The 215,952-nt window shown below is 50.7% G+C and overlaps 7 protein-coding genes and 1 pseudogene across 20 annotated transcripts in view; 4 read left to right on the forward strand and 4 right to left on the reverse strand.

Moving 5' to 3' along the window:
• ANTXR1 (ANTXR cell adhesion molecule 1) overlaps positions 1-399 on the forward strand; it is a 51,741-nt gene extending 51,342 nt beyond the window's left edge. The window contains exon 11 of the mRNA XM_040087593.1: positions 136-399. Coding sequence (XP_039943527.1) covers positions 136-399 — 264 coding nt within the window. The remainder of the gene's footprint in view (positions 1-135) is intronic.
• Positions 400-12,376: 11,977 nt separating this feature from the next.
• GFPT1 (glutamine--fructose-6-phosphate transaminase 1) lies at positions 12,377-50,159 on the reverse strand. 5 transcript variants are annotated; one of them, XR_009208521.1, is made up of 20 exons: positions 50,078-50,159; positions 40,355-40,462; positions 39,830-39,937; positions 38,198-38,323; positions 37,440-37,498; positions 35,738-35,872; positions 34,780-34,841; positions 34,037-34,116; positions 30,338-30,443; positions 29,179-29,342; positions 28,583-28,678; positions 28,231-28,328; positions 27,568-27,688; positions 25,936-26,093; positions 24,095-24,209; positions 23,422-23,549; positions 22,461-22,628; positions 21,974-22,135; positions 12,996-13,479; positions 12,377-12,737 (listed from the first exon to the last, which is right to left on the reverse strand). XR_009208521.1 is itself a non-coding variant. In XM_040087863.2 (20 exons), exons 1-20 carry the CDS (start codon positions 50,082-50,084, stop codon positions 13,450-13,452), a joined length of 2,085 nt encoding a protein of 694 aa, XP_039943797.1. In that variant the 5' UTR covers positions 50,085-50,159; the 3' UTR covers positions 12,428-13,449. The 5 variants fall into 5 exon arrangements, 4 of the variants coding, with proteins under 4 accessions (XP_039943797.1, XP_039943800.1, XP_039943796.1 ...); XM_040087863.2 differs by adding an exon at positions 33,061-33,114 and having other exon boundaries at positions 12,428-13,479; XM_040087862.2 differs by lacking the exons at positions 12,377-12,737; positions 12,996-13,479 and adding exons at positions 17,518-21,365; positions 33,061-33,114.
• Positions 50,160-52,421: 2,262 nt separating this feature from the next.
• Positions 52,422-60,933, reverse strand: NFU1 (NFU1 iron-sulfur cluster scaffold). Of its 2 annotated transcripts, none has more exons than XM_040087891.2 (8): positions 60,860-60,933; positions 59,118-59,224; positions 58,619-58,754; positions 56,787-56,853; positions 56,167-56,281; positions 55,901-55,964; positions 53,605-53,779; positions 52,422-52,922 (listed from the first exon to the last, which is right to left on the reverse strand). In XM_040087891.2, exons 1-8 carry the CDS (start codon positions 60,904-60,906, stop codon positions 52,875-52,877), a joined length of 759 nt encoding a protein of 252 aa, XP_039943825.1. In that variant the 5' UTR covers positions 60,907-60,933; the 3' UTR covers positions 52,422-52,874. The 2 variants fall into 2 exon arrangements, with proteins under 2 accessions (XP_039943825.1, XP_039943826.1); XM_040087892.2 differs by lacking the exon at positions 60,860-60,933 and adding an exon at positions 59,748-59,882.
• Positions 60,934-62,158: 1,225 nt separating this feature from the next.
• Positions 62,159-140,803, reverse strand: AAK1 (AP2 associated kinase 1). Of its 8 annotated transcripts, XM_058423711.1 has the most exons (22): positions 140,747-140,801; positions 140,351-140,658; positions 116,386-116,504; positions 114,451-114,559; positions 111,358-111,500; positions 105,501-105,622; positions 104,036-104,117; positions 102,073-102,205; positions 100,771-100,874; positions 99,739-99,818; positions 98,854-99,008; positions 98,495-98,769; positions 98,090-98,302; positions 94,805-95,025; positions 93,754-93,911; positions 93,294-93,410; positions 91,530-91,625; positions 84,021-84,122; positions 82,908-83,009; positions 81,965-82,075; positions 78,576-78,680; positions 62,159-69,921 (listed from the first exon to the last, which is right to left on the reverse strand). In XM_058423711.1, exons 2-22 carry the CDS (start codon positions 140,511-140,513, stop codon positions 68,795-68,797), a joined length of 3,837 nt encoding a protein of 1,278 aa, XP_058279694.1. In that variant the 5' UTR covers positions 140,514-140,658; positions 140,747-140,801; the 3' UTR covers positions 62,159-68,794. The 8 variants fall into 8 exon arrangements, with proteins under 8 accessions (XP_058279694.1, XP_058279695.1, XP_058279696.1 ...); XM_058423712.1 differs by lacking the exon at positions 91,530-91,625 and having other exon boundaries at positions 140,747-140,802; XM_058423715.1 differs by lacking the exons at positions 62,159-69,921; positions 140,747-140,801 and adding an exon at positions 74,962-77,047.
• LOC120763958 (smad nuclear-interacting protein 1-like) lies at positions 63,912-66,756 on the forward strand (annotated as a pseudogene).
• A 7,325-nt stretch (positions 140,804-148,128) lies between the features above and the next one.
• Positions 148,129-157,818, forward strand: ANXA4 (annexin A4). Its single transcript, XM_040087889.2, has 13 exons — positions 148,129-148,415; positions 151,766-151,821; positions 152,882-152,957; positions 153,328-153,422; positions 153,703-153,816; positions 153,987-154,077; positions 154,721-154,800; positions 155,188-155,244; positions 155,636-155,729; positions 156,233-156,328; positions 156,749-156,807; positions 157,082-157,204; positions 157,457-157,818. The coding sequence occupies exons 2-13, from the start codon at positions 151,819-151,821 to the stop codon at positions 157,514-157,516; spliced, it is 948 nt and encodes a 315-aa protein (XP_039943823.1). The 5' UTR covers positions 148,129-148,415; positions 151,766-151,818; the 3' UTR covers positions 157,517-157,818.
• Positions 157,819-159,620: 1,802 nt separating this feature from the next.
• On the forward strand, positions 159,621-175,558 carry GMCL1 (germ cell-less 1, spermatogenesis associated). 2 transcript variants are annotated; one of them, XM_040087870.2, is made up of 14 exons: positions 159,621-159,796; positions 160,188-160,311; positions 163,024-163,120; positions 163,457-163,554; positions 164,036-164,148; positions 164,639-164,704; positions 164,818-164,902; positions 165,080-165,170; positions 165,382-165,522; positions 168,873-168,942; positions 172,057-172,132; positions 172,809-172,954; positions 173,118-173,205; positions 174,268-175,558. In XM_040087870.2, exons 1-14 carry the CDS (start codon positions 159,621-159,623, stop codon positions 174,394-174,396), a joined length of 1,500 nt encoding a protein of 499 aa, XP_039943804.1. In that variant the 3' UTR covers positions 174,397-175,558. The 2 variants fall into 2 exon arrangements, with proteins under 2 accessions (XP_039943804.1, XP_039943805.1); XM_040087871.2 differs by lacking the exon at positions 159,621-159,796 and adding an exon at positions 162,379-162,523 and having other exon boundaries at positions 160,189-160,311.
• Positions 175,559-176,218: 660 nt separating this feature from the next.
• On the reverse strand, positions 176,219-204,535 carry LOC120764097 (hexokinase-2-like). The gene is given in 19 exon segments (XM_040087850.1): positions 176,219-180,192; positions 180,194-180,308; positions 181,087-181,320; positions 181,802-181,957; positions 182,198-182,381; positions 182,486-182,585; positions 183,381-183,476; positions 183,571-183,690; positions 184,374-184,522; positions 185,093-185,397; positions 185,558-185,791; positions 185,928-186,083; positions 187,600-187,783; positions 188,062-188,161; positions 188,279-188,374; positions 190,224-190,343; positions 190,527-190,675; positions 196,353-196,515; positions 204,365-204,535. Coding segments are annotated over 19 exon segments (2,985 nt in total). The 5' UTR covers positions 204,428-204,535; the 3' UTR covers positions 176,219-179,931.
• Between the last annotated feature and the right edge of the window lie 11,417 nt (positions 204,536-215,952).

Raw genomic sequence — 215,952 nt, forward strand, 5'->3', positions numbered from 1 at the left:
CATGATGGTGGAAGGTGTCCCTGGCATGGCAGGGGTGGCACTTGATGGTCTGTCCCACCCATGGCAGGTCCCACCCCTGCCATGATGTTGAGAATGCCTCTCCCAGTAACGGCTCCTCCTCCTGTTCTGTTCCAGGGCCGCTGCATCAACTTCACCCGGGTGAAGAACACGGAGACCCCCCCCAAATACCCCCTCAACAACTCGTACCCCTCTGCCCCCCCACCAGCGCCCATCTACACCCCCCCACCCCCCGCCCCCATCTACACCCCCCCTCCCCCCACCTCCCCCCACACCCCCTCCCCCTCCTCCACGCTGCCCCCTCTGCCCCCCCCGCCCCAGGCCCCCCCCCCCAGCCGGGCACCCCCCCCATCCCGGCCCCCCCCCCGCCCCACGGCCTAAGGGCGTCTCCCCACTCCTCCAGAGGTGTCCAGGGGGTTCTTTCAGCAGTACTGTAGCACACCCAGCTGGGGGGCCGGGGTCCGGGGGACCCGCAGCCCTCTGGAATGGGTGACAGCAGCACCAGCGACCCTGCGGGCGTCTCCTCCTTTCGTTTTCTTTCGTTTCTTGAACCCCTTGAGCATCAGTGCCGCCAAACTCTTGAAGCAAGGAAAGCCAAGAAGAGCTCCAGTTCCACCCCAGCAAGGCTGTGCCACTTCTCGGTCCCCAACACCTCCCTGTGCCTCACCGCGGTGACCCCAGGACTCCTTGGAAAAAAGGATCGGGTAACTAGAGCGAGCTCTCTGCCAAGGAAATTCTCCCCGGCGAAGGACTGCACAGGACTCTTGCCAGTGCAAAACCCCAGCCAGCGACCTGGGGACATCTGCACGTGGGACACTGACAGCCCCTCACTGCCAGCAGCCAGGGAGCAGTGACACCAGCAGCTCTGCAGGTACAGGAACCCATTAACCTGGGGAGAATCGGTGCCAGGGAGCCGTTCCCACCCACCAGGAACAAGCAGGAAGGTGTTGCCACCTCCGAGGGTCTGGGAAGGAGAAGGGAGTGTGGGTTGGAGGATGTTGGTTTGTGCAAGTGCAGGTGAATGGAAACGGTGTCGCTAGGAAATCGGATTGCACGGGAAAACAAACCCCATCCCTGAGGACGAGGAATAATTGGGGACAGGTCAGCCTTCAGTGTTCCCAGTGGGACAAAGGAGGTCATAACCATTGAGGAATTTGGGAAAGATGTGGTCAACAGAAGAGTCTTGGCATTGGGTTTAGGCAATTCTGTCTATCTAGTCCACCACTCCATGGTTCTGCAGTGTAATTTAATGCTGGTTTCCATTTCAAAGGGAAAGACTCTGAATGTAAATCAAAGATTTGGTTTCGAGTTCCCTAAATCCAGTCTGCTTGGGCTCCTTGTTGCCATCAGTTTGAAATGGTTGCCACTGATGCGTCCCTGTTTTTCTGTAAATCGAATTCTTTCACCTCAAAAATATTTCCAAGTGGATTTTTGTTTGTTTGTTTTTGTTTTTGTTTTGTTTTGTTTTCCTAAACAAGTAGCAGCTGCCTCCCCAGCTCTGAGTGAAGAAGAGCCAGTGTGCTTACTCACTGTGTCAGCTCTCAACAGCGTCACTCCTATTAGCAGTATTGACTGAGGCAAACCCCCCTGGGACAGGCCAGACGGGAATCAGTCTGCCAAGAAATGCACTGGCTGCATTTCTCCTGCTTCCTCCTCACCTTCAGGGGACCCCCAGCACACCCCAGAGCATCTCCTGCACACTCCTGTATCCTGCAGCCACCCTGAGCACCTGCCCGCAGCCCAGGGCCAGAGCCGGGGGAGATCTCTCAGCCCCTTAGCCAGAGCTCCCTGATTGACCCTCGGGATCAGTTCTCACCAAACTCTCCCTGTAAATCTCACAGGAGAGAAACCACCTTTGTAGCTGCAGTCCTATCAATAGCAAAGGGTTCTCATCTCATTTTTTACCAGATAAAGAAATGCTTTGCCAAGTACTTCCTTCAGTGCTTTTAGAAATATCAGTTCTAGCTTTTCTACCAAAACAGCAGGAAAAAAAAAAAAAAAAAAATTCTCAAGGAGGAAAGGGAACAGAGGAAAGAGACTCAGTAGAGACCTGAGCCCTGGGCCCTTTGGCAGGGACAGCGGGGAACCCTTGGCACAAGGCTCTGGGTCCCTCCCTCTCTCTGCTACGTCAGGGTCAGCTCTTACGTGAGATTAATTCATCAGTCCTGAGGAGCTGGGACTGAACCCGAGGCTGTGCTCCCCAAGGCCCTTTGATCCCCCCACTGTTCTGTCTGCAGGCAGCACGGAGCAGTCCCTGACCCAGAGCAAATTCCCCTTGTGCTGCTCCCTCATCCCAGTTGTACCAGTTACAGGCCATGGTTGGTTCCACTGGAGGGCACTGGCAGGTGGGAGGGGAAGCCGTAACACCCCCACTTTAGCTGGGATGGGCTCCCTTGTGGATAGACGGGATCTGGTCAGGCAAAGAGCTCCTTGCTTTGGTTTGGTTTGGTTTGGTCTGGTTTGGTTTGGTTTGGTCTCGTTTTGGTTGGGTTGTTCTGGTTTGGTCTGGTTTAGTTTGGTTTGGTCTGGTCTGGTCTGGTCTGGTCTGGTCTGGTCTGGTCTGGTTTAGTTTAGTTTGATCTGGTCTGGTCTGGTTTGGTTTAGTTTGGTCTGGTCTGGTCTTGTTTGGTCTGGTCTGGTTTAGTTTAGTTTGGTCTGGTCTGGTCTGGTTTGGTTTAGTTTGGTCTGTTCTGGTGTGATTTGGTTTGCTTTGGTTTCACAGTGGAAGGTGTGAAAACTGGGAGTGGTGTAACACAGGATCCATGTCTCCAACAGATCCTCAGCATTTCAAAAATGTTTGGGAAGGATATTGACTTTCAACTATACGGCATTGAGAATTTTAATTTTTTTAAGTGTCGTTTAGCCAATAAATTGGTTAATTGGTTAATTACCCATGAACCTACTGCTGGGGAAAAAAATAAAAGCAGTGTGCTCTCCATGACATTTTTACAGATGTACATAGAAATTCTCATTCTCCCCCAAATGAAGGAAAAAAAAAAACCAAAACAAACCCTGCAGATTCCAAGAAGAAAAATAAAGCCTAGATCAGGCTAGAAAAATCAGGATTTTCAAATGCTCCCTTTGTAATCATCCAGTTTAAGAAATCAAAAAACAAGCTCCAAATCTTTTGTTGTACATATTGTTGCTGCATGCTTACCATATGTTAGATGGAAGCATTTCCTATCCATTGTGGATAAAAGAACATTTTTCAAGTTGTAGTAAATTATTATAAAGCCAGTGACATTTCATGGCATGTTATCGTATCAAGCTGTGCTTGTTGTATTTTTTCTTTACGGTTGTATTGCTTTTTTTGATAAATGTACAAATATTTCCTGTAGTGACGAGCACCTGTTTTACGTGGCATTAATTGAGGCACTGCAGCTCCAGGCTACACAGGCCATCCATCCATTGGCAAAGGGGTTTTTTGCACGTGGATCTGAGTGGGATCTGGCTGGAACTCCTGAAAAACCCACACACAGCCCTGCAGAGGAATGGCTTTGGTGACCCTTCCTAATGTTCCCACAAAAATTAGAGCACATTTGGTGGTGAATTTTGTACCTGGTTCGTATTTAGGAAGGAATCCCTCCCTGTGAGGACGGGGAGGAGCTGGGATGGAATTCCCAGAGCAGCTGTGGCTGTCCCTGGATCCCTGGGAGTGTCCAAGGCCGGGTTGAATGGGGCTGGGAGCAGTCTGGGACAGTGGGAGGTGTCCCTGCCATGGCAGGGGTGGTACTGGGTGGGATTTAAGGCTCCTTCCAACCCAAAACATTCTGAGATTCTGTGATTTAAGACCAACCTAAATCTGGCTATAAAAATGGCTCTCAAAAGTACCTCATGTGCCTTTAAAAGCCACACTCCCTTTATGCTGGACCCTAAAGATGAATTTAGGAACTGAATGGAAGGCCACCAAGAGTGAAACCTTGGTCCTGAATTCAAACCAGCTCCCAGTGACAATTAATGCCATGTAAATGAGGTCGAATTAGCTGGAGCGCCACGCACTGCTCTGTGGTGCCCTTTGTACTCTCTGTCTATGAACCTTTCCTAGTCCACACCAGCCAGCCTTTAATTAAATGTTTTTAATTAACATTAAAAGTAATGCTACAGCTGCTGTGCCACCTCAGAGACCCCAGCTGGGCTGGTGTGAGCAGCAGGTACCAGATGTCTGACGGCGTCGAACAAACCATCAGCTGCCACTTTTGCTTCGATTCCTCCCCTTGTCTCTCATTCATTCAAAACTCTCTGTCAGTGCCGAGCAGCCTCCAGGGGCTGAGCCTTGGCAAAGGTTTGGATTCTGTTTTATTTTACTTGCCCGGTGTTACCAAGTGCTGCTAGCTGTGCTCACCCACGTGAACTCTGTGGTCACCTGAATTCTCTCTCTGCTCCCTGGTGTGTGAAAGCATCTTCTGTCACTGTTTATTTTGGGGAAGGGGCAGGTCTGGCTCTGAGGGCTCTGGCAAGTTCTGGGGGTAACAAATTGGGAATGTTGCCTTGTTTGTGGTGCTGGTGCAGGGGAGGAGCAGAACGGTTCCTGTTTTGGTGTTGAATTCCGTGTTGTCAGTTCAGCCAGTGCTGTGCAGTGATGTTTTACTCCCTCTGTTTGTTGCATGTGTCATTTGTTAAATTCAGTCATTACTCTTGCTGACTTTGATGTTATTATTAAAGAACTACACAAATCTCTGTTGGGCTCTGAGCAATTCCTTGCCAAGGCGAAGCAAATCCTGGGCAACAAATTTTCATAAACTGGTTTTTCATTATCCTGGGGAACTCAGACTTGGTGGTTTTCTTCCCAACAGCACAGAACACTTCTGACACAAAAGCTAATTTCTTTAGGGTTGTGACAGAGCCTAAACTCTCCACCCTCCCAGGATCTCCCATTTCACACAAACTGGCTCAGGGACCTTTACCAGAGGTACCTTTAACAGGGCACAGCCACCACCAGGAATAACCAAGCTCAACTACCCCAGCTCGTCTGGATTTTGATATGGTTGTTTTGATATTCCACAAAGAAGAGCATGAAAGTTCAGCCTCTGGCTCTGGGTCCAGCCAAGCCCTGCCCAAGCACACAAAGCCAGGCTTTACCTGCCTCTGAACTGGCAGTTCCCTCAGCACATCAGACCCTGCTAGCCTGGGCTCAACCTGCTTTTTTCTTGCTGTGTTTTGTTTAAACCAAACTTGTACCTGGTAAATGCCAGAAGGAAGTCACCGTGCTCAGCAGGTCCTGCTGTCATCTCTCAAACAAAAGGTGTTTTTAAAATGGAGACTCAAAGGAAATCTCAGTCGCTTTGCTCAGAAGAGGTCAGGTGAAAAAAACCAAGAAAGTTAAACCTGGCTTAGCCCGAGCTCAGAAGAAAGAATGCAAACCTCCTTTGATGGGAGCTCTAGGTCGGTCAGGGCAGGAAAATACACAGAAGTGTCTGCACAGCTCTGCCTAAAGAACCATCACTGCTCAGGGGAGAAAAACCCAGGAGAACAAGGGGACCTGGGCAGGGTTGTTTGAATTTCCATCAGCTCCAGCCCCACTGCCCAGGAACCCCTGAGTGCCAGGGAGCCCCGCTGTGCTGCCAGCTGACCAAAGCAGGGCAGATCTCCCCAGACGGGGTTTATTTTGGAGCAAAGCGTCCCCGGAGCATCACGAGCACTCGGCTGCTCTGTGGCCAGCAGCTGGACCAGGGAGCCCCGAGGAAGCAGGGCTGGGCTCCAGTCTGAGCTCCCAGTCCGGGCTGCTGAGGGCACTGGGGGGCTCAGGAAGGGGTTTGGGGTGGCACAGAGCCACGGAAGCAGCTCCTCTGTGGAACAGGGAACTGGGGAAGATGGGATGGGGAGTGCTGGCAGGGATTTATTTCTCTTCATTTTCTACAGAGGCTGCTGTGTCCTGGCTGTGCTGGCCACTCAGTTCCAGCCCAGGGAGCCCAGGTGGGGCCAGTGACCAGCAGTGAACAGCAGTGGCTCTCTCTGGGGGCTTTCCAGAGCTCTCCCTGCAGGTGAATCCTGCTTGTTCCCCCTCTGCCCTGGGAAAGCTGAGGAGATCCTCACTTGGCCGAGAAAGAAATTGCTTTTTTTTCCTCCCTAAATTTGGCAGAGAAAGTCCCGTCTGAGTCATAGATAAGGGTTTGTGTGGAAATGCCAGGGGGACTCAGGCACAGCATCCTCTCTGCTGCAGTGCTGCTGGAGAGTGTAATGCATCTTTTTATTTCAGAAACAGCTACAAAATAACTTGCAAAAATAACATGAGCTGTAAAATAGAAGCATCATGGATGCAGACAGTGGCTGAAAGCCTGTAGCACTTTGCCAAAACTTTGAGATTATTTAAGTATTTTTTAATAGTTAAATGTTTTGAAGGGCTCTTCCTGGTAGTGTGGGAAGGAAAAATATCTTGGAAAGGCACAGAGCATGAGTGAAAATGTTTTCTCATGGCACGAGGTGAGTGCACTTGTCCCCCAAAGTGAGGTGTCCCTGATGGTGGAGGACTTGTCCCCTCCAGCCAGGGGACATCCTGGCTCGTGCTGGATGTGGCCAGAGCTGCAGCCTGAGCAGGGAATTCTGTAATTCTTCACAGATATTAAACCATGGGGCCTTTTCCAGAGCTGGAGGAATTAACAGGGATGGAGAAACCATAGCGTGCAAAAATACCACAGGGAGTGGAAAACCGAACTTAGCAGTGAGGTAACTCCTACTAACAAGAAAAGCTGGGGATTTCTAAATTCCACTTTCCATCCCCTTTTCAAATCCTCCCTTGGCATCTCCTCTGGGTGTGAGAATCTTCAGCTGCCTCTGGAAGATGCTTTGTGCTCCTCTCCTGCTGCCCGTGAGACCCTGTGCTCGGTGTGGGCTCACCAGGGAACAGGGCTGTGGGGATCCTTTCTCGGGCTATTTCTTACTCAATGGAAAGTCTCTGGGAAAGGAAAAGCCAGGCAGGAACAGGGAATGTCTGCATTCCTTCAGTCTGTTCCTGGTGACATGTGAAATGTGAGCACCTTTGGCCTTGGCAAGCTCTGCCTGCCTGTCAGCATTCCCATGGAATATCCCAGCTCGCCGTGGCTGTGACCTGTGGGGAAAAACCTGGAGCTGTTTGAAAGAAAAGCTGGGAAAAGTCCTCTGAGAACGTGAGATTTTTGGACTCTGCAGTGTCTGGGGTCAGACAGAACGAAAATTTCTGTACATTGCAGATGCTCCCGGGCTTGAGGAGAAGGCTGGTTGGGACTGATTCCCAGGTTTTATTTAAGGCACTTGTGAGCCCCTAAGTACCTTAAATAAAAGGATGCAAGGATGAAACACCTGGAAATACCCTCCCCACGTGCAGGGCTTCCCTCTCCCCGCTCCGAAGGTCTCCTGTAACCACAGCAACAGCAGATGTGGAAAAACAACACTGGGAATGAATGGGGTATTTTTAGCTGTGCCTAAGGAGAGGGAGCCAGCCTGGGCTGCAGGGGCAGCATTCCATCCACTGCCAGAGCTGATCCCATGGGACAGAACTTGGGAGCTCCTGTTTTGGTGTGAATTTGACGGTTGTTAACTTTTTGGGGGGCAGGATGAGTGTCTGGGGGTGTGCGATGCTGAGAGTGGTCCCAGCCGCCTGTGCCACAGCCTGTCATGGAAACTGGAGAGATTTCCAGTCACTGAAAAGTGGATATTGAAATAGCTGCAGTAGCATCAGACAGTTTCTTGTTTGTTTGGGTTTTTTTAATGCAGTCCAGCTCAGAAGGTCAAATTCTGAAGTCATCCTCACTTGTCTGCCTCTGCCTGTCCCTGTCTGGGGAGGGATCGGGGTGGCTTGGGCCAGGCTGCTCCCCCAGCCTGAGATAATCCAGCAAAAATAATCCACATGCAAAATAAAATAAGTCTGTTTTTTCATTAAAGAAGGATGTGGAGGCAAATAACCTGCCAAGGGTGACAGAGGCAGTTGTTGGCAGAGCTGTCACTTGTGTCCTGAGTGCTCTGAGACCTTCCTGTGACGGAAGCTCCTCCTCCAGACATGACAGCAAACCCTCGCTTGCTCCTTTGCTGCTGTGGGAGAATCTTATAAGATGCTTTTTTGGAGACTGAGGAAATTTGCATTGACCCAGATAACGCAGAGAAATGCAGTTTTAATCCCTGACTGTGGCAATGGGTGAACTGAGGGCACAGGTGACACCCTCAGCCTTCAGAGGCAAAAGAAAAAAACAAGAAAAGCGTTCAGCAGTTTTGTCCCTAGTCCCACTGGCTGTACACATGGTTCTGCTGTGGTCCCCTTGGGCTGGCACAGCTGAATCATTTTGGGGCCTTTTTGACAAAGAAACCCAGGATTAATTCCTGTTAGCAGATTCCTTTAGCAGGTTCTTTGCACAACCAAATGTTCTCTAGAGCAGGCAGGGGAAAGTTTAGGCATTGCTGCCAATATGGAGGTAACTATCTGCTGGTCTGAGGCCAGTTCTGCTCCTGGCCATGGTGGTGCAGCACCATCCCCCAGGTTCCTGCAGCTACACCGGGTTAAACCCCCTCAGCGCCCGGTGGCACCAACCAGAGGGCTCCTGGTCCCCACCTGTGCCACTTTCCAGCCCAGATTTCCCTGTCTGGTTGATTTGCCCAGCTCCAGGATGGGCTCTGGCTGTGAGGGGCTCTGTCCCTCCATGACAGCTCTTGCCTGCCCTGAGGAGCAGCAGGAGCTGTGGCTGGGGACAGCTGCTGATGCTGGAGGTGCTGGGGCATCCTGGCCTCCGTGCTCTGCAGGGAGGTTTTGTGGAACTGCAGGGTTTGGCCTTCACCTCCCACCCCGTCCAGATGATTTCTGACTGCAGCAGCTTGGCTGACTCAAACATGGGCTGAGCCAAGCGTGGGACCACCCAGGGCACCGGCCTCATCCACTGTGGCACATTTTTACATTCCCACAACACTAAATTAAATAAATAAGAAACAGACCCAAAGGCAAGGGAGGAAAAAAAAAAGAGAAGGCACAAACTGCTGGAAAATAGCCAGAGGAATCCATTGGTTCAGCAGGATGAAGACAGATCTTTGTGGGGAGCTGCAGGTAGGGACCCTGTTGGCTTAAGGGATCTTTGATTATTCAGTGTTAGCAGGCAGAGGTCATGGAGCACCAAAAATCATCCACAATGACCCCAAATCTGCATTTGGAGAAGGAATTCTGGCACCTCTGAGCTCCCACAGCAGAACAGCTCTGGAACCAGTTGGAAGGGGGGAAATCACAGAAATCACTGCGTGGGATCTCCAGGGAGGGAGGAAACCTCCTGCTGGCCCCAGTGGTGGGACACGAGGGACACAAGGGGCACGAGGGACACGAGGGACAGAGGGGACACCAGGGACACGAGGGACACCAGGGACACGAGGGACACGAGGGACAGAGGGGACACCAGGGACATGAGGGACAAAAGGGACACAAGGGACACAAGGGACATGAAGGACACGAGGGACATGAAGGACATGAGGGACACGAGGGACAGAAGGGACACGAGGGATAAAAGGGACAGAAGGGACATGAGGGACACGAGGGACAGAAGGGACACGAGGGACAGAAGGGACACGAGGGACAGAAGGGACATGAGGGACATGAGGGACAGAAGGGACACGAGGGATAAAAGGGACACAAGGGACACGAGGGACACGAGGGACACGAGGGACAGAGGGGACACGAGGGATAAAAGGGACACGAGGGACACAAGGGACACGAGGGACACGAGGGACACGAGGGACAGGAGGGACATGAGGGCCATGAAGGACACGAGGGACAGAAGGGACACGAGGGACACGGGTGGCACAGCTGGGGCTGTGCTGGGCAGAGCTTCTGCTGGGAGATCTTCACCTCTCCACGTCTGCTCTGAAGGAGGGTGCTGAGTCCCCAGAGGAAATATTTTCATTTCCCTATGAAGCAGATCTCGGCTTTAAACGAGAGAGCTCTGTTTGTTGTATTCATCTGAAAACAACAACAGCAAATTATTTATCTGAAAAGAATAATTACTGAAAACTGTGGTCTGGCCAAAACTGAAAAATAAACCATTTTTTCTCCCTCCTCTCTGCCCACTTTTTTTTTTTCTTTTCTTTTTTCTTTCTTTCTTTTTACCAGAGGCCTTTTTACGGTCTAATGTACTTTTCAAGCTGACAACTGTTACTCTGTGCTGTGCTGCAGACATCCAAAGCGTCTCGGCAGGGTCACATTCACAGACAGCCTGACGGATCCCGTCTCTGGAGGCCTGATCCCGTGGGTGCCCATGGCTGGAGGCTCCGGGCTGGTTTCTCCGAGAGTTTCCTCCCCACTTCTCCCAGTGACAGCTGGGGACAGCTGTGGCCCTGCAGGGATGGGCTCCTCCTGCACGGGAGCTCTGCTGCCACCACGAGTGGCCCTGGCCCTGGTCCTTGGTTCCTCCCTGCCCCAACAGGAGCCAAAGGAGTTCGGTGCAATCCTCTTGAATAATTCTGAGCTCAGCCGACACAGAAGAGGTTCCAGTTCATTTGGGGTGGTTACTGCAGTGTCTGTGTGCCTGGCAGGGAATTCTCTGACATGTTCCTTTCCCTGGGCTCCCCTCTGTGTGTGCAGAAAATGCCTTTGGATTCAAGTGATGCCAACTCCCTCTGGGCTCGGCTCAGCTTGCACAGACTTGGGAGAGAGAAGTGCCACCACCATGGGGACAGGAGCCTGTGGGAATGGGGACCCTGTGGGTGCCTCCCCCTTGGGCTGCAGGAGAGGACAGGGCAGTGAATGGTCGTGTCCCTCACACTCCCACTTAATCCTTTTCCCTCCTCTTCCCCTCTATTTCCTGTCCAGAAATTCCTGACTGCTTCTCTCCTGCCTCTCTGCTCCTGTTTGCTGGGATATGATTTAATCGCACTGAAGTCCGTGGGGAGACAGCGAGGCAGCATCATCTGCACGGGGGCTGTCTGTCTGTCTGTCTGTCTGTCTGTGTGCCTGTCTGCAGCCAGCTCGGCCATAAATCACTGCACTGGAACCCCAGGACGTTGGTCTAGGCTGGGTTTGTTCCTCCTCCTCCTCCCTCTGTGCAGCAGGGAAGGGATGAGCTGCGGGATGTTCCGCGCCAAGCCCAGAGTGCTGCAGTTTGTGACACACAAACGGATCCCAGAGCTGCTCCCCATGCTGAGGGAGGAGGGAGGAGGCTGCTGGAGGAGCTCAGAGCATCTCCAGCCCCGGGAGGAGGCTGCTGAAGGAGCTCAGAGCATCTCCAGCCCCGGGAGGAGGCTGCTGGAGGAGCTCAGAGCATCTCCAGCCCAGGGAGGAGGCTGCTGGAGGAGCTCAGGGCATCTCCAGCCCCGGGAGGAGGCTGCTGGAGGAGCTCAGAGCATCTCCAGCCCAGGGAGGAGGCTGCTGGAGGAGCTCAGAGCATCTCCAGCCCAGGGAGGAGGCTGCTGAAGGAGCTCAGAGCATCTCCAGCCCAGGGAGGAGGCTGCTGGAGGAGCTCAGAGCATCTCCAGCCCAGGGAGGAGGCTGCTGGAGGAGCTCAGAGCATCTCCAGCCCAGGGAGGAGGCTGCTGGAGGAGCTCAGGGCATCTCCAGCCCAGGGAGGAGGCTGCTGGAGGAGCTCAGGGCATCTCCAGCCCAGGGAGGAGGCTGCTGGAGGAGCTCAGAGCATCTCCAGCCCCGGGAGGAGGCTGCTGGAGGAGCTCAGGGCATCTCCAGCCCAGGGAGGAAGGGGAATGCTGGCTCAGGTAGCAATTTCCCACAGAGCTGCCCCAGTGTGCAGCAGCAGTGGAGCTGCTGGTGAGGAGCAGGGGCAGGAGGGGCTGGGCCAGCCCTTGGACACGCTCTGCTCCGCTGGTGCTTTGGTTTTGTGCAAAAGCATCGAAGCTTTCCCCAGCACGGCTTTGTCAGTGCAGTGAAGGCTGGTGCAGCCTGGAATGTTTTTGTTCTGTATTTATTTTTAAACGCACTTCCATCAGAGGAGCTGGTTCATGCTGGGCTCCCCAGGTGTGGACACCAAACCTCTGCTCCTCTGCATCCCACACGGGCTTGGGGCTTCCTCATCTAATCCCCAAGGAAGGTTTGCTCTATTCCCAGAGCTCGCTAGGGAGATCTCAGCAGATTTTTGGGTTGGATTGGGGTATTTGTGACTGACTGTCCTTGTCTCCGTGGGTCTGGGGTGCTGAACCAAGTGCAGGACTGTCCAGCCAGGCTCTTGTGACAAAGCCACCAGCAGGACTGAAGGCCCAGCCCTCAGCTCTGTCTGAAGGAGACACAAGGGGGGAAATTTGGGTCCCAGTGCTCAGAGCTGTCACTGAGCAGGGAAAGAAGGGGGAGCAGGGAGGGATCATGAACCTGGCTTTGTTTCCCGGGCTGCAGAAGCCAAGGAGGGAAGGAACTATCCAAGAAGAGACAAAGTGGCATTTCTAAAGCAAAACACTCCACTTTTGGCAATTGCTCTAAAAACCTAGATAATCTTTGGAGACTTTTATTGTTTAAAACCTACAAACAAGAAAAGAACTCCAGAGCTAAACACAACCAGCAAGCAGAGTGACCTCTGAGTGTGTCACCTACCCAGGGGAGGCTCTAGGCTTTGTTCAGTGCTTAACACTCACATTTGGGGTGCTGGGCTGGGCTGGGCTGTGGAGCAGAGCCTGGGGCCTCGATGGGGCCTGGGCTGAGCCAGGGGTGCTGTCACCCTTGGGATGCTGTCACCCTTGGGATGGCATCACCTCAGTGCCAATGTCACCTTTGGGCTGGTGTCACCCCAAGGCCAGTGTCACCCTGGGCATGGAGTCACCCTGGGCATGGTGTCACCCTGGGGCCATTGTCACCCCAGGCATGGAGTCACCCCAGGCATGGAGTCACCCCAGGCATGGAGTCACCCCAGGCATGGTGTCATCCCCGGCCATGGTGTCACCCCAGGCATGGTGTCATCCCCGGGCATGGTGTCACCCCCGGGCATGGTGTCACCCTGGGGCCATTGTCACCCCAGGCATGGTGTCACCCTGGGCATGGTGTCACCCCCGGGCATGGTGTCACCCTGGGGCCATTGTCACCCCAGGCATGGTGTCACCCTGGGCATGGTGTCACCCCAGGCATGGAGTCACCCCAGGCATGGTGTCACCCTGGGCATGGTGTCATCCCCGGGCATGGTGTCACCCTGGGCATGGTGTCACCCCCGGGCAGGGTGTCACCCCAGGGCCAGTGTCACCCTGGGCATGGAGTCACCCTGGGCATGGTGTCATCCCTGGGCATGGTGTCACCCTGGGCATGGTGTCATCCCCGGGCATGGTGTCACCCCAGGGCCAGTGTCACCCTGGGCATGGAGTCAACCTGGGCATGGTGTCACCCTGGGCATGGAGTCACCCTGGGGCCATTGTCACCCCAGGCATGGAGTCACCCCAGGCATGGTGTCATCCCTGGGCATGGTGTCACCCCCGGGCAGGGTCTGGCTGCCCCTGCTCACCCCTGGCTCCTGCTCCTCAAGGCCCTGGGGTGCTGCAGCAGCTCCGGGGCAGTGCTGGTGCTCAGTCTCTGGAGGCAGCGATGCGATCCACCTGCAAAAGGGACAGGGAATGATCCACCTGCAAAAGGGACAGGGAATGATCCACCTGCAAAAGGGACAGGCAGCCAGAGAAACAACAGCCCCCTCCTGGCTTGGCTGGGGTCCTGTGGGGACATCCTTGAGCCACTTCATCCATCCCCAGAGGCACTCAACTCATCCAACACTTCAGGCTCTGCCAGAGCCTTCCTGAGGGCCTGAGGGAGGGGATGTGGCCGTGCCAGGCTCAGGTGGGGAGGAGGAGAATGAGAACAGCCATCCTCTGCCAGCAAGGGCTGTCACACACATTCCCTGGCTCACGGAAACCTGTCCCTCCTCGCGGTTTGGCCCCGTGGGAATTTTTTCCTGAGTGCATCATTCCCAGCTTTGTGCAGTTCTGAAATCCCCCTGAATTGCAGTGGGTGATGGCTGGAGGCTCAGGCCTGGTGTTGTGTCACCAGGGAGGAGGGGGGGTGTCACCCCCTGAGCGTGGCCATCCTGTCCTGGTGTCCTCAGGCAGGGCCAGCTGGGGCTGAATTTTCCTTGTCAGCACTTCCAGGGCTGGGGAAGGGAGCTGCTGCAGGAAATGCCAGCAGGAATGTAAGCCCCTGCCACAGCTCAGGGTGGCTGTGAACACAGGGGCCGCTCTGTCTGCGCTGCTCAGGTGCTGGAGAGGAGCTTCTGTGGCTCCAGGCAGCTTTTCCCACCATCCGTGCACCGGAGCGTGGCTCTGGTCACACAGCCGGCTCCAGGCACACCCTCGGCTCTGACCCTGGGCAGGTCATTGCCCAGCCCCGGGTGCCAGAAGGACCCAGCTGGGAGCTCAAGGACAAGTCCTGGGGGCAGCAGGGAGGGGAGGAAGGCAGTCCTTCCTGCCGGGAGCAGGAGAGGCTGTGCCACCCCTGCAGCACCTGGGCATCCCCTGCCCTGCCCGGGACACGGAGCTGTGCAGGCAGAGCTGGACCGTCCACTCCGGCCATCCCCTCCCTGGTGAGGGTAATGCTGGAGAGAGGGGGAATGGAGGGGCTGGGAGGGAATTGAGGGGCTGGGATAAGGAGCAGGAAGGGAAGAAGAGGAGCAGGGAGGGAATGGAGGGGCAGGGAGGGAATGGAGGGGCAGGGAGGGAATGGAGGAGCAGGGAGGGAATGGAAGAACTGGGAGGGAATGGAGGAACTAGGAAGGAAGAGGAGAAGCTGGGAGGGAATGGAGGGGCTGGGCTCTCCCGGCTCCTCTCCTTGCTGATTGCTGCTCTTTGCAGCTGGGGTTTGCCTGTGCTGGTAATTTGGTGATTTTGTCCTGAACAAGGACCTTGGGTGTCTTCTCCCCTCTCTGGCCCCGTCCTGCCCTTGGTGCCCGAGCCCTGGGAGCATCGCTGGGCGCAGCTCGGGGCTGTGCTGTCACCGTGAGTGCCGCACTGTGCCGGGCTCGCTGCCTCGCAGCATCTCGGGTCCCTGCGCAGTTTGTTTAAGCTCCTTTCCAGAGCAATTTGTAAGGACCGTGGGAAAATATTTTGTGTGACCTAAACAGCGAAGAATGAGCCTGAGGAGGGGGAAGAAGTCCTGTGCTGTCTGATTTGTGGGTGTGATTTTCCTCGGGGGCTGGGTAACCTCCTCAGCACTGAATGGAGCATCCTTGCGAGGCACTTTCCTTCCTGCTGGGGCCTGTGCTGTATTCCAGCCATAGGATAAATGGATGGAAATAGGTGGCAAATGGCCTCTTTTGAAGCACACAGAGTGGGTTTGGGGTCAGGCTGGCAGAAACACAGCTGGGCTGGAGCTGAAGAGGCCATGGCTGTGCGGGTCCATCCATCTGTCTGTGCCACCAGAGCAGGAGCAGAGGCTTTGGGAAAGGACAGCGCTGTCTCCTGTCTCCTGGGATGGCACTGGGCTGTGCAGAGCTCAGCTGGAACAGGCCAGGATGCCCCACCGAGGTGAATTCCCATCCCTGTGCAGCATTCTTCCACGTTTCCCAGGATGTCCTGTCAGTTGTCACTAAAGCTGAGGCTCTTAAAGCCTCCTGGCTGATGCTGTGAGTGCTGAGGGGCTCTTCTGGCCCCAGGGATGCTGCTCTGGCCTTGGGGATGCTGCTCTGGCTCTGGGGATACTGCTCTGGCCTCAGGGATGCTGCTCTGCCCCCAGGGATGCTGCTCTGGCCCCAGGGATGCTGCTCTGGCCCCGGGGATGCTGCTCTGGCTCTGGGGATGCTGCTCTGGCCCCGGGGATGCTGCTCTGGCTCTGGGGATGCTGCTCTGGCCCCAGGAATGCTGCTCTGGCTCTGGGGATGCTGTTCTGGCCTTGGGAATGCTGCTCTGGCTCTAGGGATGCTGCTCTGGCCCCAGGAATGCTGCTCTGGCTCTGGGGATGCTGCTCTGGCTCTGGGGATGCTGCTCTGGCCCCGGGGATGCTGCTCTGGCCCCAGGGATGCTGTTCTGGCCCCGGGGATGCTGCTCTGGCCCCAGGGATGCTGTTCTGGCCTCAGGGATGCTGCTCTGGCCCCAGGGATGCTGCTCTGGCCCCAAGGATGCTGCTCTGGCCCCAGGGATGCTGCTCTGGCCCCAGGGATGCTGCTCTGGCCCCAGGGATGCTGCTCTGGCTCTGGGGATGCTGTTCTGGCCTCAGGGATGCTGCTCTGGCTCTGGGGATGCTGCTCTGGCCCCAGGGATGCTGCTCTGGCCCCAGGGATGCTGCTCTGGCTCTGGGGATGCTGCTCTGGCCCCAGGGATGCTGCTCTGGCTCTGGGGATGCTGCTCTGGCCCCAGGGATGCTGTTCTGGCTCTGGGGATGCTGCTCTGGCCTCAGGGATGCTGCTCTGGCCTTGGGGATGCTGCTCTGGCCTTGGGGATGCTGCTCTGGCCCCAGGGATGCTGTTCTGGCCCCAGGGATGCTGCTCTGGCCCCAGGGATGCTGCTCTGGCCCCGGGGATGCTGCTCTGGCCCCAAGGATGCTGCTCTGGCCGCAGGGATGGTTCCTGGGGGCTGCTGAGAGCACCCAGGGCTCAGGAGCCCCAACTCCCCAGGGCTTCCTGCTGTCTCCTGCTCCTCCCTGTGCACTGGGGAGTGGCTCTGTCACCTTCTGTGTCCTCACCCCACGGGCTGGCTGTGCCTGTGCCTTTCTGGGGAGGGCAATTAGCAATATTATTGCAATTAGCAATAGTTTTTACTTGTCCGAGGCAAAGAACAGGTGCTGCTTCTACACCATTCTGGAGCAGTCTAATGTAATTTATTCAAACCAAATGCTTGTGCCTGTCTGGAAGCCTCACTTGGCTCCTGGGAGTTTATTTATCAGCTTATACGAGACAAACTGCAGGGCTGAAGCGTTTCTGTGCAGAGTTCTGCTCCCAACTTTCCTTGTGCTCTCACGGCCACACTGCAAGTTCCAAGCCCTCGTGAGGAGCCTCGGGACCTTTCAGTGCTGGTTCTTGTATGGGAAAGGTCTTTGAGAGGAGAAGCCTGAGCTTTGTCTTAGCCTTTGTCTAAGAAAACAAATGCTGGAGTTTGATGCTGCTCCCCTGGAGAGGTGAAGATCCCTGAGGAAATGAATCCATGAGGTCCAGGGGAAAGGGGGTGGAATTCCAGCCAGGGTTTTGTCACCCAGGTGATTTTAACCCTGAGCCCCCAGCACTGCTCTGACCTGACGCTCGTGGTCCCAGCTCAGCCTCACCCAACAAGGCTCCTCTTTGGAAAAGCAGCTGAGATTTCAGAAGTTGTGGAATGTGAGTTATGCTCACTGAGCACAGGTATGGGCTGTGCTGACTGCAGCTGTCTCCGTGGTAATTAAATAAGGTGATTAAATAAGAATTAAGGCACAGAAACAGTTTTTGCCATAGGGGGATTTCACAGGCTTTCTTGTAGAGTAGAAAAAAAATCACACTTAGGAAAGGACAAGTGAAATATGAAAAATGAAATACAGGCTGAATCTGAGACCTGAAAACAGCCTTCCTGGTCAGGAGAGGGGCAAGTTAAGCCCTGAGGTTTTCTGCTTTGTACATCCAGCCCTTAACTTTCACAGGGGCCACCTCTGTTCTTAATGGATTTAACTGAAGACCAGTAATTCAGTTTGTTTAATGTAGGGCACTTGATTTTATTCAAAGGGTGAGATACAAAAAAAGTAAGCAAAGAGACAAAACCCAAATTATAGAACACTACGGACAGAAGTAAGACATCTTCTGCATACAGCACACGACAGAAACACGGCACAGTCTGGTCCCCACAAACCAAGCCAGCTGGATATGTACAGCAGAGGCAGAGAATCTACAAGGGGGGAAATGTGGGTTTGCCACTCAAATGTCTATTTACAGAAACTAAATTGAAGGCAAATAGTTTTCTTTCTTCTTTTTTTTTTTTTTTTTTTTTTTCTCCCCACACAACCCAAACACTTCTGTTTCTTCTTCTTCTTCCCATTTCTGGTGAAGAGGAGGGACTCCATGCTTTGAGGCAAGTTTGGTACATTCAGGTAGGATCTAAAATTAGCCACAGCTAAACACTGATGTGCTACTTAAACTACTTCAGTCTCTCCCTCCATCCAACACGGCCACCAGGCACCTTGCTTGTGGCATAAAGGACTCCTAGGGACAGCCAGGGAGGGGAAAGGCCCAGTTCTGCACTGGTGTGGGTTTGATTTGTACCTTTAGAGGCTTCACTCTGCAGCTCCACCACAGCTTTGTGTCTGGGCTGGGATTAACTCCAGACTGAGAATTCTGTGTGAGGCCAACGAGCTCCATCCCACGTGGCTGGGAAAGGCTCTGGGTGATGTTTTGGCTCTCTCAGCACAGAGGGTTGAGCCTGACCCAACACAGGGTGTCCAGGCAGCTTTTTGGACAGAAGGGTGTCCCCACCTCACAGAGGAGATGGCCCTGCCCAGGGACAGCCCCCAGGCACCAATGGGCTCTTGGTAAGAACGTGCACAGAGTGCTGACTATGGCAAATCTGGGGAAAAACTGCCCACAGCCCTTCTGCAGCAGAGCCAGGGGAAAAAAAACCTTTCTGGCTGCAGCATATTCCATGTGCAGCTGAACTTCCATGTGTGTGGAATCTGTGTGAGAACTGCTGGGCAGAAAACATGCTGAGCTGGGAGCTCTCTCATCTTTGGTAATTAAAAACCCCCCAAGACCTCAGGGCTTCTGCCTGAGTCTCTGCAGGTGAGGAGCAGAGTTACACCAAAATGAACTATGACCAAAGTAGGCAGGAATAGAAGCTGCTATTCCAGACGGCAAAGGCCTTGATCTGTATTTTGTGCTTACCTGTGGCTCAATTTTAGAGACAGGGCTACTGAATTTTTCAACACCTCAGTTAAGGAAGGAGAAAATTTCACTGGCTCAGTAAGCAAAACATTCATTTGGGAGAGCAGAAGACTGACTGGCTGTTAATAAATACCACGAGACATCCTAAAAGTTTTCTAAGGAAAAGAGAAACATCATCTGTTCATCGAAATGCAACACGTGGACAAAATGAGGTAAGGAAAGCTAGAAAGAGTCCTTTGTACATTCTCACTTCACACCGCATGGCAACGACAACGAGATGCTTAACAGGATCCCTGCCACGCTGAGCAGAGAAATTCTTCATACAGGTGTGCTCCAGAGCATCCTTTGAGACTGAGCCTACAGCATCCATCAGCCTCACTGCACAGCTCCGAGCCCTCAGTTTTGGCAGGCAGAGTTTGACACTGCAGGCAGTTTGCTGGCAGGAGGAGGGGCTGGGCACCACCTGTTCCCCTGACCCATCAACGCCTCCAGCTACGAGGAACGAGGATTTGTCTGGCAGAGCACAAACCCAGAGAGCTCAGCACGACCTCTACAGCTTCACTGTCAGACTGGACATTTCTAACTCAGACTCCTGTTCTTTGGTCCTCTTTGTACACAACTTTCACAAACGTGTAACAGCTCGCACTAAAACACTTCTACTGAACAGCAGCTTGTGTTCACAGGGGTGTCTGCCCTCTGTGCAAGGCAGGGTAAAAGCAATGCTGGCTGCAGGCAGAGAAAAAGCGCCTTAAAAACTTCCCTTATGGGGCTGTTTGACGTGAGATCCCGTTCTGAGAACAAAGGATGGTGCCAGGGGGACACCGGGGACCCAGGCCTGCACCCAGCCCTGCACAGTTCTCTTAAGCAAGCTGGTGGGAGGAGGAGGAGGAAGAGGAAGAGGAGCTGTCTCCCAGCCGTGAGCATTGCACCTGCCTTGTTTTCTCCTTAAGGACAATTATCATCCTCCAATGAAGCAGGGAGGGCTGCAGGTTATGTTTAGGCAGAGGCACAGCTGGCACAGGGCAGTGCCTCACACCCCCAGCATTTGCTGAACTAAAATGCAGCATTTACTGCTTTGCTCTTAAACAGACACTGGCAGCACAATGTATTCATAAATTAATAGTCTGAATATGACAGATTAATAAACACATACACTGGCTTTGAGAAGCTGTTTCCAGGCATGCAGTATTTCATTCTCATAACGAAACTGAGCCTTGAGCTGACACCAAATTGAAGTGAAATTGTCCCTGGGGGTTTATACAAAGCAGAAATTGCCACAGATTCTTTGGGAATACCTTGCTCAGGGCAGCCAGGGACCAGCCTGGGTCGTGGCTGCTCAGCACTGGCACCCTGTGCCAGGGCAACTGGGGTTGGCAGGGCACTGGGCAGTCCCCAGGCACTGCATTTGCTAAAGCCATTTTTCATGGGCAGTAAATGACTTGGAATATTCTCCAGCACCATTTTGTAATTTCACCAGCAACATTGTGGCATGGTTTTATGGTGCCTGTGTAAAGCTAATTCAAAACCCAGCAAGATGGGAGAGAATTCACCTTTTCACATTAGGAAATACATAATATCTGCCCTCTGATGACTGAAAAAGTCAGGTTTTGAGTCCTGAAGATATCTTTTCTGTGTAATTTTTGATTCTCTTCAAGCTTGTTACAGAAATATTAGCCAGGTATTTATTCCTGTTGTGTTTATGGAGCCTTTTTATCCCCTTCAGATGTGTGCACAGAGCTGGGTCACTCAGGTGTGCTCACAGCGCCCAGTGCCCCTCAGTTTGAAGGGAAAATCCTCAGCACAGGAAAACTTCCACTTGTTTCAAAAAACCCCAGACAAGCACCAGCATGGACAGACACCAGCTCAGCACGAGCAGCAGTCACTCCTCTTTGCCCTCACCCCACCGGTCAGCCAGAGCTCCCAGTCCCAGCTGGGAGGGTCCCACTGGTCAGGCTGGGGTCACACGGCGCTGTGGCCACCGTGGCTACGAGATTGTCACTTGCTATGTTTTTGGCATAGGTAAAACCCTTCTGGAGCAGCATTATCTCCTGGGCACATCCCCCGTGTGCCCAGGAGCGAGGAGGCTGTGACAGCTCAGCTGAATTCCCTTTTGCACCTGAGGCAGGAATTTACCCCAAAGGCTGGCCTGCAGTTTCCTTCACTGGTAAAATATCAGCACGAGCATGACCGGTACCAGCTCTTGTTCCAGTTGTGTGTTCTGGTGTCCTGCTTCACTGCCTGGGAGCATGACAAGGCATTGATTAATTCCTTCAGAGGTTTCTCATCAGTGACTGGAATGAGCCACACTGGGTAAGAGACAATGATATCAGCTCAGGGTAAAGTGGAGGGCCCCTTACCTACAAGACTCAGCAATCTTTAAGGAAAACCATTTAACATCTTTCATGGAAGTCTATTGATCAGAAAAACCCAGAGGCATTGACATAGCATGTGGAATCAACTGGACAATCACTAATGTAATGGAATTATGGTGATCTTATACACAAAGAAAGATTTACCAAAATAAGATTTACCTAGGGGGCTTTAAAATCGAGTTATTTTGGTACCAAAAAAAAAGTCTTTCATTTAATTCCCCTTTGCCCCTATGATTCAGATGATCTTTCACTCTACAGTTACGGACTTGGCCAGATTTCTTGGAAAATCAACCTGCAGAGAGGGAGGAGAAAGAACAGGCTTGTGAGTATTTACACACTTTGTTTGTGTGTAACTTTGTAACATGTGGAATGTCCGTTCAGTGTTTCAACGGAAAACAATCCAACGCATTCTCACATTCATTTAGGACAATCAGTGCAAAAAAGAAGTCCACAACCTTAATTTCTACAACTCCTCTGTCAGAACTGAGGAGCGAGTCCCTTTAGTCCAGTGCTTGGGTGGTAAGAGGTCACTGATAACAGCTAGAGGCCAGTGTCTGTATTAAGATCAAACAGCTAACACCAAACTCTTTGCCAAACACCCCTCTGAGGATCATCACCTTCCCTCTAGCTCCCTAGCAGCCCTCCAGAGCCTGGCTGCTCCTGCCAGACCACAGACACACATCCCAGCTCAGCTGCACCACGCGGGCTGGGCTCCTCCCAGCTCTGCACTGGCCACCACTGCCCCTGGCCCTGGGCCCTCGAGCAGCTCTGGCAGTGGCACAGACAGCTCCCCAAGCCCTGCAGCATCCCCCAGCACCCAGCAGCACCCAGCAGCACCCAGCAGCATCACCCAGCACACAGCAGCACCCAGGGGCGCAGGGGAAGGAGGGCTGTACTCACATCGTAGCCCCTGAGCACGGCCAGGTGGAAGGCCAGCAGCTGGAGGGGGATCACACTCAGGATCCCCTGCAGACAGTCCACTGAGTGGGGAACTTTGATTGTTCTTTTGTTGTTCTTAATGGTCTCGATGTCCTCCTTGTCACAGATCACCACGGGTCGGCCCTGCAACAGAGGGAAAGGCTGAAGGAAAGCGGATCTGGAAGGTTTTTTTCTTGCTTCTGTGCAGAGTGCCAAGGGCAAAATTTATTACTTAATTTAGAACCAATCAGCTTCACATGCCCTGGGCAGTGCTGTGGGGTATTTAAGGGTTAAACAGACCATGCCAGGCTTCTGCAATTGCTGCAAAAACTGCTGTTGAAATGCCCACAGTATTTACTGAACTCCCATGTGGGCAGTGACACCAAAGTGGACAGTCTGGGTGTCTGTGAACTACTTTTCTATTAAAAACATCACCTCTGATGCGCTGCAGACCTTGCCAGGCCCTCACCTGCCGTGCAATGACCTGCTGGAGAGCGTTCTGGCACTTGGCATAGGTGTGGTCTCTCATGATGATCATGATCACAGGCATGAGCTTGTCCACCAGAGCCAGGGGCCCGTGCTTCAGCTCCCCAGCCAGGATCCCTTCCGAGTGCATGTAGGTGATTTCTTTAATTTTCTAGAGGGGGAAAAAGAATTCATAAACTCTTGAGCAACCTTGTAATGTTTTTTTAACCATCTTTGTGAATTCTTGCACTTTGTAAAACTCAGTTTTGGCTCTTCTCAGACACAGATGAGTCGGGTCAAAAACCGAGATCCGAGCAGTGCCCCAGGGTTAGGCTGTTTGCAGCCATCAACACTTCTGGCTGTGCCACCAAACCACCAGAGCCCTTAGAATTTGCCATCAGCCACCCTCCCAGCCTGACTGGGCAGGCAAGGGCAGAGAGGACATGTCTGCATGGCAGTGAGAACAGCAACGAGAATAACAGGAGTCTCCTCAAATGTAGAAACTACAATATATGGGTTTGGAAAGTACATGCTCAGTTTCCCACTTACTAGGGTGCCCACTAAATGACTCCCAGTGCAAAGATGAAAAATACACTGCAGGCTGTGACGTGGGAATCTTCCAGCAGCAGCCTCAGCAATGTTGCAGTGACTTTTAGATATCTGTAATGGCACAGTTTGGGTTGGAAGGGACCTTGAAGCCCATCCAGTCCCACCGGGCAGGGACACCTTCCTCTGTCCCAGGCTGCTCCAAGCCCCAGTGTCCAGCCTGGCCTTGAACACTCCCAGGGATCCAGGGGCAACCACAGCTGCTCTGGGCACGCTGTGCCAGGGCTCTCCATTTAACCCAGTGCCAACCAACACACCAGAGCCACAGCTGCATTTACAGCTGCACTTGGAGCAGATGTTGCTCCCTGTGCAGAGGTCTGTGGCTGTGTCTGAGCCAGCCTGAAACAAAGAAATCTTACCAAGGCTCCCTCCAGACATGTGGCATAGTGGTAGCCACGGCCCATGATGAGGACAGACTTCTGATGGTACAACTCTGTGGCCAGCTTCTGGATCTCATCATCCATGCTCAGCACTTCTTTAATCAAGTCTAGAGGGAAGGGGAAGAACCCAGACTGACTGTGTTCATGCGTGTGCCTCACACTGCACACCCCACTCACTCCTCACTCACACAGACAGCAGTGACCCACAAAACCCCTGGGCTCAAGAGTTTTACTGGTCCAGTTTAGTGGCCTGGAGACACCTGAGAGAACGTAGCTACGAGGAATTGTGACAGCCCTGCTGCCCTCCTGAGCCCCCCAGCCCCTCTCTGCAGGTTCAGACCTGCTGAGCTCCCCCTGCCCAGGGTCCAGCACTGCTGAGCTCCCCCTGCCCAGGGTTCAACCCTGCTCAGCTCCCCCTGCCCAGGGTCCAGCCCTGCTCAGCTCCCCCTGCCCAGGATCCAGAGCTGCTCAGCTCCCCCTGCCCAGGATCCAGCCCTGCCCAGGATCCAGCCCTACTCAGCCCCCCCTGCCCAGGGTCCAGCACTGCTGAGCTCCCCCTGCCCAGGGTCCAACCCTGCTCAGCTCCCCCTGCCCAGGGTCCAGCCCTGCCCAGGGTCCAGCCCTGCTGAGCTCCCCCTGCCCAGGGTCCTACCTGGCAGCCCCTTCAGTCCCCGCATGATCTCCTTGCGCCGCTCCTGCATGGAGATCCTGTCGTCACACATCATCAGGGCAAACATCACCAGGGACACGAACTGGCTGGTGTAGGCCTGGCGTGGGGCACGAGAGAAATGTCACTGCTGCACCAAACAGGTGAAATCCTCAGCCCAGCTGTGCCTTTGCTCTCAGTGTGACACCAAGTGGCAGCTTTGATTCCAAGTTAGCAACAAAAATGAGCGCAGGCTCGCAAGGCAGATCTCACTTGAGCACATCTCAACGGAGGCACACGATGCTCTCCTCATACCCCAGGAGATTCAGACACAACCACCGAGATTTTATATTCTAAGATTCCCTGGTAATTGCTCAATCCTGTTTTGTGGCCATGCCCATGTCCTCCTTTACTGCAAGTGGCTCTGAGAAGACTGGAGAGCAGCAGGGCGCTGACTGGAGATGTTTGGTGGAAGCCCACAACAACCAATCTCAACCAGCTGGGATTTTCTTGACCACACTCAGGGAACATAAAGGCAGCTGTGATTTCCCACCTCCCTTCTTTAAGAACAGACTCTCCTGAACTTGCTCCCTGTCTGCAAGAACTGTCCCTGCCTTTGGGGGAATCCCTGCACAGGCAGGTGAAAGGAGAGCTCACATCAGGGCAGGTCTGGTCACACCTGAGGGACACTGAAGCAGCTGCTGCAGTTTGGCCTCTGAGGTCCTTGCAAGACAAACATTCTGCAAAGGGCTTGGGGCCAGCCTGGCACTAAAGTCATCCAGGTGTGGAGTATTTTTGTCCCTTGCTAAGCAATGACTGCTTCCATGTTGCTGCACTGGAGGAGGTTGAAATGGCTCAGAAGGAATCCAGAGAAGCTGCAGTTATGCTGCCTGGAGGAATCTGCTGTGGAATGGGAGCTGCTCTGCTTTGTGCAGCTGGAGCACAGCACCCAGCAGCCACATGAACATGCCTGGGCTGTTTAGAATATTCTCAAAAGGAAGTTCTGGACAACCTCAGGGCAGAAACTTTTCAAGTTCTTATTTCATATATGCACAGTTTTGGTAACTCCCCACATCATCAGAGAAAAAAAATCCCGTTTATCTCCAAACTGTAACTGTTGGCCATGTGAAAACAACAGGGACAAACAGCTCGTTCAAGAGTTTCTTGTAAGAGACTCATGAATTTTCCATGATCAAATTCCCCAATGAACTATTAAACTCAAATGTGGTTTTTGGCTGAATTTATGTAACAGATTGACATAATCTCGCCTCTAAATATAACTAAACCAAAGCACATTTCACCATGCAGAAGCACTTCACTGAAATGAAACGCAGCAAAGTAAGTTATTTTATACTGTATCACACATAACCAGAATAATCCTGTTATCTGGACACAAATAGTAGGTTTCTGTAAAAGACCATTCCCCCATTTGTTAAAGTATCCCATTTTCTTTGGTAAAGCAGAGCCAGTGAGGGAGTTGCACGCAGACAAAGTTTCCATTATCTTCTCTATTAATTTCCTTTTTCATCTCTGACCTTAGTTTAAACTGAGCCTGCACCTCAAGACAAACAACGGCAGAAAGAATTCTGGCCTCTTAGGGAATTATTCCCCCTAACACCCGTTCGTTTTCAATGTTTAATGCAGTTTCCTTCCATTATTTCATTTTTAAAAGGGACCCTCTGCAAGCTCCAGGCCAGAGAACACACGAGGTGCTGCTGGTCTGTAGCTGCACAGCCAGCAGCAGCAGCAGGTGAACAGGGGGCCCTGGCCCAGCCAGGCCTTTCAGGAGGGGTTTCAGAGGCAGGAAGATCAAAGAAAAGGAGGCAGGGGTGCGGGCAGTGCCTCACCTTGGTGCTGGCCACGCCGATCTCGGGGCCCGCGTTGATGTGCACGCCGCAGTCGGTCTCGCGGGAGATGGAGCTGCCCACAGTGTTGGTGATGCCCACGGTCAGGGCTCCCCTCTCCTTGCAGTACCGAAGGCACATCAGGGTGTCTGCTGTCTCCCCTGGAACACAGGGAAGCACAGGGATCACAAGGAAGCAGAGGGATGGGTGCTCAGTGCTGCTGTCACTGTGGGTGGGAAATGCACAAACTCCCCAAGCGGAGCGCCAGGGTTTGTGCTCCCTGCAAGCCAAGGAAGTGGCAGCAGCCACATCAGCCCCAGCACATTGAGTTTGAACCCTAAACACTGACACTCAGAAAACACAAAACCTATCTCTAGCATCTGGTGTAAGGAAAAGCCAGTGTTCTGCTATGGTTTAAAATAAAGCAGTTCACGGGCTGTCCCTTTAACAAAAATCAGCTTAATCCGTTTTCCTGGTTCATAAAAATTCATCTGCGCAGGGAGGTAGGGGGGGAAAACACATTTCAGGGATGTCTTGAGCTCCTCCTGGGCTGAGCTCCAGAGATGGGCTGCAGAATGGAAGCTGCAGTGCTTTCCAGCTCACGTCACCAGTTTGCTTTAGTCCTGGAGGACACAGCTCTGAGCACCCCCGCACGTGCCAAGGTGACAGGAAAAAAAACCTCCCCAGGTGAGGTCAGTACCTTTGTCCTTAGTGCCAAAACCTGTCCTGCACAGTGCACCACTTGAAGCCAGACGTGCAGGGTGAGAATTTACTCAAAAAACAGATTTATGGGTGGGGGGAACAAGTTATTTGAGCTCAGTGTTTACTTTGGGTTTGCACTGCCAGATGAGCAAGATCAGGTTCCAGAAAAATCTTTGTTAGTTTGCCACATCCAACACTTCAGGGAAGGATGGAGCCCCTTGTGTGCCCTCAGGAGTGTTCCCTGTGGACTGGAACAGGACTGGCTCTAAGGGGAGACAAAAAACCATCCTCAAAAATCCCAAGGAGAACCTGACCCTGAGCCCCCCAGAGAGAGGATATTCTGAGACATTTGGTGCTGAGAAGAAAAAAATTGCTCCCAAAAGGGGAGGCAAAGAACTGACTGGTTTTAGTGTCACAGCTAAAGATCAGTCACGAAAACCTGAAATGCAGCTACGGAGAAAAAAATGTAGTTTTGTATCGCAGTTGTCCTTGAAAATACAAAATATCTCATAAATTTATTTTTTTTTTATGCCTCAATGTGCCTTTTATCTCCTACTCCATTCCATGTTAGTTGGATTTTTTTGTTATTCACGTCTGAGAGTTTAATTTCTTCTGTGGCTCCAATCCACCATGTGATGGTGCTTGAACCAGAGAACTCAAACTGCTCCAAAGAAGCTGTGGAGCTGCCTTCACCCCGAGCTCAGCAGCACTCTGCAGTCTGCTGATTGATACAGAGGAAGGAAACAAAACTCCTGTTACACCTGTCAGCCACAGGAGCCCTGCAGCAGCTGCTCAGGGAGGGAACAGAACCTCCCTGGTGCTCCCACCCCTGGAATCTGAGTGCCCTTCCTCACATCACCACACACAGGCCCTGCTGCCTCCACCCTCAGTTTTGGGCAGGAGGAAGTGAGGGGTGAGGAGGGGAGCCCGTACCTGACTGGCTGAGGAAGAAGCAGACGTCGTCCCTGAACACGGGGGTGTTCCTGTCCAGGAAGTCACTGGCCAGCTCCACCATGACCGGTAACTCGGTCAGCTCTTCCAGCACCTGGCGGGTCTGGCACAAGGAGGGGCAGGAAGTCAGCTATTACATCATGTTTCTACGTGTTTGCACAAAAAATAGCTTTCTAGCTGCCACGCACACGCTGGAAAATATTACTGTTAAAACCTCTTGTGAGAATTAACCCTAACCTGAAATCGATCCTTAATCTGCTTGGCACGCTCCATACACTCTCCAGGAAGGGCTCAGAGCCTCTTCCAGTGCCTCAAGGGGCTCCAGGAGAGCTGGAGAGGGACTTGGGACAAGGGGTGGAATGGCAGGACAAATGGGAATAGCTTTAAACTGAGAAAGGGTAGACTTAGACGAGATTATTAGAACAAAATTCTTCCCTGGGAGGGTGGGGAGGCCCTGGCACAGGGTGCCCAGAGAAGCTGTGGCTGCCCCTGGATCCCTGAAGTGTCCAAGGCCAGGCTGGACGGGGCTTGGAGCAGCCTGGGACAGTGAGAAGTGTCCCTGCCCATGGCAGTGGCACTGGATGAGTTTTAAGGTCCCTGCAGCCCACCCCACTCCCGGACTCTGGCACTGAGCCCAGCACTCACTGCCACTCCTGCATGGTAACTCGTGCCACAGGCGATGAGGATCAAACGCCGACACCTCTGGATCTCCTTGATGTGGTCCTTCAGCCCACCCAGGTTCACTGTGAGCAAGAACAGAGGGGAAGATCAGGGTGGCCAGGTGGGAGAAGTTCCCAAAATCGCTGGTTACAGCATGTTACCATCTCCATCATAAAACGGGACTCTGCCACCAGCACATGGAATTCTGGAGGCACTCTGCCACACACTTCACCTCACACCAGTGATGTTTCCATCACCCACTTCCTCCCCTGTAACCACCGTGAGTAACTTCTGGAGGCTGAGCTGTCAGGAGTGAGGAAGGCTCAAGCTCAATTACCAGTGTAGTCATCAAAGTTGACCCTTCCTCTCATCGTATTAACGACGGATTCTGGCTGTTCGAATATTTCCTTCTGCATGAATGAACTGAAGTTACCTATGAAGAAAGACAGAAAACAAATCAGGACGCTACCTCCTGGTAACTTAAATTTTAAATTACCTTCTGGTAATTGCCATTTTTCCTGTGTGTGTAGGGAAAAGCTTGGAGCAGCCAAAGATTATTAAACTGATACTTCTTTTTGTGCCAAAACATCAGCTCATGACAAGAGCTTGATTCAAGTTTCTGGAAGGTGTCAGTGAAGGGCAGATCCAGACCGGCAAGTTTGTGAGGGATCAGTCTTGGAAAAACCAGATGGCTCCAAGCAGGAGGCAAAATCCTCAGCCCCACACTTCTCCTCAGTAAGGTGTCAACAACTAGAAGGAAAATCCCATTACGTGTAAGGAATTGTTTTCCTGTGAGGGTGATACAGCACTGTGGGACCTCTGTCCCTGGAGATGCTCCAGACCAGACTGAGCAGGACCTGTCATCACTCAGGGCAGGGATGGCACCAGGTGACTCCAGCCCCGTGCCCCCAGGTGCCAGGCAGCAGCTCTCACCCTTCATGATCTGCTGCAGCTCCATCTGCAGGGTCTGCACGGCCCTGCCCGGGTGGTCGCCGGCCGTGCGCTTGACGCGGTGGATGGACAGACGCCCGTCCACCACAGCCGCCACGTCGTCGTCCTCCAGGAAGATCACGCGGTTGGTGTGCTCGATGACGGCACTGTGGGGACACAGGGGACATCACACCCTGCTCTGGGGAGCTGCAGCCCTTCCTCCCATCCCACGTGCAGCTCTGGAGTCGAGGAATTTCCCCGTCTTTTAAAATCAGGCCGTCCCGGTAAAGCGCATTTTCACCCCGCCAAAGGAACTGGGTTTTTCCACCTGGCTCATTACTGCTCTTAGGGCCTGCTTTAAGGAGAAGCTCTGAATTGCTCAGACCAAGCAGCATGTGCAGCAATGGGATCTGTCTGGAGCTATGAAGTCAGGAGGGCAGGGATTTGCCCTGGCACGCAGGCTGCTCTAACACAGGAATGGGTTCCTTCCTTGTTTTTTTCAGGGATAAGCCACTGTCCCTCACTGTACCTCATTTTGCCCATCTGTAAAACCAGGGACAGCTTTGTCCCCTAACGGACCTGAGATCTGCCCAGCAGCACTCCCTGGCATGTCACTGAAAAGCTCTAACACCAAAACACTTTGGGGTGTCCTGAGAATCTCAGTTCTGGTGGAAAGAGCTGCAGAAGTCAACCACAGCAGTATTTTACATTCCTGGAGGAAGCATTCATTTCTCTTGAACCAGAGAATCCCAAAAACTCTGCTAAGGCTGCTGCCAAGTTGGTCTCTCCTCACTCCTCTGGGATTACAATGTGCCACCTTCAATGATGAAGGAACTGCATGTGTGCAGAGATCCCTGGAGAATCCACACAATTCTTCTCATAATTAGCATCTGTCCTGTTAATTTAGGTCAGTATTCTCTCAGGTTTCCTGTCACTGGGGAATCTTACCAACAGATGAGCCTGAAGAATGGTAACACTCTATTCCAAAACCCAGTGTTCATTACCTTAACAGCAACTTTGTTTTGGTTAGTATTTGTAAAGTAATGGCCACATGTACACTATTTACCTTATTCACAAAGAAATCACAGCTTCCCTATCTCCTGTTCAAGAGAGCTTCAAACAGGATATTTCTACTTACACCGGAGATGCTGGAAAATCCTACCTGGCATCAGAAGCAAAGTAGTATTCCACAGCTTTCTCCTCCACAGGGAAGAGGCAAGTGGTGCTATCCACTCGGGACAGATTGCAGCTTCCCTTCTTGTCTTTCCCTAGGAGACAGGAGGGTCAGGGGCTGCCCAGGTGACACACCTGGGCACAGGTGACACCCAGCAGAGGCCCCAAGGCATGGTACCAACATGAAGCACTATTTTTATACCTGCAGGTGGGCACAGCAAAAGGAACAGCAGCACTTGTTCTGCTGTGCCCATCATCAGCTCACTTGCAAGAATTTATTGCTTTGTAATAAGTCTAGAAGTGTATTACTAGTGCAGTTTGAAGTTTAGAGGAAAGTATCAGGAAAAAAATCCAAATTAAAGTTTTGTGTGGCTGCCCTAGCAGAGAATTCAAGGTGCTTTATGAGCAGCCACATTTCCCCATTAAACCTGCCCTGTTGATCATTTTAAGTTTCTTCCCTGTTCCTCTCTGGTGAGACTCTCCTGAGTCCCCAGAAATGGAGCAGCATTGCTCTTTCTTTATCTGTTACTCTCAGCACTGGGGAAATTCTTTCAGAGCTGCCATCTGTGTGCTCACCCTGCTCCCCCAAGCACTGCAGGTAGAACCCAAACCTATTTCTGTCTGGCTGAGCTCACTGGCCAGGCATAGCTCAGGAAATCCAGGATTAAGAGCTCAGTGTTGCTCCTGCACTACCAAACACAACCACCTCATCCTGATCAGAAAATCAGACCTGTGCTCCTGGCAGGGAGGTATCCAGGGGTGCTGGAAGACACAGGACTGAGAGTCAGCTTTGGAAAAAATCTATCCTAAAAGTTCAGCATTTCACCAAGGATCCTTTCTGGAGTACTCTGGCAGTTCCCAATACTGCCTCATCCTCTTCCTCCAAACTGCTTCTTAGTGGTGAAACTCATCAGGGATGCAGATGAGGCTCCCAACACCTACTGCTCAGCACCAGCCTCAAGCAATATTATTTGCCAGTCATTGTGCAGGGTATGGGGAAGGTGGGGGTGGATTAATCAGCTTATCTCCCAAAACGGGACTATTGCTGAAGAACAGTAACACTCATATTACTCCATTCTATATTTATTCCATAATCCCTATGTTGTTTCACGTACTAGACACTGATCTGATTCAGTGCTGCAAGTAGAGCTCATGGTGCTCTGATTTCCACTTCTGCAGATGAAAATGTAAAGGAAAAATACTGCTTTCATGTTGATACTCAGAGAAATAGGTCCACTCAGCCAGTGATTTAGAGCCTTCCAGTTCAGTTATCAAGTCAGTAAATGAGGAACAAATGCCTTTGTTGTTGAGTTGAGACAGGACAGACTGATTTGGTGTTGAGAAGGGATAGAGCAGAGCTGTTAGTGACCACTCCCCCACAGAAGCACCCAGACCTGATCAGAGCATGCAAATTTGGTTTCTCAAAATAGTGCATTTCCCTGCATTGACTTTATTATGTTGCATTGCTTTCCTGCATTACAGATTCTGCACTGGAGGGTGTTTATTGTGCACACACATGTGCACTGTGTGTGCAATTACCAAGGCTGGGTTGGGGAGTTATAGTGAGCATTCTCAGCTAGTTATGATCTTTATTTTATCTGTGGATTTGTCCACAGATTATCCATTTATCTATGAATAATCTGATTCTTGCTCCACTGCACCAACCCCTCATTTACTACAATTTAGAAGCAACACAGAAGGAATCTCTTAATCTCTTCCCTTCTGCATCAAAGAATGGAGAAATAACCCAGATACAGTAAAAATTGGCAGGGGGAGCAATTTCTCAGAAAAGCCTCACTGCCTCTGAGAGCTGAGGGACTCAGGTGCTCAGAGCCCCTGGGAACTCACCCAGCTACAGAATTTTAATTCAAAAACTTTATAGAGAGAGAGGTACACTGGGTAAAGTGAGAACAAAATCTCACCTCATGTTTGGACTCAGGTAAACCAGCTCCTGGCAGAGAACATAGCTCACCTCGAACAAACCCAGGTTTGCTTTTCCTCCAGCAAGAGAGATCTCAGATATTTTACCCGGGGTGTGCCCGAGGCTACTGAGCCTCTGCTGAGGGTGGAATCGCATTTATTTACAGTCACCAGATCCTCCCCCTCACAGAAAAGGGCTCTCCTGCCTCAGATGTGAGCTTGGTTCATCCCATCATGTGATGGGTTGGCCTCTAAAGCACTTCAAGTGAGTAACAGATGGTTCCCCCTGATAAATGAAGAGGGGAAGGAAGTCCCAGCCTCAGGCCAACCTTAGTGCTGCCACCAGAAGTTACAGCTCAGACTCACACCATGGTCAGGGGGAGGACACAGCTCTGACAACCCAAACTCCAGAAGGAATTCTGGGCAATGTTTGCATTAGGACTTGTAGCAGCCTCCTGCTTTAGTGGGGTATATTTTTAAGGTAATTCACTATTTCCTTCTGTAGCCAGAGCTGCAAGAAGACTCAGTACAACCTGCACTGTCATCAGTTTTTGCACATGTGCTGAGCATTATGTCCCAATATTTGAAATGGGATGGGTGGATTTTCCTGTGCGTTGCTCGTAGTGTTTCTGATCAAGAAGGAATTTTGATTCTCCCATGTGTTTCACTACACGGAAAGCAATAACCACATATTAAAAAGACAATGCATCTTGGTCCCATTTATGATTCCTTTCCTAAGGAACTGGAAGATTTGCCTGAAATTTCAAGTGTTAGCTTTTCTCTGGTTGGCACCTTCCTCCATTTTTATGGATATTCCCTCAAAAGAATGATCCATAGATTGTACAGCTGAAAGTGCAATTGGAAAAAAAAAAAAAAAAAACCAAACCAAACTTGAGATAAACAGTAAAAAATACAGTGTTACATAAATACATTACTATTACTGCTAATCATCCAATCCAAAGGCAAAGCTTCTGGGACTGGTTCTTGCAGCAGGGGATCAGCAGTTATTGTTAGGAAGCAGCAGGACAGGACAGCAATTCCTTGGATCCCTGCACTGCACAGAACACAAGTCCAGGCCCCAGGGACTAAACAGGCTCAGATCCCTCTGACAATGGTGAATTACAGAGTAATTCTTAGTCATTTTTCATTTTCAAGGGTGTCTGTGGTGGTAGAACATGTGTGAGAGCAGGATGGACAGACATTGCCCCACAAAGCATCTACAAATGACATGGGGTGGGAGGGGCAAGGTCTGTGACAGTGCCGAGCTCCAGCCTGCAAAGCTCTCTCATCTTTGTTCTTGGAAACCACCAGGCTCACAAATGCCAATGTGCCACACGCAGAATACAGACTTTAGCTGAACTGTACTGTTTAATTTATTATACTGAACAATTCCAACACAGTGCCCAAGCCAGGCTGGGCAGGGCTTGGAGTACCCTGGGACAGTGGAAGGTGCCCCCGCCCAAGGCACGGGTGCTGGAACAAGATGGACTTTAAGGTCCCTTCCAACCCAAACCATTCCATGACTATACTTTATTCTACCGTACTAAGATGTGTTTTTCTTGCAAAAACTGGACATTAAGGCTTTGATTACAATACTAGAGGCCAACTTGACCTATACGGTGGGTAGAATACATGGTTAAAAACTTGCTTTTAGAAACAGGTCTCTAACAACAGTTTCATTTATGATTTCCAGCTGAAAGCTGTGTTTCAGAGCACACAGCTGTGTGTGCCCTGCCCTGCAGGCCGAGGGGGGCTGCTCCCCACTCACCTGTGCGGTACAGGATGGGGATGTGGTCAGTGGAGAGCTTGTGCTCGCTGCGCACGCCGATGAGCAGGGGGCTGCCTCTCCTGCAGGGACACAGGGACAGCCTCAGCACCTGGGGACACCCCCGTGCCCCACACAGCAGTTCTGCCCCCCAGCAGCAGCTCAGCTGCACCAGAGCCTCCCAGAGCAGCTGCTGCTGCAAACACGGAAAGAATCACAGGATAAAAAACACGAGGATGTGAGGAACCTACAACGCTGTTAGAGAAACTTCTCAGGAGTCACTGCACACCTGAACCAGGGATTGTTCCTCACTGTACATACCTACAAACAGGTTTTGGCACTGAAGTTCAGCCCTGGTGAAACCACCCCAACCAATGCTAGTGTTTAAAAAGTGGGATGGAAAACCTGAACACGAGGCTGGCCCAAATTCCAAAGGCCAAGTGGAGGACTTGTCCAAGTGCTGTCACAAGGGCAAGCACAAAGGAAAAGGTAAAATCATCTCCCTTCAAATCATAACCAGAGGATACAGGTGTGGTACACCTGGTCAGTAAGAAATTTCCAAAATATTTCTGGGAACTTTCTGTTATGACAGACGGAAAACAAGAGAAAGGAAATTAAAAACAATCACCCTCTCCCCAGCATATATAATGTGATGAGAATGATCTCTACTCTGTCTTCTAACTTTGGGATACAAAAACAAGTGACAGACAGGGTGTAAGAATGTTCCTTCCCGTGACAACACTCACCTGGTACCAACTGCCTGCCCAGGGTAATGAACACTCTTGAACACGAGGGCAAAAGCACCTTCCTGCAACAAGAGAAACAAACTGTTTATCCCTTCAGCTGAGGTCTGGGCACTGTTTCAGTATTCCCAGCACAGAAACTGCTCCTGTGTTTCTGTGGACACAGAAAAGACACCAAAGAGGTTTCACAGATGTTTCCAGAACTGCCTGTAGCTCCAGTTCCCCCATTTTGGAAGGATGTCCCTCCCCTGAGCCGGGAAGCGCATCCTCAACCACTGAATGAGTGTCCTGAACCCCCGGAGAGGCACTCAGACTCCCCTGGGTGTCCAAGTGACTTCTGCTTTAGCTCAGGTTGCAGTGAGGGGACATGCAGAGGCAAAGATCTGCTAAAAGAAGCACCAAAACTGCAAGGTGTTTGCTCAGGTGAGGTGCCACAACCTGCCAGCAACACGACGTCTTGGCCTGTTGCTACAACAGCTCCTGGCAGGTGAACCAGTGAAAACTCAGCTGAACCAGGTGCTGAGAGGTGAACTGGGGTGGATCCTGCTCCTGTACACAACCGCGCACTGGAGGCAGAGGCTCCGCGGAGCAGCTCCCACCAGGGGTCAGCAGCAATCCCGGATGGAGCTTTGGGAAGGACTGGAAGCAGCACAGACTCTCCCAGGCCGGCTCCCTCCCCGCTCTCAGCCCCGAAGCCAGGGGCTGGCAGTCTCCAGGCGCTGCCACGCCCAAGGACTGAGACATTTCCCGGATGAACACCGACAAACGTTCAAGAAAACCAAACGTGCAGCTGAGATGAACAGTCAGAGGCAGGAGAGACAAAGCCATGCCTTAGCACGTGCCCCAGTGCATCCTGCAGCAGCGGCGTGGCCCTGGCAGCTCTGGGGTGCAGGGGTTGTTTTTGGGGGTGGGGGTGTGTGTGTGCCCATCCCCAGCTGCCCCTCCGTGCCCCCCACATTACCAGCTGCTGGATGACCCTCTCCACCAGCGTGGAGAAGCTGATGTCGTCGCTGTCGCGGTTGTCGTACATGTACTTGACCAGCTTGACGATGCTCTCGGTGTCCGTCTCCGACTCGAAGTCGTAGCCCTTGCTCTCCTGCAGGGACAGCCCATGTGGGTGAGCAGCCCTGTGCCTCCCCTTCCACCTTGCTTTGCCCTCCTTCCCTTCCTCCTGACTTTTCCTTCCTTCCCTTTCTTTGTTTTCACTACTCCCTTTCCTTCACCTTAACTTTTTCTTCCTTCTTCTAATGATTTTTCTCTCCTTTGCTCCTGCCTTCCTCCCTCATCTTTCCTTTTCCTTCTCTTTCCTTTTCCCTGCTCTTCCTTTTCTTTCCTGCCTCTCCTTCTTTCCTTCCCTTTTACCCTTCCACACTGCAGCTGTTTTTACTCTTTTCTCCCTCTTTTTCCCCATCCTTCACTCTGCTTTTCCTCTTCGTTTTACCTTCCTACCTTTCCTTTTTCCTTCTTTTTCTCCTCTTCTCACACTTTCCCTCCATCCTTCCTGCCTTTTAAATTGCAAGAATAGGGGGAGAGGAGGAGAGGGCAATGAGTGGGAGTGTGAAGGGAGTGAAGGAGTGTGAGAGAGGAAAGGAGAGAGTGTGAGAGAGGAAAGGAGAGAGAGTGTGAGAGAGGAAAGGAGAGAGTGTGTGAGAGAGGAAAGGAGAGAGTGTGTGAGAGAGGAAAGGAGAGAGTGTGTGAGAGAGGAAGGAGAGAGTGTGTGAGAGAGGAAAGGAGAGAGTGTGTGAGAGAGGAAAGGAGAGAGAGGTGTGAGAGAGGAAAGGAGAGAGAGGTGAGAGAGGAAAGGAGAGAGTGGTGAGAGAGGAGGACAGAGGAAGGAGGAGAGGTGTTTGGAGAGAGGAAAGGAGAGAGAGAGTGTGAGAGAGGAGGACAGGAGCGAGTGGTTGTGAGAGAGGAAAGGAGAGAGAGTGAGAGAGGAAAGGAGAGAGTGTGAGAGAGGAAAGGAGAGAGAGTGTGAGAGAGGAAAGGAGAGAGAGTGTGAGAGAGGAAAGGAGAGAGAGTGTGAGAGAGGAAAGGAGAGAGTGTGTGAGAGAGGAAAGGAGAGAGTGTGAGAGAGGAAAGGAGAGAGAGTGTGAGAGAGGAAAGGAGAGAGTGTGTGAGAGAGGAAAGGAGAGAGAGTGTGAGAGAGGAAAGGAGAGAGAGTGTGAGAGAGGAAAGGAGAGAGAGTGAGAGAGGAAAGGAGAGAGTCAGGGTGGGAGGGACATAAGGAGGGGTCTGAGTAGGAAAGTTTCAGCAGGAGAATGAGTGGGGGATAAGGAGGGAGTGGAAGGTGAGGGGTGTGAGCAGGGTGGTGACTGTGAATGTCAGAATATGAGTGGGGCAATGGGGGATGTAAATGTGAGAATGTGCTCACAGTAGGAGAGTCTGAGTGTAAGGTAAAGGAGTGTGAGTGCAAATACAGGTGGGAGTGCAAAAATGTGACTGGGGGAACATCAATGGAGGTGAGAGGTAATGTGAGTGGGGAAATCACTATGAGAGATGAGTGAGAAGTGAGTGGAGCAACATTAGTGAAGGAACGGGGAGAGTGGGGAATGTAAATGGGAAAGTGAGAGTGAGAATACAAAAAGGGGAATGAGTTAGGAAGGCTGTGAGAGCAAAGCGGAGTGAGAAAGGAGGGAGAGTCTCGCCTCCCAGGGGTCACTCACCAGGAATTTCTGCAGGTCCTTGTAGTTGGTAATGATGCCATTGTGGATGACGATGAACTCTGGGGACAGAGGAAAGACCCTGCTCAGCCCCATGCCAGCCCCAGCCTGGCAGCAGAGCCCACTCACGTCACTGTGGGACAGGCCCTCGGCAGAACAAAGCACATTTCACCTCCTGGTGCCATTCCCTGCTCTGTCCCCCGGCATGGTGGGAAAGGGGGGCTAACAGTGACATGGGTGGTACCAAGGCCACCTGGACCCTGGAAAGCCTGTGGAGGCACCTGAGCACTTGGCAGCTTCCATCCTGCTGGGAGCAATGAACTCTGTGCTGCTGCCAGCTGGGCACTGCTGTCCCCTGGGCAGCCACACCCAGCACAGACCCCCCCAGGCACACCAACCCCCTTCCCTACAGCAGGGGATTAAGGGAAAAAAAAAAGCTTATAAAATTCCATTCCCAAGAACAACCAGGAAAATTCTCACCATCCCATTTCCTTCTCCTCCTTGCTCTGTGCCCACACAACCATCCAAGCCCTGGGCACCCACCCCAACAATTCCTGGCATCCCTCACTGCAGGGAACACTCCCCGTGGCTGGAACCCGAGTCCAAACCCGGGGGCTTCACCACAACCGGGCTCAGCACCACAGCCTGCATGAAGCCAGTGCCTGCATCCAGGAGCCCCTGGGGGACGTGGAGGGGGCAGAAGCTCTCCCAGAGGCTCCAGGAGCTGCTGAGGAGCCGAGGGTGCCAGGGAAGGCACTGACCATTGTTCTTGTCGGAGCGCTGCGGGTGGGTGTTGACAGGGTTGGGCTCCCCGTGCGTGGCCCAGCGCGTGTGAGCGATCCCCAGGTGAACGTCAAACTCGATGTCCAGGTCCATGTCCTGTTGCTCTGCAGCAGAAAGTTTTAGTCCTGAGGGGTTGTCCATCTGCCAGATCAGGCTGGGAGCCTCACCAGGCCTCAGGAACTACAGGACAGCAATGCTGACAAGGCCAGCAAATCCCACAGGACACAGAATCACAGAGTTGTCAAGGTTGGAAAAGACCTTTAGGATCATCAAAGGCTGACCAAAACCTCAAGGGGTTTCAGGCCAGGGCAGAGGCATACAGAAAACAGCCCTGCATTCCTTGCTCTGCCAAAACAAAAAACAATCTTTAAGGAAGAATCCAGCCCTGAGCTGTCAGGCGTGCTCCTTGTCACCCATGGCTGAGCCAGGCCTGCACACCACCACGGTTATTCATGCATCCCTAACCCCTGCCTCTCCCAAAGTTCACCATGAGCATGATTTTTTTTGGGGGGGGGAAAAAAATACTCCTCCTACTCCACAAGTGTTTCCACAATCTCTTTAAAACTGTGTATCCTGACATTTTCTTGAGCAGGCAAACCACCCTTCAGTAGTCCTTTGTCCATCTCCCATTTCTGTACCACACACCCCATCTGGGCTTTTTGGCTCCTGGTTCACACTAAAATCAGACTTACCCACCTCCCTCTGGGCCACTCAGCACACTGTGCCTCAGGTGAACACAAGAATGGGTTAAAAAGACTTGAATTACACCAACACAGCAGCTGTTGAATGTGAAGCTGAGATCCTGACTGCTCTGAAAAGCATCTCCCTGCCCTCAGACAGCCTGTACTCCACTCCCAACACCTTTGTACATCATTGCACTGAGCTCAGATTTGATGGATTAAGGTTTAAATAAAGAGAGGCAGAAAGAGAGGCAGAAAGAGAGGCAGAAAGAGAGGCAGAAAGAGAGGCAGAAAGAGAGGCAGAAAGAGAGGCAGAAAGAGAGGCAGAAAGAGAGGCAGAAAGAGAGGCAGAAAGAGAGGCAGAAAGAGAGGCAGAAAGAGAGGCAGAAAGAGAGGCAGAAAGAGAGGCAGAAAGAGAGGCAGAAGCCTCAGTGTCTGCAATCTCATCACTGTGACAGTGACACACAGCAGAGCCCTCCTGGAGCCAGTGCAGAGCCCAGCTCCAGCTGGGACAAGTGTCATAAGGGAACATTTAAAACCCAGCTGGGGAGGTTCCTGCAGCATCTGTCCTTCTGCCCAAGCTCTAGATCTTGATAATTACCTCCTGCTAATTCCTCTATCCCTAGTTCAAGGAGTTTTTTGGTTGTTTGTTTTGGAGTTTTTCTCATCTATTTTCCATGATGTATATCAGGTCTATTTTACTTTAGTAGGATGCAATTCATCTGTCTTGAAAAAAATCAGGATTTCTCTGTAACTTCACACCAACAACCACAGGATCACCAGGCTCCTCATAGCTCATCCCTGAGCATTTACACCTCTGGCTCTTTAGACACAAGTTACTTGGAAATTAGTGGGTAAAACAGGTGATATTCAAAATACAAATGAGGTGAGAGGACATCTTGAGGGAAGAGAGGAGAGGGAGATACATACTGTGAACCTCTTCATCCAGAGCCTTCACTTTCCCCGTCTGCTTGATAATGTGGATTTTGCAAGCATTGGCTTCCCAGTCTTTGTCATTTCCACCATCCAGTCCCACACCTAAACACCACCGTGCAACACGGAGAAAAGGGGTCAAGTCCAGAAGTTATTACAATCTTTTATGTAAACAAATTCTGCCCTTTTGGAGTCTTCCTGAGCCCCTTCTCCAAAAGTTGGCCTGCCACATAAAGGCGAGAAACCTCTTAGATAAGTTTTCCCCTTGTCACCTTGTCAGTATTTTTAAAAGTTTTAGGGAAAAAAAAACCCAAACAAACAGAAAACCCCACAACACCAAAAAACCCAAGCAAGCCTACAGAAATCTGTATATTGAACTTAATCCAAACCTCTGACCATACGCACATCCAGTTTGCGCTCCAGCTTTCTTCAAAAGCAGAAGGTAGTAGAAACCATTCATAATCACAGCAGGAAAACCACCAGTTAAAGCCCAAATTCCCAAAAGAGCTCAGAGGGAGGTACCTGCAGAGTCATAGCCCCGGTACTCCAGGCGCTGCAGCCCCTTGATGAGGGTCTCCAGGATCTCCCGTCTCGTCCGGGGAACATGGTAGTTCAGGTAAGCAAAGATGCCTGTGTGGGGAAAAGAGAATCATCTTACACCAAAATCCCACCTGGGGAAGCTCTGTGTGAGCACCAGGCTCCCACTCCAGCAGCCTCTGTGCCTGTGGGAAGCTCCCACTGCACTCCCAGCTCTGCCTGCCCCAAGCAAGGCTCAACAGAGACATTGATGACAGTCAGGAGATCAAAACTACCCAAAAACACTGAAAGCAACTGAGCAGGACAGGCCTGGGTAGGATGGGGGAAGGAATTTCCCTGTAAGCTAGACCTACACAGCAGGATGAGCTGTCAGGAGACAACATAGGGCACAGGAAAATCATCCCTGTAGGTGAACAAGTCAAGGCTCCCTCACATGGAGCTGAAGAACCATCAGAGAAAGGAGTTCGTCCTCCAATAGCTTCTTCCAAGTTCCTCACACAGAATCACTAAGGAAAAAATCATTTAATTGATGCAAACTAAGACTCCCAAACTAATGGAGCTCTTTTTCCAATAGGTTTCAAAGGAAGAGGAATTGTTGCTTCTATTTTTACAAAATTCCTTGTTCTCTAATGCCAGCTCTAGCTCAGAACAATTCCCCTTGGTGCCACCACAGACCAGCAGGATGAGAAGACATTTACTAGATGCTACAAATATCCATACTCCAAACCTATGGCTTCACCCTGTGACATTTGAAAGGAGAAAATACCTGTGTGGAGTAAAAGCAAGACCACTTTCACACAAACATCCGTCTGTGTAAGTGACTGGGAATTCCAGGTTTGTAATTTGAGAACCTTTATCAAAACCTCTGGAGGAGAACGAAATTCAGTCAGACACACACACAGACACAAAGGCCTTTTAAAGGCATCCCAAATCTTTGATATTCTCCTGAGGGTGCTGCCATGCAGCTCCCGAACTTTTAATCATGAGAGTTTTACTCCTGACATGGCTTTTGGAACATAAATCCTTACGTTTATATGCAGAACATTTGAAAAACTGCACTCTTGAGCTGTTTGAGTTTTGGAATTAAACAAAATAATTCAGAGTCTGTTGATGTCTTTATTTCATAAGTAGAAGTATGGGCTGCTCAGTGTTGAGGGACCATGGGCAGGTGTCAGGGTTTATCCTCAGCTTCCCATTCCCATTAGAAGTTACACCTCCCCACAGCTCTGCTGCCAACAGAGCACACCTGTTGGAAAATCGGACTCACTGATTTTCTTCCACACTGCTGGAAAAAAATCAGATGCACATTCAAGTATTCCTCTTTCTTAATCCTAGTCAGATGAAGGGAAAAAAAAAAATGAAAGGAGCTTTTCACTTTGTTTCTTAAGATTCTGCCTTCATTACCCCAGACTACCTATAAGATTATCAGGACCAAATCCATAAAAATTCACAGTTCCATTTCCATTGCTCCTGACATCCCAAACCAACGGGGCACACAGGACTGCTGCTGCCTGTCTGCTCAACCTGAGTGTTGGATCCAGGAACTCCATGGACAGGGTGAGCTCCTCCTGCACAAACCTCCCCATCCACAGCTCACAGCTCAGCCGACAAACCCCTGAGAGTTAGGAACCACCTGTGCTGTGTTCCAAACCTCTGAAGGATGCTTTGCCCCATGCTCTCTATGCCCAAACCCTCATCCCCGCCCCATCCTCCTGGGGGAGGAGGAAAAAAAAAAAGTTTTCCAATTTGAGATACTTTGTTCACTCTGTTTCTAAAAACTGCCAACTTCAGGCAAACAGCAGCCTCCCTGTTCTAAGTGAGCTGACTCCAAGCAGCTGAAGCATGCTTCAGCCATCTCCTGGATGCCTCAAACCCTTCCATGACTTGCAGGCCTTACAGTAGGAAGGAGCACAGAGCAGAATGCTTTGTTAGCAGGAGCTGGAGCAGCTCCTTTCCTTGTGCAGACACCCAGAGCAGTGGCAGAGCTACACATAAAGTGCACCATAGAGCAAAGAGAACCAGCACATGTGAACTCCTCCAAAGGCAGCTGAGCTGCAGCAGCCTGTCCCTGACACCACCCAAAGTACAGCTACTCCAGAGACTCCAGAATCAATGCCAACACGAGTAACTACGGGCTCATGAATGCTGCTTGCATTTTTCCAAATCAGTTAAACCATTTGTGTTTTATGCACCTTGGATCCCATTCCCAGCCGATCTCTGGAGCCTCACACCTCGTTGTGGTGCACCTGGGCCCCTCACGGAGCTCTCCAGAAGCACCTACGAGCCCTGCACCCCTCGGTGGCATTTCAGGACCCCTGCCACAGCCCCCCTCAGGCACAGCCCCCCTCAGGCACAGCCCCCCTCAGGCACAACCCCCCTCAGGCACAGCCCCCTCAGGCACAGCCCCCCTCAGGCACAGCCCCTCTCATGCACAGCCCCCCTCAGGCACAGCCCCCTCAGGCACAGCCCCCTCAGGCACAGCCCCCCTCAGGCACAGCCCCCCTCAGGCACACCCCCCTCAGGCACAGCCCCCCTCAGGCACACCCCCCTCAGGCACAGCCCCCTCAGGCACAGCCCCCCTCAGGCACAGCCCCTCTCAGGCACAGCCCTCTCAGGCACAGCCCCCCTCATGCACAGCCCCCCTCAGGCACAGCCCCCCTCAGGCACACCCCCCTCAGGCACAGCCCCCCTCAGGCACAGCCCCTCTCAGGCACAGCCCCCCTCAGGCACAGCCCCCCTTGGGCACACTCCCCTCGGGCACACCCCCTTCAGGCACAGCCCCCCTCAGGCACAGCCCCCCTCATGCACAGCCCCCCTCAGGCACAGCCCCCTCATGCACAGCCCCTCTCAGGCACAGCCCCCCTCAGGCACAGCCCCCGCGAAGCCATTCCACGGCACCAAAGGCACCCCGGCGGGATCACAAGGAAGGAGCCACGAGCAGTGCTGAGGTGCTCTGGAATTTGAGCACTGAATTCCTGCTGCTGCGGCCAGCCTGGCTCCTGCACATCCCTCCCAGAGAACAGCACCAGTGTGAGAGGCACAAGGGCCCCATTGATGGAGCACAGACAGGGCCCTTCTTCCCCGCAGGGCACGGACGGGCCAGGCGGCAGGGAAACGAGCACTGGGACACCTGGGGAACGTGCCAAGGGTGCACAGGAGAGCTCGAGGGGAGGTGGAGGGGAAGCAGAGAACACCAAATTCACTTTGTGAGCTCTGCCACCTCACACCTGGCTCGGCCAGGCTGTGTCTCCAGCCTAGGCAGGGAGCAGTACGTCCGACGGGTGTGAGGGAATGGACTGGGATCACAGGATGGCAGGGATGAGGGGTGTGAGGGGATGGACTGGGATCACAGGATGGCAGGGATGAGGGGTGTGAGGGGATGGACTGGGATCACAGGATGGCAGGGATGAGGGGTGTGAGGGAATGGACTGGGAATGAGGGATGGCAGGGATGAGGGGTGTGAGGGGATGGACTGGGATCACAGGATGGCAGGGATGAGGGGCGTGAGGGGATGGACTGGGATCACAGGATGGCAGGGATGAGGGGTGTGAGGGAATGGACTGGGAATGAGGGATGGCAGGGATGAGGGGTGTGAGGGGATGGACTGGGATCACAGGATGGCAGGGATGAGGGGTGTGAGGGGATGGACTGGGATCACAGGATGGCAGGGATGAGGGGCGTGAGGGGATGGAATGGGAATGAGGGATGGCAGGGATGAGGGGTGTGAGGGAATGGACTGGGATCACAGGATGGCAGGGATGAGGGGTGTGAGGGGATGGACTGGGATCACAGGATGGCAGGGATGAGGGGTGTGAGAGGATGGACTGGGAATGAGGGATGGCAGGGATGAGGGGTGTGAGGGGATGGACTGGGATCACAGGATGGCAGAGATGAGGGGTGTGAGGGGATGGACTGGGATCACAGGATGGCAGGGATGAGGGGTGTGAGGGAATGTTCCAGGACCATGGGATGGCAGGGATAAAATAAAGGGTAACAGGGCCACAGGATGGCTTCTGGCAGAAGGATTTGCAGCTTATTCTGAACCAAAAACTGGCCCCCTCCAGAAGGGTTGACTTTGGACGCCTTCGTTAAGTCTGAACCCAAAACAGTCAGTGACTTGAGATGTTGTTTTCTCCACAGATTTCAGCAAGTTCATTCACACCTGAACTAAAAAAAAAAACCCAACCAAGAGCCCAAACCCTGACTCCTTGTCCCAGATCCCAAAGGCTGGCAGTGCACAACAGAACGGGCACAAAGTGGCAGTGGCCTCCCCACAGGGAGAGGTGGCCCAGCTGGGAGGAGAGGGAAAACCAGTGTTTATCCCTGCCTGTACTGCAAACACTGAACATCCATCCAGAAAGGAGCCAACTTGGCATTTGTCTCAGGCACTGAAAACAGCTATTAATTACAGCACAATTATATTAAGATTATTCATGAAGCCTGTGGAAAAAAGCTGAATCCAAGACTAAGAATGCAATGAAAAAAACCTCCAAACCCTCCCCAAAAAACCAACCCAATGAATTCAGTGCTTCTCGGAAAACAGAGACTATGAAAACTAAAGAAACCAGAAGAAATGCAAACATGGTGTTAATGCTGAGAAATATGGACATGCTCTTCCAAAAAACATTCAGTTTTGATTCAGTTCAGCTTTTAGATCCTGAGAGGAAAATAGCTAGAATGATAATGGAGATGCCACTGGGAAAATCAAATTCTAAGAACTCATCTGTGAGCAACGCATTTTACAAATGAGAGGGCAAGTATGACAGGGAGGTTTAAAACTCACCTTGGAGAAAACAGGAAAAAATGAAATAAAAATAGAATATGCACAAACGATGCACCATTAAAGTAAAAACTGAGACTATAAGGCTCCTGTAAAAGAACACAAGTCTTCCTAAATGCATGACTTACTAATCTGCAGGCTGAAATCCAGTATTTGAAGGCTTATCACCCATTTGTGATACTTATCAGATGAACTATGTGTAAATAAACTTAATTTATTGGAAATATTTACAAATGTGTTTAATTTTCCCCTTTACAAACATCCTGTAATGATGTAATACTTCATAGCTGGGGAAAGTTTGAATCCCCACGTAGAAAACAGCATTTTTACTGTCTCTTAACTACCAGATCATTCAGGAATATCTGAGTAATCACACCTTGTAACCACTTCCAATTTTAACTACAGTTCCACTGCCCATGACAGAAACAGTGATGAGGAAAAAAAAAAGACACAAAGTGCTCTTGATACTTCACTGATGTAAGAGTATTTCAGAAAAAGTGTTTCCTTTTCCCAGCAGCCACCAACAGGGCTCTGAAGAGAGAAGTTTTCTCTGGAATGAGACCTTGAGCTGTGGGTCTCACGTGTGTCACTGTGCAGTGAGGGTGACACGATTCCCCTTCAAGAAAAACCCTCCTTTTACTCAAACCAAGTGAACAAAGGGTCACTTCATGCAGCCACAGAAGGCAGCTGAGGTGGCACACAGAACACACAACTCCACGTCCCTGCTCAGCCCAGAAAAGGCCTCTGTCACACATTAGAGACATTTTCCTCTGAGCCACAGTGCCCTGTTCAAGCCTTGCTCTCTCCCTCCTTGAGCTGATATTCAAATCAATCAGCACAGCTCGACACATGAAAAGACATCAAGCGCAGCGCTTTGTCAGGAGCCCTCTCAGAAGTGACGATTTCTCCATCAAAGTGACAGTTCTTTGAAATCACTCAATGGAAACGTTGGTTTGGATGGAATTCCAAGGCAAATCCAAGGAGTTCCATCAGGGCCCCACATGGGGCACCACCAGCCTGGATGCCAGGTGCTGAAACTGTACAAACTTTGAGCAGAACCTTCCCCAAACCAGCCCACCATGAGTTTCAGGTCCCCAGCAGACCCAGAAAAGGAGTTTTGGTTTCGGTGCACATTTAGATGCCCTTCCACACAATGCTTTCGGCAATAACGTCACACCTGCCCTCTGTAACACTGCAGAACCAGCCAGCAAGAGGAAGCACTCCAGAAAACCAGGATCTATAATGACATTTAATCACTGTGCCTTGATGAGCCCTGAGCTGGCATTGTTCGAGGTGAAATACACGTGACACAAAAAAAAAACCAACCCTGGGAACTTCCTTCTAGTTCAGCACCGTCTGCAATTGTGAATTTCCAGCTACAAGAGGAGAGCAGCAAGGTCACAGCAGGAATTCTTACCTGGCAGCCTCAGAAAACACAACACCCCTGTCTGGAACTGACACACCTCAGGACTCGACACCAATGCAATTCAGAATGACACCAGCAGTGACGCTTCACAGCATAATAAAACATTTCAGCTGCTAACCTGACACAGGACTTTGCATCTGTGGACTGGAAAGACCAATTCAAAGCATGTCAGCTTATCAGACAACTCTTGAATCTTGATAAGATCCATAGTAATAAGTTCTCTATGCATTTCTCTCAAGTGAAATACCTTAAACAATATAAACTAGAATATAAAACATTTCCTTTCCTGCAAGTTTGCATTAAACATCTTACCTGGGGAACCACTAGAACAGGCATTCGGCTGCTTCTGACACTCCTATAGAGCTGCTTTTTAATACTCAAGCACAAATCCTAGGCCTTCTTAACACCAGCTACATAAAGAATTCTCTATAAAGAGTTGGTAATTTTAACAGAATAACATTTTCAACAAATGGACATTATTGACTTCTAAAGCTGACAGTCACAATACTTTTTCTGAGAACTTTACTTTCCCCATGAACTTTTTTGGAGCTCAGGTTACTTAATTTCATGGCACATTCACAGGCAAATGAAATGAATCACCCCTTCCAGGTAAATGATTCCAGATACACGATGGAATTGCTTCTTGTAATCCTTTTCCTACAGAAGTAGAAACGTCTTCAGGCTGGGTTTACTTCCAAATTCTTTTTCCTGTTACTCTTAACTCATTTCCATAGACCTTATTATCCCTACATCCACCTGGCAATTCCAAGGAATCCTTTATCCCAGAATTGCTGCTCAGCCCCACTGGAGGAGCTCCTGTTGCTGCTGCCCGGCACTTCAGGGAGGTGCCAGTCCCTGTGTCCCAAAAAATCCCTTTTTCTGCCCAGTCTGAGGGGTACAAGGTCAGGCCCAAGCTCACTGCTGTCATTGTTATGTCTAGGAGCTGCACAGGGGAGAGCTGACACTCAATTCATCACCTCCAGGCTGGGCAAAAAGCAAAACAGAAAAACATCCACTCTGTGGGGATACACACTTGTCCACTGGACACTTCTCTTGCTGCCCATGCACACAGCTCCCTCTCCAGCTAAAAAGAGCAGGACTTCTCCTGCCCAGAGTAAATAACCAGAGCAGCAAATCCAGGGACTCACTCCCGGCCACAGCTCCTTCTCCATGCTCCACTCCAAGGCAGACACAGGTGTAACAGATGTGGAAGAGCTGAATGTCCCCAGTGACGTACACTTAACCCCAGAACTAGAAACTCAAGTCTTTCCTAAGCCCATTTTTATCTTCAGTAATCGCTAGTAAACCGAGACCTAAATTCTACAATCCCTTTTTGTCATTAAAACCGGTCATGGCATATGACAGGTTTACTGATTTACAGAACAGTCTGGGGAGCCTGGCTCCCTTGAAAAACCTGTTTCCTGAACTATTTCACAGATGTCATTGAACTGGTTTGGTGCATTTGGACCAAAGCACAACCAACTCATACCTGGCCAGGTGCTCAAACTTCAAGTGTCTAACACAGAACCAAGGACAAATCCTATTTTTCACTAACACTATTAGAAACAAACTCCCAGCACATCTAAACATTATTCATAGCAGGCACCAAGGCACTGGACTTTGAGGCTCCCCTCCTTTACCTGTCCAGCAGCATAAACTCATCAGGTCACGGGATTTTTTAAGGTCACCAACCTGAACATCAGGCTGAAAACACCATGCTGATAATTTCAGTCTGGAAGCTGCTGAAGCTCTCCCTTCAGTGTCACAGACTGAGGCCTCTGAGAACTCAGCTAACAATGGCAGCATTGTCACATTTATTTTTTTAAAACTCATCTTAACAACTATCTTTCTGTGTGAAGTGAATTGGATAAAACTCCGAACATGGATGGGCACCCACCAGGCAGCATGGCAGGATAAAGTAATGTTCATCCATCCCCACTCACAATTTCATAACAGAAACGTTGTGTTTGAAGGCTCAGACACCACACCAGGCCCAGCAGCTGCCACAGCCTGGGAAATCAGGGCCCTCTGCTCCAGACAAACCAGCAGCCACTTTCACTCCAGGACACATCCCCAACTCCTGGAGCAACACTTAGCAACAGAGACAATAATTCCTAATGCTCTTCTCACTCTTGGCATAAAACGTTTCAATATCCAAGAAGAATTTCACTTCAAAAAGGGGAGAAACAAGTTAAATCCTGAGCACAAGTGAGAAACTGCCCGGTATTTTCACGGCAGAAATGACAAAGAGCAGAATGTTAATATTGCACATTTCAAAGGCCAGACTTCAAATAAGGAAAGCAAGAGGAACCAAAACCATCCCCAATCTTGCAGCAAGCTATTTATAATAATAATAATCCTTTCTATTCTTAGCTTTGCTCCACTTTTTGCTTTTAACACGAGTTAACACAGTCTTAAATGTGAGCTGAGGTATGAGTCTCTGACCGATTCTCTACAGCTTGACAGCTTGAAGGCAATGCCGGTTCCATCCCACAAAAACAATGAGAGAAATGGCAACTTGCACATGAAGTGTAAAACCCACAGTCTTGCTGAAAGCATAATTCTGCACACAAAAATGCAGGGGGAGAAAAAAATAAAAAAAAAAAAAAAAAGGAAGGGAAAAAAAGATAGTGTGGAAAGAAAAATAGGAAAATCCAGCAGCTCACTGTTGCATATATTTCCATGGGAAAACATGAAGACGACAGCATAGGAAGAGAAAGGAAAAATGACATTCCTGGGTGTAAAGGATGAGGCAGGGCAGCTGTACTGCCACGGGAAGCAGAGTGGAAGGCACGGCGGCGAGAGGAGAACCAGAATCAGCCCCGGCCCGAGCTCACCCCGGGCTTGGGCCGAGCTCGGGGCACGGTCCCGGCACAGCCGGGCCAGGCCGGAACCACGGCCCCTCCGTCCCCAGCCAACACCGAGCCAACCCGGACCGACCTGTGGAAAACAAATTACCGGGAGCTGTAACGCCTAAAAAACACCACCAACCGCTGGCACCCAGAGTGGGAGTGGTGACTCCGATAGGACCGGAGCCACGGCTGGAAGCGCCACCGGAGCGCCCCTTCCCACCCGTCCCCGCCGCGCTCCGGGGCTCCCATGTCAGCCGGGGCTCCCGGGAACTACAGCGGGACTGCCCCGGCCCCGGGCAGGGTGTTCCCGGCAGCACCGAGCCCACCCCACCGGCACAGGGCGCAAACCGCCCGGTACTGCAGGGCTCGCACAACCCGGGGCACCAGCCCTTTGTCCGCTGCCGCCACATCCCCTACAGTCTGGGGACAATTCGCCCTTTAAGTCGCTAACACGGCACGAGCCGCCTCCCCGCGGCGCCGGCATACGGGATAACGGGGCCGGGCCGACTCTCGCCGCAGCCGGGGCGGCGGTGCCCACCGCCCCCGCCCGGCCGGAGCCGCGCCGCGGCCTCGCAGCGCCCGCCCGGGCGGCTCCTCCCGCCGGCTCGGGACCGGCCCGGGCCCCGCCGTCCCCGCAGCCCGGTGCTCACCGCACATGGCGCGTCCCGGTCCACAGCAACGCCGTCTCTGGCGCCGGGGCCGCGCCCCTCGCGCCAGGCCCAGCGCAGGCCCCGGCCCGCCCCGCCCCGGGCCGCGCCCGCCATTGGCCGCGCCGCCGCCGCCCCGCCCGCCCGGGCCCGGGACGTGGCAGCCGCTGCCGGGGCCGCGTCTGCCGCCGGGGAGGCCGGTCGGACAAAGGGGGGGACGGGCACCGGGCGGCGGAAACACCCCTGGGACACGGGGATGGGCCTGTTCCCTGAGCGCCTCGGTGATTCCCAGGCCGGGGGGAGCCCGTTCCCAGACCTTTCTCCGGAATTCCCAACCCCAGACCGGCGGTTGCTCGTTCTCAGACCCTTCTCCAGAATTCCTAGACACCGGAGGGATGGGCCCGCTCCCTGAGCACACCCACAGGATCACATCCAGGCCTTCCCGCTGCGCTCAGCGTCTGGAGATCACCGGGAGACGAACCCGAGCCCAAGGCTGCTCCGGGCTAGGGCAGAGAACAAGCGGCCCTGTCAGGCTCCCAGAGCCCCGTGACACGGGCTGCATCCTTCCCCAGTCCACGCGGTCTGGCCTCTGGTTTCTTGTTCTGGCTGTTCTATAACAGCACCCATTCAGAAGCAAGAGAAAGAAACCATTAACATGAATCTGCCAAGCAAACTGGGCCAGGCGTGTGTGACATCCATGCCGCTGGAGAGCTCAGTAGTGCTGGCTGCCTGCAGCCACCCCCATCAAACCCTGCTTGGAAACTTACTAAAACCGTAAGGCTACAAAAGAGAGCAATGCCTTAAGAAAAATGCCATTCATTCAACGTTATATTACACTAAAAAGTCAATAGAGAAATATTTCCTTAAAAAGCATAGAAAACAACCCACAACATCAGGACACATAAAAGAACCGAGACAGGGCATATTTTGAACTTGCTGCCAGAACCTGGCCGGACACAGAGCAATGAGAAGGTCACCGGATCTCAGGAACACGAGAAGCCTGCAGGCAGCACGCAGCCCCCATCCCGGCCTTTGTTCCAGAGCAAGGACACACCAGGACAAGCCAAAGCAGGTATCCCGGGACTGGAGCGTGCAGGGCAGCGCTCTCCCCTGCCGCTCTCAGTGCTTCATCTCCTCGTCACTTGTGGAGCTGGACAATGGCCGAGTTCACACCCTGATTTCCAGCAGGAAGGCGAGTGCCTCGCAGTGGGAGCCGATTTCCCAGGTGTGCAGGGGAGCACTGAGCCCTGGGAAGGTGTAAAGGGCAGGAACACACACCCTGCAGGCAGCTGCTGCTCCCCTCAGAGCTCACTCTGCCCCGCTCCTGTCCCGGGCATTTCTTCCCTATTCTGCAGCAGGAATTTTGTCATCAATACACTGATCAGGCAGTGTACAGGCACCGTGTATTTCATCAAAGAATCAAAGAAAACATGGTAATTTCACACCAGCTTCCAGATCCTGAGAGGGTAATTCAAACAACTGTGGGTTATTACTCTCTGTGAAGGCTGAAGAAGTATTTAGCTAAAATATTTATTTTCAAATTTCTACCAAGTAATACAAATAATGGCTACCACATGCTGATGTGGTGTTATAGAGGAGATTCTCCACCAACTGAACTGATCCTGTTTAGGGACTCTTTGGAATAATTACACTGGCAAGGGATGAAAGAGGGGAACACACTGGAGGATGCCAAGCCAATCATAAGCCAAATGAGGACCACAAACTCAGCTCCACGGTGGCACCACAAAGAAGGAACAGAATTCCTGGTCACAAAGCCATCTGCTAAAGCCAAGCACCAGGAAGAAATCATTCCTACACACAAAAGTAAACACAGCTCCTCGCAAAGCCCCATTTATGTATTTCAACGTCAGAACAGCAAATACTTCTCTCCCATGGCGTGCAGGACTGAAAGGAGCTCTGCTCAGCCACATCCCCCTGCAGAGGCAGCCAAGTACAAGGCTGGAGAGCAAACAGGATACGGCAGGAGCAAACACAAACACAGTCCCTCCTTCCCTCCATCACCCTGCACCGGCAATCCGTGCCCTCCAGCACTGCACCTTCCTCCTGAAGCTGGAGAATTACACGGAGAAATCAGCTGCTGCATGTTTAAACAGAACACTAAAGGTGGCTGAACAATTTTACTGCTAAATGAGCTAATTAGTCTCTCTACTTACTGAAGCTGATAAGGATCATTCTTTTCTAACATTTACTGTAGAAGATATGATTTTTCTAACAAACTTTTTTGTTTCTGTTGTCATGGTTTGCACAGTGGCAATGAGCAAGGAGGCAGCTTTCCACAAGCCATGGCAGTGTTACATCCTCCAAAATGAACCGCTGATGTTACAAGTTATCTTTCAGACACAAAAATTTGATAGGAATCAGCTTTTAAATAAGACTTGATAAAAATAACATTCCTGAAGCTCCCATTTACAGAGTAAGGACAGAGTCCGATCAGTCCCACAAGTTGGGGGAATAAACATTTAATATTGCTATTGCACAAAAAAGCCAAGGAATTCTGCCTTCTCTTTTTTCAGTATTGAAGTTTCTGTATGAAAAAAACAATACAGAAACACAACGCTGTTTTCTGAGACCACCATTTCTTTCTGAAGACATAGCACAAAGCAGAGCAAAAGATTTTTTTTGTAATACAGGGCATTTAATAAATTAGTGGATGAACTGCTTAAACTGATGGTACATTCTCACAACTTTTTCTGACAAGGCAGATTGGGTTGTTCCCCAGCACAATGATGGTTTACATACACCAGGAGGTAAACGTTTATTTGGCCACAGATGACGAAGCTCAAGTAGAATTTGCTTCTTTCTCCACGTCATCATCGTCATCAACAACCTGAAATCAAATCCAGAAGTAGTTTAGATAAACAATTTCAGCTCTCAGTCCTGCAGGATTTATTACATTAAATCCCTGCTGGACCCAAGGAGAACAGCAGTTATTCCACACCGCTGAACGACAATGGGCTCATGAGGAAGGTAAGAAAAACTGGCAATCCAAAATGCCAGGAGGAAATGAGCTTTAATTATAGGAGCTGGTCAAGTTACCACAAAGGCCACGAAAACAATTGCCCTAGAGATCAGATATTTCATGAGAAAGCCAAATAATCTGCATTTCAGGGGACAAAGCTCACTGCTTTTAATCCCATCAAGTAACCATAGCACAAAGGTGTCAGCAAACACACGTATCCAGCTGTGGGTTCCTCAGCAGAGGAGTGGTGTGGCACACCAGGCATTGCCAACACCACCAACCAGCCCTGCCCCAGGGCCACTGCTGCTGCTCAGGCCAGCCTGGCACCCACAGCATGAAGGGCTGCTCCCCAGCCAGGCAGTCCCGGCCCGTGGGCTGCTACAGGAGCCTGCAGAGCTCTCTCTCTTTGCCAAGATACAGCAGCTGACTTGGAAATCCTGCATCTACACATCCCTGGTTTTACCTAATTGCCAGCCTGTTCCCACTGGAAAGGGACAAAGAGCTCCTTTTCCACTGAAAAGGAAACCTCTGTGATCTCTCCCCAACCCACCTGTTCAACGCCTTCCACCTCAGGGATGTAGAACTGGAGCATGTTCTGTATCCCATTCTTGAGGGTGATGATGGAGCTGGGGCAGCTGGTGCACGACCCCTGCAGCTTCAGCTGCACAATCCCATCCTCAAAGCCTTTGTAAATAACATCACCACCATCTTCTTGCACTGTGGGCCTGACGGAACACAATATTCAACTTAAAGTTCGTAGAGCTGCAACATGGATCCTCCCAGAAACCCTCAGTAAAGCCATATTTAATACTCACAAAAAAATCAAGATAGAGGGGTTTAGTTACTATTTCTCTACAACCACCTGGTTCACATTTCCAACAACTCCTGCTGTGCTGGACTATCTAGCATAGCAAGTTTTTCTGTAGGACAGTAGGCAAAACATTTTTGCAACGAAGGCAGCACTGTATGAAGGAATCACTGAAATTTTAGGGTAGAGTGTGAACACCGTGGAGCAGAGCTCAGCCTGCACAGACACCCAGGCCTCCCTGGAGGCTCTCTCCACACCCCATCATTGCCTCAGCTCCTGTCAGTATGTCGGGGCGTGTCCTCCCAAAGGGTGCAGTGCAGCTGTCACCTGTGATAAGAAGCTGTGCTTCCATAAATAAATATGCACTTCTCCACAATTTACGCAGGACAGAAAATAGCTCCAACTATAAAAGCTTAATCCTGCCCAGGGGTGAAGGAACCAGCTCCTGATAAGCTCACGCCAGTGCCACAAGCATTTCTGCTCTCCCTCTGCCAGCCACAAATGCCCAGCATTGTAGCTCTGTCCCCATAGCAACATTTTTCCAGACGAAGTCAAAACCATTAAGTTACCCTAACAGAAGCTCTTTATACTGATTTCCAGAATAACCCTCTGAGAACTACAGTCCTAACAGAAAAATCTGTGAACCTGATACATTTATAAACTCACCACAGCAAATTATCTCCATTCTAGAAAGCCAAAGATCATGACTTAAAATTCCATTCTTCTTACTTGAATTAACTTTTTGACACACTGCAGGACCTTTCAGATGTACATTCCCTCCATCCTGCACTTTCTGACAACTTCTCTGCATTTAATTTTGATTTGCTGGACAATAAATGCTCTATGTGTAGCCTGATTTACGGATAAATTCTGAGAATACCCTGCTATAAAATGAAGGAAGACACACCACTGCTGATATTCCCATCAACAGTTTCTTGGTGCACTGATGGGTACAGGGAAGAAAACAAAAGAAATTAAAAGGTAGGAAAACCAGAATTTTGGGCAGAAATTCTGTGCCTGTGACAAAAGGCCCCTGGGAAATCAAGGACTGACTCCCCAGGGAGGTTAAACAACCAGGTACCCAGCAGGAACATGAACATTACTGTCACAGCATTATACAACATTGTACTTGGCTTCTGGTTTCAACACTGAGTACAAATGTTTGGGAAAGATGTTCCAGCTTATTTCTACTTTTCTTGCCTTTTCAGGAAAATTAACCAGCACCATGTGTCTGATCTGAGATAAACAAATTTTTAAATTATGCGATATCACTTTAAATGCAGCATGTTTAAAAAAAAAAAAAAAAAAAAAAAAAAAAAAAAAAGTAAATTTTCTGGTTCCTGCAGTTTGTGAGCTGGGGAAGCTGTCACCATCAGATATCACAAACACATCAGACATCTTCCCCTGCACCTCAAATGTCAAGTTGCTTATTGCTTTCAGTTCACTTCGCAAGGCATTTAATGAGCACAAAAATACTCTTCAGGTAAACAACACGATCCACAGCCACTCTAGAAACTTCATTAGTTACCACCAGTTTCTAAATTCAAGCCGTGTTAAAGCACCAATAAAACCACAACAAAGTGCAAGCCCAAAATCTGTTGAGGGCAAGGATTTTCCACCAGGAAATCTTCCTTCAGAGTACAAACTACTTTGGAATACTTGGAAGGGAAAGACAAGAACAGTTACGACTGACATTAACACAGAGAGAGAAAAGGTGTCTGTAAAAGAAAAGCCTGTGCTGTGCTAAAGCAGCCAGGTTAAAGCCATGGACCTGTTCAAGGCACTGCAGACAGTGACCCCTGCTCTGAAGTCACTCAACAAAGAGGACTCTGCTCAGCACAGGAGCTTCAACATGAAAACCAGAGAGAAACTTTTCAATTGAACAGCATTCCCAGCTCTGGCCAGTTCTGCACTTGAACCCCCTCACATCAGATGCTGAACCATGAAATCACATTCCCAAAGAAAAACGCACTGTTCCCTAAGTAAACCCAAACCCCAAAACTAATTCACTCATCCAGCAGCAATATTCCCTGTTCACCTGATTCTTGTATCCAGCAGTTCCTTAATCATCAGTACAACTTCATCATCTTCTTCTGAAGCAGCTTGGGAAAAGAAAAATGTGCAAGTCAGAACACTGAGAGAATGCCAGGTAGCAAATTCCTGCCTGCATTCACCTTAATAGGTTTTAAATTTAAATTCTCCTGCATGCTTTTCTGAGGGGGCAGTGGAGGCTCCTGTGGATGTCACAGAAGCTAAAGCGAAAGGCAAGGCAGAGCTTGGCCTCTCCCTGAAGATTTGATTTACCTGCATCTGTCCTAGGTGCCTCGTCAGTAACTACAGGTAAGCCAGAGGCAAAAAAATCCATTATGGTTGCATAAATATCCGGTTTCAGTAAGTTCCAATCCAGGTCTTCACTCTCCTGTGACAACCAGAAGAGGGAAAAAAAAAATAATGAAGAAGAGTACCTGCCTGCTGCTGCTATGTTACACAGAGATTCTTACACTACAAAATGCCACCGTGGACTCTCAGATTTGATGCACAGACTGGACTTCATGTTCTGTCAAGTCCAGCTTTGCCAAAGACGTTTAGTCAGACTCAGACTGTGAAAGTCAAAGGGTCTCCTTGCTTGCAAGCCAAGCAAGTGCTTTAAAAATATTAGCTAAAAAGCTGTGAAAGTCTCCAAAATACATTATTACTTGACAGATATTTTTATCAACTGTTTCAGAGACCCAAGATTGTCAATTTACCAATTTATCATCCCCTGAACTTATTTTCTTTTATATTAAAGGCAGCTCCCTCTGGGCACTTGTGGACACTTCTCTGGAACATCCACTGTGTCTGTCTGAGAGCCGGGGTGGATCTGCTCTGTGGCCGTTTCCACACAGCTCCATCCTTGAGCACAGCTGAATCCCTGCCCTGCTTACCTTGGTGATTGTGATGAAGTCTGGCCCAAAGAAAACACTTTTAACTCCCTCAATCCGGAATAACTGTCTGTTAGGAAAACAAGGCGGGAAAAATGGGCAAAAATGAACCCAATCTGACGAAATGAGTTTTAATTTTAACAATTAACAATATGGTTAACCCAACAATTTCATCTACAGAAAAAAAAAATTAAAACTGTGGTGAACTTAGAAGTAAATAAAATGTAAGACTGTAAGAGTGTTCTTTGTAACTACGGGTAGAAAAACTATATTCTCTTGATAGACTGGAAAACATCAAAAATGCAATGAAGGAAAGAATCAGAAATCTTACCAAAAAGTATGTCTAATGGAAAATTATAAAAGTGATTTCATAATACCCAGTTGAAAGAATTTCTACGCACAAAACAGGTATATGTGCAGTCATATTTTGGATTTTGAAAAGACTTAAACCATGGAATTATGCAAGTACACCAAACTATCTGAAATAATTCAGTAATTAATTTGCTTCCCTCCCTCTCCTTCAGGGAGCTTTTGTTAATCATTTGGAAATTTTTATTCCAAATTACATTTAAAAGATAATTATATTCCCCTTTAAAACAAAAACCATAACCTAGGATCAATGACACACAGAGCAGCCAGTTTTTCCCATGCTTCTGCACAACCAGGCTGGTCTGCACTACAAACGTTGCAGCACATACATCATCTTGGATGAAAATGTCTTTTTGCAGATAGATGACAACAAAAAGCCACTTTCTGACAGTCGATTTCACTCTGCAACCTGATGCACCTGGGCACAATGAGATCCTACAGCTTCAGCACTCTGCTAACATGTCGTGATGCCCTCAGAAACCTTTCACGTTGGATTTATTACTGCAAGTCACAGAGCTCTGCCTGAAAAGATCCTATTTGCTCTCAGACAGGTCTGCAAGAAATCTCTAAAAACATCAGAGCTGCGTGTTTGATAAGCCCCAGCTCCTGGAGGGAATGCTGTGGCCCACAGCTTCTACTTTTGCATGGAATTCTGCCAAGGTACACAAAGCTGCCTTGGCCTGGCATCTCCAGGGGTAACCACTGCAGCATTTCTGGGTCTCACCCCCTGCCCAAAGCCCTTCCACCCGCAGAACACACAGAGTTTATTCTCAGAGACTGACGTGAAAGCAGTGACACAAAATGGGTGCCTCCAAATATTCCCAGAGACTCATGATGGTGCTCCAAGCCCCTTCTATGCCCAGAACTGATCCTTACTCCAGATTGTGCATTTTGATTAGTGAAAGCTGCACTCCCAAGACCTATTACAGATCCAGCCCAGGACAGTGGCCTTTCTCTGAGTGACGCATAAATCTTCTGTGAAGGAAAAATCCACTGGTTTTGACGTTCAGGGTAGCCCCAACACCTGCCAAAGAGAGCTGCTGCATTTATTTCAGAGTATTCGGGGGCTATTCACTGACTGTTTTCCCAACTCTAAACAATTACATGACTTCCAAGTAACGACTTGAATGAAGAATGTTCTGAGGGGACCTAATTTGAGAAATCAGGCCCAGAGGTCTCGCTGATGATGCAGCAACTGCTCACAAATACTGATTTGTAACCCCTCCCAATCCAACTGCATGAACCAGACCATGGTGCCTCCTGCCGTGACAGAGCTGTGGAGAATACAGACAAACAGCTTAAGCAACAACCTTCCCAGCTTTCATCTTAGGCAACATTAAATCTCAAATCCAAGCAAGATGCTCCAAAGGAGGAGCGGAATGATCAGAAACTGTGCTTAAAAACATCAGCTCTAGGCACAGAGCTCAGACCAAGCCCCTAAACAATCATAATGTGTTTAATAATACCTCGCTAAAGGTGAGCAATAGGCTGCAGCTGGTGTGGAAAACTCCATAGTCCTCGACTCCAGCACTTCCCTTCCTGGAATAAACTTCAAGCTGTTTGGATTTGGTGTGTCCTGAGTTTGAATAAACATGCCTCGTACTGCAAAGACAAAAACAGACAAGAAAAGTAATATAATCAAACCTAAGGAGCTTGAATGAAAGTCAAGTCCTGATTATTCAGCAAGCCCTCAGTGATCCCTGTGCTCCAGAGAACTGCAGCCCCGGCAGCCACGAGGCTTTAAAAACACAACTTGAGAGCCCCAGAGCCACAGGAACACTGCTGAACACAGGCATGGCATCTCACAGGAGACAGCAGGATGAAAGGAACCTTGGCTTAGCTTTCTTTACTAACTTTTATTTACTAAAAACCATCATCCTCAGAATGAACAGCAAACTTTCAGCACTGCCATGGGACATAAAAACCCACAATGTGTTCCTCTGTTAATTTTTAACTGGTATTTACCTGCACGATGCCACACTGCAGGTGAAAGAGGTGGTTTCTTTTGCAGAAGCTGATGGAAAGGCTGTCGAGTTGTCAGATTATGATGTTTTAACAGCATATGACAGAACCTATAGAAAAATAACTTTATTAACAATTTCCAAGCAAGGCAAACCTGGGGTGGTGTCATTGGTTCAGATGAAGGTAAAGGGGGCAGAGCAGAGGGGAAAAAAGATAAAAACATTAAAAGGAAAAGCAAGACAGAGTGATGGTGTAACAGGCTTCAGTTTCACAGTTGTGAATACCTGATTTCTGTTAACTGTGTGCACAGCCAACAGCATTGGGGTATTTCAAAGCAAAGTGAACAGACTAATTATTACATCCTAAGGATCAATTATTATCTGGTTCCTCTCCTCCTTATCAGCTATACAGAAGGAAAACTGATAAACTCAGTAAATACCATCTGCAGGGGCTGTTCAGTAAGAGGCTGGTTCTCTCTGGGGGTCATAAACCAGAACACAAGTACTGCAGAGGCTCAGAAGCCTCAAACATGGAACAGGAGGTAAGTTCTGTCATGAAATGAACATCCCTGCCATGAGCGCAAGACACTTGAATACAAAAAAAAAAAAAGTCTAAATCGTGTTATTTGCTTACTTTTGTGGGCTTGGGAGCAGGTAGAAACCACAACAGGATGTGTAAGGAAGATTCCCGGAAGTTCCCTTTTCTCCCTTTAAGCTAATAATGATTATATCCCATTTTACAGTGCGCAGCACAGAACAGGTGTGCCCAGCGCTTTAGGGTCCTCTAAATTCCCCCTTATTGCTTGACCTTGAGCAAATTGTGGGGGAGGAATTTCCTCTTATTTCATGGCCCTGACAATACGGGAGGGGGGAAGGGGTGTAACAGCTCTTCATTGTCCGATCCCGTGCACATGTGGGGGTGCAGAATTACCCCTCGTTGTAGGATCCCGAGCACATGTGAGGGGAATTACTCCAGGATACACTGCCCTGAGCGCGTGGGGAATTACCCCTCGGTGCAGGCCCTGAGCCGGCCGTGAGGGGAACTGCCCCTCGGTGCAGGATCCCGAGCCGGCCGTGAAGGGAACTGCCCCTCGGTGCAGGTTCTGAGCCGGCTGTGAGGGGAACTGCCCCTCGGTGCAGGATCTGAGCCGGCTGTGAGGGGAACTGCCCCTCGGTGCAGGTTCTGAGCCGGCTGTGAGGGGAACTGCCCCTCGGTGCAGGATCCTGAGCCGGCCGTGAGGGGAACTGCCCCTCGGTGCAGGTTCTGAGCCGGCTGTGAGGGGAACTGCCCCTCGGTGCAGGTTCTGAGCCGGCTGTGAGGGGAACTGCCCCTCGGTGCAGGTTCTGAGCCGGCCGTGAGGGGAACTGCTCGTCGGTGCAAGTTCTGAGCCGGCTGTGAGGGGAATTACCCCTCACGGGTCCTCCCGGGTGTGCAGGGCTGAGCGCTCAGAAGCTGCGTGTCGGGGAGAACTACCAACTCGCGGCTGGAAAGCGGCTGAGGAGAAACAGCCTCTCGCTATCCGCCAGGAAAAAGCGTCACCCCCGTCCGCGGTGGAGAAAGGAAGGGGAAGAGCAATGAGCACCGGGGGCGGCCCTAGAGGTCGCGGTGCCGCTAAGTGCGACGCGGCCCCCCTTTCAGTCTCATGGGGAAGGGGCGAGTGGGGCCCCCTCCGGGAATAAGCCGAGCCCCCTCCGGGAGAAAGCCGTGCCGGGGCAGTGGGAGCCGCAGGCCCCGCGGTCACCTACCGCCCGCCCAGCCCCGCTGCCGCGCAGAGCCGCCGCGCCGCTGCCATCTTGGCGCTCCCCGGGGCCGCTCCCGCCGCCGCCCGGGCCCGGCGGCGCCCCCTGGCGGCAGCGCCTGAGCGGGACAGCGGCCGGGGCGGAGGCGAGCGGGACGGAACGAACGGGCACCGGGGCCGCCGGGACAGCCGGGGCCGCCGGGACAGCCGGGGCCGCCGGGACAGCCGGGGCCGCCGGGACAGCCGGGGCCGCCGGGACAGCCGGGGCCGCCGGGACAGCCGGGGCCGCCGGGACAGCCGGGGCCGCCGGGACAGCCGGGGCCGCCGACCACCGCCGGGGCCGCCGGGACAGCCGGGGCCGCCGGGACAGCCGGGGCCACCGGGACAGCCGGGGCCGCCGACCACCGCCGGGGCCACCGGGTCAGCCGGGGCCGCCGACCACCGCCGGGACAGCCGGGGCCGCCGACCACCGCCGAGGCCAGAGACAGCCGCCGGGATCACCGACCGCCGCAGGGGCCACCGACCGCGGCCGCTCTCGGCACTGCCAGGGCCGCCGCTGACCCGTGTGCCCGAGTGCCACACCCACACGGCTGTTAAATTCCCCCAGGGATGGTGACTCCAGCACTGCGCTGGGCAGCTGTGCCAGGGCTGGGCAGCCCTTTCCAGGAAGGGATTTTCGCAATATCCCGGAATGATTTTCCCCAATATCTAGCCTGAGCCTCCCTCGGCACGGCTCTGGGCCGTTCCCTCTCCTCCTGTCCCTGTTCCCTGGGAGCACAGCCCGAGCCCCCGGTGCCCTCTCCTGTCAGAGAGCTGTGCGGAGCCAGAAGGAAGCACAAAGTCTCTCTCAATGGACATTGATACCAAGACAGAAATTAAATTAAGACATGCAGCAAAGCCAAATAATATTTTGCACTTAAGAGAGTCTTGGCAGGTGAGTGAGACCGAAAAACACGTTTAATTAGCACATAATGAGCCCCCACATCTCCCCATGCCCCAGATGCACCAGCCCTGCATTAAAACCGCTGAGGAGCAGCAGCTTTGCAGGGACGGCTCAGGGCTCTGTCCTGCCCTGGATGTCAAGGGTTCTCTCTGGAATATAAACTGGATATAAAATGAAATATCCTCTGCTTAAAGCAGCACGATCAGTTTGACTTTACAGCTGCCAGATGAAACAGCAGGGCCAAACCCAGTTCAGCTCTTAGGGAAGGAAGAACTCATTAAAACCCAGATCCCCTGTATCCAGTAAAAATATTTTCCATGGGGAGGGGAGAAGGAAGGCACAATGGAGACAGTGGTTGTCATCAGATACAGTTTTAATAAAATGTACATAAGTTTACAAGTGGAACATTTCTTCATGATTACCAGGAACGGATGATCCCAACCGGAGTGCAAAACGAGCCCAGGGATCTGCCAGGCAGAGGGGACAGAGGGCACGGGTGGAACATGGGACACATGTCACTGTGGGTCACTGTGGGGACCACAGACACTTCCAGCTTCTGCTCCTCGTGGATACAAAGGAGTTTCTCCCACCACCAGACTCAGTGTGTGGGATGCTCCACCTGCTGCATCCCACACCAGTCAGCCCCCTGCCCTCCCACCCCATCCCTTTGGAGGCAAGGGATCGGGAACACTGGATCAACGTTATCCCTCTAACTTCACAGGGAGTATTTCTAGGTGTGTGTAAGGGTATTTACCCACCTACAACAGAAACTACAGGCTGTGGGTTATTTCTAGAAATGCTAATGCAGCTGATCGGGTTTCAGGAATGTGTTTCAGAACCGGAGCAGGATTTCACTGTCATGATACTACTGTAAAAATGCTTTTGGGTCTGTCAGTGTGCTTGAAGGCATTGATTTTAACACCGTGAGGAAAGAAACAAAAACCCACAAAAATTCAACTCCCCAACATAAGAGTCTTTGGTGGAAGCTGAGTTAAAGTAATCAATTACCACTTTGGAGTGATTGAGTTCAGCAATTAAGCAGATCTCGCTAGGTTTTGCTGCTGTGGCGCTGAGGACACGATCAGGCCACGTTGCCAGTGCTCACACGGGGTCAGGGTGACAGGAGAGGGGACACGGGGACAGCCCCAAAGTCCTGCAGCAGCTGGGGAGAACAGACCCCCCAGCACCGGCCCAGCATCAGGAGAGCGAGCACAGAGCCAGCTGCTTGTTTTACTCACGTAGAAACTCTGATTAATCACTTTGAATAGACTTTAGTGCATTCAGCGGGTGAGAACCAAGAGCCAGTCGCTCTCCCAGCAGGAATCCGGGATTGTCACACGGATGTGATTGCGCTCCGGGCCTGAGGACCCAGGGCAGTCAACACCTTTTACTACAGCGTTACAAAAGACATGTTAACAGCGGTTCTTTTCAGAAAACTGATTTCAAAACACCCCATGGAGTCTCTCCAAGTCTCACTTCATTAAGATCACTGATTGCGTGGCAAATAATTAGCATGATTCTTCCCCATTCATTAAAACGGTAAGCTTTAGAGGCTGTGGAATTGAAATTTCCACTTACAACTCATCACACTGAGGCCGCAGCAGTGATAGTGCAGGATTGGGAGGAACACAGGCTGGAAATGAGAAGGACATTAGAGTAACAGGCATTGAAATTGAGTTTTCTGACCATAACCAGAAGTGCCATAACTTTGTGAGTCACACGCAGAGATACAAACGAGCTGCCTCCACCCCCAGAAGAGATTTAAAACCGTGTAAGCACTGGATGTGTCTGGCAAGATCATGAGTTCTGGGGCAGAGTTTTCCTGCTCTTCGTGTCAAGTGCCTGAAAGCGCAGAAAAGCTGCCAAAATGCCAGCTGGAAATTCAGCCTGACCTAAGCCGAGCAGGGCTGGAGTCGAGCCTGCACACCTCAGTGCACCTTCCCTTTCTCCAAGCATGAAGGGACAGGCTGATGCTCCTGCAGCATCACTCTGTGGGACCTGGACGTGGCACTGACAGAAGCTTCACTGAACTATTCAGAAGCAACTTTTCAAGTAAAAATGAAGAGAAGGAAGGAGAGCCTGAATCCAGTGAGCAGAGGTATCACCTTGAACCCACATGGTTCACACAGGGTACGTGTTCACTCCAGCAAAGCATCTCCCTGTTCCACAGGTTCATCCCACAGCACCAAGGCCTGACCTCACTCCCAGCAGCTTCTGAGCAAATTCAAGTGCTCAAGTGCAGCTCTGGCTCAGTGTGGCTGTAACACAGACTGCTGTCTAGGCTCTCACACTCACTCCCCTTGAATTCACAGTTTGCCATCACAGTCATCCTCTCTGATTCCATCCAGCAACAATTGACTTGGAGGAACATATATTTAAACCAAGCCCCACCTTTTGGGTGTATATTTAAACAAAAACTACACAGCAAAACATAGTAACAGTGTCAGCTTTGTTGAAGAAACATCTCAAAGGAAACCCAGAAACTTCTTTACAGTACTTCTGTTTTCACAAGGTGGTGATGGAGGACAGAAGGCCCCACAACCACCACTATGCACCAATGTTTATTAACTCTGAGTGCAGCTGTGCAGGGCAGGAGGGTCCCAGCTCCACGAGCCCCCTGGACCTGGGCTCAGCTGATCACTATTCATCAGCAACTTGTGGGAGCCAACATTGGCCTCCCTGCGTTCCAGGGTTCTCCCTCCCCACCCCAAGGCTCCAACACCTCAGTCCAAGCTTTTCCCTCTCCCTTCCAGGCAATCCCCACCTCCAGCAGAACATTTGTCTCTTCCAACTGGAGTTATTTTGGAGGGGAGCTGAATTAAGGGAAGGGAAAAGGAACACAGAGCAGTTTCTTTCCAAGACATTGTTCCACCAGGTCAGGCCTGATGAGTTTAACTTCTCAACGGACTGGGAGTAGCACAGAAGATACACAAAAGATAACAGAGATCAATGGCCAATAAGGGAACATCAATCCCCAACAACACCCCTGGCATGGCTGGAGACACCTGGCCTGGGAGGGATAAGAATGAGGACCTAATTAACACCGGGGACAAAGAGAACTGTAACCAATAGGAAACGAAATACTAAGAGCTACATACCCTGGGACCAATGAACATTGAATGGATCAGTTTCTATGGGGTTTTGACTGTATAAAATATGTGAACAATCTAATAAAACCCATGTGTCATACAATGATTTCCTCTGCACCCCCAGGCTGTGTGTGGATGAAATGTTTGCTGCTGCTGTCTTGGGTTATGTAACCAAAAAAAAGTGTATTCTATTTCAGCTGTTGGGTGATGTTTTTTCCTTATCTCTTCTAACTCCAGGGGGGAAGGAGGAGGATGCCTTCTGATCATGGCCCAGCCACTAAAACCAGGCTGAGGCAGTGTTTCTTATCTCTTTTCTCATCCCTCCATCCTCCAGGGGAACATCTTCTGATAATGGGCCATTTAGGGGCCACCAATGACATGACACATTCCATCATGCCATTGGGAGATGCTCCACACAGTGGGGGAGGAGCCAGCTCTTCCCAGCTAGATAAAAACTGGGACTGAAGGACACAAGGTATTTGGTATTTGGATTCCCGAAGGAAGACTGGACCCATCTCACCACCACTGGATTTTCTACAGGACCATCCCTACTGTACAGAACCACGTCTGTTACTCCAGGAGGATTTATTTGGACTGCCTCCAACACCCTGACCACCAGGGCGCCAGGTCATATCCCTGACTCTGTCAGGGTTTTTCCAGGATTTCTGTTTGCTTGCTTCCTTGTTTTTTTGTACTACTACACTTGAGTTTTTGTTTGGTGGGTTTTCTTTTTTTGTTGTTGTTTCGGGGGTTTTTTATATTCCTAGTAAAGAACTGTTACTCCTATTTCCCATATCTTTGCCTGAAAGCCCCTAATTGTAAAATTATAGTAATTTGGAGGGAAGGGGGATAACATTTTCCATTCCAAGGACAGCTCTAGCTTCCTCTGGCAGACAACTGTCTTTCAAAACCAAGACAGCTGCACATCCTAGCCAGAAGTATAGTACTGCCTTGATTCTTTAACACTAAAAATGTTGTTGGAGGGGTTTTGTTGTTCCTGCAGTTCCAGTGACACAGGGAGCAGGAGAAGGAGCAACGCCGGGTGGAGGAGCCACAGCCACAACACTGGGAGGGTGAAGCAGGAGCAGGATGATTGCTGTGGCAGGGGGAACGAGGAGAGACACCCACCAGAGCAGGAGCAGTGACCAGACAGGCATAAGGACCACTTGGACAGAAAGAACCCCCTGACAGGCCAGGAGCTGGCGGCCATGAGCAGGACAAGCAGAAGCTGCGGGAGCAGCAGGCAGAGAGGGAGTTCTGCAATGAGAGGAGGCAAGAGCACCGACAGGGCACTGAGGGCAGCAGTTCTGGTTAGAACCCGGAGCTCCAGCAGTCCAAGAGCAAACCCGAGAAAATAAACGCTAAGAACAAGCAGAAGCCAAGCTTTGAGCTGTGCGGGGTGCTGCCGGAGGACACCAACACCTTCTGGGGGTGGTGATCAAGCACAGCGAGCCCCCAAGGCGCGCGTCCCCAAGACGCGCTGGCGCCTGTAGCCCTTCAAGAATGAGTTCCCGCCTGTGACGGACACGATGTCCATCCACAGGCAGAGCTCCTACCTGCTGGGCCGGCATCCCCATCGACCACCCCTCGTGCCCCAAGCGCCACGCCGTCCTCCAGTGCCGCCTGATGGAGCACACCCGAGCTGACGGCACCGTGGGCCGCAGGGTGAGGCCCGACGTCATCGACCTGGGCCGGGGGAACGGCGCCTTCCGCAACAACCAGCACACTGAGCCCCAGCGCTGCCACCAGCTGAAGGAGAAGGACGTGCTCAGGATTGGGTTCAGCAGCAGGGAGTGTGTCCTGCTCCATGAAACCTCAGATTGCACTGGCCTCAGATCTAAGGACGATGATGATGAGAAGGAGGAGGTCTGATAGATGAGGAAGGAATTGGGGAGGGGCAGAGGACAGAAACTCATTGCAATTGAACAGGCCCATAGTACTCTCAAGTCCGTGTTTTTAAACCAAAAAAGGGGGAGTGTAGGGATGGGTGTCTATAAATAAAGACTGCTAAAAGCCTTATATAAATCTTAAGTTTTTGAATCATATTCAGAATGACCTAACCCCAGTCCAGTGCCATTTCAGTGGATTGCAAACTCACCTAGAAAAAGCTCAAGTATTTGTTAAGAATCTTGAAAGTGGAAAATAGGAAGGCCCCTTTCCGTTAATAACTTGGGGGTGAGGATATGTTTGCGGTCCCACAGATTCCGGTCCACAATGGGTACCTACAGGGGTGGTCCAACCAGCCTCTGTTACTCTGACTTCATCATCAACATGGGAAACCGAAGGGACAAAATGAATGGAGCTTGTTCAGTGACTGGTTTGCGGAGTTTGGGCTGTAACTTTAAAGATTTTTACATAAGAAACATTTGGTATAATTGGTGATACTGAATATGATGTTTATCGCCAATACATGGAGTTTTTATAAAGGGATTGAGCTGTAAGATAATTTCTGATGTTATTTATATCCTTTGGTTGTTTGGAGGTTATTCATGTTACCATGGATTATTAATAAAAGTTTGTAAGATACTTTAGGGAAACCCTTCCAGTCAAGGCCTAAGGTCTGGCCAAGCTCTGGGCCTGGCTGGTTGGGAAGTTTGCCATTAGAGCCAAGTATTTCTGCTCTAAAATTGTCATCAAGTCCGTTGACTTGCTGATTTGTTCTTATAGAAATGGCAATGTGTGTCACTTAGTGAGAGCTACCATCTAAGAAAATACTGTGTTTTGTACAAGGGTATACAAAGGGGGTTGCCTTTTGCAATAAATGTCTCAGCTTTTCTGCCAGGTTCCGTCCGTGCCTCAGTCATCTCAGTCCTGCTCTTCGGGAACAGGATAGAAAACATAATTCTTTAGAAGGAGAGCAAATGGATTTTGTTTAGGTTCATCCTTAACCAACAGGAAAGCAATAGGCAGAATTCACTTTGAGTCGAGCTCTCTCCCAGTACAAACCAGCCTAACGGGGCTGTGGCCTCTGCTGACTCACACCACGTGAGGTACACCAGGACAGTTACAGAGCTGTTCACATCAGAAATTTCCACATAAAGTCTACTTTTAATACTGTAAATACACATCTCTCCTTCACCATAAGCAGATTTCCAGGTCCTACCCTTTGGCATAAACCAGACAGGAAATATATGTGTAAAAGTGAAGGCTCTGCCTGATAGTTTGCACGATCCCTTGATTCTCCAGCAACAGTAACAGCCTGATTGCTTCACTGGGTTCACAGCAGGAAGGCACTGTGAGTCCTCCCCTAGCTCCAGCCCTGGGGCAGCAGCACTGCCATGTGTTCCAGTCCTGGGGCAGCAAAGCTGTGCTGCTGCCCTGGATCTGCTCTCACCAGCACTGCCCAGACTGGCAGCAGACATCAGGGCACAGCTCAGGCTCCGTGGGCACATCACCCACCAGTACACCTAGAGCCATGGCTGCCACTGCTGCCAAGCAGCAGGAATATCACTGATAGCAAAAGTCATAAGAACCCTTTAACCTGTGAAATCATGTCCTTTCCAGAGCATTAGCAAGTCCTGCTTGACTCGCTCTGTAATTAATAAACCTTTTAATTCATCTTGTAATGCATTTCTCCACCCAGGACCAGAAAATACAGAATACTGCTGGTTTGAGAAAAGCATCTAAAAAAGAAATAAATGGAGGGAAGACTGAGAGGAGGAAGGTGAGAAGCAACTGGAAAGGATGTGAGGATCCTGAGAACCAGGCATTCGGACGAACATAACTTAAATGGTTCAACTATGTATCACTGCAAATAGAGTTCTGACCAAAAATAATAATTACTTTATATATACATATATGTGTGTGTATATATATATGTATATATTGCTATGTCATTCAGTTCAGCTAAGAGGTTTGAGGTCCTGCATGAGTCATCCTGCAGGCAGCACAGCCCCCAGCTCCTGGCATGTTAAGGCTTCTGCTTTGCTGCTTTGGAAGGGAAGGGCGCCGAGGCGAAGGGATCCGCGCCAGGCAGCTCCATAGTCCTGGAAGACAGTGGGACAACAGCGACAGAGCCCGCTATAGCCTGTCTGTTGGTCTGAGACACCACTTTGTAAGCAGCTATGGGCTTGGCCTCGAGGCCCGGCCCATCTTCGGGACTGTAGTGCCGGGAATACTTGGACAGGGATTGTGGACGGAAAGGTTTGTTGGCCACGGTGCCCAGCGTGGCGTCCGGGGGCAACGCGTGCCCGTGGCTCCTCTCAGCGGCCACGTCGCCCTGCTCCGGCAGCACTGCTTTAGCAGGGACACTCTCCTGGGCCTCCACGGCTCTGATGGAGCAGGGATGGAGATTGCCTGGCTGAGCAAACCCAGTAGAAGGATACGGAGCTCTCACCGAGGCCACGGACCCGTGTGCTGCTGAATCCAGGCACGGGAACATCGGCTGAGCTCGGCCATCGCCTGCCTGGCTCAGGAAAGCAGGGGAGGTGAATGGCTCCTTATGGGAAGTCAACTCTTCTACGCTTTTCTTCTTAGTGAAAGGGGCTCTCAGAAACACATCTACTTCCTCTGGATGTCGTAGAGCCGTGTTGCCCTTACAGATAAAAGGAGCTTTGGTAAAGACATCCACTTCATCAGGCACCTTCCTGGAGCTTCGGAAAGGAGCTGTGGCAAACACATCCGGTTCGTTAAAAACCTCCCCAGTGTGCGACTGGAAGGCCGGGAACAGCATCTTCCCTCCTCTGGCCTGGGACTGGGGATCTTCTTTGGAGTCCTCATGCCTGGGCACAGGCTGCAGGAACCCTGGGCACAACTTGCACGTCTCCTCCTCCTCTTCTGAATCCATCAGTAAAGGCCTGGACCCGCTGCAATCCAGAATATCTCCCTCATGGTCTGTGCCCTCTCCTTCACTGCTGTAGAAAGAGCTGTTGCTTGAAGGACCATCTCTGGCCAAGTACTCTGACTCTGAGTTGTGCTGCACTTTCACATCCAGCATCTCGGGCTGACCCTTGTACAAAGCGAGTCCGTCACTGCCAGGATCTCCTTTACAGAGCTCAAGAGCTACAGCTGGGAACCGGCCTGGATCCCTCTGCAGACCTACAAACACAAGAGAAGAGCGTTACTGAACCAGCTCCTTCTCCTTGGTCAGCAATCACGATGAAAGGTACGTTACACAAGAACGTCACGCCGCTCAGATGGAAACCACCACCATGCATGGAAAATGGGCAGGAGAGGGAGGGCAAATCAATGAAAAAATATTGCCAGGGAAGGCGTTTGCAACACGGCCCAGGGACACCACAGGTATCGCTGCTCAGAGGATGGAGATGTCTGACACACGCATGGGCACACGCAGCACCCTCAGCACCATCCCACCAGGTTTCTCTCCCACCCACCCATGACAACAGCCACCAGCACAGTGTTTCCCTTCCCAACGCTGCTGCCCAAGGGAAGCTCCAGCAGGTAGACAAGTTCTGTCATTCCATCCTGCACTGCTGCTCTCCAAGCACATCTATTGCTTGGCGTAGCCTCTGCCTGTGGGCCAGCCCACAGACAGGTGGAACTGCTTGTCAAATACGTGGGGGTGCCCCAAAACCTGCTACAATAACAGGCCCGTTTCAAAGACTGAAGGCCAGCCTACAGCTTTTAGTAAATCCTGAGTAGCAGCTATTTTAGTAGCAGCCATTCTTTTTAACCACTGCCGGACAAATGGTTTTTAAACAGTCCATACCATGACTTCAAATCAAGGCTCATAGCTCCAATGACCTGGCTTGTTTCTGCGTTAGCGTAACAAGGCAGTGCAGGGAGAGGCTGTCCTGCCCTTCTCCAGCTCCAAGAGCCCACCAGGAGGCTGGGTTTGCCTTAGGACTCACACAGACAAAACAGAAGATCTCTTACCTTCACAGAACTACTGGCAGGTTAGAAGTGTGTCATTGGACTCGTTAGCAATAGGATAGGAGAAAATCACATGAAAACTAAAACAGTAGGAATTGCAGGAAGAACGAGGAGGGTGAAGAGGCTGGTTGGTACCTACGGTGAGCAAGGCACCAACCAACACACCCTGCAGTGACAGAACCTCAGCCAGGTGAGGTTCTCTGCTCAGGTTAATTATTCACGTTTGCACACCCATCGCAGCCCTCAGGCACTGCTTCTCCATCACACCCATGGATACACAGATCTCCATCACTGCTCACAAGTAAAGACACAGCAGCCATTCATTAGGCATCAAAACCAGCATTTATTGGGAAACTCTCCACCTGGATACATCACACTGCTAAATAAAGACAGCGCAGATATGTGAACATTTGACCGGTTACTCTACAAAAATCCCTTCTCTCTCTCCTGCAGCCTGTGTTGTCCACACTGGTTTTCCCTCAGGTGCCCCTCTGGGATTCCAGGAGCAGCACAGCTCTGGTGGAGCTCCCTCCCAGGAGCTTGGTCCCACACTGGCCAGGGGTCACTGTGACATTCTGAGACGCAGGCTGAACCAGAGCAAGACCAGCTGCCACATCACGCAAACGCCTCTGGCTCCCCCAGGCCACACGGACCACGGGAAAAAGGCATTCATCAGGGGGAGCACAGTTATGCAAGACCAAGGGCCCACTCTGCACAAGAACAGCATGTTTGGGGGGATATTTTTTCTAACTTTGATGTGTGTTAGCAAGTGCCTGTGCCCACACAAGCCATGACTTTTGGGACAGAGTAAGAGAGGGAGGACAGGATCTGAACCCATCTGCTTAGTAGCATGCAGCTCTGAATGTGAGGAAACTGCACAAGAAGCAGAATGCCCTGTTCTGGGAAAAATTACTTTTTCTGGTGTTATCTCTGCCCATTCACATGAGAAGGGCACCAAATGCTCAGCAGCAGTTTTCTCCCTTGCCAAGGCCAGCACAGGAGCTCTGAGTTACTCTGGGAGACAGAATTCAAGTGATTCTGCTTCACCAGGAGCAGCTTTCAGTCAGAGCTGCTGAATGACACTGTCAGGGAAGGGCCACAAACACCTGAACACAACAAAACTGGACACAGGGATGGAACCTGAGAGGCTGGGGACTCACTGACAAGGCAGAAGCACCACCTACACAGCCAGGGAATGTCTCTCTAATGCTGCACGAGGAGACCTGGCATTTCCAGACCCTTCCCACTCTAACTGGTCTCTCTCTTTTCTTTACCACATTCCTTGGCCCTAGGAGCTACAGCAGCAACATTACAAGGAAGACAACACCACACCAGCATTTTACCATCTGGCTGTGGGACTCTGACGTGTCTCCAGCTGTGATTATCACGTTAAAAAAGGGTTTGGGCTACACTGAAACTGAAATGCCCCATCAAACCAAACCCCAGCCCCTGTGTGTGAAGGTCAGGGAAGAGATAAGACAAGGCCAGTGCTTCCCATGAGCAGCTGTAACTACAGGCCTTGTAATCATTGCAGAGGTGTCTTTGACTTACAGGGCCACAGGGAATCTCACTTTGCCAGTGCTGATGGATGCTTTGGCAGGTCTGAGATCAGAGACCAACCAGGCTGAGGCACTCGAGGGACAGTTCCCTGGGAAAAGACCTGCATGCAATTAGAGGACAGAGGTCACTCCAGAAGCTAGTGACAGCAGGAGGGAGAAGGACAAATCTCACTGAACTGAGGCAGTGCCTGTGGGTCTGGAGCCCTGGCCCATCCCTGTGGGGTCTCAGACCTGTTCACGGGGGCCTGACAGAACCAGGCAGGTGATTTGCTTCCATTGACACAACAAAGCCCCACAAGCCCTCTGCAGAGGGAGCATTTCCCACCATCTGCCTCTCCTGAGACTGGGCAGCTCCTGTCTGTCCCTCCTTCTCCAGATTCCCAAGACCTGGGTGTTACTCCTCAGGCTTGCAGTGAGTGCTCAGGTTTAAGGAAAGTCCACTGCAAACAGTCATGAGCTTTACAGCAGAAATCTTTACAGAAGCTGGAGCTTGGAGAGGAGGGTTCTCCTTACCCCTGCACAACACCACTGTGTAATATGATTCCAGGGTCAAATACATACCAAAACATACTAAAAAAGATTCCGAACTATACTCAGGTTCTTTTTCAAGAGGGAAAGGCTTAAAAAAACCCCTCTCATCACTCAGTACCCCAGGAACACACTCTGCAGGTATTCAGACAGCAACCTGAAAGAGCTTTACCCCAGGTGACAGCCCTGGCACCTGGAGTTTTCCCAGCTTCCAAGGAAAACAATGTCCTGAAGTGGCAGAATACTGAAATAACCAAGAGGAAAACTAGAAAATATTTACTCCCTATTACAAGAGGCAGAACAGTCACCACAATGGTGAGGATCTCATTTCTGGAGCAGAGCCCAAAAAAAATAGGTCAGGGGAGACAGAAATTCCTGGAGTCTAAAGCTACTCTTTCACCAGGAAACTCTCCTGATTTCACCAAGCCAAAGTCAGGCAGGACTCAACGTCCAGGAACAGGTACCTAAAGATCAGCACAGTTACCAGTGTGCAGAATTACTAGTTTGGAATTTTAAAGGGGTTAAAAGACTTATCACTCCTTCATTCTTGCACTGTGGAGATTTTTCCTTGTATTCCAATTCCTCGAAGCAATCTCTTTAAACAACAGTACAGAACTACCCCTACACAGCACAGCACCAAAGGACACCTGGGGCACTGGACAATTTGCAGGATTCAGTGTTTCTGCTCAAAGCCACTCACAGTGGGAGAGCTGGAGGCAGATCCAGAGGACAAGGAATGTAATGCTGTAGTTCTGGCACATTTGTACAGTCACCTGCACCAGGCAGGAGTTAAACACACCAACCCACGTCCCACATTCCAGCAGCTCATGAACAGCCTGACCCCTGCACACCAAGGGCATCCTCTGGCTCCCCCTCAGCTGTGCTGTGCCCCAGCCAGAGTTACAAGAGTCCTGTTCAAGGTACAGGCAGGGACCTTCTCAGAAAAACACAGCGTGGCCCCTGCTCCTGTGCTGGGCAGGAGCAGCAGTCCCCTAGCAGAGATGTCCCCAGAAAAAGCCCAGCCCCAAGAAGAGATGTCCCCAGAAAAAGCCCAGCCAGCAGCCCCTCCTCACTCCCCAGGGACAGCACAGTGAGTACATTTTTAAATAAGACGGTTTTGCACAACCACTGGAGGCAACACCCTGCAGGCTTTTAGGCCAAAGAACACCATTATCATTCCTTAAGAAGCTCCCTCTAAAAATAATTTTGCTCCACACAGATGGGCTCAAGCTGCCCTGGCCTACGATAAGGGGGCTGGAGGAGGGTGCAGATCTGCCACAAAGCCAAGATTCTCCCACCCGCTGTCCCAGCAGGTCGCACAGCGACTGAAGCACTGGCCAAAGGAAGTCCCAAGGGAGAAGACTTGGACAAGTCCAAACTCAGGAAGCTGCACCTTCTGTTTTGGGACAGATGCTCCCAGCACAGTGGACACTGCCAGGAACACGGTGGCTGATTGAACTTTGCTCATCTGGTTAAAGATGAACGAGGAGGTTTCCAAAGGCAGGAGCCCTTCCCACCCTGAGCCCCCGAAAACAAGCAAGAACCAACACCAAAATTCCAACTGCTCCTTTGCACCTTTGCCACCCAAAGCACAGCCCTGACTTGAAGGGAAAGTGCTGCACGTTCTGGGGCAGTGTTTACAGTACCCTGCCAGGAGATCCACCAGAACAGTCAATGCCAGCTCCAGCCCCCACTGCCTGCCCACCACGAGGGCACTGCTCGTGGGCAGAGCAGAACAGCCCTGCTGGGATTCCACTGAACCCCTCCTGACCCCACAGCCCTTCAGAGGGGACAGGAACAGCTCCCCTGGCTCCAAACAAGGCTGCAACACTCATTCTTAGCCCCTCAGGGGAACGTCAGGCACCAAACACAGCCCACGGGACATGGGAGGAAAAGTTCAGTTTGTGCCCTCAGAGCAGCAGCTTTCGCACAAACTCCTGCGTTCTGAGCAGCACCAGCACTAACCCAGAGCCCGTGGGACACTCACAGTTTCTGGAGAGTTTAAAATGAATCCCCAATCTCCACTCATCGCTCATTTCCATTCGCTCTGCAAACACGTGGTGAATATTTTCCGATGAAGGAGGTCTAAGAACGGACGTCTCTAAAATATCGTATTTCCACCCACACCCATGAAGAGCTACTTGAAAAAGCAATAAAATAAACATTCACATCTGCTTATTTAATAGCATTATTAACAACCCAGTGTATTTGTCATTTTTTCCAGAACCCTTGAACAAGCGCCATTAGATTTAAAATCTTAAACATTCTTTAAAAGTACTTTAATTCACAGAAATCTTTGTTTCTAATATACAGTAGATGGTTACTTTTTAAAATCCATTCTCTTTTCATATAATCTCAGTATCTGACTATACAATAACTTTCTATCTATAGCGTCTTCACGTTTTCCAGTCCAGCTTGCCTGTGCTTTAGGAATATAAAACAAAAAAATAATAAAGTTCTATCCACAATTTTACTAAGGTCATTTCCATAGTTCTCATGTAAAGCTTCTCTTGGAAAGTGCAGTATACACATGTAATGATACAACACACTTAAGCAATACTTTTATTAATAAGTGTAGGTTTTAAAAGAAGAGTAATGTAGAGACACAACCAATGGGAGTTCTATGTACAGAATTTGTTAAACTAAGTGTCGGGAGAGGAGGTGGAGAGAGGAAAGGAGGAGTCACAAACTGGGGTTCTTCCCTTCTCAGCGAGGTCAGCACAGACACATTCAGTCGCTCGCACTTTCGCACATGGGAACTGCACTGTTACTAATACAGCTACAAACACAAACACGGGGAGCAGGAAGCTGGGGAGAATTCCACTACAGAGGAAGAGTCCTTCTGCTCAGAGAGGGCTTTCAAATACGAGATAGAAATTCCGGACTTCGTGGTAAGCCAAGGAGAACGAATTGAGCGTATCCAGCTATCGACAAACCAAGCGTGTGAAGGGGGAAAGAAAAGGGAGAACCCATCGAGTCGTAGCAGCACTGATTTCAAACCACCTGAACCGAGTGCATGCGTAGTCACAGAGACTGGGGTGGAGAAAGGCCCACAGGAATCTTTGTCTACTGAAACAATGGCTCCATACTGAACTGGGGTGCACTATAGCAGTTACGAGAGAAAATGGAGAACCCAGAACAGATGCCAGATGCTTGACTAAAACCAGGATTAAAAATAGACAAACAGCCGTAGGACAATTCGTTTCATACACAATTTACAGTAGGTTGAGGGGGTTTTCTTTTTTTTTTTCCCAGCCAAACACAGAAAAGAAGTCACAGAAAATACATCTGCTGCTGCCACAGCACCCTTTTCACCCAAAAAAAAGTCAGTGAAACACTAGTCACAGCCATACTCACATGGATTTGGTACAGAACCTTGTTATGCTTCTCTTAGGGTCATTTCTCCAGCTTTAGCAATCTGTTTTGTTTTTTTTTTTTTCTTATTCCTTTTCTCTGGTTTTCCCTCCCCCAGGAAGCGCAGTTTGTTCCCAGCAGGATTGTTTAACAGCAAACCACGAGCTGGGGGCAGCTGGAAAACTCTTCGCGTGCACCATCACTAGAGTATGGCCGGACTGCTCCGGAGGAACTCGGGGCTTCCTCCTCCTCTGAAGCAACTGAGAGCCACCAGCTCTCCCAGCCCGTGTCCTGCAGCTGAGGGATGTCCCTGCCACTGACACCTGGCCCCTGCTCCTGCCCAGCCCCGGGGAAACTCGAACAGAACCAAAACCACACCCAACAGCACAAAGGAAAGGCTGGGATGAGCTGTTCACGGAGAGGAGGCTGGGGCAGGGTCCCAGAGCAGCCACAGCTCCCTGAGCAGGGCCAGGAGGGTTCTCCACGGTGCTCCCCTGGACACAGCCATGGGACAGTGCAGAGGGAACCCCACAGGGTTTTACCAGCTTTAGAGAGAACAGGCTGCCTGGAGAACTGAGCCAGAATCCTCCCCAGGCCATGGGAAGACAGGGAGAGAGGTGGGTGACTGTCTCCTGTTGGCAGATTTTTCTCTTAATTAAAGGGGGGGGGGAAATAAAAATAAAGAAAGAAAAAAAAAAAAAAGCCCCAAAGAAGCACAACGGAAGGAAACTCTTCTGGCAACAAAACCGGAGGTGTGGGTACGTTACAGAAACTGCGTCTGCTACTGTGTCACTGCTACAGGTCTATGAGCTGATCCACCAGCAGCAAAGACCTGGCTATGTTGGGAAGACTGGACTCAGAGCTTCCACTGTTGTTTCTAGAATGCCCACCTGAAAGTGTGAGAGATAGGAATTCAGTATTGAACAGGACACACACACACACGACAGTTTCAGAAGTTCAAGATCAAGAAAGAAAGAAAAAAGTCAAAGCAAAACAGAAAATCTGCTCAAGCTCTACTCATTATTTGTATCACAATTGCAGTGAATCCCCTGCTTGCTCTTCCACCCTCTCCCCCCAAACCAAACCAGCACAGCAGCCAACAAATCCCTACAAACCCATTCCTTCACCAAGTTTAATCAGAACCCTCTCCTCTCTAAGGGATCTCTAAAACCATTCAAGGACTCCCACAGGCCACAGAAAGGACAGGTCTAAATTTTAAATCTTGAAATCTAGTTGCTATTTTAGGAGCATCTTTGGGTGCTTTGAGCTGCTTCCAGGAGAACTGGGCTATCGTGGGACCTTCTGTAACTGGGCTTGGATACTAAAGGAGAGAACCACAGAATGGTTCGGGTTGGAAAGGTGTTTAGAGACCATCTGGTTCCAAGCCCCCAGGATGCTCCTCTGCACTCAAGGTGGCCTATCTTGGCCCAGCCTTGGGAGAAATCTCCAACTTCCAGCAGAAGCAGAGTCTGAACTGTTTCTAACAAGTGTCAGCCTCAGAAAGCCAAGACTAGTGCATAGCAGGAGTTCAGCACACTTCTGCTGCGACAAAAAATGGGAGTTAGAGAAGCCAAAAGGTTCTGGGAAAAAAAGCAAAAAAGCCTTAAAAAAACCCCAAAACCCAAAGAAGTCCTGGATTTGTCTTTAAACCTCTACAAGTACATCAAAAGCTGTAATCAAAAAAATCCTGTCAATGGGGTGACTGCAGAGGGAGGACGCACTTCACTGATCCTTCACTGGCCAGGTATGAAACGCTGCCTGCTGCTGTCCCTAAAGAGCTAAAAACCACAGCTAAAAACCAGTACTGCTGGTTCCTCAGAGCCCCCAGAGGGGCTGAGGCTGCTGCCAGAGATCTCTTTAAGGGTTCTGGTGCCAGAATGGTGAAAACGAGGAGCTGCCCAGTCACTGCCTGCTCAGAGCTCCTCAAAGGAGGTGCGGACATGGACCAAACTTCTCACACTCAGTTCCCACCTTTGAAAGGCACCAACCAGAAGTAAAAAAACCTCACTTCCAGCAGGAGTTTTGGGCTATAAAGGATTGTCATCACTATCATTCCTTCTTGTGTCTCATGCCAAGCTCACTTAGAAGGCCAGAGGCTTGGGCAGTAAGAAGGTGGGAGGACACAGCTCTCACTGCATCAGTCACTGAGGGGTCTGTGTCCTCCTGGCAGGCTGGCAGAAATTACCCCCTGGGAACTCAGATATTACATGTCTGGTTTTGGACAAGGAAATCTCCCAAGGAGAGAATCTACAGAAATTTCAAGGCTAAGGTATCTCACTAAACATCACACTGATAGTATTCCACAGCTCAGGATTTGAACTAACCACATGTGCTGCCACACCACTGCCCCAAAACTAATTTATATATTCACTGTTTGCCTTTTTTCCTTCCCTTTTTCACTCCCACATCCTGGCTTACCTTGTGAATTTTTGGATATCAACACTGGGATTGGGTCAAACTCATCTTCTGTCACCTTTTCAGAGCCCTCAGGAGCATCAAAGCCTGATATCAGGTTAGTATCTTCTGCAGCATAGAAGAGAAATAGGGGTAAAGAAGCAAAGACAGCAGAGAGGCTGGTTAGAATTGCCATGAAGTGTTAGAACATCTTAATGTTTTCAGAGACAGCATTTAGAAGCAGGAGTTTTATTTAAAAGGTGAAATAAAGTCGGTAAGTCTGAGTAGGAAAGAAGAGAGGCAATGAAATACAGAAGTGGAAGGAATCAAACCAAACCAAGGAAGCCAAGTGACGAGACCCAGAACAAAACCTGCCCAGTCTGAAGGCTCAGCTGCACAGTTAGAAGCAGTGGCAAAGGCCTGGGGTAACTCCCAAGGGCTGAAGGTGTTCCTTGTCATGAGCATAGTGTGAGAGCTCAGTCTGGCTCTCTGGCTCCCAGCTCTTATGCACAGGGAGAGGAAAAGGGCTGGGGGGGAGAAATAAAAAAAAAAAAAAAAAAAAAATACACAGAAGAAATTCCAGTCATCTATATGAGACAAAAACCTGAGCTTTCACCTGCAGCAATGAAACAAGAAGGGCAACATGAAGTTACATTTCCAAGGAGTTTGCCTGCCTGGAGAGTACCTAGATGCTGTGAGAGATTTTCTAGAGGCCCATAGAGCAGTTCTGGGAGATAATTCTATTGATTCCAAACCACATCAGCTGCAGCTCAACACTTGGTGGGAGGCACTTTCAACTATCCCCAGAAATGAGATGATTTATCCACCTCATCAGGCAATTATGCACCTTTAGATCCTCTCACACTCCCTGGGCATCACTACTTGTTCCTTTAGACACCTCAAATACTCTCCCAAATCTGCTCCTCAGCTCCTGTATTAAGTATTTCTGAAATCCCAGCAAGGGCACATCAACCTGACAGTTTTGGTGAACAGGAACATTCCTGACTGACTCCTGTTGGGAATAAGAGACTTCTACCTAAAGCTGACCAAGATTTAACAGGTTTGGGGACAGATGAGGCCAGAAAGCCCTCATGGAACTGCTCTGTGCTCTGAAGGATCAGACCCAGGGAAAACAACCCCCAAATGCTGTAGGAGAGCAGTGCAAAGTGTTAAACACACAAAGGCTCAGCTGAGCAGGAACTGTCACCGTGGCCTCTCTGTCCCCAGAGTTATTTGTGCCTCTTCCCAACCCCCTGGGAGCTCCTGCAGGGATCCCTCTTCCATGGCATTTCTGCACACAGCAGCTCACAGCTCCAGAGGCTGCTGCAAGAGCTGTGGACAGCCCTGAGGAGAGGGACAGGCTGGCCAATGTCCCCACCTGGGCACAGCCCCTCCACAGCCCTGCAACTCAGCTCAGTGACCTGTGCCACCCCAAGCAGAAACATCCTCCCTCCTCTCACACACACAGCTCGGTGCTGAATTCAGCAAATGCAGATTCAGGGACCCTGAAGGCTCAGCACCAATTCCAGGGCCAGCAAAGAGCTCAGTGAAGGACAAGGAAAGGCTGCAGTGGCAAGGCTGAAGGATCAACCTGCCCAGAGCCCAGATCCCACTGCTAAAAGGATCAGAGCACAGCTGCTTAGCCCAGATCCCACTGCTAAAAGGATCAGAGCACAGCTGCTTAGCCCAGATCCCACTGCTAAAAGGATCAGAGCACAGCTGCTTAGCCCAGATCCCACTGCTAAAAGGATCAGAGCACAGCTGCTTTTCCCTGATCCCACTGCTAAAAGGATCAGAGCACAGCTGCTTAGCCCAGATCCCACTGCTAAAAGGATCAGAGCACAGCTGCTTTTCCCTGATCCCACTGCTAAAAGGATCAGAGCACAGCTGCTTAGCCCAGATCCCACTGCTAAAAGGATCAGAGCACAGCTGCTTTTCCCTGATCCCACTGCTAAAAGGATCAGAGCACAGCTGCTTTTCCCTGATCCCACTGCTAAAAGGATCAGAGCACAGCTGCTTAGCCCAGATCCCACTGCTAAAAGGATCAGAGCACAGCTGCTTTTCCCTGATCCCACTGCTAAAAGGATCAGAGCACAGCTGCTTTTCCCTGATCCCACTGCTAAAAGGATCAGAGCACAGCTGCTTTTCCAGCCCTCCTGGTCCCACTGGCACCAGGAGCACTGCAGCTGCACATGCTGATGACACCCAGGGACAGCAGCACCTGTCCCAGGGTGTTTTATATCATCACCAACACCAGGACTGGATAAACTAAGCAAAAAATAAAGAGTGAGAATGATGTTCAGTTAATAACCACACCCAGAGCTGAAAATGAGGGTTTGAAAGCAAGCCATCAGTGACTTCTGGAAGATTTTAATACCTTGTCCCAACCCCCCACTAACAGAGTCTCCATTTCCTCATCACACACGAGCCTTTCCCATCCTAGAGGGAACAGCAGGACAACCCTGGGAGAGCCACGCACTAAATTAATTTTCTCATTAAGCCACACCACCACATCTGGGCTTTGCTATGTCCTAGGATGGAGCAGTAACAGCTCCATGCACATTTCAATGCAAACTAAAGTAGCACAGGAGTGTATTACAGCATTGAGCAATCAGAACAACTGCTTGTTTAACCCAAAAGCTCTATGGAAAGCACAAACTTGTTCTCAAGTGCCATCAAGCGTAAAAATTGATTACAGTCTGTTTTTGCAGCAATTCCTCCAAGGCCAGAGCATTTCTGTTGCTACAGGGATACCAAGTGAGCAAAGCTCAGCTCTGAGGGGCACCCAGGAATCAGCACCAATGCTCTGGGCATCTCTTTCAAGGCAATAAATAGCCCACAAGTCCTGGCCTCCCCCCTTAGATCCTCACTGACATTTGCTGTGACACTAGAGCTGGACTCAAGAACTTCTGATAAGGACAATGTTCTCTAGGGCTGGAAGAGCTCATCTGCCTGCGATGCTAACTCCAACAAACAGAAAAAAAAATTCCTTTTGTTCCAAAAACTTGTGAGAGATGATTATACCAGGCTCCCTTCTGGAATTAATAATGTAGAAAAAACACAAGTCTCAAATCCCGAGTGGAAAATGCAAACCCAGAACACATTCACTGAGGAAGGGTTGCACACAGAGCCCACCCCTCCTGCCTGCTGGATCCCCACTCCATGGAAACAACACCATTTCTGACAAACTCTCTCTTTACAGTCAAGCTGAACACCTGATGTTTTTCCCCCCCTTAGTACTTCAGTGCACATTCCAAGTTTGAGCAGCTTGGGAAGAAAACAAAGCAGTGGCTTGGGGACAATAAAACACCAGAACAGGTCAGAGCATCTGTTTCTGTAAACCAGGAGCAGCTTCACATCAGCTCCAGGCCAGGGGCAGGAGGGCCAGGGCTGAGAGCAGAGGACCAGTTTACCTTTGTGAGGCTGAGCTGCGAAAGCTATGGGAGCAAACTCATCCAGGAGGTCAGCAGCAGGGTTAGAGAGCAGAGAACAGTCAAGCAGAGAGTCTTCCCCAGTGAGAGAGTCTGGATCCAGGTGAGCATCCCGGGGTGGCATTGAACAGGACACAAACAGTGTTAAGCTCACATTCCCACACTCCCCTTCACCCACACACAGCGTACGAGCACAGCTCTGGTGCAAAGCCAGCACAAATGCAGCCATTTCTTGTGATGGAAGAGATTCCAGCACTCTCAGTGAGGGCTCAGAGTCCCAGCATCTCCAGCTGGGGTTTCTGTCTCTCTGAAGCTGAACTGACAAAGGAATCCCACAGAGCCAGGTTCAAGTGGGAGCTCTGCAGGGAGAAGAGCTTCAAGCCCAGGGCACTCCCACCCAATACCTCTGAGGAGAGCGTTGAGTCCATCTGCTGTGGGAAGTGGCCCAGTCAAGGCTGCACAATGAGAAAGGGCCAGGAGTGGCTTCTTGCCCCCCTGGGACAAATCAGTGACTGCTCCTGAGTTCTCAACCACTCGATGGGAGCAATGCACCAGCACCTACAGGTCTGTGATGGTGGGCTCAAGGAACATCGTACCACAGAATCACAGAATCCCCTGAATGGGAAGGGACTCACAGGGATCAGAGCCCAGCACAGACATCCCAAAATCCCACTCTGGGCATCCTTGGGAGCAGCGTGCAAAGGCTCCTGGAGCTCTGGCAGCCTTGGGGCCATGCCCGTTCCCTGGGGAGCCCGGGCAGTGCCCAGCACCCTCTGGGGGAAGAACCTTCTTCACTCCTCCCAAGGAGATGAGGGACCACAGAGCACTCCCCTGAGCAAGGCCCCAGGTGCCAGCAGAGGGAGGAGCAGCCCCTGTGGAAGCAGCCAGAGCTCTCTGGTGCTCAGAGCCCCCCAGCCTCACCAACCTGTTCTGTTGGAGGCCACCGACTCGCTCTGGGACACGAGGCGCTGGGGCAGCGGGGCCTCCAGCCCCGGGATCAGGCTCTCCACAGCTATGTCAGCTTTTCCTTTCCACACGGGCACAACAGCAGAGGAGAAGCCAGAGGTTAGTTTGCAAGGAAAAGCAGAAGAACTGAGGCAGGAGTTGTCTGAATCCTTTACTGACCCTGTAAGTATGTGTCAGCTCAAGGGTTTGTTTGGTTTTTGAACCCTGGTTTCAGCTTTTATTTGGTTTTATTTCTTTTAATTTGTATAAGCCCAATTTGAAATACCCAGAGAGTGGAGCAGCACGTTACTAACAACTGCCCTGCAGCTGAACAGGAAGAAAACATCCAAAAGATCCTTGTCCAGCAAAAGGAAAACGGTGACCACTGGAGCCCCCTTGCATTCAGAGTAACTGATCATTAAAATTCAGACAACTGCCAGAAACTGCCAAAGCAGAAGTTGTTTTACTATTACAGGGGGTCATGTCCTTCCTCTCTACCAGAGCCACAGGTCACACCCAGCTGGGACCCCAACCCACAAGAGCAGCTGATAGCAACAACCTGCAGCCTGCAATCACTGTCTTCAGTGCACCCAGCAAGTGGATAAAACCACAATTCTGCAGCACTCCAAAGCCCTGACCCTGCCGGAGCCTGCTGCATCCAGGCTCACAGCAGCCTAGCACGTTTATTCACAGCACTCCCCAGGTGGAGGAACGCTGTCCTTCCTCCTCATCCTGCTGAGCATCCATGGTGACAGACCAGCTCAGTGCCTGGGCCACGGTTAAACACAAAATCTTCATCAGAAATAAAGGTCTTTTTGCCATCTTCTTCTTCAATCAGCAATTCTACCAAGAGAACACCCCAAGGCACAGCTGTGCCACGTCACTGCCAGGTCAGTGCACCTGGGGTTCAGGTGCTGACACCAAATCCTCACTGCTCGGTGCCCATCTCACAGAAAAGGCAGAGCTGTCTCAGCAGGATCCATTGCTGTCTCTCCAGCAGCTGGGGCCCTTCTGGGAGCCAGGGGTGCACAGGGGTGAGCATGCAGGGCAGGACATGCCGTGTGACAGGAGGGGACAGGGCTGGGGGCTTTACCATTGACAGCATCTGCCGTGCTGCCGAAGGGGTCAGCCAGAGGCAGGAGGTCGGGGAGCAGGAGCGCAGGCTCGGGAGATTTGAGTCCCTCAATCAGTTTTTCTGGGGCAAGCAGGAAAAGGAGGAAGGGCAGCAAAAGAGAGAAAAAGCAAAAGAAAGAAAAAGACAACGTTAATCAAGTGCTCAGTTCATGGCTCGCTGTGCCGTGTGTGAGCCCCAGAGGAGCATCTGCACCACGGGGTGTGCAAATGGCTCCAACACAGAACCTGGAGTCACCTGGGCTGCAAAGGACCTTGCAAAGCTCATCCAACCCCTGCCATGGGCAGGGACATCTTTCCTGGGCCCAGCTTGCTCCAAGCCCAGTCCAACCTGGCCTTTGACATTTCCAGGGATGGGGCAGCCACAGCTTCTCTGGGCAACCTGTGCCAGGGTCTCACCAGCTTCATTGTAAGAAGATTCTCTCTTTAATCTAAAACCCATCCTCCTTCAGTTTAACAATGTCATCCCTGTCACAAGAGGCCCTGCTATGAAGTTTGTCCTCCAGTATCACCCAGAGGCACCAGAGGGCCACGACCAGCAGAGGTGAGGACATCCTCACCCAGCGTGGGCTCTCTCCCCAAGGAGCCACTGCCAAACAGCCCACAGCTCTGGCACTGCCACCCCTAAGTTTATATGTTAAACCCATAAGTTTAACATGCAGAACCCCACGTTTAAGAAACAATTTTCCCCTCCCTATGCTGGGAATCCTTTGTCAGTGTTTGTGTACCGAGGAGACAGAAGAGCTGAGAGCCTTGGGGCCAGCTCAGCCTGAGGAGGGAGCTCAGCCCCGAGGAGCTGGAGCAGAAGCAGGCACTGAGAGCCTGCAGCAGAGCCTGCCCTGGGGTCACACAGCTGCCCAGGTACCAATTATTTCAGCACCAGGTTTCAAATCACACGTGTCACACTCAGCAGCACAGCTCCTGAGGTTCCCCTTATCCTCACAGAGAGCCTGGGCAAGAAGTTAATCTCAATTATTCATCTGGTGGATGAGTGATTTCCCAATCACTAATCAGATCAGCAGAAATGAGATTAATTATTCAGCTTTCACGAGGGTTGCTTCCCAGAACGAGAAGGTAGAGAACAATTTCAGGATTTACTAGAAGTAACCACCTGCAACAGAACAGCTCTGGTAAAATTCGCTCCGCATGGACAAATCTGGCCATTTCAATTCATTGAAATTACTCCATTCATAATCTAACATTAGAATGTTATAAAACTGTTACAGCTATATTTTCATTTTTGAGTTCACAGATTTATGTTCACAGAATTATGTTATAATTTATTATCCAAAGAAATTCTGCTCACAACTGCACAAAAGCACAGGGATCCTGCTGCACAGAACTCAGCATACTGAGAACACCGAAGAAAAGCTTAAGTTACACTGCTACACATGTGGGAATAATACTCATCCTTTTCTATTGCCCAGTATAAATAATAAAATAGTCCAATGGCATTGGAACTGCTTATTCAAAGCAGGACAAATTCTGCTCCCCATGACAAAGCCGACAGAAGCGACCAGGAGGGGAAGGAAACCTAAAAATCAGCCCAAGAGGCACCTGTTATATCATTACAGGCCTGAAAAAGGTCAGCTGAAAGGCAAATGTGATGGAACCAGCAGCCCTAATACACAGGAACTCTTTCCATTTGTAAGAACATCCATTTCAGAGGCTGGATTTGCATCCAGGTGCCATCCCTGGCTTCTGTGGCACAGAGGGGGCAGAGGGGACAGGCTGGGAGCAGCGGCACCAACAGGTGTCAATGTGTCAGAGTAGGGCTGAGGAGGCTGGGATTGGTTATGGGGTGTTGGGAAAACAGCACAGGAGAGCTGTGGGGACAAGGGGACACAGGGAACATGCTCCATTCCAGGCAGATTCTTCCCAAGGGCCTGTCAGTGCCCAGCTCCTCCCAGGGCACCCCCCTGCAGCCTCAAACCCACACTGCCAGCAACCATCCCACTGTCACATCCCACTTCCAGGTGTCCCACTCCTCATCCCTTACCTTCACAACTGTTCCCTTTTGTTCCAATAGTGCAGATTTTCCCTGTAACACACTGCAACTGCCCCAGACGGGTTCCAGAGTTGCCTGTTGAGCTCAGCCATGTTTTTAACCACACGGATTCAGAGAACAACTGTGCTATTCTCCCCACGTGTTCATTTTCCCTCCTGCCCCAGGGCATAGCTGGTTTTATACAAAGCTTTAGGCTGTCAGTAGTTCTTTGCCTGATTTTGTTTCTTGTCTCACAAGATCTCCTTTCCTGCCTCCTTCAGTGCTGGTGCTGCTCTGCCAGTGCTGTTTCAGGCAGCCACTGGACCCCTCAGAGCCTGAGTTAAAGGAAGTTTTATCCCCTTTCAGTGAGGCTGGAGAGTTCAACAAAAACAAGAAGGTGTCAGGATGAATGGGGAAGGAGATAAAGTCCAAATAGACAAACCCAGATAACTCCTGTGCAGACATGTGAACAAGCTCCAGGACAAACAAGGTTAAGAAAAGGCAGCCCATTACAGAGGTATTTGATCTATACAGCTCCTGAAGGGCTCTCAGGGTGGGTTTTCATCCATTGCAGCTGGGAAATGCGTGTTTCACCCCAGTCACTGTGCTCCCACTTGCAGCTGCTGCCTCTTGGAGACCTCCTCTTCCTCAGTCAGCCTGTGGAAAACCTGCCAGATGCTTTCCAGCCGCGGGGAAGTGAGTCTGACCCAGTTCAGGATAAGCTGACCACTGCTGTTTCATTTTCTGTTGGGTTTTCTGCTTTGCCCCATTTCAGCCTGCCAGGGCAGGTTTGCTGGGGCTGTGCAGCAGCCAGGGAGACCATGACAAGCTTTCAGAAGGTGTCTAAGCTTAAAAGCACAGAGAGGGATTAAAAAGTGCCCTCTCAACCCCTTCCTGAGGCAGAGCCCAGCCACACACTGCAGTCTTTAAGAAAGAATGTGAAACATTTGTCAAGCTCCCTGTTGTTCACAGTAAGAAATCACTGATTGTTTCCTGTCAGAGCAAGCAAAACAGCTGCAGAAAATGCAGAGCAAGAGCCTGCAGCTGATGGGTCTTGGAGCATCCCCAGGAGGCCCATGCCGGTGGCTTCAGAGCCTGGAAAACCAAATCACTTCCTCCAGGAATAAAGCAAGAGCCTCTCCTCTGATTTGCACCAACACAAGAAGGAGGTGAAGCCATTGAGTTAACTCTGGATTCGTATCTTGGGACAGGCAAAGAGGCCAAACCCCATGCACTGGCTGAGAAGCACAGCTTTGGCCAATCCAGTGAGAAAGTGCTGACCTTTTCTTCAGATCCCTTTTCTAACACATGCACAGACCCGATGGAGTTTACAGTCAGTTTGCACAGACTCTGCATCCGCAGCCACCACTGCCAGAGACTCTGTTGCCATGCTGCTTTTATTGCTGGCCACACACCCCTTCAGCCACAAATGCGCAGAAAGCGTTGTAAGAAACGCCAGAGTTAGGAAAAAAAACATCAGTCAAGAGATGAGGGAGGCAAAGGGGGCTTTGGGTTAGAGCAGGCTACTAGAAAGAACAGGAACTCCTGAAAACTTGCAAGTTAAAAGGGAGTGGAGGGCAGAGCTCTGTGCCAGGGTGAGGACACTGACCACAAGGCACATGCCCGAGGCAGCAGGGGCAGCAGCACCGCACACACAGGGCTGGTACTCACTGCAGGGCTGCCCTGGGACAGCACACACAGCTCAGGAGAGCACACAGCAGAGTCCTCTCCTTCGGGGGCCAGCTGGGAAAGAGAGACACGGCTGTGAAAGTCCTGCCAGGTCAGCAGGTGGGAGGGAAATCAGCAGCGTGGGCAGAGATTTGTCACTGGGGAAGGTTTCTGCCTATTGACTGATCAAGTATTAGCAGATTAAAGGAGGCCCTGCATGGTATTCAGCAGCAGAGAACTTGGACTAGTCCAGGGAAGGCACTGCATTCCCATTCTCCTGATGGAGTTGCTGTGAAATGGGATGGGTTCTCACCTAACACGAGCAGAAAGAAGGGGAATAAAGGCAAATGGAATGCTGCAGATGCACAGCACTCTGTAAACACCATGGAGGGTAACAGGACAACACTTAGCAGGGGCTCCTTAAGAGATCAAAATCAAGCAAATTTTACTTTCATGTTCAAGACCTCAAATATTTGTAAAATAATAAATTCTCCCCCCTAAGATCAAACTCAAAGCTCAGAGAGAAGAACACTGGATGCTCCCTACACTCATTTTGTTGGGATTCTCATGGTCTGCTGCTTCTGTTGCTCTAAATCATCACACCACCACCACATCCTCTCAGTAAATACAGCAATGAAATCAATCAAGTAGTTGCCCTTTTGCATCTCCCCAACACAAGATGTAAACTCAGATCATTAGTGCACACCCACAGTTGCTGTGCATGCCTAATTGTGCACGTGCAATTACTTTATCTCAATGTGTCATCTTGGTACAAATCAATTCTCAGCAGAAATACAGTTGTTTATTACAGTTGTTTATAAACACCCAGGCATAGCTGGGCACCCAGTTATGTTCTCAGGATTTAGGGGCCTGGAGTAGAGTTATGGTGATTAAAAACACCTTATCCAGTATTTTGTTCCCCAAAAAATTAAATACCCTCCTAGATCAGTCAGAGTGATCCCACAGACAGAGTTCCCCTGGCCAACACCCCAGGATTAGTCAGTGCTAAAGCCTGAAATAAGCTCATCAAGAATAGCCTGGCTCATTTTCCTGCACATACACAAGGAAATATGTTTTCAGCATGAATATTTAATTATCCCTTATTTTAACAGATGTTTTGCCATATTTTTACATCCCTCTTGCCAGCTCCTCTTACTAGTTACAATTCCATTACGAACTGCAGCCATTACATAGGGGAGGAGGAGGGACACACTGAAAATCACCCACTGCATCTGTCCTTCTGCAAGGTGGGAGAGGCCAAGGGCTCTGACCAGCACTCAGGTGATGCCACCTGCACCTCCAAGTGCCATGGGGAGCAGGCTTGTGGCTAAGCAGAAAAAGCAGCTGAGCTTTAGCAGGCCCTCAGCTGCTGCAGGGTTAGAGGGCAGAACCCCCAGGACTGGCCCTGTGGAACAAACAGGGCAAAGATGCAATAAAAACCTCAGCCATGGACTGAAACCCTCCCTGAACAACACTGCCCTGTAGGCTCAGGGGGCAGGCTCACTTCCACCATGACAGGGCCATGCACCCTCCCAGCTGATAAAAACAGAGGTAAAATGTTTTCAAAGCAAGGACGTTCACTATCAAAGCTTTCTCAGGCATAAAAATATTCCAAACACAAAGCAAATATTCAGCTGCTCCTGCACAGAACTGAGACACCTGGCAAGGTGCAGTGCTGGTGCCTGCAGTCACTCCCAGCTCTGCTGACCACTGGAAACACCTGAGCTGCCTGGGCCAAGCCCTCTGTGCTGGGGATGTTGCTGCATGAGCAACACTGAAACAGAAGAACAAACATGACACTACTGGATGACACACACAGTCTGAAAACCTGAGTTCAAGTCCAAAAATTTGATCTTTTCCGTTGAATTTACAAGCAGGCAACCCCTCTTAGTTTCAAAGCTAAGGACTGGTGTGTAGCCCTAGTCCTTGAAAATATTCATGAGCTCCTGGCCTCAAGTTTTACTTCAAGAAGAACAAACAGATGAAAATGTCTTTGCAGGAACCCTCAGGGCCAATGAAGCCAGGTCTCCTGCATGTCCTGGTCCCATGGAAGGGGATCCACTGCACTGAACAGCACCAGAGGCAGCAGAGAGCAGGGTTAGCACCTGCCTGCAGACATCCACAAGCAGGCAGGCTCACATCTGCAGGGGAAGCAAGCTGGCACCACAGAGCCTGCACCCACTGCTGCTCTGATGAGCTGCCCCAAGGGCAGGGCTGACAACTTCACAGGGATTTCTCTACTAGTAGGAATTCCAGAGCTGCCACAGCTGAGGCTACAACTGCTGCTCCTTGAGGTCCTGCTGTGTGGCAAAGCAACAAGGGAAACATCGTGGTGTCCAACTGTGAACTGAGGATGCTGGTGGGGAATTCGATGGCCTGGGTGACTTCAGTCAGCACAACCAACACTTCCAGTAGCATTTCAGGGGAGGAAGAAGGAAAATGTGCAGTCAGGTGCCTTCTGTGGATTGTTTTCACAGCAGAGCTGGGCAGGTCAGCTCCTGGCAGTGCTCACACAGGGAACAAAGACTCCAAGTTTTGCTTCTACTCTCAAACTGCATTGATGAGTAAAATCCCTTTTGGACCAAACCACACTTCTTCTGCTCTTTGAGCATCCACCAGAAGGAAGCAAGTTCCACAGAGTTATGGATAAAAGGTTTCTTTTTTTCCTGAACTGCTCCAACTCTCCATGGAGAGATGTCACCTCCACGGTACATTTTGAAGCTTGGTCCTCCAAAGCACCAGTGATCCAGAGCCTGGGCTAAGGACAAGGGTGGGACCTGCCACACACATTCACCAGAGGGCTGAGAGAGGCTCCAAGATAAAAATATTCCCATATTCCAAATCCCACCGTTTTGCAAATAAGCTCCTAAGCACTTACATAATCTTGTGCTAAAAAGTGTTGGCTGCTGCAGTCAGAAATGTGCACGGAGAAGGCTTAGAAGCAGCACTGCAAAGTAAATGAAATAGCACCAACTGCACTGGAAAATCTTGCCAAATCAGAAAAGGTCACATGTAACTTCTGCTTCACAAGATGCTCAGATATGCAACAGACTTTGGAAGCCATAGGAACACTGACTTTTATAGGAACGAAAGATTACCAGTAATAAAACCTACAATTTCAACATTGGAGACAATTTGAAAACAGATTAAGTCCGAACAGGTCATTAATTGCCTACAGATTATTTCTCATAGAATCTTGGAATGGTTTGTGTTGGAAGGGCCCTTAAAGCCCATCGCAGTCCACCCTCTGCCATGGCAGCGACACATTCCACCATCCCAGGGTACTCCAGGCTGGCCCTGGGCACTGCCAGGGATCCAGGGGCAGCCACAGCTGCTCTGGGCACCCTGTGCCAGGGCCTGCCCACCCTGCCAGGGAGGAATTCCTTCCCAACATTCCATCACAGCCTGCCCTTTGGCAGTGGGAAGCTCTGTGTCCTGTCCCTCCAGGCCCTTGTCTCCAGCTCTCTTGGAGCCCTTTCAGACACTGGAAGGGGCTCTGAGGTCTCCCTAGAACATTCTCTGCTCCAGATTGAACAACTCCTATTCCCTCAGCTTTCCCTCCTAGGACAGGTGCTCCAGCCCTCCAAGCACTTTTGGCTTTGAATGCTGAGCCTCTGGAGACACCAACATTTCTGGCATTAGGAACAATGAGATAACCCAGGCTCTGCCATAAAAACCATCCCCACTGCCAGTGAGCCCAGCAGAGCCTGGCAGTGCCCAGGATTTCAGCTGTGCCTACAAACAGAACCAGAAGATTAAGAGGACAAAACAAAGCCCAAAGCTCTGCCCCCGCTCCACCCCCTCAGTTCTGGTTACCTGGAGTATCAGATAACGGGAGAGGAATGAAAGGATCAGGCACAGTCAGGAGAGGAGGGCTAGAGTCCAAACTCAGAATGTCTTTCGTTTTTTCAGCTGGTAGAGAAGAGGAAAGGAAAAGGCAGAGTGAACAGAGAAGAGGAAAGGAGAAAGCACAGAGCAAAACCCCAGCTCTGGCCTGACACAACCACACACAGGCACACTCCGACCAAGTGTACTACTAAAAAGAAAAAAAAAAAAAAAAAAAAATACAACCAAACACACAAAATAAAAAAAAAAAAAAAAAAACAACCAAAAACCCAAACAACCAAACAACCCAACAAACAAAACTACTGTTACCATGTAGTTCTCCAACACAGTTTAACCCACAGATCTCAGAATACTCCCTGGCAGGGAAGAACTCTTATCTGCCTTCACAGCAGCACAAAAGGAGAAAGGCCTCAAAAAGGACACAGAGCCTGTGTGGGGCCTCTGTGTCTGCAATAAAAGCTGCAGCATCATGCACCAACCAGGCTGGAAGTGCCCAGGCCAGCACCAAGATTTCTGAGATACCTTCCTATGCCAACCCCCAGGACTGGAAAGTCAAGGGGCACATTTTAAAGACACCGGCAAGAACTGACCATAGTACACAAACCACAGAGCCCAGGGCACACAGATGCTCCTCAGGCCTTGCACAAGGTGCTTTACAGCTCAGCATGGAGCTGCTGCTGCTCAGTGTCATTCACAGAGGCTGATGGAACACCACAACCTGCTCACAGCTGGACAAACTCAGAAAGCTCCTCAGGAGCACTCCTGTCTCAGGGACTTCAACTCCTTAATTCTCCAGTAAGAACCAGCATACCAAGCTCAGTTATAAGCACCCCTAAATCTCCTTTCATAAGCAGAAATATGCATCAATAGGTTTGTCACTCCTTGCCCCACAAAGGATTCTGCAGCCTCTTCCCAGACTCCTCTCACCAAGAGTTGTTTTGCTTCTGTGGGGTGCATTTTCACCAGGAAGGAGGATCCCTGGCATTTGGAGCTCCTGGAAGCAGCACCTCTGTGCTTGGCAGGTCTGAGCTGCCCTCAGGGAGAACTGATGCTGAAGGATTAGAAATGAGCAGCAGCACTCACCAAGGGGTTTTGGCATAGAAGGGGCTGCTCACAGCGAAACTTTGGGACACAAGGACCAAAGGAAACACCAGACAAGGTCCACAGGCAGGGGCTTCTGCAGAGAAACTCCTCAGACCAGCCAAGGGCTCTGGAGCCACACACCCTAGCCAGTGCAGAAATTAGTGCCTTCATCACTTAATGTGTCAATTATGAGACTGCTCTCCCTTGAGGACTTCCCCTGCTCACTCATCCCTGCTGTCCTCATCACTCTGCAGCAGAGACATTGTTATCCCTGTTCCTCTGCTCCTCCAAACACACCAGCAGGTCTGACCAACACCTCCAAGCCAGTTCCTTCACTGCACACAACCGGTTTTGCTCTTTGTTATGAGCTCCACGGAACTCCCACACACCAAGAAGCTTCCTTGCAAACTTAAGGAGCTCAGTTTCTTCCCTCACCACAAGCTCCACCTCCACAGAGTGTCCCGTCTCTGCCACCCAACTGTGACAAGGGAATGCAGCCTCTGTACATTCCCTCCTCTCCTGAAGTGCCAACCCTGCTCCCTGCAGCTCTCACTGCCAAGGCCCAGCTCAGTTTGCATCAGTTTTCCTTCCCTTCCAAAGATGCTCTGACCAGGAGCTGCCATTCCACGCTGCTCGTGTTCACAGACTCACCTGGCCCAGCAGTGAAGGACGAGCCGCCAAAGGCATCTGCCGGGGCTGCGGACGCAGCCGGCTGGAAACCCGGGATCAGGTTCTCCGTGGAACTGGCTGCCTTTTCTGGAGCCTTCCCTGGAATGCAGACCCGGAGTTAGGGGAAAAACTTCTGTTCTGGAAGTAGGCCGCTTAGCCATATTTTTAAAATGCTGTTCCACTAAGTGACTTAAGTCCCTTCCTGCAAATCCCAACTTGCAGATGAAGCAGAGTTTAAACTGCAGCTTCCACAGGCACCTGAGCAGGGGTACTCTGCCTCTGAGGCACCACTGAACTGCAAACAGAAAGAAACTGGGAGGATACAGCCAGAGGACTGTTATTATACGGAGCACCCAAGCAGCCCCCACCCAAAAGCATCCCCCAATCCATGGCATCTTCCCTTTCCAGAGCAGGCAGGTGTTAAAGCACCCCATGGGCCTACCATCCCCCAGCTTTGCAAAGTCCTTGTTCAGCAGCTCCTCAGCTGTGAGCTTGGAGAAGTTGTCATCATCGAAGGGGTTCCACGTGGACAGGTCGGGAGGGTTGTAGACGTTCTGCTGCGAGGTCCTTGGCGAGCCCGAGGGCGTGGTGGAAGCAGATCTGCATGTGGTCATCCCAAACAAGAGCCATTAACCACCCATCTGAAATCCTCTGGCCAGCACTACCAGCTGGTCCAAGCTACTACACGCTAATGACCTCCCAATTAAAACATCCAGTGCGAGTTACTGCAATCCCATCCTCCAAAGCCTGGGCACTCACACCTCAGGGGTTAAAACCAGCATCCCACCAGGAACAGCAGTGCCCACAGGAAAGCTTCTTGCCTGAGATACTGTAAAAGTGACCTAGCAAATACTCCTGGGGAATCAGAGCTCCACTAAGATCTCCAAGACCATCAAGTCCAACCTTCAGGAAGTGCTGGTGTCAAGCAGTGAGAATGAAGTGCACACTGGGGCTGTGACTGAAATGACACTGCCTTTTGTGAGCCAGAGAAGGCCCGGGTCACCCAAAGCTTTTTGGGAGCTCAGACAACTCATAAGGACTTTGGGACAAATTTTCCAGCACTTCCTGCCAAGCCCTAAACTGACCTCTTGAAGGCAGACTTACTCAGAGTTTTGTGTGTGTACCTCCATTTAGAGCTTTGCATCGAACACCTCCCAGGAGCCTGACCCAGCCCTCACTCCACATCCCACACGGGAGCCCTGGGCACCTACTTGGACTTGTTGAGGCTGACCCTTCAACCCCCAGGCACCTACTTGGACTTGTTGAGGCTGACCCCTCACCCCAGGCACCTACTTGGACTTGTGGAGGCTGACCCCTCACCCCAGGCACCTACTTGGACTTGTGGAGGCTGACCCCTCACCCCAGGCACCTACTTGGACTTGTGGAGGCTGACCCCTCACCCCAGGCACCTACTTGGACTTGTTGAGGCTGACCCCTCACCCCAGGCACCTACTTGGACTTGTTGAGGCTGACCCCTCACCCCAGGCACCTACTTGGACTTGTTGAGGCTGGCCTCGGCAGCGGCGGCCTGCAGCAGCTGGGTGGATTTGCTGGCGGGCACGCCGAACACCGCGCTGTGCGTGACGTCGCTGAGGATGCGGCGGTGCCCCGCGCGCTGCGCCTTGGGCGAGGACGGCGGCGTGAGCGAGCCCAGCTTCTGCCCCTGCGCCGTGCCCTGAGCCTGCTGCTGCTGCTGCCTCGCCTGAGCCTGCGCCTGCCAGGGGAGAAAAGCGGTGTCCTCGGTCAGAACCATGGGGAGAGAAGGGCTCCTGCTGGAGCACCCAGCATTCCAGTCATGGGCTGGGGATGGGCTGGAGGGGAAAAACCAGGCAAACAAAGCAATCGGGCCGGGGGGATTTGCTGCTCTGCAGTATTTCAGGATTACTGCACAGGTAGAAAGTCTTTTCCCTTCCCGTGGTGCAGCTCCGGAGGTAAAACCTCCGTTAGGATTTGGCAAAGGCTGGCTGGGCTCAAACCTGCTCAGGCACAGAGAGGCCGAGATGCAGAGCAGAGGTGGAAAGAACTCAGATCACAGAGCACAGGAGTCTCGTCACAGGGACACAGTGAAGGGCAGCACTGCCCCCAGCATGTAACGTGTGACCGGGGTCAAATGCCTAAAGGGGTGGAGGTCTTATGCAGAAATCTTGTGCAAAAAACCTTCCTCTTAGGGGAAGGATCAAAAAAAAAGAAAGCAAGGACTGCAGGAGCAACATTTGTCATTAAAATGTGGAGGAGAAAACCAAGCACATTTGGTTTAGGCATGAGCCAAGAGAGCCCAGCTACAAACCCTGTGAAAATGGCAAAGGCTTTCCTCACACTGATGTTATTTTCCCCATTGCCTTCGTCTTGCGTTACACTCACAAACCCATAAATATTTGAAATACGGTTTTGTAGTAATAAACAACAGCACCACTTGTGATTGCATGATTTTTCACAATATGTCTGTCAGGGAGATATCACTGCTGGATTTAAAACAGGAAAACTGGAATACAAGGAGCAGCAAGCTGTGCACGTCCCCCCTCCTTGCCTGGGCACTACCTCCCTGTTCCCAGGCCTTTTCCAACCAAGATGAAAGGCTTGGAAAGACCTAAGAGGGCGATAGGTGAGAGTTGCCCAGTGTGGTGCTGAACCCTGGTGGCAGAAGGCAAACAATGGGGAGCTGTCCTGCTTTTCTTCTGGCATTCCAGCACACACACTCACTGCAGAGAGGCAGAGTGCCCTGCCTGCTCCCCGTGCACCCACCTCCCTATGTAGGTCACTGCAGAACGGGACATTTGGTGCTGAGAGATAAAAGGGCAGCGCCAAAAAATCACCGCAGGAATGAAGGCAGAGCTTATTAAGCTGGAATCTCCCCACATGAAAAGGTTCTGACAGGTCCTGGCTAGGTGTCTTCTGCTTAGAGACTCTGCTCTGAAGAGACTGGGCTTCACTACCATTTTTTAAATGAGCCAACCACTCTTTTTCCCTCCTGACTGCTGCAGGAGCAGGAAAGAGTCCAGATGTGTCCGTTCTTATCAGCCCATCAGGGGAATAAGGCTAATTTTCAAGCTAGCTGATTTAATAAAATTAAGACTGCTCTTGTGCTAACAAATCACAGCAAAGGTCTTGAGTCAATGCTCCATTTGAAGCACTTCTGCCCTAAAAGGAACGGGGTTATAATGGGCATCACATAAAACCTGTCTGCACACGCTGAAAAATCTCCCACTAACTTCAACAAACTGACCTGCCCCTGGTCATTCACCAGAACAGGAACAAGACCAGGAACAGCTCCAAGTGTGTGCCCCACCCAAACCAGGGCTGGAAATACAACAGGAAATGGGATATGGCAGAGCCCTGAGACACCTCAGAGAGCAGAGTAAACAGCTGCCCCAGCATTGCTCAGCTCATGGATTAGGGAGTTTATTAGTCAAATGGAACTCCTGATGGCACTTCCAAGGAAAAAAGGAGAGGGGAATTAACTGGCAGCTCACAACAAAGCATAAAGGCACCCTTAGCCTGGACTCAAACAGTTGTGTACCTCTGAAATAATGGAATCATGGAATGGTTTGGGATGGAAGGAATCTTAAAGATGACCTAGCTCCATCCTGTGCCACAGGCAGGGATGCCACTCATTCCCCATGCAGCCCAGCCCTGAACACTTCCTGGGCTGCCAGCAGACACTGCCCGCTTTGCACATCTGCAGCCAGGTACAGCACAAACACTGGCAGCCTCCTCCTGCCCAGTGCCCAGGATTAATCCTAGCACACAGCCAGAGTTAGGGACACCCCTCTGAGCTCCCAAAGCCAGGGAAGAGTGGATGGGATTGCCCAGAAACAGAAGCACAGCTTCCTCCCACAGCCCTGCAGAGCACTTTGGCCCCCTGGCACAGCTCCCTGCCCCTCCCTGTGGGCAGCTGCCTGTTCCTCTGCATTTGGACATACTGTCCATCATGCAAAGAGCATTTATTTTAGGTGCACACTCAGATGATTAGTAAAGTGGATGATTGATTGATTTGTTTTTAGATATGGTTCTTTCAAAAGTCTCCTTTGAAAAGTCTCCTTCCCACTTCATTTATTAAGAAGTTAACCTAATGCTAGGAACAACCAGGAAGCTGTTTGTGCCTTCCTCTGAGCATCAGGCAAAAGTTTTCCAAACAAGCAGCAACATAAAGTAGTTCTGGTGCCTGGCGCCCATCCTGGTGTGTTAAGTACAAATAATGTTTCAGAGAGTTTCTCACATGGCAACGTGACAGCGGATGGAGAGAAGCTGCATTAAGCAGCTACTCATCTGCTTTCCACTCATCCATTACTCATCTCCTTTCTGTAGACCCAGTGCACAATTCTGGAATCCAGCATCCTGCTGGAATGAGAAATCCAAACAACTGCACATCTCGGAGGCAGCAAGGTCACCGCTGACATCCGTGACTCAGAAAAAAATGAATGATTATTAATCAGGACCCAGAATCATGGAATTGTTTGGGTTGGAAAAGGCCTCTAAGGTCATCAAGTCCCAACATTTCTTCAGATCTACCAAGACCACCACTATCCCATGTCTCCAAGTGCCACATCCACGTATCTGTTAAATCCTCCAGGAATGAGGACCCGACAGCTGTGCCAGGGCTGGACAACCCTTTGGGTGAAGAAATTTTCCTAATATCCAAACCAAACCTCCCCTGGCATCTGTGATCTGGGCTCTGTGAGTCTGAAAAGACAACTGAAGTGTCCCCAGCACACAGGAGATGGCAGAGGAGCATTTGCAGCCCAAGTCCCAGTGTCTCATCCCCATCCCCAAGGTCTCACCCCCTGCTCCTGCGGCTGCGTCGGCGGTGCCGCGCTGGGCTGGGCCTGGGGCTGCGCTGGCGCCAGGGGCTGCTGCTTCTGCTGAGATGCTGCTGCTGCTGCGGTCTTCTGCTGCATAGTTGCCTGCTGGGCCATCAGCTGCTGCTGCTGCTGCTGGTAGTAGTTCTGCATCAGCTGCTGCTGCACAGGTGCTCCTTGCTGCATCACTGGGAACTGGGAAACAACCGCTGGTTGAGAGGTTTGAGGTGTGGTGGACCTAGAGCAAATCTTGCTAGAGGATTGGGGATGCACTGGAAAATGCCTAAAAGTTGCACCCATTCCCTTCAAAAGCACAGGAAATTTGCCATAAACACAACGCTCCAGCACGGCAGACACAGATGCGATGAACCCGGTGCACACACTCACCTGCTGTGCCTGCATCATCTGCTGCTGCTGCTGCTGCTGCAAGTAGGCAGCCTGCTGTTGCTGCTGCTGCTGCAGGAGCTGCTGCTTCAGGAAAAGCTGCTGCTGATGCTGAGGGGTGGCCTGGGGCTGTGTGGAGGGGACCTGGGGCTGTGCCTGGGGCGCCGCTGCTGGCTTGGCCTGGGGCTGGGCTGGAGGTTGCTGCGGGGCTGCTTTTGGCTGGGGGGAGCTGGCAGGGAGCGAGGGCTGGGCACTGCCCAGGGCAGCTGGGCCTGCAACTGGGACAAGAACCCAAAGCCAAGGTTAGGTCAGTGCCCTGAGGCACACAGGGGGTGCAGGGACCACACAGACACATCGCTCACCCTGGGGCTGAATGGCTGCCTGGGCTGTGGCTCTCTTCCTGGGCGTCAGGGCTGGCTGGATAGGCAGAATTCCAGGGTTGGGCTGGGTCTGTCCTGCTTTAGGTCTCTGGCGGGGTGCTATGGATGTTTCTGTCGTAGGGATGGGGTCTGTGAGCCTGTTAAGGAAGGGCAGTGAGCACAGCCTGTGAGTTAAGCAGCTGGTGCACAGAACACACAGGGTTAAACACTTACCCACACTTCAGCTGGGTGTGACTGGCAAAGGTGAAACACTCGTGGGCAGCCAGACACACCAAGCACAGTAAAACCTCCTGTATGCATTCACAACAATTAATCCAACACTATTGTTCTGACTTCTCTGCCAATCATGGCATCTTCTCCTGGTGGACAGCTGGGACTTGTCAAAACCACTCAACTTACATCCAACTATTTCCTACAACATATTGCTTGAAACCACTCAGACTTCTGAATGAGCACATGAAGGACACAAATCAGCTCATGAGCAGCTGGTACCTTTGGGCAGAGTTGTCTAAACTGCCATCTTTAGATGTACTTTAACTTTGGTACATCCACCCCAGAATCAGGTCACTGAGCTCTTCTGATCCCTGTTTAGTGTTTACTGAGCTCCAAAAATGCACAGCAAGAGAGAGGAGCAGTCATCACCTCAGCCTTCTGTGAACACTGTGGTTTGTAGTTACCAAATTGTTCTCGATAACTAACAAACCTGATATCAGATGTTTCTGATAGCTGACACCTGACTAATGGGAAACGCTGCTCAGTCACCATTTGGCAACCGAAGTCCCCAAGGAAGCAGCTAAATACATCCTTGCTAATAAACAGCAGAGACAACAGGCAACAAAAGGAGGAGTAAAAAGCAGGTGGTGTTACCTGGCCTTTGGTTGACTCTTCTTTGCAGCAGCTTCACTTGCTTTAACTGGGTCTGGGAGTTTAGCAGGGATTGGAGAGTTCTGCAGATCCCAAAAACACCCAATTCAGTATTTTGAGGGCAGAGAACAGAGTCAGAAATAATGTGCAAAAACATCACAATAAAACAGGGAGATCTGGGGATTCCCAAAGCAATTACTCCTCATGCTAGACACATAACAGACACCACAAGGTTCATATCATGGGGAGATAAGAGTTTGGGAGAGCCTTTACAAAGGAAGAAAAGAGGGCTCAGCTTTCTGACCACTGAACATGGAATATGAACATAAAGTTCCACAGCACAACCTAGGCATTTTTAGAAGACAACCAGGAGACAGTAGCGCCAAAATTTATTAATGACGCTATAAAAACACAGGCATAATAGAACCCAAACTATCTCTTATCCATAAACACCATAAATAAGCACCTGAACATGGGGGAAAAAACCCAAATCTTCTATTTATTTAGAAACAACAAAATAAAATGTCTGTCACGGGTGCCCATAACAACATAAGAAAATAACTGTCAATTCCATTTTTCAGGTGAAGTCTCTAAAGACACACTAAGAAGGGGCAGATGGTTGTGGAAGGTCTGATGCTGTTCCAATGCCAAGTCCCAGCCAACAGACCCAGAACTGCTGTGCTCAAACCAAAGTGCAGGCCAAATGACACATGCTATGATGAGTGTGCCTGGAAATTAAACTAGTTTCCCAAGCACAGCCTAATTTTCCACGTTCACATGTACAAGATCTCTTGGTTGGCCTCACACTGGTGACTGGGTGAGGATGTAAATCAGGGATAAACAGAAATAACTAACACGAGAAACCCTGATTTCTGACCCAACAAATCCAAACCAAACTGTGCTGTTACAAACAAACAAGACCCTCCTAATTACACAACTGGGGAACAACCAACAGAACAGAGGCAAAAGCTGAGTATTCAGCAACTGCCTCCCCAGCCCCTCCCAGAGCCCCCGCCAGGCCGCTCCTCTGCTCACCTGGACATTCTGCACCGGGCACTCCTTCTTGGCCAGTTTGAATGCAAAGTAGGAGACCTGATAAATGTCAGGTCTCTTATCAGGGTCTGGCTCAAGCATGTACCCTTGAAGAGACAGAGATGCTGAGATCAGAGCAACAGGACACACAGATGCAGGGCAGCCAGCTGCAGCAGCACATCGGACTTGATACAACAAATGAGGGTTTTGTGCCGATGGTGGGGAGGACCTGGCACAGGGTGCCCTGAGCAGCTGTGGCTGCCCCTGGAGGCCTGGAAGTGTCCAAGGCCAGACTGGATGGGGATTGGAGCAGCCTGGGACAGTGGAAGCTGTCCCTGCCCATGGCAGGGGTGGCACTGGATGGGCTTTAAAATCCCTCCAAGCAATTCCATGACTCCACATTTGGTACAACCAGGTGCTAACAGGGTGTCCTGTCTCCTTCAAAGCACGGGGTCAGTGCAGGCTCAGCAGGGCTCAGCTGGGAACAGCGCAGGACACTCAGGATGGACCAGGACAGATCTTCCAGCAGAGCTGGGACCTGCAGCTGCTACTGAAGCCTCTGGGGCAAGAAAGGGAAATGCTGCCTGGCCAGGGAACAGCTTTGGGTGGGACTGGGCACTTCCAAGTGAAACCACAGGAAAAGGGATTGATCCAGCCCCAGGGTGCCGCCAGGACAGCGAGACAGGGCAGCCACAGGCACCACTGCAGATACCTCCACATCAGCAAAGAAAATACCAGCCTGCTCTGCAAACACATCCAACTCTGTGTGAGTCAAGACTGTGGCTAGGGAAAGAAAAAAAATCAAAAGCAGTGCTGGGAACAAGAGAGCTGCCCCAGCTTTGCCAAGAGCAGTGCATTGTACAGTTAATTACACATTCACTGTAGTCAGTGGGATATTTATAAATCATTTCAGTTCTGTTTCCCAGTTCACAGAAGATGAATTCTTATCACTAGCCTAAGTCACTGTGGTCTTTTCAGTTCCTTATCCAAACAGATTTATTACTGCAGAAATACGTTTCGGCATAAATAGGCTTATTGTGCAAGTTTCTGTAGGACTCAAACCAAACGGTTGTCTGTGTTCCTGCCTGCACACAGAGCTCACTCCAGCCTGGCTAAACAGAAATCTCTTTGTCATGACTGTGTCTCCAAGAGTGATCTCCTAAACTAGTAAAAGATCACTTTAACCACTTCTGTGTGCAAGCAAGCCTCTGAAAAGGACCGAGAAACTCATGGTTTTACTGTAGGGGCTGTGAGAGCAAAACCCCAGCGCAGTTCTTCAGACCTGTGGCGCTGTCAGACACTCACGGATGAGGCAGTGCATGTCCTGGGAGTGCCGGGAGTTGTCTGGAATGGTGAAGTTACCATCACAAATGGCCACCTGGCTCTCCCCAAAGGGCAAGGTGAAGTAGCACAGCTTGTACAGCAAACAGCCCAGGGCCTGCAGAGAGAGAGAACAGGGCAAGGATTCACCAGCCTGAGCCCAGCAGGGCACAGCACAGCTCTGAGAGCACGGCAGGGAGCAAGGGGGTCCCTGCACCAACACCCTGAGAGGGACCTGAGACAGGCACGGCTGCAGGGTAAGATGAACACATGCAGAGCTCCCCCTCATTAGATGATCTGGGGGATTGTTCATCACCACACTCCCCACAGCTCTGCAGAGCGTGACCCTTTGTGTCACTGAACAGGCAAAGCCTTTCTGCCACACGCTGGGAGGAAAGGGCAAAGTAATAGCACAAATAAACGGCAACCATCGTCATTAATACACCCATTCTGACAAAGAGAAACACAAACTCTTTCCAAGATTAAGTTCAAACAACCTTTCAACTGCTATAAATAAATGCCAGGGAAGTACAGCTCATTCCTCAAGCTGCCAGGTCCTACCACCCTTCCCTCTTACTGCCATAATGCTTTTGGCAGCAAGAACCACCATCTATTGCAAAAGAAAACAGTTTTTGCACAAAGGGCTAATTATGAAACACCTACCGTCTCAGAGGGGGGAGCAGGAAGCATTTCCTAACCCTAAGAAAACTCAACATCAGCTCATCTCTTTTGTCATAGGATTTCAAAATGAAATTGCACTCTGGGTTAAAAAAATCTCAGTAAGATTTAAGGGAAAGGGAGGTTTCCAGCAGGACAAGGACTGGAACAGGCCAGGAAACTGAGGCCCCACTGTGCTCACCACCATACGCTGCTCTGGACATGCTCTAAGTGTAACTGGAACAGAACTCCCGCCATGCCAGGAAGAGCAGAGCCTTTGGATCTCCCCCTTTCCACACTATCACAGGAAGGAGTACAAATCCTGATCGTCCTCTGGCTGCCTTTGAGGTCCTGTCCTTTCTCATTGTGACCTCCCCCCTCCACTCCAGGCCAGTGACCCTGCACAGTGCAGGGCTGATCCCACAGCCCCCTGGTTAAACCTGTTCCCACAGCCCCCTGGTTAAACCTGACCCCACAGGAGCTGCTGCTTCCCCAGCACCAGCCAAGCTCACTGAGGGGACATCCAGCAGATGTCACACCAGCAATTCTCCCCCTCTTGCAGATGCAGAACTATTGAACATACATCAAAACTCTTTTTCTGCTCCTACCATGTTACTTCCTAGCTCAGGGCTCAAAAAAAACCCACAAAACATGGTCCAGTTAGCATTTAAAGCACTTTTAAACACATGTGCTGAATTGCCACTCCAAACAGCACAGACTCTCTCACCTCTATCCCACCCAAAGGAGCCTTCCCTGCTTGGCAAGGTTAGCCAGGAACAGATTCCACCACAGCTGGATTTTGCTCTCACCATGAAGAAAGAGCATGGCAGGATTGCCCAGATTATCAGAAACAGCGCAGAAGTTTGGCCTTTGGCCAGTTTGACAACTCAGCCCTGTGTTACACAAGATCAGCATCCTGCTGCTGCTGCTGGGAGCATTTTTCTCAGGTTTCTACTCAAATCAGACCAGAACTTTGATTCTACACACTAACAATCCAGCCCAGGCACAACGAGCCACAATATCCTGAATCTTCTGCTTTAACTCTTAAGATGTGAAATCACGTTTGCCCTATTCAACCCCGGAGTTCCACCCATCTCTAAATTCAAACCACACAGGAGGAGTAGACACGTCTGCTCCACCAGCCTCCCCCTGCTCAGCAGGAACTCATCAGACACATCATCAGAGGAATTCTTTATTCAGAAACTGTCCAGGCTCTCAGGAAACGAGGCCAGCCCTGTTTCCCTGCCATGGCAATGAAAGCAGCCTACCTGGAAGATGTTTCCATACGTACCCAAATGTCTGCTTTTGTAGTGATGAGTTTGCCGCTGTACAGGTTCACCATCTCTGGTGCTCTGTAGGATAACGTCGTGTACCTGCAGGGGAAAGTGGATCAGCGAGTTCAAAAAGGGTCTGTCAGGTATGTCATATTCCCAAATAATTCAAAATTCATTCTTTCCCTATTCATTTTAAGGAAAAGGTGTCTATCAGAAAAATCTTCTAACAGCACCACCTGCTACACACCTCAAACAATAAAACATCCCTCAAACGGCCATGGGAAGCCAAAATAGTAACCACAATCCTTTCTAAAGCACAGAATTCACCACAAAACTGTGCAGTCATTTTAAGAACAGAAACATTCAAGGATTCAAACAAGGTCAGTAATTAAATGTCCTCTGCAATGCCCTCACTGCAAGGCTGTGGCCAACTGTTATCAGAGATTGTAACTGGATATGTGGCTCCTAAAAAAGTAGATTTCAACACCAGGAGTCCTGCTCAGAGCCACTGTAGCAAGGGATGGGTCACTGTGTACCTCAAACCACAGTGAGAATCTGCCTCATCTTAACAGATCACAGCAAACAGAAAAGCTGGAAACTGTTCCACAGATTTAGAGGTTCTTCTGATAAGATTTCCTACCAGCAGGTCTGTCATTTCTGCCTGCTGCTTACCCTGATCACAGGAAAGCATTGCCAAAGGTTTTGTAAGCTTAAGTGTACAAATAGGGCATTCCAAGGGGACTGCAATGCCAGATTAGGAGCACGCTGAAAACTCCAGTCAAACAAATCTAGGAAATCCAGGTAGGTATAGCTGAACCTCAACCAAAAAAAGGCATCTGTACCCATTCCTAACCAGCCAGAAAGCTGTACTAACAGGAGTGGCAAGTCTGCAGCAGTGAGAGCTGCTAGAACCAAAGCAAGGCTCAGGACCTGGAGCGTGCTCCACCCCTGATCCAGGGCTCACTGGACTGCAGGTGAAGCCCCCTTTTAAAAAGCACCAAGGGGCACCAGAGGTGCTGCCACAACAGCTGGCAGTGCGTGGGGCAGGAGGAGCTGGACTGAACACCTCCAGGAGCTGACACTTCCCATGCAGAGCCGGGATCGGCCCCAGCCCGTGCCTGGATCCGTGGGGAGGGGAGCTCAGCGAGGATGGGACTGTGCCATCCCTGTCTGCAGCTCAGAGAAGCCAAGACAGATGAAGCTCAGAGACAGTGTGACCCTGCACAGGACAGGAGAGGTCACTGCCTCGCCAGGGTGGGGCTGCTTCTCTGCATTCATCTCAGTCTTCCAGGTCCAAAGCAATTACATCAAGCTCAATTTATTGTTTCACCTTCCCCCGGGCACTCATTCACCTGCAGCAGACACTGCCATGCAGCACAGCCAATCTGCTGCAACAGGCTGAGCAAAATTAATCCCAGCACAAGAAAAAATTACCCTTCAAACACAAACTACAGCCCAGCTGAAAAGGCAAAGCACACTTACTTCTTGATTTCCTCCTCGACCGCGTTCACCCCTTCTGTTTGAGGGTTCTGGAATTTGTTAGTAGCACTTCCAAAGTCACACAGGACATAGTGACCACGGTCATGCAGTAGGATGTTTTCAACCTGGGAGCATCACAGACAGACAGAGAATTACTCAGACAAAAAAATATTCAGGGTTTGGGTTTTTTTCACATGAGTTAAGGTTTTAAGTGCCTGAAGCCACATCAGACATCTGACACTAAAGTCTAACATGACAGCAAAGAAAACAGGCATCAAAACTGTGTCACATCTCCTAAAATAGAAGTCAAATCATGGAAGCACAGTTGTAACACTGCCTTCCATCCCACCACCCCTCCTTTCTCCTCCTGCAAGCACATTTCTTTGCCTCTTGTAAGACTTCAGTGCCCCAGTGCCTTTGGAACTCAACATTCCTGAGTTACTGTGCCCCTGGTCTGGCATCTAAATTGGGGACAGAAATCCAAGCTGTCCCAGCTTTGCAAAAGGCTGTAACTCCTCACTGGAAGGCAAACAAATAACACACACACTTCCATATTTATGAAAGTAAAACACATCTCCAGGTCTTTGCCTGCATTTTACCTGTCCCTGATGGTCTCATTCAAAACAGCTCATGCATTCAGTCCCTAAAGAGGAGCTGTAGCAGCAGAGGCTCCCCTAGACTGCTGAGAAGACCCTTTTCTTTCAAGTATTATTTGGTACCTTGAATCAGGTAACACAAACAAATGCTGAAACAAATAAAATCAGCAGAAACCTTCTCCTCAATACTCACAGCTGTGCATTAACAAAACTACCTAAGAAAATTGCCTGTTTCAACACTGACTTAAAATGTGTGAAACCCTGCATTCCATCCTTTGCTTTGGCAGAGGATCCTTGTGCTCCAGCTCCTCATCTGTGCAGCAGCATTAACAGCATGTTCTCTCGAGGGAACACACAATTTTTCATGTCTTTATGTTCAATCAGTGTCAAATTCTCAGATACAACAACAAGATAAAACATACTGCTCATACAGTTCAAAATTTAAAAGAACCACCACATAAGCATTTGCTAACAAAACCCTTTGGAAGTAGAGCTCCCCATCAAGGATGATCTTCGCAAGAAGGAAAGAAAAAGAAAGAGTCAACATTTTAAGCATCAGAAAATGCAGCCAAATTCGAGCAGCTGAGGGGGAGAACACTGGCTTGAAACCAAGGGTTAAACACGCCCCTTTCCCCCTCTGCCATCCATCTGCCTTGAATAAAGCACGGCACACAGATGTTCTTCCCAGCAGATCAACACTGGCAGCGTTATTCCCTGCTCCCTGCAAATACTCCTCCAACATTTCCCCAAGAGCCCTCCCACTTTATCTGGCAGAGAAGTCTGAGGTGATTTTTCACTCAAACATCCTGTGAGGTTTGTTAAACATCAGCACGGGACTACCCAGCGACCAGGTTTGATCAGCAAATGCCAGAAGGAAAAAATAAACACAGCAAAAGAGATTACTGCTACCCACTGCCAGGCCAGAGAAAAGTGTCTTTAAAAGGAGTATGAAGGTGTCTTCTTCTGGTCAAACACTTAGAAAGCTGTACTCCAGCTTCCAGCACCGTTAACTCTGCCTGCAGCCTTTGACACACCCAGCACAGATTTAGACCCCAAACAAAAGCCTTTAAAAGGAGATGAGGAGTTGTCTTAAGTTTTGCTGGTTACAGAGCGTAGTCAGCTTCAGTCCTTCCAAAAGAAATGCTTCTTTGCTAGAACAGAAACCAGAATTATAAAAACCACTGCACAGACATGCTGGGGAGGGACAAGGATACGTTTTCTTTAGCTGACTTATTCAACACCTGTGACCCTCTCCTGAGAGCAACAGCTTTAAGGCCAGTATTCCTGAGCTCAGGTAGTGATCTGGGAGGGATGTGTGACCAGGGCACACCTCCTGGCTGCTCTCTAGCACTGTCAGGTGATGTCTTAGGTTACATAACAAAAAAAGTGTATTCTATTTCATCTGTTGAAAGCTGTTGGGTGATGTTTTTTCCTTATCTCTTCTAACTCCAGGGGGGAAGGAGGAGGATGCCTTCTGATCATGGCCCAGCCACTAAAACCAGGTGGGGCAGTGTTTCTTATCTCTTTTCTCATCCCTCCATCCTCCAGGGGAACATCTTCTGATAATGGGCCATTTAGGGGCCACCAATGACATGACACATTCCATCATGCCATTGGGAGATGCTCCACACAGTGGGGGAGGAGCCAGCTGTTCCCAGCTAGATAAAAACTGGGACTGAAGGACACAAGGTATTTGGTTTTTTCACTGGATTCCCAGAGGAAGACTGGACCCATCTCACCACCACTGGATTTTCTACAGGACCATCCCTACTGCACAGAACCACATCTGTTACTCCAGGAGGATTTATTTGGACAGCTTCCAACACCCTGACCACCAGGGTGCCAGGTCGTATCCCTGACTCTGTCAGGGTTTTTCCAGGATTTTTTGTTTGCTTGCTTCTTTGCTTTTTTGTACTACTACATTTGGGGTTTTGTTTGGGATTTTTGTTTATTTTTGTTTGTTTGTTGTTGTTGTTTCAGGGTTTTTTTAATATTCCTAGTAAAGAACTGTTACTCCTATTTCCCATATCTTTGCCTGAAAGCCCCTAATTGTAAAATTAGAATAATTTGGAGGGAAGGTGGTTTACATTCTCCATTCCAAGGGAGGCTCTAGCTTTCCCTGGCAGACAACTGTCTTTCAAAACCAAGACAGGTCTCTTCAGAGATGTTTCCACTTCCCTTTCTACCCTGCTCACTATTTACCTTTGAAAGCTGATGCAGTGTTTGAGGGCACAGAGTGAGAGCCACGTGGCAGTGACTGATTTTGGCACAGGCACACTCCTGACATGGCCAGCATGAGGGGTCACCATGAATGAAGAGACTGGACAATTTTACTGATGACACTCAACAGACCCCTCCAAACAAATTCCAGGCAAAATCTCACTGGTGGCATCAGGGCAGGACTTGGCACTGCAAAGAGCGACAGAAGGCAGTGAGATGACAACAGCACAGCGGGACTGTCTGATCACACCACAGCAGGACAGCACTGTGAGGGCTCCTGCTGGAGTAAAACAGGAGAAACTACATCCTCATCCTGAGAGAACAATTTCCTGGGCACTGGAGGAAGCAAGGAAAGAAAAGAAGAGGTTCTGATCAACATCAGCATCCTCTGGGTTGACTGACACGGTTTTTGGGTACGTCCTGCTGCGTGTCTGCTACAGTAAAAATCATCTGCCACCCAGACACATACAACCTGATTTGTGACAACTAAAGCACAGGAAATAAACATCACAGCTTGTACTGCACAGCACCTGAATCAACCACCAGCCCAGGAGGGGCTGAACGCACCCAGGGCTGACACAGGATCTTTCTGTGGTCCTGACAGGGCCATGTCTCCTTTTGCCTATAGACACGCTGGGTAAAGGTGCTGCTGTCCCCAGCTGTTGGTCACCTCCCACCAGCTGGGGACTGTGCCAACAGGAGGCTGTTCTGCTTCAGGAAAAGCCTCTGGGCTCATTCAAAATCAGGGGCCACTGAAACTCCTCCAGCTGCGCTTGGCTGAAAGGGCTGAAAGCTCATTCACAGATGAGTTCTTCTGCTGAAGAGCTCTCCAGGCAGGAACCTCCAGCACTAGAGCAGCGTCAAAGAGCTGGAAGGCAAAAAAAGCCTCCAAGCCCCAAGCAGCTGCCTGCAAAACCAACATCTGCCCCCTCTTCAGCAGGGTTATAGTCACCCCAAGAAAACATCTACTCAATGGATGTTCCTCCTTACACCCAGAACTTGTACAAAACTTCTCTGGCCCTTAATGTCTCTTGGCTTTGCAACTCCCCCTTGACAGTAATACATTTTGTGATATATGACCTAAAGTTAATTCGTGTTAGGAAATGCAATATGTAATTAATTCACGATGAAATGTAGTGATATGCAATATAAAATTGATCTGCGTTCAGTCTAAGATCTGTAAACCTAAAGTGTGTTTAGGGTTAACTGAGACTAAAACTGCACGAAAGGGACACGGGGGTTGGGGAAAGAAAGAATTTCTGCCAGGAAAAGCCTCAAGACAGCCAACACCCGGAGATGGGCGTGCTAATGATCGAACGATTTAGAAAAGATTGGTATCTTATCTGTTCCGGCCCGATTTAACATTTCCAAACCTTCTCCAGACCCGGCAATCACGGCACTGTTCCACTCTGAGAATCTATTCAACTGACCCCGGACCTGAACACGAATACCTAATGAAGCTACCACGAAGCCGCCTCCACTCTCAGCGAAAGGCTGTATAAAAAACCAGCGGTGCTGGGCACAATTTGTGAACGGAGGGGGTTACGGAGCGATAGAGTCCGTTACCGCGTTCACCCAGTGCCGAAACCCCGGGGTTCGACGCTGTTCCTTTTAATTGTGGCTGTAGGAAACTAAATTTAAGTCTCGAAATAAAATTCTAAATTTTGATTTACTGAATTTGGCTTGGCGATTTATTACACATTTTAACACAAATAAAGTCAATATATATATATATATATTAAATCTTTGTTAGTACTTAGAGCTCAAGAGGTCACCATGACAAAAACAATACACTACTTCAAGCAGAAAATGTGTCTCCAAGCAGAGAAAAGCCAACTCTGATTCTGGGCACAGCTTACCAAGAGTCAGGCCTTGCAAAACCTCTCCTGACCTAAGCAGGCAAGAGTGGGCTGGATACCAGCCCCAAGAACCCATCTCAATTGCAACTCAGAGCAGAAAATAACACTCCAGATCAACCACTAACCCAGCACAGATGTCCCAGATTTATTCCCCTGCAACACACAAGTTTGTTCTTTATTAAACCCCCTGGGATTCACCTGAAAGGTAAGGGCAGGAGTTAACATCAGCTGGGGAGGTTCCTGTTCCTCATCCTCTCACCCTGTTTTCCTGACCTACACAAACTCCTGCAAGCTGCCCACAGACTTTAAAGCTTTAAATCCAGGACTCAGACTGGTCAGAGATCATCACCCATTTCCTGCTGAGAAGAGGCACAGGAGTTGTTTCTGTATCCAAACTGACTGAGCAGGGGCATCACCATCATTTCACGCATGCCAGAGCACACCAAACCCTGAGGATTTTTTCCCCTGCTCTACCTGGCTCTCCTTGGTACACGTGGCATCTTTGGCTCATGTAAAACAATGGCCAGTGGCACAAACAAACACCTGTGAGGGCTCTGAAAATAGAACCTGCCCCACAAAGCACATGTGAATTTCAAATGCACACAGCAGCCTCCTTCTTGCCTGAGTATTTCATTCTGGCATTTTATGAGCTCTTTGAGAGCAAAGGGAACATCCTTTTGTTTACTGGATTACAGGCGTGGGATTTTTCCCAAGCTGGCTCAGCTCTGCTCCCAGCTAAGCACACAGAGTTTTACAGCACACTTTTATGGTCAGAGCTCCAGAGGCCACTTCCAAAAGCTCCTACAGATTTCTGCCCCAAGGCCAACACTTCTGGAGAGCTCTTTTTAGTCTAGGTCCAGGACATTTGTCACAGCACATTTGTTGTGAGCTATCTTAAATAAGCAGTGTTTCAGGTCACTGTGAATAATTCATCAGGTACATTCTGACACATGTGCGAGCTAGAATTATTCACAAACATTTGTGTTTAAAGTAGATCTATAGACAGCAAACATATGGTAAGTGGCACTGAGAGGCTCATTTCTTTTTTTAACTTCCAGTAGAGAGGTGTGTTTAAGCCCACTTTCCCTCATTACCAGAAACAGAAGCAGAGCACTGGGGCGTGGGCAGCTCACAGACAGGAGGAGGATGCAACCGCCCTGCTGCACCCCTGGAGCCACAGCTCACCTTGAGATCCCTGTGGATGATGGGAGTCTTGCACTGGTGCAGCCTGGCCACGGCCTCGCAGGTGTCACAGAAGATCTGCAGGACCTCGCTCTCAGTGAAGCCGGTCTGCAGGCGCTGGTTCATCAGGTTCACCACCTGCCCCCCTGGCAGAGAGAACCACAGCAGGGACAGTGAGCTCTGGGCTCCCCACACCCCAACAGGGACACACTGAGCTCTGGCCACCCCCACACCCCAACACGGACACACTGAGCTCTGGGCTCCGCACACCCCAACAGGGACACACTGAGCTCTGGGCTCCCCACACCCCAACAGGGACACGGTGAGCTCTGCCCATCCCCACACCCCAACAGGGACACACTGAGCTCTGCCCATCCCCACACCCCAACAGGGACACACTGAGCTCTGGCCATCCCCACACCCCAACGGGGACATGGTGAGCTCTGCCCATCCCCACACCCCAACAGGGACACACTGAGCTCTGCCCATCCCCACACCCCAACAGGGACACACTGAGCTCTGGCCATCCCCACACCCCAACAGGGACATGGTGAGCTCTGGGCTCCCCACACCCCAACAGGGACACACTGAGCTCTGGCCATCCCCACACCCCAACAGGGACACACTGAGCTCTGGGGTCCCCACACCCCAACAGGGACACACTGAGCTCTGCCCATCCCCACACCCCAACAGGGACACACTGAGCTCTGGGCTCCCCACACACAGCAGGGACACACTGAGCTCTGGGCTCCCCACACCCCAACAGGGACACGGTGAGCTCTGGGCTCCCCACACCCCAACAGGGACACACTGAGCTCTGGCCATCCCCACACCCCAACAGGGACACAGTGAGCTCTGGGCTCCCCACACCCCAACAGGGACACACTGAGCTCTGGCCATCCCCACACCCCAACAGGGACACACTGAGCTCTGGGCTCCTCACACCCCAACAGGGACACGGTGAGCTCTGGCCATCCCCACACACAGCAGGGACAGTGATCTCTGGCCATCCCAAGTCACAGCAGGGACACAGTGAGACCTCTCCTCCCCACATCACATCATGTGGCACACAACAAGCTCTGCCCACTCCAAACCCAGTCCCCCCAACATCCCTGGTCTTGGGCTGCTCCTCAAACTGGGGCTCCACAGCACATGAGGAGTTCCAACTAAATTCACAACAAACCTTCTCTGGAGGTGTTTTGCAATCTCCTTACTCAGCTTGTTTCATTCCCCTACATCCCAGGGGTTTGCAGAACCTGTGGGTTGGTGTTACAGCTCACCTGGGCTCTGAGCAAACCTTCCCACAACTCCCACAGCCCACCTTGCCCTGGCTGCGTCAAGCACTCAAGTAATTCTAACTAATTTTCTTGTTTCCTTCCAAAGAGGACTTCTTTTGTCTGACTAGAGGAATAAAAGGCTGAATTTGGGGCACCCACAGTCCACATATTAGTCTGCCACATGTAAGCAAGAGGAGGGAGAGAGACACTTGGAAAACCCATGTGAAGTGTCTTGGCCGAAGTTGTCAACTGGCAAAGAAATTAAAAATCCATCTGTAACAAGGGAAACTCTGGACAAACAAAAGCAAGTTTTCATGAATGAGTCCTGAATTTACCTTGGCTTTGGGGTTTTGTTGCTGTCAAGGCCTTTCCAAAACAATCCAGAGGTTTTTTTTCCTCCTCTAAACACCCTAGACAGACAGAGCAAAACTCCTTTCTGATGCTCTGGCTAAGCAGCACTGTATCATTCCACATCAGAAGTGCTGGAAAACTTTCATGGTAGGAAAGAAAAGCTCCATTTAATGAATACTACAGCTGTGAACATTTTACACTCAAAATGAGTGCAGCTCTGCACACAAAGACGCTGATTTGGTTTGGAAACTGTCGGCCACAAAAGGAAAGTAACAAGAGAAAATCAGCGTGTAACAAGCATTGCAGTGGGGAAGGCTGCAGACAGCGGCCGGCCTGTGCTCAGCTGAGCAGCTAGCAAGAGCCACGTGAGAAACGCCACCCTGCAGCTCTCCTGCTTTCAGACAGAAGGAAACTCCTTAGAAAGATAGATTTTACTTCATCAGCCCAAAATTTGGGTACTGCAGCTCAGGGAGTGGGGAGGCATCTGAACAACTCAGGTTTGTACCTCTCTCGACAGTGGGCTCTGCACATGGGGCTGAGCAGGGATTTGCCAGCACTGCCTCATGCTTACAACAGCTCTTGTCATGTTTAGGTTGAAGCCTAAAGAGAGCTTATGGAATGATTCCTTCCAGCAAAACTGCATCCAAGGTTCTTTCTCTCACCAGCAAACAACCCAGTGCAAGGCAGTCAAGATTCCTGCAGCAAAACAAAGCAGCAAAGAGGACACGGCAGAACAGAAGCCTGCACTGGGCATGTTTACACACATCTGCATGTTTTTGCTACAATGCTTTCGATTTCAAAGCCAGACAGGCCCAAAAATACCAATTTCCATCAGCTGTCACCATCCAAACCAGCCACAGGCTCCTGAAGTCACCTGGCCAAAACATTATTTTTGCTGAACACTCTTCCTGGAAGACGCATTTGAGCCCAGCACATGCATCATGTTCCAAACACCACATCCCAGCCACGAAGATCAAAGCTTTGGGACAGCTGGAAGAGCCTGTCTGGCTACAGACAGCCAAGCAAAAAGGTCAGAGGTAAGAGGAATGATTTTTGGCTTCCCATTATCCATTTCATGCTTCTTCCAGAACAATCCTAAGCCACACTGATGTGGAACAAAGCTTGCAATGAGATTAAAGTGATGAAAAGTTACATTCCTGGCAGCTTTAAGAGGAGCCACTTCTTGTGTGGACCATTCTAAAGACAGCAGCAAGATGTATTTAAAAGCTCTCCTTCACAACAGAGGGGACCCAGGACCACCCTGGGCAGCAGCTAAGATGGTACCAATCCCATTAGCACAGTCAACACAGCCTCACGGGACATCCACCGCTCCAACCTGGCTTTGCTCAGCTCAGAACAGCTTCCTGGCAGCTTAGGGACAGCTCTCTTGTCAAAAGGAAGATGTTGTGCAAGTTCCCTGTAAGCACAGAAGCACAAACCCACCCATGACCAACACGCCCTCACTCACCCCGGCAGAAATCCATGAGGATCAGCACTTCCCACACATCCCCGCTGCTGACAGAGTTGATGCTGGAGTCGATGTAGCCCACAATGTTCTTGTGACCAGACAGATCCCGCTGCAAGACACAAATTCACACCATGGACCAGCCAAATTCACACCACGGACCAGCCAAATTCACACCACGGACCAGCCCTGCAGAGCGAGCGGCGTTTTCATCTGGTTCCTCCACACTGCACAAGCTTCTGTCACTTGGGATTAATTGTCACTCAGAGCTTGAGCAAACCTGAGCTTTGTCTCTAGCTGTTTTCCTTCCAGAAGGATCTGAGACAAAGAGCAGAGAAACAGCCAACCTGATGAATTAACCTGTTCAGGTTGGGTGCAGATCTTGGTACACTTCCTGAGGTGGCCCAAGCCAGACCCTGGAGCTGCTCCTCCTCTACACGAGGGGAGAACAGGGCAAGGGTGACAGTGGCCATGCAGGACTTGTTGGCCTTTCTTGTCTTGTCTCCTTCCAACTCTTCTGCTGACAAAATGTATCTCAAATCTTCACATACTCAACCCCACTAAAACAACAAAATAAAACTTAACCTTGCTTTTAGAAGTGCTTTATTTTAAGTAACTCAATGGATTAAAATTCTCACATTGACTACTTATCACAAAATCACAGACTCATTTGGGCTGGAAGGGACCTTAAAGATCATCAAGTTCCAAGCCCCTGCTATGGAGACACATGCTAAATTGCAGGGGAAAATTGTTTCTTGGGGACTGCCAGCTTCACATACACCCTCACTTTTCTATGAGCCACCATTCCGAAGGCACCAAAGACATGGAGACAAGAGAAAGCAGCAGCAAGTGAAACCCAAGTAAACAAGATTAGTGTGCACAGCTAAACCTTTGATGTGAGATCTAATCTCACCTTCTCCCATGAAGCCACAGGGAAACCAAGCCCAAAGCTTCCCTGCACTATCACAAACTACAACAGTTCACTTAAAAGGTATTAACCTAATTAAAAGCTACTTCAGAAATCACATATATAATTGTTACAGGTAGGAGTTTCTGATATGAGGATCATCTACACCCCAAACCCGTACCTCGTGTGGTAAATTCACAAAATGAGGATTTTATATTTCCTTCCCCACCTGGCAGCTGCTCTAAATGTTCATCAGTATCTTTGAATACAACTTCAAAAGTGGCACTTCCCGTGTTTACCATGCTGCAAACAAGATTAGGCAAATCTATCTGGATCATCTCCATTTTGTCTTTGTTTAGAGAAGCTAAGTTTAAAACAGCTATTAAAAATAGCTATCCCACCATATAAATCCTTGTGTCCAATAATCTAGAGAAATACCCCAGAGCTTATTACAAATACTTTGCATTTCAAAAGCCCTGGCAGCAACTACCCCACAAATACTGTTTTAATCTACCAACCTCACCAGTGCAGAGATAACCTTCATCCCAACCCAAGAGATCAGAAGATACTGTGATACAGATTTATCTCAGGATGAAGGTCTGTCATTCATGCGCTGATCTCAGTTCAGAGATATCAGAATCATCAGCCTTTTCTCATCAAGTTCAAAAGGCTGAAGACTTGAGATCTCAGCTGAAGATTGTGGGACTCTGAATTCCAACACTCCCGGCCATGCTCACATTTTCAGCCCTTCTTTCTCCCATTGAGACATGCAGTGCTCACCTATATCTTCCTGGAATTCCCTGGGGTTTTTTTTTTCAGGTACCAGGTTTTCCTTGTCCACTGGACAGGAAATAGTTCAGTACTAGATTTTCATACAACTCCAGAGGTCAGGTCTTTCCATACAAAAGCCACTTTTGCTAGGAAAATGCACCGTTTGTGACCTGATGCCACAGAGTTCACAAGCAGAAGGTGACCAGGCTCCCACCCCTCTGCATTCCAGTCTGGGGATCCAGCACAGAGCAGGAACTCACCATGATCTGGATCTCTCTCTTGCAGACCTGCAGGTCATACTCATTATTGACGTACATCCTCTTCAGGGCACACTTCACCCCATTGCTCGTCCTCACCAGGAACACGATTGCAAAGCCACCTACGGAAGACACAAAATCACCTGTTCATTACCAGGAAACCCCTTGGCCTCTGCCCCCAACCCTGTCCCTGCAGGAAGAGGGAGGGCACTGAGCAGCTCCCAGCACCCCACAGTGGGAATGCTCCTTCCCATGCCCATCTCCAGAGCTGCCAGCTCTGCCTGGACAGTTATCTCTAGGAACTAAAGGAGATCCCAGAGAATAATCTTCAATGAATGGCAACAAAGTTAACAGTTAACATCTCCATAAAAACAAGCAATTACACCAGTTCCTGGTCCTGCCAGACATCCCTCATTGCTCCATTAATTCCCATTATGAAAAAGAAAGCTGAAGGACAGCAACGCTGCCTCGGACAGAAATCAGAGCTACAGATCACTCACTGAACCACCAAAGGCCTAAACTTAAAAGGCTCTGCAAGTTGGAAGCATCTAAGTTACATTACAAAGCTGATTTGTGCAAAAAGCAGAAGAAACATCTCCCACATGCGGTTTGATGTTAATGCTTTTAAATTAGGACAAAAGAAGAAGGGAAAAACCCACAATTCATTCTGTGGTCATTGCTATTAGTAAAGTCAGGACTCCCAGGATAAATTGACCTGTTTCAGATGAAAGCCTTTTATCTCTGTCAGCTCTCCATCCAAATACACAGGTTTACATTCGTAGTCCTGGCAGAAATAGGAAGCTGATGAAGGATTGAGGGGTAGAGGCATGAAAAATTTCACACCTGGCTCCAGAGATCAGAACGAATTTGTTAAGAGCAGCACAAATCCAAGCAGCCAGAAGTGCTGCACACTAGTGAAAAGGGATGCACAAAGACACTGCTGATGCCACAGCACAGCAGCACCACATCTGCTCCCCAGCACCTCACACTGCACACATATTTATGTCCAAGGACTCAGAAAGGTCCAGTCACAAGTCAGCTCCTCCTCCATCCTGACACAGGAGTCACACACAGGTAACACACCTGCCAGCACGGGAACTGCTCAGCAGGAAGCTCTCTTGGCAGGCAAACCCCTCCGTTTTACACAGCACAGTTTGCCACAGGAACTAGAGCACGGTTTCCAAGGAAGCCCCACTGACTTTTAGAAGCAGCCCCAGAGATGCAGCCGAAAGAAGAAACAAAACAAACCAAAAAAATCACTCCTCCATGCTTCCCCCCTACCAAGAAAAAAAACTACACGAAAAAAAAAAAAAAAAAAAAAAAAAAAAAAAAAAAAAAAAAAAAAAGGCGCCAAGACTTCAATTAAAGGTCTTGAAAACGATACCCAGGCTGCAAAATGGACACCCAAATTCAGAAAACTGGGACATGGCCCTGGGATGCAGCACATCACAGCTGCTCGAACCCCCCTGCAACTCTGGAGGGGCCTCCACGCACAGTGCTCAATTCAGACCCAAAAATAACCCTGACTCTCTCCCTGAAGCTGCTTCAAGTTGAGGATCTCAAATTACAAGTCATTTTTAAGAGCTTCTGAACCCACAGCGGTGGCCTTATTGTTCTCCCCAGCCACATTTTGTCGTTTTTGGAGAACAAATCTGCACATCCCACTGTGAATCTTTAGCCTAAAGGGTGGTTGTGGAAAAGAGTAACACCGTGCTGCACTGATTTTTCTTCCCCCTCTTATAACCCACAATGGAGCCAGGAAGAAATAAGAGACCACAACCAACACAATTTTCCCAAACCCTACTTTCCTAACAGTCTAGATTTTTCAGAATCATTGGAGAGATCAGGTTTGGAATCCTTTTTAAAAAAATTTCTGTACAATACTCCCATGGATAGCAGAAAAATACCAGAGAAAAATCACAAAACCAAACAAAATAAAAAACAACCCCCAAACACCAAACAAAACCCCAAAGAGTTGGGTTTTTTTCAACGTTTATTGCAGTCTCAGCCACCCTCAAAACTTTTTGGTAATCACAAGACTTTTGGGTTTCCCTCTCCTCCTCCCAAAATGAGCAGTCACCCACGAGAAGCCCCCACTCCATCCCAGGGACTCAGTTCCCTTTTCCCAGCTCTGGCCAGGCCAGCAGGATACAGGATCTCTGTTCACAGTGCTGCACTCAGCAGAAACAAACACGAGCTGAGCAGCAAAAAGAAATCAATTAAACTTTTTTTTTTTTTAAAAAAAAAAGTAGCTTCACTAACCTCAAGAACCTCCTCCTCCCAAACCTTTGCTTCAGCTAAGTGGGACTGGAGCCTCTTCCAACCAACTGCTAATGCCTCATTCCCAGGTCCCTTCCCTCTAGCAGGATCCTGGGCTAATTAACAAAGTCACCTCCAGAGCACCCTCATTAGAATATGCACATCGTGCACAAGCCAGCTGGCACAGAAAAATACAGTCTGTGCAAGGGAGAACACAGATAAAGCAACCCAAGAGCTCCAAGGAAAGAGATGTTCATAATATTAAAAAAAGTAATGGCAGAAATTGAGCTAATTCTGATACGGGACTGAAACATCAACACAGGATCGTGGCCCAGAGCACCTTCCAAATACAGCAGTGAGACAAAAATACATCAGGTGAAGCCACATCCAAGGAATAGGAACCTGCAACCTCTGCACCAACAGAAGTCACAGTCCAATTGCACCTCGTGTCCTTCTCTCCCTCACCTTTGACTCCTTCAACATCACACATGAAGATGTGCAAAACTGTTGAATTTATTCTGTCTGCAAATAAACCCACCAACGTGGTTACTTTAATAATAAGCTCCCACTGACTGAAGATTAAAGCAAGACAATTCTACTACATGCAAAAGTAGCATGGCTCTCTCTCCAGAGAATATAAGGGTTGGTTCCACTGGGGAAAACACAGCAATTTTTACACAGCAATCTATAGAAAGTGACTGTGCCGTCAGAGAAGCAAAACTTCATGATCCACATCCATTTGAGAGCTGTGCTTTCTATGAAAATCCTGTGTCATTTGGTCCAGTGGCTCAGCCAAAGCAGACCACAGCATTCCTTCCCAGGTTCGACCGTACCCAGGACTGAGTCCAGAAAAACACCACACAATCAAGAACTTCTAACTGCCCTCAGGTGGTTGCTTCACATTTAAATCAGGTGTAAAAAAGACTACCCAAATTTGAATTTATCTGCATTTATTACACCTTCCATTGCCAATTGGCTTCAGCACTCCTAGTCTGGCAGGAAGAGAATGGGACTACAAACAGAAACAGCAGGAAAAGAGGAAGAGCACAAAGAACAGCAAGCTTCTTGCTGCACCCTTAGTATGTCTAGAGCCCTCTGTGTGTAAGATCTAAGTCCACCAGCAGCACATTCAGGTCAGTTTTAAGATGACTGAGAACCCTCCCCTCCAACCTGGCCTCTGAAGGAAGCACAGACACTGCAGAGAAATCAGGCCACTGACTTGCACACAGATTTACAGGAACAGGGCTTGGACATGTCCACAGCCTGGAGCAGGAATCCTGCTCCTCCCAGGAGTGTTGGGGCAGCAGGTCCTCCCAGACCAAGGTTAGAGCTCCAGGTACATCTGCTTATGGGCTTCTTGTGCCACAACCTTCATTACACACATCTATCTATCTAATTTTGATTTTAAAATACATATTTAAAATAAAAATAAATTAAACAGATAGATTAAAAAATGTATATAATTTATATATGTTATTTATTTATATATATGTTTATAATTATTTTTATATATATATATACACACACACACATACACATACATACATACATCTACAGATAAGTAGACAGACAGTGGCAGGAATGCTTAGAACACCATACCCAGTCCTGAGATTTTCTGTCAAGCTTCTTCCTGTGCACAAGAGTTGAGTCTGGGAGCTTTGGCCCATCCTTCATCTCCCAAATGCCCAAAATGTTTATTACTAACTGCACAAAGATAGAGAAAATGGCCACAAACTGTTGCATTGCAGCATTTTAAGGCCGGGGGGCAGGTGCACACACAGGCTACTGGCAAATACAAAGCACTGAAGTACTTGAAACCTTTTTACTGGCAATTGTGGCCATGACATTCACAGCAAAAAGCAGCTCAGAAGGAGCTGGGCTCCTCAGGCCCATCAGAAGCAGCACTGTTTGGAAAGCAACCACAGCCCAGGCGTGAGAGCAGAGGTGCAGCAGGAACCACCAGAGAGCTGACGGTGTCCCCTGGCAGCATCAGCCAGCCCCCAAGAGCCCAGCGAGGCACTGAGCTATCCAGCACCTGGGCTGCAGCCAGCACTGCTTACCCAGGACTTCCTGAGCCATTCCGGAGCTCCCCCTCAGCCAGAACCTCCAGGGGCTGGTGGGCACCTCCTGTGGGCTGCAAGGTGAGGATGGCTGCAGCCCTGCCTGGCCACTGCCCACTCCACAGCTGGGCTTTGCCCAAACACCATCAGTCACCCATCTGAACTCTGTTTTTCACAGTCAGCATCATGCTGAAAATCATACACGTACCTTACCTTTCAACTGACCACTTCTTCTTTGCCCACTGCACATCTACACCACCACCTCCTCAGCCTCAAGGGCTTTCAGCTTCCAGAGCTCCAGACCACAACCAATTTCTCCCTCATTATTCCAGTCCAACCCCCAACTTGGCTAAATCTGGGTAAAGTTGAAAGGAAACAGATCAAAGACAAATTTACAAGCAATTATGATGAAGCCCTGCCAGATACACATTACAGGACCATCTACTTCTGTTCTCAGAGAACAGCAAGACAACAGCCAGGCACTGACAGCTCCGACTTAAAGATGAACATCCCAGGATCTGAGCAGCTCCCAGCAGCCAAGGTCAGCTCAGGAGCCTGTGCTACACGTGGCCATGGAGGGTGGGTCACACACAGGCACAGCTTAGAGGCAAAGTATTCCAGGCACCAGGAACATCCCCGTCTCTCTGCTGGTAAAGCCTCTTTTCCAGTACACGTGTGGAAAGCAAAAGGCACGAGACCAGTGCAGGCTTCAGCTGCAACAGAATAAATAAAGCCAGAGCCTTGCAAGCACCAGAAGGGACAAGAGCAAGAGCTAAGCCTGAGAGTCACCTCAGAGGACAGTTTTCCCCTACACACGTGCCTGTGATTTCAGGTTCTGAAGGAAATTCAACTCTCTTCCCACAGCAGCCAGCAAAAGCTAAAATATCAATCCCATTCTAAAACATGAAAAGTTATTTCTGTGGTCATCCTTAAGACATATCAATATTGTTGAGCAAGCAGCACATAGCCAGCACTGGGATCAGCATCAGCTTAGAGCCACCACCAGCTACAGGGGTTTCTCTGGGGAAACTTTTTTTGCATCTCTTTGGCACTTTAGGCCTGCCTCAACAGCATGGAAATATGGTTGTCATGCTACACACTGCTGCCTGACTGTTGTTCGTGCTGTTCTAGCCTAAAAGGTTTTAGGATAAGCTGAAATAATACTGGGGAGTTCCAGTTATCTCCAGTAAATAGAGATGCCAAAGCAATTTTCCATGCAGGTTTGTGTCAGGGCACTGGCCAGCTGCCAGCTCTGGTAGTTATGTTTTCAGCCCTTCTGTAATTCCTGCAGGATGCAGAAATCCTCCCAGCCAGGCAAGCACTTCTAAACTAGGTAAGAGCAGCTGCACAGAGCTGCACGTGATCCCTCTCAGCTCCCCCAAGGTAAGGAGATAGCAGTGTGCTGAGTTTAAAGGATTCACGTGGATTGCAAGCCTGGAATCCTCTTGCAGCCAGCAAGCCACAGGCAGGCAGCAAGGCTAACCTGCAAGCAAGCACAGCATTGCTGCTGCACAGAATTTGCACCAGCTGATGTTATGGTGAGGAGGAACCACAGAGACATGGGCTCCTTCTCTCACCCTCTGGTGACAAGCACCTCCAAAGCTGCTTTCCACTGGGGACACACAAATCAGCTTGTTGAAATGCACTAGGTATCAGCTGAGCCGTGCTCTGGACACCACCCCTCACCCTCCACAGACCCTTCTGGGATGGCACTGGGGGGGTGGCAGGGAAACCACCCCAAATGTCTTGTCCTGAGAGCCCCCTTGCTACCAGCACCACGCCTGTATCATCACACACCACCACCTCCTCAGCCCTGCTCCAGATCTTCCCCCTGGCAGGTAACCTGTGACAGCAGAGAGGAAAACAAGGCACATCCACAGGCAGGTGTTGTGCTTGCCAGACAACACCCAGGAAAAGCCTGTTTTTATAGAATCACAGCATATCTGAAGTGGAGACACCCACAAGGATCACTCTAGTCCAACCCCTGGCACGGGACAGCCTGAGAATCCCACTAGGCTTTGTCTATGCCAGGCCAAAATAAAGAAAGTTCAGCTGTAGCCAGACAGTTTTTGAAGTCCCAACTCAGCAGAGCAGCTCACCCGAGCTAATCATAGTCCAGAAGCAGGGCTGGACTCTGCCCTGTGCACACACAGAAAAGCAGCCTGGATTTCACGGGATCTGCAGGACCAAAGGCGCTTCCACGAGCCATCAGTGCTCCCAAACCACATTGCATTTCTGTGCTGCCCAGCAAACCTCTGCCAGAGACAGCAGCTACAGTAACAAAACAGGAACAGCTTCATCCAAACACAGTGAGGCAGAACCTCCTAAAATCCTGCTCAACATCCCTTCCAGAGGTACGAGTGCTGCTTGTCCAGGAGCAAAGGAGACACCTGGCTCTGTGACCTACCAGCTGCAGGTCTGAGCTCTGCAACAGCAGCTACAAAAACATCTCCACGGATGTGTCTTCCCTCTGCAAACACTGTCAAGGTTTTCCTCCAATCACACCCTGGGGGCCTGACATTTCTAAGTTTGAAGAGATTTTAGCCTGCTAGCAGTGCTGTTTCCCAAGGAAAAAGTTCTCGAGAAAGCTTCTTCTCAAAACAGTCTTTGCAAAACAACTCTCCTTTCCCAAAACAATCTTTCTCCAGGTGATGTTTTCCTGTTTTCTCTAATTTCACCAATGGAATTAGAGAGGTGTTGCTCCTATTCACCAATCATGTTAAGTGTGTATTGGAACACCTTATAAAAGGTGGCAAGAATTAGACAATAAAGCCTGCTATACTCTTTGCCTTCTGAAATATTTGGAGTCTTTCATCTTTCTTTCGTGTCCTACAGCAACAACACCCCTCATTTTTTCCAGGGCTGTGTTGGGTTTGAGGAGGAATCACTTCTCTTTTCAGTCAAGGCACTCAAATCATTGGGCTTGAAACTGTCAAGTCACCAATTTCCACTTTCAAAAATAAATTTAAAAAAAAAAATCACTGCCTCATTTTGGATTTTCTCCATCACCCTTCCACAAACAAATTACAATACCTGGAATTACCATAGCTCCTGATAAACATTGTGGATGCCACTAAAGACTTTTATGCCTCAGGGGTGAAATTCTTTTCCGAGATGGACAAACAAGACGTGGTTTTCCATTGAGTTGTTCCCATCTTTTTGTATTTTAGCTCTATCTCATCCCCCTCAACGCTCTGCATGCAGACAGCCCACTGTGCTTCAGCACTGCAGCTGAAGAGAAGCCAAGTGCTGCTCAGATGTCCCCAAAACTGCCCCTGGAACATTCAGCCTCCAGGGACAGCCAGTGAGGCATTTTAAGCTCCAGCTGTACCAGCAGGCACTTAAAATTAAGTGCTCTGCTGAACCAGGCACAAAGCCACTCCATTTGCACAATTCCAATACTTACTGATCCTTATCCATCAAGAATTATGTCATATTTTGCCTTATCGCACCAGCCAGAAGAACTTCTCTAGCACTTACCTTCCTAAGTACAAGGGCAGGCTCACTCAGGTTTTGTTTCTTCCCCCACAGTCAGGATGCTGTGATCCAGTTACAGGAAAACCACAATGACTCCCTTGCATGGGGTGTTTCCAGCTCACCATTCCCAAAGCTTTACTAAAACACAGTCATGTGTTTTTCCCCCAGTCACAGCCACAAGCAGCTGTCACACAGACATTGCACGTTACCCATCACTGGACATCATCACCCGGCAACACCAGAACCATTTTTCTCTGCTGTTGTCTTGAGGAAGCCATCCTGCACCTCTGGCTCCTCTAACTGGAGCAACATACAGCCATTCAAAAAAGAAAACACTAAAAAAAAGCAACACAACCAAACTTCTACCCAAGTTGTGGATATACAATAATCACTCCTTTCAACCCAAACTACTTTATGATGGGATTCTTGATCCTAAAGCACCGATGGTTTTGGGCATCTTTGACAGAGACAGCTACAGCAAACCTCAGCTCTGAAGTCACTTAAAAAGTGGGGTCACCACAAAGAAAAAAAGGCCAAGGAAAACAGTTTAACCAAAGTTAAACAATACAAAAATCTGCAATTATTTCAGACAACAGCCAAGCTCAGCAGAGTTCTGCAAGCATATCAGGGAAAAGCTCTCCATGTGCCAGAGCTCACCAGGTCAGCTTTTGAGGAAGCTGAAGGGACACCCTAAGCCTGGCTCCCCACACTGCAAACCCAGGATGATGATGGACAATTGATTCATCTGTAGTAAGACAGGCAAAAGAGGTGCCCTGGGATCCTGTCCTCAGAACCCTGGGGCTGCTGAGACCTCCAAAAAACCTTCCTCCAACTGCTGGGAAATGCCACTGGGACCACACCACAAGTCTCAAGAAGACTCCCCAGCAGCTCCTATAAAAAGCACCACACTGCCCCACAGATCCAGCACTGACGGGGAGGAGAGCCAAGGAAAACAGTCCTACTGCTCCTGCCCTGTGTAATGATCTGGTGTGACCCTCCACACAAGTAAATATTTGCTGGTGTATTCTAATATGGGCTTTTTATTTCAATAATAGCTCCCCATGATTTGCATTAGGATTACAGTGCTATTTTTGTGGCCATTAATCTGCACCAATGTATTCTTTCTGCTGCCTTTATTCCACTCTTCCATTGCCCGGCAGGAGGGTATTGCTGCACATACCTGCTGAAAACAAACCATTTCAAATCCCATTTTCCCAGTTTTTACGCCACTTTTGCATTCCTTCGGAGCTCTTTGTTTCCAGGACAGGATATTTCACCCCAAATTAAGCTTTCTGTTCCAGTATTATTCCTTGTTATTACCAAATGTGCCCACAAACCAGAGGCAGCACTGTGAAGTGTTCTGCTGTGATACATAACAAGGGGCTGGAATGAACAGGATCACTGCACATTGCTTTTTCTGCTTTGTGAAGCATCTGGAACACCTTTAAAGCCACAGTGTGTCAACATTAACATCTTTACAGAAAACTACAACTCCCTCATTCTGTTTTTTAAAGTCATTTGAGGCATCATTCAGAAGACACAGTAATGAGACAGACTTTGCATTAGGGCTGTAATATCGAAGACCATGAAAATACCAAAGGAAGTAAAGACAAGACTGGGACAATCCATGATTTACAGAGTTCAACCTGGAACATTATCCATGTTCACCCTTCCTTTGGACCGAGACAATCACAAACACAAGCAATTTGCAAGTAATTTTTTCTGTTCTTCAAGCCATGGTGTTAAAAAGGATGTTACTGGGGTGGGAAAACCCGTGATTAACAGAAAAGGGGCAAAAACCTTAGAACTTGACCAGAGAACGTTTGGGTCAGTTTGCCAACACCACTGAGAGCAGAAGGGTGAGGTCCTGCTCACCCAGCTCACATCCCCAAGACCTCCTCTCACACAGGAACTCTGCAGCCTGGCTCCAGAAAGGAAATTTGAGCTGGAACTGCAACTTCAGGTAGTCCCAGCCCAGAGCAGACTCCTCAAACCACAGCATCTCCCAACATAGCCAGAAGTCATCCCAACAGGATAGGACTGAAGGTTCACCCTCTCGTGACATTTTGGCTATGGCAGACCATGTTACCAACAGGAAGAAACATTTCTAGAGGTTTCCCAGCACTGCCTGGTAGCACAAAGGATTTCACCCGTCTCACCCTCTCCCTGGCAGAACTGACACTGCTCACAGTCCCTCCCAGCACATTTTCCATCCTGTTCTTTCACCACTCTACTCACTCACACATGCTCCGCAGCAGTTTATCCCTGGATGTTGTCACCCTGTCACCACCAGGAAGTCCCACCAAAATCTCCACTGGATTTCAATCCCAAGTTCTTCCCCTACATGCCAGTGCAGCTATAACTCAGCTTTTCTCCTCAGCCTCCTGGGTATGGAGATGAAGGATGCTACCCAGAGTCTTTTCCAGATGATCCAGCACAAGAAGACTAGAAGGACTCAAAGCAGTGCTGGTTGTATTAATGTTCTCCTTTGTGTTTGCATTTTGTTGTTTTAGTTCTACATGTTGGAGAGACACGACACTTGGGGTTTGGGATTTAATTACTGCCTGTGACTCACTCTCCCACCCAATTCCATAATCCTCTGGTTACAGTAGGGTATTTACATACCATTTTATAGCCATGTAAGCAAAGATTATTCACCCTCAAGTTGCAGGCACAGAAAACACACAGTCTGTCCCAAGGCATAGGCTTGCATCACCTCTCAGGAGTACATGGACAAAATCGTGTTTGTCCCCCATAACTCAAGCTAGAAAACCCCAGGATTTTCTGTAGCTGGGCTAAACTGTGTCAACAGTCAGCATGCTGAAGCACAAAGCACTGACAGGGTGTGCTCAGGCACAGGCTCACACACAGACCCAGAGGTGCAAGTGGTACCTACACAAGTGTCTGAAGGTGGCAGTCAGACAGAGGTGACACTCAGGACACGCTGCACACACAACAGCAGCAGCAGGCTCTGCTCCAGGAGGGCCTGAATGTGGATCTCCTGGTCTTATTACACCCAAATGTCTATAAACAGTGCATGTGTTTGTGTACATGTGTGTTATAAACCAGAGTCCAGTTCTGAACAAGAACAAAACAAACCCTCATCCCCTGCCAACAGCCTCCCCAGCTGAGAAGAGTAGATAATAACACTAAATTAAACAGGGCCTCTCTCAGCCCAGATTTTCTACCTCAAAGGAAATAACAAGCCCTACTTAGTTGATTTTTGTTACGTCCCTTGACTTATCTAAAGCATAACAGTGCCAAGTTCAAGGGACTGCTTCAATCTAAAGGCCTGTCCCAGCATCTCCTAGAGCAGTATCTGGCGCGAGCTATTTCAAGGAGCTCTGCATACCAGGAACACAAAGCACTGGTCTCCCTGCAGGGCAGACAGGAGGGCTCTGGGCAGTGCTGTTCTCCTTCAGCTTAGGGCTCGGAACCACCAGCACCCACATCCTTAGAGTGCATGGCAGGCCTGAAAGCTACAAAGCAAATGAGACTGCAGAAAACGCTGCACCGCACTTCCTTCCATCACAGTCCCTGGGAAGCTCCCCACGCTCATTTCCAAGAGGAGAGATCCATCTCTCAGTGCCTGACCTCACCATCCTCACCTGTACACGAAGTTAAACACACTAAAACCAAACAAAAATCAGTGCACATTCTGGGTGGTGAACTGAGCTTTCAGTTGTGGCTTTGTCTGCTCCTCTGGGCTGTTTCTACTACTCCTAAACAGCACTTTAAAAGGTTTCATCCTGGAATGGAGATAGAACTGCTCTGGGAAACTTACCAAATCAGATCTTGAAACATCAACTGCCAATTAAATAGTCTGAACATTTAAGTTTTATCTTGAGGGCAAAAAGGAAAGGGCACACCACTAACTCCAGCTGAAAGAGCTTTATCTATGTAAGGAGCAATGGCCACAGTAACTCAAATTTCAACCCTGTTCTGACCATTTTAGTGTGTCTGTAGGAGGCAATCAGAGCTCCAGAACTGCAGGGAAAGTAGAGAAGCACCTAGAGAGAGCACAGAGGACATCTAGTATTTCATGACAGGAAACCTGAAACATGCATGGTATCAAGAGAATCAGCTGAATCCTGCATCTCCCCACATGGAAAATTAGCTAAGAAGGCATTTTTGCACCAAGATCGGGAATTTAATAGTGAACATACTCTAAAGAAGATTGTAACAGTTTCAACTGTAAAATGTCAAGAGAGCTCAGAGCTAAAGTGAGCATACAGCAAATGGTTTTTTATGAATACTTCTAGTGATACATTTGTTGAAGAAACTACACAAGGGACACAGATACAGGTTGTGTGTCAAGCCAGCCAAGGACAGAATCCTCCTGGCACAGAACAAACTCTTGAAGACTATTCAAGCTTTGCTGAGCAAATCACCAGCTCCCCTTCCCTCGCTGCAGAACATGTGCAAAGCTTGTTTCCTCCTAGCAAATGCTGGGGCTTCCCAGGCTTCATCCTACTGCCAGAGGAAAAGTAGTGCTGGGAAACTGAGGTGGATTCTGTGCTGCCTGGTTCATATTCACAACAACAGCAGCTCTGAGCAGGGCAGGTAAAAGCTCAGCATTTCACATAGTCTATAGCAGAGAAATACATGTGCAGCCCTACACCTCCACAGCTGCCAAAGTTAGGCACTGTCCTTCCAATAATAACCATTTTCAGCAGCTAGAAATTATCCACGCAGCTCACATCTGAGCTGGGAAGAATTTGATCTGCACAAAGTCAATCTGCACATAAGCAACAGTTTCCACATTAAAGCAGGAAGCAGAGGAGCCTCCATGGCTGGCCAGCAGAAATCTCTCAGGCAGCCTCACGCTGAGCAAGTTCTCCAGGCACAGAAAGCCAGGCATCTGCATCAGCCTGGTGCCCACACAAAATGCAACTGAGATTCAGTGGGAGGCGGGAAGAAAACGGGAAAAAAACTAAACAACCAGCTTCAAAGGTACCTCCAGAGTCCATCAGATAACACCCACCATCAAAGCAAAGGTCTGCTTCCAAGAGAGCAGGACAGCCCGGGCAAAGCCCTGCTTATCACAAACACTTCTCACTCCCAGCTCCGGAAAGCAGCAGCTCTTCCAGCTCTAGCTGCAGCAAAGCTTAAGCTTTAGGCTTTAAATACCAGGAAAACTTTAATAGAACATCCAGCACATCTGAGCAAAGGACTTCTCCCCAGGTAAAACAAAGGCTTAAGCTTCCACAGAGTGGGTCACACTCTCAGCCAGGGGAAAGCAGGGCCATAGTCAGCCCTACACAGATTTACCATAGCTGAGAATCCTAATGTGATTATCCAATATTACCAGCATAATTATAGGGCCCTTGCTTAATGTCACTGCTGCAATATCTAGGCCATGACAAGACAGATTTAGATTTACAAGCTCCACCCTCTCCTTTTAAAAAGGCAGGACATCACCATCATTAATGTTGGTGTGGCAGCCTCAGCCACGAGTGCCTGAACCGTGCAAAATAACACAGCCAGGAACCTCATCCAACACACACCACCAGCACAGCCTTTACCTCTCCTGATTCTAGGAGAGCAAGACTGGCTGTCTAGGGATTGTAGCAGTTTTGGGAGCGAACATTTAGTATGTCAGCTATGATGCTCACTCACAATGGCAGACACGAAATAATTACATAGTTAGAGGCATTTTCACTGCATGGACAACATGGGAGAAGCATAACTGCCTCGTGTCACTTCTCTGGGAGTTTATTTCGATAGAGCTTATTTAAAAGCAGTCAGCTTCATTTCTTTGTATGTTTCAGGACCCTATCTCATTACAGACCTCTAGGAGACACCTCACTCCCCACACAATCCTCCTGCAACTCCCAGCCAGGTCCACGGAGAAAGACAAAAGAAGAAGCTGTAAATCACAACACAGCAAGGGAATTAATCTCTGCCATGCAACAGCATTTTAGAAGCCTAAAATAACCAGTGGGCAAGATCCAGGCTATGCATTAAATCCACAGTCTTGTCAGAAGCTCCAGTCCAAGGGCAGCAGTAGCTCGGCACTCCGAGCAGCAGCAGAGCGTCGTCGTCATCGTTGAGATGGCCACAGCACTCAAGAGTGCTTCTTTAAAAACTTCAGGGTTCTCCAAGCATCAGTACCTTGTTATCTAAAAGTCTTTCATACCTTTTCTATGTAGCAGTCCCACGAGCAGCTCCACACAGCTCTGGCTCTTTCTCTCCTCTCTTCTTTCTGCATTTCCAGCTCGCTGCTCCCTGTCCCTTGCACAACCTCCTGTCCCCTCCTCCTCACAGCAGGGCCAGCAGACTCCCACTGACCCCTCTAACAGCTAATTCCCTCTTTTATCACACCCATAGCTGTGAGGGCAAGGCTGCTCCCATTCTTCGATAATTAACACGGCTGTAATCTATGGGGGGCAAGATTGCCTTTAGCACTACATCTGTCTTCCCACAGCAGAGCACAGCCCAGACACCCCAATTCAGGGGTATGAAAGCCTCCCAGTATTTGTGACACCAATTTCATAACAAACAGCAGCTCACTGGAGGCGATGGAACTGTACTGGCTGCCACAGCAGGAAGCACATTTAGGTGTTCACGTGGGTAGATCTGCTGGGCATGTGCTCTGCTGCACAGCCCTGTGCATCCACTCCATTACTCCCTGACAGGCAGACTTGGAAAACCAAAGCTGATAGAACAGTGTTTTATTACTATGCAGCAAGTCATGCTGCATCCAAATAGATTACTTGGCAAGGCAGATTCAGTCCCTTTATTGCAACGATTTTAGTCCTTGAACCTCCACTGTAAGCCTGAAAAAAAATAATTAATGGGTCATGAATAACTCACAGCTTAAAAAAAAAAAAATTAAAAATCATTTGTTTAGTTATCAGTCAGCCCTTTAAAAAGCACATTTCAGCTGCTATTATTCCCAGCAGCTGCTAATAGCATCTGAGCCCTTGTTCATCTCCAAGTGAAATTAGCAGTGGCATCAACATGCTGTGGAGCATGACGGGCTCTGAGTGAACACAACTGGAACTGCAAAGCCAGCAAGAAGCTGCAGCAACTGCAGGCAGCTGAAAAGCTTCCCTGGAAAGGCAAGGAAGCCATGAATCACGTTGGCAGGAGAGAAGAGAAAAAAGCAAAACTAGTCGAGCAGAGAGCAGGTTGTAGCTGGAGGTGTAGAGGAGGGAGAAAGCAAGATGAAGATGAAGGTGAAGGCCAGAGTTGGGACTGGCTTGCAAGGGCCAGGCAGACCAGGCCATGGAGAAGTGTCATGGTAACAGCACACTCCATTTGGGAAGCAATTATGCAAGATCTGAGGACAGCTCATGGCAACAGACAAGTCAGAGATTTAGGAATTTTGATTCCTAGGCAGCACCCAGTCACAGCACAGCAGCAGAACCAGACGCAGAACTCCACACATTGCAGGAAGAGCCCGAGCTCACAGCCAACAGGACCCTGTCAGAACTTCACAGCAGTGTATGGAGGCTCCTCTCCAACCAGCTTCCTCTCCTTCAACCCAAGAATCCAGAGTTCAGCCTTTCCAGGAATGCCAGATAACTACAGGTTATGGGTAGCTGTGTAGCTAACTACAGGTTGCAGCTACCCTTGGGCCAACAAAGTGCCACCTCCCTGAGTAACAGGAAAACACAATTTAAGGACACATCCCATTCCTCTGGAGGGCATATGCTAATCCACCCCTGCAGACAGCAATGAACTTTTCAACTCCTGAGTACATGCCAAGCGTGGGGAGGTATCCACTATCCCACCAGGTCCGTCTCAGGGAATTTAAACCCCCAGGTACAGTCAGAGGCACAAAGTATCCATGATTCAGCATTAAATGGGAAAAAATACCAGCTCTGCAAAAAACAGGGGTTTGAGTTTTCCACACATACACAGGTGAAGAGGGGAAGGTATGAATGACTTGTCTGTTCATTTGTCAGAGGTCTAAGAACAGGAAACAGTTGCAGGGGTCCAGAACCTTCAGTTTTGTGACTGTTACCAAGCCTGTAACCACTGGGGATTGAATTAATCAGTTCAAATGAACTTAAATAATTGCTTTATTTATGTATTTATATCCCAACTTAAATAACAAATTTATCACTAAATGCATCAGTTGCAGAAAAACTTTTAAAGGTACAGTGTAAGGGCTTCTTAAGTTTAAAACAAAAGGTAGAAAACAACCATCTGTCCCCCTTCAAAAAAAGCATTTTAATTTTTTTAAAAATCCAATACATTTAATCCTGTCACATTTTCTGCTGGAAGCTGGGTGAGCAAGGCTGAGTTTGTGTGTTTCCCGTGCTCCCTGAAGAATATCAGAACTCCAGAAGATCCTGTGTGTCGACTCTCACACCATGATCAGCTGTACCATCGCAGCTGCTTGCACCTCACACCCTGTCTCTGAACACGCCTCCTAAGGGAGCAGCACACCAGTGTATTCTGGTTCCAAGCACAGTGCTGAGAATCAGCAGGCACAGGGAAGGGCCAGCAATCTCCAAGGAGCAGGGACAGGCTTTGTTCTGCATTTTCATTATGTGACACAGGGCCCTGGTCCATGATAAAAGTTCCTGGATACTATAGTGATATAAATATTAATGACCCTGTGATTAAAACACCAGGCAAGGAGTTATATTGGCATTTAATACAAGACTATCCCTGCTCTCCTACACAGCCCTTATCAAATGGCTTCATCTTCATGGGCTTCAGCTTCTCATTTGTAAAATAATTTGATAAGCCTCCCTGCCACCATCTGGACGGGCACAGAACCACAGGTTGTGTGACACCTCACACACGGAGCCTTTGTGCTCCCCAGAGAGCAGAGACAGCTCAGCAGCTCAAACTACAGCTGGTAATGGAGCACAGAAGCAGAAGGGTAAGCTCATACTCACACATCCAAGTACAGCTGCTGACTCAAAAGCAACAGGTAAAGGCCAAAAGAAAGGCTCTGACGTTTAGCAATTTGTTCTTCCCAGAAATATGTGCCCAAGGATCACAGGACAGCGTGAGCTCCCTGTACTGCCCCCACCCCTTCTCTGCCACACTGTTCCCTGCCCCATCCTTTGCTACCCCACAACATCAAGGCTCTGCGATGCATTTCTTTATTTCCCTACAAACATAACCAATAAAAGCCACCAACATAAGAACCAGCACGATCTCATGAGTTGGGTGAAAGGCAAGCGTGGCAGCGCTGGAGCCCTTGCACACGCACAGGTGCTTTCACAGATCCTTTCAACTCCAGAGAGTGTTTTCTTTAACGATCCCAGGGTATTGCTCATGCCACCAGCCACCCCTAGCATTAAACACTTCTTGCCAAAGGTCATGAAGAGTCATTAGAGCAGAGGCCTGGGCCAGCAGCAGACACAGGTAACCTCCATGTCACACTGCAGCCATAAGGGAGGATTTCCCATCGACCCAGCTCCCTCCTCCCGAGCAGCAGCTCAATGCCAGACAAGTCTTTATGGCTGAAGCACTTCCCAAGTCAGAAGCATTTAATCCTTCAGAGGGTCACAACAGGTAACTGAAGTAACGCTGAATTAGCAGATAGGTCATGCGGAGAAGGCACATAAGGCAAAAGGTCTCCATTTCTGTGCTTTCTCACATCAGCACTGATTTCTTGTGTTCCTTTTAAGTATTTCAAACCACTTTTAAAGATGAAATTTCGCGGCACTCTCATAAACATCTGAACAGCATCCCTACACAACCGGGGATAGCACTGAAGTCACAAAAACATGTATAACACACCAAACCAAGGGTTTCTCCTTCTTGGTGCCTTGAGGAGAGATTGATGTTCAGTGACAGCCACAGGAACCAGGCACATTATGTCCTCACGGAGCATGTCCTCATCTTTGAGACAAGTTTGAGTTTATTCTACTGCTGCCATTCGTGCAGTAACAGCACACATCAACCCTGCAAGCGTCATTTCACTTACACAAGGAGAAACAAGCAAAGATGATATCTGAACAAGAGCTGTGCAATTAGAGAGCCTCAGAAGATCTTGCATTTTGCTCTCACACTCTCAAGAACTGCTTGTCAGATTGCTTTGTAAGTTCACACAGGCACATTTTGGAGCCCCCTAACACAGGTCTATGATCATCTAATGGGAAGGGAAACTGGTGTGTGACCAACAGTGAATGAAGATCAGCTCTACCTGCCCCCATCACAGCACCAGCCAGCTTCCAGCTCAGCTGTGGGGGGATGGACATGCAAATCCCTGCTCAGGGAACTCAGCTGCTGATGGCTTTTTTTTATTTTTAATCTATGAGATCACCCGCCACTGGTACGTAATTTGTTTCTGCAAAATCATGAAGCAAACCAGATGCTATAAGCATCTTGTTCCAAAAATGTCTTTAATCCAATCCTGCAACACATGGCCCAGGGTCCTGGTGTCAGCAGGGGCTCTGCCACAGAGCAAGCGTGAATTTACACCCAAATCACACGTGTGCCAAGAGCACATTCGCTGAAATCACAGAGAGGCAGCACTTGACAGGAAACACAGACTGCAATTAAAGCACACAATCTGGAAGGCCAGAGATCAATTCCTGACTTGGCCACACATGCTCTGCATTGCTTCACCTCCCTGAGCTCCCAGCAGCCCTAAAAGAGGTGGAAGGACACATTCACAGACTGTGCCAGGGCGCAGATACTCTGGGTAGTGAGAGCTCTTCACATTAGAAGAGCTGCAGCAGCTCCCCTCTGTTTCATTCTGCTGCATCACACTGGGGGCAGCTAACAATAACCTGCCTTTCATTTAGTAGCAATTCCTGGACCTCCTACAAAAGGAGAAAGTTTCCATAATGACAAAAAGCCACAAATGAGAATTACCTTGCAGTGCCCTCACTCAAGCCTTTCCAAATCTTTTCCTTGTGCTTGTAAATCACTGTCAGTATTGTTCCTACTCTCAAGAAGTACAGCAGCCAGTATCTGATCCAAGTGGGTTTGCTTCCAGCACCACACCACTACAAGGACATCCTGTGCTTCCCCCATCCACGGAAGCCAGCACCCCTTCCAGGGAAACTTACTTAGTTACTTCTTGTTATCAGAAGATAACTCCTCCATAAACCAACTTTGCTTATGGCATGATCTCTGCAGAGACTTCCTGTCTCCTTCCACACGTAGAACACAAGTAAACATCTGGCACAAGTGAAGGCAAATTGGTTGTGACTTTCCAGAGAAGCAGCACCAGCCCTGCAGCTGGCACGCTGCCTTCCCAACAGGCACAGCCTCAGCCTGCCCAGAACACTTACACTGAAAAAAAGTCACCCTCAAGGGAAGCAGCTCCCAGTCCCCAAGTGTGCAGCACCTAGCCAGTCCTGACCCCCTTATTAGCGATGATTAATGAAGGTGGGTGAGCTTGGAAGGCAAGAAGTGCTAAATTGAGAGTGGATTCCAGCTTGTCTTCAGCACATTTATAACTTCCCACCTGCTCTCCTCAAGCTGCTGACAAGTTCCTGCACAAAGGGGAGAAGGCCACAATAAAAACATTATTGCAATGCATATGTAACCAGAGGTTAGCAACCTGATCCTTTACAACTACTAGAACACTTCTGCAAGACCCCATCTGGAGAGTTAAACCATGTTTTATCCACAGCCAGAATCCCAAAACTAAGCTTTCTTATACTGACAACTTCATAGCAGGATTGCTTGAAACTATTTTGGTTTAACACCGAAGGCTCCTTCCTGGGATGAAGAGTGCACTGGGCTAACACTGCCTTTAAACGAGCTTTTAGCTACCACAGCTGTTCCAGAAGGAACCAGCACCTCTGGGTACAAACCAGATCCTTTCTGGGACGGGCTGCACAAAGCCCACGAGCCAGGCCAGGTCAGTCTCTGGCCTACACAACTTCTTACACACTTAAATCCACTAAAACCTGCTTTTCCTCCCTGATTACCTCTCAGGACACAGCACGTACTATCCCAGCAAAAGCTGTGCTGCTAAAAGCACCAAAACACTTGGGATACCTCAACATTTACCAAATAACTCCCTTGGGATTCTTCAAAAGTTCCCCTGGCTTATTCTCTCAGAAAAACAGACTGCTAGAACACAGAATCAAACATACCTGGCAGAGCAGAGCACAGAGTACATGTTCTGCCTCACAAGAAACACAGAAAAAGCAACAGGGAAAAAATTTTAAAAAAAAAAAAAAAAAAAAATCACATGTCCCATTCCAAGAGGAGAAACAGTTTAATTACTAATCCAAATGTCACTAGTCAGTCAGCTGATTAGCAGCTGGCCCTTGGCTGAAGCTAAAAAGCAGTAATCACAAAATACACTTCAAAGCAATGTCTTGAACCCAACCACACTGGAACTGGGTTGAGGAGCATATAAATCTGTAAAACATACCTCAGATGGGGTTTGCTTTAAAGTGAAATTATTTCAGAAGAAGCTCACGTGTATTTTCAGTGACTCCAGGTTATGGTGCTGCAGGGAAAGAAGGTGCCAAGGGTGAGCAGGGCAGAGGTCAGGAGAAACACTCTGCACTCAGGCCAGGCACACCATCAGGCACTGCCAGTGCTCAGGGAGCCCCCACCACGCACGGGCTGGGCATTCACAGCCTCTCCCAGCTGCTTCCTACATGCACTGGTCTGCTAAGGAAAGTCAGGATGAATCCCACAATGTCCCTCTTTTCCAAACAGAGGAAAAAAATACAGCTGGCTAAGAGCATTTTGTGACCTTGCACTGGTCTGTAATACCAACTATTAAATGCTTTCAAATCAACACTATTTACCAGCACACAGGCACGTACCTGAAAAATTTCAGCGAGGTATCCAACAATTATCAAACTGGAATCCCTTACACACTTTAAGGGGAAAAGACCTTCAAAAAGGTACAAGTAATTTTAAAAGTAACTTATCACAGATCTGCAGAAACACTGCCTGTACCTTTTGCTAGAAGCAGAGCAAGACAAACAAAACCCTGCCCAAACACGTGCCCCATCAATATTTACACACCTCGGGTCAGCTCAGCACTCTCTCACACCATTTTGAGTACAGAGTCACACAAAACACAGAGGCCCTCAAAAATGGGACACTGGGGCAATCCCCAACCTGTTTTAGCTCAGAGGAGCACCCGTGCCTAGTGGTACTTTGCCACACACACATCTCTCAAAATAATTAGCAAATTCCTCATTTATGGCAACATCCTTCTCAGTGTTTCTGCTGCTTTGATCCCCATCAGAGGGACACCAACCTCCCTAGAGGGTTGTGGGGCTCTGGGGTGGGGTTTTGTTGTATTGTTTTTTCCCCTACACACAGTCAAAAACAGAGAGCAGTATCTGATTTGGTGCAACACTCTTTTGGTTTCTTTTCAGAAAGAAAACAGCAGCCGGACTCAGCCCTACACTGCAAGAGCTCCCGGGCATTTAACTTCAGCTCTGTGAAACACCACTCACTGCAAAACCAGTCACAACACCTCTCAGCCCATACTGGGGCACTGTGTAACTTTAAACCCGGCCTTGCTGACCCCCAGGGCCAGCAGCACCGCCCTCCCACCACAGACAATCCTTGTGCAAACTTTGAGGGGAACTTTTCAAGAGATTATCTCTGCTATTATATGGATTAGAGCAGGACAGCTACAAAACCCCAACTAGGAAACACCAATTGCAACACCCTGTTTGTAAAAAAAACACTGATTCATCAGTATTGTAACACCACAACCAACCCCTCAAATTCCTTCTATATTATTCCCATCCACTTCCTTCCAAAATGAAGGGATGTTCCTCCCTGCCCAGGAAGGCAACTATCCAGACAGAATTATTTTTCCGTGGTGGAGGGTGCACTAACCACAGCAGGTATTCTGGGGGATCTACACAAGAGTCCAGAGGCACATGGAGCCGTTTGCCACCTGGCACAGACCAGGGCATGCTTCATCAGCAGGGTTGCTCAGCAGAATCCAGGCTGGCCAGGACAGACAGAGGCAAATCCCAAAACATCAATTCCAAAAGTTCTGGTTCAACTCAAGTCTCTTCCACACCATTCACTTCATTCATTCTCTCTTCTAAGCCACTTTTACATCTCTATTTTTTTTTTTTTTCATGTTTCACATGCTGCACCTAAACACAGGCCTCCCCATTCCCTCCTAAAGCAATGGGGATGAAAGATCCTTTCCTTCCCAGACAGGATATTCCTCCTGCAAAGTGCTTCCCAGGGGACTTTTCCTTTTAGCAGAAATAGCCACAAGTTGCCCTTTCAGCACTGCTGAAACACCACTGCAGACCCAGAGAGGTTTGCCAGCGGAGGATTCAGACGTCAGGAGCGCAGGGACCGGGCTGCCCACGAGCTCCCCAGGTCTCCAGCTGAGTCAGGGAGAAAAGGCTGTTTACCAGCACACTCAGCCACTGGCATGCAGAGCTGCAGCACTTCTGACCCACTCTGGTCCCCAGCTGGGATGACTTTCCTACAGAGGAAACATCTTCACTGTTCCCAACAAAAAGGTGACAAACTGCAAACCAACACTTCGCCTTGCTCTTATCCCCTCAGAGGCTTCATTCTGCACGCAGAAAGATTTCAGACTGCCCACAGCAGTCTCAGTGTGAGGGAGATACCTGGGCAGCACCTTTCACCAGAAGAACTCCCTGTGCCTCACAGGAACAGAACACAGCACCCGTCTCACAGGTGTGCTCGTCCTGCGTGTGAGGAGCCCAGAGCTGCAGGCCATGCTCCATCCCACAGGCCAGCCAAGAAACCAGGAGCTGCAGGGAAAAGCAGCAGCTCTCCCAGGACAGAGAGGCAGGGAAGGGAGGCTCTCCTCTCCCAGGCAATCTATGCTCCTACCTCCACCTCTGCTGCAGCTCAGCCCGGCCGAGCAGGAGAGCCCGGTGACACACGGCTCCGCTTCCCAGGGCTGTCAGCACGGGGCAGAACCTGCCAGCAGATTACTCATCAGCAAAAAAAATCCTCTGCCTTTCCCATGTTACCAGGATGAGGCCACCCTGCATTAAAAAGAGACTCTGACGGCTTCTCAAGTTTAGCTCATGTAGGTCCTAAGCTTCCAGGGTCAAAAAGAGCCTCAGAAATACCAGTCCAGGCAAGCATATTTGGCAAATTTCAAGGAAAAAAAAAAAAATCACTATAGCTGCTAGTTAAAAGCCTGGTTTCAGTAGTCCTCTCAGCAGAATATATCAGAAACCAAGTCTAAAAAAGAGTCACAGACCTATTTTCTTGTACACCATGGTGAATTCTTACAAACCTGAACACAGGCAGCGTACACAGAGTCCCTTTTCCATTTTAGGGCTCTTTCTGTAAAAGCCAACACAGGTCCTCCCACTCAGCTCTCTCCCAGCAGCTCCCCTCTCCTTCGCCATCAAAACAAAACACTGTTTTGACTAAATTTGCCCAGGATGCTGCACAAGAAGGAGCAGGAGCAGGTCTAAGGAGGCCAACATCTCTCTGAAGGTCGAGACTAAGGTTACCAGCCAGAACCATTCAGGAGGTTCCTTACAGCCCCAACAAATGAAATGTAAAATGATAGTTCAAGCAGCAGAGCTGGTTACAATTAAACAAATGCCATGAGCAGCTTGCTGCACTGCAAGGCCTGCACACGTCATGAGTTCTATAACCCCTAGGATTCATTTTTAGGTCTCTAACTGTTTTATTTGGGAAAAAAAAAAAGAAAAAAAAAAAAAAAAAAAGGCTATTGGGATATTGGGATCATCACTTCCCCTTGCAGAAATCCCACACAGAGAAATCCCTCATCCCAGGTCACAGCCAGTCCTGCTCAGCCTACCCATGTAAATAACATAGCTACAAGGAATTGACCAGTGTTTTAACCCTCTCTGTTTGAGGTAGGAAAGGCGGTAACAACTGAAGAAAGTTTAAGAGTGAAGGACAACGCTTTCTTTATTTACAGCACCTTGTTCTGCACCAAAATATTGAACAATTTTGGTTTGGGTGTTTCTTTTGGTTTTTTCAACTCCAGTTTAGCAGAAGCGGGAAACAATTAACTTCTGAAAATCCCCCCAATTTCTAAAGCATTTTTTAAAAAGCCAAATCCAGCAAACCCACGCTTACATTTATACACAGAAAGACCAAACACGTCAGGCACCACTGGACCGCAATTCAAGGACAATGAAATATCCAAGAATCTGCGGGTCAAGGAGGAGGCTGGGTGCCCGGGACAGCTCAAGGCCTCCCTTTCAGCTTGGGGAGGGAACGGGGAAGGGAAAAGCAGCATACGTCGAGCGTTCAGAAAGGCACCGGGATCCTACCTTCCGCCAGCACCTCGTCCACGGTGACCTGGTGCCGGCCGATGCTGAAGACCCGGCCGATGTAGCCGCTGCCCGGGCCGCTGCTGCCGCCGCCGCCGCCGCTGGTGCCCGACCCGGGCCCGGAGCCGCCCTGCTCCCGGCGCGAGTCGAAAAACTTCTTCATGTCTCAGGAGGCGGCAGCTGCCGGGGATGGGGGCGATGCCGGTGTCAGGTCCCGAGCCCCTCCTGGCTCCTGCCGCGGCCGCTGAGGGGGGCCCGGGGCCGCTCGCCTGGCGGGGCCGAGCCGCGCTGTCCCCCAGGACTCACACCTGCAAAACCACAGGAGATAACGGGGTCGCGGCGTTACCTCCGCGGGCCCCTCCGCGAGCCCCGATCCGCAGGGACCCTGCCCGGTACCTCGCAGAGGATGGCGGGTGCCTCCATGCACCCCGCGGGGCCGGCGTGCGCAGCCCCACCGGGTCACGGCGGGGGCCGGCTGCCGGCAGGGCCCGGGGCCCGCATCGCTGCCTGGCGGCGTCACCGGCGGCCACTGAGCCCGTCAGGGACAGGGACCAACGCCGCCGCCCCCCGCCGGCCCCATCCGACCAGGAAATGGGCCGTCACAGGAAGTCCCGGCTGCCGTCAGAAGCACCGCCCCCGCGCCTCCGCCAGCTGCAGGGCCCGGCCCCGCCGCCCCGGGAAGTCCCCGTTCCGGGCTGTCCCGTCCCGTCTCGGGATGTCGCGTCCCAGAGTGTCCTGTCCCGGAGACGCCCTCGGAGCGCCCCCCGCCCCACGGTGCGGCGAGAGGGGGAGCGGGGGCTCGGCGGGATGGCGGCGCGGCGCGCGGCACGCTGGGAGTGGTAGTTCTCCGTCGCCAGCGGAGGGGGATGCCCTGGGGCGGTGGGGACTACAAGTCCCGGCATGCCGCGCGGCTCTGGCCGGCAGGGGGCTCTGTGCCGGCGGGGCCGTGAGGGGGCTGTGGCGACGCGCCCGGGGCGGGGTCGCCCCTCAGACCGGCCGGGATCAGGAGCCGCCTCAAGGGCCTCGGGATTCTGCGTCCTCCTCGTCGCGAGGGATGAGTGCAGAAATTCTGTCCGTGAGGAAGCACGGCCCACATTAGGGCTTTTGCATGGTGACGGGTATTTACGTTTATCTTTGAAATAATGCGCTAAACTCCATGATTTTGTGGTATAATAATAAAAGGCCACTGCTGTGACATCTTGGGATTAACCTGAAGCACGAGGCTTATCTTCACACAGGCCCTGGCTAGCACCTGCTTTGAGAGCCTAAGAAAACATCCTTAAAACAGAGATATCCTGAGCTCTCAAAATGTCTTTAGTTTTTTACACCTGGTTTTGTAAAACCTGTGCCTTGGATTCGCTGTTAAATTACAGCTTTCTCCTCCTTCCCGCCCGAGTATTGGCAAGATGCTCATTGGGGCACTGCAGCTCCTCCAGAGCCCAAAGCCATTGGGTCAGGCTTTGGAAAGGTTTTGTTTAGCTCAGATCTTGGGAAACTTACTTTAAATGCACTATGGGTTCCTTTCAGCATTTTTTCCTCAGAAAACAGGAGATTTTCCTAGCCTGTGGCATCCAGAGCAGCTGACCCCTCTCCTCATGCACTAAGCTGGGACTTCAAACAGCAGAGGGAAATGTTAAAATGGCAAAAAAAGTTTTGGTGGGGTTTTTTTGGGTTTTTTTTTTCAGAATGAAGCCCCAGAATACAAAACCCAAGCAGCACGTGGCTGCTAAATTAATACTTCCATGACAACACCACTCTCTTTCCTCCCCTCTGACTGGGACGGAAGAGGAAACCAAAGCATAGTCCCATTTTCCCAATGACTATTATTTCCTGTATTATGGAAATAACTACAGCCATCCTGCTGCCAACCCCTGTCCTTAGCAGACAGGCCAGGTCTAGTTGCTTTGGGATGACAAAAGTGTTTGCCCTTCACACAGCCCTTTTCTTCATCCGGCCTCGGCCTTGCTCAGGGCTTCCAGCAATGCCAGTGAGATAGGATCAGCATGTTGAAAATGGGTCTAATTGGGTTTTTCCTCACAGTGTCTAATTTTAAGATGCATATGGCTCTCAGAACAGGCAGGTGAAATTGCTGGTGGTAACATTTAGCAATACACAGATACACAGATCTGACAGCACATCACTACAGTGGGGTTTTTTTTGCTGAGCCACTGTGCCTCTTCACTGTGGATAATGCTACACCTCTTCCACCATCCTTGTCCTCAGCAGGTCTTAAAGGTATGGGCCCACAAGCCCACCCTGCAGACCCCAAAGTCTTCCTCTGACCACCTTCAGTCACCCATAATTTGTAGGGTGTCTCCTGACTGCACCTCATTTCCAAGGACACCCTAAGTCCACGCAGCTGGAACTGCAATCATTTCAACCAGGCAGCCAACACACACTGTGAAAACAGTCCGTTTTCATTTGCAGGCTTTAATCTGTATGAAACATGCTTGGCTTTGCTTTGGGGCTGATGAATTAACTGCCTGTGGTCAATACAGAAAGGTTTGTGTGCCCTTCGGAATAAATATGACCAGAGTAAAGTCTCTGTTGCTTCTATCCATTATTTTAAATTATTTTTTTAATTTTTTCTAACCTGTGAAAATCCCCAGGCATCTCTCAAGACAGGTGAAACACCCAGTGCAAAAATTGGGTCCAATCACCAGGGATTTCTGGGGACTCTGCGGAACTGAACGATTTCCAAAGAAATTGTGCATCTCTGTACAGTACAGGGAAATGACTCATTTCCAGCTAAAGAAGATAAAAGCCACTGCATGCAGAGAGCTGCAGATGCTCCGCTGAGCCTCCTCCCTAGCTCTGAGAGGGCTTTTTTTAACCGTACCTGCAGTGCAATGCAGGGAGTGTCAGACCCACGCACGGCTGGGGCCTCTGATGTTCAGCCCACGGGCACAGAAACCCCACCCATGACCATTTTGAGAAGCAAAAGCACAGCAGGAGCCATCCCCAGCTGCAGATGCTGAGGATATTCTTTATTCCAGAAGGCGCTAGGCTTGGCTGCGCTGCTGCAATCCCAGTGACCTTCACAGGGATCAGAGGGAACTGAGCCTGAAAGCTCTAAGTTAAAAAGCTGCTCCGTGGCTGCAGCACAGATGTGGCATGGTGCTTCTCCCGTGTCAGAATGACTCCAGAGTGCTCCCAGGCTTGTCCTGCTGCAGAGAGGAACATCAGCCTGACTAATGCGCTCAATCCTAAACACCGAATTTTAAGCTGCTAAAATCCCATGATGCGAGGTTTAAAATATCCAAGTGTGGTCAGCAGAGTTGCTTCCCTGCACATTGTCTCCCTGATCCCTGGTCCTCCTGCACTGCTCAGAAAATACATTCAAATCCCCAGGAAAAACACATTAATACAGCTGCATCCCTCTTCATCAAACTTTCCGGACAGTTCAGCATTTTCTAACTAAAAACACAGGCCTGGACAGGTTTCCTGCTGTCCCCGAAAGGCGAGGGCACACTGGCCCCTTCTGGAGAGCTCGAGGAGCAGCAACGACGGAGAACAAGAGCTGGTACAGCTTCCTGTGCTTGGTGACACTTAACTGTCTAGAGGAAAAAAAGCCATGGTCACATTTTCCTGAATTCACCGCGTAACAATTAATTCTTACTGACACCGTTATCCAGAACTCAGATCTGTATTTTACATGCTTAAAAAGTGGAAGTTTCCACCTCCTTGGTGTCTCTGTTTGCCCTTGCAGGACATCCTCACTTGCTCCAGCAATGGCTGCTTCCTGTGGCTGGAAGCCAATTTCCAGCCACGGTAATGGCACTCTGCTAGGCACACCCAGAAATAATGGAGCTGATTGAGCTCTGCAGGCTCACGCACGTGGGATGCAATGGCCTGGATTGACCCTGTGTACAGCCAGGAGATGGAGCACTGGGTGGGAAAGAGTGTGTTTCTCAAGGAGCATGACTTTGCACCACAGCTCCACACTGTCCTTTATAGCAGCTGATGCTAAGGGAAATTTGCGGGTTGGGTTCTCCCTAAGAAGGGGTTTGTCAGCTGTGTTTCAAGTGTCAGGATCCTGTTGGGGCTCCTCCTGCCCCAAGCCACCTCACCTGGGTCTGCCCACACCCTTTGCTCACTTCTGTTTAAATACAGGGTCAGGAAAAGTTATCCTGAGCTGGCAGTTCTGTTTCCATCCCCTACAGATGGGTTATGGCCAAATTACAGAGCAGCTAAATAAGATTAAACTACATGGAGGCAGATATTAATTAAGAATAAAAAAGTGAAAGCTACTCATTTCCTCTTCAGAACTATATGTATGTTAATTAAACATTCGTTAAGCCCCCTCCCACTCTGGAGGTATTTGCTGACTCCCATTCCCATTTGGATGGATTAATGGACACAGGCAGCCAGCGAAGCCATCAGACCACCGATGGCCCTGGACTGTTTGCATTCCCTGCTGTTTATAGCTTTAGTGAATATAAGAAAACAGCAGACTGGGCCCGTGGCCAAGTGCAGCCTTCAGTTTCTCTGTGGGAGAAAGGCAGAGTGGGTGGGCATCTCTGAGGCAGTGTCAGCACAGCATATGCTGGGGGAAAGCTGTGTGGAGAGCCCCCCGCACCCGAGATGCTGCTAGAGCTGTCAGCGTGAGGAACTGTGAGAGCATCCGGGATCCCCTCCTGTGTGCCTGCCTGCAGAACACACGAGCATTCCCACCTTGAGAACCTGGTGATTGAAGCACACTTGAAATGGGAATTCAACTCCTGGCTGTCTCATCCTTGCAGTGCTCATTGATGTCTCCCCTTACAGCTTATTGTCTGAGGCATGTGGGCTCCTGTGTCCGAGTGGTCTCTTGTTTTAAAGGCATCTTGGGTTACAGGAATTTTCTCAAATCAGTTTGTTCCCCAGTTCCTTCTTGGCACTGTGTGACATTTATGTTTATGTAATCTGCCCAGAGAGACTTTGACTTGCATAGCAGTGCTCAGGGTTCTGAATCCTGCCTGGATTGCTAAAAGGGAGAGTGCTGTGCATTCCCCTGAAAACACTGATTGCAGAAGCAGTGTTTCTAATAGTTATGAAAAGTTAAGAACACTCCAATTTCTTATGTGAATTGGAATAGTTCAGTTTTCCCACCTCAAATAAGCACCCAGGTCTGGGAGCGTTTCATCTTCCTTCCTCTCTTTGTGTTAAAAGGGCTCTACTCTGGTCATAGATCAACAGCTCCAGGCTGCCTCTTCCTAAGGCCATCCTCAAAACACCTCTTCCCAAAACATCTCTGACTTGTGGAAATGCTTCACCTTACACGGTGCTGAACAGCAGGTAAGGACACACCCTTGCTCTAAGGGTCAGAAGTGCCCCCAGATGTCTGCAGCGAACCCTAACAACTGCAGTTCACTTTGGGACTATTGTAATATTAATACACGGAATGAGAGAATTCTTTACCCTCTTAAAAGTGCACAGAACTCAGTGCTTTAGAAAAGCAAGGGTTGGTTTTCAGCCTCCACCCTACCTTCGGGTACTGCTGCTATGGAGACAACACTGAGCTACAGCATCCAACACACTCCCACAGCCCTTGTGCAATCATTAAATAAACCCATTTTCAGGAGCTGCTGCTTGCAAACTCAGATATGAAAATGAGCACTCCCTTATGAACCTCCTAAAAACACCAGCTTAATCCCCAAAGGCCCAAATTCTGACCCTTACTTGGTGAATTACTTCATTAATGTCAGAATTTGGAGCTCAGTGAATGAGGTGAGGCTGTTTCTCTAGAGTTAAAGGCAAGTACCCGCTAATGAAAGGACACACTGAAAATCTCTCCTCCTAACACAAGGTTCCCCTGCTCTCTGAGGTGCAAATTTAAAGGGTCAGGTCCTTCAGGCAAAAGCAAGTGCTGCCATTTTCTAGAGGTTCAGCTCTGTTCTCATTGTGGGACTTCGAATAAATACCCCCTTCCTAATGGGCTGCTGCTTGAGCTCTATTTACTTAATGCACTACCCTCCTTGTTTTTCTCTGACCTTTAATTTTTATTAGGTCTTTTATATATGGGGAAACAGCAGGATGGAATGAGAATAGAAAGCATGTGTGCAATTGAGTAAAATCTGGGTAGCTGGAGAGCTTTGTAACAAAGGTGGTTAAAATAATTGATGGGACAAACAAAATATTCGTGAACAGAAGAGCAACATGCTCTGTCACTGCACTGAGCTGGGAGTGTCCCTTGCTGTCTTTGGATGCAAGGACAGCAAAGCTATGCCAGCCAGTGCTTCAGCTGGAGATACTGGAAGATAACCATAGCCTTTCCATCCTTTCAGAGATGAAGACAAAGCTGAAAGCTGAGCAGACCCTGCACAAAGGGCTCCTGGAGAGATAAAGCTTTGTCATCTGAACCTTGTTTAGGAAAATACAGCAACAACTCTTTGTCTTCCTGAAGGGAGCAGCTCCTGTAGCAAGTTACAACACGGTTCCCTAAATCCCCTATCATTCTATCCACCTTCCAGAGAAGTTCAGCCAACTCTCAGTATGCTCAGAAGCTTTTGTGCCTTTTTTTTTTTTTCCATAACCACCCAAGGTTCCATGGAACTTGGCTGTGTGATGTGTCAGGATTCTTTCCCAGGGGGAAAGAAATGGTTAAATTATGAAAATAATGAATGGCAGGATTGGTGCAATATTTAATTTGTAAAGAAAATTAAAAACTTACGGTATTAAATAATTACTATTGCATATACCAGTGACTGCAGTGACAGAGCCTTCCAGTCCTGGGGGTGGAAGAGACTGGGGAGCAAACAGGAAGATGAAAATAGACAGGCTAAAGAAATCACTGGCAACGTAAGATGGAGAAACACAGCAGTTCTGCTAGTGGATTAAAATGGACCCAGAGCAGGGACTGCTGACGTGAGAAGGGATGAGAATGGAAACTTTCACAGATGTAGGAAAGAGAAGAGTTTCTCCTTTGCAACAGTGTGGTATCTGCTGGTCCACACTGAATCTTGGTCAGGGTCAAGTGCCAGATTTTGCTAGGAAGGAGGCTCTGCAGCGCAAAAAGAGAAGGCTTGAGGCTTGAACCTGTTTTTTCTGTTCCCCTGGTCCTTGTCCCTTTGCATCAGCAGTAGGTACTGGGCTCTGTGGAGCTGTTCTGGGAGGCTGAGCTGCCGCGGGAGCTGTAATAAATAACCCACTGAGACATGCTCACTGAGGCACAGCCTGCCTGCAACCAGGCTGCTAAATTTAGGTCCCTCCCAGCAAACGAGCGTGTGCAAAGAGGCACAAGGATGACAGAACTGTCGTATGAGCTGGAAGAAGACTGAGAGGGTTGGTTTGGCCGTGATAATAACACTTTTGGCATCAGAGGAGACCCAGGTTCCTGAGGATAAACACTTGAAGACAAGAGTTATCTATTGCAAGGCTGATTTCCCTCTGTCAGCCTTGTGATCATGTCCATGGCTGACCCCGGCAGGGTCACATCGGGGTAAAACTGAAGTCCCTTTGCCTGAAGGGTTTGGCTTGGGGGCACTGTGATTTACTGGGGCAAAAGGAATAATCTTTATGCAAAGAATCATCCTTACGGAAATCATGCCTGCTTGCAATGCAGAGTTCTTAGACAAGGGGTGAGGATGCTGAAGATCCAGAGAGGTGCTGTGGGAGCACAGAAGGTGATACAGATAAGAAATCCTCGCAAACACCGCGGGAGGAACAGGACTTCTTGCTCGGGGATGTTCCTGCCTATGTGCTCCACGCCGTCGTCCCCCTCGCTCCCCCTCGGGTGTGCCCTGCTGCAGTGAGACGCCAGAGCCTGCAGCCGGAGCCCCTCTGTTCCCTGGGACTTTTACAGGGAATGCCGGGGAGCGTGGAAGCCGTCCCAACCTGCCAGCCCTCCGTGTAATCCCGAAAGTGCACTTTGGGGCTTACATCCCGAACGTTCAATGTGAGTGCGGCTCCCTGGGGAACTTCTCCCTGCTCTGGATCATAACCAGCGGTTCAGGGATGGGCAGGGCAGGGCAGGGCTGGAGCTCCTGCACGTCACTGCCGCGTGTCTCCAGGGCGGGGACTTTGGCACCCAGGACAGGCACCAGAGCTCTCCCCATCTCTGCCAGGGACCCACGCGGGACAGCGGGTGAGTGCCAAGCGAACGGGGGGTCCCCCTCGGCCTGGGGACGGGTCTGCCCGGCTGGAGGTGCCTGGGAAGGTGCCAAGCGCCATCCCCGCCTTCCAGCAGGCAGTGACGGCAGTGCGGGAGTGGCAGCCCCGGGCTGGGCGATGCCAGCGATGCCACGGCACTGGGGCAACCCGGGGACTCCGGCCTGGGCTGAGGAAGGACGGGGGGCAGTTGTGGGTTGGAGGAAGGGCTGACTTTGCCCGGGCACAGTGCAGGTTTTGGTTCCTATTTGTACCGTGCCCGAGCTGGCACGTCCTCCTCTCTGGCCGCTGGAGCGCCGCGACCATGGCAGTGGGGTGGCTCGGAGTGGGAGCACAGGCTGAATGAGGCGTACGAGGCTATACGAATCATGTTTTTATTCCTTCTGAGGGCAGTGGACAGATAAAGGTCATTGTGTGGGAGGCACTGGGATATTTCAGCTGGCTCGGGGCTCGTGGCAGATCCTTTCCTGAGCTGCAAATTCGGAGTCAGTGACCCTGCGACTGCCCCCAGCCCGGGCAGCCTGGGAGCACAGCCAGGCTGGCATCCCGCACACCGGGAACAGCTGGCAGGGACAATCTGATCCGGCACAGGGTGTGGGGTTGTGTTTAGGTAAACGTGCACCCAATGAAGGAACTCGTCGGACGAGTCCGGTGTTTGCCTCGCAAGGAAAAGGGTCACAAAGCGGTGGGTTTCCATCCAGGTCTGAGGTGTAGGACTGGCAACACTGCGAGCTCAAACTGGGAGGCAAAAAGCCCTGTGTTTATATCCTCTTAGGTGGTTGGAAGCTCTCCTTGGTGGTTCCTGTGTGTGTGCTCTGAGCACAGTCAGGAAAACCTGATTGTGAGCAAGCCTAAACTTGAATTAGCCAGCACACGTCATAGTGTCAGCACTTTTCTGATAAATTAAGTTTATTCTGGATTCAGCTTTTAGAGGATGTTGATATGGTCTTAAAAAAAGACTGTTTAGCTGATAAAGCCTGCCAGGAAAAGATCATCCATGGAAAAAAAAAATAAATTGAGTAATGGGAGAGATGCCTCCTACACTTGCACTCAGTGATGTGGGCACAGCGTTTTGAGCTTGTTGTAAGCCAGGTTTACTGTACCAGGCCTTTATTCTGGGGAGAAGCAAATAACATCAGGACCATAGCACTGGCTGGCTGACTCTTGCATGCATAGTTTAATTCTTCAAAACACAGAGCAAAGTATTGTTCCTGTCCTGGAGCTGTGTTTCCCTGATTGAGCTGTAGGCCAGGAATTGTGTTAAGCTGCTGAGCACTGGCAAATCCGCTGAGCAATTCCCTTCTCTCTCTGCTTGCCAAGGGGTGGCTTAGGAGAGTTTCATTCATATAAAGCCCCAGCATGAGCAGCTCCTGCAGACCCCTTCAGCGGTGAAACAGTTACAGAGGCCACTGCTGGACAGCGGGGCTGAACTGCTGCACTCTCCCACCTGTAACCTCAGCGGCTCCTTCTCACACAGAAATGCACCCAGAACAAACCAGCACTTGCAAATTGAGCAGTGGGTTTGCACTGCTGCCTTTTCAGTGCTCTGTTCTTTCAATTCCCAGTGGTGCTCCCAGGATGAAGAAATCAGAGTTTTGCAGTCAATATTCAGTGTGGTATTTCTGCTGTTAATGGATGTTGCGAGAATATTTGCCCTGAGTGCAGTACATGCAGGCTCTCCTCATGGTTTGGTTTCCTTCTGCCAGCTCATTTGTACTCAGAATTTCTCTGCTTCCCTTTTCCTTGCTACTGACCTTTATTTTGCCCTCTAATTGACTTGCTAAACCAGCCTGTCTGATATTCCTGCTTCTGTGTACAAACCAGGTGCGTTATAAAAACAGCAGTTTTTACAAAGTTATTTTGAAATGAGTCTTCATTTAGTGTCTGACTAAAGCAAATATAATTGATTTTTTACTTCCGTAAAAAGATTAGAGAAGAGCAAAGATGACTCTTCTAAGGTCTAGGTCATACCGTGATTGCTGGAATTCATGATCAGATGAAAGAAAGCAAACTCAACGCTAATAATTGCCATATATTGCAATTATTGATTGCACAGGGTATAGTGAGGTAGAGGTGCACCCGGGTGTGCCTGTGTGTAACACATCCAGGGCAAGTGCCACACAGAGTTAAGTGGCCTGAAGAGCTTGCCCTGTGCATTCCAGGTCTGTAGGAGTCATGTGGAGCACGAGCAAACACACTCCTGTTCTTGCACAACTCTCTGGGCTCATGGAGAGCAGCTATTAAACACCACGAGGAGAACTAGGGAGAGATGCCATTCACTGCTGGCACCTCTGCTTCTGCTGCAGGGCTTTAATGAGAAAACTCATTCAACCCTGGAATAAAACCACACATTTGGTGGATGGAATTGACTTGCTGTCACTAAGTTTGCATCTTTTGAATTTATTTTTTGTTTAACTCAGCCCTACTGTATGTAGGTATCTCTTCAAGTCTGCCTTTCCTAACTCCTCTCCTGTGATGCTGGGATGAACTTGGGTTGTGGGGAAGTGAACCTTGTCTTGGTACGTGACATCCTGTCAAGTGATAAGGGACACGGGAGAATCTGGGTGTGTTCATGCAAAGGCTCTCTGATTGAAAACAAAATTATGAACAGAACGAATAACCCTGAGCAGATGGCAATGAAGTTTTGGGGGTTTTTTGTCAGCTAAAACGACAGCCCTACAAGAAAAGACACAGTGCACCAAACTGAGGGGATGTGGAATATAAAATGTTCTGTTAAAATACTAAGAGGGAGAATAATTCTCCTGCCCAGTGCTCAAGTGAGGTTATCTTTTGTCACCTACATCACAATGTCTCTGCCTCCCAGGCAGGATCCATGAAGGGTTAGGGGTACGTGGGCAATCTCAAGCTACTTCATCCTCACCCTGCTTCATCTTCACCCCGCTCACCCTCAGGCTCTCACCTGCCACGGTCAAAGCCGTGCATTTTGAAATTTATTTTCTTTGCTCCCAGGGCAACACTGTCTGCTTCTCCTTGTAGCCTCAGTCAGGCTGTCATGCAGGCAATAGAGAAGAATCATTAAATTACCAGTGCAAATCACCTATCTGTCCACCACATCCCTTCCAGCCTGGCTCTGGCCCTGTGCTGTCACGATCCAGCCTTTGCCCAGCACAAAGCAGGGCTGGACACTCCAGGAAGCTGCCTGGGTGTTCACTTGGGCTGCTCAATCTTGCTTTTAGTCCCCAGAGAATTAGGTGGTTACTTAGCCAGTCTCATTAACCTTCAAGGGAAGGTGTATTCTATTAATTATTTGCTAGAAAACTAACACTCCCAATGTTGTGGGGTTTGTTTTTTTTTTTTTTATTACAGCTGTCTAAGTGCCCTGGACACGGACAATAACAGATTGATCAGATCCGAGCACCATGGTGAGTGTGTTTGCTGTGCCAGGCTGTGCCGAGCATTTGCTCTGACCTGATAAACGTAGGGAGTGGAGCTCAGATAAGGACACAGCAGGAAGAACACTGTCACTGACTGTGCCTTCAAGGGGGTGAATTTATCACCTCTTTCCGCTTCCTCGTTGTAGAGGAGAATGACCCACACATACAGGCTTTTGCATTTGGGGAGTTAATGGAAAACCAGATCAGGTATTAATTCAAAGAACATTCATTTCTCCAGATAAACTGGAGGCATATTATTCTTTCCAGGTGGAGCCTGCAAGGCAGCCATTTCTATGGTCATTATTACAGAATCTTGGAATGATTTGGGTTGAAAGGAACCTTAAACATCATCCAGTTCCACCTCCAGCCATGGGCAGGGACAGCTTCCACTAGACCAGGCTGCTCCAAGCCCTGTCCAGCCAGGCCTGAAACACTTCCAGGGACAGGGGAACATTTTTCTGCCCATGGAATGTTAAGTGGCATTTTGCTGATGATTTTCTTGGGAACGTGAAGAGCTTTGCAAGAAAAGTGTATAGACCAGATGCAGGAGAAACCTGTTTGTGAATCACTGTTTGGGGTATAACACTGGACTTCCTCATGTGTTATTTAACAGAATGATGGTCTTTGACTGCTCTTAGAGAAGTCAGGAATGGGGCTTTGATGGGAACAGCTTCTTCTATGATTTACATGGAAAACTGCTGGGAAGAGGCAGGACTGAACAGAGACGCCAGGCTGTGTGCCCTTATTTAACTGGAAAGCAGATATTCCATGTGCAGCCACGTTAAGATATTTTCTCTTTTCAGTTGAGTCCCTGTGGCTTATTTCTTATGTGGCTGGGAAGTCCCTCTGGAACAAACCATTTCGTTTTAGGATAGGATGGAATCTGGTATAAAATCACTCATGTTTCGAGAGTGGACTTTATTCGCTGTCACTTTCCAAAAAAGACATTTGCATCTTTTGAATTGTCTTTTTTTCTTTTAATTCAACTCTACTCTGTGGATGTCTCACTCTGTGACTACTTTTCATGACTCCTCTCCTATGGGTTTAGGCAACAGTCAAGGGCATCTCAACTTTCAATGCTGAGCAAGAAGCACAGGCACTAAGGAAGGCCATGAAGGGACTGGGTAAGTTATATCCCTCAACTGTTAAACCTTCTTTTTTAGCTCTGGCAGTTGGGAAGGTTTTTACTGGTGTTTTTTTGGAGGGGAAGTTCGGCCATTTGCATCACCTCACTGCCGTGTGAGTGCACTGGAGGGAGCTTGAACCCCATTGGAAATCCAAGTCTTGGCCATAAAAGTGTCTTTAGTCAGGCTCTTGTTTTGTCTGTCCTGTGGTGTGGTGCTGCTGGGCTGAGGCACTCGTGCACAGATGAGACTCAGGTTGTGCCAGGATGTGTGTAAGGTTGTGTGGCCAGTGGTACATCCTGGGCAAGGCCAGAGCAGACCCCTGGTTCTGGTACAAGCAGCTCGACTGGTTTTCACTGCTTCCTTCCAGGCACGGATGAAGACGCCATCATTGAGACCTTGACCAAACTGAACGCTTCCCAACGTCAGCAAGTTCTGATCACCTATAAAAGCACTATTGGCAGGGTAGGTGCTCTTCAGAGATCAGTGCCTGTGACTCTAATTAGGAGATGTGGACTTTCTTGGGTTGTACCACTCGGGTGAAATGTGAAGAACATCCCAGTCTCCACAAGAGTATGGTTGGCACTGAGCAGAAGCTTTCCTTGGCCAAGTTTTTTTGGTCTTGTTCACTTCAGAGTAACTGTTCATCCAAGGAGGGCTGGAGCATGAAGAAAAGTGGTGAACGAGTTCTTCCTCTTCTCAAAGGCCATGTCTTTTTCTCCTTTCTTCTCTTTCTGTCTTCTAGGATTTGATTGATGACTTGAAGTCTGAGCTGAGTGGGAATTTTGAAAAGGTGATCATTGGTTTGATGACTCCTACCGCCATGTATGACGTGCATGAACTGAGGAGGGCTCTAAAGGTTTGGAAATCCTTTTTTATGTCGCATGACTTATGGTCAATTCAGTATGCAGTGGCATAATTGTATATTAATTATGAATTTTTTATTAAGCTATATCTAATAAACAAAAGTCATAGTTGCCCTTCAAAACAGTTATCACAGTCTTGGCTCTTGTCTCTCTGATTCCCTAGGGAGCAGGGACAGATGAAGGCTGCCTGATTGAAATCCTGGCTTCTCGCACCAACGCGGAGATTCAGCGCATCAATGAGAACTACAAACTCCGTATGTAGCACACTCTGTAATTTCATACTGAGTCAGAAGCCACTTGTGTGTGTGCAGGTGTGTGTGGAGAGGCAGAAGGGTCTGTCAGCATCAAGGACCAGAATTATACACAGAAACTGAGTTGGTGTAAATATAATGGGGTGGGGTGGTTATGTTTGTCAGCTGGAGGTCTATCCATGGTGGATCTTTTGCCAGTTTTATACTGGCTGTGCTTCTTAATTTTGCCCTGTACCGCTCAATATGATGGCTGGATTGCTGTGATGAAAGCCAAGAAGGGCAAAGGCATCCTGGCTTGTCTCAGTCCCAGCGTGGCCAGCAGGACATGCCTGTTCCCCTGTGCTGCGCTGCTGAGGCAACTCAAATCCTGGGGACAGTTTAGGATGGATGTTAGAAAAAGGTTCTTTACCCAGAGACTGGCTGGGCACTGGAAGAGGCTCCCTGGAAAAGTGTGCACAGCACCAATCCTGACAGAGCTCAAGCAGTGTTTGAACATCGTTTCTGGGCACATGGTGGGACTTTGGGGATGGTTCTATGCAGGCCCAGGAGTTGGACTTGGTGATGCTTGTGGGTCCTTTCCCACTCAGCAAATCCTGTGGTTCTGTGAGCTTTTAATAACGGATCTGCTGTGTGTGTGCTCTGGCAGAGTATGGCTCCACCCTTGAGGACGACATTGTCTCTGACACATCCTCCATGTTCCGCAGAGTCCTCGTGTCCCTCGCCACAGTGAGTCCAGGACAGGGGAAATGATGGGGGTGAACGTGCTGCTGGACATCTCTCACTCAGTGATGAGGTGCTTCAGGCTGGCTGCTATTTCACTTCTCTTGCATTTCACCTTGCCAGCATTTCACACCAGCTTCTACAGTGAGAGCAGCTTCACTCTGCCACACCTTAATGCCATATGCTCTTTTTAAATTAAAGTGGATGGCTTCTTGTTTCAAAAGAAAGAACAAGTCACATCTGAATCATGTTTTGATGTATTTATAACCCATTACTCAGTGTTAAAAATCCCATTATACATCTCCAATAACTGCTTTCAAATGGGGAATTTGCAGGACTTACTTCCATTAGTTGCTCTGTTGAAATGAGTTTTTTATCCTTGTATTTCCGCAGGGTAACAGAGATGAGGGAACATTCGTGGATGAGGCCCTTGCTCAACAAGATGCTCAGGTGTGTAGCAATTTGCTTTCTTGCAAGAACTGTCTGGGTTTATATGTGTGATATGTGGTGAATCCCTGTTCTAGACCTTTTTCTCAAGGCAGATGAGTAATCTGAGGTTGTGCTAGTCAGCAGTGCCCCAGGTGGGGACCAGATTGGATATTAGGAAATACTGGCACAGGCTGTCCAGGGCAGGGGTGGAGTCCCCATCCCTGAGGGGACTCAACAACCATGTGAATGTGGCACTTGGGGACATGAGATAGTGGTGGCCTTGGCAGTGCAGGGGAAGGGTTGAACTCAATGACCTTAGCGGGCTTTTCCAACCCAAATGTTCTCTGAGGTTAAAATCTCATTATATACACCTGGTGTTCTCAATTACCCTCACTTTGTTCATGTCTTCAAGTGCCTGTATGCAGCTGGGGAGAAGAAATGGGGAACGGATGAGGTGCAGTTCATGTCCATCCTCTGCACACGGAACAGGTGCCACCTGCTCAGAGGTAGGACCTCTCCTGTGTCCTGGGTTTTTCCTTTGTTTGAGGACAGTACTTTTGTAGAAGCTTTGTACTTGTTCATTAACTGATGGTGATCCCTTCCTAAGATCCCTAAGATATTCTTAGGGCCAGTTGATTCAGTTCTTTCAGACCATTTTATTCCCTCCTGAGACAAGATGGGAGTTGAGGAAAAAAAACCATACAACTTCCTCTAGCCTGTGAATTGGAGATAATGAAGTGTGACTCCCATGGGACAGAGCTTAGCATGGAAACTGTCTGCATTAAATAGCAGTTCTGGAAAATCCTAGCAGTAGTAGTAGGCTAATTAGCAAGACAGCTGATAATTAAAATTAATTATTTCTGAGGGGCAGCCCTGAATTAGCTTACAATGTCGCAGTAATGGTGCAGTGTTTGTACAGGGTATGAGGAGCTTGATCTTGCAAAGTGATCCTTGGGGGTTACACACTGAGGTGGCTCACTTGGCTCTTTTATCCAACTCTTCCTCCTAGTTTTTGATGTGTACAGAGCGATTGCTAATAAGGACATCACAGAGAGCATAAAATCTGAGATGTCAGGAGACCTTGAGGATGCTTTGTTAGCTGTGGGTGAGTTCCCTGCTTTTAAACTTTGTCTACAAACTAATTAATTAAAGATACTGTCTTTTGCCCTGACTGTTTGCACAGCTTCAGGAGGCAGATTCTTTTTCACTGTTTTACCAGCCACAGTGTTTTAATCTTTGCAGATCCAAAGACCTGGTAAGAAGGCTCTGTGCTTTATATTTCTCTGCCAAGGGATGCTTTGGCAGATGACATTTGCTGTGTGGAAGCTTTAAAGCCCTATTTTATTGCTGTGAATAGAGACATCAATTGACAGCAGGTCACTGACTCTGGATGTCTGCACTGTGCTTGTTGAGTTGCATTTTTACAGAATAAACATCTGCACTGAAAAAGTGCTGAAAGGGTTTGAAAGACCTTATCCTTCAGTATTTATTGGTTTTAATTCTCTTGTTCTTGTCTCCCTTACAGTAAAGTGCTTGAGGAATAAACCTGCTTATTTTGCTGAAAGATTGTACAAATCCATGAAGGTAAAGAGATTTTGCTATTTTCCCCCTGCCTCTCCATACTCAAATCAATAGCACGACAGCAATTAGAGAAAAAGAAACTATGTTAATTGGGGGGAAAAAAGAAGTCTGAAGTCCTCGTTCTGTGGTCCCCTTTTCCTTCAGGAAGCTCAGAGCTGGTAATGGATCCCTGCATTAATGCAAAAGTGGTCTGATCAGGAGTGGATTCCAAACCTCTGTGCCTGTCACTGGTCTGTCCTCAGTCTGTGCAGCTGTAGCTGTTGTTGTGTCCCTTCAGGGCCTGGGCACCGATGACAGCACGCTGATCCGGGTGATGGTGTCCCGCTCAGAGATAGACATGCTCTACATCAGGAGGGAGTTCCTGGCCACGTACGGCAAATCGCTCCACTCCTTCATTAAGGTAAGCCTGGAATCTTACACACACCTGGGTTTGCTAAGCACCTTCAAGCCAACCCTCTCAACAGCTTCTTGGGTAGAGGAGGTGGAGTTAAGGAGACTGTACATTTATGTACTGAAAACCTTCCTGAATGTTCTTGGTTATTAAATTGTCAAAGAGGATACAAACACTACAAAAAGTCATTCATGCTGAAAGGAACCCTGCTTTCCATGGAGCTGCAAAATTAATGGTGTGCCTTTTTTCTGCTCTCTCTAGGGAGACTGCTCAGGGGACTACAGGAAAGTTCTGCTCAGGCTGTGTGGTGGGGAGGATTAAAGGAGGCCTGGGGAATCTGCTGGATGATGGGAAGCAGCTGATCATTGTTTAGGTTGGAAAAGATCTTTAAGATCATCGAACCAAATCATGATAAAGATTTCTTTTTTTTTTTTTCCAATTGCCTTATTAATTACTCTGATTATTGACTTAGGTTAGGTTATGCTCTGGTTAAACAGTGGTCATTCTGGTTGACCCTTTTGATACACTTTTTTGCTTGGAACACCCATTTGCCTACTAACTGGGCTGGTGAAGCCCATCTTAACACAGAATGCTATAAACAAAGGTATAAAAGTTGTTTCCTGGCCAGCTGCGCCTTTGCTGTTGTGTTCACCAGCAAAGTGCATCAACTAAAGCAAACCTGGATGCACAGTGTGAGAGGCTGCACAAGGAAAAGCCAACCTCATAGGTACATGGAGACTGCAGAACACGGGTTTGCTTCGGTTTTTCAGTAGAAATAAAACACCAAAGAAACCAAATATCTAAGAAACAAAGCATGTCTACATATTAACTTGCCTCTGTTAGTGTGAAGCGTTAACAGCTTGGCTGTACTGTGTGTATGTGTTGCCTGTAGGTCTGTAAGTGGGGAAGTTGTCACTGGTGACATGAGAAAAACCTTTTTTCTTCCCTGGTTAGAGCAGCCCTGTGTTTTGGGTCTGTCTGCTGGATCACGGGAGTGTAAATAATTAGGGTTGTATTATAAACCCTGCTTAGGATAAAGTGATGTCATTAGAATGGTGCTTTTTAAGGAATGACCTGTCCCCAAAACCCCACCTCACCAGCTTGGTGCTGGGACACCTCCTCAAATCTCCCTGAGGTAATTCCCCAGACCTGCCTGGGACACCTGCCCACATCTCCCCACCCTGACTGACAGCTGCCCCGTGTCACAGGACCATTAAGGGATCCCATGTTTGTGCCTGGGCTTCACATGGATGTGCACATCGACCTCTGGGAGAGACTTCTCCCCCAGACCCTACACACCTGCCTGTTCACTGTTTTCACTCCAGAAATGGGATTCTGCTTTGGCTTAGCAATTTATTTTTTACTGCTGGTGTATAATCCTGTTCTGAAGGATCAGACTGAGGCTTCGTTGTTAAAGTTCAAACACTAAGGTGGCTACACCCCAATTACATCACTCATTTTCCTCTAACACAGGCTGCTGTTGGCTGGAATAGGAAATGCCTCTGTGGCCTCCAATAAAATAATTTTCTTTCTCGTTCTCTGGGCTGCCATTGGAGACACATTCCTGACTTTTGCCGGCGGAGGAGGCAGGGCTTTATCCAGTTCCTCTGAGGGAAATGCCCAGGACAGGGAAATGCCCAGCACAGCACAGCAGCTGCGGAGGTGCTCGGGCTGGGGTGGGTTTTAATGCCGTGGGTCGTGTCGGGTTTCAGTGCCTTGGGTCAGGTTGCTGAATGTTGAAAACTGAATAAAGAATTCGTTTCTGTGCTTCCTGTCCCGATGGTGTGTTCTGGGAGGGGACACGGGACGGACTTGTTTTGTCCCCAGCTCCTGTGTTCGGCAGGAGCCGCTACTCCGCAGGGCCCCGGCGGGATGGGGAGCGGCTGCGGGGTTGCTTCTTATGCTAATGTGTCCACGTTGTCAGTATGTTTAGTATCCTTTTCTCCCGGTAAGGACTTCCCAACGCATAAACTCTTTGTGTCTTCTTTATCTTCTGGTTTCTGGAAATTTTCCTTGTCGTCCGTAAGTTCTACAGTCCGATGTCCGACGTCAACAACACGTTTCTCTCCCAGGCTCGTTCATTGAAGCACATCAGGGTTTATCAAAACTTAAGCGTTTCCGTAATTTTCCCGAGCTGTCTTTCTACAAACGCATCTTATGGCGACTTTGCCAAACGCTGGCTAAGAGCAATTTAAGAATAAAGCACTATTTATCATTAATATACGTACAGGTTATGATTAAGAAAATCCAGAGGTCAGTTTAAACCATTAACCAAACTCATGACGCGGCTCCCCCCGCCCGGGGCGCAGGAAAAGCTCCGGCCCGCGCAGGCGCGGAGCTGCGGGGCCGCGGCCGCCGCCGGCCGAGCCTCAGCCGCCGTTGCCGCTCCGGCCGCGCTCCGGCCCCATGAGGCGGCCGAGCGGCCATGGGCTCGCTGGGCAGCCGCGTATTGCGGCGGAAGGCCGGGCTGCCGCGGGGCGAGGCGGCGGCCGCGGGCAAGGGCGGCAAGAGGAAGCGCAGCGGAGCCGAGGGAACCGGCGACAGCGACAGCGACGGCGAGGCCGAGCGGGAGGAGCGGCTGCTGCACCTCCGGGGCCGCAGGTCCGAGGGACGGGCGCCGGGGCCGCCGGCTCTGAGGGGGCCGGAGCTGCTGGGGAAGCTGCAGGGCCGGGGCCGGGCTGAGGTGGGCAGAGGGGCTAGGAGGATGCTGGGGCGCAGCTATGAGGGGACCGAGAGCCCGGCCCAGCCTCCCCTGGGAGCCCGTCGTGCGGGAAGGAGCGGGGGCTGGAGGGGAGAGGTGTCGGTGGGGCCTCTCATGGGGCTCCCCGGGTCAGGGGGCGGCTCTGGGGCGCTCGGGAGCGGTGCCGGCACGGCAGTGGCGCTGGGCTGGGCCGGACGAACCCTCCGAGGGTTTGAGACCGACTGTTGCCGCTGTAATGGGAGAATTCCGGGGAGTGTGTTTCACTGTGGTTTGTTGTTTTGTTTTCATTAGGAAAAAATTGAAAAGCACGTCGAAATATATTTATCAGACACTGTTTTTGAATGGGGAGAACAGTGATATCAAAATTTGTGCTTTGGGAGAGGAGTGGAACTTGCACAAAATTTATTTGTGTCAGGTAAGTGGCTCCTTTCTAACTCCCAGTATGAACTGTGCTTTTAGTAGAAGGATGTCTGAGAACTGTGAAGTATGGCTGGAGATCTTTCCTTTGTTTTGTTTTGTTTTGTCTTTTGCTTTTTCCTGCTTTATATTTAGGACTTTCACCCTTTTTGTAGATGCAAACAGTTAACCAACTACTGTTAGCAATGTTGGGAAGCAGAGCTGTAGCTTCATGTTTGAAAAATTTCTTTACTTCTCTCTCTTTTCTGCTTAATTATTTTGTTTATTTTCTTCATAATCTTGGTGCATCCTCTGTGAAAAGAGTGCTGACACTTGGCTTGGGTGTCCTGAGAACATGTTCTTCGTCGCTGAACAAGCGGCTGAGCGACTCCTGTGATGTGAATATTCTTGCAAGGCAAAGGAGGTGGTTCCAGAAGGGATTTTTAAGGCCTGTGGTGCCCCAGCTCAGTTTTATTGTCCGCTGGAGTTGTGTGCAGGGACCTGCAGGGAAATTGGTGGTGCTGTGTCTTTGTAGGTGTTACATGATTGTTACGAGCTTTCACAAAAGGATTCCTTGCAGCTTCCCTGCTGCTGCAGGAGGAATGTTTTCTCAGGAGCTCGAAAAAGAAACAAACTTTAGTGCATACGTCCAAAGACGATGCTGTTTCCACAAACATTCTCTGTTGGGCTTGTGTTCAGGTGTCCTCCTTTGTGTCTGTGTTTTGGGAGCGCAGAGGTGCTGTTGGCGTCTCTGTCTGTTCTGTGTCGTTCCTGCTGTGGCAGAAGCGGGGAGGAGCCGTCACTGTGCCCTGGAACAGCGAGTTCACTTGTGCCCATGTCTTTCAGGGGTTCTGGCCTTGGCAGAAGTTGATGTGAAGCCCTCAGGTGCTGTACCTGGGCAGGAGGGCACTTCTGTGTCAACTGCAGCGGGAGCCAGAGCAGGGGTGTCACACGGTGGCCCTGGGAGCTCTGCATGTGTCTGCAGTTTCTCTGGTGCAACAAGTGACATGAAGAGAAAATTCTGGATTTTTTGGGGGGCTGTTGCTGTCTCAGTGCCCGAATTCCAGTGCAGCTTCAACAATTACTTGCATGGTCCCAGCAATTGAAATGTTTCATTGCTTTCTTCTAGGAAATAGCTTTTTCTTTTTGGAGCATGAGAATCTTTTAACAAGCATAAACTGAAGGCAAGAGAGTCCTCTGTGTGAGCCAGAGTGGGAGTAGTGGCGCTGAGGGAGCTGTGGAGTGTGTGGCAGGGGCAGAGCTGGCAGGCACAGCTCCCACTGCCACTCTGTGCCCAGGCAGGGCTTGTGCAGGGTGGGCACAGCACTGCTGTGGCCTCAGGCTCTTGGTGTTTCCTGTCTCTGTGGTTCTGTGGTTGCTGCATCTCAAGCTGGTGAAGCTGCTCCTGAGACCTTAGCACAGGTTGGTGACTGAAATTGGGTGTGAAATCCCTTTCTGTTTAGACGGGTTTGAAAGTTGTGGCATTGTCTGTAGAGGCCTTGTAGGAGCAGTGTTCTTGTTGGGGGCATTCACCGTTCTCCTCAGGCAGGTTCTGTTTCAGGGCACCCTCCTGCATTGCAGTTATGTTACTGCAAAATAGTGGTGGAGGTTAGAAATAACTCCATGTAAATGACTCTTAAGGCCATTGTGACTGCTCCTCTGTGCCCCTGAGCAGACTCAGCCTGGCTGTTTGTGCTGCCCTGCTCTCTCCAAGCACTGCCTCCGGTTCCATGAAGGACAGTCAGGTGCTGCTCTGCCTGGTCACAGCAGCTCGGAGAAATGGGGGATTTTTTTTTTCATGATGCTGTTACAGAAATGAGAAATCCTTATGAAACTGGGGAGTTGATCCCTGGCAAAGCTGAGGCAGCCTCATGAGGAGGACAAAGATGAGTGAGGTCCTGGGTTTGATAGGAGCGTGCTGTCTGATTCAGAGTTAGGGATGTGCCGAGGGTACAGAAATACTGACCTGATCACATGAAATCAAAATTGGGTTTTGTGTTATTTGCTGCCCTGAGCTGAAATGCTGAGGGAAGAGGTCAGGGAATGTGGTGCTGTACAAATAGACTTTATTTTTTTGATCTCTCAGGTTAACTTCATTGATAGCATCTCATAATGGGCACATCTGCTGCTGGGAAGGAAAATCAGGAACCTTAGTAGAACATTATCTTTCCCTTTCATTGGATGGAAACCTCAAATTCTAGTTTTATGTGCTTTACACTTAATAATAAAAGGTATATTGCTGTAAATGGTGTGTGTGTGTGTCCTTGGTATGAGGCTACAGCCTTATAAAGTAATCTGTATGTCTTGCATGCCTTTTTTGTTTTTTTCCCCCCACTCCCCAAACTGGCATTCCCTAATGCCTGCAGGATTTGTTGTTTGCTAGTAACCTTAAGGACTTAGTTCTTGGACTAATTCTGTCCTCACTGGTGATGTGGTTTGTGGGAAAAGAGCTTGTGTAGCTTTTCTGGCCTTTTCAGACTCTTTCCTTACTCTGGTTACACACACGTAGCCCAAATTTTCCTGTAGGCATTTTGAGTGTCAGAAATAACAACTACAACCAGCCCCTTGAGTCTGTCAGAATGTTTTAGCTTGTAAAAGTTCCCTTAATAGATTTTGTTCTGCATAAAGGTAAATATTGGTAACCGTGTTTGGTTCCATGTGATGCTTTCGGCAGTTTCAAGTGGGAGGAAATCTCTTAGTTGTGTTCTTTTTCTCTGTTTCCTTCATACAGTCAGGCTACTTTTCCAGTATGTTCAGTGGTTCTTGGAAAGAATCCAGCATGAATGTCATAGAGCTGGAGATTCCTGATCAAAATATTGATGTAGAAGGTAAGTGTAGAAGGTAACCTTTTATTTTAACAAAGCCCTGAAGGGAGAGGTTAAGTTAAACCTCATGATGTTCAGAGAAGGCTCATGAGGTTCAGCTTCTTTTTGTGCACCTCTTTTTCAGCTCTTAGGAGTGCTGAAGAGTTTGCTTAAATCCTGGGAGCTCAGTAATGGATTGGTTACTGCCTCATGTTGTTTTCTATCTGGTCAATTGCTCTAGATAAAGAGCCAGCGCTGAGACCACAGAGAACGCATGCAGTGAAGGCGTTTGGTTGTATTTAAGGCCTCTTTACTGCCCCGTGCTCAGTGTTGTGTCTCTGACTCCTGTTCCCTTTGCAGCCCTGCAGGTGGCTTTTGGCTCTCTCTACAGAGACGACGTGCTGATCAACCCCAGCCGCGTGGTCGCCCTGCTGGCAGCAGCCTGCATGCTGCAGCTCGTGAGTCAGAAATGCCCCTGTTGCTGTCTGTACCTGAAAAGAAACACTGCAGTTCAGAATATCTCGCCCACGTGGCCCTGTTCACCCAGAGGAATGAATCGGCTTTTCAGGCTAACTGGGGAAAAAAGCCAAACATGATGCAGTGGGTTTATTGAAAAATGCTGTGACTAAGATGGAGGTGTGAGATTAAGTGATTTGAGAGTGATATCCAAAAGTAGATGAAATAGGTTTTGGAGCTCGCTTGCTCTGCCCTGAAGGCATTCAGTACCCTTTTCTTTCATGGGAAATACTCTTAAGGAACATCTGTGTTTCTGAGGAATGATGGTTTAAATGTTTTGAACAGCGTAGCACTGGTCATTGCAGCCTGTGGGACTTTGGGGATAGCTCAGGCATGAAAATCTGTATGAACAGCACAGTGTCTGCCATTTCCTGTTGGGAAATGAACACTCAGAACATTTACATGTTTTTTTCCTCCCTGCAGGATGGCTTAATCCAGCAGTGTGGTGAAACAATGAAGGAAACCATCACTGCCCAAACTGTGTGTGGATATTATAATTCTGCAGGGATGTATGGGCTGGACTCTGTGAAGAAAAAGTAAGAATTACTGTCTCCAAGCTGTTTTGGACATTGCCAATTAACAGTGAATTTACACACAGTACCATAATGACGAGGTTAATTGCTTTAATATTTATTTAGAATAGAACCACAGAACATCAAGGTTGGAAGACATCTGTAAGATCATCCAGTCCAACCATCCACCCAGCACTGCCACTGAAACCACTAAACCACATAATCCAGAGGCAGATCCTGACACCTTCAGGGGTGGTGATTCCACCACATTCCTGAGCAGTCTATTCCAATGCCTGACCACCCAAACACGGGAAAAAAAAAAAAAAACCAAGTACCTAATCTGAATTGATTGAGTCTGTCCAGATCCCTCTGCAGAACCCTTCTGCCCTCCAGCAGATCTGCAGTCTCACCCATCTTAGTGTTGTCTGCACATTTACTGAGGGAGCAGCTGTTGCAGGAATGTTGACATGGAGAAGAAACAAGCAGAGGTCCTAATCCCTTGCTTTCCATGCAGGTGCCTTGAGTGGCTCTTGAACAATCTGATGACTCACCAGAGTGTTGGACTCTTCAAGGAGCTCAGGTATTGGGGCTGCACTTCTCTTGCAGGGATGAAGGACGATCTCTGCCCAAGTCTGGAGCTCACTGCAGATGGCTTTTCTGTCTCACTGACCTGTTCCTATTGATTTTTTCCAGCATAAACCTCATGAAGCAGCTGATCAGCTCCTCCAACCTGTTTGTGCTGCAGGTGGAAATGGACGTGTACACTGCTCTCAAAAAGGTACTTGCCTGGGGTTCACTGCAGTGCAACCTTTATGGGATTGACTGAAAGTATTTAATGGAGTAGCAGAACTTTTATAGAAATGAATACACTGTGGAAATGTCTCTTGTTAACATGTAGATTACTTACCTGAAACCTTCTCCAACTGACTCACTAGAATTTATTTGTCTTGCCCAGTGGATGTTCCTTCAGCTCGTGCCTTCTTGGAATGGGTCTTTCAAGCAGGTGTTAACTGAAGCTGATGCCTGGTTTGCTGAGCGCAGGAGAGGTAGGAAGAGTTGGTCAGGCCTTGGTTTGGGGTTTGAACACGAGTCATTTCTTAATTTTAATGGCAAAAGCTGTTAAATAACTGTAATAAAATAAAAGCCATTAAACGCCCATAATAACTTTCTCTAATCAATAAGTAAAAACTCCAGTATAAACAGAGTCTGGAAAATATTTAGGGAGACAAATCATGATGTGGGTGCTGTGTGTTGCAGAGTTTGGGGGTGATGTTTCCTTCCTGGAGTCAGCGCAGGGGAACGCATTCCTGCCTGTGTTTGCCCACCTGAGGCTGCAGTACATCATCAGTGACCTGGCCTCAGCCAGAATCGTGGAGAGAGATGCCCTGCTGCCCTCAGGTGAGTGAGTGCTGCGCACAGCTCAGGCCTCACCTTGGTTCCTGGCTTCAGTTTCTTCACCCCAAGAGAGACAGGGAGGTGCTGGAGCATGTTCTGAGAGGGGCACAGCTGGGGAAGGGTCTGGAGCATGAGTCTGAGGAGGAGCAGCCAAGGGAGCTGCAGAAAAGGAGGCTCAGGGGGAAGCTTCTCACTCTCTACAGCTCCTGACAGGAGGGACCAGCCAGACTCTGCTCCCAGGAGATAGGGACAGGAAGAAACAGTCTCAGGGGAGGTTCAGGTTGGATATTGGGAGAATTCATTCTGTCATGGGAAGGGCTGTCCAGCTCTGGCACAGCTGCCCAGGGCAGGGCTGGAGTCCCCATCAGTGGGGGATTTAGCAGCCGTGTGGATGTGGCACCTGGGGACATGGCTTAGTGGTGGCCTTGACAGAGCTGGGGGAGCAGTTGGACTCAAATGATCTTAGAGGACTTGCCCAGCCCAAATCATTCCGTGGTTCTTCTCAACTGATCATGTTCTGTGTGCTTTCCCCAGCCTGTCCAGCATCTGCTTTGTGGCTGAAGATTCAGCAGAAGCTGAGTATGAAAATTACAGGCTTAAAAGTCTGCAAAGGCACCCATGTTGGTGCCATCACCATGGGATAAGCAATTCTGCTCATAAGTCAATTTGTCAAAATGCTCTACAGTAGATACACGGCACTTTATCAATGTTTAAATGCTCCCAGGGGCCCAGATAAGCAGAAAATCCTTTTCCTTTTGGGAGAGAAAAACTTGATGAGACTCAACTATTTTCTAGCCATTAGTTTCTAAAAAGAGCTGAATGGATTTTGATGGGATTTGGAATAAAACCCTAAAATTAAAATGAAAAGCACAAGGTACCGTGAGCTCTTCTTTTCTCTTCCAAAACAGATGTTATTTACTAATAGAGATTTAGGATGATTTGGAGTAGAGAGGATATTCAGGTATTCCACTCTTGTTCATTTGTCTGCATTTTGACTTGTATAAAATACATCCTCCTCCTAGGGGCCTGGTGCTCTTTGAAGCCCAGAGAGGGAAATGCCATTTCATGTTATTGGGGGTTACTGAGGCTGACATCCCAGTATCACTGGGGAATGAAAAGCCCCTTCTCATCCTGCTGCTGATGTCTGGTAACATTTTGTTACACATAAGAATCCCAAAAGAACAGGTCTCAGCTTTGATATGTGATATTTTTCATGCATAAGTGATGTATAAAGTAAATATAAACTGTCTCACTTCAGGGTGTTACTGGTACAGACTACAGGCAAAGTGCAAAGGTTATTGTAAAAAACAACTTTGGATGAATGACTATTTAGATCTTTAATGATGACACAGGAGAGCAGTGGATTTGTGTCCCTGTGAAGTGGCTTTGTCAGTATGTCACTAAGATGTGAAATTTTCTGGAGCTACACTTGATTTCCTCCTCCTGATGTCTGCTGTTACCACTTGCAGTGTGATGGGCAGCCTTTTCATGGAGCTCTTCAGCGGATAAATGTTGTGTCCGTTCTCAAACCCTGAAGCCTTTACCTGTGTCTGTCAGAGGAAGAATTGTTCTGAGATTATTGCATCTTTGAGGCCGATTTCCTTGTGCTCTTTGTAGAAGAGTGTGAAAATCGTGCGCAGCTCCGCAGTGTTTGCTCTGCAGGGAGGCGCTGCCCGGGCTGCGATGAGCGCTGTGCTGGCTGGGTGGCACTGTGGTGCAGGGAGAGGGGCACAGGGCACATCCTGTGTGCGGGATCATCTGTGCGTGTCGGCAAATGCTCTTGGAGTTTGGGACTTGCCCGCCCTTGTAACCTGTTCATGCCAGAGTGTAGCCACAAGATATGCAGAAAATCACACGTAACACGTGTAGCCATGCGTTAAGGTCAGAACTTCTGCGAGGAGGTTGAGATAAATCTTTCCTGGGCAGTTTGGAACGGGCTGTTGGCTGCCAGCATTCAGTATTTGAGGCGATGCTTCGTACCTGAGAGGCTGCAGACAGGGTAATTTGTGTTCTCCTGGAAGCCTTTCAGATTATTCCAGATGAAACTGGTCTCAAGGAAGTAGAGAAGCTAATCACACCAAGTAGTTAAAAGTAGTACTGTGATCTTTTTTTTTTTTTTTTTAATACTCTGTGTGTGTAGGTCCTGAAGGGGAAAACTGAAATTCTGTGTTAGGAGGTCACAGCATTCTGATCTTTGTGCAGAAAAGGTGCAAGAGACAAGAGTACATAATGTGTCTGTGTGAGCAGTGTTTGTTCTGTTTTACTTGGTGGCTTGTGAACATTTCCTCAGCTGTGCTTTCCCTCTTCGTAAATCAGCAGATGAACTGCAGCTCCAGTGGGAGGTAGGAAATAGATACATGCATACACACAATAAGAGAAGATGCTCTCCCTCCTGATACTTTTTTCCTTCCCTTCTAGCACATCTATTTCCTGTTCCTTATCTGTGTAGGTTTCCTTAATTAATTTTTTATTTTCTGTTGTACTTTGGTTGATTCCCAGTTTGCTCCTATCACAGTCTGTACTTTAGGGTGAGTGGGACAAAGGCTAGTTTTAAGTTTTCCATCCATGATCTCTCCTCTCCTCCCTTCTGTCACATTCACCAGCTTCCTGGTTTGTTTTTGGTCACACTGGCTCTCCCTGTTCTCTCACCCGGACCATTTCTCAGGGCTGGTTCTCATACGTGACCTTGCCCCCTTGCCCCATTTGTTATCTTGACTAAGGACTTCTTACACCCCGTGCTTTTGGGATCCCTTTTGTGTAACTGTCTGACAGACTATTGAGTTTTGTTCTGTTTTATCTCTTGGTTGCAACATTACATTAACACAGCCAGTAAAATCTTTTTGTGTTCTCCAAGGAAGACATGATTTACGTTTATTCTTAGCAGGGTACAATTTCTGTTTGTTTTACCATATTTGTGTTAAGTCACTGTTATCTTTTATCCCTTGATTTTGTTTTCTTCTTCTCTAACTTACTTAGAATTCTGCTGGGGATTCAGAAAACAGCTTCTCCCAAGAGCTTGTTAAAAAGCTCCTTGGCTGAACGGAGCTTTGTGTGCTGAGAAAATGTGTGGAGTTGCATCAACTGTGGCAGCGTTGGGTGTTTGAGGAGATGAACATAGTCTGGAGTGACTGCCTGTTAGTTGTGGATGTTTATCCCTTCCCCTGTGGTTGAGGCTGAGAGCTGGAGAACACAGGGAGTTACCAGGGGGTGGGTTGCATAGACTGTCTAGTTCATAAGTGTAAATTTATTATTTCAATGTGATTTTATTTCTCTGTTTCGAATGTATATGACCATCCCCATTCCCAGCCCCAAAGACAACACCAAGCTTTTTTTTTTTTTTTCCTTAATTTTAGAATGGCTGTCCTCTGTTTACAAACAGCAGTGGTTTGCCATGCTCAGAGCAGAACAAGACAATGATATTGGGTAGGTATATTACAGGCTTTATTTGTTTCTTTAATTAGAAACCTCCCTCTCATAGAAGTTCTGACATGAATTATTTTGGAGTTTACATAAAAAGGAGGGAGGGAAGCATACTTCATTTTTTTTTTTTTTTGTGGGGAGGGAAGCATACTTCAGTGCTTTTAAACTGTTAATCTCCATGGAGCTCTCTGTTCCCTTGGGCTGGGTGGGGAGACACGAAGTCTGTATTTTCCTTTATGTCTGTTAATGCTTCTCACTAGTAAGTCACCTGGAAATCTGTGTTGAGGCTGTGGAGGGGTAATTTCTGAGCCTTCCGTTTGAAGGATACTTTGGCCATCAAACTGTTTCTCTTCCTTCTGCTCGCTCTTGGCTGTGCTGCAGTGAGCCAGGTCCCCGATTTAACACCAAAACTATGGCAAAATGTACCTGGGGGTGTTGATCCTGCCTTTGTCTTCTCTCCTGGCTCATAGTGTTTTGTGGAGAAAAAATGCCAAGTGTTACCTGCCCAAACCCAGCAGGCTGACTTGCTCCTTTGTCCTGTAGCCGTGTCGCCCAGCGCCTGCCGTTGTGGACAGGGATGTGTCGGGTTGTAACAGGAGCTGCAAAAAAGCCCCAAACTCTGGTCTGAAGAATAGTCAAGACCTTTAAAAGCTGTTCTCTTAGGAAGCAGTCCTTTAGGAAGTGGTGGAGGTAAAGTGCAGATCTGTGACTCTCACATTCAGTTCCTGCAGACGAATTTTGGGTGGTCGTGGCTTGTTTCTGATGCTGTTCCCTTGGGAAAGCTTTTGCAATGCTGCTGTGGCTGTATCTGAAAGCAGACAGGTGTCACCTCCTGGCTCATGGGGAAACAGGGTTCATAGGGAAGTCAGTCATCAGAATTCTGATACGAGATAAGACGTTGTATTTGCTAATTTTGATGTGTTTTGGTAGTTCAGTGCAGTGGGAGCATTTGAGTTGTCAGCCACTGGATACACATGTTTCTGGAAAAGTGAGTTCCCACAGAGCTGCATGAGGATGATGGGGATCATCCAGCTTGGAAAAGAGCAATTTTAAAATTTAGCTACAGCTGAGGATTTCAATGGCTCTTGGAATGGGCAGAGTATTTTTCCACATTTTTTCTTGCTTGCCTAGTTTTCTCTTTTGCAATATGGGTTTATTATTTCTTTTAAGGCAGTCAAAACCCAAAGTCTCAGCCTTAGAAGGGCGTTTATGCAGCTGTTCCTTTGTGTTAGTGCAAATGTTTTGGCCATTTGAGCAACGTGTAGCTGCAGGAAAAGAATTCATGTTTTGTAAGCCCATCGTTTATCCAGCTCTGCTGCTCTTCCTCTCACACCTACTGCTCGTGTCAATATCAAACACGTTTTCCCTCAGGGGTAAGGAAGCAGACTTAGGAATCAGAGCAAGACATGAATCTGACTCCTCTGAGCTGAAGTAAGGCTCTATTTCCATATCCCACCTGGTGCAGGGTGTAATTGTATCTGCTTATTCTAACACTGCCAGCATGGAAATGGCCCTGCTTGGAAACGTGTGATGTGGTTTGTCGTGGTAACTTTATAGAGAGGAGGAGAAGGGTTTCTCTTCCACTTTTTGGTTTGCATTTAAAAGGATTAAACATCTTATTCACTCCTCAGAATTGGAGAATTTTTTAGTGTTAGCAGTGGAGTTTCTGGCTTTGAACTGTAGCTGCTCAGGGTTTACTTGTTTAACACTTGTGTTAAAGTGGGTCACTTTTTTTTTTAAATTAAACATGTGTTTTGTGACGGAAGCCAGACAGATCTTTAAAGTCTGGGACTCGAATCACTTCTGCTTTTAGCAGTCTCTCTGGCAGTGTGTAAGAAGGAAGCAGAATAACTCCACTGTTCACTGTGTGGCAGCTGGTGGAAGTGGTTAAAGCTGAAGTTCTGCATTGTCTGAGGCTGCTCGAGGGATGGAGAGGGGGATGTTAATATCAGTCTCAGCATTATGGACAAATGTTTGTGAAATTTGTCACTAATTAAACTGAAATAAATCCTTTATCACCATTACTGCATTTAGGTCAGCTACAGAACCAGTTCAGCTGGAAGATGTGGAAAAGCACACGGGAAGTTCCTGTGTGAATTTGTTCAAGTGTGATGAGATTGTATGCATAATCTGTTCTTTGAACATTTCACCTCCCAGGATGGGTTTTCACAGAAGTGAGAGAAAAGATCTGGGCTGAGTTTATAAAAGCTTTAGCTCCACTAGTTGCTGCATCTCTTCTGGCTTGGAGGGCACTGTTGGGTCTTGTGGGTTTGCAGTTTAACCTGCAGGGGTTGATGTCGCTGGGATTAATAAGAGTTCACTGCCAGCCCTCGGCCTGGCGTAACTTGAACACTTTTTAGCAGTGGGTGTTGGGTTAATGATGTCATGGTGTGTGAAGCAAAGTGCCTAACACACTTCTGGAAAATCAAGACTGATCTCACTTGTACTGGCTCTGCAAGGCTGTTCTACGTGTTGGACACGGGGGAACTGTCAGGTGAAAGGAGCTGACGTTGGTCTGGGATGACACACATGAGGCCTTGGGTGTCTCAGGAGCTCTGAGAGGCTCTGGCACTTCATGAGCACTGAAGGGAAGTGGTTTTTTTTTAGATGAGTTGCATAACCAGCCCCTTGAGAAACCTCTCCCAGTGTCTCGTGGCTGCTGCTTCAGAGCCCTGCTGTTGTGCAGAGCCCTGCAGCTGTGCCCCAGCACTTGTCTCTGATTGTGCCCAAGAAGTCAGCCTGCTGTGTTTAAAAAACACTTGGGTTTTTATGAGGCTGGGAGAATGTGTTTCATTGCAACAGCTATTATTTTGTTATCTGGAAAAGTTCTTTTGTGAAAGAAGTCTGCCTGACTGAGGTGTCACAACCTGGTTTGTGCTGCAGTTTTGTAGTGTAGGTGGATGTTTATGGGACAGTTTGGAATGGAAGAGGCTCTGGGAGCTCATCCAGTCACAACTCTGCTTAAAGAAGGGTCAGTTGTGGGTCCATTCCAGCCCAGGGTATTCCGTGATTGTGTGGTCAGACAAGTTTACTCCAGTCTGTTCATCTTCCCCACATTGAGGTATCTTACAAAGCTGTTGAAGTGTCCTTAAAGATGCTGGTTTGGGTTTTTTTCAGGCCTCAAGAAATCAATAAAGAGGAACTGGAAGGAAATAGCATGAGGTGTGGTCGCAAACTGGCCAAGGACGGTGATGTAAGTGGCGTGTGGCAAACTGCAGAGCTGGCGTGGCTGAAACAAGTCAGGCATTCCCAAATCATGTAGGTCCTCATTGTCAAACTGTATCCAAATGAAGTCATGGAGAAAGATACCTTTTCTTTTCTCCCAGAGGGATAGAAGCAATTGTCTCTGCAAAGAGCAAGGAACTGGTGTTTCATTGTTAAACAGAGCTCTGATCACCAGTGTCTTTTTCTTTTTGGGTGGAAAAGGAAGTTCTCTGGGTAAAATGTGTAACATTCAGAGCCAGGGCCCTTTGTCTTTAGGTAACAGGTCTTGTGAAATAAACAGAAAACTTTAATTTTTCCCGTTGAAATCATGTAACCCAAGGCTGTTGACCCGAGGAGCGCTTTGGGCATGGCTGGGGCTCACAGATCAGTCCCGTTACCCAGTGCTGAGTGTTTGATACCTGCTGGTGTGATGTGTGTTCTGTCTGTCTGGGAGGCAGCTGGCACTCAGCGGCTGTCACACAGTCCCCTGCTACAGGTTGTCCCTAGCAAGTTCTCTGTTCCAGACAGCTGCTGGCAGGGATCCCTGAACCCCCAAAGTAGCTCAAAACCCCATTCCCAAGGCCGACCCCTCCTGTGGCACTCCTGCTCCATGTCACAGCCCATCCCTGGGCCACGTCCCCCTCTGTGTCCCCTCTGTCCCGCAGTACTGCTGGCGCTGGACTGGCTTCAACTTTGGCCTGGACCTGCTGGTGACCTACACCAACCGTTACATCATCTTCAAGCGCAACACGCTGAACCAGCCGTGCAGCGGCTCCGTCAGCCTGCAGCCGCGCCGCAGCATCGCCTTCAGGTGCCAGCTCGGGGGCTCCCTCAGTGCTGCCAGCCCTGCTGGCATTAGGAGTTGTTGCCCCCGAGTCAGTGACACTAAAAAATGTCACCCCGTCTCCTCTGGAGAAACTCCTTGTGCTGAAAAAGTTGGGGAGACTGAAGTGATCTCTCCGTTGCGTCCCCAGGTTACGCTTGGCCTCGTTCGATGGCAGTGGGAAGATGATTTGCAGCAGGACAACGGGCTATCAGATCCTGACACTGGAGAAGGACCAGGTGTGTCTGGGGGCTTTTGAGCTGTTGAGCTTGAATGGTGGAGTTCGGGGCATGAAAAAAAATGCTAAGAAGTCACAAATGCTTTTAAAAGGGAGTTGCTGTTCTTGTTGTCATTGCTTATGTGGAATCTCAGGCATTCCTGTTAGAGGTAGTGGGTAATTAAGCTAATTTGTGAAGTGGATCTAGAATAGGGTAGTGCGGGTTTCATTAGTGTTGTTGATAATATGAAATTAGTGCCTGTGGTGCTGCTGTCTGCTGCCAGTGTCGTGCTCGTGTTCTCCCAGCGCTGCTGACTTCACCCCTCTGCATAATCTGTCTATCAGACTCCTCATTTAGAGGCAAATTCGGAATTTGAAGACTCTCATAAGCTGAGGAGTTAAAAGAATATCTACATCTTGTTTAAGGGTTGGATATATTACTCTATTAAATAAACTGATGAAAGCCCCAGAGAGGAGTGGAGTTTTCTTAGAACAAGTGCCCTTTTCCACCCTTGCTGACAGCAGGATTTAATGAGGCATGTGTGGGACTTGTTAATCAAGTTTCTCAAATCCCAGCCAGCAGTGATACAAAGGTGGTGAGAATACAAAAACCTTTCCTTGTCAGTGCTATCCTCACTGGAGGGTGAAGTTTCAGTTTTGAAGTTTCAAATTGTTTTACATCCTTACGAGGTTGAAATTTCAATTTTGCTACCCCAAAATCAGTTCCTAGAGTGGAAACAAAAAATTCCTACCCACAAACTGAGATTTGCTTTCAAGTATAAACTGTTATGGAATGCTTGGTGAAAACTGTCCATTGCTCCCCAGCTTGCTGAGGTGGAAATTTGCTCCAGCATTTCCTGTGGCTGTTCGCTGTGCTGCAGAGGGCTGGGAGCTCTGGGGTGGGAGCTGTGGGCAGGCTGAGAATGTGTCAGCGTTATAAACTTGAGCTGAAGGTGAACTGTCTTTGCTTTATTTGTTACATTCTGATTTTAATCCGTGGTCAGGAAGGTGTGCAGAATGACTTTTGTGTCGGTGTTGTGCTTTCTGGTCCCCCCTCACCACATAAATGTCCCGTGTGCTTCAGGAGCAGATTGTGATGAATTTGGACAGCAGACTCCTGATGTTCCCCCTCTACATCTGCTGCAACTTCCTGTACACATCACCAGAGAAGAGGGCAGACAGCGAGGCCCAGCTGGATCATTTGGAAGCCTGAGAGCTCCCTGGGGTGTGTGGCAGCACCTCTCCCACCTGGATGCTGCTCCAAAGCTCAGACAGGCCGGCCTTACACTGTAGCAACAGCCCTGGCCTTAGTGCTCTCCTATGCAGCTCTGAAAAGATCAAACATTAGGTAGGCCAAAACCAGTTACCCTTTTTAATTTTTTTTAATTTTATTTCTGTTCTGCATCATCAGGCCGTAGCCGTTCCGTATTTGAGAAGTGTTAACACTTGGGCTTTTCTGGGTGAAAACTGAGCCAAATTGGAAATAGGGAGTTTGTGTGGATCACAACTTAGGAAATGACCTGTTGGACTCTGAGCATACATTGTAGGTTGTGTGGGTTTTGGTTGTACTATTTGTTGGGTTTTAAAATAACTGATCTGTAAATACCAGATCCATATTTTGCTTTTTTTCCTGGTCCTTTTCCATTAGGGCCAAATAATCTCAGTAAATTAGACGGCCCCGGATTTAAGCCTTTTAAATCCTGCTGGATTTAAGCCTTTTTTGCAGCTCATACACACACATTTCATTCTTGGTCTTGTTCTAAAACTGCAGCCAATAATTCTCTTGTCTTTTAGCAGGTTAATTTACTAATAATGATGTTCATAAATTAATTATTTTTTCCATGTACAACAAACATTCCAATGTCTTCACCATCACTTGAGTCTTGTCAGCAGCATCTCTCAGCTGGAGTTCTGCTGAGTGCTGACTCCACTCACACAAACCAAATACCAGTTTTTAAACATTTTTTGTGGCTTGTTTTAGCTGTTACCTTGGGAATACATCCCATGTTAGCTCAGGAACTTGTGGCTTTTGAGTGCCTTTTGAGTCGTATGTGTAACACCAACTTCAGTTCAGCAAGTCACAGGATCCAAAGGCAGAGCTGGGAACAAGAGATTCCTCTCCACTTGATTTGTTGGATGAGTCGTGTCATGGTACATTCTGTTCAGTCTTCGTTGGGTTTTATGTTTGTCTCTTACAATTTTGAATTCTTACAGAAGGATTTTTTGATCCAAACTGGGAATTTTTGCCTCGTTAGCCTATTTTTTTAATGTCAGAAAAATATAAAACCATTTGTACTCTATAAAAAGGATAAATATGTGTTGGGCAAGATAGAAAAACATGGCAATGTGTCAATAAATGACTTCAAGTGGAATAATTGCCCATGTCTGTCCTTTCCTGCTGGGAATAGCTTTTTGTGTTGGATTCACCCTGTGGATTCAGCACCTCAGTGTGATCTTGTGTTGTGTCACAGCTTTGGCAGAAGCATTTTCAAGTGTTCAGCTGCGACAGCATCGTATTTATTTATTGAATTAATTTGATTTAGATACTTAACTCTGGTTTTAATTAGAAGTACCCACTCCTTAAAATTGATGCAGTAGAAATTGAAAGCAACAGGGGCTGCTGGTTAATGGCAGAGGGAACAGGTACCTCAAATCCAGGTGGCTTTTTGCAGCACATCAGAATCTGAGGTGAGGGTGAGTTGAGCTGTGCAGGACTTTGCATCCCTGCCAGGGCCTCATCCTGCTCAGCCCTCTGGATCCCAGGGCCCCCCCACTGCTGGGACCCACCCAGTGTCACCAGGATGTGGAGCAGGAAACTCACCTTGCTTTTTTCCAGGCAACAACTCCTTCCCTTGATCTCTGCCCCGGGTCTCCGTGTGCCCTCCTGGCTGTGGGGGCACTGTCAGTGCAAGGGAACAACCCCCTTCCCAGCTGGGTCCCTCTCCCAGGGGCCAGGATCAGGGATTTGGGATCAGGGGTTGCTGAGGGGGAGAAGGGAGCGCAGGAGCCGAAATACACGACACTGACCCCAGAAATGGGTGGTGGTTGTTTTTCTCTCGTTTATTGTCACTGACTAGGAGCAGCAGTGGTGGCCGAGGGGAGCTGAGCAGTACAACACCACACTCAGGAAAACGGTATGAAAAGTACAAAAATAAGGAAGCCTATATATAATATCATTGCAGTCAATTGCTAAAAATAAATATTGTAAACACGAAAGAACAACATCAGGTGAATCTATAGCACTCGTTTCTGCCAGCAGCCACACAGTCTTTGGCTTTATGACTCCCCTGCCCGCACGGAGCCAGCACCCACATCAAGATGCATTTTCTTTGCTTCAGGCCAGAAAGATTTCAGACTGGTCATGGATGTCACAAGGGAAAGAATTTTCCTTTCTCCAAATTACCTTGAGAACAGGAATTGCCTCTTTCTGCCTTCAGTGCCTATTTTTCTACCAGAGCAAGCGTTCTACCCAAAGCAGGCATTTTCCTTCTCTGGAGGGGAGGGGACAGGGGCGAGGGCTCCCCACGTTCATTATTTTGTTGTTACCTTGTACCTCACAACCCCTGCGCGGTGCATTTTGCACCATTTTACATCTCTCCCCTCCCAAGCACTTGGACCTTTCACCCCCTTATCTCTCTGACAGCCAGATGGGTTTGGATTGCCTGATAAGGGAGAGCAGGGACCGAGTTATCTCGGGTCAAACCACACCCAGGCTGCTGCCAGGCCAGAGATCTGTGCCCCACTGATACACTGAGCACGAGCTTCTCCCTCCCAGCCTTGGACTCCAGGAAGGGAAGAGGTAAATCCTGCTTGCAAAGCTCAGTAATTTGCTGATTGTGGATATATCTACATACATGTTAAAAACCCAATAAAATCCTGTCCACAGTACCAAGGAGGAGAGACTTGCCAGGGAGGGAAGGGCAGAGACTCTGTTCCCTGCCTGGCCAGAGAATGTCCCAGCACCCCAGGAGCGCAAAGAAAATGCATCCAGATGGGAACAACCAAGCAAAACAGAACCATCCTAAAACCACAAAGCAGTGCTTCTTGCTGCAGGGAAGATGCAGACTGGGCAAATGAGGCTGAGCAGTCTGCCCCTCTGTCCCTACAGATAACCATTTGATCTTCCCTTCATATCAATAATTAGGATTTCATCTTCCCTTCTTAATTTTAAACATATTCACAGAACATCCCATGGCGACGTTTTGGCGTGAGGTTCTGGTCTCAGCCGTCATGGTCAGACTGGACATCCAACACCTCCAGTGCTCGGGGCCCCCAGGGAGCACAAACTGCTCCAGGTGTTCCCCAAGAAGCACAAACTGCTCCAGGTGTTCCCCAAACCCCACCCTGCAGCCCCAGGGAGGCAGATCTGTACCCACAGGTAACACAGGTGTCTTGTAATGCTTCAAGTACTGCTTTTAACTGGGAACAGTGCAGATCCTGCTTGATTCTGAGTCTAAGCAAAAGCTTTCCAGCATTATGGGAGCCTTGGGTACCCAGGTGTGTATCCCTCTGACCAGCTAAAAATCCACCACCACCTTGCAAGCTCGGGGTGATCTTTCCTCACTCCTGTGGAGCTACAGCCCCTCCTTCACCCCAGACAGGTGAGGGGACTGGTGACCCTGCTCCAGGCCTGATGCCTCAGCTCCCCAGTTTCCCTCTCACCCTGTCAGTCCCCTACTCCAACAGAGCCTGAATCAAAAGCAGGGCTGCTCAGATCCCAATCCTTCCCATGCCGTCCCCAAAACTACTGTTGTATAAAATTTCGCTCACTAACTCATGAGAACACTATGGATTTCAGAAGGGGTACAGCTGACTAAGAGTAAAAACAGCCACTAATGCAACTCTGCACAGTGCAGCAGCTAAAAAGAGTTCTGATTCGATTTTCAGTAGGCAAAATGCTGGTTTTCTGAGGAAAAAAATCACACAAAAACTGCTTGGTACCAGATTAGAGGATTTCTGTATCATCCTTCAAATATTTATTTGACAGCTTCTAAAACTTCCACTAAACTTGGTTTCTTACATCATTTCTATACACAGGTTTTATTTGTTATAATTGTCATGAGGCTTATAAAAAAATAAGCATTTAAAATGCCCAAAAGAGTAATTTTGCTTTAAAATTGTGCTACTGAACTTGACCCCCACCACAGAAGAGAGACTTTTGGTAATGAGGTTACCCCAAGCAGTATAAAAATATACATAAAAATAGACAAAAACTCTATCCTCCAATCTGAAGGGCTGTTTGTGGGGATTATTAGTTTTTTTTTTTTTTTTTTTTAACATCACTGAAATTTCATTAACTTCTGCTAAATATTTACAGGAAACACCCCCCTCTGTCTGCCTCAGCTCACCGAGGCGGAGATCTGCAGCTTTTAGTTGACCCCGAGTGTTGTGCTGGCAGAAAGGGATCCCTGCGCTTGGCCATGGCACACAAGCGATGCTGGGCACGGGAATCCCTGGGGATGCTCCCGGGGAGCCCTGAGGATGCCAGGTGGGGATGGAGTGACGCCAGCTGCTGTCACCTCACTGAGAGATGAGCTCAGCTTGGCCAGGACGGTGACGTGAGGTCGAGGGCCCTGCAGGGCCCTGGGTTATGCCATCCACCCATGGATGTGACCTTCCAGGGCAGAGCTGGGGAGGGCAGGGGACAAAATAAAACCTCTCCTAAGATTAAACCCAGCCTGAACCTGACAGCATCACCGCAGGGCACCGCTGCTCCTTCACGCCGTGTCCCTGGCTTTCTGCTTTCCCTTTTGTCCTGGTGATAAAGTCAGAATGCCCAAACCTCTTGTACAACCGTCCTCAGGTATTTGGGTCTCTTTTCTCCAGTCTACCCCAAGAAAATTTTAAATTAAAAAAAAAAAAAAAAATTTAAACGACAGAAGAAAAAAAAAAAAAGAAAATAATTACTCTGTACTGTTCTTCAACAACATGAAAAGGTGACGTTAAAACTAAGTGATACAATCCCCCCCCCAAGACTATGTACATAAAAAGACATCGGCTCTCTTAAAACATAAATATACAGTGTATAAATCCAGGTGCCACCTAAAGGCTGCAGCCGCAGAACTATTTCACAGACACAAAGCAAACCAGACTCTCCACACCAGGGGCAGTTTGGGGCTTGGCAGGGGAGACACCAACCCGTGGCAGTGGCTCCTCGTGCCCGCACGTGCACCGGGGAGGGGGTGGTGGTGTCCGGGGGTGAAACACGACCCTACGTACACGCCACGTTCCTACACGCTACTCAGGGTGCGGGTGAGAGGTCAGGAAATGGGATTAGACCCTGAGTCCCCACTTATTTCCAGGCACATGCTCTGCCAGAGCCGGCCGAGGGGCCCCTCCAGCCCGGCTCCCGCAGGTTCTCTGGTACTGCTCACCAAGGGAGATACGCGGTATCTCCAGTGCAGCCGCGGCCACGCCGGTGGAATTCTGCACCCTGTGCTTTAAGAGTTACCATGACTTTCATGGAAATAATACAGCCTTGATCAGGGTAAAAGACTAGTGGAGGTCTTTAGCCCAATCTTAGAGGTTTGCTTCTACAGCACAGACAGCTACAACTCCGACATACATAAATAGGTACCGTTAAAGTGACAATGCAGTGTCTTAATTATCCGAGTGTTATCCCTACTGCTGTTAGGGGACGAGTGGTTTGGAGCGGTGGGAGGAGAGCTGGGGTGCGATGGAGGCTGCAGGTGGGACAGCTCCAGCTCCACCTGGAAATGCAGGGAGAAGCCAAAAGACACTGTGAGCTTTACTCGACAGGCGGTTTTATGGCATGCAAGGAAACTCCTACGACAACACTTTGTACAGAGCCCACGGCGTCTCCAGTCCCACCGTGGTGCCTCGGAGAACAAGTAAAGCTAGGAGTCTGCTTAGAGGGGAGCGGTGCATGGGTGTGTGAGTGTGTGCAGAGAGAGGGAGGGATTGGGTGAGGAAGTGTCCTGTTTTGCTGAAACCAAGCTCTTGGGCAAACCTGCTTCCCTCTACCGCTGCCCGGCCTCGCGGATGCGGCAGGCCACGGCCGTGATGAGTGCGGCGCCTTTGCCGCTGCCGTCCTCCGACTGCAGGAAGGTCACTTCACACTTGGGGGACAACTGCTGCACTGTCTCGTGCAAGATGCTGGAGAAGCTGCAAGGCAAGAGGAGGTAGAGGTTCTCAGTTAATGGGGTGAAGGTGTCAGCCCCAACCCCTAATCTGCCTTGCACAGAGCCTCAAAGAGCAATGCAGATCCCGAGGGGGAGGAGGGAGGGAGGAAAGGGAAAGGGAAAGGAGACAGAGCTGCCAGGGGTGATGCTTAGAAAGCTCAAGTCTCTACACTTCAGCCCAAGTTACAACACAAATGTACTGTGCCTTCACACAGGACTAAACCCAGCCCCTTCTCGAGTCCCACAAAGCCCTGGGAGCACTAATGAGCCTCAACAGCCCTGACCAGCCCCAGCTGGGGGAAGTCTTCAGTGCCTCGCTTTGCCCATGAGCTCCTGAGCCCTATTTAATCTCAGCCCAGTGCTTTTGTCCCTGTCTGAGCTCCGCTGTCCAGCAGCACCAGTCAGCCAGCTCCGGCATGGACAAGTTTCTGAGTGGCTACGAACCTTCAAGACCCAGCTCATTGCTAAACAGAGGTGCCTCATCCCCATGACTTGGAGCCCTGGCTGAACCTGGTCACGTCTGGGTCAGGTCTAGTGGGATTGAAGAAGCGTTACCTGTCTTGGTGCCCCTGTCCTTAAGGGAGCAGCTGACCCCTGCCGGGCCTCAAGTTTGCGTCAGTGAGTTCCTGGTAGCCCTCGAGCCCCTGAAATCCCTCAAATCCTCCCCCCTTATCACCTGAACCTTCCCCTGAGCCCTCCGAGTGCCCAAGGTGGGCAGGTGCCCCTAGGCAGCCCCACGGAGCACAACTGGAGCCACTCACTGAGGGTGCAGCTTGTAGAGCGTCCCGTCCACACCGACGGTGATTTTGAGGAAGTCCAGGCCACGGTTCTCGCGGATCTTGTCCACCACGGCGGCCATGCCGGCGCCGCAGAGCTGGGCCGCGCGCCGCGCCACCACCGTGCACACCTCCTTCACGATGATGCTGTCGTCGCACGTAGACTCCAGGCCCAGGTGCTGCAGGATGGAGCGCACCTGGAGCAGGGCCAGGCGGTCGCTGGGGAGGACACGGGGGACGGGCGGCGTTAGGAGATGGAGCAGCAGGGATGGGGCTTCCCCCTGCCGATCTGCATCCTGCAGAGCCCAGACTCGCGTGACGGTGCCTGGGGTGACCCTACAGCCCCCCTCAGCCTCAGCTTTCAGACCTGGATGTGGCCTGGCATCACATTCAAATCAGGGAGGCTATTTCAGGACAAAGCCACGGGAGTGTGACACCCCTGTAACACGGCCCCTCTCTGCCCAGGGTGGAAGATAAAGAGCAATCTGTGCTGCTAACCCCAGCCAGCCTCCTTGTCTCTCCACACTGGCGCTGCCAGAACCACGTGGGCTCTGCTGATTTATCTGTGTGGCACCATCCTGCATCACCCCGGCTGCAGACTAAGCACGTGGAACTTCTCCCACCACCCCTGGGAGCACTTCCCCTAAATTCCATCCCTGCTCTGATTGGCAGCTGGTGCTCACTCCCTGCTGGACCCCACCTCTCTATCTGGGACAGGAACTTGGTCTCAAAGATCCCTCTGGTCTTCAGCCTCTCTGAGATGCGTCCCCGGAAGAGCAGCCCTCTCTTGGTGAAGTCCATCAGGATGTTGCGGACGATTTCCCCCAGGTACATCCCACTGATCATCTTCTCATACCTGAGAAGGAGAGGACGAGAACATCAGGACAGGAAGGGACACCGGGACTGGATGGGGATTCCAGCTCTTCCAGGTGCCTTCAGTATAATCCCTTCAGCAAGCCCATGGGCAGGGGACAAGGGACACATCAGCGTCCTGCTCATCATCCCCTGGATCCACCAAGGGGCTGGTGGGGCAGATCTGCTCCTGGACCCTCAGCCTCATTGGGGTCCCTTCCATCCCCTCAAAGCCACCACCCACCTCTGCTTCCCAGGGTTGAGGGACAGCTCATCCACCGCCACGTCGAACTCCGTCCGGATGTCATCCAGGCACCCGCTGTCCCCGAAGGCCCCCCACTCCATGTTGACACACATCCTGCCCTCGTCCCCTTCCACCAGCTCCACATTCCTCATCTCCTCCATGTAGCAGGCGTTGCTGCCCGTGCCTGCGGAGAGGAGCAGGATCAGGGCCCTGAGACACCTCTCACGCCCCACGGGGCAGGTGTAGGACCACAGAGCAGGAACTTGGCAAGGAACTTTCAGTTCTCACCGACAATCAGCCCAACTTCACAGTATGGATCCTCGTACCCACAGGTCATCATGGTGCCAACTGTGTCATTGACCACTGCCACCACGTCCAGGTCAAATTCCTGCAGAGGGATGGATTGCACGAGTTATTCCTGGAGGACTTGGAATTCCTGCTAAATTCTGCTCCCATGGCTGGGAAAGGACCTGTCTGGCTGGTGGCTGTGGCAGTCATAGAGTCACAGAATCACGGAATGGTCTGGGTTGGAAAGGTCCTTAAAGCCCATCCCATTCTGCCCCCTGCCATGGGCAGGGACACTTCTCACTGTCTCAGGCTGCTCCAAGTCCCGTCCAACCCGGCCTAGGACACTTCCAGGGATCCAGGGGCAGCCACAGCTTCTCTGGGCACCCTGTGCCAGGGCCTCCCCACCCTCCCAGGGAGGAACTTCTTCCTAACATCCAACCTAAATCTCTGCTCTTTTAGTTTAAAACTGTTCTCCCTCGGACACCATGACCATCCACCTCCACAGACATGGAAGCACCCCCAGACTTCCCACAGCCCCACCTGTCTGCAGGTAGAGCTCAGACCTCAGACACCTCCAGCTGCCCAGGGGCCAGGTCAGCCCTGCCAGGAGCAGCCCCTGGCCAGGAGCTCAGGGTGTTCTGTGCCGAGGAAACGAGCCGGTGTCTCCTGAGCTCAAGGCCAGACAAGTCTGCTCCAGCCCTGGCCAGGAGCCAGCCCGTAGCTCCAGGGTCTGAAAATCCAACCTCAAGTGATGAGTAAGGGCAGCTGTGAAAATTCTGACACTCATTATCCTGAGCTCAGCCCAGTAATTTGTTTTACAGGCCAATTAATGATGCTAAAGAGAGCCAGGATGTGGGAGCAGCCACCGGCTTCTCCCAGCCCCATGGCTGCTCACCTCCCTCCTGTGAATGGCCTCCTTCAGCAGGCCCACCACATCCTCTCCCTCGCAGCCTGTCGCCTTGAAACCTTTTGTCCACTTCAGCAGAATTCCCTGTTATGGGAAAAAGCCGCCAGTGAGTCCCAATAGCAGGTGGGAGGCACAGCCAGGTACCAGCCAGGGATGCTGCCAGGAGGGGTGGGGTTACCTCATCTAGATTGTTCTGCTGGCAGGGGAAGGAGAAGGTGAATCCGAGCGGGAGCGATACGCCCTTCATTCCCATGTATTCCAGGAAGTCAGAGATGCAGTGGACAATGTGGTCAAAGAGCTGGACAAGCAAAGCCAAAGGGAAAAGTTACCACCACAGCCATAGCCCAGCTGGAAGCCAGCCTGCCCAAACTGCTGGGGATTCCTGTTGGAATGTTCAAATCACTCCCAGGACTTTGAACGGCTCAGCTGCACTGTGGGAGGTGAGCAAACCCAAAAAGCCCAGTCTCACCCTCTTCCCCACCCACAGTGTGGCCAAATCCCTGCATTATCTCCATCTCGCCGGTCCCAGGAGGGAGGTGACATGGAAATCCAAACCCTCTGCAAGGGATCCCCACAGCCCTCTAGCCCAGTCTGCTGGAGATACTCCCAGTCCCCAAGCACTGCCTGGAGTGATTTGCAAAACTCTTTCCAAATGTGTCTCTGGAGACGTCTCACTGCTTGTGTTGTGGTTTCCCTGTTTGGGAGATGGGGATGATGCTTATCTGCCCTTGTGGAGTGTGTGGGATTTGGGGAGGTTCAATCATGTCTGGGAATAACACCGTTTCTAACCTAAAAACCAGTCTCCAGCTTCCCAAACTCCAGAGCCTTGGGCAGAACTCACTGCTCTACGGGCAGGAGAGCACCAGCCCTCCCCAATCCTGGTTTTGCTCCCTGCAAAGGCAAAACCAGCTCCATGGTCAGCCCTGCTCCACCCCCCCCAGGGAAGATGCCCCTTTCCCCTCTCTATTTGCCCATCCTGACCTCCTCTCCCGTCCCCTGCATGATCTCCACAGGGATGGAGTAGATCTTGTTGTGCATCTCCACCCCGCGCCGCATCCCGTTCCTGACGCGCACCAGCAGCACACGGAAGTTGGTTCCTCCCAGGTCCAGGGCGAGGAAATCTCCCTTTTCTGCAACCCAAGAGAGGATCATCAGGAGAGATCCCAGCACAGGGCATCCAGGATGCAGAACAGAGCAGACACAAATCTGCCCTCCTCCAGGGAGAGGGATGGAAATGGAGACATGGCTGGGGATGGGGGTAGGAACAGGGGATGTAGCTGGGAAGAGGATGGAGAAGTTTACTCCAGACTTGGGGTGATGATGAGGCTTCGAATCATAAACCTGATTTGGAAGGGACCCACAAGGATCACTGAAGTCCAGCTCCTGGCCCTGCACAGGACCTGCACAAGCTTCAAGCCAAGGTCAGGCACTCGCCCAAGCCACAGGAAGAACCAGGAGCACAACCCAGGATGAGGGTGGAGAGAATTCTGTGGCAGGATTTGTGGCCACACAGAGCCAGGCTTTGTGTTAAATCAGGTGCAGAACGTCCCAGAGACTCCGTGCTCTGCCCAGTATCAAACTGGAGGTTTGTGCCACTCCCACCACAAAGAGGGACCGGCCACAGCAAAGGATCCAGCCACTCCCAAGGATGCAGGGCATCCATGGGCTCACACACAGAGGTTTTACAAAGGACACATCACCTGTTCCATCGGGAGTGGAGCACACGTAGGTGGGCAGCATTTTCACCGTCGCCTCGGCGTGCGTCTCCTTGCCCAGCCCTCTCTCCATCTCTATCCTCATCCTTTCCTTCACTTCCAGCAGCTGCTCGTGGCTCAGCTTGAGGGGCTCCAGGATCTTCTGCCGGGCCTTGTGCTGCGCAGCCAGCCTGTAGGCCACCGCCGTCACCATGGCTGCCCCTTTGCCGCTCCCGTCCTCCGAGCGGATGAACCGGATCTCGCAGTCCGGCAGCAGCTTCCGCACGGTCTTGTGGAGGCGACGGGCAAAGCTGTGGAGGAGGAGGAGGAAAGGAGACCTGAGTGTGACCCTCTGGGGGCCCCTGGGATCCAAACAAGGTGCCTGAGGGGATATTTGGAGGTGCTTCTCTTGCGCCAAGCTGGCAGCAGTAGATCCCTCTGTGTGTCCCTGTCCCAGCACCCCGGACTCACTGCGGGTGTTTCTTGTAGACGGAGCCGTCCACGCCCACGGTGGAGCGCAGCCGCTCCACGCCCTTGTTGTCCTTGATGCGGCGCAGCACCGCGGCCAGCGTGGCCCCGCACAGGCTGGCCGAGCGCGTGGACACGATCTGGCAGATGCGCAGCGTGGCCAGGCAGTCCTCGTGCGACGGCTCCAGGCCCAGCTTGCTCAGGATCTCGTGGGCTTTCTGCAACCCTTCCTTCTCCCTGGGAGGACAAAAAGGGGTTCGTGCTTGGGAATCCAACTTTCGCCGTGTGATGGTCCAGGTTTGCTCAGTGATGGTCCATCCACAGATGTCGGGAGATGATCTGGGATCCAGGAAACCCCCTGGATCCTACTTACTTCTCAATGGCAGAGACAAATCTGGTCTCAAAGTGGCCGGTGGTGAGCAGATCCGGTGTGAGTCTTCCCCTAAACAACAACCCTTCCTTGGCCATCTTCACCAGGATGAGCCTGACCAGCTCCCCCATGTACATCCCGCTGATCATCTTCTCAAACCTGCCCATGGGGAGGCATGAGATAGAATCAGGGGATGGAATTTGGGCTGGAAAAGCTCCCTAAGGTTATCAAGTCCAGTCATTCCCCAGCCAAGGCCACCGCTAACCCACGTCCCCAAGTGCCACATCCATAGAGCTGTTAAATCCTTCCAGAGATGGTGACACCACTGCTGTCCTGGGCAGCCTATGCCACACCTGACCACCCTTTCAGAACAGAAATCTTCCCTAATATCCAACCTAAACCTCTCCTACCTCACCATAAGCTCCCCCCGAGCCTCCCTCTCTCCCAGCTAAACGAAGTGTGCTTGGCTGTGTGTGCCACGAGGTGGCCGCAGGCTGGCCTGAAAACCCCGTGGCAGCCCACCACCCCAAACAGAATCTAGGTAATCTCCTCCCAGAGCAGTTTATCCTATCACTGAGAATATGAAGCCATTCTGCAAAGAGAACCTGTGGCCATCTGAAGGGGCTTGGTCAGTTTGTAGGGGAGCCCCAGATCACCCCCACACCACAGCAGCCCTGTGGGAAATGGGAGATCTGTAGGATTGGGATGTGGACGTTAGGTGAGAGGGTCTGCCTGGGCTGATGGGTGACTTTGCTGGCCAGGAAGGAAACAGGAATCAGGCCGTTCACATGAGGGGCTCATGAGGGCAGCAGGTGGGGTGGAAGCCATGGTTTGGGACCCAGTCCCTGGTTTGGGACACAGTCCCTGGTTTGGGACACAGCCTCTGGTTTGGGACACAGTCCCAGGTTTGGGACAGTCCCTGGTTTGGGACACAGTCTCTGGTTTGGGACACAGTCTCTGGTTTGGGACACAGTCCCTGGTTTGGGACACAGCCCCAGGTTTGGGACAGTCCCTGGTTTGGGACACAGTCCCTGGTTTGGGACACAGTCCCTGGTTTGGGACACAGCCCCAGGTTTGGGACAGTCCCTGGTTTGGGACACAGCCTCTGGTTTGGGACACAGCCCCAGGTTTGGGACAGTCCCTGGTTTGGGACACAGCCTCTGGTTTGGGACACAGTCCCAGGTTTGGGACAGTCCCTGGTTTGGGACACAGTCTCTGGTTTGGGACACAGTCCCTGGTTTGGGACACAGCCCCAGGTTTGGGACAGTCCCTGGTTTGGGACACAGCCCCTGGTTTGGGACACAGTCCCAGGTTTGGGACACAGTCCCTGGTTTGGGACACAGTCCCTGGTTTGAGACAGTCCCTGGTTTGGGACACAGCCCCAGGTTTGGGACACAGTCCCTGGTTTGGGACACAGCCCCTGGTTTGGGACACAGCCTCTGGTTTGGGACACAGTCCCTGGTTTGGGACACAGTCCCTGGTTTGGGACACAGCCCCAGGTTTGGGACACAGCCCCAGGCTGGGACACAACAGCCCCTCTCTGCACCAGTGGCAGAGGACGCGGTGACCCAGTTAGCTGGGATGACCTCCCCTGTCCCAGTAACACCAGCACTACGGGAGCACGGACAATGCTGAACAAACCACGAGCCTGAGCCCGAGCCAAGAATCTGCTCACAATTGTTTGCCAGGGTTGAGCGAGCCCATGTCGATCTCGCGGTCGAACTCGGTGCGGATGTCGTTGAGCACCCCATCGTCACCAAAGGCCCCCCACTCCATGTTGATGCACATCCGACCTTCGTCCCCTTCCACCAGGTCGATGTGCCTCATCTCCTCCATGTAGCAGGCGTTGGTACCGGTACCTGGGCCAAGCATGGGGACAGGGTGAGCAAGGACACTGCTTTTCCTTCATTCCCATTATTCTTCATTCTCATTATTCCCAACTTCCCTTTGGCCACAGCCCAACTCACCAAAGAAAGCGAAGAACTAAGCAAACAAACACTGGACAACGCTGGTTTTCCAACAGTGATATCCCCCTCTCTTTTTTTGCCCAAAAACCCCAAGGCCTGCAAGAAGCAGGATCTCCCTCTGGCTTTCCCGGAGGGATGGACCCCAGCTCTTCCCCCTTGCTGCAGCTCACCAACAATGAGGCCAACTTCACAGTTGTGGTCATCATAGCCACAGGTCATCATGGTTCCCACGGTGTCATTCACCACAGCCACGATGTCGATGTCAAAGTCCTGAGGCGGTGGAAACAAGAGAGGATGACCCAGAAGCGACAAAACAGACCGAAGCATCTACACGGAACCCAGGTCTCCTGTGCCAGGGACCCGTGTGCCCCCATCCCAGCCACTTACCCCTCTTTTCTTGATGGACTTGCGCAGCAGCGACACCACGTCCCTCCCTTCCACGCTGCTGCACTTGAATCCCTTCGTCCACGTCACGAGGATGCTCTGAGGGGGAACAGCAAGAGGGAAGCTTGGAGATCACCCTGGCTCCTGGCATGAGGGGCATGTGGCCCTGCAGGCAAGCCCCCCGTTATCAGCCCACCAGCTGCGCTATCAGCCACAGCTTCCGTGTCAGATAAAGTTTACGGCCGTGAAATAACATGTGAGCTGCTCGTTGCTCCCCTGGAAGGAGGAACGTGGTTCCCCTGACCAGGTTTGATTGAGCCCTGCAGCAAAACCTGTTCACAAGCCCCAGGAATGCTCCTTGACCCATCCCTGAGGGGTGAGAGGCTCATTGTGCCTATGGAATGCTCCTTGACCCAGCCCTGCGGGGTGAGAGGCTCATTGTGCCTATGGAATGCTCCTTGAGGTGTCCCTGTGGGGTGGGGGCCCCACTGTACCTATGGAACTATCCCTGAGCCATCCCTTGGGGTGGGGGCTCACAGTCCCCTGCGGCCAGAGGCACCTGGCTGGGGGCTGAGCTGAGCCCTGGGGGGAAGAAAAAGACTCAACCACATTTGAAATCTCTGTGGCCCCTATGGCCACAGCCCCCTCAGAGAGGCAGACACCAGCCCTGCCTTAGAGCTGGGGAAACCGAGGCGCTGAGCGACGCAACCTGGGCGAGGTCAGGGGGGCACAGACGCTCCCGCAGCTTCCGTATTTCACCGCTCTTTAAAGCCCCGTGTCTAGAGGAGGAAAGCGTTAATCCTCCCCGGAGCCGCTGGGGCACGGGCAGGAGGAGAGGAGAGGACGTGCGTGCGGGCGCTGCTGCGCTCCATGGAGCCGGGGACGGGTGAGGTGAGGGCCAGGGGAGCCAGCGTCGCCCCTCCGGCCCCGAGCGCAGCCAGCCAGAGCCGGGTGGGCGGCAGCGGGCGCCACGTGCCTCCCTGGGCTCGGGGATGTTTGGTCTCCCGGCGAGGTCAGGGCTCCCCGAAGGCCGCTGGAGCTGACAGTGACAGCCAGCGGTGCCCGGGGCTGGCGCAGAGGGACAGGGGACCGCCCTCCCTGCGCCGGCTGCGCGGGGAGATGTGATGCTCGGCACGTCAGGGAAAAGCTGCTTTCCACGGAGGCAGCCCAGGGAAACACTGGCTTCCCAAACCCCTGCAGTTCCCGGGACACATCCCTCGCTTCACCGGCACCACACCCTGCTGGCACAACACGGTGACCCCGTCAAAGCTCACAGATGGGGGGTAGCTGAAAAAACCCTCAAAATAAATTAGAGGAAATGCAGAAACCCAGGATGGGGAGGGGCTCTGGAAGTGTCCAAGGCCAGATTGAACAGGGCTTGGAGCAACCTGGGATAGCGGAAGGGGACCTTGCCCGTGGCAGGGGAGTGGAACTCTGAATGGTCCTGAGGGTCCCTTTCAACCCAAACCACTCCAGGCTCCTATGAAAACCTGGCCAGACGTGTTTAAACCAGGAGATCCAACACCACTTATTGTCATCAAACATCTTTAAAAAAGGCAATCTGGCATAATATCCTCAGCAAACATTAATTTTCTTTTAAACAGGGGGCTTATAGTGTGTTTGGAGAAGATGACAATCAATGGGGTTATTGGGAAGTGATGCCGAGCTCTGCTTTCCCTGAAGGAATGTTCCATCCTCTCCGTCCCTGACCCTGCAGCCACTGAGTCATCTCACTGACAAAAAACATTCATAAAAATAAAAGGACAGTGCTGTTCCTAAGCTCCTCTCACCCAGAGCTTGGGAAATGGCTTAACAGGAACAAGAGATGTGGCCCTTCAGGAAAGGTCACATGACCCCAAATCAATGAGCCTAATTAAAAGCCTGAGCTTAAATTGGTGTGGAACCCACAGCGCAAATTCAGTCTGTCCCAGCACAGCTCCTCACCCACCTCGTCCAGCTTGGTCTGGTAACATGGGAAGGAGAAGGTGAAGCCAAGGGGGAGTTTCTTGTCTTTGATTTGCAGCTTATCCAGGAAGTTGGCCAAACACTCAGCAATGTGGTCAAAAAGCTGGAAAAAAGGTCAAGAGTGAGATCTCACCCGGCTGCCCACTCCAGGTGGATGCATCCCTGCCCACCCCCACTCATCACCGTGCTGGCTGCCAGGAATTCACAAGATCCAGCAGGATCCCCTGGCCCAGGGGTGGTGGGATGCCCAGTCCTGCTCCAGCCCCAGGACACACCAGGGACCCACCTGCACCCCACTGCCACGCATGAGCTCCTCGGGGATGGCGTAGATCTGGTTTTCCATCTCCACCTTCCGCAGCCCGTTGTCTGACACCTTCACCCTCAGCACACGGAAGTTGGTGCCACCAAGGTCCAGCGCCAGGAAGTCCCCATCCTCTGTGGGATCAGGATAAGGACAACCCGTTAATTTGGAGGGTCCTCTGTCCACAGCAGGCCAGAGCCCTGAGGTAACCAGCCCCCTCCCAGGTACAAGGATAAGGTCAGTTTTTTTATTATATTTCATTTTTCGTTGTTGTTTGTATTTTATTGGAGCAGTCACTGTATTCCCTGCCCCTCCTCTGCCCCCTGGCACCCCACAGCCAATGGAGGATCAATATTTTGACCATTACTGAGCCAGATCCAGATGCCTTGGGGAGGGTGTGGCAGGAGGATAAATCCCACCAGCCCCACCCAGAGAAGTCCATGCCCAAACCAAGGCGGATCCCAGGGAAGATGAGCTCTAGCCTCAGGCTCCATCAGGAAGAAGGCAGAAGAGCCACTCCTGACCTTAGTAGCCTGTGGAAGCTCCTAAACCTCCATCCCAAGGGGTTAAATCCCTGGTGGCAGCTGTGGAACACCGGAGCCTGGCTAAGTTTCCCATACGCTCAAACCCCCTCATGTTCAGGCTCAGCCTCCACAGCCCAGGCCAAGCTCCCTCCCCGCCCCAGCAATCCCTCACACACGCTCCCGGCATGTGGCTGACGGCAACAGGGGAAGGTGGCAGCAAGAAACCGGGCAGGGAGAAGCTCCCCAAGAGCTTTGGAGCCTCATTGCTGCCTTCTCCAGGGGCACGGCCTCCCCGGGAGAGCCCAGGGCCGAGGCCGCAGGGTCCCCTCCCGCTTGTTTTCAAGGCAGCTCGCTGAGCTCGGGAGCCGGGCAGCGGGAAAAGCGTCCAGCTGGCTGTTTTAGTGGGGAGAGGGCCGGGGAAAGCCCTCCATCAGCACTGTTGGAGCCCTGAATGCATCAAATGTGCTGTGCTGGCTCCCCCCGGGCCGAGCCCGGCGCCCCTTTGTGCCACACAAAGGGGCCACAGTGGGAACAAAACCCGCGGGTCATTAGTATGCACACGCCAGCCGGCATCTCCAGTGACTCCAGCTGAAAAGGCAGCTCCAGTCCCGGCCCCCGGGGCTCCAGCTGGCCGGGCCGCTTTCCTGGGCTGACCCTCCAAGGGCTCGGGGCGAGGGAACGGGGCACGGCACCGGCTGGGAGCTGCAGCAGCTCTATAGAGGTGGGAAAGGGCCATGGAAAGCAGCTGCTGTGCTCCAAGGAGATGAGGAATGAATGAGAGCTCCAAGGCCATGCGCGGCTCCAGCGGGATCAGAGCTGGGCATGGGGAAGGGCGAGTGCAGCTGGGGGTCAGAGCAGCACCTTGGGGGGCCAGAACATCACCCAGAGAGGGGTCAGAGCATCGCATCACTGAAGAGCACAGAGCTGTCGGGGCACCCAGCTCCTGCTTTGCACCACTCAGTCCCCGGGTATTCCTTTGGTATTCCTTTCTCCTCCTCCCCTTGACCCTGCGCAGTGATGAGCTTTAAAGCAGTTTGGCAGCTCGTCTCACAGCCTGTCTGCCAGCCACAGGGCATGCTACTGCCACCGTGGTTCTTCACATGGAAAACACACCAAGAAAACCTTGGAGAAGCTCCCAACTGCCCTGCTGTCCCTGGTGAGCCCAGCACGGGCACCACCCTCAGCCACAGCGGTGCCCAGCTGGGCAGCGCTGGCACCACGTCCTGCCCCTCACACGGGTCACGCTGCGCTGGGCTTCCCTGGCCATCGGCACCGAGGCCATTCCGCTCATTAGCAGAGCGTGGAGAACACCTCAGGGGGGCTGATAAATATGCCAGGGTTAAGGGCACTGGAGCCAAAAGGGTCACAGGTTGCTCAGCTCCTTGGAGGCAACGCAGGGAACCCAGGAGAATCCCAAAAAAAAGGGCTGAGGAGCTCCCTTGTCCTGCCCAGCCCTCACACACCGGGCGCTTTGGCCAAGCCACCCCATGGGATTCATGGCCCCAGAGCCGTGTGGGACCAGCTCTGCTCTGCCCTCGCCCCAAACACCCCCCAAAACCCCCCTCACTCTGCTCAGCACCGCAGGATCAACACAAGCAGTTTGGGGGTAATTTCTGGATGGATCAACTTTGCAGGAGGAAAAAGGCAGCAAACTCTCCCTCGGAAAATTCCCAGCCATGCTGGGAACACGGGATGGGCAGCAGGGCTGGGCACTGCCCCCTGATTTGGGCTCCCAGGGCCCATGATAAGATATCAGTGCTGGTGCTGAGCCCACAAGCCAAAGAGTGAAGGCAAACAGAGCCCCGATTCCAGGAGCTGTTTGCTCTTGGCAAAGGGTGAGAGTTGAGTGCCTGGAAAACCTGCTCTGCTCCTGGGAACAGCAGCACGTGTGGGATCAGGTCCCAGCACCTCAGAGGTTGGTCACCCCAGAGATCCCACCTCAAGACTTCCAACCCGCTGCAATTCCGTTGCCTAGGAATCCTCTGGCAAACTGGATTAATGAAAAATAAGAGGAAGAGGAAATGCTGGGAGGCCCAGACTCCAGGGAGATGCAGGAGAAGGTGGAGTTGCAGCCCCTGGCGTTTCCCTCTGCCACCACCTGGCAGCCTCTCCCTTCTTCCAGCTAATTCATGGAACGGTTTGGGTTGGAAGGGACCCTAAGGACCATTCAGCTCCACTCCCCTGCCCTTTCACTGCACCAGGCCCTGTGGCCCATCCAACCTGGCCTTGTACACTTCCAGGGATGGGGCAGACACAACTTCCTTGGGAAACCTTGCTGGGAATTTGGTAAATTCCCAACCACAGGACTCAGGGCATGAAAACAGACATTTTTTTCAAGCCTTTCAAATCTCTGCACCACATGAGCTGGTTTTCCTGCAGAGACAGCCAGTTATTGGCAGGAGCTGAGCCCACCAGCCAAGGGAAAGGTGTTGCTAAGAGCCATCCTTCGCATTTCCAGGGATTTGACGCCCAAGTCCTGCTGCATCCCCTTGAAAGCTCCAGGCTGGGGCTATCAGCTGCTGGGCCTTAACAGAGGATGCACCATAAAATCCTTGTGTCAACACCACCGTGGAGGAGGAAACCTGGGGACCCTGGAAAAGCCTGGAAAAACCAGGAATGGAGCAGGGAAAGCCCTTGGAAGAGTCATGGGCTCCAAGGAGAAGTTTATTTGGGATCAGTTTCCCCTGCACCTCGCTGCCAGCACAGCATGGTGGTGCTCCAATGCGTGCCAGAGCCAAGCAAAGCAGGAAAAGTTGATTTTAGAAGTTTCTGCTTTCAAAGCAGAATTCCCCCCTCTTATCACACCGCATTGGAATGGCAAAGCCACCGAGAGCCAGGAGCCAGGGCTGTGTTTTGGCTTAACCTGCAGATATGACCTTGTATTTCCGTAAGCGCTTCTCATCCCCCTGCATCCCGGGAGCTGCGCATTAAACAGGGTCTAATCCCAGAGCAGAGACGCTGGAGCTGCAGGAGGAGGGCAGGGAGGACAGAGACATTCTACAGGTGGATGGTTGGGAAGCCTGTGGCACCAATATCAGGTCAGAGCACGGCTGGAACAAAGGAATAACTTGGGAACAGCTACTGGCACCTGGCACAGATGCCCAGCCCAGGTCAGACTTTGCCCAGGAGCTTTAAAAAGAGTAAAGAAGGAAAGATGTAACCCTGTACAGTGAGCTCCTCCCAAGGTGCTGCCACACCATCTGTGCCAAGGACCCGGCACCAAGCCCCAAACCTTCCAGCCCCCTCCCCAAAACCCAAGGGACACTGTCACCACTCAGAGGCTGGATCCAGTTCGAGCTGGACAGCGAATCCCAGCTCTTAGTTCCTCGTGATTTGCTCTCAACTCCCACATTTTCCAGCGCCGCTGGGCAGCTGCAGCACCGTGACTGCCCCAGCATCCCTCTCATGTGACATTTTCCATGCTGCCGTTCCTCTTTCCCCCCTCCCCCGGGTGAGAAATGCCAGCTGGGACACTGGAGAAGGTGGATACAGGGAAGGGTGCCAAGGATCTGTCTTGTAAGGGCATGGGGAGGGATTGCTCCTTCTCCCGACGGCGGGTCAGGGTGCTGAAAGTGCTGACACACGCTCCACCTGCACCCAGCGCCTTTGGCTGCACCACTTCCCATGCCCAGGGGCGGCTCCTGGCTATCCCTGTAATTAAAAATATTCTCCAGCATTTAAATAGATTGGAATCTTGATCCCAAGGCAGGCAGCCAGGCCCAACTTTTGGGTGTCAGTGCAGCTGGGGGGGCCCAGATCAGGGGATGCTTTGAGAATTAAAGGGACTCACAGGGAAGGTGGAAACAGACTTTTAGCTGGGGTGTAGTGAGAGGACAGGGGAATGGTTTTAAACTGAAAAAGCAGAGATTTAAGTTGGATATTATTAATACCCTTGGCTAGTGGAAGGTGTCCCATGGCAGGAGGTGCCACCAGATGGGCTCTAAGGCCCCTTTCATCCAAACCATTCCATGATGTCTGTTTCTCCCCAGCGACGCAGATTTCACCACCATCCCCAAACTCACTGAGACACTACCAGCAACACCCAGCAGTGCTCACCGGTGCAGAGACCTTCTGTCACCACCTACAACTCCTGACAGGAGGGTGCAGTCGGGTGGGGGTCAGGCTCTGCTGCCAGGGAACAAGGAACAGAACAAGAGGAAACGGCCTCAGGTTGTGCTAAGAGAAGTTTAGGTTGGACACTGGGGAAATTCCTTCATGGAAGGGTCTGTACAGCCCTGGCACAGCTGCCCAGGGCACTGCTGGAATCCCTACCCCTGGAGGGATTTAGCAGCTGAGTGGATGTGGCACTTGAGGACATGGGTCAGTGGTGGCCTTGGCAGTGCTGGGGAGTGGTTGGATTTGACCAACGTAGAGGCTTTTCCAGCCCAAACCATTCCATGATTCTATGATTCCATGGTCCTTTCACTTCTGTCCTTGCCCCCTGGGAGCAGAGAGCCAGCAGTCATGAGGGATTTGGACTCTGTCCCTCTTTGTCCCCCTCTCTTGCTGGTGGCCAGCAGCCTCTGCCACTGAGGTTTTGCACAGATCCCCGTGTAGGTGCCAGCACCAGGGCAACCCCAACTCCGAACAACTGCATCCAACACAATCAACCATCCCTGGGTCCCTTTCCAAGGCTGCTGCCAGCCCAGGTGGGGAACTGGAGCAGCTTCAGCTGCTCAGAGCTCTGTCTGTCCCTCCTTCCCTTCAGCAGCCAGGACCACTCCAAACACTTGCTGGGTCCTGGGTACACCTGGGTACTCCTGAAGGCAAGGGCTGATGCTGCAGGGATGGACACAAGCTCCTTCCCACCGGGCTGGGAAGTGGGAACAAGGAACTTTCCCATATGGATGCCTGAAGGAGGAGCTCTTTGGGCTGAGAGGAGAATGTGCCTGGCTGGAGCATGCCGTGGGCAGCTTGGGGAGAGGCAGAAAGGCCACATTGTGAGGGCTGCAGAGCCCCTGCTCCTGCCGGGGCCCTGGTGGCACTCAGACAGCGCTGGCACTGCTGCCGCCTCACTGCTAATGAAATCTGATGAGCCGGACCCGTGACTGTCTCTGTCCTGCCAGCAAGGGCACGCGAGGGCGGCTTCTCTCCCTCCCTCCTACCAGCAGGAACTGGGAGCCCCTCCAGCCCCAGCACAGAGCGGGGAGCGAGGCCTGTCCCCACGCTCAGCCTGAGCAGGATGAAGCCCCAAAAACCAGCTGTGAAGGTGGCTGTGGGTGCCATCCCTGTTTCGGCAGTGCCAGGAGGACTGGTGCTCCCAGCCCTCCCTCTGCTCTCACAGTACCTGTCCCGTCTGGGGTGGACCTGACGAAGGTGGGCAGCATCTTCACGGAGGCGGTGGGGTTGGTGTCTGCTCCCAGCCCCTTCTCCATCTCCTTCTCAAAACGTTGGGACACCTCCAGGAGGGTCTCATCGGAGAGCCGCATGTGGTACAGGTATTTGTCGATCTGAAAGGTGGAGATAAAGCCCAAAGGTCAGACGGAGGGCTGGGGAGATGGACACAGACACGCTCAGGACAGCATCCAGCCCCTCCCAAGGCTCCTGGGGTTGACACAAGGAGCAGGAGCAGGTTCTGACCCATCCCAAAGGGCAGGACATGGCAGCATTGCTGGAATTGCTCATCCCAGGCATCACCCACCCCTGCTCCTGCACCTCTCTGCACGGTGCTCACCAAATGCCACCCTGCATCCCCTCCCCAGACTCTGCCAGCTTGGGAATGCCGAACCACAAGTTGCTCCTGATGCTCCAAAGCATCTTCCCGCTCAGTCACCTACAGACACCCAAACAGGTTACTACAGAAGCAGGAATTCAAACTCAGGAGTGAGTCAGGAGGTCAGCAGTGGAGGTTTTCCAGGTGCAAAGCCCTTCCCATTCCACGGCATCAGCGCACCTTGACCTTGACCCTCAGGGCCTCTTCCCACACCAAGGATGCTCGGTAGGAATCCACTGCCCTGTCATTTCTCCACTGCTGAGATCACCCCAAGAGCCAAGAGCTACTCAACATCCTCGAGCAAACCACACTGAAGTGACAGAAGTGGGAGTTGGAGTGACACAAGTAAGTGCTGGAATGACACAAGCGCGTGCCGTGGCCAGAAAGGGAAGAAATCCACCTCACTCCCCTGTTCCTGAAAACTGTAATACCCTTGAGCTGACAATATGGAGAAGCCCTTCTATAAATGGCATCAAAACATTTTGTCTTGCCTGGGAACGGCATGGAAAAGCTCCACCTCAGCCATCCATCAGCACCACGAGTGCCTGTGCAGCCTGGCCGGAGCAGGGAGCGGGAGAGGTGGACACTGCCCACTCCCAAACGATGCCCAGCTTCAATTAGCTTCACTTAGAATTAATTAAAGGGCAGCTGCAAGCCCTGAGAAGTCAAGAGGAAAACTCCACCCCGTGCGCTCACCTGTCTGCAGGCACGTAACACCAGGTGCCCGGAACCCGGGCTCAGACTGCGCTTTATGGGGCTGTGCTGGAGGAAATGGGCATTTTGTGGGCAAGTAATTGCACCAGAGCCAGTGTGACCTCGCTCACGGATGTGCCATCTGACCCTGGGCTGGACACAACAGCCCTGCTGCGGTTTTGGCTGCTTGTATTTCAGGCTCAGGGCGCTCCAGCACATCCTTTTGCCCCCACTCCGAGTTCTGTTGGAAATTTGGGAGCTGAGATCCCTTTGGCGAGGTCAGAGGATGGAGGAAAGCCCAGTCCAGCACATTCCAGGAGTGATGCTGCATCCCCTACAGAGCAACATCCTCTGAGTAAAACTTCCTCCCCCTTTCTCCTGGTGCTTTCAGCTCCTTCCCAAAATCAGGAGCTAGAAGACCAGGTAGACACAAGAGAAAGGCCAAGGAGAAGGAAACCTGGAAATTTACTGGCATTGGTTGTTTACCAGCCTCTCCTTATCCAGCCAAGCAGCAGGAAGTCAAACACTCTCCTCCCTCCCCTCCTGTTTGCTTTCACCTGCTGAAAATTCCCTCCCATGTGCTGAGACTCTGGTTACTGGCACCAGTAACCTCCAGTTAACTGGCTAAGACGTGGCTCTGAGGCTGGAGCTCACCTCCATGATAGCCCCAGGGTAGGAAACCTCCCCTTGAGCTGTGCCAGGGGTTATCCCGAGGGTTATCAGTCAATGCCATCAACCCAGAGCAGACAGGCCTCAGCCCAGAGAAGCTGGGTGCTTTGGGAGCTCCTCGGCAGTGAAGACCCCCAGCCCAAAAATCCCAGTACAGGGAAACCCCGCTGAGGCTTCACCCCGCTCCCCCAGGACAGGCCCCACTCAGCACGTCCCCCATGTCCTCCAGGCTGCAGCACACCAAGAATAACCTCAGCCTAAGGAACAGGGTGACCTCCCTCTAATCTCCAAAGCCCTTAAAACCTGGATCATCTTCTCCCAACGTGGATATCACCCCACTTGGCAGCTAAAGCAGGTCAGGGCGTACAGCAGGACAGCTCCTTCCCCACTGAAACCACCCTGGTTGTGCAGGAAGAGCCATGGCCACTGTCCTTCCCAAAACTTCCCAGCCCTGTGGCCCAGCTGGTTACTCCAAGCACCCCTCAAATGGTTACAAAGATGGGACAAAACAGGGAATTCAGCCTGCCGTGCCAGAGCGTGAACACCTTTCAAGACAAAACACATTCTCATTTGCTTAACGTTTCTGAAGAACAGTTCTGAAGAATAGTTTCGCTCAGATTGCCAATTCCAAACAAATAAAGTCACTAGGTTAGGATCCTGAAGGGGGCAATTGAATTTCTGGAAAGCTTCCAGCCTAAATAATGGTGTTTCCTCAAGGAAATCTAAACAAACTGAAGGGAAAAGGAAGGGATAGAAGCTGGAAGCGTTGGGCATGCCCCAGCCCAGGACATCGTGTTAAAGCTCCAGATCACGGAGCAGCTGTGGGTGTAAATGAGCTCAATGCCACGTTTTTGAACCAGACCCCAGCAAATCCCCATCTCTTGGCTCAAGGCTGTCTCCAAGGCTCAGCTCATTTCCATGCCGGATGCTGGAGAGGTGCCCAGGGTCGCCTGTCCCGGCTGCACGGCCACCGCTGGGAAAGGTCCGCCCGCCCCACAACTCAGGAAATCTCAACTTGCCCAATTTCTGCTGCTGGGTGACCTGAGCTGAGCCAAGCTGAGATGAGCTGTGCTGAGCTTAAAGCAACCCAAAAAAACAGCTTTAGATTTCCAAACTTGTAGCTCCATTGCCAGCACTGCAGCTGGATACCGTTCTACTCCTCAAGACTCTTCTTAAGGAGCCTGGACCCCAAAGGATCAGTGCTGTGGAAATATTAATTAACTAATCTACAAATAACTCAATTCCAAGTCAATGCCATTCTCCATAGAAAAGAGTGGGAGCTGTTCAGCCTGGAGAGGAGAAGCCTAAAGGGGCTCCAGGAGGGCTGGAGAGGGAATCTGGACAAGGGCCTGGAGGGACAGGACACAGAGAATGGTTTTCCACTGCCAGAGGGCAGGGTTAGATGGGATATTGGGAAGGAATTCTTCCCTAGGAGGGTGTGGAGGCCCTGGTACAGGGTGTCCAGAGCAGCTGTGGCTGTCCCTGGATCCCTGGAAGTGTCCAGGTCAGGTTGGACACTTTTGGACACTGGAGCTCCCTGGGACAGTGGGAGGTGTCCCTGCCATGGCAGGGGGAGGCACTGGATGGGCTTTAGGGTCCCTTCCAACCCAAACCGTTCCAGGATTCTGTAAATTCCTTGGCTCACACATTGCCCTTGCAGGGATGCTGGGGACTCTCTCCCTATCTCTCGGGCACACGGGGCAAGGCTGCTGAGGGTGACAACGCTGGCACCACGCCACCGCCTCCTGCCCAGCAGGAAGGGGAAGGGCCCGGGGAGCTTTGTTCCTTTCGTGCACTAAGGTCCCAGATACTTCTTTCCCATTAATGATCCCAGGTTCCAAGAAGGGGAAGCTGTTTGACTTTTGTTTTTGTTTTACCCTGAATCCTTTTCTAGAGCCACGTGGCTGCCAGGAACTAGAGGGGAAGCACGTGTTTCCCATCCCTCGGCATCTCCCCCCGGCACTTTTCAGAGGGATGTGACTAATTCCAGCAGCTTTTTGAGCAAAAGCAGAATGCTGGGAGAGGGTGGCTGCTTTCTGGGATAGATTCTTCACTTTTTTTGGCAACAAAGGCAAACATTTGTTGACTGTAAGATGACAGAGCAGTGTTCACATTTGGGGAAGGCTGGAACACCCCAAAACCCACAGCATGAGCTGTCGCTCTTCTCTCCAGGGAAATTTTTGCTGGGAATTATATTTTCTTTAAATTATTTCCCCCCTATCCCAGTTTTTAACTTCAAGCGTGCTGTTTTGTAAGAACCCCTGAAGTTTTAGGGAATGATGGCTCTCTCCCAGCTTCTCTGGGAGGGGGATGCTGTGCAAGCACCAGCCATGCTCCCACCCCACCCGAATCTGTGGTGGGATGCGAGGAATTTGGGGAAAGCGAGGCAGAGGGAGCAGCAGAGGCTACAGGGTGAAGGCCTTAAGCGCTGGGAAGGTTTTATCCCCTGTCTCAAGGCAGAGCCTGTTCCATGTCCTCAGTCCCTGCGCTGCCCATGCCTGTCCCTGTTTCCCACCCCCGGTGACTCAGAGCAGGGAACCGGCTCGTCCCCTTCCCCGACGTCCCGTGGGTGACACAGGGGTGATGCTGGGCTGCACCCACCCTCCCCAGCCCTGGCCCTGGTGGCACCCACGTCCCTCAGCTCCTCCACGCTGACTCCAAGGCCATGTGCCCTCCCCACCATGGCCAAGCCTCGGATGACACACGCCTGGAGTCATCCTGAACTCGGGTGAGTCAGATGTTTCCTGCTTGGCCGGTTCCTCCCCATCCTCAGCCCCGGGACAGCAGCTGGATCCACGCCGGAGGTGGAGCCGGGCACTCACAGCGAGGAAGTGACACCACGGAGCATCCACTGACCCATCCTCAGGTGACCCCACTGCCCCACAGCCCCACTAAAACTCAGTTCAGCCAGGAAAATGCTCTGCCTTCCGGTTCTGGAACTGGAGACATCCAACTGCTCCTGTCCCTGCCACTCATCATCCTTCTCCCCGTGCTAAACCCAGAAGGTCTTTGGGGCAGGGATCCCAAAGATGCTCAGATGCTGAATGGCAAAGCCTCACTGGCCCCAGGAATCCCCCCTCAGATGGTGGGAGCATCCCCCTGTAGAGGGGAAACTGAGGCTGGGGAGCTCTGATGAGGTGGAGAGGAGCAAGGGGACACAGGATGGCTTCCCAAAGGTGGGAAAAGCTGTCCTAGCATTGACCTTGGCTCCTGCCATCGACCTCGGCAGCCTCAAGGAAAGGTGTTACGTTGGTTTTCCAGGAATATGTCATAGGTGCCCCTTCCATATCCACAGAGGCAGCCAGGGAGGAATCAGCTGGGTAAAACTAATCCCTCGGCAAAAGAAAAAATAAAACTAAAAAAAAAATTAGGAAAACCTGCCCCTGCTTGGGGAAGGCCACAAATGCAGGAAAATCATTCCTCCCTTTTGAAGGAGGGAAGGGGAAGAAAAGACGCTCAGCCCCCACTCCCGTGGCATGACAAGGCTGAGGGACCAGGAAGCCCAGGGTGAGCCGGCACATCCCAGGGGAACACAGGGCAGCAGCGGCAAACTTTCAAGCCGGGATCTCAAAGGACGCTGATGAGGTTAATTAAAGTTTGCACAATCCCTTGGGGGTTAGATAAGTCTGGACAACCCACTTTCCAGGCAGGAAAAGGGCAGGAGTTGGGGAGGAAGGTAATATGGCCCCAGATGAGTGGCAGAACAGGTAAAGCTGCTCCATGGCAAGAATGGGAAGAAAAATCCCATTTTTGAGGCTATTTTCAAGGCCTCGAGGTGGACACAAACCACAACATTTGGAAAAGGCACTTTTTTACCCCAGCTGAGCTCCTTTTCTCCATGATCCAAAGGGAAAACACATCCCAGGCTACCACCTTTTTTTTTTTTTTTCCCGAAATACAGGGTTTGATAAGAAGACCCAACCAAACAAATCACAGCTTTCCAAGAATTTCATCCCCTACACCTCCCTGTGCTGGGGACTCCCTGGCTTTTCCCTTTGCCTGGGGAGATTTATAAACCAGGAATCATTTCTACACCCACGGTGGGAGCAGCCAGGTCGGACAGCTGGCTTCTCCCCCCTCTCCCTGAGCCGAGCTGAACTCCGTGCTCTCTCCCAGCTTTGCCTCACCGGGAGGATTCACAGGAATTTGTTTAAAAATATCCCAGAGAAATCCAGTTGTGGAGGCGGCCAGGAGGGCAGTGCCATTCTCCCACAGTATCCCAAGCCCTGGCCGGCGGCTCCTGGATATTTTTTTTCCACCCTCACATCTCAACAACATTTTCTTATTTGGGTTTTGGAGCCGGGAGGGAAAAGAAGCCGGTTACTGAGGCTTCGCACGCCCTTCTCCCAGTGGGTAAGGAAGGCGAATTCCTCCATCCAAGCTTTCCCTCTGCATTATTCCGAGCTCCCGATAAGGAAGGCGTGAGCAGCCCGGAGCCCAGGGCTGGGCTGTGCCGCTGGCCTATTTCTGCCAGGGTTACACAACCCCTTCCGTGGATTTGGCTGTTGCACAACCCCGGGGCCACCGGCGAGCAGAGGGAGAAGCCGAGCCCGTATTTCCTTACGGATCGCTTTGCCGTGGGAAGTTTTCCCTGCACTTTGTTTAAGCTGGGGTTGGGGTTGTTTGTTTTTTTTTTTTTCGGTTGGTTGGGGGTTTTTTCGTTCGGTTTTTTTTTTTGTTTTTTTGTTTTTTTAATGCTCTGCCTCGATTTCCTTCCTGTTTAACACCCGGTGAAGGGGCCAACGTGGCAAGTTTCACTTCCCCGGTGGCATCTCTAGGATTATCCCAGGTCTCTCCAAGCATTTTCCTCTGCTTTTTTAATGGCGATATTTGCAAATCCCGACCACCTCACACTTTGATCAGCCGTTCCTGACCACTTCGCAGAGTCAGGAATTACAGACGAAATTCCTCTCTGCCCTATTCCCTGATGCCAGCGGAGCACCGCAGGACACTGAGCCTCTGCACTCTCTCCCATCCAGCATTTTTTCTCTTGGAAGAATTTATTAAGCCCAGCCTAAGCGCTGTCCTGGCCAGACAAAGGCTGGCTGCTCCCGCAGCCCTGGGCGAGCAGGAACGCTCGAGCTTTTCCAGTGCCTGAGCTCAGGAGGCAGGGGTGACCAGCACTCCGTGCATCCATCCCAACGGGACGCGGCTGCTTGGGCTTGCAGTCTGGGAACAGGCTCGGGGGAGTTCAGGACCCCCAAATAAAGAATTCAGAACCACAAAGTTACGGGAACGGGAGACAGAAAGGTGTTTTCCGTCACTGTCAGCGCAGGGATGGGGGGGCAGGCGCGGCTTGGGGCGGGGGTCACCGCGCGGGGAAGGGGACTCGGGGGGCAAGTGCCACCTTCGGGCTCGTGCCTCGGGCTGACCCCGCTCCCCACCGGGGGCTTCGGCTCCTTGCCCTGGGAGGAGGGGAGCGGAGGAACGGGCTCCCGGGGATGCTCCGCGCCCGCGGATGCTCCGCGCCGGCGGGAAGCGGCGACACGTGCTGCGCGGGGCGGCCGCGGGGGTCCCGGCTCCGGCGGGGAGAGACAAGGAGATTCCCCCCTTTCCTCCTCCTCCTCCTTCTCCTCCTTCTCCTCCTCCTCCCCCTCCGCCCGCCCGGCCACGCGGGGTCCCGCGGCCGCGGCACGTACCGCACGCGGCCTCCGCCCGCCGGCCCGGCCGCTGCGCCCCGCTTCCCCTTCGCTCCCCGGTTATTTCGCCTCCTGTTCCCTTTTAGAAACTTTTGGGGGGTTTTTTTGTTTGTTTGTTTTTTTCTCCCCCCCCCCCTTTTTTTTCCCCATTTACTTTTTTTTTTACCTTCCCCCTCTTTTTTGCTCTTTTTACACCTTTCCTCTCCTTTTTCCCTTTTCCCTTTTTCCGCTTTTTTTTCTTTTTTCCTTCTTCCTTTCCCATCATTTTTTCCAACTTTTTTCCCTCATTCTTCTTCTTTTCCCCCTTAATTCCCCTTTCCCTTTCCTTCCCTTTTCTTTTTGTCCTCTCCCTCTTCACTCTCCCTTCTCCCTTTCCCTCCTTTTTTGTTTTTTTTTACTTTTACCCATCTTTTTTTTCTTTTTCTTCCCTTTTTCTCTTCTCCCATTTTCTCTTCTTCCCCCCCCTTTTTTTTCTTTTTCCACTCCCCTTCCCCTTTTCCTCTCCACTTTTCCCTTCTCACCTTTCCCATTCCCTCTCCCATTTTTCCCTCCTCACTTTCACCCCGTGCGCCGCGCCCCCCTCACCTTCTGCGCCTGGTCATGGCTGAGCTCGGTGAAGAAGTAAGCGAGGAGGTGCGATGCGATCATGGCGGGAGCGGAGCGCTCGGCCCGGTTCGGCCCGGCTCGGCTCGGCTCGGCTCGGCTCGGCTCGGCTCGGCTCGACTCGGCTCGGCCCGGCTCGGTGGGAGCAGAGCGGCCCCGGCAGCGCCGCGCGCTCCCCGCGCCAATCGCGCTCATTGAGGAGCTTCCCCCGGGCCGGTGACGCGGCCGCGCCGCCGCTCCCCATTGGCTGAGCCGCGAGGGTGTGTGCCCGGCGCGCGCGGGGGGCGGGGCCGCGCCCAGCCCGGGGGGCTGCGGGGGCACTGGGGGTGCATTGGGAGGGCACTGAGAGGACACTGGGGGGGGACACTGGGGGTGCATTGGGGAACACTGGGGGGCACGGGGGGAGACACTGGGGGTGCATTGGGAGGGCACTGAGAGGGCACTGGGGGGGGACACGGGGTGCATTGGGAGGGCACTGGGGGGACACTGAGAGTGCACTGGGGGTGCATTGGGGGCCGTGGGGGTGCAGTGGGGGGGACACCGGGGGTGCACTGAGAGGGCACTGAGACGGCATTGGGGGACACTGGAGGGAACACTGGGGGGTCATGGGGGGTGCATTGGGGGGCACTGAGAGGGCACTGGGCGTGCATTAGGGGGGCGGGGGAGGGCACACGCGGGAGACACTGGGGGGACACGGGAGGGACATTGTGGGGAGCACTAGGGGGAACACTGGTGAGCACGGTGGGGTGCATTGGGTGAGCACTGGGAGGGCACTGGGGGGGACGCTGGGGGGGCTGGGGGTGCAGTGGAGGGGTGCACTGGGTTTACACCGGGAGGGCAGTGGGGGATGCGTTGGGGGGCTGGGGCTGGATGCATTGGGGGGACACTGGGGGTGCACTGGAGAGGCACTGGGGGTTACACGGGGGGGCACTGGGTAGGGTAGTGGGGTGGGTAGTGGGAGGGCACTGAGAGGACATTGGGGGTACTGGGGGTGCACTGGAGAGGTGCATTGGGGTGGGTGCTGAGGGAATGCCCTGGGAATGCACTGGGAAGTGCATTGGACGGTGCATTGGGGGACAGCGAGTGCATTGGAGGGGTGAATTGGGGGAGCACTGGGGGTGCACTGGGGTGGGTACGGGGGGCCGGGGGTACAGTGGAGTGTCCGGGGGTGCACTGGAGGGGTGAATTGGCGGTGCAGTGGGGTGGGCACTGAAGGGGTGGCAATGCACTGCAGGGTCAGGGGGGTGGGGGGCTCGGGAGTGCTCTGGAAGGGTGTATTGGGGGTCAGCACTAGGGGCCTGGGTGTGCATAGGGAAGGTGTATTGGGGGTGCCCTGGAGGGACTGGGGGGTACTGGGAGGGGTGGGGGTTTCACTGGGCTGGGCACTGATGTGTCTGGGGGTGCAGCTGGGGGGTGCGTTGGGGTCACTGAGGAGGCTGGGTTATACGAGGGATTCTGGGCATGCAGCAGGGGTTACTGGGGGTATTGGGGGTGCACTGGGGGCTGTGAGTGCACCGAGGAGGGCACGGGTGGGCTGGGGGTGCACTGGAGGGGTGAACTGGGGATGCACTGAAGGGGCTGGGGGTGCAGGGGTGTGTACGGGAAGTGCATTGGGCATGCACTACTGCGGGATGCACCGGGGGGTGCATTGGGGTGTCCTGGGGTTTCATCAGGGGTGCTTTAGGGACGTTGGGGTTGCACCGGGGGGTGAATTAAGGTGTCCTGGGGGTCATGCATTGGTTTGTACTGGGGAGGTGCGCAGGGGGTGCATTAGGGGGGCTGCAGGTGCCCTGGGGGGTTACATCAGAGGTGCATTGCGGGATACTGGAGGTTTGGGGTGCATTGGGAGGGTGGGGGAGCACTGGGGAGGTGCACGGGGGGTGTAGTGAAGGTGCCTAATGGGGTCTACTGGGAGGCTGTGTTTGGGGGTGCTCTGGGGCGGCAACACGCGTGGTCGTGCCCGCAGTCCGTGTGTGTGGCCATGGCCGTGCCGGCAGTCCGTGGCCGTGCCCCAGCCCCTGTGTGTGCCCGTGGCCGTGCCCGCAGTCCGTGGCCGTGCCCCAGCCCGTGTGTGTGCCCGTGGCCGTGCCCGCAGTCCGTGTGTGTGCCCGTGGCCGTGCCCGCAGTCCGTGTGTGCGCCCGTGGCCGTGCCCGCAGTCCGTGTGTGCGCCCGTGGCCGTGCCCGCAGTCCGTGTGTGTGCCCGTGGCCGTGCCCCAGCCCGTGTGTGTGCCCGTGGCCGTGCCCGCAGTCCGTGTGTGTGCCCGTGGCTGTGCCCGCAGTCCGTGTGTGTGCCCGTGGCCGTGCCCGCAGTCCGTGTGTGCGCCCGTGGCCGTGCCCGCAGTCCGTGGCCGTGCCCCAGCCCGTGTGTGTGCCCGTGGCCGTGCCCGCAGTCCGTGTGTGTGCCCGTGGCCGTGCCCGCAGTCCGTGGCCGTGCCCGCAGTCCGTGTGTGCGCCCGTGGCCGTGCCCCAGCCCGTGTGTGTGTCCCCGCACGCAGCCGCCGCTCCGCCCCGGTGTGCCCGCTGCTGTCACATGCGTGTGAACGTGCGCTGCCCTGTGCACCCGTCAGGTCGCATCCATCACCCCGCGGCCCGTGGCGCTCGCTCCGACGCCCGCGTGTCCCGCTCCCCGTGCGCGGCCACGGACGGCGGGGGGTGTCCGCTGCGCCCCGAAAACCTTGGGAAGCATCGTTTGGGAGCAGCGCTGGGGCCGGGATCTGCCTCCACCATCCCGCCTTCCTCCTCGCCTCCATCCCTGCTCCATCCCTGCTCCATCCCGGCCCCATCCGGGAGTCCGTGGCCCGCGGCCGGGCGGTGGTGGCCCAGAGCCCTACGAGGGCCGCGGCACGTCCTGGCCCTCCGGAGCGGCTCCCGCTCCCCGCTCCCAGCAGAGCCGGTCCCAGCAGCCCTGGGGCAGGAGTTACCCAACCCGTCTGCCCGCTCCCGCCGCTTTCCCAACCAGTCCGGAGCAGCTCCGGCTCTTCTTGCCTTCGCCTTCACAAGAGTCCTTTCTACGTGGCCATTTACATCATTTTGGTGTCTTTGCTCAAGGAACTGTAACTCCGTTTCAAAGGAAAGACGGAGAGAATCAACCAAAGCCAGAGGCGAGACAATCCTGCTACCAGACACCTTTTCCTGGAGGATCCAGTCCTGCCGGACCCACCACAAATCTGTCAGGCATTTCGGTTAAATCCCCAGATCGCGACCTGATTCATTTTAGGATTTGGACTCAACGATCCTTGTGGATCCTTTCCAACTCAGGATATTCCATTAATCTCTGTCACTGCCCCTACGTTTCAATTCAGCCTCTGATCCAGCTTTTTTTTTTTTTTTTTTTTTTTTTCCCTAAAAAGCCAAATTCTCTGTGGTCAAATTGAAATTAAAGCAGCATTTGAGCCTAAAAATAGCTGGACACATCTGTCCCCCTTCCCCATCTGCCGCCTGCCTGGCTGGATGAAGGAAGCGACTGTCTACGCAAAATGGGGGACCTGTCCCATCCTTCTGTCCCGTAAAATCAGTTTATTCAGGGAAAATATTCCCCAAGACTCCACTGATTTGCCAGATATTGCCATAGTCAAGAAAAGACATGAGGAGCTGGACTCTGCTAAACCAATTCCTCTAAATAAAGTAATTTTTTTTTTTTTTTAATTTGAGGTTTTTCAGTTGGTTTTGGAATTCCTTTCATGGAATAAAGCTCCCAATGGAAATCTTTTCAAGGCATCCCAGCTGCTTCCTGGCTCCACATGGGCTTGTAATAATCTATCAGCATTTAATGCCACGTTCCTTAGGAAAAGGAAGCAGCTGATTGTAGGGATTGGAGCTACAAGGAGCTCTAATTTCTCTAATGTGATTCCTTAAGGACGAATGGTGCAGTAATAACAATGTCGGAGCGGGAGGAAGAGCCGTGCCCAGCGGCCAGAGCAGGGACGGAGCATCCTGGAACCCTGAGACCAGCCTGACTCACAGCACAAAGCAAAGCCCCCCGTGGGGCACTGCTGCTCCTGGGGACCCCCAGGAGACCGTTGGGAACCCAGTGAGGGTCCTAACCCACTTTTATACTGGGGAAACTGAGGCACAGGTGGGTATAGAGAAATTGGGAACCAGACCATCCAAGCATGGAGCAGCTGGTATGACCTTGGAGCTGGAGATGCTCCAGGAGAGGCGTAAACTCATCTGGGTTCACCTGCCCCATGATTCATCGCTCCAGCGCTGCTCCACATAGTTTCCAACGAGGTTTCATTGGACACAGGCACACACATCCCCACAAACCCACCGGCATCAGCGTGACACCGGTGACCAGTTATTGACTTTGCCCTGTCATCCAAAGCACCGGAAACCTGGAACTCGGCTGGACCCAGCCCTCGCACGAGGCTGGGAATAGAAAACCGGTCGGAGAACTTTTCTTTCTTCAGCGGCAGCACCTGACCTTGGGCTGAGCTGGGTGAAACAGCCTTTCCCCAGCTCTGCTGAGAGGGAAGATGCTCGCCCATCCCAAGCTGCTCCATGAAGGGCGAGGGAGGGGAGGCTTGTGCCCTGACCACCCTGAGGGTGGTGGGAATCCATCCTTCCACCCACCCTACTGCTGCTTCTCCGCAGGTCTCCTAATGCTGGCGTGATTTCCAACCCATCCCAAACCCCAGCTGCACCTCAGGGTCACCCCGCACAGACACCTCTCCCCAAAAGAGCCAGAGGGATTCCCCAGGGGTCGGACTGGGTGTCCCTGGGCTGGGCTGCCCCACAGCCTGACTTCCCACCCCGCTCACCGGGCTAATCCATACAGAAAGGATGGAAAAGGGGAGATGAAATCAGATTAGCTGGAGCCATCTAATTTTAGAATCCTCACGTGTCACTGACACAGTGCTCCAGCTCTTCCTTCTCTCCCCCAACCCTGCATGACCCTTAAAGCCACCAAGGCCATCAGTCAGGACAGGAGGGATCCAAGGGGAGTTTGGCTGGGTAGTGGCACCCAGAGGTGGGTGGACATGTGGGTCACTAGATTTGTGCCAGGAGGGGACTGGGGGTGATGGCCACCTTCCACTGCTCACGGCCATCCTTGACTGGTAATGGCCATCCTGGAGCGGTGCTGGCCACCCTCCACAGTGCCGGTCACTCTCTATCGGTGACAACCAACTGCCTGCAGCAATGGTCACCATTCCTCGCTTGTGGCCACCGTCCCTTGAGGTGGGCACTCCCTGCTGGTGACAGTGACCGTCAACCTTGAGATCATCTCCACCTCCAGGCAGCCCCCTCTGGCCAGGGGGATTTTGTAGTGAGACACTCCACACCAGCACATCCCGTTCTCCCCTTCCACTCCCAGCTCCTCCCCTGCATGTCCTGTTGCCGCATCCCGAATCACCACACCGTGAAGATGACATTGGCCTGACCAAACCTCCCTCGGGGCAGTGCCAGCTCACCCGGCTGTACAGGAGCCCATCAAACATCTCCTGATCTATTGAATGCTTCACAGGATCGGCCCCGTGACAGCCCTGGCAGAGGAGATGTCTGTCCCCTTCCATTCCCAGGAAGGTCCCAAAAGTCCCAGTCCAGTACCCAAAGCCTGGATGCTGGAGCTGGCAGGAGCTGTGGCAGGAAGGAAGGTGTCCCCAGAAGCCAGAATGGCCAAATGCAGGGAGCACTGAGGACCACCCTGCATCCCAGAGGGGCTGTGCCAGATACCGCAGAACCTGGCACAGCTCCAAGGTCAAAAGTCCCAGTCAGGACACAGGACCTTGAGTCACTCTGCCCTGGTTTGAGCAACTCCCACGTGCAGCACTTTCCCAATCCCAGCGGAAAGGGGAGGTTTCTCCTGCATCCTGGGGCACTTTCCGTGGGCACCGCCACGTCCCATGGCATGGGACACGCCATGTCCCTGATGCCACCAAACTAGAGCAGGGACACGAGTGGGACTGGGCAGTGCTAGGGGCTTTTCTCTCTGCCCAGGGGACCCTCATCCAGCGCTGTGGGTGTGGGCAAGCAGGATCCCAGGGGTCTTGTGGGAGTGGGATAACCACCCCGATGGTCCCGTGCCACAGCCACGTCCAGCTCGCACCGACCCTGTCAAATCCTTCCCACCAGACCGAAGGAAATCTCACAAAACTCAGATTTCAGGAAGATACGGGTGCGCAGCTGTGGCAGAATCCCACCCTTCAGTCCTTTGGTGTCCTGGCAGGGACCATCATCCACGCCGGCGTGGCAAAACCACGTGAGGATGGATGTGCCTGCCAGCCCATCCTCAGGGTCTGGGTGAGGCACAAGGGAGAGCTGGCAAGGGGCCGAGGGGCTGGAAGCCCACCTCCTGCCCCTCCAAAATCCCAGCCAAAAGCCATGGCACTGATGGTGGGCAGAGAAGGATGGAAACCCCACAGGTCCCCCCAGTCCAGAATGATTCCTAAGTCCAGCCCAGAGCTCTTTCTGGAACAGAGGAGCAGAACTGAGCTCTCCTGAGATCCTTGCTCCTCAGAGGGAGCATCTCCCTCACTCCCTGATCAAAGAACTCAGCCACATGTATTTCCACCAATTCACTCCGACAGGCAGAAAATCCAAACAAATATTACATCCCACCTTGCTCCGTCATCACCCCACCTGGTCGAGGTCGGAGATTTGAGAAACAACTCCCCTCCACCCTGCCATCAATTATTCCCCAGCACCCGTCCTGTGATCCCTTGATGCCTACAGCTTCTCCCCTCTCCGCCCTTTGTGCTGCATCCATCGCAGATCCACATCCAGGTACACGGAGCACAGCCTCCCTCACTCTCCCGAATCCAGGGCGAAAATCCCCTTACCTGGGTGAAGCTTTCATTGTCCATCCCGTTCTCCGTGTGCGTGGACATCATCCTTGGAGCATCCACAGTGGTTTGCTGAGACAGAGACTGAGACCTCACCGCACCAAGCTGGGTCTGGGAGGGCTTTATCAACTCCGATCCCTGCGGAGGGAGGCCCTGCGTGCCAGCGCCAAGGTCATTGGCTGGGCACCACGCGGATGAAGACGGGATTTGAGCAGCAGCGGTGTAATCCCGGAGCCTTGGGATAAGAGTGACGGAGCTGTCTGGGATGAGATGCTCTGTGGAGGGTTTGGGCTCCTCCTGCCCCACACTGACACCCCCACGGAGCACCCCTCCGCTCCGGACCCCTCCGCTCCGGACCCCTTGGCACGGCAATAAGGAGCAGCCAGATCATGGATCAGCCCGGCATTGCTCTGTCCCTGTGGGGGTGACCTCGCTTGCCCCCAGCCCAAATTTTAGTGCAGAGAGTTTTACTGAGGAATCCTTTTTCCTTTCTCCCAGGGAGAGAAAATAAAATGGAAAAACCCCAGCTGGGGTGGGATGGATGTGTTCAGAGGGGCTGGGAGCCCTGAGGCGGAACGAGGCCGCATGGCCCGAGCCTGCTGGAGCCACATCATGCGTGTGAAAATGTGTGTTGCGTGTCAGGACACACGTGGGACACAGGGACACGTGGCCTCCCACATGGATCTGACCCCACAAAGGGCTTAATTGAGATCTGCAGCATCTGCCATGGCAGCAGCGGCGGCTCCTGCTCTTAGGAGGGGCTTTGAGAGTCCCGGAGAATTCCAAAAACCCGGATGGGGAATAAAAGAGGGGGGGAAAGAGCTGCCTGGCTCCTCCCCCACCCCGTGGCTCCGTGGGTCCATCCCTACCATCCCTACGTGATAGCGGGCACGCAGGGCCCCTCTCCCTGCTGCTGGAGAGAGGCTGACAGGCAAAGAGGGTTAAGGTTGATTCATTTATTAATGCTAACAGAGATTATCCAGCTCGGAGGGCCCAGCAGCACCAGCAGCCAGTGCTGAGGGTTATCTGAGATGGGAAAGGCAGGAATTGCTGTCAGGGAGGCAGAGGATGGAGCTGCAGCCCTGTTTTCCCATCACAGAGAGGGACGTGCTTGAGAGAAGGGGTAAAGCTCAGACTTTGGAACAGCAGGCTCCAGGCTGGATTTAGGCACCACCTGGATGGGCTAAAGGTTAAGACCAGACCTAAATCTTCGTCCAGGTGCTGAGCTCAGCCTCAGCCTTTGGTCGGGCGCTGTGTGAGCTGGTGGGGCAAGGCAGAGCTGAGCTCCAGCCTTGGTCCCATCCCTGTCCTTATCCCTGCCCTTGTCCCCATCCTCATCCCTGTCCCTCTCTCAGCCCTGCCCCAATCCCTGTCCCAGTCCCAATCCCATACCCATCCTCATCCCTGCTCTGTCCCCATATCCATCTTCATCCCCATCTCAAACCTGCTCCCATCCCCATCCCTGCCACCATCTCTGTCTTGATTCCTGTTCCCGCTTCAACCCCATCCTGATCCCTGTCCCCATCCCCATCCCATCCCATCCCATCCCCAACCCCATCCCATCCCATCCCATCCCATCCCATCCCATCCCATCCCATCCCATCCCCATCCCCATCCCATCCCCATCCCCATCCCATCCCATCCCATCCCATCCCTGACACCATTCTTGTCCCCATCTCATTCCCAAACCATTCTCCAAGAACCCTGCCACTATCCCCACTAGCCCCACTCAATCCTAGTCCCTATCCTCTTTCCTTACTCAACCCTGATCCCATTCCTTTCTTGGTTCCTGTTCCCATTTCATCCCCATTCCGTCCCCATTCCCATCCCTGACACCGCCCTGTCCCCATCCTGGTTCTGTGCCATCTCCATTGCCACCCTCATCCCTGTCCCTGTCCTCATTCCTATGCCCATCCTCATTCTCATCTCCATCCCTGTCACCATCTCTGTCCTGATCCCTGTCCCTGTTTCATCCTTGTCCTATCCCCAACCCCTAATACCGTCCTGGTTCCTGTCCTATCTCATGCCCAGTCCCTTTCCTGCCCCAACCCCAGCCCCTGTCCCCTACCCATCCCATCCCATCCCATCCCATCCCATCCCATCCCATCCCATCCCATCCCATCCCATTCCCAGGGCACATGACCATCGGTGACAGCCCAGGACTCATCCGGACCCCCACCTCGCGCTGTCCCCGTGTCCACCTGCCTCATGACGGGGATTTGGCAGCCCCTTCATCCAATGGAAACTTCTTTTATCTCCAAAAAATTCCTCTACTCTCGGACGGGGAAAACTCCAGCTTCTCCAGGCTGGGATCCTCCCTCTGCCGCCCACAGCTCGCACAAAGGCTCCTTCACCCGGAACAGACAGAGCCACCTTTGTTCATCCTGCTCCAACTGCGGCAGGGCAAGATCAGCACCAGCCCTCCGGCTCGGGATCCACTTCCCAGGAATGAGAAAATCAGTGAGCTGTGAGCACTGGGTGGTGGGAGATGAGCGCCGGGGTCATCGCTGCGTGTCCCGGATTTCCTCCCTCCCATTTAATCAAGCCAGGGTTGTTTAATATCCCCCAGGAGTGATGGGTGTTGCTGAGGGGATCCGAGCGATGAGGAGCCCCACAGCCCGGCTGTCCCTGCCCGATTGCCGTGCCAATAAATCCCTTTATTGTGTCTCCTGCCTCATGGATAATCCAGGCATGGCGGGGGTGAGACCTGCCACTTCCCAGCACGGGACCCCCGGGAATCCCGGTGGGTGGCCGGGACAATTCCCACCCCCAGCGTCCCACCCCCGCTCTTCATCACAAAAGGGGGACAAAGGACCCCTTTATAAGGAGGGGTGGAGCAGAGAGAGCCTGGGATGCAGCAGGATGGCGATGCACCCTGGGATGTCCCCCAGGGTGACACTTGGACCCCCAGACGTTGCACTGGGAACCTGCTCAGCTGCAAGTCTACAGCATCAACCCCAGGGCTGGATTTAGGGGCAAATGCAGCCTCTGGAATTCCCTCCCAAATATCCCTTCAGTCTTCTCGGTGAACTAGGAAAACTGAGGCAGGAGAGATCTCTCTGTCTCATACCAGAACACCGGGATATTGGGCAAAGATAAGGCACTTGGGAGATGCAGTCCTAATGTCACCAGCAGCACCAACAACAGCAGGAGAGAGGATTTCATTACTTTAATGACAGGACAAAAGTTTTCCAAGAGCTTCCCTGCCCACGTGGATCCCTACCCACCCACATTTCCCTGCCCTGGCGGCTGTAAACCCATCCCTGGGCACCCAGAACCCGCTGAAAACGGGATGAGGATCCTGGTGCCAATGCAAGCTCGACCCTCGGAGAGCTCAGGGAGCAGGTTATGGATGATGCCAGAGATTCCAGGACGCATGCAAGCAGAGCAGGTGTCTTGGCACGTGTTTGGCAGCATGAGGAGGAGGAGGGAGAGGTGGAAGTGGCCACAGGTGTTGCCACGTCTCCATAAACCCCCTTGGAATATTTTATTCCCGCTCTCCCCGCCTGTGGCCGAGATCTGGGCACACCACGAGGCTGGCACAAGGCTGGCATGAGGCCGGCCTCTCTGGCAAGGACTAGACACTCCTGAGACCTTTGGGACCGAGCCAGGAAACACTGGGTTTAATCTTATGACAACTGATTAGCTGCCCCTGCTCCAGATAAGCCCTGGCACCGTCTCCCTTCCCTGACATTCCCTGAACTTCCCAGGCCACCCCACCACGGTAACTGGAAACCCATGGGTCATATTTCCAGTCTCGACGTCAAATGTCAGATCCTCGATGGATCATTGGCCTTGGGATGGGTGGGATGGGGGGTGGAGACACCTGGATTTAGGGAGCATCCTGGGATGGAGGGTTGGGAGGTGCTTCCAGCTTTGTCCGTGCTCAGAGAGGGAAAATGAAAGGGAAAGCTGAGCCTAGTAGGTGGGAAAACAACATTCCAATTGGGCATTCCCAAAACAACACTCTCGGGATTTCTGGGATGATGTTTCACAGGAGCCTTTTCCAAGCTCCCACCCCTAACTGGGACCCCTCATGACTGTCACCCGAAAAAACACAACCCCTGAAAAATGTGGGCCCTAATAACTGCGATGCCTTAAAACCATGATCTCTAATAACTCCAAATGCTAATTATTGTAACCCCTAAAACTGTGACCCCTAATAACCCCAAATCCTAATAACCATGACCTCAAAAATGAGGTCACTAATAACTGTGACCCCTAAACACCTTGACCCCAAATAACCATGACACCCTCCAATAATTGTGCCTCCACTAACCCCAATCCCCAATTCCTTCCCCACTGGCTCCACTCTATTTTCCCCTTAGGGCACAACCCCTGCAAACCCCATTTCCACCAGTCCCTTCTCCACCCTCCACCTCTTATTTTTCCCCTCACTATTTAATCTCCCTCTGTTCATTTTGGACCATTCCCCAGCTTTTCCCAACACAGAGAAGGAACAAACCCCAGCTGGGGGGTCCAACCCCTCGAGATACTCCCAGTGGTGAACCCAGGTGAGCAGCTGGGCCCAGACACATTTTTGGGGTGACTTTGCACCTCCCTGCCGTCAGATTAATTTGTCAGATACTGGAATTATGCCCAGGTCAGGGCAGGAATAATGGGATTATCCAGAGCCTGCTGCGGGATAGGGAAGCTCATTACAGAGCATTAAAGAGAAGAAAATTGAGTTTTTTCTAAGTTCTTAGAAAAGCCCTAACTTCCAGGTGCCTCCCATTTTAGAGTCATTTTGGGGTTTCTTTAGAGTTTGCTCTCTCACTCTCCTTATG

This window comes from Hirundo rustica, chromosome 28 (genome assembly GCF_015227805.2).
Source record: "Hirundo rustica isolate bHirRus1 chromosome 28, bHirRus1.pri.v3, whole genome shotgun sequence".
In the NCBI taxonomy this organism is placed as follows: Eukaryota; Metazoa; Chordata; class Aves; order Passeriformes; family Hirundinidae; genus Hirundo; species Hirundo rustica.

What these genes read in the sequence shown, in the direction of transcription:
- GFPT1 (XM_040087862.2), bottom strand. An exon ending in CCGGGGCTATGACTCTGCAG is followed by an intron (nt 39,938 to 40,354) that starts GTACCTCCCTCT and finishes GGTGGTGTTTAG; the next exon opens with GTGTGGGACTGGATGGTGGA. An exon ending in CTTCTTCCTCAGCCAGTCAG is followed by an intron (nt 26,094 to 27,567) that starts GTACGGGCTCCC and finishes CCTGTGTTCCAG; the next exon opens with GGGAGACAGCAGACACCCTG.
- NFU1 (XM_040087891.2), bottom strand. Translation starts at nt 60,906, where the DNA reads ATGGCAGCGGCGCGGCGGCTCTGCGCGGCAGCGGGGCTGGGCGGGCG. An exon ending in TGCAGTGTGGCATCGTGCAG is followed by an intron (nt 58,755 to 59,117) that starts GTAAATACCAGT and finishes TTGTCTTTGCAG; the next exon opens with TACGAGGCATGTTTATTCAA. An exon ending in AGGTGGAAGGCGTTGAACAG is followed by an intron (nt 52,923 to 53,604) that starts GTGGGTTGGGGA and finishes ATTTGATTTCAG; the next exon opens with GTTGTTGATGACGATGATGA.
- AAK1 (XM_058423711.1), bottom strand. Translation starts at nt 140,513, where the DNA reads ATGAAGAAGTTTTTCGACTCGCGCCGGGAGCAGGGCGGCTCCGGGCCC. An exon ending in CTACAAAAGCAGACATTTGG is followed by an intron (nt 102,206 to 104,035) that starts GTACGTATGGAA and finishes CTCTCTCTGCAG; the next exon opens with GCCCTGGGCTGTTTGCTGTA. An exon ending in GGTGGCCTCCAACAGAACAG is followed by an intron (nt 82,076 to 82,907) that starts GTTGGTGAGGCT and finishes ACCTGGATCCAG; the next exon opens with ACTCTCTCACTGGGGAAGAC.
- ANXA4 (XM_040087889.2), top strand. An exon ending in TTGCTCAACAAGATGCTCAG is followed by an intron (nt 155,245 to 155,635) that starts GTGTGTAGCAAT and finishes CATGTCTTCAAG; the next exon opens with TGCCTGTATGCAGCTGGGGA. An exon ending in GATTGTACAAATCCATGAAG is followed by an intron (nt 156,808 to 157,081) that starts GTAAAGAGATTT and finishes GTGTCCCTTCAG; the next exon opens with GGCCTGGGCACCGATGACAG.
- GMCL1 (XM_040087870.2), top strand. Translation starts at nt 159,621, where the DNA reads ATGGGCTCGCTGGGCAGCCGCGTATTGCGGCGGAAGGCCGGGCTGCCG. An exon ending in CAGCCTGCATGCTGCAGCTC is followed by an intron (nt 163,555 to 164,035) that starts GTGAGTCAGAAA and finishes TCCTCCCTGCAG; the next exon opens with GATGGCTTAATCCAGCAGTG. An exon ending in GAACAAGACAATGATATTGG is followed by an intron (nt 168,943 to 172,056) that starts GTAGGTATATTA and finishes GGTTTTTTTCAG; the next exon opens with GCCTCAAGAAATCAATAAAG.